General features: G+C 36.2%; 13 protein-coding genes and 1 long non-coding RNA gene across 19 annotated transcripts; 8 read left to right on the top strand and 6 right to left on the bottom strand.

Moving 5' to 3' along the window:
- Positions 1-11,801: 11,801 nt before the first annotated feature.
- Positions 11,802-27,359, top strand: LOC129257290 (cytochrome P450 3A24-like). The gene is made up of 11 exons (XM_064096997.1): positions 11,802-11,849; positions 12,202-12,298; positions 12,620-12,736; positions 13,694-13,782; positions 15,097-15,248; positions 16,053-16,189; positions 16,784-16,969; positions 17,275-17,495; positions 23,297-23,434; positions 24,406-24,568; positions 25,011-27,359. The coding sequence occupies exons 3-11, from the start codon at positions 12,644-12,646 to the stop codon at positions 25,086-25,088; spliced, it is 1,257 nt and encodes a 418-aa protein (XP_063953067.1). The 5' UTR covers positions 11,802-11,849; positions 12,202-12,298; positions 12,620-12,643; the 3' UTR covers positions 25,089-27,359.
- Positions 27,360-44,596: 17,237 nt separating this feature from the next.
- Positions 44,597-46,656, top strand: LOC129255638 (galanin receptor type 1-like). Its single transcript, XM_054893981.2, has one exon. The coding sequence runs from the start codon at positions 44,623-44,625 to the stop codon at positions 45,664-45,666; it is 1,044 nt and encodes a 347-aa protein (XP_054749956.1). The 5' UTR covers positions 44,597-44,622; the 3' UTR covers positions 45,667-46,656.
- LOC129255637 (alpha-N-acetylglucosaminidase-like) lies at positions 45,664-73,186 on the bottom strand. Of its 3 annotated transcripts, none has more exons than XM_064096998.1 (20): positions 72,883-73,186; positions 69,744-69,835; positions 63,415-63,575; positions 62,662-62,849; positions 61,802-62,020; positions 61,405-61,566; positions 60,989-61,054; positions 60,455-60,518; positions 60,100-60,173; positions 59,178-59,334; positions 58,476-58,625; positions 57,568-57,710; positions 56,507-56,678; positions 55,722-55,807; positions 55,157-55,261; positions 53,810-53,930; positions 52,475-52,537; positions 49,815-49,858; positions 48,676-48,830; positions 45,664-47,671 (listed from the first exon to the last, which is right to left on the bottom strand). In XM_064096998.1, exons 2-20 carry the CDS (start codon positions 69,808-69,810, stop codon positions 47,511-47,513), a joined length of 2,358 nt encoding a protein of 785 aa, XP_063953068.1. In that variant the 5' UTR covers positions 69,811-69,835; positions 72,883-73,186; the 3' UTR covers positions 45,664-47,510. The 3 variants fall into 3 exon arrangements, with proteins under 3 accessions (XP_063953068.1, XP_063953069.1, XP_063953070.1); XM_064096999.1 differs by lacking the exon at positions 72,883-73,186 and adding an exon at positions 72,643-72,769; XM_064097000.1 differs by lacking the exon at positions 72,883-73,186 and having other exon boundaries at positions 69,744-69,902.
- Positions 73,187-75,745: 2,559 nt separating this feature from the next.
- Positions 75,746-89,044, bottom strand: LOC135153593 (succinate-semialdehyde dehydrogenase, mitochondrial-like). Its single transcript, XM_064097001.1, has 10 exons — positions 88,534-89,044; positions 86,496-86,716; positions 84,158-84,241; positions 83,275-83,445; positions 81,167-81,283; positions 80,726-80,869; positions 79,992-80,135; positions 79,435-79,590; positions 78,559-78,728; positions 75,746-77,519 (listed from the first exon to the last, which is right to left on the bottom strand). Exons 2-10 carry the CDS (start codon positions 86,700-86,702, stop codon positions 77,255-77,257), a joined length of 1,458 nt encoding a protein of 485 aa, XP_063953071.1. The 5' UTR covers positions 86,703-86,716; positions 88,534-89,044; the 3' UTR covers positions 75,746-77,254.
- Positions 89,045-95,575: 6,531 nt separating this feature from the next.
- On the bottom strand, positions 95,576-114,474 carry LOC135153594 (glutarate-semialdehyde dehydrogenase-like). Its single transcript, XM_064097002.1, has 9 exons — positions 113,915-114,474; positions 111,311-111,394; positions 110,714-110,884; positions 105,001-105,117; positions 104,471-104,614; positions 102,455-102,598; positions 99,365-99,520; positions 98,191-98,360; positions 95,576-97,643 (listed from the first exon to the last, which is right to left on the bottom strand). The coding sequence occupies exons 1-9, from the start codon at positions 114,308-114,310 to the stop codon at positions 97,379-97,381; spliced, it is 1,647 nt and encodes a 548-aa protein (XP_063953072.1). The 5' UTR covers positions 114,311-114,474; the 3' UTR covers positions 95,576-97,378.
- Positions 114,475-120,215: 5,741 nt separating this feature from the next.
- Positions 120,216-125,336, bottom strand: LOC129268508 (uncharacterized). The gene has a single exon (XM_054906060.2). The coding sequence runs from the start codon at positions 125,334-125,336 to the stop codon at positions 120,216-120,218; it is 5,121 nt and encodes a 1,706-aa protein (XP_054762035.2).
- Positions 125,337-127,329: 1,993 nt separating this feature from the next.
- Positions 127,330-134,805, top strand: LOC135153596 (general transcription factor 3C polypeptide 6-like). The gene is made up of 5 exons (XM_064097009.1): positions 127,330-127,696; positions 130,968-131,048; positions 131,632-131,728; positions 132,169-132,264; positions 133,550-134,805. The coding sequence occupies exons 1-5, from the start codon at positions 127,655-127,657 to the stop codon at positions 133,615-133,617; spliced, it is 384 nt and encodes a 127-aa protein (XP_063953079.1). The 5' UTR covers positions 127,330-127,654; the 3' UTR covers positions 133,618-134,805.
- Positions 134,806-136,482: 1,677 nt separating this feature from the next.
- Positions 136,483-160,428, bottom strand: LOC135153595 (splicing factor 45-like). 4 transcript variants are annotated; one of them, XM_064097004.1, is made up of 13 exons: positions 160,083-160,116; positions 159,797-159,911; positions 153,269-153,385; positions 152,642-152,976; positions 152,180-152,334; positions 150,886-151,067; positions 150,075-150,146; positions 149,629-149,821; positions 148,270-148,424; positions 145,244-145,353; positions 141,023-141,121; positions 139,357-139,429; positions 136,483-138,238 (listed from the first exon to the last, which is right to left on the bottom strand). In XM_064097004.1, exons 3-13 carry the CDS (start codon positions 153,348-153,350, stop codon positions 138,141-138,143), a joined length of 1,554 nt encoding a protein of 517 aa, XP_063953074.1. In that variant the 5' UTR covers positions 153,351-153,385; positions 159,797-159,911; positions 160,083-160,116; the 3' UTR covers positions 136,483-138,140. The 4 variants fall into 4 exon arrangements, with proteins under 4 accessions (XP_063953074.1, XP_063953073.1, XP_063953075.1 ...); XM_064097003.1 differs by having other exon boundaries at positions 159,797-160,428; XM_064097005.1 differs by lacking the exon at positions 160,083-160,116 and having other exon boundaries at positions 153,269-153,387; positions 159,793-159,858.
- On the top strand, positions 159,841-170,077 carry LOC135153597 (ribonuclease P protein subunit p14-like). Its single transcript, XM_064097010.1, has 4 exons — positions 159,841-160,331; positions 161,474-161,635; positions 164,250-164,328; positions 166,850-170,077. The coding sequence occupies exons 1-4, from the start codon at positions 160,279-160,281 to the stop codon at positions 166,919-166,921; spliced, it is 366 nt and encodes a 121-aa protein (XP_063953080.1). The 5' UTR covers positions 159,841-160,278; the 3' UTR covers positions 166,922-170,077.
- A 1,814-nt stretch (positions 170,078-171,891) lies between these two features.
- On the bottom strand, positions 171,892-182,472 carry LOC129257288 (cyclin-Q-like). The gene is made up of 6 exons (XM_064097008.1): positions 182,252-182,472; positions 178,999-179,215; positions 177,967-178,175; positions 176,344-176,458; positions 175,606-175,854; positions 171,892-174,412 (listed from the first exon to the last, which is right to left on the bottom strand). The coding sequence occupies exons 2-6, from the start codon at positions 179,110-179,112 to the stop codon at positions 174,326-174,328; spliced, it is 774 nt and encodes a 257-aa protein (XP_063953078.1). The 5' UTR covers positions 179,113-179,215; positions 182,252-182,472; the 3' UTR covers positions 171,892-174,325.
- Positions 182,390-209,961, top strand: LOC129257285 (POC1 centriolar protein homolog A-like). The gene is made up of 9 exons (XM_064097007.1): positions 182,390-182,551; positions 190,994-191,078; positions 191,796-191,967; positions 192,433-192,541; positions 193,020-193,198; positions 195,716-195,831; positions 204,878-205,011; positions 205,818-205,886; positions 209,641-209,961. Exons 1-9 carry the CDS (start codon positions 182,537-182,539, stop codon positions 209,944-209,946), a joined length of 1,185 nt encoding a protein of 394 aa, XP_063953077.1. The 5' UTR covers positions 182,390-182,536; the 3' UTR covers positions 209,947-209,961.
- Positions 209,962-222,065: 12,104 nt separating this feature from the next.
- On the top strand, positions 222,066-225,386 carry LOC129257284 (uncharacterized). Its single transcript, XR_010293074.1, has 2 exons — positions 222,066-222,288; positions 223,341-225,386. It is a non-coding gene; the product is annotated as an uncharacterized LOC129257284 (long non-coding RNA).
- Positions 225,387-245,819: 20,433 nt separating this feature from the next.
- LOC129257283 (dual specificity protein phosphatase 6-like) lies at positions 245,820-260,617 on the top strand. Its single transcript, XM_054895571.2, has 3 exons — positions 245,820-246,916; positions 254,172-257,850; positions 259,334-260,617. The coding sequence occupies exons 1-2, from the start codon at positions 246,514-246,516 to the stop codon at positions 254,576-254,578; spliced, it is 810 nt and encodes a 269-aa protein (XP_054751546.2). The 5' UTR covers positions 245,820-246,513; the 3' UTR covers positions 254,579-257,850; positions 259,334-260,617.
- A 16,966-nt stretch (positions 260,618-277,583) lies between these two features.
- Positions 277,584-278,039, top strand: LOC129255633 (dual specificity protein phosphatase Mpk3-like). The gene has a single exon (XM_054893977.2). The coding sequence runs from the start codon at positions 277,584-277,586 to the stop codon at positions 278,037-278,039; it is 456 nt and encodes a 151-aa protein (XP_054749952.2).
- Positions 278,040-288,358: the final 10,319 nt, after the last annotated feature.

Consider the following 288,358-nt stretch of genomic DNA (forward strand, 5'->3'; position numbering starts at 1 on the left):
ATTGAAAAACTAAGTTTATCACTTGAAAAACCTAGTTTTTCGCCGATAAACTAAGTTTATCACTTGAAAAACCTAGTTTTTCGCCGAAAAACTAGGTTTTTCAATTGAAAAACTCAGTTTATCTAGAAAAACTCAGTTTATCAGTCGAAAAACTTAGTTATTCAAGAAACTCTGCTTTTCACTTGAAAAACATAGTTTTTCATTGATAAACTTAGTTTTTCATTGAAAAACTAAGTTTATCGGTGAAAAACTAAGTTTTTCATTGATAAACTTAGTTTTTCAATTGATAAACTAAGTTTTTCAAGAAAAACCTAGTTTTTCAATCGAAAAACTAAGTTTTTCGGCGATAAACTTAGTTTTTCTTGATAAACTGAGTTTTTCAAATGATAAACTTAGTTTATCGGCGAAAAACTAAGTTTATCGGCGAAAAACTAAGTTTTTCAATTGAAAAACTAGGTTTTTCGATTGATAAACTAGGTTTTTCGGCGATAAACTGAGTTTATCGCCTTTATGAAACAGATGGCGCGCCATAGGCGTGTGTGTATTGGTTGTGTGTGCGGGCGGGGGTACGGTCCGATAGGGTTTGCCCCTTTGGTTTGTCCAATCAATAAAAATCGTCCTGCAGCACATACACACTGTATGTATACCAAAGACATACGAGCATGCCCTACATGAAACTTCAGACATGTTGATGAGCGGACGTGAATGACTACGCAATACGGCTAACAGTAGGGATTGTATGTCATGAATCTGAATGTACTCCAAAGACTAAAAGAGATACGAGGAATCCCGGAGAAGGCAAGGGCCGAGTTTGATTTTTTTAATGTCGGATCGTAGCTCTTTATGCACCCTTTCACTTCCCTCCACATAGCTTGGCGTACTAGGTACGGGAAATCGGTCTCAGAGCGAGGCGATAGCTTACTATACTGACTCCATGGCCCTCCCCAAAGGGAAGAGGGAGGGAGGAGAGAGAAGAAAGAAAGAAGTGGATCGGTGAAGGAGAATTGGGAGAATCAAAAAGAGAATGTGAACACAACATACCCTAATTTTTTATATATTTTTAAATCGTTGATCTTTCCTAAAATCATGATATCATATATTCTATAGCGTTTCAGTCAGTTTCAGATTATTTGGCTCCACACACCAATTACAGAGGAAAAGTTTGATAAAAAGCTAAAACAAAAGTGGTTTAAAACTCTAAATAGACGACCACCCCCATTCTGTCTAGGGCCGAGTATGAAGAAAGGGAAGGGCGAAGAGAAAAACAATTTTCAGGGCGGGAAACAGAATAATAATACATAAAAGGAAGATAAATCAAGTTGATAGGACAATGAGGACACACATTATTGACATGAAAGTAGGTGCAATGCAACACAACTTGATTATTATTCGTTTGTTTAGACTCAACTTGCGAGGTCAAAAGGTGAGTGGAGAAACCCGTTGATGCAAAGTATGTACGTAGCGTAGTCTACATCATGTAGACCTTTGTAGTGTGTGTATGCGACCAATGCATCAGGTGCAAATTTCGAATAAAGTGTTATTTGGTCAATCTTTACAGGCGTCATGAGAAAAAAAAATTAAAAAAATAAAATAAAAAAAACCGGGGGGCAGACGTAATGGGCAAGATTTCTCGGAAAACTCTTATTCTTGCAGCCACCCAAGATACCTAGATATGGAATAAGGAGAAGTTGAGTATATTCAATATTGCACGGCGCTATGATCTACGGTAGAACCACTCTACGTATGCAGAGGGGTGAATTTCAGTGCAGAGCCGATCAAGGGGGCGACCAGCATGTTTTACAACAGAACTTTACAAGTCACGCAGTGGGAAACAGGGCAACGAAGTACGTGAAAGAAGACTAAGCAAACTTGGAGAAGCAACGTCCGAGGGGATTGCACATGTACTAGTAATTTACGTCGGCTTTGAAACGTGTATCAATAGGATTTCCAGAGAATTGGTCGCAGAGCATTTCTCCAGTGTGGGGAGGGTGAGGTAGCCTATAATCAATCCATCGGTGGATGGATGGATGACTGAAAGAATGAAAAGATGGATGAATAGGCATATATGAATGGATCATCCGATGGCCCAAGAATGGATAGACATGGATACCAATGACAAAGTAATAGATAGGGGCGCCCCATGGGAGCTTTTGTTGAATTAGCTAACCCTTATTAAATAAACAATAAACAAAAAAATACAGATGGAAAGATGAACTTTTATTGCAACAAATGAGAGGCAGATAGGCCTACGCATACAGTGTGTGCACGAGCAGTTCAACTGTTGAAAAAATCTGAATGACTGTGGAGCGTGGCGACACGATCAGGACAAAAACATCACTCGCATCTTGATTGACTTATTTAGCAATGAAAGTGGAACCGGGAAGTGGAACTCCCATTTCCCTGTTATATATAAAGGAAAAAGGGAATGATAACTGTTGTTTTATAGCAGAGGAAGTGTATTTTTTTCATATTGGGATTGCCCGTGGGATTGGGACCAAGGAGATTCCGGCGTTTCGACATTTTACAACTCATTGGGAAAATAATATGATAATCATTTTTGATGGTTGAGAAAAGAAATGTGCTCAGTTCACACTCAGGATTTATTTTTGCTGGGGTTACGTGCTGAAGAAAATTTAACAAAGCAAAATAAAAACATAAGAAAGGTTCTGACACGAAATGTTGGTCATATTCCATACATTTCTCCAATTTGACACCTACCATAATTCCAGGGGGTGCTGCATGCCTGTAGAAAATAATACACGCCGCATCCCCAGCACCCCCGCTTCCAAGGGGCATACAATCGCGGAATAATTAGTCGTATCAGAAAGTATCAAATCAGTCAAGGCGATCGTATTGATCGTATATAGAAAGTGTTGGAATATGGTTCAACTATTTGGGCTATCAGTTGGTATGAAAGGCCAATCGTGCAAAGTGGTGGTGATGACTTTCGAAAAAAAATGAAATTTTTTGCAAGCCCCTTCTGGCGAGGTTCAATGGGTATACGCTTATTATGATGTATTTACTTTATGGTGATGTGATGCAAATATGTTGACGATAAAAAATATAATATTTTGCCTTTATGGGTGTTTTACAACTCCAGGGGGGGGGGGTCAAGGAGATATTTCAGAGTACTCACTGAGAGACACACCGATCTGCAAAAGGTAAAGCGGTCATGGGGCAAGCAAACAACTAATACTTTCCTGAAAAGGCATACCATAATAAAGTTAATTGGAGAGAATAATATTGAACTAAAGAGAAAAATAACATTGAGAATGCGAACATAAGGAATACACAAAACCTGAGTTTAGGAATTGTATAAACAGCGAAAAATACAGAAAGATGTTATGAACATGCTTTCACCATATAGCTCCATGCTTTCACTATTCATGATGTATAATGCAATGATAAAAAGGGAAAATGTTTTCAGTTGTATTTAATTTCAACCAGTGGCGTAAATAATGAACATAAATAAATATGAAGGGCATATGGGGCACAAATCTTGATTTTTTTTTGTAATCTACGATAGATTTTGACATGATATTCAGACCCGGTATTCAGATAATAGTTTTCCTTCTCTCTTTCCTTTTTTTTTTTGGGGGGGGGCGTGACAAATTTGGGAATCCATACAGCCCTAAGCCTTATTTTGAACGCCACCGATTTCAACTGAATACAAGGTAGTCAAGTGGGCAGCCGACGCAGCGTGTAAAACAGTATAAATTTCATTGCATGATAATAATAAAATTATAAATAATGTCTTGTGCAGTTAGCAGAAACGAGGATAGGACGTTTTGTAATTCGCTATGCAGTAAAATGAGAAAGGCTGAAACGATATATATTCAACTGGATCAACTGGTTATTAGACGGAATGGCATGTATGTACATAGGCCATGTGGATAGTGAACGAACTGATGGTAGACCAAATGATATTAGACGAGTTGGCAATTGGACGATTTGGCATCGGACGAAATAAAAGTAAACCGATCCGATCCATGGACTTAGCGCCTATTATCACGCCGGTATAGATAAGGAGGTACAATGTTGGAAACGATGCCCAATGGACATGTGCGTATCCAGGATTGAGCCTGACTATTTTGGCGCCCCTCTGAACTTTTCGTAAAGTGGCACCCCGACCCGCCCAGCCAGGGAATCATAGGTGCCGTAAATGCAGTTTGAATTATCGTATTTCATAATCACGTGAAAAAGGCATCGAAGACCACTTTTTTATGTGTTTATGAAAAAAAAGATCCATGAATGTGTTGTAACCACCTTTTGAAAAAAAAACGCTACCAGAAAGCATAGAATTTTCAGTATTTTGGGGTTTCAATTTAGTTCAACTTCTCATCAGAGTGGCAGACCATACTAAAATTATGTGCGGGAGCTGTAATTTCTTAACCGGGGGCGGATCCAGCTTTTGCTAATAGGGGAGGGGATATTTCATCTCTTTTCCGATCAAATATTCTGAGCCTTTTTTGCAACCGTTAACATGATGGGTATGATATATTATCTTAACAATTATTATTGATGCGAGCGCGAAACGTGAGCTGAAAACATTTGATATTCTGACCTAAAATTTGGAAAAATCTATGAGCACTATTGGGTAATCATGAACAGGATGGGTATCATTTAATGCGAGGCGCGAGCATAAATTTTATTTGATATTCCGACCCAAAACTGGAAATTCTATGCATATTTTGTAACCATGGAAAGGATGGGTATATCTATTTAAACAATTGCGCGAGCTTAAAAAGTTATTGATATTCTGACCTAAAATTTTGACATTCTAAGCACTTTTGGTAATCATGAACAGGATTGTTTTCTAACTAAACAATATTGATGCGAGCGCAAAGAGCGAGATGAAAAATTGTCATATTCTTACCTAAAATTTGGACATTCGAGTAAGCATTTTCGGTTATCATGAACAAGATTAGTACTAAACAGTTTATGCGAGCGCGAAGCGCGAGCTGTTTTTTTATATTTCGATCCAAAGTTGGACATTCTAAGCACTTATCTAACCATGAACATGATCGTCACCTTACTAAACTATAATGCGAGCATTCTGATCTAAAATTAGGACTTTCTATGCACTTTTGGTAATCATGAACAGGATGTGTATTTGATGCGAGCAATGTCGAACATCTATACGGCGCCCCGATGTAAAACATCAATTCGCCCCTCCCCACCTAGGTTGTACATCAATTTGGCACCCCCTAGGTCGAACATCAATTCTACGCCCCTAAGCAAAACATCAATTCGGCCCCTCCCTAGGTCGGACATAAAGTCGATGCCCCTATAGGTCGATTATCAATCCGGAACCCCCTTCCCTAGGGCGAACATCAATTCGGCGCTCCCCTTTCCTTCTTTTGCTTTCCTCCTCTTTTTCTTTCCCCCTTTTCTCTTTCTCTTCTTCTTTCCCCTTTTTTCTCCCCTTTTCTTCCTATTTTAGCGCCCCTTATTCGCCTACCGGGGGGGGGGGGGCGTGCCTGAGGACCCCCGAATACGCGCATGGTAAAGCTACAGATATAGAGAAATAAAGACAAAGATGTAATGAAAATATAAAAACTCTTGAAATATTTTACATTTTCTAGGCAAACAAGAATCCAAAGCGTATAAATAGTGACCTCCATTTTCCCTTTTCTTCCTATTTTAGCGCCCCTTATTCGCCCATCGGGGGGGGGGGGGGCGTGCCTGAGGACCCCCGAATCCGCGTATGGTAAAGCTACAGATATAGAGAAATAAAGACAAAGATGTAATGAAAATATAAGAACTCTTGAAATATTTTACATTTTATAGGCAAACAAGAATCCAAAGCGTATGAATAGTGACCTCCATTTGCATCCTGTTTAATATGCTCGCGTTTTGAATAAAATTTCCTGCAATTTCCATTGCAGGCTAAATAAAGGGCAAAAGTAAGTTTGTGTCTTTGAGAGGGGGAATGACGATAAATAAAAATACCAGCGAGTGTGATGGGTGCTAATCAGGGGCAGTGGAACGTATTTTCTTTGGGGGGCAAAAAAGGGCACTTATATGCATTTTTTATGCAAAGTGAAATTTTCACCATGTGATTATCATTTGCGTTAAGTAGTTGCACATTTTATAGTAATAAGTTCAGCAAAGCCTTTTTGAAGTCTTTTCTGACTTATAAAATATGTAATCAGGCTTTATTTTTCTGGGAGCGAGCGTAGCAAGCGAGCGGTTTGGAAACATTTTCCGCGCAAATTATTGTCAAAAGAGCATTCTTGCGAGATGTGAGCGCGAATCGCGAGCTCAAAACTCTGGACAATGCATGCACTAATCATGAAAGAATGTTTGTTTAACTGCATTTGATAACAATGTTTTTTCTTTTTAATATATATTTTTTACCATTTCGATCCATGACACGTTTGCATTTATTTTGTTTTTGTCAGTTGACATGCCAAGCGCAGAGAAGTCGTGCCAAAATGTGATTTTGCATAGAGCACATTCGCTGCACCATCATCGGAACTTCCGAATAACTAAGAAATGGAAGACCCCTCCCCCCAAAAAAAATAATAATTCCGCATGGCTGTATGTCCTCGAATATATATATATATCTCTCCATGATACGTACGTAATTTTATTCTCCAAGCCCAGAGGACCAAGGAGGAGTGGGGTGAAGGGGGGGGGGGCACCCAGGAGACCATAACAAGTTGAAAAGAAAAATACAAAGAGAAACTTTCGGGGGGGGGATTGATGTTACATAAACAGCAACTGCTTAAAACATACAGGCCTGACGTACCGGTATCATAGGCGGACCCAGGAGGCCAACGGGACGCCCATCTCCCCCCTATTGGTGGCGCATAATAGGGGAAAAGAAAGGGAAACAAGTAATAGAATGGAAAGCAGAGGGCAGGGGAGAAGACACAAATATAAGAAGAGGAACAATGAATAAAATAAGGTGAGGGGAAATCAGAGTTGGGAGGGGAACCATATGTCACTATATAAAACAATTTATCCCGCGCTTCATGTTCGTATTGCCTGTTCGAAGGAATATCTAGTTATTTATACCTCTATTCATTTCTTTATTCATTCAATCATATTTAAACAGGTTCACAAGATCAGAGTTGTAATTACTGTTTTTTCATCTTATAGTCCTTGTACAATAAAACATAGTTAAATAGCAATTACAATAACAAGGTATAATTCATATCAAATTAAAGAAATATCAGCTGATCAATGTAAAAAAAAACAGGTTTTAGTAACACGAACAAGGGAACTGAATATAGGCCTGTACTATTTCAAATGCTTGAGCAATATAGGATTTCCCGTCCAATTTGATAAAAGTTGCATTTGAATTAATGAAAGGACGTTCAAATTCGAAATATTTTGTCAACCCTCTGCGCACATGGTTCATTTTCATCATTCAATTCCGTTCTATATCATTCCTTTCAATTTTTGTATAAATTCGATTTAGAGGAAAATTCGTTCAAATTAATGGCCCAAATTTGTCATTTGATTTCACAACGACGAACTGATCGTTTAATTTCGCCTAAAATACCATTTTCAATTTCATTTATCGGCACACATATTTGCACTGTAAACGTCCAAATTCAGAAAACATGTTCCTGTGTTCATTTTTGTAAGTTATACATTTTATTTCAAACCTTACCCTATCTTTTTTCTGACCTTTTCAGTTAGAATTAATTTATTCCATTATGTTTGATAAGGACGCAATTCATGTAACAATTATAGGATATGATTGTAAACGGTTATTCTTTTAGTGATTAATGAGTGGGTGCAGGGGCGGACCCAGGATTTGCCGAAAGGGAAAGGCACATTTCCCTAGGAATTTGACGAGAAAAAAAAATTGTGGCTCTCAAAGGGGGGGGGGGGCACGAGCCGGCTGCCCCCCCCCCCCCTCCCCCTGGATCCGCCAGTGAGTGTGTGGATGACCTATATGCCAATGGTAGGTATTTTTTTATTCATCATCTTGTTCTTTTTTTTTTTTTTGGAACCGGTTTGGAAGGGATGGGAGAAACATGGTATTTACCACAGTCTATAGTCACGATAGTTACGAAAGTGGACCAAAACCGAATTGTTCCGATGATGGTTTGTCCGAGGGATGAAACATTTTAGTAAAATTGTAAACTTCCAATTTAGAAGTAAAACCCATTTCCATAATCATTCAAAAGAAGTAAACAAGAAAGCAACGAAAACACTGTCCATATCCTATAAATGATTGCAAATTAATGATTTTGAATTCCTAAACGTTTGCAAGGAGGGTGTCGGTGCGAATTTGAAAACACTTCTTCAGCTATTTTAATTTGATCGTTCTTTATACTTGTTTAAACGAGATAACCGTGAAAAGTATTTGCCTATTTAAATGATGATCTAATAGGTCATTTAAATTAGTTGCAAATTGAACTATTACATCATTAAATCGGTTGAAATTTTGATGAAATTGGACGGGAAAACCTATTAGCATGGCCCGTTGGGCCCGGGGGGGCCACTTACATTGACGAGTGGATACCATGCGCGACCAAAAAAACACGTAAAAAGGATGTCCTTTTCACGATAGGGCACGTTACGTACGTAACGTGATAAGGGTGTCAAAAACACAAAAATAATGAAAAAAGGGTGTCTATTTCGCTAGGAAAATTACGTGGTTAGGGTCGAATTTGCGGGAATGATAAAACAAAATTAAAATGTTTTATAAAGGATGTCCATTTTGCCCCAACACTTCGTGTTTAGAGTCCGATTTGCGCGAGGTGTAGAAGGTGGGGTCGTACTAAACCAAATAAGGTAAAGCCGACGACCGAAGGACCCGTAACAATAAAACATTCCTGTACTTGTTTAGGGGTTCATTTCAGGGAATATTTGCCAAGAGTATCGTTTTGTTTCCAATACTTGTTAAGGGTATGGTTTCACACGCCAATACTTGTTAAGGGGTGCATTTTCAGAATATGGAAATTACGTGTTTAGGGTGCTTTTCGAGACCCCATGGTCGCGCATGGTATCCACTCGTGAATGGAAGTGGCCCCCCCGGCCGTTGGGTAAACAGTTTACTGAACTGAAGTGGCTACCCGATGCACCATAGGCCCTACGTATCGTTATGATTATTTTGTTTTATTATAATTCTCTTCAGAGGCAGATCTAGGATTTTCCAAAGGGGGAGCTAGGGGACAAGGAAAATTTGACAAACAAACAAAAATGATTATAACGGTGGACTGATTGTATCTCTGGAGGGGGGGGGGCACAGCCGGCCCGTGCTGGTTCCGTCAGTGCGCATCTTGTTAATGATAATTATTGGTCAGGTCAATTTTCAGGACACAATACACAATTTCCGAAAATTTTACCTCGCACTCGCATTTTTTAGAGGGCCTATGAGCAACTGTTACGACTATATAGATACAAAAAAAATTAGCTTTGAGCTGTCGATTGACCGGGGAAATTTTTTTTCAGTGATAACAATTCAGTGAATCGGAAACAAATAAAAAAATACATATGTAGTTATAATAGAATATAGAAATAACTAGAAGAAAATATAATGAATAAGAATCTAGCCCTTTCTCTCCCTTTCACAAGCACCCTAATTCTCCCCCTCCCTCCCTCCATACCCTGGAGAAATAGAGAAACAATACAGATCAACAAAGCACAGATGAAAGCAAGGTAAAAGCCGTCAGACCTTGTTTTCATTTTCTCTTTTCATCGGAGATCACCCCCCTTCTTTCTCTCTCCATCTCGGCACCTGATACTCTGCCCAGATATCCAGATGTAGGTCTATTAACATCCTCTGCGATTTAAAATGACGTGCATTACATCATCTCAAATGGCTCCTTGGTTGTTTCCAACGTATTTGTATTTGCATCTATATGTCCACGAGGGACTGCACGAATGTACACACTTTCTACTGTGGAAACGCAAGAAAAAGTCGCAGTAGAAACCCGGAAAGAAACCCATTCGACTCCGCGATATGCGCCCGTACCGTCATCGGCACTTCAGACTCGCACCGAGGCGAGAGATATGAATATTCATGAGCAGATATTGATGTCATTTGGTCTCAAGGTGGCGCTCTTCATTTTCATGTCAGTTCAAAAAAATACATCCAAAGAAAGCACAGTCTGCAAAACTTCTCATCTTAATATATTTTTTAAGAATAAAAACAGTTCTTTCTGACCAATACAATACATTGTATGGACTCAGAACTTGTTTATACACATTGGGGAAAGCAAAGAGTTAAATTAAAAAGAAAGTTTTGAAATAAACCAATGACACAATATACCTTTAAGCAAGTATTTGCTGCGTGCGCCATGGTGTGCCCCATCTTTTTTGTTCTAATCTCGCATTGAGCTTCGCCCTAATGTTCAGGGCATAATCATAAAATATCCTGGTCATACAATATTATGACCCCTCCATTCTCTTTCCCTCCCTTTCCCCCTCCTTTTCTTTCCTATCTCTCCCTTTCGCTTCTCTCTCTTTTATTTTTGTCTTCTCTCTTTCTTTGTTGTTTTTTACTCTACCCATTGGCGGCAACCCTAACGGATGGGGGGACCGTGGTTCCCCATGCTTGAAATAGCCCGTATTCCTTGTTAATTTACCCCCCCCCCAAATGTGCATGCGCTGGGTCAAGCTAGTGTGTATCTGGTTGCCCGAGTCCAGTTCTAAATGTTAGGATACGTGGTAACCCTGGCTAGGCCGTCGGGATATCCCTCGGGGCTTCTTGAAAAAATAGTTTATTTTAATTGAAAAAATGCGATAAATAGCCCTTTATTCCCTTTAATTTTGTTAATTTGAGCCCCCTAAATGTGCATGCACCGGGTCAAGTTAGTGCTTATATTGTTGCCCAAGTCCTGTTCTAGAAGATAGGATACGTGGTTACCCTTGCTAGGCCGTCGGGATATCCCTGGAGGCCCCTTGAAAAAAAAAATTGAAAAAATGCGATAAATAGCCCTTTATTCCCCTTAATTTTGTTAATTTGAGCCCCCTAAATGTGCATGCGCCGGGTCAAGCTAGTGCTTATCTTATTGCCCGAGTCAATTTCTACAAGATAGGATACATGGTTGCCCTGGGTAGGCCGTCGGGATGTGGGGGCCCCTCGAAAAGAAAAATAAAAAAATAACAATTTTCTGCCCTTTTATTCACTGACGTTTGTCCCCTGAATGTCCTCTTACTAGGGCAGGCCAGTGACAGTGTTGTTATGGTTGCCCGAGACGTGCTGCACCTGTTTAACCCCCTAGTTAGCTTTCAAGATCCCTAATTTTTGAATATCGAATATCGAATATTGGTCCAACTTCACACGCGTTTGAATATCGAACCTGAATATCAAACCAACTTCACAGTTTGAATATCGAATATCGAATATCCAACCAACCAACTTCCTGCCGGTCTTCTTCTTGTTGTTGTTATAATGTTGGGTACCCGGGTCTGTTGACGTTGGCGCTATATCCATCGATTTCGATGATTTTCGCCAGGCTTGGTTTGAGAACTTCGGCGTCGGCGTCGGAGCTTCCTGGAGTTAGCGGGCGCGGCGTACTGCTCCCTTCTTCATAATTATATGCCATCACGTGGTAGTTATAAATAAGTGGTGGGAACGACTTATAAGTGGTGGGAACGACTTATAAGTGGTGGGAACGACTTATAAGTGGTGGTAACGACTTATAAGTGGTGGGAACGACTTATAAGTGGTGGGAACGACTTATAAGTGGTGGGAACGACTTATAAGTGGTGGGAACGACTTATTAAAAAAAAATGTTCATGCATGTCCCCTCTCGGGCTCCGTACAGTTGACCTCAAATCAGATTTTCTTAAATGTTGGTATCGAACAAATTTTCCTGTTTCAAGTCACGACATGAGAAGTACGAGGAGTATTCGAAGACTTATGGACATTTCTTTGGGTGAGCATTTTGTTGTTTTTACTCAACATGCTTTTATACCTTGGTTGCCACACATAGTATTGATTTCATTTTCATTGTTTACAAACCTACTTTGTGCCTGCAAAGAAATTTATGTATGCCCTTATCTTCTGTGGAATTTATTTTCATAAATTCAGCCGACTTTTCAGTCTACGAGTAGAAGATATCCAAAACTATTTTTTTCGATCTATCAGATGGCGAAGCTAGCCAACAAATATAAAAAATACTGTCAAAGAATACAATTTCAATTAAATGACAAATGACAAAAATTCAGTTAAACTAGTATCAATATGTCGTCTCTTTATGATTGGTAATTGGTACGGTTACCTTGCAGGGTATACAACTTCAATGTACCCATCTTGGTCATAAGTGATTTGGATGCTGTCAAGAACATTCTCGTGAAGGACTTCCAATACTTCTATAACAGACCAGTGAGTACTGCATCGTGCAATATTGATCATTTTCCTTTCCATAGCGAAGCTGATGGAAGAGTCTACATTCATGTGCGGGGCGTGAGTGAGGGTGGGGATGGGTGTGTATGGGAGAGGGTGTGTGTATGAAAGTGCATTTATCTTTCGCTCATTCTTTTTCTTTGATTAAGTACCTCTCTCCATTTCTTTGCCCTCTTCTGTATTTTATCCATTTCCTTCTCCTGACCACTATACACCTGTCTATCCATCACCACTTGTTTTTCATTAAAGATGTAAACAAATACAAAATTTAACAAACGTTTTAAAACATTCTATCCACAGAGTTTTCCTCTCGTCAATCGTCCAATGGATAAATCACTCTTCTTCCTCAGAGATTCAAGATGGAAAAAAGTCAGAAATGTTACCTCTCAGAGTTTTAGTGCTAACAAAATGAAAAAGGTAACTATGTACACACACCTGTTCTTTTCTTTTCCTCTTCTATGTATTCATTTTGTTAATATGACATATTCATTTTCATGTTATTTTTTCATTTTCATTTTATTTGCTTTCATTCTATTTTATCATTCTTTATTCATTTTGTCATTTTATCTAATATTATTTGGAAGGCATTCAAAATCAACGATTTCAAACTCGTATTTGGAAGAAGAAGAAAGTTAGTGAGAAGAGTCAGACATAATTGTAAATGATGTTTTCATTGTTAATGTGCAAACAATGAAATATTTAGTTAGACCGATCTTGGGAGGAAATGGAACCAGGAAAGTGACCAATTTACATTTACAACTCTTCGTGGTTTATATATCAACAAAGATAAGCAATGATAAGTGTAAAGTTATGTGGTTGGGCTCAAATAGAGTCGCAAGACAAATAATTTGACATTTAATGTTCCAATAACCCTCACTGTACGTTGGATTGTTTTTCTCGTACTATACAAATTGATCCCTGGGTAACAAATCTAGGTAAATACGTTCATAAAATAAAGGTAATTATTTCGGCATTATTTTTATAGACGAATTTCGGAAATGATTCTTGGATTTTAACTAGCCAAAGATCTTAAATTACGTAACTTATTTGGGGCGAGGGGGTAAAGACTAAAAGAGACTAGTCCTAAAATATTTGCATAAGCACAATGACATTAAGTGATTTCATGCACTCTTTGAGCGAAATTATCAATATCTTATAAAGAGATTAATGTATTTGAGGGGCGATGGAACAATTCGTAGGGCCTTTATAAATGTAAGCCTATACAGGTAAAGCTTCTCAAAATATTCTATTTGTCTAATTTGTCTTTATATTACACGATGGGTTGAATTGTTATGATTGGATATATTTATGTGGGCCTTTTTGTTTGAATATGCTGAACATTTTCTTAATGAAAAACGATTTCTCTGTTTCTAGATGTCCCTTCTGGTGAATGAAAAAGCTGATAGACTTGTAGAGAACATTGGGAAAGAACAAGCCAAAAGTGGTTTTGTAGAATGCAAACAGTAAGATGATTTTTTTTCATTTATACCGAATTTGCACTTACAAAACCCAATCACATTATCCAAAGATATCATTCGAAAGAAATCCATTTTATTAAACATTGCCTAAACAAAATATCTTTGAGTGTGATTTCATGTCCATGTCTAATATTGATGTTTATCGTTGTAATTGCGACTTTTTCAAACCATTTTTTAAATCCCTTTCCTTTGATGATCTGTAGGTAATAAGTAAATTAAATAAAACGATATATAATTAAACAAATAAATAAATGAATGTATGAATAACTTGATTAGTAAATGAATGGATGAATAGATAAATGAATTAATAAATAAACAAATAACTAAATGAATAAACAACTAAAAAAGAAAATTATTTCTACCGCGTGAGTAAAAAACAATTGACACCTCACAAGTCTCCAATTTACGGGAAAAATATTGCATGAATACTTAATCATCATATATGGCTGGGACGAAAGATATCTTCTTCCAAATAATTTAATACCATATTTATGTGGTATGTCTTCGCGCTTGGACAATTATAAGGTATCTTTTGCAGAGATGTAATTTTTTACTTGCGCCAAAGTAAGGCATGACTCCAATTAATCAATCTAGATGTCAAGGATATATCTACTAACTCAGGTAGGATTATGACATTATTGGTATTTGGATTCATTCATTGCAACCATGCCTTACTTTGGCGCAAATCGAACTTTACATCACAGTAAAAAGTACCTCCTGATTATCCAAGGGTTAACACATACCACATAAATGTGGTATCAAATTATTTGGGAGAAGATACTCTTTCATACCATATATAACAATTATGTGTTCATGATTTTTTTTCCTTAATTGGGGATGAGTGAGATGTCAAGTTTTTTTTAACTCACACGGTATATTATGTTTGCTGATGTGATGGCAACCTTTGCTACGATATACTCGATAAAGTGTTCATGTGTAATCAAGGACTTGTTCAGGACATTTTTTTTTGCCAAGGAATTACGTAACTTAGAGTTTTCCTCTGTTCTGTTTATCATTTTCACTAAACCTCCTTAAAAAATGAATGATTTGTAGGTGACAATAAAGAAACATATAAATATAGACCTATGAATGCCAAAAAAATGAGAGAAAATGGGAGATTAGAATAATAGAAAAAAGAGCTCGACTGCTGCTACAGCATTTCCACAGTAATTGCGATAAAGGTAAAAAGTAAGGAGAAAAGAGAGAGGGAAAGAACGAGAAAGGAAGAGATAAAGGGAGAGAGGGAAGCGTCCTTTCGCATTCATTCGTTCTAAATCAATCCTCTTATAATTTGTACAGACTTTATGGATACTTCGTCATGGATTCGATATCGGCATGTGCCTTTGGTCTTGACGTCGATTCACAGGACAACCCAGGGCACCCTTTTGTTGATCATGCAAAGAAGGTCATTCAGAGTGGGTTTGTCTTCAGTCCTCTGATTGCCATTACAGGTAAGTCGATGGCGGTAAAGAGGTAAAAGCTAACAACAGGTATTAGTAAAGACATGCCTTCATATCGAATGAGCGAGTTATTTCTCAAATCTCTTTCGAGGGAAAGTATACAATGAAATTGCGGAGTCCTTGATGGAGTTTGCTGCAGTGCAAACAAGGCATGGAATGTGGGTTCTCTTTGATACAATGCACACAGTTGGGTTTTATGTTCACATAATTAAAGCGCGGCTTTTAAATGAAGCACTATAACCCGTGGCTGTTTTAAACCATCTCATATGCATTCTACAAAATCATCACTACTACATCTCTTGCTACTTCTATTTCTACTCTTCCATTACATTCTTCTACTTCTCCTATTAAAACTATTTTCAAATGGGCGAAACTACCCCATACGCTATTACGATATCTTCAATGGCATGACCTATACCCTCAATCGGATTGGACTTGTTGTTGTTAAGGTGTGACTATATTATCTTGAAAAAAAATATATATTTGTTCTTAGAGGGTTCTTCTAAAAACATATTCTTTCGTAACCTTTTTTTAAACAAAGATTCTTGGTAAATTAACACAAATCGTAAAGCATCGGAATTATTTTCTAAATGCCTGTCAATTTGTTCTCTATTCCAATCATTGGTATATGTACTGACTCACTGACTGTATTATTGCAGGTGGTGTTATTGCTCATTAAACGTTCAGTATGTTCCCAAATGGACAGATTCTTGATAACACATCTTTTAATTCAAGCAATTTCATTGTTTTATTATAAATCCAAATAAAAACGTCTCACTCTTTTATTAAATGCAGCTATTTTCCCTTGGCTGGCTGGCATATTCAGATATTTCAACATCGGACTTTTGAAAAGTGATTCATTGAGATTCTTTAGAGATATTGCTACCCAGGCGATAACGATTAGAAGAAGTACAGCGAACAAAGAAAATAAAGTAAGGAATTTATCAAAGGTTGTATCAAATTTTGATTTTATACATGTTTGCCACTCCCCCTACTTTCAGTTCAGGCTCATCCACTTTTAAACCCGTTTTGCAACTCCTGCATCGAGTGTGATGTGTGGTTGCATTGTTACAATCATATTGGATGCAGACACAAAGAAATTACGAACCGCTTCAGAGTTCCGCGGGCTGTGCCCTGAGATATATATATATATCCTGTAAAAAATATTGGGTAAAATTTTAACCAGCACGAGAGTAATTATGTGTCCAACCAATTTGGGGTAGTATTTTACCCAATGCGGGAAGCATATTGTCCATTTAGGATAAGAAAAAATAAGGAGCAATTACTTTAGAATGGGCAAAATTTTCATCATACTGGATAAATACAAATGCCCGAAAGAAATGCCCAATGTTGGTTGAACACATTTCTTTAAATCCTGTCAGATATTTCCAAAGAAATCCTGAATCCTACTCAATATGACATAAATCTCAATATTCTTTGACGTTGAAAAAGTAAAAAAATTATCATACATCCAATATTCGCCCCTAGCATTTAAAATGTTCAAAAGGATTTTTTTTTGTCACAAGAGGATGGATTTTCTCCAGCTGATGGTCGATGCTACTCGACAAAAACATGAAGATGGAACCAATCAGAAAGAACCTCAAGAAGATATCGATGATGACCTCAAGATTCAGCACGAGAATGACAAAGACTCCGTACATCGTGATGCTAAGATGTCGAAACCCATTGATGATGACGAATTCACAGCACAGGTACATTGTAGAATTATAAACAGGGTGCGCTATATCACTCTGGTAAAACAAGCTATGTATTTTCACAGTCTGACTTTGTTTCAATGTAATATAATTTATGAATATGATGATGAGTTTCAATTTAGGAATGAACATCACCATTTAAGAAGCATTTGTTAGTACAGCTTTAGTTAACAGTACAATCTACGATGAATAAACCATTTCATGTCGCTGATGTACAATTTATAAGTATTTACCGACAAATCCCTTCGAAACCTTCCTCTGAATGATAAACATCACGTCTTCCGCATTGCTATCATTTTCAGGCAATGTTCTTTTTATTCGGTGGCTACGAAAACACAAGCTCCCTCTGTGGCTTCTCTTCCTACTTTTTAGCTAGGAATCCAGAGATCCAGGACAAACTGATCAAAGAAATAGACGAGGTGACACCGGCATCAGAAAGTGTCAATTATACCACCATCGCCAAGATGACGTATCTTGATCACGTGATTCGTGAGACTCTTCGCCTCTACCCGATTGCTCCACTGTAAATTATTCCTTCATTTCCATTTAGGACTTATTCTATGTATATCTCTATCAGGGTTCCCACAGTCATGGAAATCCTTGAAAATCCTGGAAAAATTTGTGATCATGGAAAGTCAGGGAATTGGAATTTTTTTGAAAAGTCATGGGTTGCATTCACCTCTTGGCTATGGCAGCTTTCCTGTTTGTCATGTCTCGCAACTCTCATACTTTGTGATCATACTCTGCTATAATAATTGGTGTTCATGATTTCCATTTTCCCCAGTTTTGTGACAACCAAAATTCAACGTAACTCCCGGGACGTCACGGGAAGTCATGGAAAGCAGCACTTTAGTCATGGAAAAGTCATGGAATTCTGTTATCAAACTTCTGTGGGAACCCTGTCTATGTGTTGTTTGTAATTTTAACAAAGGAATGTACATATTTCATACAAGATAATAAGGTTGTTACTGAAATATTCATGGAATAAAGCCTGGCTCAAACCTTTGCGCATTGCTGCATAAGCCGAGAGACCGGAAACAGCAATACGCAGCCTTACAACATAAAACATTTTTTTATCACATACACCGTGTTATGCAATCAATAAAACAGTTTCGTTGCTACGACAGTTCATATATTTTTTTCTCTTTTGTTAGGCGTATAGACCCCACTTACAAATTACAACCCAGGTAACAATACAGCGTTGGACTAACATTGGATCAACGTTGGGAAATGTTTTCCCAACGTTGCCTCAAAGTTGGCAGGCAAACGTTGCATCATTGATAGAAGTGCACGCGCATACATCGTCAGACCAACGACATTTCCAACGTCAGTTCAACGTTGTCCAGCAACAATGTTCCAACGTTGTCTGGCAACGTTGATCCAATGTTGGCTAAATAGTCAAATACAACGTTGCTACAACGTTGGCGAGCAACGTTGCATCATCGATAGAAGTGCACGTCCATACATCGTCAGACCAACAACATTTCCAACGTCAGTTCAACGTTGTCCACCATCAATTCTCCAACGTTGGTCTCATGTCGGCTGAGTCATCAATAACAGCGTTGCTGCAACGTTGATGGGCAACGTTGTAGCAGCGATGGAAGTGCACGCGCATACATCGTCAGTCCAACAATGTTTACAACGTTGGTTCAACGCTGTCCAGCAACGATGCTCCAACGTTGTCTGGCAACATTGCTCCAACTTTGTTACAACGTTGTCACAACGTTGCTTCATCAATGCTCCAACGTTATTCCAACGTAAAGCAATAATTAACAAAATATTAATGGGTTTCAAGGTGAAGTCCACCGTTGCAACCCTACACTCTAATCCTTATCATCATATCTTATCCTATCCTAAAATCCTACATCCTAATCCTACATCCTATTCCTATCATCCTACACCTATCCACTGAATCCTGTCATTGACTCCTATATAAAGAGCAACTTTGCTACACTAGGCAGAATACAGTTAATATCATTTTCCACATTTAACCTCAAAAATTTCACTTAGAATAATATGTTTCGACTATAAATGATATGGTAATGGAGCCACATACTTTTTTGAAACTTTTCATGGTGGAAATTTAGAATAAACATAAATACTTTAATTATTATAGCAATATTACCTAAAATTTTGGTCATTTACTGATGTAATGAATATTCATGAGTGCATAATCATTATGTCCAGATGAGGCAGGTATGGCAGCGTTGTTCCAATGTTGGTCCAACGTTGGGTAACGTTGATCCAACGTTGGTCTAATGTTGGTCCAATGTTGATGGAAAGTTGATTCAACGTTAGTCCAATGTTAGTCCAACGTTGGCGTAAACGTTGATTCAATGTTTGTCTAATATCGGTTCAACGTTGGTGTAACGTTGCTTCTTTGTTGGTTTAATTTAAAACAAATCCAACGATGCGCCTTTTCCATCAAACAGTTTTCAACACTGTGCCATCATCATCTGTAACCTGTTCATGATTCTGTCAAAAAACATTACAACTATTATTACAACTATTCATTTCTTTTCATTCTTTCTGTTACAAGTCTCTTCACATAATTAAGAGGAATCAAGAGAATTACGTGTGATATTTATTGAGGCCTTTGTAGCATTTAAACATTATTGACATCCTCTTTTTCTCAAACAAGACTAATACCAAACATAGGCATATGTAATAAGAATTAAGATGTATTAACTATTACATTTTCTTGCGAGTTGCAATCTCTGTTTCTGTCTACAACTGTTTGATGACTCGGTATGCACTGCCAATTGCAACGTCAGTAATCATCACAAAAACTCACATGTGTAATTGCAGTCTCTCAGTATTTACAAAATCTAAAAAGGAGGTCGTGTAACTTGGCCTCACTCAGAGTAACGTAGCTACTGCCTACTGTAACTTAAGAGCGCCTCTTTTTGATTAATATAGAAGTCAACTCAGATCTCAATATGCATGGCCATGGCCTAGTCTCGCTCTAGACAGGAATAACCGTCGTTTCTGGGGATTTCCTTAACAATTCTGACATTTCACCGGTGAGTGGAGCCAACGTAGTTCAGCGGAACAACCAAAATACAGAGACTGAAGCTTTTGGTCTAGTCTCGCTCATGCCATAACTCTTAAATGATATTTCAGCACTAGTAAGTGTAAGCATGCCTCACGTAGCACCTACATGTTTGACTGCAGTTGGAAAACACTCCGTCCAGGCTAGGCCAGGCACGACCGACCAGTCCAGGTCAATTCAAGGCAGCGTATAATATAATGAATAGGGCAAGAATGCCAGGAAGCAAGTCATTGGGTGATTTCAAGTACGGCCGGTGTTTGGTGTTGAGAGCGTGAAAGGGCTGCTGAACTGAGCTCCAACACCGAGCGTAATATTTTTTTCATTAAAATGTATTAAAAGTCTAATGATTTGCTCTCATCTTAACTGTAAAAGATAATTTTACGGGGATGGTTCGTCGTGTTTGCCTCCTGTAGCTCACGGACAGGGGGCGAACACGACGAACCATCCCCGTAAAATGCAGTGACTGGTGTTAAGTACTTACACGAAAATACTAGCGTCGGACTGTATGCACACAGAAGCTGACTCCGGGATCTTTCGGATGGGATCAACAGTTGCAGTTACCGACTATCTGCAAGTGCAAAGAAAATTTCACTGTAGTTTGTAGGTCCTAAATATGCAGCTTATAAGTACTGTGCCAGATCACTAGATATTCGGGAATTTAATTGTCTATATCCAGTTCAAATTCTGCCAGATTCTTCAAGTTCAAAATTGAAGGAAGCAGACTACACAGAAGAAGGAGTCTGACGTCGACGCGTCGCGACTAATTCTGCGCATCAGAATAGTATGGTATTTTTAAATAGGCACATTTGATGCTTGTATTTCCTTCTTCAATTTCTTCTAGCTATGTGACGGTAGGCCTATATCTCGTACTTACTGTGAGAGGCCTAGCCAGCTGCAAAGGACGAGGGCGTTTCTGGAAATTCTGGTCTTGAACTGCATTTGTTTTCTTGTCTTTTTTCCTTTATTTTCTATATATTAATCGACACATTTGCAGCCCCCGGTAGCCTGATCTATTCTATCCCGTCTTTATTTTTGTTTTCCCCTTTAAATTCCTCTTTCCCTTCCCATTATTTTCCTTCTCTCTCGATTTTCCCCCCTTATTGCTGGGAGGATACAAGGGTGACATGGATAGACAAGCAAACTTACTAATTGATCACCCCCTCCCCGGCCCCATTGGATTTTATGCGAGTAGTTGTCGTCTGTATATCAATTCTCCAATGAACCAGTTCTGTTCTCAACACTGTGTATACTATGCCGGGATATTATGTTGACTGTCAAACAAATATCCACCAAACTATAGTTTCCAACATTGTGTCGATGTTAACTGTCAACAACTCTCCAATAAACTATAGTTTTCAATGTTGTCAACGTTGTGCCATTGTCGGTTGTAAGTTGTAACAACTCTCCATCCCTCTCCATCGAACTAGTTTCCAACATTGTCAACATTGTGCCATTATCGGCTGTTCAGTAACTATCTAATCAAACATGTTTCCAACGTTGTGCCATTATCGACTGTCCAACAAATGTCCAATAAACTAGTTTCCAACGTTGTCCACGTTGTGCCATTGTCCGTTGTTCAACAACTCTCCATCTAACTAGTTTCCAGCTTTGTCAACGTTGCATTGTCGACTATCCAACTAATCTCCAACATACCATTTTCCAACATTGTGCCATTGTCGACCGTCCAACAAATCTCCAACGCACTAGTTTCCAACATTGTGCCATTGTCGACTATCCAACAAATCTCCATCAAACCAGTTTCCAACTTTGTCAACGTTGTGTGCCATTGTCGGTTGATCAACAACTTTCCATCTAACTAGTTTCCAACCTTGCCAACGTTGTGTCATCGTCGACTATCCAACTGATCTCCAGCTACCAGTTTCCAACGTTGTGCCAGTGTCAATTGTCCAACAAATCTCCAACACCCTAGTTTCCAACGGTGTATCATCGTCGACTATCCAACTGATCTCCAACCTGCCAGTTTCCAACGTTGTGCCAGTGTCAGTTGTTCAACAACTTTCCATCTAACTAGTTTCCAGCTTTGTCAATGTTGTGTCATTGTCGACTATCCAACTAATCTCCAACCTACCATTTTCCAACATTGTGCCATTGTCGACTATCCAACAAATCTCCATCAAACCAGTTTCCAACTTTGTCAACGTTGTGCAATTGTCGGTTGATCAACAACTTTCCATCGAACTACTTTCCAACCTTGTTAACGTTGTGTCATCATCGACTATCCAACTGATCTCCAACCTACCAGTTTCCAACGTTGTGCCAGTGTCAATTGTCCAACAAATCTCCAACACACTAGTTTCCAACGTTGTGTCATTGTCGACGATCCAACTAATCTCCAACTTACTAGTTTCCAACGTTGTGCCATTGTCGACCGTCCAACAAATCTCCAACAAACAAGTTTTCAACTTTGTCAACGTTGTGCCATTGTCGGTTGTTCAACAACTTTCCATCGGACTAGTTTCCAACGTTGCCAACGTTGTGCCTTTGCTGGCTGTTCAACAACTATCCAATCAAACGTGTTTCCAACGTTGTGACATTGTCGACTGTCCAACAACTCTCCAACTAACGAGTTTTCAACTTTGCCAACGTCGTGTCATTGTTGATTGTCAATCATCTTTCCATCAAACTAGTTTCCAACGTCGATTCAACGTAAATCCATCAAGTTTTTCCAACGTCCAACGACTTTCAAGTTTCCAACCTAGAGCCAACGTTGGCTTGTTACCTGGGAATGTACACCGCACCCATACTGAATTTTTCATACCTTGCCCCAAGGGCGTACAAATGGTTGAGGGAAAAAAAGAGAATAGGAAAGGGAAAAGGGTGGAATACAGTATGATATCAATTTCTATGACAAAGGGAGGAAATACAATTAATGATTTTAAGAAAATGAAAAGAAAATGTGAAAAATATGTTACTCTTTCCTGTACAAAATCAATTTATGATTATTAATCGATTTTAGTGATGAAAATTGTCATTTTTTCACTCGCTTTTCTCACTCGCAGCTTTTTATAAATTTTGCCACATACGCCATGTCTGCCCCCCTAAAAATTTCTGCTTCATTACGATATTGATGATAACTGACACGATTATACTGAAAATGATAAATCATCACATATTTACTGATCTGAGTAACTAAACATAACTAAACTTTCTCGATTTATCAATTTTTCATTTTCATTTTTTTTAATTTGGTCATTTCTGAGTTAGTCGAAATTGAGCTTTTTTCCCAATGTGTTTCTTTTCCCACTGTTTAGTATCAGCCGGGTCTGCACCAAAGAGTATGAGGTGAATGGCTTTACTATACCAAAAGGAATGCAAGTCGACATCCCCATCTATACCATACAACGTGACCCGGAGATTTGGCCTGAGCCAGATAAATTTATTCCTGAAAGGTAAAATGGGTAAAGTAACTATATATATTTTTCTTGTGATGCATCACATGGCAAAAGCATGCAATTGTACTTTTTTCTTTATAGATTACCATCGAAATTCTTTGAAAATCAAAATTTGACTTCTTTTTGGAATTCTCATTTTACATAAAACCATATTAGTTATATGCATACATACAATCATGTCTGTAGTCAGTGTTTATCTAGCCTATCATATTCATGTGTAATATTTGTTCTTATTGTGTATATATTTCATTCATATTCAACATACCATGTGTAAAAGTCGTTCCATTGACTATATTTGGGCGACATTGTACATACAACCCTGTGTTCAGCTTATTTAATCTATCTACTTTCGAATAAACGGCATGTATACTTAATACCGGCGTTTATTTTGTCATATAAGTGGACGAGAATATACACAAGCACACAATATATTATGCTTTTCACACTGCACTTATTTTCCTTAAACCCGGGAAATTGGTGGGGCTAAGGGGGGGGGGGTCTTAGCCGGGATTACGGCGTTTATCCCGGCAGAAGCAAATAGTATGGGATTAAGAAAGACAATGTGCCAAAAAAAAGATAGTATGGGGTTAAGGATAGTCCGGGGTTAAGGATAGTATGGGGCTAAGGAAATGCAGTGTGAAAAGCATGCCTCACAGAAAAACAGCTATGATGATGAAGGAGTTTTCTCTAAAATGTGCTTCACCCATCGTTATTTCTTTAGAGAAAATTATAATTGTTCATGCGGAGTAGTCTTTGTGTTTTGTCTTGAAATCGGTATTCAAGTTACAGCACGATTTTCTTCCCATTATTTCTTATTCCATACATTTGGAGGGCTTATTTTTCCTATTGCCTATACACGTACACTAAACTTCAAGTATAATTGGAAGATAGCAGCATCATTTAAATGCTTTCAATGTGACTTATTTAAGACTAAGAATAGTGATTTCTTGTTGTGAAAACTTCTGCAGGTTTACCAAGGAGAATCTCGAAACTACGCACCCCTATTCTTGGATTCCCTTTGGGACTGGACCCAGAATGTGTATTGGTATGAGATTCGCTGTCATGGAAACCAAGATTGCCCTTGTTAGAGTTTTGAGGGAATTCCGCTTAGAGACCTGCCCTCAAACTGAGGTACGTGGCATCTTATTTCAACTTTTGAATACATTAAAATGAGTTTTCCATACGAGCCGACAGCAATTTTATTTCTTTGCAATATCTGGAACCGATCTGTTTTTTCTGAAATCTAAATGTCACATATCCCAACCATTGACCTATGGATCCATGCCCAACAGACCGCCAGTCAACAGCAAAGTAGGCCGACAAGTTACTTTTCCAGTGAATAAAAATTAGGCCTATATACTTTTTTTTGTGGGCGGTATCTCCTATACACACACTGCATCCTGGTATTATACTATTACACATACACCGCCAATCCGTTATTCTTTATGTTAAACACCGCCCCTGAAAGGAAAGTATAATCTAAGCATTCAAATGTTACATTACTTTATTAGAAGCGTTGAAGCTTGAGAAACGTTACTAAACTGAAGTAACTATTATTCTTATTCTTTTTCAGATACCACCAAAGACTGGAAGTATTGGGCTTGTGACTCCAAAGAATGGTATCGCACTTCGGGTCGTGCGAAGAAACTAATCAAATAAAATACTTGATCTTTAATACATGAATAACTAAAAAAAAAATCTTTGTACTTATTCAAGGATTCGCGTTTGCTGATAATTATGACCAAAGTTTGTTAACTGTGAAGATATTCATATAATTATAAAGTTAGGGGCGTGTTGTTGGAAAAACACTTGAACTATGAAAACAGAAGGTTTGTCTACGCGGCGCCGCACCGGAGCGTTCAGGCAAGCTGATTGTGCGTTCACCCCTATACTTCACATTTGATACGTACTTGTTGGTTTATTATATTTTCTTCAATTTTCTATCAAAGTGACATGAATGTAAAAGAAATATTGTTAATTGACTATAAGCAGTACAATAACTATGGTTTTATATCGTTTTTGCGTTGAAGCTCTGGAATTTTAAAATTTCTCTGAAACCTTAACCTGCATGCTCTAAATCATTTTTGATTTTTCTTAGATTATAAAACTCGATTGCGAAGAAAAAAAAAGAGCTCAAATTTGAACGGATGATGCAAGTAGAGGAAGTTTTCTTTTCCCATGCGCGCAAAGCACGGAAAACGCGCCTATAATATTAAACATTTTGTCCCAAATTAACACTCTTTGTCGTATCATTTTCATTCGTTGGTAGATATATATATATATATATAAATATATTACTTAATCGTGTTCGATCCTTTTCAGATCAGGTATTATTATTTTCGTACATGCTAGTAATATTTTCGTCGAATAGTCTATCATAGAAATATATACTTTCAGATCATTCATCATTTTATGGTCATATAGATTAACACTAAATAGGAATCAATAACGCACGAGACAAAGAAACTATGTATAATGGAACAAACATTATATTAAAAAAACTGTGTATTGTGTATTATGTACTCTTTATCCATGAATGTGATTTTCACTAGACCCTAGATTAGTGTGCTTGTATATGGCAAATATAACCTACTATAATAGGTTTGACTAGATTTTATTTTATTTTCCACTCTTGTTTTCATTTACAATTCTTTTTTTTTTCATTCATTTCGGTTTATTGTACAAAAACTTCCTTGTTAAAAACAGTCGGGAGACTGATACAATCAAAGATTACAATGTAAACATAAATTTCATAGTTACATAAGTGAAATGAAATAGTCAAATAATGTAAAGTAACAATTAATTAAATGATGTTGGTATATTGCACTTACAAGGAAATTATAGATGAGAGCACGTTACAAAATATATTCCAAAGATATTTATAAATAAAAGCTATAATATGGTAGTGATAACTGAAATACATGCACTAAATTCAATAAACAAATCTATAAGTTGTGAAGAAGGTTGAGATTGGGATATAAAATTAAATCGCAAAGTGGAAGGTTCACATTGAGAAATAAATATGGAATTATGTTTTTAAAATATAATTTTAAGGCTAATGTAGGACATCTGACATACGGAAAATAAGGCATAGAGCACTGTAAATTGTATTATTATAGATTATATCATTATTATCACTGTATATAAAAATATCGTCACTTCATGTATTATTATGCTATATTATTATAATCCTTACCATTTAACAGTTACCATTTACATAGAGGTCAATATCATTATCATAATCATCAAACACATAAGTCATGATTAGCTAGATAAACTACATAATGTAGTATTATATTGCATGTATATCCAATTGGCCGAGTTAGATGTTATTCAAATTGATGAAAAATGAAACAAAAAGAAACATCTATATTCAATTAAATTCTCAGGAATTTAAGAATTTTATCTTCCTATTTAATTGTGATTCATAGTAGTACGTACGTGTTAAACGTGTTAAAACAAAGAATAATTATAATTCATAATAATACATACATGATAAACAAAGAATAAATGGATTACAATATAAAGTTGAAAAATGAACGTGTCTAGAAAATAAAGGATTTAATAACTAAGTGTAACGACTTTTGGAGAAGAGGTTTTTGCGAGCAAAAAATAGTGGAACCTATATTTAAGGCAGGGCTTGTATATCTTGGGTCCCTAAAATTCGAATGGTATGTTTTTCATAAATAAAATACAGAATTAGGTTATGTAAATTCCTAAATTTTCTGTATCGTTGCAAATTGCTGGCAAACAGTTGATTGTGTTTTTAAAAATAAATTTAAGTAGTATTTTCATACATCTTTTTTTTTTTCGAGAAGTCAGGTGTTTGGATCAAGAGAAAGGTTGAATTTATTATGTATTATCTGTTTGTCATGATCCACGTCGGCTCAATTCAAGTAATAAAATCGAAACACATACGTCATGATACAATGTCAGGCTTTCATTATTAGGGTCGATAATAATGTCGACGACGACAGCGACAATGATGATGATGATGTTGAGGATGATGATGATATGGATGATGATGAAATCTGTTGAAAACAGCTTTTATGAAAACAGCGATCGAAACTGCAAAGTCGCGATGGTATTGATGGTCACAAGAAGTGGTTGACCGATGATTGACCAGTAAAGTGCCCCCACAAGGATACCCACTTCATGCAGAATTCAGTGACGAAAAAACCCAAAACATACAAACAAAAAAGATGATTACCACCCTCAGGGAGCATTTTATTTTTACTAACAATTTGTTGAAAAAAATATGTACAGAAGGTGAGGCTATCACTCTTTATTTGGAGTTTGCGCAACATTGGCGTGTTTTTCACATAAATAAAAAAGGGGGGTGTTAAAAAGCGGAGGGAAGAAGGAAAAAGGATTGAAAATATTTAAGGGTAGTCGAGCTACCATTACAATTGGAAGAAACTTCGTGGTCTAGCGGTTCTGACACTCGCCTATAAAATCAAAGAGCCGTGGGTTAAATTGGGATCGAATTCCTGCCATGATATTGTTTCTTTCATCACTAAAATGTATATATTGTGCTGCACTGGACTCAGGCGTAAATGGGTAATTGGCAGGAATATTTCTTCCTTGAAATACTTGTGCGAATGGATGGTGAGAGGCAAAGACGTTTAAAACATGTAAAATAATTCGAAGCTATACAATCAGTGTAGAATGATCCTGCCCCTCCCCCGCACAATGAAAATATCCTGGCGCCATCCCAGAATTCACTACACTACCAGCGGGCAGGGAGAGTTTCATGGAAGAATTGCCTGACGGTTCATCCGACAAGTCATGTTTTGTCAGACCTTCTCAGCCAATCGAAATCATAGAAAGTTGTCGTGTCAGACAAGTCTTGATGAAACTCACCCCCGATCATTCGGAGAGAATGGATATATATATATATATATATATATATATATATATATATATAAATGTGTAAAGTTATACATGTACAACAGCTTTGGCTTGTCATTGTTCGAAACCCACCTTCACCCGACAAAGGAAATTATAATTGGTATAGTGTCGAAAATTTGTCTATCTGACGGTCAATCGGATCGGGGTCGCCCTAGCCACTAACCCGTCTCTGTGGTCTAGTGGTTAAGGCACCGGCGTTCAAAGCTGGGGGCCCGGGTTCGATTCCCGGCAGAGACATTTTTTCGGCATTACCAATTTTTCCAAAGGGTAGATAGCTCTGGGGAACCTTGATTTAAGCTACGCCTACCATTGTTCTCTTCATCCATTTCTTTACAATATATATATATATATATATATATATATATATATATATATATATATATATATATATATATATATATATACATATATAATTGCAACTTATTTGGACGATATAATTTTTTTTAGGTGTCTATGCACTATGGCCAACGAAATGATATTGCCACCCGATCTTGATTGTGACCTACCGCTTTCACAATAAAAATCGCGTGCAAGCAGTATGTCGATAATAAATATTTTGGAAATTACTGTGCTCTATCACGTTGCCAAAGCAAAGTATTCATATTGAGATAGCGTGGCCAGCAACGTTTGTTCAGGATCTTCTGCTGATATAAAACATCAATCATTTTATTATTGAAAAATACAATACAATGCGATATTGGCTATAAAAAATGTTTCATGTCATTTTAATACATTAAGTTGATTTGTACATAATGTTCAAAGAAACGTGCTTGACATGACATCTCTGGATGTTATTGTTTTGAGTTTGTATTTCTTTCTTTCCTTCTCCCGCTCCCCATGCTACCTGCAAGGGTAATCATTGAGTTTATCCATTCATCTCGCAGTGGTGGGGGTCCTCTAAGTTTGAATAGAAATAAAACGATATATTAACACCGCTCCTGAAGAATCGTTTCTAGCTTTGTGTCGAACTGCTCACGAACCTACATCTTTTGATTCACGACAGCCGTACATTCTTCAAATTGGGGTGTAAAATTTTATAGGTGCTTATAAGAAAATAATGGAAGCCATCCAAATCACAGTCTCCGTTTTTTCGGTTTCAGAGCAAGATGTCGACCCCATTAATGTTGATGTTATTATGAAGTCAATCTACATCGCCTTTGCTCTCTTTGAATCATAGGTAATGGCCTTGTCTTGATGGTAATAACTGGCATCAAAGATCTCCAAGATGTCACCAACCTTCTCACTGCTAACTAATCCCTGATCGATTTCATGACATCCTTGTTCTTGTTGTTTGGTTGTGTCGTCCCCCTTCCAGCCTTACCCAATGATAACCTAACATTTGCGCGGTTCCTCTGTGCATTCTGGTACACGAAATACTCGTTTTGGTCTATATACCTCTATAGCAAGTTGCTTGAATCTCGTCATGATAACACTGGAACGTTTCATGGCGGTTGTGTTTCCAATCCACTATCGTGTATACACAAAGTCCAAGAGAATGGTAGCAGTTTTCCCTATTCCATGGCTGACGGGTTTCCTATTCCAGATAAATTTGATCATTTTCTCTCGATTTGAGCACAACACCTGTCTACAATTCCCATGGCCAAACGACTTCATCAAAATACTCCTTTGCACCCTAACATACTTCCTCGTGTTCTTGCTACCGGTAACCACAATGGCATTTGTCTACACTATGATTATGCTAAAACTGTATCGAAGTCCTATGGATCGATCTTCTACGCGAACCTCTACAGCTCCATCCAACAGACGACGACAGACAAGGGGACCGCGTACAGTTAATTTTCGAAATAAAGCACGGAAAAATGCAATCAGAACATTTAGAAGTGTCTCCATATGCTTCGTCACATGCATGTCTTTGAATGTGCATCTCTATCTCTTGTATGGCTTTGGATGGATATTGGATTTCAAGGGATCGTTGTACCTGACATCAGTAATCATTGCTTTTGGTAACATTTGGATAAATCCCTTCATCTATACCTTTCTGTATAAAAGATTTGAAATAGGGTTGCGTAAGTTTTTCTTTGAAAATAAGGGGGGGGGAAAGAGATCACCGACTCGTGACGTAAATACATGTAACACAAAATGATTTAAAATGTGCCAAAATAATAGGTTAATTTGTGGAAAGTATTAAAACAATATTGAGTGTATTGATTTAGAGTAGGAGGAGAGTGACACAGTATCCTGCAGAAGAAATAAATGTTCAACACTACAACTTTTTTTAAATTCCAACCAGATGCCACACTGCAAGCATGTGAACAAGGTGGCACCTTTCTTGTAGCAGTTTTATACGCAAAAGTTTGCAAGTTCAAGAATGTTAAACCAGAAAAAAAAAAATCAAACTTGCACTTTTGAAAGATTCTTCCAGTGTGGCATTGCTGAAGGTACTACTTTTTGTGTTTTTTTTTTTTTTTATCTACTAGAGTGTACCTGTTGTTGGAATTCACCTCTATTTTATATGTAATCCCTTCACATAATTCATTCTTGTAATTTATCTTCAAGGTACAGCAATAGAAATACAATGAAATGATATGAAGCAAATCAGCACATTGGAAACACTTGTGCACTCATTTACTTACACAAGCAAAGGCCAACAAATGAAAAGATTAGCAAGATCTCTGCCAACAGTTTTTTTTAAATTGATTTTTATTTCGTTCTGGAAAATATATAACGGACTCAATCCAAAAATGCAGTTATTATTAAGAACAAAATCATTGGATGTTGGCCTCGACGAATGGCGTGAATTAAAGTGAAACATCCATTACCCTGATGACATCGACCTAGTTCTTACTTTACTCTGAAAAAAACATGTTATCAAACTAGATCAGTCTATGTACGTCCACAACGTGGCTACGAACTAAGTAGATACTAGGATCTGTTTAAAGAATTTCTTAGGGACAAACTCTGAATGAGCAGAAAAGAAAACACACTCTATAGAGTCAAGGACGAAGTTTGAATTTGAAATTCAAATCTCTACAGAACTAAAAAAGAGTGACAACTGAAAAATGAACTACGGATTCAAACTCACTGTACTAAACAGATGCCCATATATGCTCTGAATGTTAACTTTACGCTATCTAAAGCTGATATGAACTGACTGTAGAAGGATAGGCCCCCGGTTGGGAAAAACGTACTGGTGATAGTTTATGAACAAACGAGGATCACCGAGGGCAAAAGTGTAACTCCTCACAAAGGCGCAGTGGTTACGTAATTGAGCGTGAAGGATCACACAGTTATAACCATAAAAAGATTCATAGGACAGTAATTTCTTGAGTTTGAAATTTAGACGGTTTATCCTTCTTGTAACACCCAACGCTCTCCTCTCCAAATTTCTCTCTCGTTTACTCTTTCTCTTTATGTTATGACCAAATGAAGGGGAAAAAATACATCGACCCAAACACACTTTCTACGATATTTCTAAGCACCAGAGATGATTCATAAAGTTGTTCGTAAGTAACGCACAGGTATTATCTAATCCCACCCATTCTTTAACTATTCCAATTATAGGTTATTCTTAAAAGTTGACATAATCATGATAATATACCATCCAATGCGGCCTATCTGTATACATGTGTGTAATTCATTTGTATTTTAGTTGATGTGATAAATAAGGCGCAAGTGAAAATTGGCGCATGCAATTATAACTGGATTTTCTTTCTTTTGGGGGGGAAGGGTGCTCAATCAGTCTCAATAATTTTTTTTTTCGTATCAGCTAGTTAGAATATGCAAATTAAAAGTCTTGTTATTCAAATATATTAGTATATAAAATTTTAATGTCTGACAAATCCTTGTTGAACCACTAGGGGAAAATTATAGAATGATTTCACGTCACAGATTAGCTGAAACAGTTGCAGACATCATATCACTGTTTAAAAAATGACAAAACTTAATTAGTTGCGCAAAAAAAAATCAGGAACATTTTTCAATTTGATTTAGAAGGAATTCACATTTTTCCTTGTTAGATTTTTTTTACTATGATCATTAAGGTTTTTTTTTAATCTAAAGGTAGAAAACCAAAATGGCCTACAGTATGAGGGACTCTCGTCGGTAAAGTCTCTTTCCAAGAAATTTCCTTTGGAAAATATTATTAAAAGGTTCACTATAAGCTGTTCTCCACTAAGTTAATAAATAAGGAAGATTTGGATTTGATAGTCGTAATTGATTTTGGACGATATTTAAGTAAATTAAGAAAACGCAGTTCACGGAGCCGCAATTCGACCCAGCAAATTTGTTTTTGTTACCGTAATAAGATTGACGATATTAAATTATGGGTGGACTTTCCAAGTTGTTAATCTCCTTTTAAGTTTATTATGCCATTCATTTTAAAAGAAAAATTACATCATAGGAAATAAATCTCTTGAACATAATGAGAAGTTGATTAGGTGTAAGTAATTATGATCGACATATCAATACTCCATTATTACAAAGTTGCATTTATTAAAAAGATGAAAAATGTTGATCTTAACGAAATTGTTACATCATGAATGGTTTTGGTTACAATGGTAATATTTCCTCTGAAATAATGAAACTGATGTGTTACTCTTCAAGATCAAAGTTATTAATTAAAAAAAATTTTGGAGAAAATTATTATGGGAAAAGAGCTAAATAACATGAGCAAAATCATGAGTGAATATACTCTGTTAAAATCTTGAAAATTATTAAGTGATAAAGAGAAAGTAAGAGACAATTAATTACGATAGGCAATCGCTGTCGACTATCCTCGGTTTTCTGTTTTCCTGTTTAAACTTTAGTGTTTTCAGTACCAGTATGTCAAATGACATAATAAAGACAGGGTTGAGGGAGCTGAATTGTCGCAGAGCAATTTTTAGAAAATTTTCGAGGGAGAGAAGCAAGCCAATGGATAAACAGGGATTTGAATAGATTTTCAAAAAATATTCGGCATGAAAATATACAAACCTTCGTGACATTTATAGAAATTGATTTAAAAAAATAAAAACAAGGACTTAATATATTTTGGGGGCATAAAATGATTGATTTCACCCATCCCGTGAGTATGCCAGTGAGAAGATATCGTATTATTTTTTTATCAATTAATGAGAGAATATTGACGATTCTCACATGGGATGTGATTGAGAATAAAAAGAAAACTCACCGCAGATTCCTGGGACCAACAGCCATGTATTGTCATGGACCTATGGTATGGTAGACCTCTATACAAAATTCATTCTGAAAACCATTTTAAACCCTGGAAGTATATTTGCATAAAAATCGAAAAGCATTATCCGTTTTCGTCTGCTCGCGAGGACAAATGTCAACATTGCTTCCAACAAGGGAATACGATCGCCAAAAATAATAAGTAATGATTAACAATGATAGGTAAATATCCCAAGTGTTAATTGATTCCTTGGATTGGATTACCGTTGCATCGAAAACTTAAATGGGAATATTACAATCAGAGGCGTCGCTAGGCCTTTTCCAGTAGGGAGGTGTGGAGGCCCTGATTACCGACAAATATCAGTACCGATTACCGACGTCCCGCGACCATGAATCTTGTTCTAGTTCTCTTTAGTCACATTTTCTTTCGTCAAGGAGAAGTTCCAACTTTTATAAAGGGGGGGGGGGGGAATATCTTCATTCGCATTTTCACGTCGCAGCCGCCAAATCAGTTTTTTATTTTAAGGGTTAGTCCTAACTAAACTTTCATTCTTAGAAGCAAGATAAGGTATTTTATGTGACCTGGATATAAGTTACCATGCGAGCGCAAAGCGCGAGCAATTTTTTTTAATATTTTATATATTTAGACCTTAAAATTGAACATTGTGACCACTTTTGTAATCATAAACTAGAGGGGCATCTAACTAAACGATCCATGTGAGCGCAAATTGCGAGCTGAAATGTTTAATATACTGGCCAGCAAAAGATTATGTGAAGACTGTTCGCAGTGAACCGTGAAATAATAAAATTTTCATCTATCCAAAAATGCGAGCGCAAAGCGCTAGGTGAAAAATGTCATATCTTAACCTGAAAATTCGATTGTAAACATGAAGAAGATAGAAACATTAAAGGGATGGTCCAGGCAGGAAATATTAATATCTCAATATTAAATAGAGTAAAATTCACAAAGCAAAATGCTGAAAATTTGATCAAAATCTGATAACAAATAACAAAGTTATTGAATTGTAAAAATATGCATTGTTCCGGTAAAACAGTTCTAGGCATGTCTTTATGAATATTCATTAGTTGGGTTGATGATGTCATATCCCCACTTGTTCTTTTGTATTTTATTATATGAAATTAGGTTTATTCAAAAATTTTCTACCAAGAACTAAAATAATTGGATTCACAACTGATTGAAGTGCATTAATTATATATTGCCGCAATTTATTTCATCATAATGGAGACAAATCATTTACACATGTCTGAAAAAATGAAAGATTTATGATTTCATGTAATAACATAAGAAAAAGGAAAGTGGGGATGTGACATGATCAGCTCACCTAATGAATATTCATGACGATGTGCATGTAACTGTTTTCACAAAATATTGATAATCTTTAAAATTCAATAACTTTGTTATTTGTTATCCGATTTTGATGAAATTTTCAGCATTTTGCTTTATGAATTTTATTCTACTTAGTTAGATATAAATATTTCCAGCTCGGATTATCCCTTTAACCAAACAATCGTTGCGAGCGCGAAGCGCGAGTTGAAAATTGTGATTCTGACCAGAAAACCGTACATTCTAAGCACTTTTTGTAACTAATGTGTATATAATTAGAAAATTCATGCTGGCGCGAGCGAAAACTTTAGATTAAGTGTTCTCAAAAAGGACATGTTGATTAACTCTTTGCAGTGACTCATTAATAGAATACATTTCTTACTAATCAAATAGTGCGATCGCAAAGCGCGAGCTGAAAAATATATATATTTCGACCAGAAAATTTGACTGTAACCATGAAAAGGATGGATATTATAACCAAACAATTGATGCGAGCGCGAAGCGCTAGCTGAAAATTTTGATTTCCGACCAGTAAACTTGACATTCTAAGCACTTTTTGCATGAATGGTATGCGTATATCACAATTCACGTTATCGTTATCCGATACCCTTAAATAACTGTTCTGGAAAGGACATATTAATTAACCGTTTGCAGTGACTCATTAATGGAATGCATATCTCACTAATCAAATAGAGCGAGGGCGAACTAAAAATTATGGATATTATAAATTGAAAACTAAACATTTGACACGTTTTTACATTAAAACAAACTTAGTTTCTGCATCTGTAATTGAACAAGCTGTGAATCTAAAAAAAACATATAATGCGAGCGCGAAGCGCAAGCTGAAAATTTTGATTTCGGACCAGAAAAGTGGACATTCTAAGCACTTTTGCACGAATAATATCATGGGTATAACAATTCATGCAAGTGCGAGCTGATATTTTCAATTAACTGTTCTGAAAAAGGACATGTTTATTAACTGTTTGCAGTCATGATACATTTTTCACTAATCAAGTAGAGCGAGCGCGAAGCGAGAGCTGAAAATTTTGGATATTTTAACTTGAAAACTAAAAAATTTTACACGTTTTTACTTTTCAACAAACTTAGTTCCTTCATCTGTGATTGAACAAGCTGTGTACCTTAAAAAACATAATGCAAGCGTGAAGCGCGAGTTCAAATTATCGGTATAGTACTGACCCGAAAGTGAAATTTTAAGCACTGTCCAACATGAGCAAAATTTGTGGAGAGAATATTGATCTCACTGAATATACTATACGAGCGTGAAGCGCAAGCTGACAATTTTGAGACTTAGCCTTTAAACCGGGCCATTTTTATCACTGTCGGTTAAGCGCGAGCTGACATCTTTTTATATTTTTACTTTAAAAATTAAAATTTTGACTTAAAACCTGTTGGAACGAGTTGGTTGTTTGAAAAGAGAGGGTTTTTTCTTTGAGAACTGTTCAAAAACGTGACGGTCTGAAGACCCCGAAACTTGCAAAAGATTTGTCAGACCGTGGTGGTCATAATCAATGAATAGATATTACTCGAATCCGAGAAATTAAAATGCAATTCATTCAATATATTGTTTTACAAAACATACTTTCATTTTTGTTTTACCCCAACACGAATAAATACTCAATTAAGTTGTGAGAACCTAGCAAATTGGTTTAATGCAATGTATCATCTGTTCCAAATTACGTTTAGGGGTATAGTTTTTGCGTTTTGGCCCCGGTCGCTGAAAATAGGAAGTTGCTTCCGATATGTTGATGGTTATTCGCCTTTCTCTCTTATGCCTGTTGCGATATGAACACGGCGTCTCATTCTCAAATATAGATGGTTACACAAATCAATTTGTTCTGAGTTTCAATCACTTTTTCTGTCGAACTGATCGAGGAAGGTTCTGTCTCAAGTGACCAGTGATAGTGACGCTGTGTGCAAATGAAGAGTGATCGTGGTGGTGATTGTGATGGGAATAATGATGAAGGGGGCAACTGGGCTCCTATATATAAGACCAGGGGCTCCTATAAATTCAACCCCTGTAAACAATTAGATGTCTCGCTTTACATTTATTACAAAATAAATGGAATATAGACAATGTAAGATGAGTATGGGTGTATCATGTTAGTTTTTTTTCTTTTATGTATATCAGCATGTTATCATTATAATTTTGTTTTTCATTGACTTTAAAAGAAGGCTTATACCCGTGACCTCAACATTTCATTACAGATCACAATCTTGACAAATATCAATCAGACATGTCAAATGAGTCCTAGTTGTTAATGCAGGTCTATTCATTTATTACAAAATAAAGTTGAGCTGTAAAGTGTTTTCTAATTAGAGAAAGCAACTTTGGCAATTAGCCTATTTCCACTGACCCCAATGTTACATTGAAAATCGGACAAGAATTAATTATCTATATGTTTGAAGAGTCTGGCTGCATCATGAAAGTCTATAAATCACCACAATACAGGTGTAAAGCGTTTGTTTTCAATGGAAAAAAAAGATGACGAGTTTGAGTAATTTCTTATTGACCCACCTTTAATTATTACTGGAATAATAAACACAATCAACTAGACACCGTTAATGAGACATGGTGCATTGATGATGTAGGTATATTCATCTATAGGATTTAGAAGAATAATGTGCTTGCTTTTTAATTAATAAAAACAATTAGGCTACTTGGCCCATTTTCTCCGACCTCAACATTTAATTAAACATGACAGTCTAAACAAGCATCAATTAGGAATGCTCTATTAGTCTGGTTGCATTATATGTTTACACCTTTTTTTTAAAAAGAACAAACTCAAGTGCGGCATTTGCAATTTAACAATCTGTGTATCTCAATGCGAGCACGAAGCGCGAGCGGAAATTTTCGATATTCTGAGGTTGAATTTAAGCACTGTCCAACATGAAGGAAAAATGTGGAGAGGATATATGGATATCACCATGCGAGCGCGAAGCGCCAGCTTAGCTTTTAATGTAGATTTAGACCTAAAAAACAAGACATTTGAAGCAATATAACCTTGAACAGGATTGATATCTTAACAAAAAAATATATATTACTTTAATTATGATGCTAGCGCGAACCGTGAGCTGATTTTTTTTCGATATGAAAAATGAATTACTAAACCAAATAAAAGACATTGGATATCCAATGAAACAATGCGAGCTGAAATTTTTTATATTAAGACCTGACAATTGGACATTCTGAGGATGTTTTTTCATGAAGATCAAGATATAACTATTTCAATAAACAATTCTTACGAGCGCAAAGCGCAAGCAGATTTTTTTTTATCTAGACTTTAAAAAAGGCAACACTCATTTTGCACTTCTTGTAATAATGAAAACGAAGGGTGTATTCAACAAGTTTTATATGACACCTAGATAGATCCTTGTGATATGATTGGTTGTTTGATATCGTTCATTCAGTCCATTTTGCAATGTCGTCATCAACCGTGCAATTTTGGATCCATTCTACGCCTCATTGAATGGATTATTTCATCTTTCACCTCATGAAGTATTCTGTCCATTGCACTCATAAACATGATAAACATTCATTATTTGTATACTAATATTCAGACTTGATCAAAACTGGACGTTGTTTCAATAGGTCTAAAGAAATTTGTATCTCAATAGATACTGAGAGCGCAAAGCGAACTGATGTTCATACTGACCCTCAAGGAAACATTTTAAGCGCTGCCAAGACGTAAGAATATTGTGAAGATGATATGGATCTCACTAAATGAATGATGCGAAGTGCGAGCCGAATTGTTTTGCGATTTAAAACTACAACCGGGCCATTTTAATCACTGTCGGTAAAAGCGCGCGTGACTTTTTTAGGCGATGTATACTATAAAATCGGGACATCTAATCACTGTCGGTAGATGAAGCCCTTGGGAACTATCATGGATGACCCGACATTTACATTCACACCACTGTCGGTACATTAGGCAGTCGGAAAATTCCAGCGTGACCCGACAGTTAAAAATTTTTCTGACAGGTGTCGACCTCACTATATGAATAATGCGAGCGTGATTTTTTGGCGATTTAGACCTACGACCGGGCCATTTTAATCACTGTCGGTACAAAGCGCGTGTTCACTTTTTAGGCGATTAAGACCGAAAATCGGTAAATTATAATCACCGTTGGTAGATAAAGCCGTTGGAACAGCTATAGGTGACCAGACAGTTTATCATTTTCCGACAGGCGTCGGTCCAACAGTCCATGCTTTTCTTTTTCTCTTTCCTTCTTTCTCTTTCCTTTTTTTTTCTCTCCTTTATTTTTTCTTCCTTCTTTTTCCCTTCCTTCTTTTTCCTTCCTTCTTTTTTCCCTCTCCTCCTTTCTTTCATTTTTATCCCGACGGGCGCGCAGATTAACCGACGATATCCAGGGTAGTGGGGGAGGGGGGTGTCGCACCCCCACACAGCCCCCCCCCCCTTTAGCGACGGCCCTGATTACAATCTTCATTAATTAAATATTACAAACTTTCCCTAATTGCTATGTTTATAAGACCCGACAGGTCTTTTATATTACTTTGTTTTCAATAATTGAAAGCAAAGAAAGATATTACAGTAACAAACATCCCCAGACTCATCTACTGACATAATTCACAATACTGACGTTGTCAATGAATGATGGGGTCAGTGGAAATAGGCCAAATTATAAAGGTGTTTTTATTATTAAAAAAAAAAACACTTTACACGTGTACCATAAATGCATGATGATCTTTGAATAAACCTATAATGCAACCAGACTAATAGAGCATTCCTAATTGATGCTTGTTTAGACTGTCATGTTTAATTAAATGTTGAGGTCGGAGAAAATGGGCCAAGTAGCCTAATTGTTTTTATTAATTAAAAAGCAAGCACATTATTCTTCTAAATCCTATAGATGAATAGACCTACATCATCAATGCACCATGTCTCATTAACGGTGTCTAGTTGATTGTGTTTATTATTCCAGTAGTAATTAAAGGTGGGTCAATAAGAAATTACTCAAACTCGTCATCTTTTTTTTCCATTGAAAACAAACGCTTTACACCTGTATTGTGGTGATTTATAAATAGACTTTCATGATGCAGCCAGACTCTTCAAACATCTAGATAATTAATTCTTGTCCGATTTTCAATGTAACATTGGGGTCAGTGGAAATAGGCTAATTGCCAAAGTTGCTTTCTCTAATTAGAAAACACTTTACAGCTCAACTTTATTTTGTAATAAATGAATAGACCTGCATTAACAACTAGGACTCATTTGACATGTCTGATTGATATTTGTCAAGATTGCGATCTGTAATGAAATGTTGAGGTCACGGGTATAAGCCTTTTTTTAAAGTCAATGAAAAACAAAATTATAATGATAACATGCTGATATACATAAAGGAAAAAAACTAACATGATACACCCATACTCATCTTACATTGTCTATATTCCATTTATTTTGTAATAAATGTAAAGCGAGACATCTAATTGTTTACAGGGGTTGAATTTATAGGAGCCCCTGGTCTTATATATAGGAGCCCAGTTGCCCCCTTCATCATTATTCCCATCACAATCACCACCACGATCACTCTTCATTTGCACACAGCGTCACTATCACTGGTCACTTGAGACAGAACCTTCCTCGATCAGTTCGACAGAAAAAGTGATTGAAACTCAGAACAAATTGATTTGTGTAACCATCTATATTTGAGAATGAGACGCCGTGTTCATATCGCAACAGGCATAAGAGAGAAAGGCGAATAACCATCAACATATCGGAAGCAACTTCCTATTTTCAGCGACCGGGGCCAAAACGCAAAAACTATACCCCTAAACGTAATTTGGAACAGATAATACATTGCATTAAACCAATTTGCTAGGTTCTCACAACTTAATTGAGTATTTATTCGTGTTGGGGTAAAACAAAAATGAAAGTATGTTTTGTAAAACAATATATTGAATGAATTGCATTTTAATTTCTCGGATTCGAGTAATATCTATTCATTGATTATGACCACCACGGTCTGACAAATCTCTTGCAAGTTTCGGGGTCTTCAGACCGTCACGTTTTTGAACAGTTCTCAAAGAAAAAACCCTCTCTTTTCAAATAACCAACTCGTTCCAACATCGACTGCTTCAAAAATTGTCAAAGATGTCGAATTTCTCTTGGAATTCATCATTTCCTTCCGAAACGATGGAATATCGTATTCCATTTAGTATGACCGTTCTGACAATGATAAACAAGATACTTGTGTATCTCGCTGGGGCCCTGACGTCACTCACTCTTCTTTGTATCATCAGCTTCAAGAAACTGAGAACACAAAAGAACATTATCCCTTTCAACATTGTTCTGTGTGATTTTCTCGTCACTTCTTCCAGAATATTTTACGAGGTAAGTTCATTTACTCTTATTTCACAATAGATATTTGAATAATGTATATGTACACTCTTAAATAAGAATGGCCAAAGTAACCGTTCTGTTGGCGAATACGTGTCTTACCGATATAAATGGTTAATATAAGCCAACATTTTGGTAGATCCTAATCAATACATTATGATTGATATTACTAGTTTTATCGGGGGGACAAAATAATGTGCTCTAAGACAGTGGTCTGATGGTAATTTTGACAAATTCTTTCGAAGAGTATATATATGTACAGTTAAGATGGTGTTAGTTTGGTTTGCTTTCAATTCAATTCATTTTTTTATCAGAGATTTGTACACAGGAGTACTGTGATTTACACTTATGTTTGGGACAAATTTTTAATTTATTTAGGAATGACATCCAGGAGTTTCTATATCTATCATTCAGGGCTGTTCAGGTACAGGTGTCTTCTAAATGTTCTGCTTACAATATTGACGATGTTCTATCGCATCATTTGGCAATTTTTACTATCTTTATTTGTAAAAAAAAAATAAGTGTAGAAAATGCTAAGAAAATTTGGGTCGGTCGGCATTTTTTTTTTTTTGGGGGGGTGGGTTCTCCCAAAATTAAATAAAAATTGAAAGGCGACAGGTTTACTAAAGATCGACCGATTATATTTAACAAACAAGTTTTCATTCTTCACTTTGACCTAGGAATTGTAGAGTATTGACCACTTTGTCATGTAGTATGAACTATTCGTTTCAGAACTCGACTCGTTTAAACATAATGTTAGCATTATTCGACGCTTTCTGATCAAATGCAAAAAAAATAATTCCTCCAAAACGCAATTCTTTAGCTTGTAAGTGTTATGTTTCAAATGGGAAAGTAGTCTTGTAAAATGTACATAAGCTGAACTTGGGGTATACTGGCCCATCATCCAGTGTACAAGCGTCTGTTAATCACTTGTAGCATTCCTTCAAGAGGGTTGGGTCGAGATGAACCCATTCATAAACAAACATGGCTAAAATTTACGGATGGACATCATAATAATATTGATAGCGAAATGCTCTGCGAATAGCAGCAGGGAGTGGAAAACTCTTTAATGTGCAAAATCCTAGCCAGATATTTGACTATGGTTATGAAAGAAATCAGTTGCAACGTATCAAATTGTTATGAAGTATATCGTATATTACAGTATGCTACTCATAACTCTGGGTGATGACCCCCTAATCACCTCTTTTATTACCGGCACCTCTTATTTTACCAGCACACCTAATACGAATAATAATAAAATTGTTTTAAGTTTGAAACTCATCTTTCTCAGTAAACTGCCAATTCGTCCATTGACAACTCGTCCACTCATCACATGGTCTACCTTCATTTAGTCTAATGCCATTGCGTCCATCAACATTTCGTCTAACAGCCATTTGGTCCAATAATCACTTCCTCTAATCACCAGTTCGTCTATGACCATTTCGTCTCATAACCAATTGGTCTAATTCTCATTTCCTTTTCACTCATTTTGCCCAATTGATACTTACTCAAATTAGACCAAAATGGTATATGGACTAAATGGCTATTGGTCCAAGTGGTTATCAGACGAATTGGTAAGTGGACGAAATTGCATTTAGACCATGTGGATAGTGAACGAACTGATGGTAGACCGATAGTAGACGAGTTAGTAATTGGACGGAATTGCATTAGACCAATTGGAAATAAACCTCTCCTTCTACCCCACCCTTTTCAGTTCACAAGGACCAACCCCTATGTCATCTTGGCAATAATATTCTCGACTGATTTTACATCGGTGATAAACATCTTCCTCGCTGCCGTTCTGCAGTTTATCACTATCAGGGTGGATCCATTCGGAGCACGCGGTATCGTCACCACACCCCGCATCATCGGTACCTGCATCATCAGTTGGCTCCTCCCTATCCCAGCAGCTTCATCTTTCCTCATGGTGAGAGGAGACTTAGGGGGAGTTGATAACATCATAATATTCGTCGAATGCGGCCTCCTCATCCTCACCGGGTTCTTTTACACATTCGTCTACAAAACTGCAGCTGGGGGTCCTCACAACTTCACTGAGCAGCGAAAACAAGAAAATCGCAAAGTGTTCGTCACCATCGCAATGATTTACCTTACAACTTTGGTATTCAGAGCCATATTCACTGTTGGACATGCAGTCCATTCGTTTTTGGGATCTCCATTGGTTTATATGATTGGCCTTATCGCTTATTATCTTAGTACTTTGTCTAACGCACTTGTATACTGGTGGCGCCTGAAGGAGTTTAGGTCCATACTATCACCGATAATGTCAAAATTTAGAAAGACGAAAATAGGCGTCATAAGCTAAATTCTCTTTCATGTTTTCCTTTTTTAGATAATCGAGGGTCCCTTTATATGACAAATTTACAAATGTGATAACTTCTTTAGGCAACCTAGACACATTTTTAAAAATCGAAAACATATAATTCATTTTGGATGCTACGCATCAGAACAGTATTGTGAAAGGAACTCCTATAACTACAGATCGGTAAGTGGCCGTCGATTCTGCTATACAGGCGAGACGAAGCCATCAAAATCAAAATCTTTAGCTTGCATTATCAATCGATAAAGGTTTACCCAATTACAATTCATTTCACCTTTTAGGATTGATAGAGGTAATTCATCGAGATGAATCGAATATATTCGTGCACTTGATAAAAATTAAAGCTTAACATTGCAAAAAAATTACAAAGCACGACTTCAGAAAATTAACATTGTGCACTACGATATTTTTAGTTACATCTCTCATCAAAACATAATAGATCGGCTGGAAGAGGGGGGGGGGGGGGTCGCAGTTATATGAACACAGTCGATTTTGTGTGAATGGTTGATTTATGTTTATAGAAGATATAAAAACCCAGTTTGCTATTTACTTTTGACAGCCGACGATGAGTGTTCAATACTCTGAATATATTCTTGTACATGTTCTATACTATATTTCGCATTGAATGTACGCATGTCTTTTGTTCATGATTTCAAATAATTGCGGGGACTTCATAAGCAGCTTATTATTCTCAAATATGTTTAAGTTGGAATCAGTACATTTTTTGTAGAGGTAACCTTGACTACTAAACAGAATTAGAGAGCAGATTTTATTCCAAAGAACGATCACCATGAATCTGATTTTGAAAGCTATTTAAGAGTAAACGTCTCGATCATTCGTGCGCGCAGGAGTGATCGAGCTGCGTTCCAAACTTGACATGCTTGTGTAATGACTTATAATCTTCACTTACCATTCGACACTTATCATAGCTAGAGACCGGGAAACAATCTGGAAGCTGATATAATCAGCTGTTACAAAATATACATCTCTTTCAGTTATCATTAAGATTTTGGATTTTGGAAATTTAATAAAAATTGGTCAGAACACAAATCATCAATACAAAATTGGCCCACAGTTCGTTATCATGATTAATTCAAGTTTCGATCAGTCTTCATTTGAAGAAGAATACGATGAGCAGGAAACTACCGCTCTCGTTGACACCATCTTGACAACTACCTATATCGTATTTGCGATTCTGGGCATGGTTGGTAATGGCCTTGTCTTGATAGTTATAGCCCGCATCAAAGATCTCCAAGATGTCACCAACCTATTCATCGCTAATCAATCCCTTATTGATTTCACAGCTTCTTTCTTTCTGCTGTTTGGTTTCGTTATCCCTGTTCCTGCCTTGCCCAAGGACCGTCCGACACTTTCTAGTTTCATCTGTTCTTTTTGGTACACCAAATATCCGTTTTGGTCTATGATCGTTGCAAGTTGTTTGAATGTAGCAGTGATAACTCTTGAACGCTATATTGCAGTGTTCTTTCCCATTTACTACCGCGTTAGCAAAATATCAGGTAAGACGATATCTATCACCTTTATTCCATGGATCTGCGGGTTTCTCTTTCAAATTATTCTCCTTTCGTTCAGCAAGGTAGAAAATGGACAGTGCTTTGAATTTTTGTGGCCTGACGAAGCAACAAAGATCGGAATCTGCCTAACAACTTACTTGTTGGAATTCTTGATACCCGTTGGTACCATGATATTTGTCTACGCCAGAATATTTTACCAGCTTCGTCGCAAAAGTGATCCGTTTTCCCAACCAGCAAATTCGTCGTCCCTGGGAGAAAATGAAGGGAAAGCTATTGGGCGCATCAATGTAGACTATCGCATTAAAGCTCGGAAGAATACCATCAAGACACTCGTAACAGTTTCTACCTGCTTTGTAATCTGCTTGTCTCTCAATCAACACATCTATCTCGCCTATGGCTTTGGCATGGATCTGAACTTCGCAGGGTCAATGTATATCACCTCTGTAGTTATGGCGTTCGGAAACATTTGGATAAATCCTCTTGTCTACACTTTTCAATATCAACGATTTCAGAGAGGTATCCAAAAACTTTTCTGGCCTACCAAGTCACAGCAACTCCAAGTGAAGGCTGTCTCTAGTAATTCCAGGCAGATTTAGCTAAATTGTTTTATTGATAAATGTTAAATAATCATAACTTCATTGAGATTATTATTCATGCGTTCTTAGCTCAAACAGCTGAAGCAATAATGAATGGAATGAACGCAGTCTCACTAGACATAATCTGGATGATCTGATTATGATGGGTTTGTCACTTTGAAACGTTGCCGAATATTTTCCCTCAAAGTAATAGCACTTTGATTCATGATTAGATTTAGGTGCTTGTTTAAATTTTCGTATATCAAATATGTATTTGCATAGGCCTATACCTCTACAGTACATAAAATTGTATACATGTGTCAGGATTCCTCTTTAGGAATCATATACTGCTTTCATACAAGTTTTGTTTGGAAGGATCCGATTCTTACGTTAAATATACAATTATACAATACCAACAAAAATTGAATACTGTCGTCGAAAGTTATCTTATCCTGTTAATATTTTGATTTTCATAAATGCAATCATTCATTATTTTCAGATCCTTTGCATATGTTGTACATATGTCAAGTTCATTTTTTGTGATTTTCATAGTGATATCCAATCAATGTTTGGAATAATTAAAAATAGGTTCAAACTTCAGGAAATAATTTCAGTTTACTGCAAAATGAAACTAGTGATAAAACTTGTGATAAAATCAATAACAAAAAAATCAAAAATGTTTATGGAATCATTTTGAACATAGTCTGGAATAGGATTCTTTACAATATTTTTCAGTTGTGTACACAATTTTTATATCATTTTCGTGAGGCATTAAGATGGTAATCGTTTATAGATCTATGTATTTTACATTGTTGCTGAGAGAATGAATGTCGGGAAACTGTGTTGACCAAAGTTTGCAGTGTCTCGGTTTCCAAGAAGGGGTGAAGTTAGGAATGCATAATAATGAGAGAAAAAAAGTAAATAATTATTTTGAGTTCATGAATTCATACATGTCTATATAAAATCACTAATTTGGAATAACCTAATGTCTCTTCATTTTTTAAAATAAAACTATCTGAAACCTTTCCTATTATCTAACGAAGTTAATGCGTCGCTATCAGTAAAATTACATAACACTAGTTATATAAAAATCATATTTTTTTTCAACTGCATGATAATATGATATATGTATTGGATATCTTATAGACCCCTTGAATATCAACGAACTGTGTTCTTTACATTCATAAGCGATACGAGTAAACAGGTATGTACACATTTATTTAATTCACGAACGAATCTAATGATATTTACTTTTCAGTTCTTTCCCAAATTCTACGCATTATTTTGCTTTTTATTCATATCTTTATTCTATCTCTTATATGCGGAAAGTGACTCTTTGAAGGTCCAAAAGCTAGTGATGTCTAAAGATACTCTCATAAAACCCCCTATGTTAATGAAGCTACTTGATACAAATCATAATGAGTATAGTAGATCAAAATAATGACCCATGTTCTGTTTTCCTAGTTCTTTAGTGATTCGTTTCTAATGTTTGTTGTAAGCAAACACAGATGGTCAGTATAATACCTCCTGAAGCTGTAGAATTATCTGAGATTTCTCCCTTTCTCCATAATGTACAATCCCTTCACATTCACTCTAAGTGCAATCTAAAAATGAAATTATATCGAAGTTAAATATGTGTCTTTCAGAAAGACAAATATATCAAAATGGGAAATGTTTTCCGACATCTCATCGTAATTATGACAGTCTATATTCAACATAATAACATCTATTTTTAAGCTAAATTATTTAATAGAATACAGCTTTTTATTATTTGCCTTCTTTTCTTCAAACTTTATCCAGTTTCGTTCCAAGTCCAATTTTCTTGTTTTGAGTCTCGATTTAAGGCCTACATTACGAAACAGTCTTTAGTCTCTCCAGTACATGTAAGAATAAGGTAACCCTTCTTTGGTGACGCGTTGGTTCAATTCATCTTTCATTCTCTTTTTATATATGCCTGACATCATTGACTCCTTGATAAACGGCTCATATTTTTTGTAAAGCCCTTTGGATATCGCCACCGTATCTCCTGCAAGAAAATGAAAATGTGATCAAGATTGTATAGACAAATTTTTATCCTCTTATTCACATATTCAGATGTTATGTTTATTCTATTATCATGACTGTAAATAATTGTGTTTCTATTCACCTTTAATGTCAACTTAAAAAAGTGCTATATATATTTGAATTTGCGCTTTAGAGATAATAATGGTATTATCATGTTTACTACTACTACTACTACTACTACTACTACTTCTACCACTACTACTTCTACTACTACTACTACTACTACTGCTACTACTACTACTACTACAACTAATACTGATACTACTAATAGTTATACTTCTACTACCACCACTACTACTACTATACTTCTATACTACTAATAATATACTACTACTACTACTTTATACGAGTGGTTAAATTATTATTTCAATATGAAGTACGATCTAGAAGATTTTAAGTATGCGTTTGCACTTTCGAAAATACACACACACTTTTATAGGTGCAACGGTTGCTCGATATTCTCCAACGCGAACCCGTAGACTACGCCGGCGTATAAAGTTTTACCGAGTATATTCTGTAATATATTTTTCCATGTCCAAAGCAGTCTATACAATATCATTTGTTTGCATAATGTGTAAAATAAATCAAACAACATGTTGTACAGTGTTAATAACGTCCGTGTAAATTAATAGTAATATCTCCTTTTATAGAGTGTTCAGGGCCGGACGCAGGTTTTTTTTCGGGGGGGGGGGGGGTGCGCCAAATGTTCTAGACCTTGTGTGTGATTTGAAGAGGGTGTTATTCCCTGCATTATTGATTGAAAATAGACCATATGGTGTATGTACAGCTGGGTTTTTGAGAGAATTTAAATCAGAAACCTATATTTTAATTTCTTAGGGAAAGAAGCATTATGCCCCCCCCCCCCTCTGCGGGTCCCTATGTGCACAATATATCACCCTTTTCTGCTCCTGAATTTGGATTCGATTCAGCAAAAAATTCTTACAAGTGCAAAAAAAGACCACTTACCAAGCGGTTTTGTTGGAAATTTATCTCTGCTGTGAGTCCACCTGCTCTCCGAAGTAAAAGATATCATGTTAAATTTATTCTGGTCATAAGGCTGGTGGTTAAGTATGCACCCCTCTAGGTATTGTATATAGAGTTGCCACCGACGATAATAATACCTGAAATAAAATAGTTTTAGACGGTATAAGCTGAACTGGACATTAATTCATTGTTGTATTAAAATGCCCCTCACCGCGTTGTGATTGAACAGACTATTACCGTTCTCTTGTGTATGAGTGATTGTTATGAAAAAATAAAACGTGGACAATGTAGATGACAGTGGATTTTTTAATCGTGTCTGGTTAATCATTGTACATAAACGTCTTGAAATATTTTGCATTTTATTGGTAACATGACTATCAATGTAAATACAATGTCCTGGTTTAAATGCGTATTCACTCTGTAATCGGAAAAAAATGCATCTTTTGTTTCCAATGTCAGGTTGTTATAAATAAATGTAAAAAAATATATTCTGAGCTGCATTTGTCATATGTTATTTATTGCCTGTGAAAGCGTTATTGTACTTTAGAAGGATTAGACCGTAATGAAACCACCACGTAGACCCGTCACGGATTGCTTCGGTAATAGCTTCCAATATTTGATAGAAGTCCAGTTAATATGGGTTTCTTATTATGTATCAAAAACCTTCCATTATCTAACTAAGCGCATATTTGGAATGGACTTTTTTCCTTCTTTTTTTCATGAACAGTGCACAATGAAACCATACAAGACACTAAAATAACATGGATAAATCATATAAACATAAAAAATGAGCATTTTGAATACAGAATAACAAATAATTCAATGAATTAAAAAAAATGCGTTATCAAGGGCAATAGAGCATTATTTATGAACAAGAAAAAAACTTTGTAAGCACTATTGACTATGAGGTCACAAAATGTAGGAATAAGAGTGATACTAATTTTATTTCAAATGAAATGTCATATTCATCACAAATTGTTTAAAATTTAACGTGAACATATTTTCGTTTGCGGTTCATGATTTTGGAAACTGGTAAGTGCATGGAGCTATTGACTGAGGTCATCTGTTATCGATGACTGTTATTGTTTCTTAAAGTTCAATCATATTTATATCACACTTACGTTCGAAGTAATCCTCCCCACTGCTTATTTGCATAATCAAGAATCTGCCGATGGTAAAATTTTAAAGTGCAGTTAAATGACTTCATATTTGATTTTATTTTATTTTATTTTATTTCAGCATTTTTCCAACAGAAATAATTAACAAACATAATGTACAACATAAAGAAAAAAATAGCGATACATTTCTTTTTACAAAAATAAATACAAATAATCATTCATTTGCAAAAATGTATATAGATAGTATTAGTTTGCAATATTATAAGTTGTACTTTGTTGAGTAGACAAAAAAAAATGCTGGAGACCGCTACCATAAGCAGTGCTTGACTAGGGTAGCGTCCTCAAAACGTATTAGCGAAATAGACAAAAAAGAACGAAGTACAAATCAAGCATTGACTTAAATTAATTATAAACAGATATTATTAATACGATATTTACATGCAAGAACCTTGTATGCCTGATATTATGTGCACATTTGACGTATTTGCATGTGTTTGTGCATGTGCAAACGTGTGCGCGTGTGCAAATGTATATTTAAAATTGTATGTGTATGTATAAGTGTGTGTGTGTGTTGAGAGTGGGTGTGCGTGTATGTGTGTCGCTATATGAGGGTGTGGGGGTAGTATTAATTAGGAATTATTGAATGGTTCCAGGATACAGCTTGAAATGATAGAAAAGTTTGATACTATGACTTAACTTTTTTCATTTTTTGATGTAACAGTATATGAGATCAGATTGAAATTAAAAATTTACCAAGAAAATTGAAAAGACCCGTAGAACTCTTTTATATATATGCATAAATTATTCAGAATTGTATTTGCGTGTCATAATTTTTTTAAAGGATGATTTGAATGAGTTAAGAGAGGGACATTGTTTTAAGTATTGTGGTAAGGAATTCCAGGTATCTGGTCCATGATGGCGAACTGATTTTTGAGCAAGAATAAGTTTGGGGTTGTGTAGATGATAATCAGAAGAGTGGCGGGTTGGATATGCATGTATATTTGAATTTAAATTGAATAGATTTTGGAATAATGATGGAAGATTATTGTAAGTGTATCTAAACATAAATATACCTGTTTGTAGAGTGTGAATATCCTGTATTTTAAGTGCATTATAATATAATAATATTATGATGAAAAAAATGAAGGGAAAAATATGATAAGTTGTCCTATACAGTGCGTATCAAAAAAAAGTTTACACTTAGTAAAAATCCTGTAAAATTATACATTTGCAATATCCTGAAGATTTTTCCACATGTTAACATTGGTACAGATCCATTTAAGCAAATGACGATATAACTGTGGAAAAATATTTCCGCTTGAGTGAGCACCATCACTTACTTTTGAAAAGTTAGTGAAAAATGATTTGCGCAGAACTTTGAAATAGTTATGCGAATAAAAGTAGACCTTACTCACGAAGAACACGTGGAATTTAGCTAGTAAAATTGATTTGAAGATATCTTTTACCTTTTTAGACTTGTTTCCTTGCCCAAAACACTCCGAAGAGTGCATTGCGCCCCATCCCACTCCCCCACACACCGAGGCCATCGTGACGATATTTGCTTTACACTGAGCTGTGCTTTACATGAAATGGCTTAGGCTTGATTTTCATTTTGTTAATCAGTATCAAGCTTGGAAAATGTGAGGAGAAACAAGTATTAAATGAAAAATTAAATGTAAACCCGCTTTAAATGATGGAAACTTGCTGGAAAAATGCTGGAGATGTCTGAAATAAACTTTTGTTTAGATTCAGTTATGTCCTCAGATCCAGCTGGCACAAAAAGGGTAAAGGTTGTGCTTACTAAGTGTTGAAATTCTAATTTTGGTGGCAATGATTGTTACAAAATGCTGGAATGTATCCGTTTTATTTCAATTGACTAAAAGTGCAAGGAAAATGTATGAGAAATGTTTCGCAGGGTAAGTTTGATTTCGCCCTTTCCCCTTGACACAGCGTGACAACGAGCATTTCCGCTCAAACAGATTTCTGCGAGCTTTCCAAAAATGGACAGTGCTCACTCAAGTGTAACATTCTGTCAAAACTTTTACTTTCATTGGATAGATGAGACCCAAACCCAAGATTATTATGTGAAAAAAATACCAACATGTTGTATATTTTTTAATTCGCAGAGCTTTTTCAAAGTGTAAACTTTTTTTGATACGCACTGTATAGGTTTCAGTTACTCTTGATGTTTTGCATTAATTGGTAAAACTGGTTCTAGTATATAGACGAATTATCGACTGCTTTTTTTGGTAGGTGCCCTTAGTGATTTATCTCAAATTCTAAGCCAATTGACTACACTGGGCTGATGGTGAAAGTCACCTCTTGGCAATCAACAAAGTGGTCTTTGTATACTATCCTGTATTCAAAATCGCTATCTGTGACTGCGTACTATTTTTTGTAATCAATCAGATGCCTAGAATCTTACTGCAAGGTGGATATTTCCACATATAAAAAAAAGTATAACAACACGTATACATGATTAATGTGTTTGCATTATACAGAAAGGCAAATAACAACAAACATAAAAAAAGGTAGTTATGAAGACAATGTTAACCCCCATAACATTCACTTCCGTGTCAAAAGTAACCTTGGTGAATCGGCCTACACACATTATTTTGTAATACAGTAGTAACATTGAAAATGAAGAGTTTGAGATTACTTACTTCTCCTGTAGGCCCCCACAGAGTTATCTGATTTCTTGCATTGTATTCATACAGTGTTTCTTCCTGAGTAGAAAAAAGAGACAGTATCAAACAAATACGTTGAGCACAGTCATTGTATGGCATCGACTAATTATACTAATTATATATATATAACAATTATGATATATACATTATGATAGTAGTTAGACTGATAATATGAAGCTAAAGTCAAGTCTCAAATATATATATATTGAGTGGAATCAATTTGATGGCAATAATGAGCACTTTTAGAAATGTACGTCCACATAGTGGACTGGTACGAGATGACGTCATTTTTTGGCCTGCCATATGCCTCACACACGTCCACTATCAGAATCGAGAACCTCGCCACATCCATTTTGCGGTTCTCCTAAATCATAGTGGACGTGTACGCGAGTGACGTCATTTTGACCGTTCAAGCCCAGCATGAATTAGATCAACCTTTCCCTTTTAAAACACAGTTTTCAGTTACTTTTCACAAAATTAATGTAAGTTGTACCATGGAGCTCTATGGTTATACGATGCACTATGTTTATCATATTTGGAATTGCTTTCTGACCTCCAAAATTTATAACGATATGTATCCTAACTCGAGTAAAAAGGAATCAAAGCAAGTGAAAGGGCACGTGTTATGACGTCACCCGACCGGGTCGCCAGGCGATGGTAAGCCAGATCTTCCGGGTCGGGCAGCGTGTCATGACCCGCTGGTTATCGCGCTGTTTCACGTGGACGTACGTACACGTACAAGTCGAGTGAAATCTAAAGTATTCGCAATTGTAGTAAACAAGGGCAGACGACGACGTTGATTCAAACGATCAGACGAATGCTACGTCGTTCTCGTTCACTGCTCCTAAAACTCGACAATGGTAAGGTAGTCAAGTGGAACACTTCTATAAACGTATAATGCAAATACAAAAGAAATAGCGTGTGGCATCAATGGTTTCCTCATTTACAAATCATATTTTTGGAGAACTGTTTTTTTAAGCAACAAATGAAACTTTGAAATACCGTTTTTTTTCTTATTCAACATCCTAATTTGGTGAAATATCCATGCAGCATATAATATTGTTTTCTGTTTTGATTCAAATCGACTTGTTAGGCTGTTCAAGAAATGTGTTCTCATATTACATTAATTTAAACACTTTATGTAATTACACTCATTTTCGTGTATATCTGGATATAGGGCCTAATCCGAACATTCAGACATTACTAAAGACATCTAATAATATATGCACACACTATCTGGTATTGTGTATTATGATAACGTGTGATTCGACTTCCAGTTCTTAAAAACCGGTCACCGTTAGAACTACGTACATCATCATTGGTTGCTAATGACTTGGCGTCCTCTATCCATGTTCCTAGTAACCAGTCTTGATGAGAGGAAGTTATGTTGTCCATATCAAGAATCACATCACACAATAGGTTGCCATTAATCCTAGAACAAATAATATTTAAACGAAAAGTGGTATACAAATACTAGAAACATTGAACTTTTATTGCGTACACAATCCCAACTCTGATCATGGTAATTCTATTTCAGTCACTCTTTAAAGGACAAGTCTACCCCCAACAAAAATATAATTCAAATGAAAAGAGAAAAATCAAACAAGCTTAACACTGAAAATTTCATGAAAATCGGATTTAAAACAGGAAAGTTATGGCATTTTTAAGTTTCACTTAATTGCACAAAACAGTTATATGCACATCCTGGTCGGTATGCAAATGAGGGAGCTGATGATGTCATCCACTCACTATATCTTTGTATATCATTATACGAAATATTATAAATTTCTCCTCATCCTCATTGTCCTGTAAAAAATAATTTGATTTCTTCCTTAGATGTGGAATTACCATCGTTTTAACATTTAATGGTTCAGTCAAGTGGGTCCTTACTGTGGAATCTGTAAAATTGAAATATTGTACAATAAAAAAAAATAGTGAGCGAGGGACATCATCGACTCTTTCATTTGCATTTTGCTAAGTTGTGCATAGAACTGTTTTGTGAAAAATAAGCGAAACTTTAAAAATGTCATAACTTTCTTATTTTACGTCCGATTTTGATGAAATTTTCAGCATTATGCTAATTAGATTTTTCTCCATTGATTCAAACATTTTTTTGGGGTGGACTTGATCTTTAAAATTATGATCTTCGTGTTGTATTGTAATCCCGGGTTTTGGTATGTGTGTTGGGTGGAGGTGGAGTAATATAAAAACTACATTTTCTCTTTTAGAAATGTGTCTGATTAAGAAAAATTATATTCTAAGGTTGTCAACTCGGGGGGGGGGGGCATATTTTCCAGATTAAGTATTTGACAACCAAAAAAAAAGAAAGAAAAAAGGGTCCTCATTTGCAAAGAGGGAGGGCACACATGTTTCAATTCCAATATAATATGAGAAAGTAAATTAATATATAATCATACTTTTTCTTTTAATATCATCAAAAGAAGGCAGATGTCTGTTTGAAAAAATATTGATAAATATAATAAAAATGAAAAACCCAAGGCTTTAAGACGGTGCGATCAATAAAATTCGTCCATCTCTCTCTACCTTTGCTTCGTTGTCTTTTTGCGGGCATACATCTATACTCACGCATACATCATGAAATACATAAACATATCAATAAAATATCTTACTTGCAAATTGTCTAGATCTACTACATACCTGACAGCTAAGGAGTTGTTTGCGCGTAAGGATTCCATAAGTTTCTTGTAGAAGTCAAATGCTAAATCCTGTAGAACATTTCGTGTCACATCCACTAAATCGTATCTAAAAAGTGTGAATGTATTGTTTTTTATGTAAAAAAATACATTGATAGATTTTCTTATTTGAAACTCTGTATACGGGGGTGTGATTGACGTTTAGGCCTGCCCCCCTTTCTCAGAAGGTCTACCCCGACACACACACGCTTACCCACAATCCCGAGAAGTTGTAACATAAGAAATCGTGATATGAAGAAGAAAACATCAATGGAAACAGAAAGGGGTTAAAAGCAACGTTTTGAACGATATCGAAAAAGGCTGTAATGAAGATCATAATTATTTTGAGTGGTGCTGCAATATCAATTTTACAGCTTTTTATTATTAAATACATACCATAGATAATAACGGTTGTTAATATTCATTTCATCATTTCATTAATACAAGTGCAACAGACACAAGACCATCGTCTATTTTGTAACTTGTAATGACAGAAGTGGATGTGAAGTGTATGAAAGTTAATTTCTTACCTGAACAGTGAACTTGAACCTAATTCATTCGATGCCTGAAGAAGATAGTTCCATGCCTTTGCAACCTTGGTGTAATCGTACCAAATCTATAACGTAAAATTGTACGGTAAAACAGCATAATCAGAGGTAAAGTGTTTTTTTTTCCTTCTTCTTCGCACAACGAGTTGAAAAACAAATATTGTGTGTGATCATCTTTCTCGTCCCACTGAGTTTGTTACTAAGTATTTCCCCCCAGGCTATCACTATTTCGTCACGCCCAAAATGTAAAGGTGGTTGCATAAGATTTATCAATATAGCAGCATGTAGACCTATTTTGCACGGATTTTACACAATAAGTTGGACTTCATATGCGAACCTTCAATGTAGCATCGTGCCCTTGTAAATGCAAATTATGATCTGAAATTGATACAAATCCCAAATCCCAAGCACTCTATTCATATTGGGCATTTAATTTACACAATGACGATTGTGCGAATGTCACCCTACGAGGAATATCTATTAATCAATTAAAACTTTGCAAATGGTGGTCTATGGTGGTTTAAATGTATTTAGTGATGATTATAACATTCTTTCCGTTTCTCTTTGAATTTTCTTAACTACGTTTCAGCAGATTATAGATAAAACTTAGCAAACAATTGAAATGGGTAGTAAATATATATCGAATGTCAGCAGTCAAGGTGTTGCACTCATTCTATAGGATCGTAAATTCTTAATTTCTTTCATCAGTCATATTTCTTTGGCGGTAGTACATTGTATGATAAGAAATACTAATCAAATTATCTTACTGTTTGTGTCATAATATTGGACGGTCTCCTGACAGCAACAGCGCTCTGATGGTCATTAAAAGTATCCCTGTTGTTGTAAACAGTTTCTTGCAGGATGGCCCAAGCTTCAGTGGCTTCCTCGCTCTTGTTAGTGGAGGTGTATCCATATCGTCTTTGTGCATAATGCTCAATCCTACAGAACAGATGAAAGGGACACGGGAAAATGTCGGTCAAAATGTAGTTTTTGTCTCGCCTGCATAGCAGAGCGAGGCTATATAGTCGCCGTTTTTCCGACGGCGACGGCGTCAACATTTAAATCGTAACCTATGTTTAAGTTTTGAAGTGGCATCATAACTTCAAAAGTATGTAGACCTAGTCCATGAAACTTAAACATAATTGGGTAATCAAGTATTACTGAACATCATATTCGAGTTTCAGGTCATATGGCGAAGGTTAAAATAATTTAGGGTCAATGAACGTAGTATTTTTATCATTATATGAATAGTGTTATTATTTTCTAGTCGTTTTGAAAGTCAGCACTGTTGGAATATTGAATCGCGTAATGCAGGCGAGACTGCCAGAGGCGCTCCTTTCGGCGGGATAGCTCAGTCGGTAGGGTATGAGAGCGGGGGTTTCGGATTCCGGTGACCCGTGTTTGATTCCCACTTGTACAGGAGCGCTAGTACCCTTCGGTAAGTCATTTATCCTTATTTTCAGGTCCCTCGGAGAGGACCTTAAACCTTCGGTCCTTTGGGTGCTTATACTTACAAGCATTCACGCTTTCTTAGCGATCAGGTAAATAAGTCAACACCATCACCATATGAAATATGATAGTCGTTGGGTTTTGCAACTTTGAGATTGTAAACATTCAACAAATGATGAGAAGCAAAGCAAAGCAAATCTATAGAGAGAGTGAAGAGTGCAGAACTGGCGCAAATTCTTAAATCGCAAAATCGTATACGAAAAATAATGACTTCACCCGTCATCAAATGTTCTTGAGCCTTTATGACCACCATATAATTATTTCAATGAATATTTTATTTTGGGTAGTCGTCTTTGTCTTGAAAACAAAATCAATTTACCATTGTGTAACATTGGTGCTCTCTGCTCTCCAAGTCAGGTCAGTTAGAAAGTTGTACATGACGTAGTTTTGAAAGATTCCCTCTGGCGTCAAACCCATGCCAATCATTGTGCTGTTCTCAAAATTTCTGGCTGCGAAAGGGCCCTGTAAAAGTAAATCAAGAAAAGAGTACTTGGTAATTTGCACCTATAGGCCCATCAAATATTATCAATTACCATAAACATTTCTATAGCTCCAACATCATGTTGATGATTTAGCCAGTATAATTATGTTATCTACATACAAAAGACTGGACAATAAAAAAGCCAAATATCAAACACAACAGAAAAACACATTGTCATGCAACCGGACAGAATTTTCAAAGAAGCATGCTCAATAAGCAGATGCTCAGTAAATGGCCTCAACTTCTTTCTTTTTTTGTGTGGAAAGATTGAAAAAAACATCGTGACTTTTTTCATATCTTATACATGACCCTGGGAAGGTTTTCCGAGGGGAAGGGGGCTGCTTGTCTTATTACCCATAGGCAGCACCCCCTGGAATTCTGGTATAGGTGTGGCAAAATGGTGAAATATAGCAAAAATGACCTACATTTTGTTATGAAAACCTTTTTGTCAAATTTCTCGGGACCAAAATGACCATGGCCTTCATTTTAAAGTGAAACCTTTCTGTGTGTGTGTGTGTGTGTATGTGTGTGCTTGTCAAATTTACACCAGGACCCTGTAAACATAGTCCTGCCTGTGTGTTTCACAAAGAATTAATTACAATTGCACTTAAAAAAACGGGCGTTATCAATATATGTAAAGCACCACCGCATTCATTTTTCAGAGTTTCAGAAACATTATGCCCAGATAACGAGCTCTTGCGTATATGAATCCGTAAAACAGTCCCTTGATCATCATGTTCTCATACCTGATTAACGGCATCAAGCTTGCCATAGAGACCAGTATTTCCGCCAAAATTATGGAGCATGCACCAAATAAAAGGCTGACCATAGAAGGATTTGGTTGTGTTGTAGAACGGACGGACATCTCCAAAGAGATCCAGGATTATCATGCGCCCCTATGAAATTAACCCCCCAAAATGGGGAAAGAAAATATATAAATTCGAATGATAAAAAAGAACATCCACACAAAACGTATATGAATCACAAAAAAGCTCGTATGTATAATAAAAATGTGACATGGGAAGTCGCCTCCGAAATTACCAAAGTTCCCAAATATACACCTAAATCGTTCCCCGTCTGATCTTTCGCCGAAATCAACTCACTTGCTTCATTCCTTTATATACTTATCCCTTATTTCCCCTGAACATCCCGGATACGATAAAGTAAATTCAATTTCAATTCAATTCTTTATTCCATTTCCATTCAAAACATAATACAAAGTAATATAAAGTAATACAAATCAAATACAATTTTACAGACGAGTATTCTTACTCTTATTCTAATAATCAAGTCAATCAATCAAATAATCCTTTGAAACCTTTCATAAAAGTTTATTTATATAGCGCTTATTCAAATTTCGTTCAATATGTATTCTCAAATTTGGACAAACCCTTAACATTCATGAAGAATTAACCGAACAAAATATCATTCTTGAATTAAATACTTACAATGGGCACACCGTGAAGCAGAGCCTTGATTTGGGTGGGACCCCAAAATGATGTATCTTGAAATAGCCATCCCAGCATGAGCCACACCCCTTTAGGATCCCCACCAATGATACCTTGATAAACCCCCTTGCTAGCCGCTGAGAGGTAACCAGAATCTCTGTTGTAAACAAAATATGGAGCATAAAATAAAGTAGAAACTTAACGTGATAACACTGAAAGATCATCTATTATTTATTCCATTTTGTATCACAATTATGTTTTGCTTTTGTTTATCTATGACATACTTGTTTGTGATCATGATACTCGTCACCTCTCAAAAGAGACTACACTGACTAACAACGACAGCATTCTATTCCCGTATAGAAACACCATTATAACTATAACTGTGGGGCCAGGGAACACATTTTATTACAGGCATGACAGGGGGGGGGGGGGGTGATGGTGTAATTTTAGAAAGCAAAACAACAAAAGGTTTCCCCACTAAATGAAGGTCATTTCGGTCCCGACAAATTTGACAAGCAAAAAAAAAGTTCCCCTACAAAATGGAGATCATCAATATAGTCCCGAGAAATTTGACAAGCAAAAAAAAATCTCTACTAAAAAAAGTAGGATATTTTGGTAAGCAACATCTATCAGAATTACAGAGGGTGTTGTCTATGGAGAACACGGAGTACCCTCCAGGAAAATATTGGGGGGTACTGAAGCACCCCCACTTTAGCACCTGCCTCATACTGTATACACCTTTTCTTTTCTCTCATTTTCTCTGTACCCGTATCCAATCATGTATAAGAAATATTCCTCGCTTTTTTACAACTCCCTTGTTTCATTTGAATGTTCATTTGTGACAAAAATTCTGAAAGATCCTGATATTTCATACATGAAAGTATTCCAAGGCTCAGCATGTCGAGTCGTATCCACTCACCTTGATTTTGGTCTGTTCTCATTAAAAGTGTCCGCACTGTAGATATGATCAGTACCATTAAATTCCTCGGTCATCTAAAAGAAGCGAAAATTAAAACGAAAGGAACAATTAATTTCTCGTTCGCCTGTACTTCTTTAAACGGATTTTACCTCATTATGAACAAGATTATAATCGTACATATGAATTATTCAGAGCTTACAGATCTGCAGATTATTGGATACATTTTTCGATTTGTATTCGATTCATACCTCCCAATAATGTAAAGTTTCCATTTCCCTTTTCCATCGTTAACCTGCCCTTTATCTTGCCATGATATCCTCCAATAATCGCCAGTGTCTAGCATCCATTTACTTACAGCTTCAATGAATGCCTTCCCAACTTCCTTGAACATAGGGTCCTGGGGATCCAATAGAGATGTGCTACCAAGAGAAAAAGCATGACACGAGGTAAAAGTAGTATTTAAAAAAATCCATGTCGAATGAAGGCCCTCTTCTTATGAAAGAAAACAAAATGTATTGGTATTGGATAATAATGATTATAGATAATCCGATCAAAAACGCAATTGATTGAAGATCGAACTGGTTAGGAACTTGTGCTATCTAAAAACCTACAACAAACAAGGGGGATATTGGCATGTTGGTAGCAGGTGATATCTTTAACATGGACAATTTATGTGAAATGATTTAAGAATCGAATGCTTTGTTTCTCAGATTAAATATGACAATCGTCATATGTTAAAGACTATTATGTCATCTCTCTTGTCAAAACAAAGTCATTGCATATATCTTTTAAAAAATCTCAGAAATGCATATTAATCATCAAAATTTTAGGAAAAAATTACAAAAAAATACCAAGTGTGAATATCAGTGGGCTATATCTTTATACACACCAGCAGTATTCCGAATCAAAATGTCCCCAATCTCCTAGGTCTGAAGTAGATGAATTCGGGAACACTCTAGAGAGGATAAAACACACAGTAAAATAACTAGCAAATCATCTTTCTGGTAAATTCACGACCCTATTACCAGGGGATTTTCATACTCTTAGACTTAATCGAAGTCAGAAATTCAATCAAGGGCCTTAACTATTGGAATATAATGATCAACTAATCAATACAATTATCGCTAGGTTGAATGGACATGCTCGTGTTTCCGAGCAATCAGTAATATCATAGGCCTATACACCGCACTGAAATATACTTGTCAGAAAACAATCCAAAACAGAACTAACAAACATGCAAACAACAGTGAATAAAGAAATCCTTCAATTTTCTAGAAAGAATTGATTACCCTTGATTACACCTACTTTGAAAATGATTTTGGGACATGTCCAGCAAAAGCTGGTAGTACAGGAATCATTCCCAAGTCCCTCATCCTCTTCAATATACGATGTTGGAGAGCAAGCTGTTTTGTATGCCAGGATTGGGGTAGTGGTCCACCCCATCCATCGATATTACCCATTCGTGCCCTGAGTAAAAAAAGAGAGTCAAAACATGATATTATATCATACTACTGGTATCCATCGGTACACAATGTTCGATTTCAAGAGCCACTAGTGCTAATAAAGTTTCTGAGAAACACTCCATGAAAGACTGCAATATCATTCTAACATCTAAACAACTGAGTCCTTTATAAAAACATATATAAGTATAATTTATATAAAAAAACTTGTTAAGAAATGATAATGCATCAGAGACACACACCATGCCAGAAATGCTGGTCCACCAAAATGTTTACCAAGGTCCTCCTGTTGGAGTCCCATCTTCAGGTAGACCTTCTGCCAGATAGCTTCCTGTCCATTGAAAGCCAGTGGAAGGTTGATACCGTTCAGTGCCATCCAGTCGATGTGCTTCTCCCAACGCTCCCAATCCCACCAGACAAAGCTGTAGCTGACAGTGCAAACATTCTGGTAGAACCGAAATCTGAAAGCAAGAAGAAAATAGGGTAATAAATTCATTGGCTATCACTTCCATGCCCTATGGCCATCCAAGATTGATGTTCTGGTGCCAACATTCGAGGATCTTATTCTATTTAGGGATGGAATAGTTATATAATTATGTCAGTGAATCATATTGGTTGCTGACTTCGTCTATCAGCCAGTCATGGCAGTTCGGTGATGATTGTAGACTTCACAATTATGAACATTCGCAAGAGAAAATAACATGGATTAAAAAAAATATTCAAATCAAGTGAAACCCAATCAAATCAGGGAGGGTCTGATATTTTACACCTATTCACGTTGGAATGAAAGAGATTTTGGTTAAATCGTTAGCATACAAACCTTATTTCCCGGAGTTGCTGCGTATGGTGTTACACCAGAAAAGCTGGGTAGTGTTTTGGCACACCCGCTTCCCAGGGCCATGGAAACCTCAATCCTAAACCTCACAGCATTCTGAACCACTAACTCGAACATCCCAAACAATTATCCTCTAATCTTCAGAGACATACAGGAGCAATAATTGTCACAGGTGCCTGTTAACATTATTAATTCATTTCCCCTATATACACTGACCAAAAACCAGGAAGAACACACACCCTGGTTATGAGAATCAAGTTGATTTACCTGTTTGGACTGGTAACCTTCAACGGAGAATGTATCAAGGGCCACTGCCCATCCGGTGGTAGATGTAATTGATCACCGCTCCAAGAGATGTGACAGTTACAGTAGTGAACAAGGTAATGTTGGACACCCCACACCACAGCCACTCCGGTCGTACCAGTCACATTTACATGGGTTCCGTTAGAAGATATCTGTTTAGATCATCATCCACAAAACTGATACAATTGTTCCAAGTCCATAATTTTAGATAGACAAGCTCTAAAATGAATCTAGATTGGACAAAAATATTAATAAATTCTACTTTCCAATTAGTAATGAATTAACAATTAAGTGCAAACCATGCATGGTGTAACAAAGATCTGGATGGTACTTTATTTTATGGATGCGTAGAATCCGAATCTCAATCATTTTGATTCCCATCAGGCAAGGTTGAAATGTGGCACTTGTGGACTAACATGATTAACAAGCATCTCAATGCAAAGTCAACATTTGTTGTAAGGTTTCCATACTCGTACTGATCAAGAACAAGAAGTTGCCGACATTCGCGCAGATAGACGGATAGATATATGAAACAACCCCAAAATAAGACTCAGCTTTAAAAGTTATTTTATCCTCCAAGAGTACATTTTTATGCATTTATAATTGTTTTCGTTATTACGAATGAATTCCCCCACTGTTTATCATAATGTGATCATGCTAAACAACTCAACTATCTTAGTTGTAATTTGGGTGATAAAGCAATAATGGTTAACGTACCTCAAAAGTATCGAGATTATTCCCGCTAAGCGATGAGTTAACGACAACTGTGAAATCACGGTATCGCATTGGAATAAGTCTCTGTAAAACTTCTTGTGCTGCAGATGTTTGTATTGAAGCACTAGCTTTTGGTTTCAAGTGTTCAAGCTCCTTCTCGAACCCTATAAGAAAAGAAGCATTAATGTACGATTAGTTTGACATTTGTCGATGGTAAAGGGATTCAGATTGATATATATTTTTTTAGATTTGTTCATTTCCGTTAATAAAAAATACAATCTATGTCATATAACATAAAATAAAATAACAGATTCAACGGTTCCATGACAATTGCTCCGCCGACATTTGCTCCGCCGACAATTGCTACGCAAAATACGACAACTGCTCCGCCGACAATTGCTCCGGACAGTTGCTCCGCCGACAGTTGCTCCGTCGACACTTGCTCCGCCGATATGTGCTCCGTCGACACTTGCTCCGCCGATATTTGCTCCGCCGATATTTGCTCCGCCGACATCTGCTCCGCCGACATCTTCTCCGCCGTAAATTGCTCCGCCGACAATTGCTCCGCCGATAATTGCTCCGCCGACATCTGCTCCGATTATACGACAATTGCTCCGCCGATATTTGCTCCGCCGAAAATTGCTCCGATTATACGACAAATGCTCCGCCGACATCTGCTCCGATTATACGACAATTACTCTGCCGATAATTGCTCCGCCGACATCTGCTCCGCCGTAAATTGCTCCGATAATGCGACAATAATTTATTATTTTTTTTTTTTATTGGTACTTTCATACGCATAACAATTTTAGCACAGGCTGAAGGCGTCAATTTACCATGGAGCATAGCTCCATGAATCTACAAAGTAAACTTAAACTATGCTTGCATGATATATTAAATGTCATACACAGCGGAACGGTTTTCAAAGTGAGGGCTGAGTCAAAAGTGGGGGCTGTCCATGCTAAAAATCACAATCATATGGTCATTCTTACGTTTTTTGTACACGGCTTTGGAAAATTGGGGGGGTAAAGCCCCCGGCTCCGCGGCCCCTGATACATGCATATAGAAAGAAATATTAAAAAAGGGGTAAGCACAAAGGAGGGATAGATATTCTTAATGCTTATTCATGGTGGGGGGGCAGGCGCGTAGCCAGGGAGGGCGGTCGCCCCCCCCCCAAAAAAAAAAAAAAAAAAAAAAAAAAAAACGTCCCCAAAAAGAAAAAAAAGAAGGGAAAAAAGAGAGGAGAAAAGGAAAAGCGAAGGGAGGAAAGGGAAGAAAGGTAGCTTTGTGGGTTTTTCTTTTTATTCTTTATTTTTTCTCAAAAGAGAAACTCTTTCACTCTTGCTCTAAATTTATATGAATTTTGCTTCCGCGCTGCGCGCGGTTAGATGACAATATTGCAGTTCTCCTTTGTATCCCCTCACCCTTTCTCTAACCCTGTTTTTACACCTCAGCTATGTGTGTTTTTGCCAGTTAAAGTTCAAATGTATACATTAGGGCGTGGAATTAGACATGTTTTATAGCTCCATGGAATTAGAGTAAGGTTAGTCTGAAGTATATGAAGTAATCTTTTTTTTTATTGATCGGGCAACTTCTGGTGGGGTCGACTCCGGGCGGGTAAAATCTTTATATCAATTTCTGCCGTCACCTCCATATAGGCAACTTCTCCCGCTTTTCAGCTCATTACTAAACAACCATAATTTGGGGGCAAACAGGTACCTATTTAAAAAGAGGAAAGTATACAATTCGTGTCGTATTAAATAAAAAAAAGTACAATATTTTTTTATCAAATTCTATTAAACTTCATTTCCCTGCACATTCATCTCCTGTCCTGTTTTGCGCCCTCAGTTTGAAATTTTTAATGACACCTAAGTTTCTTTATCATTCAAAATGAAGCGCTTCAGGACAATAGTCAAAGAAATCATCTTTTTTTATATAATTTAAATAAATCACAGAAGTTTCAACTTTTTGCGCACTATTTTCCTCGTAATGAAGTTCAATAATCTTAGAAAATCAATTGAATTAGAGCCGATGAAGTATTAGAGATATCTGCATTTGATGAAACGTCCGCCCTTTGAAATTTCAGTTTCATTGCTCAGGACGGGGAGGATTATTTTCCTCCCGGCATATACCCTTCTCCTCCTCTGTTTTGCGAGTTAAAGATATAATTGTTTGTAATCAAATCTGATCTTTCTAAGGGACGCATTCATTTTAACTTAGAGAACCCTTATCTTGGGACCCTTTTTTATTTGAAAAAAAACTTGATAAAATGCTTTAGCTTCCGCGCCTCGCGCGGGGTAATTATTATTTTAATTTCTTCCATTTTATCCCTTTTTTGTGCGTTCACAATCACTTTTGAAAAAAAGGTTCAAAATCAAAATATAGTCAACTGAATTGGAGCTAGCTGATATAGGTACTAGAGACAAGAGAGACGGCTCCTTTTCATTTTAATTCATGAAACACCGAAAGCGTTGGCACGCTTCGCGTGCATGTACCGTCCCCTCCAAAATAAAATCCTGGCTACGCGGTTGGGGGGGGGATTATTTGTGTAAGTTTTATTACGTGCCTGGCGATTAAAATAAAAAAAAAACGCGTTTTCATGTAATTATTATGACCATATAGCTCCATGTTATAACAGTAGAAACAAATTAGACATACCCGATTCTTAGCGTCAAAATCGCTCAGACTGGCGAAATATGCTTCGAAGTGGAGACATTTGCTCCAGGTGAAATCCAACGGTATACCCCACCTTATTTTGTCAAAAACCTGTACTGTAGTCACGCAAAATGTTTACTGTCGGCAAATTTTGTGCCATACAAACATGACCAAGACATTCAGTAAGTAAAAATTAATATTCAAGAAAATACCAACTTGTGAAAGGCTACATGTCGTGTCACCTTCTCGGCACAGCCCTCCACTCTGGTTTCCATATCCTCTCGTACACAGTGCTCTCAGTCTGGTCTCCACATCCACATCATGTCATACACACCGTAGGTTTTTAGATTATGATAATACTGTATATAATAGTGAGTTGCTTTTTTGTTTTATGTTGATCATGATTGTTTTCTTCACTGATAGAAAAAGGATAATCAAATTTTTTTAATAATCCAAAAATAAAATCCATATGTTCTGTTTTATATAGTTATTAGTCAAGGTTATTTTAGTTCGCATTAGTTCTCATTGTTTATACGTTCTAATTCTTATGCATTATACCGATTGATATTGTACTTTAAATTTGACTATGTATTGTTACTTTGATTTTGTTGTGCTTTGTGAACGGAAAATGAATAAATCTTAATCTAAATCTAAATATGGTCCGCCAATAGTCGAATTATATTCATTATGTTATAATATAAGTAACAATTTGTTGTTGATGGGGGATATAATTTTACACGTAGTTTCAAAAAATAAAAAAAATCAATGAAGATTTTCTTCTATAAATGATATACCTTTATGTGTATATGGCCGCCTATGTATTTTCCAAGAATGAACTATATATGAGAAGAAAACGTGTGTTCGACATGTACTTATTATCATTATCATTGTAACACCATTATCATCATCAGCATCATTATCAGCATCTTCATCATCACCATCATTATCATTGTCGTCATCGTTTTGCTTATGCGGAAATCAAACAAAAATGATTGTGAAAAGGGTTATGGAGGGAAAGAGATAGAGAGAGAGAGAAAGAGGGGGAGTGAGTGAGAGCTTGAGGAAAAAAGGAGGTGTATGACTTATTATTTCTGAATATCGCGATTTCTGTTTATCATGGGATTGAAATAGAAGGATAAACTTAACAAGTTCTTGTCATTATAATTTTTTATTTGATTAACTGATCAGAACATGAGATAACTGAAATCATGAAGACTGTACGTTCTCGACAGTTTTATTAACGTTTTCCAACCAAAACTACACTTTAATGACTGCAAACACCTTCATTTTCACACACTCGCAACTGTGGACACAGTATACATGTAATTGAGAGTAGTGTCATTTTCAAAACCTTTCTTAGCTGCAAGGAATACTGAATCTCATTTCCACAATGTGCATCTGAATGCACAATGCCTGTGTTTCTAACATGTACCCAAATTACCCAATTTAAAGAACACAAGTTAAGATCTAATGAATCAGCAAAATAATCCACATTCTATCATGATCAGCAGGCATAACAGCCTATATACTCTTCAATACTTCAATTACAGTTTGTCGAAATAAATAAAACAAAGAAAAAGAAATATATAGAATTGTAACTCTGGTAAATATATCCAAAATATTAAATTAACGCATCGTGCTCTCATTTCTTTTACGAGATATCCCCCCCACCCGAGATATGCTTCATGTTTACAATTTAAAAAAGGCGTATAAATGTCCCCTTTCCATGTCAATAACAGCTCGTGCTTTGTGCTCGCATTATAAATTCAGTGAGATGCGTATTGGGTTTCATGAATTTGTAACTATATTATTGCTGGTATATATATTATTGTCTTTTAAAAATAACATTATTTGTTTAGACGTAATGAGAGAGATACATACATATATTCATTTATTATAATATATTTATATTGTCGCTTTGCACAGAATAGAACAAAAATACAACCGAAGTCTAGTTTTATAGTAACTCACCAGTAGCGTAATGAGCCAACAACAAAAAATGGAGGGGGCGAGACAAGGATGACATTTATTTTCCTTTCCTTTATTCTTTTTTTTTTCATTGGTAGGGAGAATGGGGGGATCCGTGACCCCTAGCACGCCCCTCCCCCATCTGTATGCCAGTGATGATCATACTTTCGTTTGAAACAAATTGAAGGAAAAAAAAGTGCAAGGGTAGATAAGGCCGAAGACGTAAATAAAGATTATTGATACAAATATTAATAATTATAATACTGATAAATATACAATAAATCAAGCGGTCACCAATAAAAATAAACAACGTGAAAGAACAAAACGAGAAAGAGAGAGAGAGAGAGCCCGCGCGAATGTATGGTGTATAAGTTGCTGGAAAGCAGAAGAGATATTGTGTCCAGCACCCCCCTCCCCCAAATTTTCTCCCCGCTCAAGACCGGAGTGAAACCAATGATAATAATATATGAACAAAAATCCAGATTCACAATTTCAATGGGGAGTGTGTCATTCCCCTTCTCCGTTACAATTTGTCAAGTGGCAGCGGCAGGGAGAACAATTTGTTTTGTTTTTTAAGCAGAAAGCTGTGATGATAGGGGGAGAATAAAATAAATAAAACATTAACGAATAACAAGAACAAAACAATGACAAAACAATTTGTATCAGGATGAATTTCTTATCATTTAACATAGACCAACTTGGAGAAATAAGATGTTCATGTAATTGTCGTATAATCGGAGCAGATGTCGGCGGAGCAAATATCGGCGGAGCAATTGTCGCGGAGCAATTGTCGTATAATCGGAGCAATTTTCGGCGGAGCAAATATCGGCGGAGCAATTGTCGCGGAGCAATTGTCGTATAATCGGAGCAATTGTCGGCGGAGCAAATATCGGCGGAGCAATTGTCGCGGAGCAATTGTCGTATAATCGGAGCAGATGTCGGCGGAGCAATTGTCGCGGAGCAATTGTCGTATAATCGGAGCAGATGTCGGCGGAGCAATTATCAGCGGAGCAATTGTCGGCGGAGCAATTTTCGGCGGAGCACATGTCGGCGGAGCACATGTCGGCGGAGCAAATATCGGCGGAGCAAATATCGGCGGAGCAAGTGTCGACGGAGCACATATCGGCGGAGCAAGTGTCGACGGAGCAACTGTCGGCGGAGCAATTGTCCGGAGCAATTGTCGGCGGAGCAACTGTCTTATTTTGCGTAGCAATTGTCGGCGGAGCAGATGTCGGCGGAGCAATTGTCGGGTCACCGATTCAACTACATGTACATCAGCTGTTCGGTGCAGCCAGTGTCAATTAATAATCAAACAAGGAAATAATACCGAGAACAGAGCTTAACAAATCTGATTTTGGCTAAGTTTAGTAAAAGCAATAAACGGTAATACAAAATAACAGTTGGTAAAGGTTAGAATGAATACAGCAATTTTCAAATTAAACATGTTCATGGGAATGCGGGATCCACTGTAGAACATCCTTATTTTTTTCAATTTCTCTGAATACGTGTCAGATTTTTATTGTCATAACATATAAAATCTACTGAAACTATTTTTTGGGGGCTCACTCGCTTCGCTCTGTGTCCAAAAGCACTGTGCCAAAATTCTGTTCCGTCAATATATTTTGCCTTCATAAGTCTGTAGTTTGAGCAATAAGTAAGATAACATTTACTCTATTTTAATGTACTAGTATTGTGATGTTTGAGCTTACCATTTGCAGAAACATGTCCAAGTATGAATGCAGTGAAGAAGAGGCATATACACCGATACTGCACCATCTTGGAAGAATTTACCTGCTATATCCTGTAAGACCAGATGAAAATGTAAAAACTTGAAAGGCATCCGAGGGCAACCATGACCATGTCTGGTCTTACATTCTTTTAGTAATGTATTAATTGGTTTACTAGTATAATTGCGTAGATATCCGGTATTTACAGTACGTAGGTATTCATTCCATTGTACATTGTCCAAATTTATTTGCTGCTCTTGATTTCAATGTAGAACCACAGCGTAATGGTGGGTAGTGTGCAAGGTTGATTATTGTAAACAGGGCTTGGCAAGAAGGGGGCAGGGCCGGCCGGGGCCACTTCCATTGACGAGTGGATACCATGCGATACCATGGGGTCTCGAAAAGCACCCTAAACACGTATTTTCCATATTCTGAAAATGCACCCCTTAACAAGTATTGGCGTCTGAAACCCTACCCTTAACAAGTATTGGAAACAAAACGATACTCTTGGCAAGTATTCCCTTAAATTCCTAAACAAGTATAGCGATAATTTATTGTTATGTCACGGGTCCGTCGGTCGTCGGTTTTACTTTTACAGTTTACACATCATTTGGTTTAGTACGGCCCCAGCTTCCACACCTCGCGCAAATCGGACTCTGAACACGTAGTGTTGGGGCAAAAAGGACATCCTTTATAAAACATTTTAATTTTGTTTTATCATCCCCGCAAATTTGACCCTAAACACGTAGCTTTCCTAGCGAAATAGATACCCTTTTTTCATTATTTTTGTGTTTTTGACACCCTTATCACGTTACGTACGTAACGTGCCCTATCTTGAAAAAGACATACCTTTTACGTGTTTTTTTTGGTCGCGCATGGTATCCACTCGTCAATGTAAGTGCCCCCCCCCCCGGGGGCAGGGCCGGTGACCGCTCCGTATGATAGTAAAAAATATCAAGAGATTTAAAAATGAAACAAAGGGGGCAAATGGAAGCAGTTTGATAGGTGAGGTAGGGATCATGTAACTCTACAGTGTATTTACTAGCCCCTGCAATTCGACCGTTATGCGCCCCCATATCATCAAAATACAGTGGTGCCGCCCAGGGACCCGTTTAAAGGATTTTCAATAGGGACTTATCGATTTACACATTCATTAGTGTAGGTGCCGTGGCCGAGAGGTCTAAGGCGCCTGGCTATACATGGAAAGTCCGGGGTTCGATCCCCGGCCGCGGCACCTACGCCCGTGAGCAAGGCATTTAATCTACAATGCTCTTTTATCCTGCTTTCAAATAAATGGAAATGCTATATGCATTATTCGTAACTAGGTGTGCACTTGTTTAAAAAAAAAATTAGTCGACTGCTACATTGCACATAAAGTCGGTAGATAAGAGTGAGACACTGAAATAACACAGCGCCGCATGTGCAACTCCCGGGGGGGCACTCAGTATATAATGCATAGTGGGTATGTGCCGCGGAGGGGACCCCCATTTTTACACTCAAATTTCCGTTCCAAGGCATAGCATTTTTGTCTTATTGAGAAAAAGAACAAAGAAAGCCGCTCCAAAGCATAGCATTTTCTTCTTGTCGAGGAAAAAGAATAAAGAAATCTGCTCCAAAGCTTCGCATATTTTCCGTTACGCCGTTCCGGCCGTATTGATCTGCTACAATGAGCCGCAATTTTGGTGAAAAGCGGCCGCAAAGCGCTGTCCGACCATCACCTCTGCGCTAGCGCACCCGGCGCCCGTGCCGCCAGGCTAGCTGCATGCATGTTCCATAGGGATGTATACGCACTCACACGCTGGCGATCCGTTCCAAGGACCCCCGTTTTCACAAACATTTGTAGTTCCGAAGCCCGTTCCGAGGACCCTCCATTTTACAATAAGCCCGCTCTAAGGCCCCCGTTTTTTGTCTCGCCCGCGGCACAGACCTACTACTTTTTTGGTCGAGTGCCCCCCCCCGGGGTGCAACTTACACGCTGCTAGCTGGCGAAAATTCAGGTCGTTGATATTGTTGATATGCCAACATCGTTAGTGGACTTTGGGCACCTTGTTGGGCATGCTCATTAGTGTATCACTTTGCTATATTACTATGTTTACATCGACTTTGTATGCTGTACGTGAACCAAAAAAAAAGCACTAGTGAACGTGCAAATCGTAAGATACTCGGGGAAAAGAAATATTTAGGCAGCTAGCGGTAATTATAGGTTTGTTCAATGTGCTCAGATTCGCAGTGCAGCTTTTGTGATGAGGATTAAAAAAAAGTCCCATGCTTCTGGTCCTGCTCAAACTTAAAACAATATGTTGAACAAGATAAATGCGTTATAAATCCAAAGCTGCCTATAAAGAGTTACTGGACTAACATTAACACTAGCATTAACATTTTTCATAAGCCATCATTTGTGCTTTTTATGATCCCCACTATACTAGTATTGGGATGTATTGAACATTGTATTGATTGGTATATATTGTTGCTTTTTAAAGTAGAAATAAATTAAATTGAATTGAATTGACTTTCCTCACATAATAAGGGTGGATAGAGGAAGGGGTGGGGGCACACACTGTACCGTGATTCTAGTTGTGATGCTTGTTTATGAGAATGTGCACCCTTTTGTGGTAACCATTTGGGTTTTCCGAATTCGGTGGGAACATGCCTTCTTTTAGGGAGTGAGTCGAGTGACAATGTCTTTTTATTATTATTATTATTTGCATGATTATTGTACCACTGAGTAAATTATTGATAACAAATCATTTATGTTTGAGGGTTAGATGGAGAGAGAAAGGGTCAGATTGATAAAGAAAGAGAGCGAGAGAGGGATGATGATTGAGACGAATCTACCCCCTTTCCTAAAAATTGGTTATAAAACTGGCGGGCTGCTTTTTACCGTCAGCTTCGGTGAATTTGAATATCAAAATCAAGCAGTACGACCGTGTGACCAATATGTAGGAGCCTCGTTTGTATCCTATATCTGATACATCCAATGTTACAGGATAAATGGGAACTCTAAACGTAAAATAATCTGAAACCCATGCAGTCAAGATAAATAGCAGTGTCCGCCTTTATTTCAGTAATATATTTACTCTACAAAGATAAAAACAAAACATAAGAAATGTTAATTTCTTACTTATCCCGATGAGAATGGTGTTGGCCAATACACATATCCGGACGAAATAACGACAGTAATTCGTGATTAGACTTTGACTCGTTAACCGATGACAGTAGATAGGCCTAAAAGAACGATTGTTTGTTTATTTTTTATCGTAACACTGAACCTTGATTTTTTTGTTCAAAATAATCAAGTTGAATAGCTTAATACACATTATGTATCGTTTTATAACCACTTCAGTTTTAATATCGAACGTTTCCTTCCGTATCTCACGATAGCATCTTGTTTACAGTTGAATTTATTGGGTTTATATATTTAGAAATAGACTTTGAAGTCACATGACTAGTCACATGACTACCTTTGTGATTGGAAACAAAAAAGAATGTTTGCAGATAATTGTCGAGGATCGGGAATTGATAAGGGAGGGGTGGTTATCCTTTTTTGCCTACTTTGCTGTTGCTGATGTTGTTGCAGTAACCAGTCATGATTATCATAATCGTGTCATTGATTGAAGGCGAGATTAATCGTTTGTAACTGTCAAATTCCAGGTTGTCTGCGAGTCCAACATGAACGATATACAAATATTTGTTCTTTAGACGTGATGGTGAACATGTTTTTATGTGGGTGTCTGTTTTAACAATTGAGCATAAAACACTGGGGAATATTTTTTCATAGGTTTGGATACATCTAAAAGTATCTAATCAACTAATTATATTTCTAATGGTCAATTTCATTCTACCTCTGGAACACTCGAATTGCCTCTGAATATTTTATGTAGATGTGAAAATGGCGATATGGTTATTTTTTAAATTTTGTTATGTAGATATTGACATCATTGATATAGAAGGGGCACAAGTCACTAACAAGTGGAACGCAATTTAATATAGCAGCAGTGCTAACTTTGAAAACTACTATAAAATAATCATTCACAAAAACATCATTCATATAATGACATAATACCACGTTCATTGACCATAAATGACATTTGAACGGAGACTTAAGACTGTCAACTACACCCATGTCCACATTTCATTCACTCTATCCATAAACTTTCAAAGTTATGATGGCACTTCAACAATTACCCCAACATGGCCTAAGTTTATTGACCTTAACTGACCTTTGACTTGGTTTTGTGACCTGAAACTCACAGGGGATGTTCAGTGATGCTTGATTACTCTTATATACCAAGTTTTATGAACTAGATCCATAAACTTTCAGAGCTAGGATGGTACTTTAACATATACCCCCAACACGGCCAAAGTTCATTGACCTTAAATGACCTTTGACCTTGGTCATGTGACCTGAAACTCAGGCAGGATGTTCACTAATACTTGATTAACCTTATGTCCAAGTTTCATGGACTAGATCCATAAATTTTCAAAGTTATGATAGTAATTCAACAAATACCCCCAACTTGACCAAAGTTCATTGACCCTAAATGACCTTTGACCTTGGTCACGTGACCTGAAACTCGAGCAGGATGTTCACTAATACTTGATTAACCTTTTGCCCAAGTTTCACGAACTAGGTCCATATACTTTCTAAGTAATGATGTCATTTCAAAAACTTAACCTTCGGTTAAGATTTTGAAAATAATTTTCCCAACATGGTCTAAGTTCATTGACCCGAAATGACCTTTGACCTTGGTCATGTGACCTGAAACTCAGGCAGGATTATTTAGTAATACTTGATTAACCTTATTTCCAAGTTTCATGAACTAGGTCCATATACTTTCTAAGTTATGATGTAATTTCAAAAACTTAACCTTAGGTTAAGATTTGATGTTGACGCCGCCGCCGCCGTCGCCGCCGCCGCCGTCGGAAAAGCGGCGCCTATAGTCTCGCTCTGCTATGCAGGCGAGACAAAAATCAGGAGATTAAGTCAAGGTACATTTTTAAAAGACTATTTTGCTCTATAATTTGTCACTTATATTCTGTAGAAATGTTGATGTCCCCTTGGCGTTCTCTTTCTATCTCTCTTCCTCACCATCTCTCTTCTCCTAAAGCTACACTCTCCCATATTATCAATCCAGGCATGTTGTTAATCAAAATGCTATTTAAATCAAACACTGAAAATTTGATTTTTAATAAGAAAGTTATGACGTTTGTAAATATCGCACACACTCACTTTCTCTTTTGTACTTTATTTCATATGTAAAATATTTCTTCCTCCACTGTGTTTGATTCCTCGTTGAAAGTATAAAATTATCGTTCATATAATATGGTGGAGATCTGCTTCACTATGAAAAATAATATATTTGAAAATAAATATAGAAAATTAAAAATGCGTGGTTAAAAAACGACCATAACGTGGTTGTTTTTGACCACGCACGCGTCGTCAACTATGCACACGTCACGCACGTGGTTGAATTGACCACGCAGCAAGTGGTTGCCCAAAATGACCACGAAGCGTGGTTATAACTTCAACCCCAAATGTGGTATAATCGTAACCAACGTTGCGTGGTCAAATTTTTGTGACCACGCAGGCGTCGTCAACTATGCACACGTCACGCACGTGGTCAAATTGACCACGCCTCGAGTGGTTGCCCAAAATGACCACGAAGCGTGGTTATAACTTCAACCCCAAATGTGGTATAATCGTAACCAACGTTGCGTGGTCACATTTTTGTGACCACGCATGCGTCGTCAACTATGCACACGTCACGCACGTGGTCAAATTGACCACACCTCGAGTGGTTACCGAAAATGACGTAACGTGGTTATCATTTAACCCCAAACGTGGTTCTGTCCTAACCACGTTGCGTGGCTATTAGATAACCTTCGGACGTGGTTATTCTACAGCCCCGCTATAGCCACGAAAACATGGTTATTTATGACAATGTGGATAACAAATGAAATACAATCATGCACACGAAATCAGGTGAAATTCAACAATTTGCATATATTCTTTTAAATCATGGCAAAACAATTAACAAATAATTTCTTAAGCTTGTATTATTATGGGGCATATGTTTGAAGTTGGGATGACAATGAAATAATTGCATATACAAAGGAAATAGTGAGTGCGTGACATCATTGACACCCTAATGTTCACACTGACCAGAATGTACTTTATGTAATGACTGCATCATGAGAATAGAGGTAACTTTTGTAATACAAACACTTTATTATCATACAACCGATTTTGATGACATATTCGGTGCTTTGCTTATCTGATGTTTTTCTAATTGAAGAAATAACATGTTGTTGAGTGGGATTGGCCTTTGGGCATTTAAGATTTAAATTTGGGACTCGATTGAGCACAAAACATTATACCGTTTACAAGATCTCTCCCGCTGCATGAAATCACAAAGCTTTGATAGATTCTCTAAATGAATTCAGCACTGCACCCAACTTCCAACATCATCACTATATAACACCCTTGTATTTTGTAAATATTTTTGATAGCATTATGAGCGTTTCTGTACACAACTATAGATGTCTTACATTTGCAAACAAAACTATTTAACATTTTCTATTGAATTGCTTATGAATATTATATTGAAGTGCGTGCGTATACTTCCATCTTAGCTACTCTTCTATTTATTACTTACTTGCCATTTCCCGATCCCTTTTTAGTGCGATTGGAGACACAATAAACACACTACTTATTGTAGTCCACCATGACCATGCAACTCATAGTTCCATAATGATCACCATCGTACATATTGAATTGACTTCAACTCATTTATATTTTCACTTTCAATATGAACGATATTGACTTGGCGTCTGAAAAGATTACGTCTTGTTAGTAAAGAAGTATTCTTTCTCCAGGACATTTCATATTTCTAAAAGACCAGTTTAAAGTCAATATCCCGCAACCATCTTGAAGAACGCGAGCTCAAATCCTAGTCTACTGGAGTCTTTCCAAAAATACATCACTCTGATAATAAAGTCTTATAATATTTGCACAATAATATGACAAATCATTTCATGATATCCGCTACACATATCAAACATTTGCAAAAATAAAATATTTTCAAATAAAAAACGATAATTCTGATTGGTCCCGGCCTGCTTAGTTTTTGAGCAAAGCGCATGCAACAATTACCTTCATTGGGAATTACCATTTTGCGATTAATTACAAATCTTTGTGCTAGGGAAGCCAAGGTCCCACTCCCAATGTTATGGAACAGGTATGAAAGATAGAGGAAACGATCACAAAAAAGATATGGGCAGTGAATACGCTACGTGATCTAAAACTTTCATTGTTATCATGGTTATACTTGTTTATTGAATTGTCTCAATCATTTTTTTTATTTACTCAGCAAATAAATTCATCAGTTGATATCCCCTTCTCTTCCTCTTGAAGCAAAATGAGGATATTGAACCTTGATTATGTTGGTTGTATCTTATCATTAAAAAACATCCGACAGTGTCATTGCTAACGCTTAAAGGAGACCAAAGCCCAAGACCTTCATGTTCTGGAACTCGTATAAGCCAAATCTGGAACATTCCACACCCAAGCCAGATTCCTTGATGCCTCCGAATGGGGCCCATTCATTGAAGAAGAAGGTATCGTTGATACCGACCTGACCCACCTCCATCTCCTCAGCGACACGCCAGATTTGAGTTAGGTCATTGGAGTAAAAGTATCCCGCCAAACCCATTCGAGTGTTATTGGCGATGGTCACTGCTTCTTCTTCAGTCTTGAACCTGAGTACAAAGAGGGAACGAGAGAGAGGGTGAGATAAAGAGAGATGGGGGCAGGTGAGACAATAGAGAGGGGGAAATCGACAGAAAGATGGAAAGTGTGAGAGACATTTGAACATATACAAATCAATAATAAAAGTATCATTCCGACTCCTCTTTAACGCTGCTGGTAGAAAACGTTATCTTGCAAGTTGACTTACTCTTTTTTTGTGCAAAATACTGACAAGTTATATATGTATAACTATAGCCTAACACCTGCTTAGACTGTAAATGTCAACATCGAAATCATACATTACAGCTCGTGACGGACAAATTCAGGGCGAAATACTATAGAAAGATGAAAAGCAATCGTGTTTTGGAAGAGGGTGTTGTGCCAATCTTACATCCAATGTCCACCCCATCAAAAAGTTGATTTGAATAAAAAGAGAAAAATCCAACAAGCAATACACTGTAAACTTCATCAAAATCGGATGTAAAATAAAAAAGTTAGGACATTTTAAAGTTTCGCTTGATTTCACAAAACAGTTATATGCATATCCTGGTCCGTATGCAAATGAGGAGGCTGATGACGTTATCCCCTCACTATTTCTTTTGTATTCTATTACATGAAATATGAAATATTTTAATTTTCTCCTCATTGTCAAGTGAAACAACGATTGTTTCCTCCATGAACATGTGGAACTAGCATTGCTTAAAACTATATGATTCAGTCAAGTTGGTCCCTATTGTCAAATCTGTAAAAAATGAAATATTGTATAATTCAAACAATAAAAAACAAAAGAAATAGTGAGTGATGGACATCATTGACTGTCTCATTTGCATGCCACTGAGTTGTGCATATCACTGTTTTGTGAAAAATAAGTGAAACTTTAAAATGTCATAACTTTCTTATTTTACATCCTATTTTGATGAAATTTTCAGCGTTATGCGAGTTTGATTTTTCTCCATTTATTAATATCAACATTTTTCTGGGGTGGACTTGACCTTTAAACATCATCGTGAAGCATATTCATGATATTCGTCTCTTTTCCATGTTACGTACTTGATTACTGAAGCCAATGGACCAAATGTTTCTTCTGAAAATGGAAGGGCAGTCGGAGGCACATCGCATATGACAGTGGGTTCAAAGAAGTTCCCTCCGAGTTTTGACCGGCATCCTCCAGTGAGGAGACGTGCGCCCTTTTTCACCGCATCCTGCACGTGCCTTTCTACCTAAATGTAAATATGATCACAAAATCATTGTCGACAACATCGATTTTAAATTATGATATTCATGTACATGTAACTGATAGCCAAATTTCTTACAGCATAGAATAAAAGACATTTTCATATATTAAATTTTTAATCTGACCTATAAAAAGAAAATTAAACTACATTACAAAGTTATCGCTGCTGTGCTCATCTGGCTTAAAAGACCTATCCCCTCCTCTTCGCCGCCCCGTTTCTAAATACCCAACCCTGGAACCCTTTGTGCGTTACACCGACTTCAAGATTTATCTATAGGAAATTCAGCCACTGTCACAATTTTCAATTTTCTATTTGGAGAGCTAAAAGTACGGGATGTAATCTAATACCAAGATGATACATTCAATTGAACCTGTTATGGATTCAACAAATTTGTGACGTTATACAGACATTCACTAATTTACTTTAATTATATCGAGAAAAATAAATGTTCTTTTGAGCTATTAAAGAAATATCCTTAATATCATGACATCTAACGCATCGGCGACGTCAAAAATAATTATTCATTTCAGGAATTTGTTTGTGAACTGTTAAATGAGACAACGCTCTTGCACATAGGATAAACAACTTTTGAATAATTTCTCCTAGCTTGATCCTTCGATATTATGTTTAACTTGGTTTCGGGGAGTTCAGTTTTTATTTGTGAATAACATGTAATTTGATTTTTGTTCACCTTCTCTAGACCTCGCTGGTTGATGAGAGGTCCCATTGTAGTCTTTGGATCAGTTCCATCTCCTACCACCAGACTCGATACATACTCCTTCAACTTCTCACAGAATTTATCATAGATCCCTTCTTGCACCAAGATGCGATTTGCACTTACGCACACCTGTAATGATAACATTTTGATGTCACTTTCGTTGGAAGCAATTTCGCCGACAAGATTCTTATTGAATTTCATTTTAATGCTTACATTCATCATGGAATGTCTAGAACCTTTTTTTGCGACGGAAGTTACCAAATTAAAAATCTATCGTCAAATTGGCTTCCCAGATACAACATTCATTAATACGGTTTTTAATTTTAAAAAATGCATGATGCATGCTTGCCCAGCTCTTGTGAATATGCTTTTTAATGCAGATATTACCAATCCTGCCGGTTTATCATTTTTCATCATTGATATTATTTTATGTTCTAGTAATCTATAAGCACGTATGATTCATCATCGTACCCGCCTCTCAGGAAAGAATTTGTACCGCAGTCTACATAAAACCTTTTAAGCTTTGATACCTGACCCGAACCGTAGAATCTCAGCGCAAATGCTCCCATCACGGCAGCATCGAGATTTGCTGAATCAAAGACAATGAAGGGCGAATTGCCTCCGAGCTCCATGGACACCTTCTTCATTGTGTTCGCACTCTGACCCAACAGAATCTAAAGAAACATACGAGAACGGTTAGTATACAGAGTGGCACTAATGGCTTTCATAATTTCATAAATTCATTCAGAGTTACGAACAAGTCGAAAAGAAGTATAATTTTAGACGGATTTATTTAGGAGCTTTGGCCCCTAAATAACAAGGTCTGATATACTAGTACTACAATCGAGCCTCATCAAAAGAAATGTACCCTCTTTCACAAAAACCAAACGATTGTGGACAAAAAAAGAAGATATTTTCGCCAGTCAGGCTGCTCGTATGGTGACATGAGCTCGGTGATTTAGACAATAATATTTGTTAATACTTATCTGGTTATTTAGTGTTTGTTTTTGTTTTCAAAACGAAATTATGGAATATTGTATATCAAACTATGTTATTCTTCAATGACTAAATTGTCTAGTATGTTATTCAAGAGACTCGCGTTTCAAACTTCTTTTCTTTATATGTTCTCCTACTAAGTACTCTTACCTGCAAACGTAACACTCTTTTTGTCAATGTGACCATCATTTTACATGGTGAAAACATGAAAACAAATAAATGAATAAACGGATAAATATTACTATACGACGGGGCAAGATGAATTTACCTTTCCCGTGGCTGTAGAGCCTGTGAAAGATATCTTGGATACCAGCAGACTCTCGCACATGACTTTACCTATAGCTGGAGCATTAGATCTGGAACAGGGTAATATGTTGAAGACACCGTCTGGGATACCTGCTTCCTTCGCCATCTGTAGATGAAATGAAGAAGTATAAAAGACGGATAAAATCCTTCATCACTAAACTCCCATGTATTTCTTTTTTATTACGTCAAGCTGCAGGCATGTAATTCACCTCAAAGACATTGCAAGTTAGGTTCTGACACGCTTCTCCGTCAGATGCCAAATAACAAAAATATTACTAGTTATGCTCATTGTTGGTGCCTTTCGAGATGGTAGATTGATAAACATTGCATTTCCAATAAAATTGATTTGGTTTACCGTTGTAAAATCGTAAACCTCCTATAATTACATCTATTATACACTTACATCACAGAGAGCCAGTGCAGAAAATGGAGTGTCCTCTGATGGCTTGATAACGACGGTACACCCAACAGCTAAAGCGGCACCGGCCTTCCTAGTTATCATCTCCATCGGAAAGTTCCACTAAACAGTATGTGTAATTAATAATAATTGGTATACAAAATATGAATACGATTTTGTAAACTAGATTTCGGCGGTCATTTGGCATTTCTATGCCATTAAACCTTTAATTTCATTACACTATACACAATTTATAAATCACAACTGATTCACATTTTAATCAATGTATTTGTTTATTTTTATTCATTCATTCATCCATTCATTCATTCATTCATTCATCCATTCATTCATTCATCCATTCATTCATTCATTCATTCATTCATTCATTCATTCATTCACTCACTCATTCATTCATTCATTCATTTGTATTTATTTATTCTCCGAAATTCACAATAAAAAAAGAGCGTACATATGAACATAATTTATAAAAGCAAGATATAAAATAACAAGTAAGAAACAAATACAAAGAAACAACAATATATGTATATACCGAGACTTTTGAGGATAGTGAAATCGGAAGGACACCCAGTCCAGTTCTGCCACTAGACAGTACTGTTCTTCCACGGGGTCCAATGATTAAAACACAAGTATTATAAGAAAAGTCTCACACAAATTTCTTAGAACAAAAGGGGAAAATTGGGGATATGGGGGGGGGGGGGGTCCAGCATCAATTTTTTTTTAAAACTTCATAGATCAGGAAGGAAGGCATTGAACCTATGTAAGAATACCATGAGACTACAAGGGACCTTTAGGCAGGGAGGTCATTGAACTAAGAAGCATCTCTGTACGAGAATGAACGTTTACAATAATTTGTTTTAGGTTTTTCTATGATATTAAATTTCCATGGGACCTTAGAGAATAACTACACTGGCTACTGGTATGTTGGAAAAATACTTTTTTTATTTAAGGCCTTAAAGACCATTGTATTCAGATGATATCATCGCCTATTTGATAAGGTTTTCCAACCCAAACGAACATGTAACTCACATATAGACACGCGACTATATGGACTTATTCCTTATATACTTCTGCATGCTCTGTTTTAAAGTTTCTACAATGAATCGATGTATTTTGCACATGCTGATCATATACTATATCACCGTATTAAAGAATGGGAAGGATAATGGCATTGTACGCAATTTTCATATTTTTCTGATCAATAGAGTGACGCAATCGAGCTAATAAACTTATGAGTTTGCTTATTATAGAACATATATATTCGACACGCAAATTCCATTTTGAACTGGGATCTAACGACTTGCCAAGATATTTGGTTGATTGCACTTTTTTTATATTTCTTCAATTTACATTCAAGTTCAACCTATAGTACCAATCATTTTGCCAGAGTCAAAAAGCATACTGTCTTACTGTTTTATCACAGTTAAGACTCAATTTAGAATCGCACAACCACTTGTTTATACTTTTCAGCTCAGAATTCATTTGGGTTTCAATAGTTGTTTCATTTTTATGAGAGAAATAGACTACCGTGTCATCAGCATATAGGTTAATAGAACAATTTTTAATATGTTTTACGATATCATCAATATGAATTAAGAACATAAGCGGACCCAGTATAGACCCTTGAGGGACACCGTAGTTTATTCACTCCCGGATTCACTCACTCATTCATTCATTCAATCATTCATTCATCTAGGTATATAATTCATCTATTCATTTGTTTGTCCTCTATTTACAGTATGCATTTGTCGTTTGATACATTTTTTTCTAATTCAATCATTGAATTCAGTGATGGGCTAACCAGGCCCGTTCCCCCTCCCCTTTTTTGAGAGCCATAACAAATATTTTTAGTTGAAAATGTCGTGCATAGGGAAGTGAAGACCTTTTCTCTGAACAAAAATACCCCCTTTGGAAAAATCCTGCATCCGCCACTCATTAAATCCATTCAGTTTAATTTTTTTTTCATTTCTCCAGGAGTGGTATTTAAAATATTCTCCCACCGACCCTAACAATAAATAATTAAAACATTAAAAAGCTATTTAACTGCACATTCTATCACCCCTTTTTGATTGTTGATAACAAATTGTTTCACTTACAGGAGTAATAAGTCCAGCCACGCCCACTGGCTGTCGGATAACCATGACCCTCTTGTTTTTGTCATGTGGCATCAGAACCTCGCCGGTTGTCCTCGTCGCTTCTTCCGCAAAGTATCGAAGGAATTGTGCAGCACCTGTCGCTTCAGTTGAGGCCTCAAACAATTTCTTTCCCTACATGAGATAATTTAAGACGTATCATCATTATTATGTATTATGTATTATTGTCATTCTATTTCTATTTCATGTTGTAATATCAATCTTGTGTTTCTTTTATTGTGTTGCAGGGCCCCTTTGTAAATCAGTTTGCTAACTGAAAGGGATACCCTGTTGAAATAAAATATGAATAAATAGATATAACCGCTTAGAGACATGTTTTGTGACAAGCGCTATACAAATAATGTTAATTATTATTATTATAAATAAATGAATAAATAAATAAATAAATAAATAAAGGTAACCTTTTGTCTTAGCGTCGAGAGAAAAAAAAAATTTAAAATTATGTGAACCTCCAAGCCTCGGAAAAAAAATGTGTGTAACTAGTTATTCTTTAAACATAAAAATAGTCCCTCGAATTTATTTTTGTACTTAAAGATTTCAAACATTTCTAAAAACGTTGATTATTCCCTGCTTTAATTTCTTCCATTTTGTAAACCAAAAAACTTCTTTATTTGGAAGCACAAACTTCACTTATCGTGTTTAATATGACGCTTATGACGCTTCAATCGAACAAGCCTAGCTCTTTTGGTCGAGCAATGTAAATTTAATCTTTAGGATCATTTGTACACTTACATAAACACTGATTAATATCGTTGCGGAAACGAAAGAATTCATATTAAACAAACCATAAATGAACAGAAAATTACGCAAAAAGTATTATACACACGTTTTCTGCAATGATGATGTTGGTCAAATTCTCCTTGTTTTTATCCATCAGTCCTGCGAAACGGTTCAGGATAGCAGCTCTTTCCTTGAATAGAAACAACACAATTATTCGAATTTATCAGCAGGATAATCGAGTGAAAGGAATGGAAGATTATCACATATCAGATGTATTCCCTGGAAAAACTAATAACAAAAAGGAGTGGGGGATTGAATTAGACTCACAATTATCGATCGAACCTATACAGCTCTCACCATATTCAGGGAAAAATAATAATAGGGACAAAGTCTTAAATACACATCATGCAAATATTTTTAGTCAGCTGCTATTGCTTCAAGCACTTTTGTGCTTAAAATAGCTGACTCCTGTACTTCACTGAACTTACTACAAGTATATCACATGCTTTATGTATAATTAAATTATCAGTTTTTGTCCGTATTATTTATCTCTTCAATTGTCACATTTAAAATATATTCTTTTATATCTTTGTTATTACGTGATCACGTTAATTTATTACGATTTATGAAAAAATGCAGAAACTCCTCCCCCCCCCAAAAAAAAAATACGGGGAGAAGATGCGTGTGTATGGATACGTGTTTGAAAAGCGTGTACGTGTGTGAGGGTGTGTGTGTGTGGGTGTGTGGTGTAGGAGGGTGTGTGTGAGAGTGTAAAATCGCACTCACAAGTCTCTACTTCGGCGATTAATGATAAATAATTCCCCTATTGTCAAATTACATGAGTGAGTGGGTGTGCGTTGGTGTTATGTGGGTGAGGGTGTAAAGGGGAGCGTTTCATGACAGGACTTGTCGGTCGTTTTATCCGACAAGTCCCGTTATATCCGACAGTTACCATAGTAACAGTACCTCTCAGCCAATCAACATCAGAGAAAGATGTCAGATCTGACAACTTGTCGGATGAAAATGTTGATGAAACACTCCCCAGGTGTGTGGTGTGTATTTGCGTCATGTACAGCATGAGTATAAGAACATTATGGGTAAAGAAAAATAAGGGCCACGTATATTGTTTCTTTAGGTTACATTGATTCAATAAACATATATCACACAAGAATTTACGGACGTTCTTGTTTCAATGATAAGTTTTTCTTCAATTCTGGACTCTTTTCTGAAAATCAAGAATAAAATGCATTTGTTTAGGGGTTCAATTTAGAGAATACTTGCCAAGGGTATCGTTTTGTTTCCAATACTTGCTAAGGGTAGGGTTTCACACGCCGATACTTGTTAAGGGGTGCATTTTCAGAATATGGAAAATACTTGTTTAGGGTGCTTTTCGAGACCCCATGGTCGCGCATGGTATCCACTCGTCAATGGAAGGGCCCCCGGGCTACTACTACTACTACTACTATTACTACTACTACTGCTACTGCTACTGCTACTACTACTACTACTACTACTACTACTACTACTACTACTACTACTGCTACTGCTACTACTACTACTACTACTATAACTGCTACTACTACTACTACTACTACTACTACTACTACTACTACTACTACTACTACTACTATTACTACTACTACTACTACTGCTACTGCTACTACTACTACTACTACTACTACTACTACTACTACTACTACTACTACTACGACTACTACCTCTACTACTCCTAGGTTTAATCTATCAATATGACTACTATACTGCTACTTCGGTTACTTTATTACTGCTTGCAAGTCATTTCAAAATGTATTTGAATTTCTGTGTGTGTTTATACTAAAAATCAACACTCTACAAATGTTCAAATTTACTCTCTGCACTTGACGCTGCATTGCAATATTTGCTAAAGATATGCATACAATCGAATAGCTGAGTTATAGTCGTCATTCACATAATAATTCTGGCAATGACATTGCATTTAATATTTCACGAAAAGATGGTGGCTGGATGGTAGGTGTGTAACTTATTTATACCTAGTCGAATATTCAGACCTTGTTACATTTTTGCATGAAACCTACTAGAACTGGTAGGATCCATGATTTTTGTCAACATTTGCATTAATTTTTCTAAAACCTTTGACGCGGTCGTTGTAAAGCGTCGTTCCAGTGTCCATAATTCATAAGAAAACTTTAGGTCTACTAATTCACGATTCGAAATTGGTGTTCTAGAAGTCATTACTCATTGACAAAGCTTTAAACAGACCCCCCCCCCCCCCCTCGGGACAATCATTTTCGAAAATGCATTTAAGCCAAGGGAGCGAAAGAATCTAGTTTACATGAAGACAGGATTAATGGGTTTTAGCAATGAAAGCTGACAAACAAGGTTTTGGTTCACATTTTAACATGTATTAATTAATTATATGCCAGGGTTAATGACTTTTTTCTTACTTTTGCTGTTGTCTTCTTCCATGTCTTAAATGCGGCATGAGCGACCTCAATGGCACGGTCAGTGTCAGCGGCACCGCAGTCTGCAATGTTAGCTATCACTTCACCTGTTGCAGGGTTCGTCACTGCAAAGGTCTCTCCTGATTTAGCAGGTACCCATTCACCTCCAATGTAAGCCTTATCTCGGATGAGAGGATTAGCTGGCGCCATTTTGGGATGATGATCTAAGACCAGATATAAAGGGAGAAAGAAGAAGTTGAGGTAGAAAAAGAAGAAGAAGGAGAAAGAGGAGGAGGAGGAAGAGGAAGAGGAAGAGGAAGAAGAAGAAGAAGAAGGAAGAAGAGGAAAGAAAGGGTTCAAAATTAGAGATCGGGGAAGTAAAAAAAGGAAGAGAGATAGATTAAGAAACGGAAATGAGGAGAGAAATCGAAAGGAAATATCATCAAATGCGTACAGGTTATATTGACCTTCGTTTGATTAAACAAACGTTTAAACAACAATTATTTGGCAATAAAGACTAATGGCAATGACACAGCAATATTCAATCTAGACTAGTGAACTTATGGTCTTAACATAGAATCGGTTCACGTCAGACTTTGTTTGCATTCTCTGTTTAGGATTTAAAAAAAAACCGTAATCGGTATCTGGGTGAAATCACGATTCACATCAATAAACCAATGACAAACCACAAAAATATCTCGATTTGACCTTCTATAAGGACTCGGTCATTTCAATTTTACAATGGGTCAAGCAAAATAATATTTGATCAATTTGGATATTGGTCATCATGGTCATTGTTCACTAGTATTTTCTTATCTAAACATCAGTAGTTTTAATCCAATAATGTGTGCTTTGGGTAAAAACTACCCAGATTTGAATAATTTTTTTAACCTATTGTTGTGTGGACAGTATGTTGCCCAACATTAAGAGTGTATAATCTTTCCAGCGATCAAACTGACATTGTCTTTTAGAGTTGAACTGTTATTGCAATAATTATTTCAGACATTGATGAACTTTACCATGGGTGGCCCAAATGAGAAGATAGGATGGGGAATGTAATGTAAGCATTTCGCCACAAGTCTACATGATTGATATCTTTTGCATTTTCACTATTTTATTTTGGTCGGCAATTTAATGATGACATTGATACATGTATATTGCGAGCACCTAATGATTTTTAAATTTCGATCTGATATATTCCTAACCCAACGAAACATTGGATACATGAAAATATTGTTCTCAACGCCACTGACTTAACCTTTTAAGTGATCATGATCCTGGGGAAACGCAGCACCCCCAACAAATATTTTCTTGGGGGTGCTGCGTGTATCATTCTCCATAGGCAGCACCCCAATAGTATTTTGGAAGGTATGTAAAAAAATGCAACCATAATGACCTTCATTTTGTAGTGAAACCTTTTTTTTTGGTTGCTTTTCAAATTTCTCGGAACCAATTTGACCTCCATTTTGCAGTGAAAACCTTTTTTTTTTTTTTTGCTTTTCAATTTCTCGCGACCAATTTTATCTCCATTTTGAAGTGAAAACCTTTTTTTTAAATCTACATCAGCACCCCCAGTAAAAAAAAATCGTTGCCTGGGCCCTGTAAGTCATCATATCTAGATTATTTTTTAAAGTTTAAAATCTTTTGCAATAAATTATTTGTAGACCCTTACGAAACATAGGCTACCTTGTCCATCATATTGTAAACTTATTTTTACTATGACATTCCTAATCCAACGAAAATTTCTGAGTCATAAAAGTATTCCCCTTGACGGACTTCACCACCTTGGGGAATTCAGAGTTTCCTCCTCAAAATAAGGGATACACTACTGATAGATGACCATTATTCAGATAATCCATTATTTAAGAGAACATAGTTTTCGCTTTGAAGACATTTACAGCCGCGCCTAAAAAAGAGCCTAAGTTACTTTCATAGGTAAAATTAAACCAAGATTAAATCACCAATTGTATTTAAACAAATTCATACGATTGATGTACGATTTCAATCAGCAAGCGAAGGATAACTAAATGATAGAACTTACCTGGTTGGGAGACCGCTGAGATGATATCGCTTGGCTGTAAGCTGTCTAGGTGCACAGTGGGCCCCTGGGCTATCGTTCGTAGATATATTTGCGATATGGGTGTGTAATCGCATCTTATTTCGATTTGTGTGAGGTCACACAGTGAATTCCATTTTCAGGAGGTCACGTGCACTTGGCAGGGTACCATAGTTTAAGATGAATCTAGGCATGTGAGGGTGTGACAATATGATTTCCTATCACAGTCCAAAGTTTCCTTTTCGAGACCTAATACGTGTTAATTTTTATGGAAACGACAATGAGGAGCAATAGTAGATTCCCAGTTCTTCATTACACTCGATTGAGTTGGCTTCAACCTGTCCGATGTGAAAATGTCGGGCAATCACAGAACAATATAAAGTTAACAATAGCCTTAATTCACGGAGTTCGGAAAGTCTGGGTCGACTTTGATCTGCAGTGACAAACTGATTTATTGAAAGCAAGTTGCACCGTACTATTAAAGGCTCCTCCCACTGCCGACTTTACTAACATGAAAAAAACCTTCAAAGTAAACTACATTTTAGCATAATCATGGTCATTTATCAACTTTTTTTTTTCTTGGAGAGTCACTCTCAAGGTTAAACTACATTAATAATACATGCTGATCTACAAGTATATCCAAAACGAGTGTGCAATATATTGGGATACTTCATAAATTCATATATTCCCCAACGTCAATGCTTTTTACCTAAGATTTATCACTAATACTCAGCATGACTTCATGTTATTATTACCCTTCTCCATTCTTAAAGGACAAGTCCACCCCAATAAAAAGTTGATTTTAAAAAAAGGAGAAAAATCCAACAAGCAAAATGCTGAAAATTTCATCAAAATCGGGTGTAAAATAAGAAAGTTATGACATTTTAAAGTTTCGCTTAATTTCACAAAACAGTTATATGCACATCCTTGTCGGTGTGCAAATTGGCAGACTGATGACGTCACCCACTCACTATTTCTTTTGTATTTTATTATATGAAATATGAAATATTCTAATTTTCTCCTCCTTGTCAAGTGAAACAAAGTTTATTTTCTCCCTGAACATGTGCAATTACCATTATTTTAACAGTTTATGGTTAAGTTAAGTTGGTCCTTATTGTCAAATCTGTAAAATTTGAGATATTGTATTATTCAAACAATAAAAAACAAAAGAAATAGTGAGTGATGGACATCATCGACTCTCTCATTTGCATATCGCTGAGTTGCGCATTGAACTGTTTTGTGAAAAATAAGCGAAACTTAAAAATGTCATAACTTTCTTATTTTACATCCGATTTCGATGAAATTTGCAGCGTTATGTTTGTTTGATTTTTCTCTATCGATTCGAATCAACAATTTTATGGGGTGGACTTGACCTTTAAACTTGGAGCGCCCAAATTAGTCCTTGGTATGATTTGGATTGATTGTTTCTATACCGATCCATTATTGCCCAAGTCGAAAATTTTCAGGAAAATTCATGCATAAATTAAGGTGAACCGTCACGTATAGTCGTTAACAAAGTGCACAAAAAATAGCGTCATTCGTCATAACCAACCCAACAATTCAATTATTTTCAAACCCCTGGACAGGCATTCTTCTTGGGCATAAAACATTTCCCGTAAATGTTAATATCCCTTGAAACTCACTCAGTAATATGATGATTAAATCATTAAATATTTCAAAATTTCATATTTAATTTTGTATTAATTGAAAACTATATGAATTTTATTTTTTTCCTTCTCCATATTTCAATGTCCTCACATTACTTCCTCACTAGAATATATATTATTCTATATATATCCTACACACAAAAAACTGAGGTGCTAAATGTTCGGTGCTGAGTGAGATTCTACACTTGAAGTGCCAAAATCAGCACTTGAAGGGTTAACTTTTACAAGGAAACCGAAACGTGCTGAATATTTGAGTGCTGAAAACGAGTGCTAGACGAGAAAAAAAAAAGTAGCACTTCACATTGAGTGCTGACTGCAAAACGTGATCTGATTGGTTGCTTCGCAAAGCTGGGATCCGGATTTGCATACTCATGTCCTGACTTGTTCGCTCGCCGCTCGCTAGTGAGTTTGCTACACACGTTTCTTCGGGACCACCGTATACCCCTGGGGCAGTTCCGGCCTCGCGATCAGGCCGCGCCTGGCCTGGGCCTGATGAGGCATGGAATGCGCGCACCGTCTACGATCTATAGTGTGCACAAGACGTTGGTTCCGTCACGGTGTAGTCAGAGGCAAAGCAAGGTAAGCATGCACTAAATATTTAAGTTCAGGTTTAAGTTAGAAGTATAATACAGACTACTTTCATAGTTTAGACTCTAGTCTAGAGTCTTGTCAAACTTAGAAGATGGGGTATCTTTGCTATAAATGTCATTTGATTATTCCAGGGCCTGTTGCAAAGTTGATCAGCCATCTACACATGGCTCATGCGTTATTTGACATGCCCCATCTTCATTTGGTTTGTGGTCAAGGTGCATGTCCTTCATCATTTGCCACTTTCAACTCGTACAGGAAACATTTATTAAACCAACATCCACAAGATGAACCTGAACCTGAAGTTGTACAAGGTATGGATGGTCTAGTTGATGCTGATTTGGGTGTTGGTGTTGGTGAAATGCATAATCCTGCAGCAGATGCATTTGATGATGATGTTGATGATGATATTGTCTCACATTACTGCACCTAAAGGGGTGTAAATTTAGCACTTAAAGATCCAATTTTAGCACTTTTAGGAGCTTGGATAGTGACTGCACTCGATGTGCTGGTTTAGCACTTGCATAAGGGTTGATCTGATAGCACCCAAAAGGGAGCTGAAGTTAGCACTTTAAGTGCACAACAATCAGCACCTTTCGGTGCTAGCAAAGTAGCCCGGGTGCAAGTGCTAAATCAGCACTTCGAGTGCAGTCACTATACAAGCTCCTAAAAAGTGCTAAAATTGAATCTTTAAGTGCTAATTTTAGCACTTTATTTTTTTGAGTGTACAATTTTAAGATAAATAAGTTACGCCTCTGGCAGTCTCGCCTGCATTACTCGATTCAATATAGCAACAGTGCTGACTTTAAAAAAGACTATGGATAATTCTTTTTTAAAAAACACCATTCATGATAATAAAACACTATTCATTTACCCTAAATGACCTCAGACCTTGATCATGTGACGTAAGACTCGTGTAAAAAAACAATAAGTGATACTTGATTGCCCTTTCATCCTTGTTTCATGAACTAGATCCATAAACTTTCAAAGTTATGATGGCAATTCAACTATTCCCCCAACATGCCAAAGTTCATTGACCTTAAATGACCTTAGTCATTTGACCTGAAACTCACGCAGGATGTTCAATGATATTTGATTACTCTTAATATGTCGAAGCGTTATGAACTAGATTCATAAACTTTCAAAGTTATGATAGCAATTCAACAAATATTCCAAACACGGCCAAAGTTCACTGACCCTATATGACCTTTGACCTAGGTCATGTGACCCGAAACTCAGGCAGAATATCACTAATACACTACTACTCTTACGCAAGTGCGTCGAAAGGTCTTTTCCAGTCGGGGGTGTGGAGGCCCTGATTACCGGCGACAAACCCGACAAACATCGGTACCGATTACCGCCGTCCGACGACCATGAGTCATGGTAAAGTTCCTCATTGTCCTCAGTCACATTTTCTTTTGTCATACGCAGTGGCAAATCCAGCTTTCATGAATAGGAGGGAGGGGAGTGGGAGAAGGAAAAACATATATTTTCATTTACATTTTCCCCGTCGCTTCCGCCAAAATTTATTCTTTTTTTTAGAAGTTAATCCTAACTAACTAAATTTTAATCCTTTTAATCCCTGAATATAAATTACAAAACTAGCGCGAAGCGCGAGCTCAAATTTTTTTGTATTTTATATATTTGATATTAAGACCTGGAAAGTGAATATTTTGAGCAGCTTTTGTAATAATCAATGAGATGCGTATCTAACTAATCGATCCATGTGAGCGCGAAGCGCGAGCTGAAATTTTTAATACACTGGCCTGCGAAAAGACCTGTCAAGAGCAATCCATGAATAGAACACATATCTTACCATTTCTAAAATGTGAGCGCGAAGCGCTAGCTGAAAATGTTTATTATTCTACCTGAACAATCGATTGTTACCATAAAGAGGATGGATGCATTAACCAAATAATTAATGCGAGCGCAAAGCGCGAGCTGAAAATTTTGATTTACTGAAACAAAAGGGACCATTTTAAGCACTGTCCAACTTAAAGAAAAATTGTAGAGAGGATGTGGATTCCACTATAATGCTGCGAGCGCGAAGTGCGAACTTAATTTTTAGGGGACTTGGACCTTAAATCAGGACATATTAATCACTGTCGGTACAGAAGCGCGAGCTGAAAACCTTTGATCTTACAACCTGAAAAATTTGACATTCTAAACATTTTTTGCCATGGGTGTCGATTTGTGTTGTGAATCTATTGTTCAAGGGGGGTGATCTATTGTTTCACCTCTCCCCCAACTTGAATAGTATGACGTCACGGATCGACAGCAATGGTTTTGCAATCATGAACACGATGGGTATATAATCAAATGAGTAACAGCATGAGCTGGTCTTTTTTAAGATTTCGATTTAAAATCGGACATTTCATGCAATTATGGTAATCACAAAAAGGAAGGGTATCAATGAATAATGCGAGCGCGAACTAATTTTTAACAAATATATTGACTTGAAATCCATAATTTTTTAACACGTTTTTATGAAAAGAACAAACTCGGATTCCGCATCAGTAACTGGACAAGCTGTGACGTATCTCAGTAAACATAATGCGAGCTGATTTTTTTTTATTTTCTGACCCAAAAGGTATCATTTTGAGCACTGTCCAAGTGGATATGGATTTCACTAAATAATGATGTCAGCGCAAAGCGTGAGCTGAAAAAATTGGAGACTTAGACCTTAAACAAGGACATAATAATCACTTTCGGTACAGAAGCGCGAGCTGAAAACTTTGATATTTTTACTTAAAAACTCAAAGTTTTCACAAATTCTTTATATAAAGAACAAACTCATATACCTAATCTGTAATTGAACAAGCTGTGTATTTCAACAAACCTTATGTGAGCGCGAAGCGCGAGCTGAAAATTTTGATATACTGACCCGAAAGGAACTTTTGAAGCACTGTCCAACATGAAGGAAGCGCGAGCTGGAATTTTGTTAAGATTTAGACCTTAAAATGGGACATTCTAATCACTGTTGGTACAGAGAGCTCCCCACGTTCGCATTGCGAAAAAAAAATCACAATTTAATGACGATGCAATTTGAAATTTATTTGACATTTGACAAAGATTATGGAACTAAAAACAGACCAAGAACAAGATGCATGGAGCAGTTGGAACAGCCCTGTGTGACCCGACACGCAGGGCTGTCGGACTGACGTCTGTCGGGAAAATGACAAACTGTCGGCCCGACAGTTTGTCATTTTCTCGACAGTCCAACAGCCCTGCGCTTGCGTAACAATCTATCACTTTTCCAACATCTCAAAATCCACATCTTTAGTTACACCGACACACAGGTTTACCTGTTCAAAACATCGTCTACCCCGTCCCCTTCTCTCTCCGATTTTCTCCTTCCTTTTGTTTTCTTTATATTTTCATTTTGTTTTCCTCTTTCTCTCTTTTCCTCACTTTCTTCCTTTCTCTCTTTCTTTCCCTTTTCTTTCCTTTTTTCTCCCGTCTTTTGTTTTCTTTTTGCCCCTTTTCTTCATTTTTTCCCGACGGCAGCGCAGATTTACCGACGATATCCAGAGTATCTTTAGCGACGGCCCTGCCCTTATGTCCAAGTTTCATAAACTAGACCCATAAACTTTTAAAATTATGACGAAATTTCAAAAACTTAACCTTGGTTAAGATTTCGATGTTGGTTCCCCCACCATATGGTCCAAGTCCATTGACCCCAAACGACATTTGACCTTGGTCATGTGACCCGAAACTCGGGCAGGATGTACTTGATTATCTAATATGTCCAAGTTTCATGAACTAGGTCCACATACTTCAAAAACTTAACCTTGGTTAGGATTTCATGCTGACGCCACCGCCGTCGGAAAAGCGGCACCTTTAGTCTCGCTCTGCTATGCAGGCGAGACAAAAATGTGTATAATGGCATTCAATTTTCATCTCTACAACGTACTTCATCTATAATATTTATTTGAGTAATCCACATTCAACAACCTATGCTTTTAAGTGGATTCCTCAATGTCTACAGCCCTTTCATAAACCCAATAAAACACAATTATGCGGCTAATAGCAGCATAATTTGGTCGTAAAATCAGAGGAGGACAAGAGTTATCCGCATTATTCTGATGCTGCTATTATCCGCATAATAGCGGCATCGGGACAAGATTTTGAGTTTATGAACGCATTTCCAAATAATGCGGATAATTGCCATGGTGAGGTCACAAGGTCACCCTTTTCCAACACAACCGCATTGGAGGGGGCGTGTCCAGTTGTCATGACGATTATCCGCCTTTTTCAGGATCAGGACGGACGCTCGTAAAAATATTTTATGGAGTTTGTGAACGCAATTTTTATTGAATTATCCGCATTACTCTTAGGCGGCTAATTGGAGGATATGTTTTATTGGGTTTATGAAAAGGGTCTTCGCCGAACAGAAAAGTTCCCTGATTTGAACCAGATTTGGCCTTGAGTAATGGGTAATCGACAGGGCACCGCTCGGCCACCAATAAGTCTTTACAGCCCCCTCGACTTCAACAACTATCGTTGGGCGATAATTCCAGCGATAATTCCAGCGGCGCCGCGCCGAGCAGGCTACTAATCGCCGCTCTGAGTTGTGAGTGAAGCCTTATCCCGTTTCTTGTCTGGTTTAGAACCAACAACGACAATATGAGATGAAATGTTCCGGATTTCGTAAACCATTGTGTCGACTCATAATGGGTAAGATATATACAGTAATAGTCATCGAAATTGAAATATGAAATATTGGAATGTACATGCATCACCATACTGTATCCAAAACAACCAAATGCACATTTTGAGTGATAAAATCATTTCAGTTTTAATTGTAATAATTACAAATATCAGTTTTCAAAATGCAGTCACAAATACAAAAATACAACAAAATCCATGATTTATACTAATGTCAAATTTACATCAATTCATTCAATAATACGATAATACTATATGCGTTTTTGTCATACGGTTTGGGGTCATAATTGATGGACGCAGTCTATGGCGTATACGTGTCATATCATCTAGGTGCATCGTATGGTCTAGACCAAACGTCTACTTTACATTTGCTATGATCAATGGATTTAATCTACGATTTTACTTGCCATAGGAGAGACATCGAAGATGCCTATGATTTTTATGTTGACGTAATTTACAGTCATCTAGCAATGCGATTTCTGCGCGGTGATATATAAAAAAATAATAATTTAATTGACTACAGATCGTGTGATTCATGTATCGTAAGATTAAAAAAAAACTACTGTGATTTTATGATTTTTGAAATATGTAAAACTTCACGGTAAAGAAAATCGTTGAAGCATCTAAAACCATTAATCCGCCAAAATCTTGCAATCATCGTGTAGGTCACTATGGTCACATCAGAGAGATCTCACGTTTAGAGGGATACAATCAGGTTATGGTGACCCCCGGGGTGACCCAAAGATGATATGATCATACACCACTTGTAAACGGGTTATGATGTTTTGGTCACATTTGTCCTACCATGACCGTCGTAGTCCGCAGTTATACGAGTCCCCGAATCGCACGATAAAGTTATCGTAATAAAAGCATAATATATCAATGACAATAAATTTACGATACAAACGGCATATATAATACTGACATATAACATTATATAACGTCTCTGTATTCAATATTTTACACTCCTTTCCTTTTCCCCCCTTCTGCTTCATCTTCTCCATCTTGTATGTCTTTATCAACTTTATGTTTTCCCCCTCCCTATGACTTCCATTCTCTATCCTTTTTTTAAGTGAGATGTATAACATTTCTTCTCATTCTTCTATATCCTTTATTACCTTAAAACCTCGAAAACGGCATACCGACGGTGACCGGACATTGGGATGACTATGCAATGTGTAAAACTACTTAGTGCTATTTATACCGGTAATTCAGCAAATAAAAACATGACAAAAATATACATCACACGCATTAGCAGGTTTTCAATTAAGAAACAGTGGCAAATTTTGTGTCCGTCGATACTAAAAAACGCCGCATTTCAACATAAAATTAATGCCCCCCCCCCCATTGACAAATAATGACCCCTAAAATAAGAAAATAATGAGAATATTGAAAAATGCTTTAAAAATTGGGACTAAAAGGTTCCACCATTTTTTGAATTGAGACGCAATTATATCACGATCAATAAGAAACTGCTTCTCCTGCATGTACGATTCTAAAATTATAAAGGATATCTTTCACGACGTGTGTGTATTATTCACGAATCTTCCCCGAAGAAGGTAGATGACTACCAAAAATTTGTAAAGTCAATAAAGAACTTGTTGGCATTGAAAACTTGCATTACTCGTGAATATTATTTTGTTTCGCATTTCTGATATATGATATATATTGATCTCGTCAAGCCGCTTACGAAAGCATTTCTTTGGCCATTGCGTACCTCACTGCTGCTACAACCGCTTTAAAAAATGAGATGTAAAGTCACATGTGCTTTTAATCGGACTTCACATTCGAAGAGAAATTTATATTCATTATGCCAGTTTATCCTGAGAAGATAGATAAAAATAATGACATTCATTCTAAATCACAGGAAGAATGATTCCAAGTAATGACATGCGATGTTGTTATGATTAGATTCCACCGAAGCACACATATTTGATTTCTTGGTATTCATCCATACCATACTTTGACCCCTCCCTACCCATTCCAGATTCCTTGATACCACCAAACGCTGATATATCAGTAGAGATGAGGCCTTCGTTGACGCCGACCATACCGACTTCGAGCTTCTCAGCGACACGCCAGATTTGACCAATGTTGTTGGAGTAGAAGTAGCCGGCGAGTCCGACGCGAGTGCTGTTGGCGATTGCAAGGACTTCAGCTTCTGTTTTGAACCTGTACAAAAGGAATAAAATTAATTGTCACGTTACCGTAACTCAATTATTGAGTCATTGCAGTCTGCATGAAGTACTCTATAAAAAAATAAATGCATTTCAGCTGTACAAATATTGAATATTTGTAATCTTGTAATGATGTCATCTGGATCGCCCATATGCCCCATAAGTTTTCTCCCACATCTGATTTAAATTACCTTCAATGTTCACATTGTAACGACCAGTTCAAAATCGACTTCCCTCGGATTCAGCGTGAAAAAAAAAAACATTTGATATCCACTTAAATAAAACTTTGCCAAGTAATTTCCCGAGACTCTCATAAATCTAATGTGATATAATATATACAAAATATCATAGCACATATATAAAATGTTGGTGCCTAAAATAAAATCATGTTGAATATACGTAAAACGGGTATCTCATTGGAGAAACCAAATGAATAGCCAGACTTGAAATAAAAGTGCTGAAACAATGATCACACGAAATATCTATAAGCCATACGTGATTAACTTAAGAAAAGTTTTATAACAACAAATGATGAAACTCACTTAATAATTGGAGCTAGAGGTCCAAATGTTTCTTCTCTGCAAACTAGGGCATCGGTAGGTACATCACGGATCAATGTAGGTTCATAGAAACTACCACCTAGAGCATGCCGTTTGCCTCCTACTAGAACCTTCCCTCCATGGGAGATTGCGTCTTGTACATGTTCCTCCACCTTTGGAAGACAAAGTTTATGTATTAGAGTACCAAATGTGAAGATGAATACATGTCCAACTCGTTAGCATCATAATGGAAAATTAGGATGTAAATTCTAGAACAAATCATATTAAACACTTAGGAAATCCACTCCAGTATCATATTATTATGTTTTTGTTTTATTTCATGACAAAGAACAAGAAAAGATTATACTTTTCAATATATCTCCCTCTCGCTTCTAAAAAGTTCCAGTTTTACATCCTGACAAAGCTTTCAGTGTGCACTTTTAAGCGAGTATACCCAGGCGCGGATCCAGGGGCATGTGCCACCCCCCCCCCCCCCCGCCTTTTGAGAAGCAAAATTAAAAATTTGTAATGTAAAAATGCCATGGAAAGTGAAGATCTTTTTTTTTTGCTTGTCAAATTTTTTCGGGTACGAAATACCCTTAATTAGTGGTTGAAAACTTTTTTTTTTTTTTTTGCTTGTCAAATATACCGTATACCGTCAAATATACCGCCCCTGAGTATACCGGTGCTCCTTTTACTTTGGAAAAGATGCAATTTCTTTGAACAAAAATATTAAGAAAAAACATAAAAACAGATGACAAGAAAAAGAGGGTTTTCGCTGTAAAAAGAGGGAAATTGACCCCAAAATACTATAGCAAGCTATAAAAACGACTTTCATAAATTTGGCACAAGTCTTCGTGGGCTAAAAGGGAGCATATGCCCCGTGTGCCCCCTCTGGATCTGCTTCCGCATGCATCCCATCCTACGTTAGTTTCAATAATTAAATGTAAAATGAATTACTTCTACAGTGTTCTGGGAGAGATGGCCAATGTTTTAACACTCAAATGAGTAGGTCTACTGCATTCTAATTTGTCAAAATATGATTTCTGCATCCTTTCTTGGTAGATATAAATGATAATCCGAAATATGTACCCCAACATCTCAAAACTGTGTTTCTAAAAACATCACATATCATAGATTGCATGCTGTCTGTACTCTTACTATCAAAGTCACTCACCTTTTCCATTCCTTTCACATTGATAAGAGGACCCTGTGTTGTCTTGGAATCCATGCCATCGCCGACTACTAATTTCTCAACTTCAGCCGTCATTTTCTGACAAAACTCTTCATACACCTCCTCTTGTACAAAAATTATGTTGGCACACACACAGGTCTAAAAGTGGTGGAAAATAAAAATTACTTTAGAACTATAAAAGCCCTGCAAATTTAGGTTAATAAGATGTATGGGGGGAAAGACATGTAAAAAATGTATTATGTTTTGTTCTTCTACTTCTGATTACATAAATCTTAAATATCTAATAAATATCAGCTAAAAAACGAACCGGGCCCTGGTTATGCTTATGAAATAAGGCCTATTTCAGTGGGGACTTTGAACGGATGTGAAGCACATTACAAGTGATTCATACATACCATTTGACATAGCGTCATGTCATGTATCTAATATTGTTAAAGATTTTCCCCGCGCCAACAAATAGGCATATAGTCTTATACTGTTGACACTTAAATTAACAACAGTTTGTATGACTCTTAATAAATATCACTCAAATATACGAAAATTCGTCTCTACCTATCATGAATATTTAGCTAGAAACATGAGAAAATTGACAAGATACGAATGAAGGATTGACGATACTTTCAGTTATATTCACTTTTAAAGATAAGTTTATGTGAATTTCACGAATTGCATTAGATTAATCAGATAATGTGAAATATGACTTATAAGGCTCTAAAAAGCTCTGTCACATACTGCCATCTATAACGTAGAATTCTTTTCAGGGGGGGGGGGGGTAACGGAGATTGCTGCGAGTGTGAGGTGAATCCGGCCATCCCCGTTCACGGGGACAAAATCGGATTTGAAAATTTGGATTGATGACCGTTATCGAGCTTTCGGTTTTGGTAGGCTACCGTGACCTTTACTCCGACGAAAATTGCTTCAATGGCAAATAGGCACGTTAAGCCAAACATAACACCTTACTTCCAAAATTAAATAAACCCTAATCCTTGTCTTTACATTATTCTGAATAATAAACTCTATTAGAATCCTAACTCTAACCCTATGTCCTCTGATATATTAAAGGTCAAGTCCACCCCAGCAAAATGTTGATTTAAATAAATAGAGAAAATGAAACTAGCATAACACCGAAAATTTCAAAATCGGATGTAAAATAAGAAAGTTATGGCATTTTAAAGTATCGCTTATTTTTCACAAAACAGTGATATGCACAACTCACTGACATGCAAATGAGTCAGTCGATGATGTCCATCACTCACTATTTCTTTTGTTTTTTATTATTTGAATTATACAATATTTCATTTTTTACAGATTTGACAATAGGGACCGACTTGGCTGAACCATATAGTATTAAACAATGCTGATTCCATATATATAGGGAGGAATTAATTACTGTTTCACTTGACAATGAGGAGAAAATTAGAATATTTCATATAATAAAATACAAAAGAAATAGTGAGTGGATGACGTCATCAGTCTCCTCATTTGCATACCGACCAGGATGTGCATATCACTGTTTTGTAAAAATTCAGTGAAACTTTAAAATGTCATAACTTTCTTATTTTACATCCGATTTTGATGAAATTTTAAGTGATATGCTTGTTGGATTTTTCTCTTTTTATTTAAATAATTTTTTTGTTGGGGTGGACTTGTCCTTTAAGACCGGAGCATATGTCTTGTGATCTTTGCAAGAGGCTCATTAAATTTATTAGTTCTGAGCTCTATATGTGGGGAAGCAGATAACTTTTTGAGATCTCGGCCGTCCACCGCGTGATCGTGATGAATAACGATTCCTGCGTTACCCGCAAAGTCATCTATCACTTTCTCTAATAATTGATTGAATAATTACTAAATAAAGCTCCAGATATACTTGTTTTAAGTACTCTTGTTTACAAATATACATGAAAAAATGGAATCAAATCAAATTCAATTTATCATATTTTATATTTATTCAGTTCTTTGTCTTTCAACTTTTCGTTTGTTAATGCCTTTTCGGTGAAATTCTTCGGCAACACTATATAACCAGGATAAAACTCTTTGAGATTGATCGTTTTCTTTTAAATCCCGTGTATATATGCGATTACAGAATATCATATAATTTAGGAACAGCGCGTAATGGCGTACTGTCTTTTTTTTTCTACAGACGTGTAATACAATAAGCCAGTTCACGGTTAGCTCATGATCAACTTTTCTCTAATGACCTTTGTGATATTTCATTAGGATAAGCACTATCATTATCAAATGTAGATGTTGCGTAAGCTTTACCGGTAGAGTATTCAAATTCTAAGAACAAATAATAATAATAATATAGGTTTATTTACCCAGGGAAGCCACTTCAGTTTCGAAAACTGTTCTACCAGCGGGCCCTGCTATTATTATTACCCCGGCTTTAGCTGAGCTGCCTCGGCGCTCAAGCATTCAAGGAATTTCTTCCTACCGGGTACCCATTCACCTCACCTGGGTTGAGTGCAGCACAATGTGGATGAGTTTCTTGCTGAAAGAAACAAAAGGCATTGTATAGACCAGGTGACTAGAATAGTACATCAGGGATAAAGTTTGGAAATCTGTTTTATTGTCTGCCTCTGGAACATTTGACTATTGTTAAGGCTAATGTCAAATACCAGTGATTATGAAGGCTCTGTTTATTTCTCTTCAGCTTGGATGTGATAAAATGAATATTTTGAAAGGAATTTATGAATAATCATCAAATCACAAATTTTATGTCAGTGAATTTGAAAGCCACCTTCATGGTTTATCTCAAATGACCTTTTTCTGCTCGTGCAGTTTACAACCGTGAACAGGCTTATTGGATATGATTAGGCACGAGATGCACGAGGTGGTACAGAAGAAGGTGACTGGTGACAGCGTAACGGTGCGAAACAGAATGATGTGAAACGTCTGGGGTGGATTTCACTATATCCAGCCTTTTAAGGATTGAAATATGGCCCCTTCAAATTGAACATGTGGCCGTCTTGAAGTGGCCAAAAACATTATTGGACGAAACAGACGGTACCGTTAGATACGGTAAGTCAGCACAACAGTGAACTTGAACAATTAAATTGGGTTTATTCAGACCTGTCCGGATCCGCGGTATTTAGAGACCATGGCGCCAGCAACAGCGGCGTCTACATCAGCTGAATTGAATACAATAAATGGTGCATTACCACCGAGTTCCATGGAAACACGTTTGACTGTATCAGCTGATTGTTTGAGAAGGATCTGAAAAACAAAAACACGCAAATATACAATCACAAACCATGAAAGAGGATGGTTACTGTAAATACAAATTTTCTTACTGGCAAGCAAGGTATCCCATAGTAAATGAAAAGTCCCATTTCACAAGAAATTAGCTCATGGTAGGCAATAAATTGTGACCTAAAGGTGAATTCATTTACTTTTTCTAGATAATACGAATACTGTGTAATTACAAAACCAATCAAGCTTTTGTCAATACTCTTTCTTCTGTTCATTTCCTCCTGTTTTTTTTGGTCATTTCAAGATTTTTACTTAACATCACTTCAAAAACAATAGCGGCGGTGACCATTAAGTCCCCCTGTAGTACCGTCTGTCTCGGCCCCACGTTTCATTGGTTCTAAAAGGAAAAGGCAAAAAGTGCCATGAACAGACCAGTAACAAGCCGACCATGACTAAAATAAAAGTTGTGTTTTTCTAAATCGGATAAATCAGACATAAAATGGTAACTCTTCGAGTCAACTTTAAATCTTAAATTTTCTTAGAAAATGTTATATGCTGTACCAAGTAAGAAAAAAAAAGAATTGCCAGTTCTTGTTAGAATGATTTCACTTCAGTTGGCGTTATATTGGTTAAGCCCCAGTCACATATAGATCCCGGACCACCCCGGACCATCCCGGATCTGATCCGGGGTGGTCCGGGGAGAGATCCGTGTTGGCGCCTTGGGCATCCTTGGAGGTCCGGGGTGGTCCGTGTTGGTCCTTGAACGTCCGGGAGGCCAACACGGCAGTTTTTGACTGTCAAAAACATCCGGCGTCATCCGTGGACTGCCGGGTTGGCAAAGCCATCCGGGATGGTCCGTGTAGGTCCGTGTGGCTGCCGTGTAGGTCCGTGTAGCTGCCGTGTAGGTCCGTGTGGCTGCCTGGAGTATCCTTGGCAGTCCGTGTTCTTTTTTCCCATCAAATCTTTACAACGCTATTTACTTTATGAACTTTTCAGGAGTTGTTAAACAGTTGAAACAAACTTGCTTAATTTATTTATTATTAAATGGATGATTTAACGATTCAGGATATTTTCTTACGCTTCTTACGCCCAACCTAATATCTGTCAACTTAGTGCATGTATCAATATTTTATTTTTTTATTTTTAATATTTACCCCAACTTTGTCTGTTATTACTATTTCACATTTCATTTTCTTAAAATAAATGTTATGTACCTGTTACATCAAAATTGTACATTAAGTTTGATACCACTGCCCTGTATCGACAGTTATGCGTCATGACCTGGGCCTATCTTAATTTTTATTATGTTTTCTATTGACTTTTTTAAAAACAACATAATATAATGTTGCGACAAGGATGAGAAAAAATAAATAAATATCAGCTCATTATATTATGAGCAGATTCTCATTTGCCGTGCTGGTCAATATAGCTGCCGTGTTGGTCCTTGAGCTGACGTGTTGGTCCGTGTAGCTGACGTGTTGGTCCGTGTAGCTGACGTGTTGATCCGTGTAGCTGACGTGTTGGTCCGTGTTGGTGACGTGTAGGTCCGTGTTGCTGACGTGTTGGTCCGTATTGGTCCTTGTAGCTGACGGGTTGGTCCGTGTTGCTGACGTGTTGATCCGTGTAGCTGACGTGTTGATCCGTGTTGCTGACGTGTAGGTCTGTATTGCTGACGTGTAGGTCCGTGTTGACGACATGCTCTGCCGGCATGGTCCGTGTAGATCCGTGTGAAGACCTCCCCGGACCTCCCCGGATCATGCCGGCGTTGCCGTGTTGATCCGTGAGGATCCGTGTCTATATGTGACTGGGGCTTTAGCTGCGTTGTATAGACTTCCGTTTGTTCTTGAGCAAGCGTTATACAAAAGAGAGAGAGAGAGAGAAAAAAAATATACAAACCTTTCCTGTTTGTGTTGAACCAGTGAAAGATATCTTAGCCACTAAAGGACTTTCACACATGATTTTCCCTACATCTGCAGCATGAGAGCGAGAACACGGTACAACGTTGAACACACCAGCCGGTACTCCCGCTTGGTTGGCCAACTATAGATCATTAAAAAAATACACTGTTGACATGTATGTAATTTTACATAGGACGTGAGTAATTTCAAGAAATATATCTAATCAAAATCTATATAAGGTTATAACCTTGATATATTGTCCGTTTTGTTCACTTAGAGCATGATTCATAAAAAGTATATCTAAGTAAGATCATTGGTATACCTTATCTGCAAACTCTGTGTAGGTAGTTTGATATATTTATTAGGCTTTTTTAACATATAGAAACACATCCAATAATGAACAGCCAGATCAGTAAGTTAAAAAATTAATCAGTATTTACAGGATGATTGCAATTTTCAATGAATAAAACACAATTGTATTTTACATTTAGGACATGTACCAAGACATGTTGTATAAATCAGGTATACCTCACACAATGCAAGGGCCGACAGAGGAGTATCTTCTGCTGGTTTGACTACCACTGTGCATCCAGCTGCAATCGCTGCAGCAGCTTTTCGTGTGATCATTGCAGAGGGAAAATTCCACTGAAATGAGAAATGATTTCAATAAAATACAATCATAAGCTAACATACTTCAAGACTATGACTACAAGAACGAGGTTATTGGTCAAGATTAACATGCATCGCATAACTTATATGGACAAAAGAAATTTAATGGGGTGCTGAGGTCACACCATTAAAGGGTTTTACGGATTTTAATGAGAGTGACTTCTATCGGTAAATCATGGAATAAAATCAGTTCGATTATTAATCAGCTTTGTGCATTATGGTCCGTGACAAATATATCTTTTAAGTTAAGAGGCTTGACCAAATTATTCGTATCTCAAGTTGTTGGTTTAAATGGTTCATAGCAAAATTATGAAATGGAAAGCTATTGGAATCATAGTATTTTCAAACATGTTGAATTACACTTTGGGGGAATGTACGTCCATGACACATTCATAGTGGCGATTGAGAAGCATATTGATTATTATTCGATCGCGAAAATACTCGACGAGGTCAATTCATTTGGATAAAAATAGCAACAACAAAAAACTAAATCACATCTCAATTTATATCGTGTTCAGCCGTGATACTAAAGATTAATTGATGTGCATATGAATAGGAAACCATGACAATCGTACGCATTTATTAAACTTATAAATATAAAGCATGTCATATCGTTTGGTCACTTAACATTTACAGGCCTCACAATTTTGTCTTCTTTTCTTAAATAATCCATCCGTGACAAGCTGACCGCATTCAGTAGTCAAAATTTTGTTACAAATGATATGTGTCTGTATCAAAATTAATGTTTCGTATTTAAAATTATTGCTTGAGTCGGCTTTAATTGCAAAATAAATGAATAAACTCAACGATGTAAACAAAAATTAAGGAATCAATGAACATTTGAAAGAAAATGATCCTATATAAAATCACAGATAAAAAAACTATGTCTAGAGTTATTTTCGATTTCATGCAAGTCATTTTAACCCTGTCTAGGCCGGGGTATTTTGGGAGTTCATATGGCCGGGGGGGGGGGGGGGGCTCCCAGCCCCCGCCCCCTTGAGATCTCGGCCGTTTGCCGCGCGATCGCGCCGAAAATTGGCACGCAGGTTGTCTGGGACATAATCAAGAAAATGGTATAGTAATTTATTTCATGCAAATTGCTATTAAGTGATTATGCCAATTTATGCATATTTAGTATGCGAAATCATACTTATCCCTCTAACTCCCTAAATAAAGCTCAAAATGTTCGAATTTTTGGCATAAAAACTCTTTGTGGTGTTCTTAGCAAGTGTACATGAAAAAAATTGCGATATCAGATCAATTTCTTATGTATTATATAATTTTTTGCAATTTCTTATATATTTCTATGTTTTTTTGACCTTTTTTTCTTTGTTTTTTAATGAAATTTGTTGGGGACTCTTCTGAGAACATAAACAGCATAAAATGAATACATGTAAACCAGTAAAACTAAAAATAATCATAAATTTATGATTTTTGGTTGAAAACACAATTTGAATTGACTTTGTACACGAAATCACGTTTTTGAACAATTTTTTGTCTAACATGCACGTACATAATGTTGCGTAATTTCGGAACCGCGTACCCGGGTGACGCAAAACAGGGCCCCGTTGTACAAAGAGTTACGATTGATCCGATCAATCGTAACTATGGCAAGCCAGCAAAGTCAACATACGAAATGCATGTTTGTTCAAAAAAAATTCTAGATATGAATGCATATCCATAAATTCATTGATTTCTTGACAATTTGGGGTGTTCTCCTTTGATTACAAAGGACATTTTGCAAATTTCCTGTAGAAAAAATTATGACACTGATGGATTTCCATAGAGTTACGATTGATCGGATCAATCGTAACTCTTTGTACAACGGGGCCCTGGTCTCAAAAGTTGCGTAAGACTTGAAAGTAAAAAGTCAGCGAGCGGCGCGGTCAAAAAATTTCGCGCGGGGAAAATATTGCGCGAATCGGCGGGGGGGGGGGGGGGCCTCCGAGGCCCTCCCCCGGCCTGGATAGGGTTAAAGAACATTATGTTTCAATTAAAGGTCGATGAAAAACACACAATCAAGAAACTGACAATGCCAAGTAATAAGTCATAATAATTACGAATGATTAAATGTTTACTCCAATCAAATATTGATAAGCAAACAAATCACATAAGTATGCAGGCTGCAAAATATTTTGAATTCTCGTCTGATGTAGCATACACTATTTTAATATTTGCAGATTTGGCAATGGAGGAAACTCTTTATTAAATCACAAAAGATCCATCTAGATGACAATTCCACACGACCCGGGAGAAATCAAACTTAATCTGTCATGTAAGGAAAAAATAAAACATTTCAAAGGTCATAAACTAAAGGAATAGTGAGTGAAAGATGCCATCGGTATTCTTATTTGCATACTGGCCAGGATAAGAATGTCATAATTTTTATATCTTACATCCGATTTTGATGAAAGTTTTCAGGGTTATGCTTATTTTACTTTTTACTTGATTACTTTGTTGTATTCTGATCAACTTTTGGCTTCGTATGGACTAAAGTTGATCCATAAAACAGTTCTTCAGTTGATCTGTCAAACAATCATGAGAAGTAAATCAGGGCGGACGGGCGACTTGAAAATCATCATCTGTCATTCACTGCCAACCTTAATTAACCACCATGGGTATATAGGCGGAGATGTATAAATACCGCTGGAACCTGGCACGTGCATACATGCGCCAACTTTAAAATCATAATGTATCAAATTAAATTTGAAATTCAGTGATACAATATCGACTGCTAGAGTGTGAATATCTTGCGTTAAATTACCGCAGAAATCAGAGAGACGCCTCGTGTGCATTGGGGTCTTCATGTAAACTTCACAAGGTCAATCAGTTCCAATAACATAAGCATGATAAGAATGATAATATCAAGGAAAAAACCTTAAACAGTATACGAGTATGCATTGTGCAATTACCTATCAAAGTTCATTTCTTTGTTCACGTTGTTAAGGTGTGTAGTTGGATACAATATTCAGTTATTCAGTTATTCAATGATGAAATAGGAATAAAATTTCGGAAATAATAACGCTATCTTTGCTAAAGTTTATTTGTTTTGAAAACGGTAACCTTTCACACACATTGGCTTAATAGACCGAAAGTGACTGCATCAAATACGGGAAATAAATGTGCTGTGTCATTGCCAAATTCTGAATAGGACCTATAATTTATACGTGCAGTACTTCTTTACAGGATCGATTTTGAAACGTAGAAGCCTAACGAATTTTCGATGGAAACTAAAACTGGTAACAAACTGATGGGATCAGGGACTTTCAAGGCTTACTGAGAATGAAACAGACCACTGCGATCAGTCGGACAAAAGAGCCAAAATATTTTGAGGGGGCACAATATGGTGAAGTTGGAAAAACTTTATAATATAATTTTTTTCTTTTGAATAAAAAGTAGGGAAGGAACAAAAATTATGAAGTTTTCACATGAAATTTTATTTTAGGTTTTGAAATGTTTATTTTTCATCCTTGTCTAATATTTCCATTTTTCTTAGTTTTTCTGGGTCGTGGAACCTTTGGGCCAATCCCATATATACGCTAGTGCCTGAGATACATAATAATATTGCATGTAAATGGTATTTAGCCTCACTTGAAAGCATTTCAAGGTTGGTTTTCTGATCTTGTTGCCTTGTCATGCAAACTAGTAGGCCTCTGCGTAGGCGGAGTGAGACGGCAAATGCTATCTGTGAATTGTGATAGCCTTGTGGGGGATGTCTTCACTGTCTTGCCATTTTTTTTAATGGGCTCTCCCTCTGGCCAAATATGGATCGATCAGCCCCTGATATTACGTCACATGTGGCATTATTAATTTTCATCAAGAATACTGTTTTTGAACTATATGAATTCTTATTTGCACAAAGTAATTTATTTTTCACAGACCTTGCACAAATCAATAATTGTGCATTGTGAAAATACGGCATTTTGCAATCACTGATCGTAAAGATTCTATTTCATCTCGTATTAAGTAAATGTAGCATGAGTTTGATTTATATTTGAAGTTGTTGGCAAATATCATAATTTTATTTTCAGCGTAATGTTCGATCGTCTTCTACTAAGGCATTAATGGGGAAGGGGTTGTTCCTATTGTAACATCTTTGTTACTGATTATTCAATATCTTACTTATCCTCCTATTTATACCCTTTTATTTTGATAGGGTTTCTCATAAATGAAAATGGCATCATATCAATCCATTTTCTAGTTTGAAAGGGACACAAATTTCGTCCGAAGCTTAACTGATTTGGATAATTATTATGAGCGAACGGAGCGACCGATTAAAAAGGGAAATATATAATCATCAGATAAACCATATATGTACATTATTAGACCGCTTAGTTTACATACTTGTCTGCTTTTTGAAAATCATCTCGCATCCACAAATTTCCTAATTGCACACTTTACAAAGACGAGCGTGTAGAATCAGCGAGGAAAAATATGCTCGCTCTTTTATGGGATTATTATGTTTAGAATCCAAATTTCAGAATCTGCTTGCTAGCAGCTTGTTATAAAAATATTACTATATCCAGTTCATTCATGACATCCAACAGTTATCTATTTAGGGATACAATCCCCCCCCCCCCCCCCGTCTGAAATGATGATGTACTTTCTAAGAAAAAGAAAAAAATGAAACAAGAATGAATTATTTGCAAAACAGGGGAACGTTTCATCAACATTTTCGTCCGACAAGTTGTCAAGTCTGACAACTTTCCTTGATTATGACTGGCTGACAGGCAATGTTACCATAGTAATTGTCGGATAAAACAGTACTTGTCGGATAAAACGTCCGACAGGTCCTTTCATGAAATAATCCCTGGCCAGGAAGTCACAAAGCATATCTATAGGCCGACATTATTATCAAGCGAGCTGCTCCTGATTGGTGTCTCTTGTATCTATCAGGTTTTTATTACTATTTTATTAATTACTCTGTAGATTTTGCAATCATCAATTTCATATCATTTGAACCATGAATAACATATTCAAATTCAAACGCAAAGCTTGTAGATAGTTTTGTAGGCCTACTATCATGACTGTAGGCACTTATCCCCACCCCCCATCTCTCTCCCTTTATCACACAAAGATTTATAATTATGAGGGTATATATATGGACCCAATTGAAAATATTTTACATGCATAGATTATGGTTTAATTTGAAAATACCGAAACATGTGAAAACAATGAAACGATGAGATTCAAACCATATCATCGGTCATAATTATGAAATTTTGAATTTCATAATATCTTTAAAAAACACTGACTAAACAATATATAAATACCAGTTAGGAAAAGATAATTCTACTAATAGATCGGTATGAAGAATATAATGCAGAAAATTTGGTAACTATTACAGAAATATTATGGCTTCCGTACAGGGGTTCATAAAAAGCAGATTAGGCCTATGGGTTATGAGCAAATTTTACACAGGAAGGAAAAATAATCCAGTATGATATGTTCGGCTAGAAATAAAGGGTACCAGTACATGAATTCCAGTTACTCGTACATTGCATTATATGGGATAATCTGAACCGTGACAAGACTATGATAGTAACGGAGGGTATTTTCTTCATATACTCACAGGTGTAATCATTGCTGCTACTCCAACTGGTTGTCTGATAAATATCATCCTTTTAGTCTTGACAGGTGACGAGACCACATCACCATACGCTCGGCGAGCTTCCTCAGAGAACCATTCGTTAAAGGATGCTGCGTAGCCAACCTCACCCATCGCTTCCGATAAAGGCTTGCCCTAAAATCCATTGAAGTTTGTAGATAATAAAATGAAACTTACGTTTTTTTTTTAATCTTCCCACAAACATAATTATATACAATATACTCCACTGATATACACAGTAAAAAATAGCACACTGTTTAAGCCTGTCAATCTAATAAAAAGTTGTTTAAACCTTTTTGTAAGTTAAAAAAAAACTTGTTTAAAAGTTTAAACTGTTGTTTAAAAAGTTTAAACAATAGTCGTTAGAGTGACGGGCTTATACAACGTGCTTAAAATTTTAAACAGCGTTTTTACAGTGTGAGATGTCCATGGACTATCCAAACTTTCGTCCAAGTTTACGTGCTTCTTCAAATCACATTTAAAGAAATAATCTGGGATATTTCAAGTAATTAAATGAGAAAAAAAATAAATACATAATGCGATTGGTATAGAATGACTTACGTTTTCTGATGTCAAAATTTTGGCTAATTCTTCTTGATTCTGCATCATCAGTTCTGCCCATCGTCGCAGAATTAGCGCCCTTTCCTGAAAATCATACCGAACAAAACATTTTCATATAACATCGGAATAATTCCGATGGACAAAAGTGAAAATATATACATTTCCTTATTTTTATACATTGCACCTTGTACTGTTCCAAATAGCAATTTACAGGGCTCCTTTAAAAGGACAAGTCCATCCCAACAAAAAATTGATTTGAATAAAAAGAGAAAAATCCAACAAGCATAGCACTGAAAATTTCATCAAAATCGGATGTAAACTAAGAAAGTTATGACACTTTAAACTTTCGCTTAATTTCACAAAACAGTTATGCATATCCCGGTCGGTATGCAAATGAGGGAACTGATGACATCACTCACTCACTATTTCTTTTGTATTTTATTACATGAAATATTGTAATTTTCTTCTCATTGTCCTTTGAAACAAAGTCTCATTTCTCCCTGAACATGTGGAATTACTAACATTTTATGGTTCAGTCAAGTTGGTCCTTATTGTCAAATCTCAAAAATTGAAATATTGTATAGATCAAACAATAAAAAAAAGAAATAGTGAGGGACAACATCGATTCTCTCATTTGCATGGGAATAAATTGTGCATAATAACTATTTTGTGAAAAATAAGCGAAACTTTAAAATTTCATAACTTTCTTATTTAACATCCGATTTTAATATAATTTTCAGCATTATGCTTGTCTGATTTTTTAATCTGTTGATTCAAATCAACATTTTTCTGAGGTGGACTTGTCCTTTAATTTTGCTTCGGGGTGTAATTTGGAGTGAAATCGCTTTGAGTCCCCGTTTATTTCCTTTTTTCCCTACAGACCTCTTCTGTTTTTAACTCACAATAATTGTAACACTAAAAAATGTCGAGCGCCATGAATATTTTGTACTAAAGATAATGATATCAACTTTGGTATTACATCAAAATCCGTATCACAAGACATTATTTTTTCCATTTTAAAAAGGTCAAAATTTTAGCTCGTTCTCTTCGCTTGCTCTCAACTTGTGAGGAATTTTGCCACATACGTCATGCTCTTTCCCTCAGATGTTTTGGCCCATTGCCGATTCCACTGACCACTCGTGTAATCAAAACCTGATAATTTTTACTGTAAAAGACTCTTTGCATTGTGTAATTGGCAAACAAGAGCCTAATGGATGGTGGGGGGGGGGGGGGGGGTAATGGCCGATGAAGTGGCTGTAGCCCCCCCCCCCCCCGGTTATCTACGCCCCTGGTTGTCGTTTAACAACTATCGTCACCTAACTACGTTTCTTAATATTGACTGGATGAAAAGTTGTTTGTATATAATTATTAGTAATTATATTCACATTCACAATGCCTAGAACATTTCGGTTGATTCATCAATAAGCATGATAAGTTTATGCATGGTCATCGGTAAGGCTGCAAAAAACTTGGCATTTTGCCCAAACTTACTCGTGTTGAAGAAAAATGAAACGAGGTATGAATAAATTCTCTACGTGGAACTTTCCCATATACATAAAATTATGAGTCCAAAGTCCACTTATTTTGTGAGCTATAGATAGGAAACAAAAAGCGTAATGAAACAAACAATTAAATCTGGCCTCTCTCCCCCCCCCCCGCCATTAAAATATGATTAAAATAAATACAACAGTACACAGTTATATTCGGGCGTCTCCACACCTACTAAAAGAAGGATTTACATTCAAATTTATGCCTACAATTCCTGAATTTTGGAAAAAGTGAACTAGAAAATTCAGCAGATGTCGTTTCAAAAAGAAAACCATAAATAGATATTATTTTCATGAGCCTTGACTACTGGATGTGTAAGAAAAAGGGAAATTTTTATTGCTTTTCCTTGCAAAATTGTGAAATCAGTGACAGTAACGATCTAATCTTATTATTATTATTATTATCTTATTAGCATTCGACATTTTGAATGGAACCTTGATGTTTAAATAACACGTTTGCATCAATGAACACCATTGTTATGAATAAAATTATATAGAAAATAATTATTGATTCATTTGAATTTAAAGCACCCTAGTGGACACAATGAAAATAAAAGGAATGAAGACAAAGTGAAATGAAATAAACTTTAATTTAAAAATCTCACCACGACTGGTTGTATCATAATTTGTGTTTATTTTAATCAACAACATTTTTTATTATGACAAATAAAAATCTGTTCAAACACAATATCTTTTTGAAGCAGTGTTAATGAAAGAAATGCATTCCGGGAGCGTTCATATAGCATCGACTTATAGGCCTAATCCTTGTCAATAATTAATTTTTGAGTGGTGGTGAAAAAAAACAGTACCAGGTAATCGAGTTCGTTTCTGTTTACGTACTAGAATCAATTTGCCATATCATCCTATATCCGGAGGGTAAACAGAAAGTTAATTATAGTAACAATAATGGTCCACTTATATCTTATCCTCTACTGCACTGAAGTATTATAATTAATTAATTCAAGAATTAATCCTACCGGGAAACCATGCACACTTCACCTGGGTCGAGGGCAGCACAACATGGGTAAATATATTAAAATAAAAACGGTTAGCAAACCTTGGAAGTGGAGTCTCTCCAGGGACCATAGAATGCATCATTAGCGACTCTGATGGCCTCCTCCATATCAGAGGCATCACCGTCGGCAACGGTTGCTATGGTGGATCCATTGGCCGGATTCGTAACTTGGTATGTTGCACCAGACTTGGCAGCCACCCACGTACCGTTGATGAAGGCCTGTTCGCGGAAAAGCGAGCTGTGGGTGGAAGACGTCGACATCTTACACCACTGCATGTAAACCAATGAAGATCCCCGGGCGTATAACTTGGATGTGGGTGTATCGGCAATGGATATGAAACGCGCTGAATTTGATACACCGTCGTCATTTCCGCGACCAAGAAGTCTGATACGGAGAGCGCCCGCTCCTGGTAATCTACGTCCAAGTCGATGAGCCATGATGATGGTCTGAGAAACAGTCTTCACTATGTTTGTGTGAACATGTATATCGATGTGGTGTGCTTTTTTCAAAGCAGGATTTTATCTCCCCTCTGAAAACCTTTATCGGACCTCACATTAGATGAAATTGAGGATCAAATCGTTTACCTTAAAGGACAGTCCCTAAAGAGAGAACAAACATAATAATAATATTTATCAGTATAGAGGGGGATGCCCCACGTTCTCACTGTTGCCAAACTTGATGTTTTAAAAAGAAAGCAAAGGGGAAATAAGTAGAAACTGACGAAGAGAGATCTAGCATACTCGAAGCCCGATAGAATTTTGAAAATCTTTTTTTTTCGAAAATGCTTTCGAAATTGGTTAGACCTTTGACCCTTAAAATCAAAATACGCCTCTCCTGCATGGTTAAACAGATCCGCACCTGGATACTGAGCGAGAAAGAAAGAGAGGGAGGGGTGGTAGGAACGGATTCCCGCAACTGCGCTAGTAATTATGATAATCTAAACCGATCTACACCCTAGGTTTTGAAAATGCGGCCCGCGGGACATTGAGTGCGGCCCGGCGCCAAAAAATTCAAGTGAAAAAATTTTAATATATAAAAGGAAATAATAATGGTAATCATTGAGTATCATCATGATCTTGGTCGCAATGACCGACATCACTCCAGATTTCCAGTGTATATCGCTAAGTCATAAGACAGGGCATGGCAAGAAATGCTCCCATTATTCTCGCCCAGATCAAGTTCAATAGTTCGGTAGTGCTATATCCAAACATAATTATATATCAAACTAATAAAGCATATTTTGCATATTTAATATGAGGGGAAGGACAAATTACATATCCAAACTTTTCTTTTAAAAACCTGCCTTAAGTATGATTTCACTGCACTTTAGTTCTTCATCATTCTTAATTCAGTAAGTTTGAACTAATTATCTGTTATGACTATCGGAAAACTAGAATTCGTTTCATCAACATTGTCAAGTGAAAAACAATTAATTTCTCCCTGTACATGTGGAATTACCATTGTTTAATACTATATGGTTCAGTCAAGTTGGTCCTTATTGTCAAATCTGTAATAAAATGAAATATTGTATAATAAAAAAAAAAAAAAAAATAGTGAGTGAGGGACATCATCGACTGTCTCATAAGGCACTCAGTTCAGTTGTGCATAAATTATCACTGTTTTGTGAAATATAAGCGAAACTTTAAGATGTCATAACTTTCTTTTTATCCGATTTTGATGAAATTTTCAGCATTATGCTAGTTTGATTTTTCTCTATTTATTCCAATCAACATTTTTCTGGGGTGGACTTGACCTTTAAACAAATGAAGAACAGACAAGTATAAATTTAAATTATTTGGTTTGCAAGGTTAACAAGCGTGCGACGTTTTGATAGAGGGAGGGGTGTCAGTATGATACAGGGGTCGCGGAACGGTTTTCAAGGGGGGGCTGACCATGCAAAAATTCACGATCATATGGTATTTCACGTTTTTGTACACTATTTTGGAAAAAAGTGGGGGCTCAAGCCCCCCCCCCCAATTCCGCGGCCCCTGTGATAAGTCCTACAACTATAATATAAAGGTGAGTGAGCAAGAAATTTCTGATATACTGATCCGCCTGACGGGAAATATTTTTAAGCACTGTTCAACATAAAATTATAGGAAATCATGAAGAATATTAGATCTAACAAAATAAAATGATGCATGCAAGAAGCACGAATATAATGTTTTGGGCGATTTGGAGTTTAGACCTAAAAGGATCATTCTGCACTTCTTGTAATCATGAACAGAATGTGTATATAATTGGAGAGTTAATTCGAAATTTGCTAAGCGCGTACTGAAAGTATTTGATATTTTGACCTGAAAAGGGGGGTATTTCAAGGACTGTTATTGCATGGAAAGTCATGAGGAGAATATACGTATTTCATGAATTAATAAAATGCGCGTTGCTCGCACTCAAGTTCTTTGATATTTTTTCCAATTATCTCCCTCCCCTTATTTCATTCACTTTTCTTCCTCCACATTCATATTTTCTCCTTCTCATTTCATTGTACCCAGTATTTTCAATCTCTTAGCTTGAGATGGAGCTATAACCCAAATTTCTTGTGAACAATAGTGTATTCAAAACAAACAAAAATAATGTCTAATCTGTGTCGTTCCTTGGTATATATCACGACTAATGTATACATTATGTAGGCATGCTATTTATGAAATACGGAAATAAAATATAATTAATCAATAATATGGATACTTAATTCCTATTCGAAATACATTATAATATTAAGATCATTTTTAAGATGAATTTTCATCAGACCTACATATATAACCATTAATATTTTATTGAATTACATGCACCATTTCTTTAATGATCTGTGTGCTCGTAACCCGATCGTTATTTCTAGTTTCCCACGCCTCTATCTTTCCCAATGTTATAAGCCCATCAATTGGCGAACGAGCTAAGAGTACAGAGAGAATTGGTGTTGATTCATCTGCTTTTGTGCAAACAATCCGCCCGAAAACTTGGGTTACCGGCATGATGTGGGGGGGGGGGGTTACCAAAAGATGTTTGTTCATCCCAGGGGTGCCTATACTGGTTGGCGTGGGTCCACAGTCCATACTTTATTACATTATAGTAATTCCATGCATGCACCATTATCCGTCCAATAAAAGTAATAATAATTTGCCTCCATCAGAATGATCGATCTTCATCATTCTCTTTTTGCAAATTTTGTTTGAGGATGAGAAGGAGAAAAAGAAGGAGATAAAGGAGTAAAAGGAGGAGAGGAAGAATAAGAAGCTAAAGAAGAATGATGAAGCAAGAAAATAATAAGAAGGGAAAATGAGACGAAGAAGAAGACCGAGGAGGAGATAAAGGAGAAAAGGGAGAAGGAGAAGAAGAAGAATATGGAGAAATAGAAGAAAAAGAATTTGAAGAAGAAGAAGAATTAAGAAGAGGAAGAACTTGAATGAGACGTTCAATTCGCTGATTCTATTGAATCTGATCGATAAAACCAGGGGCTAACCCCGGGGCCGCGGGCATTTCCATTGACGAGAGGATACCATGCGTGATCACTTTTTCAAGATATAGGGTACGTTATACGTACGTATATTACGTAATAATTAAGGGTGTCAAAAACACTAAAATAATGAAAAAAGGGTACATATATTTCGCTAGGAAAACTACGTGTTTACCGCGGTCCAATTTGCGAGGGTATAAAAAGGCTAAAATACTTTATTTTAAACTGTTTGCCTCAATCGTGTTTAGGGTCCGATTTGAACGAGGTGTGAGCTAATGGGTAAAATAAAGCCGACGTCCGTGATCACGTCCGTATAAATGAAGATATCGTTGTACATGTAAAGGGGGTCCGGGAGGATCGATCGAGGTCAATTACCGGGGTCCATTAAGGGAATACTACCTGTCAAGGGTACCGTTTTGTTTCCAATACTTGCTAAGGGTAAGGTTTCACAGGCCTTAAGGGGTGCATTTTATGAACATGGAAAATACTTGTTTAGGGTGCTTTTCAAATTAACCCCCGCGGCCCCACCATGGTCACGCATGGTATCCACTCCAATCAGTGATGGCTAAACCACTGCAACCCGGGGGGGGGGGGGGGGCCACTAACATTGGCGAGTGGATACCATGCGCGACCAAAAAAACACGTAAAAAGGATGTCTTTTTCATGATAGGGCACGTTACGTACGTAACGTAATAAGGGTGTCAAAAACACTAAAATAATGAAAAAAGGGTATCCATTTTTGCTAGGAAAGCTACGTGTTTAGGGTCAAATTTGCGAGGGTATAAAATTAAGACTAAAATGTTTTATAAAGGATATACTTTTTGCCCCAAGAGTCAACATTACGTGTTTAGAGTACGATTCGTGCGACTGGTGGGAGGTAGTATGATGTAGGCAAAGGTAAAACCGACGACCGACGTCCGTGACCTAACAACTGAAATATTAGTCGCTATACTTGTTTAGGGGGTCAATTCAGGGAATAGGCCTACTTGCCAATAGTATCGCTTTGTTTCCAATACTTGTTAAGGGTATGGTTTCACACGCCAATACTTGTTAAGGGGTGCATTTTCAGAATATGGAAAATACGTGTTTAGGGTGCTTTTCGAGACCCGGCCATGGTCGCGCATGGTATCCACTCGTCAATGGAAGTGCCCCCCCCCCCCCCCCGGCACTGCAAGCAAGCGGCAAGCAAGTAGGCCCGTTGGATCGTTGACATGGATCGTTGACAAAAAGGGACTATTTCAGATGGCAAATTCCGCTTGGGATTGTATAAGTATACAACGGTCAACTGAGCTGGCCTCCGAAGAACCGATGTAACTGTGTTTTTTCAATCTATGGAGTTAAAAGAAAAAGAGGGAAAAACATCCTCAGTTTCAAGACCATAAATGTATCACTGAATGTTACGTGGTTTACATAACTTCCTAAATTGTCATGAACCAAATGCATATTTGACTTTACAGTCTGAATCAAATTGTTTATAAAAGATCTGAAGTCTTTGCTTTTACTTTCATGATGTCATGTTTGCATTAATTACTTGACAAATAAATTGAATATTGCTGGTAAAAATAATCCTCTATGTCTGAACAGGTGTCTTCCTTGTTTAACTTGTTTCAGTTAGAGTTTTAGTTAAATTTCTCAATCTGAGAACTCCAAATATCCTACTTGTGACATCATGAGTAAACAAACACCTCAAATATAGCAATGGTTAACATTGAATCTCAAATGCCTACCGTAAACATGAGCCAACTGGCATCAATTATTCATAGTCAAAAATGACTGAAGCAGTTAAAAAATGATGCATCTTTGTTGCATTTAAAATCTGCCAAAGACAAATCTAAACGTCTGAAAGAAGACTAATATTTGCATTTTCCTATCTGTGCAATTTGCACTTATAAAACAAAACATGCCAATGTTTGGTGCATAATTTATCCTTTTTTCAGAAATAATTATGTTTTTCCTAAATTTGCAAATCCTTTACTTTCACAAAACCTTACTTTTGGTTTGAGCAATATCTATTATTAAAAATCAACTAATTCAAAGAGTGTATTTCTCACAAATTCTGAACCTAGATATTGAGCAAGAACACACATGTGTTATCTTCAATATTAATATCGACTCTTGCTTTTAAACTGTAATCTCACTATTTTTACGAAGCATGGGAATTTTGTTTGTTATTCTCATGCATACTCTTCATCTAACACAATGCCTGAAAATGTTCATCTCATTTTCTGTTTAAAAACAAATTACTTCTTGGGCTTATGTCTGTTTATAATTTACAGACTAGTTTAAAACAAATACATTATCTTGCTTCTGTTTATCATTTTACATGTATCATAACCCTTAGTTTATAAACTAAATGTGCAGATTCAGAATAGAAAGTGTATCTTATAACTTTTTGACTTTCAATCTTTTAATCTGTTTTGTCTTTTGCCATTACCGCACTAAAAGAAAATACAAGCATTGAACCTAGCCGCTTGCAATGGGCGCTTTAAACATGCGTTAAAACTTTCACTTGACTCGAACACTTTCCGTTCCAAATTTTCACATTTGTACATTACATAAATGGATCTTGTTTAACTCATACTTTACTCACTTTCTTGGCGGAAAGTACCAATAACTCGAAAAGTCAGAAATGAAACCTCACGGTCTCATTTTCCTAAAAAACTACAGCGAAACAGCTCCAAACATGCTCGCTGCACATGTCGATAACTGCCTAATTTTAACAGGCCAATTTTGCAGTCAACGTAAACTTCTAAGGTGTCTTCAAATTATGCCTTCTGAACTAAACCAAAAGAAATACATATGAAAAAATACTTGTTCAACGAAACATCCACCGCCCCAATGGGCACTTTGTTCCCATTTACATAAACATATAAACATTGAAATCAAATTTAATCCTTGTAACCTTCTACAGGATACAATACCACTATTTTTGTGACTGGTCTCCGATATTCATTATTCTTTGTCTTAACTTTAACGTTTCTTATCTTGTTGTCTGACCCTGGGTAGACGTTAACTATCTTACCTAGTGTCCATTTTCCGCGAACGGAATTAGGATCAGACATCAAAACAATATCACCAACGCGAACATTGCGTTTCTCGACATTCCACTTTCTTCTTGGAACAAGTAGAGGAAATACGTCTCGGTTCCAAACCTTCCAGAAAGAGTTTATGATTCTCTGTACGAATTCAACTCGATGCCTCGGATTAGGCGTTTCCCGGAATGGTCCTTGTGGAACTGATGTAGATGCGCGTCCTAACAACAAGTCATTGGGCGAAAGATAGGAACCGTCATCTGGATCATTGGGCACTCTGCCAATAGGGCGCTGATTCACTAAATTTGCGACTTCAGTCAAACAGGTAAGTAGCTCAAAGGGACGTAGGATCTGATCTCCTATTGCTTTGCGTAGCGCTATCTTGCAACTCTTCACTAGGGATTCGACGCACCCATTCTGATGTGGCGCAGATGGTGTCACAAACTTCCACTGGATTCCTCGTTCGGCACAAAACTCTCTCAGCTGAGATTCACTCCAGCCTTGTACCATAGCTCGAAGCTCCTTCTCGGCTCCCACAAACTGAGTACCATTGTCACTGTAGATGACTGCTGGGTAACCTCTGACTGCTACAAATCTGCGAAATACTTGAAGGAACTCCATTGTTGAGCAGTCGACAGCGACATCTAGATACACTGCCCTCGTATTCAAGCACGTGAAGATCACACCGTAATGCTTCATTGTTTTGTTTCTACCAACTCGAACCTGGTATGGACCAAAATAGTCGCACGATGTATAGTAGAACGGCGGTGTGTATGGTGCTAGACGATGACTAGGAAGATCTGCCATAAACTGGGATTCTACTCTATGTTCTGATTTCCTGCACACCACACATTTGTACTTCACAGTCTTGGCGATCCTCTGAACTCCCACAATCCAGTACTTCTGTCTCACTTTTGCGGCCGTGGTTGCTACCCCTTCATGACCTTGCTCGTGAAAGTAGCTAACTATGAGTGTCGAAATGTGGTGCTGATGTGGTAGCAGTACTGGGTGCCTTTCATCATATGAAACAACTCTCTCTCCTACCCTGCCGCCGACTCTGATGATTCCCTCCTTGATGTAGGGACTGAGAGTTTTGAACTCTCCTTTCTTGTATCTATCATGTAGTTCTCTCTGTGCTCTCTTTATCCAAAGAGTCTCTGCATTCTCTAGCTCTGATGGTGAGATTTGCTTACTATCAGAGGGCTGAATGTCAGTATCTGGTGCCTTGTTACATCTCGCCTTCAAGTTTCTGACGAATCTCTGAACATAAGCTGTAACTCTAACAAGTTTCCTCCATCTAGAAAACTTCTTGCAGTCGATGGGTTCTGACTGAACCTCTGCTAAGGCCACCTGATGAACTTTACGCTTCTCTTTTTCTACCTCTCTGCTATCAGGAGTCTCCTCAGTACTTGGCCATCTATTCTCATGCCAGTAGAGAAATTCTGGTCCATTCTCCCATCTCTCTGTTAGCTTCTCAGGAGGGATGCCTCGGGATATATCATCAGCAGGATTCTGCTCTCCGGGTACATGTCTCCACCAAGAAGGGTTGGAATTTGTCTGAATTTCACCCACTCTGGCAGACACGAACGGCTTGTAGGCTCTAGCTTTACTTCGGATCCACCCAAGAACGATCATGCTGTCTGTCATGAATACAGCACTATCAAGCTCAAGAGTAAGTTCTTCTTTGATAGCTGTGTACAATCTAGTCGCCATCACTGCTGCTTGTAGTTCTAGACGTGGCAACGTTAGCTTCTTGAGAGGTGCCACTCTGGATTTGGCAGCAATGAATCTAACATCATATTCATCATCAGTCAGTTTCCACCTGATGTAGACACATGTTCCGAAGGCTTCTTCTGATGCATCACAGAATACAACTAGCATTGGTACACCTACAGACTGTGATGGTGTTAAACTTCTCGGGAACCTCACGTCATTCAGAGCCTTCATTTCATTGAAGAGTTTATCCCATTCTGCACTTATCTCCTCTGGTAACTCGTCATCCCATCCGACTCCAATCTCCCACAGCCGTTGCATTCCTATCTTAGCTTTCACTAAGAAAGAAGCAGCAAAACCAATCGGGTCGAATACCTTAGCAATGCGACTCAAGATTCGTCTCTTCGTCCACATCACAGAGTTCTGCTTCTCACTGGGCTGAGTTAAGTTCTCTCCTTTGACTTTATAAGAGAACTCATCTTGCTGCTGGATCCACACAACTCCAAGCACCTTTTCTTCCGTCAAATTCTCTAGCAAACTTGTCTCTGTCTGGCATTCAGGAACCGTCTCCTCCTTCAGTGGGACATTTGATATCCAGCCTTTGACCTTGAAACCGCCAGTATCCAACACTTCATCCAGGTCGTGTGTGAGATTACGACCTTCCTCAACGGTAGACACTGATGTGCATATATCATCCATGTAAGTGTCCCTTTCTATTACACTTGCAGCTTCCGGATATGCACCTCTTCCTTCCTCTGCAGTGCGTCTGAGAGCTATTTGGGCCATTGCGGGGGCAGGCTTATCCCCGAATGTAACCACTTTCTTCACATATACATCTGGCTCTTGTTTCACGTTCAAGTCTCTCCAGAGATATCTATGCACGTGTTGGTCTGCTTCTGGAATGAGGACACGGTGGTACATCTTGGATATGTCACCTAATATGGCTACAGGTCTCTCTCTGAATCTTAACAGAACTCCAAACAGATCCTTCAGCAAATCCGGTCCCTTCATCCAGTAGTCGTTAAGACAATGACCGTGGAAACTTGAGGAAGAATTGAAAACAATTCGTAAGGGGGTAGACTTCTTCTCTGGCCTGACTACGGCATGATGACTGATGTAATGCACCGGGCCTTGATAGTTCTTCATCTCTTCTTGAGTCAACTTTCTTGAAAACCCCATATCTTTCATCTCTTTCATTTGCTTGCTGTAGGCCTCTGCATACTCGGGATTTTTGACCAGTTTCTTCTCAGTTCCAGCAAGCATCCTCTCTGCCTGCATCTTATTATCAGGTAGATGACTTGGATCCCTCTTCCAAGGATAAGGGATCATCCACTGACGTCCTACTTTCTGGCAGGAAGCATTGATGACATCGTATTCATCTTTTTCTACTTTACTCAGTTTGGGTGGGTAACACTGGCAGGATGAAGACTCAACACCCATACTCTCTGTACTCCAAAATTCTGTCAGATCAGTCACTTGGGTTACCTGCATATGGAGTACTCTACTTGGTAACTGCTGTCTGGTGCTGAGAGGTCCAAACACCACCCATCCAATTGGAGACTTGCGGGCGATACATTTAATTCCCTGTCTGGTTTGACCTGCATGCATCTGTACATGGTCCAATCCTATTAGCAAATCAATTGCACCACTCTTCCTATGCACTTCTTGGGGACTTAAGTGCATCTTCTTACATTCTTCCTTCAATGGTACCTCAGAAATATCATTGCTGATGTGTGGCAGTCCTATTGCGGTCACATAATGCCTTTGGTTACTACCAATAGCTTGAACTGGGAATCGATATATCTCTGTCTGGACTTGCTCCTCATCACAGCCAATCTTGGTGATAGTGACCGAGACTTTCTTTCCCTTCAGTCTCAGTCTGTCAGCTACTTCCTGTCGCACGATACTTAACTGTGATCCGGAGTCGAGTAGTACATTTCCTTCAATCCGTTCCTGCTTACTGGGAGAAACTATCTCAGCAGTAACAACTGGCAACAGTGTATCTGTATTGGTGGTGATAGCTACACCCACAGTGTTACTCTGTTCTTCTGACCTATGAAGCAGAGGATGATGGAAGTATCTGCATTGCTGACCTCCAGTCACTTCACTGCATTGCTTTCTTCTCTTGCAGGTATTCATTCTATGATCCTTGCCCGCCTTTTTAAGACAGCTAAAGCAGGCTTGATTCTTCTTAGCCACATTCAAACGGTCAGACTGGGTCATACTAAGAAGCTTTTTACACTGGTCAGTCCAATGATCTGATGTCATACAAAGCCAACACTTGAAGAACATAACATCTGGTTTAGCAGAATTACTCTGGACACTGCTGACTTGAAACACTTTTCCGGCTTTCTTCTCTTCAGCACGCACTGGGGCTGCGGCTCTCATCCGAGACTTCATCTCAGATGTCATCCACTCTATGAGGTAACTTAAACATGCTGGCTTTCCATCTTGCTCCAAGTGCCGGAACCATACTCTCCTATCATCGACATGCATCTTCCGTTCAATGAGAGCAAGAACTTGACTATTGTCCATGTCTTGTGGACGATTCACTGCTTGTAGACAATGATAACTTCTGCGAACTAGATGGACAAGATCGCAGAACCTGGCATCTTCTCCACATTTTAAACCCTTGAACTGGTTTAAATCATAGACTACTGCGTCTGCGACAAATCTAGGATCCCCATATATTGAGTCGAGATATGCAATAGCTGAGTCAAAATCTTCACCGATACCTCTTATCATCTCCTGGGCCTTTCCTTGAAGACAGGATCGGAGTAAACTAATCATATCTCTCTTGGTATATCTGCCTTCTGTCATATGGATGAAGTCTTTCCTGAAAATATGATAATCACGAACATCTCCAGTAAACCTTGGTAACTTAGTTTTCTCTAACTTGACAATGGATGACAATGGAGACACACTAGAAGCTTGCATCATCTGAATTTCATCCAATGGACTACTTGACTCTACATCATCTTTGCTATAGTCAGTCACCTCCATTTGCCTATTCAAGAAGGATTCCTGAATTACGTCTAACCATTTCTCCTCTGCTTCATACTGGGTGTCATCCAAAATGGTTGCTGTGTACTTCTCGTGCACATCATTTACTTGATCATACGCTGCTTTGTATGATTCAAAGGCCTCGTTTACCTCTGATGATGGACGGTGCTGCTCCATCTGGAAGTTAAGGGCTTTCTCCATTCTTGTCAGCTTGCCCTTAGCCGTCCTTCTCTTAATCTTCAAACTCTCAGTAGTATCCATGCTTCCTTCTCTGTCACGTTCCCGTAGCACCTCAGGATGGTTTCGTGAAAATTGAATTGATGGATCGTTGACAAAAAGGGACTATTTCAGATGGCAAATTCCGCTTGGGATTGTATAAGTATACAACGGTCAACTGAGCTGGCCTCCGAAGAACCGATGTAACTGTGTTTTTTCAATCTATGGAGTTAAAAGAAAAAGAGGGAAAAACATCCTCAGTTTCAAGACCATAAATGTATCACTGAATGTTACGTGGTTTACATAACTTCCTAAATTGTCATGAACCAAATGCATATTTGACTTTACAGTCTGAATCAAATTGTTTATAAAAGATCTGAAGTCTTTGCTTTTACTTTCATGATGTCATGTTTGCATTAATTACTTGACAAATAAATTGAATATTGCTGGTAAAAATAATCCTCTATGTCTGAACAGGTGTCTTCCTTGTTTAACTTGTTTCAGTTAGAGTTTTAGTTAAATTTCTCAATCTGAGAACTCCAAATATCCTACTTGTGACATCATGAGTAAACAAACACCTCAAATATAGCAATGGTTAACATTGAATCTCAAATGCCTACCGTAAACATGAGCCAACTGGCATCAATTATTCATAGTCAAAAATGACTGAAGCAGTTAAAAAATGATGCATCTTTGTTGCATTTAAAATCTGCCAAAGACAAATCTAAACGTCTGAAAGAAGACTAATATTTGCATTTTCCTATCTGTGCAATTTGCACTTATAAAACAAAACATGCCAATGTTTGGTGCATAATTTATCCTTTTTTCAGAAATAATTATGTTTTTCCTAAATTTGCAAATCCTTTACTTTCACAAAACCTTACTTTTGGTTTGAGCAATATCTATTATTAAAAATCAACTAATTCAAAGAGTGTATTTCTCACAAATTCTGAACCTAGATATTGAGCAAGAACACACATGTGTTATCTTCAATATTAATATCGACTCTTGCTTTTAAACTGTAATCTCACTATTTTTACGAAGCATGGGAATTTTGTTTGTTATTCTCATGCATACTCTTCATCTAACACAATGCCTGAAAATGTTCATCTCATTTTCTGTTTAAAAACAAATTACTTCTTGGGCTTATGTCTGTTTATAATTTACAGACTAGTTTAAAACAAATACATTATCTTGCTTCTGTTTATCATTTTACATGTATCATAACCCTTAGTTTATAAACTAAATGTGCAGATTCAGAATAGAAAGTGTATCTTATAACTTTTTGACTTTCAATCTTTTAATCTGTTTTGTCTTTTGCCATTACCGCACTAAAAGAAAATACAAGCATTGAACCTAGCCGCTTGCAATGGGCGCTTTAAACATGCGTTAAAACTTTCACTTGACTCGAACACTTTCCGTTCCAAATTTTCACATTTGTACATTACATAAATGGATCTTGTTTAACTCATACTTTACTCACTTTCTTGGCGGAAAGTACCAATAACTCGAAAAGTCAGAAATGAAACCTCACGGTCTCATTTTCCTAAAAAACTACAGCGAAACAGCTCCAAACATGCTCGCTGCACATGTCGATAACTGCCTAATTTTAACAGGCCAATTTTGCAGTCAACGTAAACTTCTAAGGTGTCTTCAAATTATGCCTTCTGAACTAAACCAAAAGAAATACATATGAAAAAATACTTGTTCAACGAAACAGTTTCCAATACTTGTTAAGGGTATGGTTTCACACGCCAATACTTGTTAAGGGGTGCATTTTCAGAATATGGAAAATACGTGTTTAGGGTGCTTTTCGAGACCCGGCCATGGTCGCGCATGGTATCCACTCGTCAATGGAAGTGCCCCCCCCCCCCCGGCACTGCAAGCAAGCGGCAAGCAAGTAGGCCCATCTGGTGCTGGTCACCTTGGTCGTTTCTTTATCTTTTTCAAAATAGTATTCTACTGTTATCTTTTGTACATATGTATTCCCACAAATCATAATCATTTTTTTTCCATGTATACTCTGATGATTTATTTTGATATGATCCTAGATTGCATTCCCTCGCATTCCACTAAACACCCGGGCACCAACACCAACACTACTAATGGCATGCATTCTTCTCCTCCACATCATCATCTCCACCGAAATCTCTTAAGTCTATTTATGAACACACAGTCATCATTCCCCTCATCATTGCTATCCATCTATCAGGCCTTCGCTTCAGCATCATTACCACCAATCAAATCACGTCACCGCCTGTAACGATCTCTCTCTCGATCTCCGATCCATATCCCGATAAGACAATTTACCCACAACTTACTGCCTACTTGAATACTGTTATCTGCAAGTTAGCTCCGTGGTAATGGCGAATTCCAATGCTCGTGATGGTGAATTGGTTGAAGAGGTGGGTATGCTTGTCAAAATTTAATCTTGGAAGCTGGTTGGCAAGCTAATTCAAAGAGCTAACCACAGTCCACACGTATGAGGTGAATGCAGAACACCGACCATAATGCGATTGCTCAATTGGCAACTGGATGATATGCGCGGGGGGACTAATGCCTAATGGGGATAAGGGGACGGGATATTATTACGTATGGGACTGTAGATAGTGATTAGGTCTGGTGCTACTTGCCAGTGCTGTGTGATTTCTGCAAAAATCATCAAATTGGGTAAAAAAAATTATATAGATCTACAGGGATTACGGGAGACTATTTTGCATTCACAATCACAATTTATGGCTAGGCTTACCGGCTTTAGATTCCCGGCATGTTGGTAATCCTGGGTTTTATGGGGACCCGATCTGCCCGATGAGGACTAAATTATTGCACCCATAAGTCAGGTCCTCTGGCCACTAAATTCACCAAACTCACACACCATCATTTATTATTGATGGCCCCTTCCCGACCCCACCTCCCGGCTCCCTATACTCGTGCCAGAGGGGGTGGCAGTGGCAGTATGGTAGGAACTACCCCTTATCGACCACCTCTTCTAAGCATCGTATTTGCGAAAATATCAGTTTTATCTAGTTTTTGTCTCATTTGTGCAGAAAATTGAGCAGATTAGATTCCCATGTTTCGATCACAGACTCCGATTCAATTCACGTATATATTGGCGAACAACGAATACGACGATTTTACATTTGCTCATTTGAACCCTTCTTTTTAAATTGACCACCCGCAATACACTAAGTTTACGGCCGATTCTTGTCGCGGTGGCGAAATATTTTGACTCTTCCAAATCAGTTCTATGATGTCAACATGCTAATTCGTCTCACTACTTCCACTGCGAGCTCCGGCACATGATTCAACGATTGACGACGGATATTTGTTCTAAAGCTCAGTGGCAGACCGTGACCAGGAGGAGACAAAGCATTGGAGGGGCACAGCATTGTTCATAAAGAATACAGTGCCCCTCCAATCATTTGTCTCCTTCGGGTCACGGTCCGCTACTGCTAAAGCTGTTTTCTATCGGATTTCTTGGTATGATCAACTGTTTTTCGGCGAAGTTCGGGTCTAGTCAAAACAATTTTGATAAATTCTACTATTTTTTTTTACCTTTTTCCCCTTCTTTTTCTCTCGTAAAATCGATTCTTACCATTCCTATGGAGACTGCGCGCAAGGTGGTCAGTTTCAAAAGAGGTGGTCTCACTATACCCGGGGGGGGGGGGGGGGCAAGCAAATATATTGCTGTACACAACGAGTGCAGACGGGCCGCGCCTGCACTCGTTAAGGATATAAAAAACACTGACTTAAGAAAAAGGGTGATTTTGAAAGACTAGGGCCCGTTTCTCAACACATGGACAAGTTAGTCATATCTTTATCCACCAACCACGGAGTTAGTTCCAATCTTACTGAACCTGTTTCTCGAAAGGCTTCCTAACTAGAATACCTTGATATCGATATTATCGGTAAAAAGAGCAGACGAGACGTAGCCTTAGTCACAAAATAGCATAATTTTCAAAAAGCAAAAATTATGACAAAATTGCAAATATTGTGATGAATTGGGAAATAAATCTTTTCGAAATAATAGCACAGGTGAATTATGCATCATACATACTTAGACCATGAAGACTGAAGCATTCAATTGCAGAAAAATTAAATTCTGAATAATTCATTTCATGACTAAAAAATCACTTGTGGAAGTTGAGATGGGTACCCCCGGGATATCAAATTTTAATAGTTTACGAAAGTAAACCTTAACGGTTTTCTTTGTAAAATGATGATAATTATACGTTCTTTTATGACTCCGAAAGTCATCAAAATGATAGTTTAACAAAACATTTTTAATAATTGATACCGAAACATACAAAATTTGACAAATTATATGCATAAATTAGAGATAGAATTTATCCAACTGTTAACATGATTAATAGGGGTCTGAAAACAACAAATACGAGTTCAGTTATGGATGGCCTGACGTGGTAGAATCTTTATAGATTAAATCATTTTACTATTTCAAACTGAATGGTTTTGTGGCGTTTTACCAACAGTTTTTATAGTTTCTTTGTATTACAATTATCATTGAATGCATTATCCGCCACTTGTTTTGTGATGTAATTTCAACCTCTATGATTGATTACGTAAGATTGTAATTTTAAAATTTCTAGGCACTTTTGCATGTCATAGTCTACCCACGTGATGCCACTACGTCATTAAGAAAGAAGTTATGACAGGTTCGGAGGTGTCATAAATATGTAGTGACGTTGTTGTACCCGATCTTGGTAAAGAGGGCTTTGTGAAACGGGTCAAATGTATCAAGGGTATTTTTTTCCAAAGCTTTTTTTTCTTAAAGACTAGCCAAATGTGTTTAGGGTATGTTTTTTCCCCGGGGTCATATTCTGGCGACAGCTTGTTTAGGGGCCAAAATGTGTAAATAAAGCCCGCAAAAAACTTGTTTAGGGGGTTATTTTGCACACACAGAAAAAACTAGTTTGGGGGGTATTTGGAAATAATTTTGTCACGCATGTGTACAGCAATACATTTGACTGCCTCCCCCCGGGCAGTACCGGTGGGAATGGGGAGGGCTAATTATCAATTATTTTACAATGTGATAAGCTGGGATGAGTTGGGTGAAGTTATTAGCGACCACTTTAGTGTGATAAAACCCAGGTTTACCCCCATCTCAATTCTATGGATGAATGTCTAACGGACAGCATGAAGCCTGACATTGAGGCAGTAGCCAGACCCTTAAAAAAGGGAGGGGGAAGGCCGCGTTCGTTCACTCACTTTCAGAATTGCAAACAAAACTGGCCAATCGATATACCGAGGGCGCATGCCCAAATAGACTCGGCCAAATTTGTGCATGTGCCCTTGGTATATCGATCAGCCAGTTTTCTTGTTCCATCGTGATTTTAAATTTATTCATGTTCTGTGTAGACTATATTCTAAAAGTTGATGCATGATTTTGCACTTTCCAGTATCACAGAGCTAGAGACTAGAGTGAACATTAAATTGTGTAATAATGCAGGCGAGACTGCTGGAGGTGTTCCACTTGTTTATAATCAATGATGCTCTGTGTTTGAATCTACTTTATGTAATTAAGTGTTGCTATGTCAGGTAATTCTTATTTATAAAGGCATGCTTATTTTGAAGTCAAATTTTAGGAGTGCAGACCATTAGTCATTTATATGGATGGATATTGGATAAATACTTCTCTTTTTTGTTAATTATTTTCAGGAGCATCTTGTTTTGATTGAGTTGACTGGAGTGCTTGATTACCAGTATTTCGCAAAGTCAGACAAAGTTTGCAAGTTTTTGGTAAGATTTTTACATTATTATTAGTATAAAGCTTGTAAAATGATATCATGATCGATATGATTTTCTCTGAATGATAGTTTTAATTTATTACATTTTAATGAATTTGAGTGGGGGCTTATAATATACCTTCTATATCCTTGATTGCTTTAATAAAATGAGTGCATAGTGCAAATGCATAGTCTTATCTCACTTTTTCAACAGCCATTACTATTGCCAGTCAAATGATTTCAAACTTTCACCATTCTGTTTTTTCTTTCTCCTTTCACACAAATAATTTTATTACAAAAGCTGAATCCCTTTTGATATATTTTAGTTCATTTTATAAACAAGCAAATATAACTTAAAATCTCTTAAAAGACTGAGGGAAAGAATGATTTTTATAAAATTTATTTTTATTCTCTTTATGCTTGATTAAAGTTGTAATTAAGAATTCACCCTGTAGACATCTAAGACACATGTAACTCTTAAACCTTTTTTAAGATGCATTAGTATATATACACTAGCTGCAGGAGTGTATTTCTCAGTCTCATAAAATGGTATTAAGTATCATTCATTGATTTTTCCTCATTTTACTGCATTCTAGGGCCTTGGAACAGAAAATCCTATATTACAAATTGGAAATTACATCTTCAAAGGAGAATACAAGAAGAATATGGGTACAGCAGTCTTCTTTGAACAAGGTAGGCAAACAAGCTATACAAGGTGGATCAAGAAAAAGGAAACCCAACTTTGAGATCTGTTGTGTGAGGAAAATATAAAATGTGTGTGAAGTGAAATATTTACAAAAATTTCAGATAGGCTTTGATAAGCTCAGTTGTCAAAATTACAAATCCCAACTTTTCATCCAATGCCAAGCATACTGATCATCTGGGTCTCAACTGAAAAGGTATTTGATGAATTAAAGAATAGAGCATCTTTACCAGAGTCTAGGTGTCACATTCCAATTTCATTTAAATATGAAATTTCATTTCTTCATTATAAATCAATTCTTAGTTTTAAAATATATATTATTAAAGATATTGGAAATGATTTCAATATTGAAATGCAAAAGTTGAACAAACAGGTAAGAAAGTATTGCTAAGCATGCTCTGAGATTGGATGATGTATTTTTTATTTTTAGAAAATGACACAAGTAATGACTGGAAGTACAAATGCTCTACGGATAAGATGCTTGAGATGCAAAGAGTTTTTCTTCAACCTAAAGAAAATGTGATCGGTAAGAACCTATTGTACTACTTGATCTTTTAGATGGAGGTAGGGGGTCACAAATTTAAATTGGAGGAGTCTAACTCATGACATCCCAAACAAGGCACTATTCTGATCTCAAGTAAGGTTTATACAAATTTTGTTTTTTTTGCGGATATATGACTGTTGTGACTGTATTACAGATCTGAAGTACTAATGGAGTTAATGTAAAAAAAATTGGCATACTGACACTTCTTGTTTTATTCTTAATTCTTCTTCATACCACTGTAATATTTTAGCTGCTGTATGTCGTGAATAAAAGTAATGTAAGGATATTGTGGTTTCAGACAGAAAATGCATCTAAAGTCCAGTTTGTGATATATAATTCTGTTTCAAATTCAGCAACAGTTTTCTAAAATATAATCAACTGAAAGCACAGAATTGAGGCCGGACAACTTTACAGGTGACCGTTTTATAAAGCTGTTCGTAAGTAACGTGTGACTTTAAGAACGACTGGCGATCCATTCTTGTGGTAAATGAAATTCATCATGAAATGTTCATTGATGATTATTTTGCACATAAGGTTCATTAGTCATTGTTAAAGTCGCTCTTAACTTACAAACAGCTTTATGAAACACCCACCCACCCGGATCAAACAAAGAAGTTAAAGTACATTCTCAATTTTTTTAAAAAAGGTCAAAATATTGTCTTTCTTGCATAACAAACCCCCCCCCCCAAAAAAAAAAAAAGGAAGCTGGTGACCACATTCAGACTACAAATTATTGGGTGTGTGCCCCCTACTGTGACATTTTTTGCAAATCCAATCAGAAACATGTACTTTGTGGGGGCACTTTGATGGTTATGGCACCTTGATAGAGTATAATTTGCCTGCTTTACAAAATTTGCTCATTCTTCGGAAGACAACAAGAGTATACTCGTCGAAACGTATGCCCGCAAAAGAATACATGGTGTAGCGTGAAGCCTCTAGACTGACTACTCTAAAGGTTGTGCCTTGGAATAAAGGAAATGATTGTTTCTATTCAAAAGCTGACTGCCCAAGTCTAGAATTTTTATTTCCATGCAACATCTAACAAATGTCCAAGTAATAGCAACCCAAATGGCAAAACCAACCCAAGTCTTTGCAACATTCCTCTAAAGTCGATCAGGAAAGTGTTATAATCCCTATTTAGGTCATTATTCTTTTTTTTTTGGATAGATCATTGTTATTCAAAATATATAGATCTATCATATTACATTGATATGGCTAGGGTTTTGATTAAATTTTGCCTTTGGGCTTTTATTTTTTATGTATACAGGTAAGGAGGTGACTGGCAACCAATCTGCAACATCAGAGGATTCAACAGAGATGGAAGATGCTACCTGATACTAGGAAAACTCTACCCATTAATGCATCAACAGGATGAATAGATGGCTGTTAGGTCACTCACTCTGTCTCGGCTTTACAGACTGTCAGCATAGTCTGTTGTGAATGGCTGCACATCAGGCCTTGGTCTTGCTCCGTTATTTTTCTTAAAGCTCAAAGGCATCCATGTTCCCTATTCCTAGGATGCGTTTCAACAACATTTTCATCTCATTCTGACTGGTTGTCAGACTTGTATAACTTGGTTTTGATTGGCCGAGTAGCACAGAGTATGGTAACTGTTGGAGCCTTTTCAAGTTTTCAGTGCTGATAACTTTCACGAAACAGTCTCCTATATGAATTCCAACGATCTCCTGTATCAATTCCCCAAAGCAATTACTGTACTCTCTCTATACAAAATATTGAAGTATATGTTGTGACAGATCTTTCATTACTACTGCTTATGAATGGTGGAATAACCTGCCTAAAGTTGAATCACAGGCAGTGCTTCAAAATAGTTAAGTTTATTTTACATCTTTTACAAAATCTCTTAAAACCACTAGAAAATGAACTGGTAGCAAACACATTTTCTTATCCATCAGAATTCTTAGACTTTGCTCTCCTGCCATTCATTTATCTTTCATCATTAGTTTTCCTTCCCATTCTTCCTCATCCCTTTTCCATTCTTTTTATTTTCCTTGCTCCTCATCAATCATATTTCCTATGCTGTGTCTACTTTGAGGTCACAGTTATAAAAGCTAATTTCTTGATGTCAGGTAAATTTGTGGATTGTTGTATAGTGCTGGACAATACAATAAAAATCATTACTCAAAACATTGATTAAAAGCTTAATTTGCATCCAATATTGGGAATACAGCAGAAAATCAGTCAGTAAATGTTGCCTGAAATTATTTAAACATATTCTAGCATGTGCTGATATATGTTGGTTAGTTTCAGTGTACTTGGTTTAGTTGGTTTTATGCTTTGATTTAATAATTTCATGTTTGGTCAACAAAAATGAATTCAGAACTGACTTTTTGATGAACAATTCACTTTGATTTTAGTCAAAGACTTTGTCTCATTATTATAGGTTAGCTTTAAATGCCTCAAAATGTTCATAGAGTTGGCTTCCACTTTATCCAAACACGTGACACCTGTATACTAAATTTTGAATATGATTTAGAATAAATTAAAATTACACTTAAATACCAAGTCATCCATTGTCTGTCTGCCATCTGATTTGCTTGTTACATATTCAACCTAATCTACTTGATATGAGACTCGAGAAATTTTTCAAGTGAGTTGCCAGAAAAAGACAGAACTATGATATGGTCAATAAACTGTATCTGCCTTCAAATATACAAAATGTATGTTGGTTGAAATTTGGAAATGCATATTTATCATTTCCAGGATGCATGTGTAGTTTTCAAAAGTATGACACTATGTTAACATTTAAAAAAAAAAGCTATTTTTTTGTTGACCCAAATAATTTGTGGTGTCGTGTGGTATATATTGACACTCCAAAATGTTGTGCCACTTTGTAGCAAAGTTACTACATAATTGAATTATCGTACAATGAAAAACTGCTGCAGTAAGGTCACAATGGATCATTTCTCCTATAATACTTGGGTCTGTTTGCATTATACGATGAACACCCAATTTTAGATAAACACAATGTTTAGATTTTCTTCATAATCTTGTCCAAAGTAGCCATATTTTTCTCCCTTGGAGGTTGATATAACATACACCACATCATTATGCAAATAACATCAGGGCAATTCCATAGGTTGGTGGACATGAGCTCAATGTGTCTTTGTACATATAGCCCATCTGAACCCTAAGTAACCACTTTATCTGCACCCCTAGTAAAAACCAGGTGTTCTTTATTTCTTTAATTATATACAAATTTGTCTCCTTAATATACTTCTTTGAAATGGATATAATCAACTTTCATAAAAGCCTTGTACGAGGACACTTTTCACTTATGTCCACTTTTCATTTTATGCATGCCCAAATCATGTAACATGAGTAACCGACACATTTCAAAGATTTGCCAGGAGCATAATGAAATTTCCCAAGTTTTGTTTTTATACAAAGGATAGTCAGACTGCATACTATGTTGTGATAAAGAGATGTTTAGTTCCTATCAATAATAATGGAGTTATAGCTCCAAGTATGAGTCAAGGTGTCTCCAAATGTAACGTGGGTAACCGTGGAATAGCCCATCACAATTGACAGCACAGCCATTGCTGGTGCCTGCTGCAGCAAAAATTTGCATTAATTTTCAACCTCCGTTTACAGTTACCGGTATCCAAGACATAACTTTAGACAAGAAAGTTAAGAAATAAGACATTCTAATTACACTTACATAGATTGATTTCATTGATCTAAGGTGTAAATTTCGATCTAAATATTGTGAAAAATTAAAATAAAAAGAAAACTGAACATTTTATTCTTGTAGAAGCGTTAATGGAGATGCTCTTACTGGTTTCATTCAAACTCAATGATGGGGGAAAAAACGTAACTTACAGGAATGGGCATAATCAAGAATATGCAACAAGTGAGCTGATGTCACATCTCCTTTTGTATTTTGCACAGGAAATATGAATTTATTATTTTTTTTTCATACTGTACAAAAAATATTTCCCTTGCTGCAGAAAAATGTTTCAGCATTGATGGCTCATGCCAAACAATTAAGGATATAATCTTGTTTTAATATTCTTGGAGCAGAAAACGTAAAATAGAATAAAAATTTAGGATGAGATTTCATAAGCCCACTTGTGGAAATTCATACCATGCATACAACTATTTAACCAAATAATGCAAAACTTAGAAATGGCATAACAGACTTATTTTTCAAGACATGACAATAAATGAAATGCAAAAATATTTGAAGGTATCTTTCTTTAGATTTATTTACATAACACATTATTTACATCAAAATGACCAGTCCTGACTTATGATTTATTAGACATACAACAGTTTGCACCAATCAAATCATCCCCTGGACATGAAAGTAGCTTACATCAATCATGTGGTGTAGATAAAAATAAAAGCATGATTATTTTGTCACTAATATCAGCAAAGAGAAAATGCACATTTAGTAAACAGCAAGAGTATTAAGAAATTTAAAATACTGTATCATTACAAAAATTACAAAAACTTCAGATCTGATTTTAGACAGAAAAGTAACATTCCTCTTCAAGGCTTAAATTCCCTATATTCAAGACTTATTAATTTGGACACCTTGGTGAAAAGTTTGGGTTCTAAAGCAGTACCATCACTTTTGCAGTCACTACATAAACATTGTCAAATGCATGTACTCTGGAAAAATACATAATTGTGTTTATATTAGAGGTCAAGAAGACCAGTACAACAGTGAGGGTGGTATGCAAATGAAGCAATCACTGACATCACACTATCAATATTTCTTATGCATTTCATTAAACAGTATATGAAATATAAAATATTCCTTAGTTTCTGCTTCAATCTTTTGAAAACTTGGTTCAATTCTCCAAGGAAAATGTAATATCAATACTCTTAATTCATTGTGATTAACTTGAGATTATCTTAATCATAAGCACAATATATCATAATGATATACAGAAGTAATAAGCAGGATGAGCACATTGCTTGTAAAAAAAAAAAAAAAACAACAACGTAAAAACGCTAGAACTTATTTTATATATGATTTTCATGAATTTTTTGTTCCATGTTTGTCTGATGTGTCTATATGTGTTCCATAATTTCGCTTTTGGGGTGGCCTTCAATGAGTAGAGCAAATCCCAAATGGGTCATGAAGATTGCTATCTAGAGCTGTATTTCATTGGCATCTTCAGCAATTCTGAGCAGCCTTATTTTATTTTGTAGTCAAAAGGATCTTGCTATGAAGAGTTAAAACTTGAAGAAAAGATGATCTGGGCATATTTTTAATTGGTAGGGGTTGGGAAACACTTCAAGGGGAATCTTATTTTATGATTAAGCAAGCAAGACTTAAAAGGGTAGTATAAGATAAATTTGTGTAAATTAGGATGGAGATAATAATGAAGAATACTAATATTTGACCGGTTCATTTTAAAATGACAATTTACTGAATGGACTGTGACATAGCTACAGGGCAACTTCCTGATTTCATGTACAAAAATAGAACTAATTTTATTTCTCCATATTTGCTTTAAACATGTTGAATTTCTCATATACATTATTGATAATAAAATGTAAATTGTCTAAAAAGGGAAATGAAAACACTGGAATATGCTGGATTCTTCCACTTTGAGGTGTCTTATACATGCACATTCATGACCCTTTGCTGGCAGCAAAGTTTTGGGAAAATAACAAATGGGAGAATTCACTCAATTACTTGAAGTTCACCTACAGAATTTTGTCATTTATAAACTTTATCATTTACATTTAGACTTTGGTTGGGTTTGGATTCCCTTTTTATCAGTTTCAAGCTCGAACATAGAGGTCAGTCCCAGCAGTTAAATATTATGTGGGGTTTGTTGACTCACTGGTCCAGTTGTTTTTCTTTCCTCATTTAACCATGATCACGCTGTGAGTTCGAATTTTTGAAACTTTGTCGGATCGTAGAAAGAGCCCTTCACAATCCTACCTCCAAAGAAACGGCCATTCAAGTCCACAACAGCTAAAATGTAAAGTAGAATAAAATCAGATTAGAATTATTGCTTAGAATTAGAATAAATGACAAAGTACGAGAAAAGGTTGTTTGTTTTGGCACAATAATAGTATAATAAGCAGACATTTCAGTCTCTGTAGGGTGACTTGAACGAAAACATCTACACTGAATCTAAATTTAAACTTGCTGCATAAATATACCTCCACTTGCAGAGGAAATCCCCAATAAAACAAGATGAGGTGAAGGTATCTATCAATATGAACAGAAATATATGCTTTGGCACTGTAATCTGTTATCATCCTCCCTCCAGCAAATGGTTAGGACTTTATGACCTTGTGAAAATCAGAGGAACCTATTGACTTTACTTACAGTAACTGTAAGGGTAAATTAGACTTTGTCTCATAAATAAAACATCCAATAAGTTCTTTAAAAAAACATTGCGCAGGTTCCTCCCATAACAGCATGGGTCAAGTCTCAAGCAAATAAAATATTTTGAGCCAAGAACATATAAGCAATAAATTCTGAGTTTGCCTTTGGTTTATAGATCCTTTATCGTGAGGTTTCATAAACTTGATAATTTGATTCTACATCACTGCATTTTCTGTAGAAGATGGAAGTTAAAACTTGTCAAATTGCGAATTGTTTTGCAGATCTTCACATTAGCTGACCTGCTCATTGTGCAAGATAGGTCTCCTAAGACTATTGAAAGGAGAATGGGCATACACTATACTATGTAGTGTTTAACAGATAAAAAATACATGTGAGCGACGAGCGATTCGCTCCCATATGCTGAGCCCTGACATAGCACTTGCCAACTAAATAATGAAAGTGATCAAAGGAAATAAAATCACTCTCATTGAACACTGCTATATCCCCCTGTTCGCCTTGGCAGAGACTCTTCTTGAGATGTAATTTCTCAGCTCTCCGATATTCATCTGAATAAACACTGTCCCAACATTTACTGGAAATCTTGATTTCTATTACCAGGTTGCTCCACATATTTTTGAGAAGGTGCAATGAATATGAGAAAATATAGCCCTAGTAGCCTTCAAAATAGCACTCATGAAACTTTTCATGGGAGCACATTTTTATGACAAAAAAATGAAAATTAGCCTGGTGTTTATTACCTTTTACTGCTGCTTCTACCCTTGTGAATTCTACAAATATCCTCACAGCTTCAGTGTCAGGCTTGAGGGGATCCTATAGAGGAGAAAAACCACACCCACAAATTAAGGCTCAATAACCAGTACATTTCAGATATGATGCAAGAATGATCAATAACATTTTCTTAGTGAACAATATCAGTTAACTGCACCTACTTATTGAAACACTTAATCCTAATAGGCTATCCCCTTTTCATTCAAGATTGTTGTATTAATTATATATTATCTTGACCAATTTTTCTGCACAAGTCTAGAAAAAAAAACTCTTCTGGCTCACTGAACAATAAACTTAGTGTGTCATGCATGTATAAGGTATTGACAAAATAAAGAAGAAAACCTGAAATTTAGAATGATGTAAATGAAAAATCATAAATTATTTGCCTATGTAGACAAAAATAAACTGAGAACCTTGTTTTATCCTTTTTGTGTGAAGCAAAGTACAAGCCTTGATATTTAATGTCACGAGTAGAGGGTGATTTCACTACGTGGTTTGAATCATATTCATTGAACTAAAAAACTGGATCACACAAAAAGCTTCAGTAAAATGACAAGATGGAGATATCTATCTTCCTAGTGCAAGGTTGGCACCAGGAACTTTAGAGTGGTAGAAGTTTTATCACCCAAAACCTTGCCACAGGGGTTCAGGGAAACTGAAACTAGTCAATTTTCAGTGCTCAAACATTAAAAGCATCATTTCCTTGTTAGTCTGGGGTGGTATTCTGAAAATTGTCTTAACTTTTCTTGTAAGTCAGCAAGATAACAGCTCACTAAAATTCTCTTAAATTGGTATTCTGAAAATTGTCTTATCTCTGTAAGGACGTCCCCTATTTTAATTCTGACACGCCCAATATTGCATCATCAACCCATCATTAAGCTTGTTATACGCTTAGGTCAACCAATAGAAGCGTCTCTTCTGAAAAATAATGAAGCGCATTGTTGACATTAGGCGTAATTTCCTTGCACCCCCGACGCTATGCTTGTGCGCTTCTGTGCTAAAAATACATTTGGCTCGTCTCAAAGACATATTTTCTCTGAAAAGATTGATCGTCTCGAACACCAATTTTTAATTGCTGAAAAGTCTACCAATCCGTTGTTATAATGTCTTTGGAATGTCTCCTTTTGTAAAACATGATGTTCTTGCGGGATGCAGCAAGAAATAATTATTGCACATGGACAAATATCGCATGTAACCATAAGTTACAATACCCCCCTACCTCTTGTAAATTTTCTTGTATTTTGCAAGGAAGTTAACAGAACACAAAGATGAGAGAATTTTCAGAATACCTTTTATCTCGATATGTTATCTTGCGCAACGGAATGTTTATGCGCCGTTTTTAACTTTACGCATAATTCTAGCTCTGACATATGCGCTCAGCGAAAGTAACAAGAAAAGATACAAGAATTTTCGGAATACAGATTTTATTGTAACTCTAAAGATACAAGAATATTTCTCTTAAGACAATTTTCATAATATGGCCCCTGGAAATTAGAACTGTTTGGGCAGGTATGATATTGCACTTAAAGCCGGCCAGAAATTTTGAGCGATGGATGGTTCTAATCAGCACCGACCACTGCAGTGTAGGTGAGTCTAATGGTAGGAATCAATGTCAATGATTCTGATCACCCATACCTCATAGATGAGAACCTTGACAACCTCTCCATACTTGGTACATTCTTCAGCTGTCTCTGGTTCAAGTTCATCGTCTACCTCACCGGGACCTACCATATTCTGGAGGAAGAAAATGTGAGAGTGATATTGAAGTGAAATCGTATGCTGCTATCTTATAGTTATTAAAGGAGGACAAATATCCAAAATTATATGGCTTTACAGATGTCAATGTAAATTACTGTAATATGATAATTCAATGACCAATGAGATGATAGAAGTTATCTTGATTTATGATAATGAAAGATAAAATCAAACAGACAGACAACCCCAAAATGATGCTTCGGGCAACCACCTACGATGGACAGAGGTTTAAATATATTTGAATAAAGGCAAATCCTCATGGAGATTTATATATGATTAATGTTGAAAGATCATGAAGACCACTCTTAATATGCAATATTTAAAGAAGGATTACATTTTTAAAGCATTTACCAAAGAGCTAAGGATCTTTAAATCTACAGAATAGTATGGTGTACCTTGAACAAGGGCTACAAATGACTGATTACCACAGATCACTACAAAAGGTTATGGAAAATAAATTCTCACAATCTATGCCCCTCATTTAGTCAGGCAGCATATGACATGATTTACCGGCTACTTCGACAAATTGGTTAAGTCTGATTTTTCACTTTCATGTGATTGGTGACATCACAAGGAACAACTTTCAACTTGGTGACAAATTTCTAATGGTCATCTTGACCATGTTAGGGGTCAAAATTGGGTCAATATTTAAAATTGCCCAAATTCTGTCGTGTGACACATCAAATTGTTTGTCTTGTTATACTGAACAAGAAATTGTACACAACCATATACTCTTGACCTCCCGTTAAAAGTTATGACTGGAAATGTCAAAAGGTCAACAAACTTTCTGTAATGGCAAATTACACTGAAGGTGTTAAGAAAGCTATTTTTTCCGTGTTTTTATGCATGTGTGTACTTTTTTATCTTCGATTTGATAAGTCCATCGTCAGAAGTCCTTATCCAGAAAATATAATGGGTCAAGACAAGGTCAGTGAAAGGTCAACAAACTTTCATTAGAAGCCAAAATACACTAAAAGCGGTTAGAATTTTAGAAGTCTTTTATTTTTTTTTAGTTCTTTATTTTGAAAAGTGTCTATCTAAGAAGACATTATATATAAAGGGGTCAAATGTGCTTATTTAGGAGCAAAATGATAAACAGAGATAGACGTTGAATAAATTCAGTGTGGTATCATGGTATTGCAGGAATACCTTGAAACGAATTGACAAGCCCTTACGCCCTTAAAACATCTTCATGATGTGATAAGTGCAACCAGCTCTTTCTGAGTTTTTTTTAATTAAGGAATTCAATTCAAGTTCAATTTATCTTCAATTTACTAGAAGTATTTCCTTCAATTGCTTTGTACAGAATATTTTAATTAACAACAAGTGGAATGCCTCTGGCGGTCTCACCTGCATCACGCGATTCAATATAGCAGCAGTGCTGATTTTGAAAACTACTATAACTCGCACAAGATGTTCAGTGATACTTGGTTACTCTTATTTCCACGTTTTATGAACTAGACCAATACACTTATAGAGATATGATGGCAATTCAACAAATACCCCCAACGTGGCCAAAGTTCTTTGACCTTACATGACCTTTGACCTTGATCATGTGACCTGAAACTCGCACAGGATGTTCAGTGATACTTGATTACTATTATGTCCAAGTTTTATGAACTAGACCAACACACTTTCAAATTTATGGCTGTAATTCAACAAATACCCCAATTTGGCCAAAGTTCATTGACCCTAAATGACCTTTGACCTTGATCATGTGACCTGAAACTTGCACAGGATGTTCAGTAATACTTGATTACTATTATGTCCAAGTTTCATGAATCAGATCCATAAACTTTCAAAGTTATGATGGTAATTCAACAGATACCCCCAATTCGGCCAAAGTTCATTGACCCTAAATGACCTTTGACCTTGGTCATGTGACGTGAAACTCATGCAGGATATTCAGTGATACTTGATTAACCTTATGTATAAGTTTCATGAACTAGGTCCATATATTTTCTAAGTTATGATGACATTTCAAAAACTTAACCTTAGGTTAAGATTTTGATGTTGATTCCCCCAACATGGTCTAAGTTCATTGACCCTAAATGACCTTTGACCTTGATCATGTGACATGAAACTCAGGCAGGATGTTTAGTAATACTTGATTAACCTTATGGCCAAGTTTCATGAACTAGGTCCATATACTTTCTAAGTTATGCTGTCATTTCAAAAACTTAACCTCAGGTTAAGATTTGGTGTTGACGCCGCCGCCGCCGTCGGAAAAGCGGCGCCTATAGTCTCACTCTGCTATGCAGGTGAGACAAAAATTATTGTAATGTATTGGGGTATAAGTATATATAATACTATGTAAACAGAATAAACACATCGATTGATCAGTGCTCCCAGCTCCTAAGAAAGTTGCCCAAGAAAGAGGTTAGGATCGAGGATGATATGATAAGTTGGGCTCCAATCGCTCCTAAATGAATTCTAATGTGTGACGGTGATATCATTTCTAACAAAGAGGCAACATCGTGCAGGCATGCTCATTGTAGTCAGTCATGGATGAGTGTCCATCATGCTGATGTGATATTCTGACCATTGCTCGATCTCTGGAGCCAAGAAGGACTACACATTTCTGGTGCATGTGCTGTTCTGAGCTTATTATTGGGGCCCTTTTGCATTTTGTAAAGTAAAATTTAAGTATTTTTGGTCAATTATATTTATTTTTCAGTAACATGCAAGTCTTCACAATTTCTGGGGGCAGCTGCCCCCCCCCCCCCCCCCCCCCCCCCCCGCTGCGGTATGGCCGTGGTTTACTTCAATGACATATGTGATTATTCTTTGTAGCAACATCCAGGTAGTTCAGCAAGAAGGAAAAAAACAAGAACAACAAAAGAACAAAAAGAAAATCTGCATCTACGCACATCACTATCGTGAGAACTGGTATTAAGTTTAGTTTCACGTTGTATGCTCTGGAAAAAAACACACTTGATAAAATAGTACAAGCCATGTTAATGACAACACAATCATAAATGTGTAGTCCTTCTTGGCTCCAGAGATCATGTAATGGTCAGAATATATCACATCAGTATGATGGACACCCATGACTGACTACAATGAGCATGTCTGCACGATGTTGCCTCCGTCTTTGTCAGAAATAACATAACCGTCACACATTAGAATTAATTAAGGAGCAATTGGAGCCCAACTTATCATATCATCCTCATTCCTAATCTCATCTTATTCTTAAGTTAATCCAAATAAGATGTTAGGCATAATTTCTTAGGAGCTGGGATCGAGCACTGATCATTCGATGTGATTAAATGTTTCTTTACATATCAAAGACTAGTAAATTGAAAATGAATTGAACTTGAACTAAATTCCTATATCAAGAAACTCGGAAAGAGCTGGTTGCACTTATTATGATGATACAATTTTAAGGGCATTAGGGTTTGTCAAGTCGTTTTAAGGTATTCCTGCAATACCATGATACCACACTGAATGTATTCGATGTCTATCTCTGTTTATCTATTTTGTTCCTAAGTGAGCACATTTGACCCCTTTTTTATCTAATCGATAATGTCTTCTTAAATAGAGACTTCTCAAAATTAAGAACCAACTTCTAAGATTCTAACTGCTTTTAGTCTATTTTGGCTACTTATGAAAGTTTGTTGACCTTTCGCTGACCTTGTCTTGACCCTTTATATCTTCTAGATATACTTCTGAAGATGAACTCATCAAAATCGAAAATTTAAAAAGTACACACATGCAAAAAAAAAAAGAATAAAAAAAAGGAAAAAAAAATCAGCTTTCTTAACACCTTCAGTGTAATTTGCCATTCAACGAAAGTTCGTTGACCTTTTGACATTTCCGGTCATAACTTCTTAACGGGAAGTCATGGGTATATAATTGTGTACACTTTTTTGTTCAGTATAACAAGAAAAACAATTTGATGTATGACTCGACACAATCGGGGCCATTTCAAAAATTGACCCCTATTGACCCCTCACATGGTCAAGATGACCTTTAGAAATTTGTCACCAAGTCGAAACTTGTTCCTTGTGATGTCACCAATCACATAAAAGTGAAAAATCAGACTTAGCCAATTTGTTGAAGTAGATGACATATGCTGCCTGACTAATTTATGAAACCTACCGTTAAGAGAAGGATCTTAGTTGGATTCCTAAGAACATCTGTGATGGGTGCTGGACCAGACTTGGGAGCAGCTGGGGGAGGCATCGACGGAGGTGGCATTACAACTTGCTCTAAAATAAAATAGGAGAAACATGGAAGATATCATTATTCTTTATAGAATTTATTAGGTTAAGTATATTTTTAAAAATATGTATACCATGTTGGAAGAAGAATGAGAAATTAATGTTCATAAATGATTTACTTAACCTTATCCAGCCCGGAGGCTGGCAAAAACACTACCCCCTCGACATTTTTCACGATAATCTGCAACGCGAAAAGATCGCATTGCAATGTTTCATGACTATTTTCATGTTATTTATGACTGAAATAGTGTTGCCGATGATTTCCATTTAATTCAATTCATTTATTTTCCATTAAAAACTCAATCAAAATAAATACATACAAAATTCATAAATAAAAATCGGAAGGACCCCAAGAAAAGCATAGCTTGCGAGGATGGGGCCCTGTACAATAATTCACAAAACAAAACAGATCTCACGTTGTTAAAGTGTAAATATAAAAAGAAAACAAGCCTCATACACACACACAATCACACCAGCATACCAACACACACCCATATGCAGAACATTGAGAAGTTAACAAAGTCAAAGAGTAAGAAAGAAAGGAAGCGATAGCGGGAGAGAAAAAGTAAAGGAGAGATAGGGAAGAAAGAAAGAGGGAAGATAGAGATCGAGAGGGAGAAAGAATGCCCTCTACTCAGTGCACATCAAACGTTTAAACAATAATTGTTTACATAAGCATTTGAATCTCGTTAAAGTTGAAGAATTTTTCACAACATAAGGTAACAAATTCCAATCATGAACACCCTGAAATCGTATTGTATGTTGGTTTAATGAGGTACGTGCAAAAGGAATAAGAAATTTTGATTTGTTTCTGGTCTCATAAGAATGATAAAAGGAATTTGTTTTAAACATATCATTGAATATTGATGGGAGCTCTTTTTTTTGAAAATTGAACATAAATATTAAATTGTTTACTGTAACAAGATCAAAAACTGGCAAACATTTCAGGTCACAAAATAGAGGAGTACTTGGTGTCATGTGGTTAGAATGAGTAATTATTGAAAAAACAATGAAAAGTTTAAAGTAAAAAAACCCAAAGAAATACATAAGAATTCAAAAACAATAAAATACATAAGAAAAAATTAGATATTGCCATCTTTTTATATATATTTGATAATAATTCTTAGAGTGTCCAGACCAGTTTTGGGGCTATATTTACAGATTTACAGCCAGACTATGATTTTATGCATTAATTAGCATAATTAATTAAAAATAGAATTGAATAATTTTGGTACGATTGAGAATTGAATAGTGGAGATTACTTCCTGGGTGAAGTGGGTGCCGTTTTTTTTCGCAATCGCATGATCAATGGCCAAGATCTGGGGGGGGGGGGTGGTGCTGTTTTTGCCCCCCCCCCTGTCTATGCAATTCCAAAATAGCCAGGGCTATATAGGATTGAGTTTCATACATCAGAAATATTGACCGTAGAAGCTTGGTATAAAGATATCTTATCAACTTCCTTAATATAAAGGAATATAACAAAATTATATTCTGGTCCTAGTTTTTAAAGGGGAATCCAACCCAAACAAAAACTTGTTTTTAGAGGAAAAAGGAAAATCAGACAAGTTGATAGGTGAAAGTTTGAACAATATCGGACAAACAATAAGAAAGTTATGAATTTTCAAAAGCTGTGAATATTGGTAATCACTATAACCATGGAGACTTCAAATTGGCCGCATATGTGATGTCATAGTGATGTAAGGCAAGGACTACTCTTCAATGTACTCCAATACATAAAATGGCTAAAATTACATTTTTTTCAAAAGTTTTACTTAAAATTATATTTTTCTTTCATGAGGTCATAAAACAATATACTACCTGGGCTATATTTAGATTACTGCCCCAGGGGAATGAGTAATTAGGAGAAAACCACAAATCACTGATAATAAAGTACATGGCCTATGGGAAAGTTGTCCTTACCCCTTGTCATAATTTACTTACCCAGTTGCCAATTTGAAATCTACATAGTCTTAGGGATCTCAATTTTAAAACAGCCATAACTTTCTTATTGCTTGTCCGATTGCTTTCAAACTTTCACAATGCTGTTTTATTTATTTTTCTCCTTTCAAACACAACATTTATGACCAAGGCTGGATTCCCCTTTAAGTACTATTTAATCCTAAAATAAGATTACAAAGTCTTATGGTCCCCAGAACTTATAAAACATGGTATCTACTGTTTCTTTTTCCTTGCTCATTAAAATTAATTTACATACCCTATTTCGTCAAGTGTTCTGCTGCCCAAAGGCAATCAATGCACTAACAATACCAAACATGAAATAAGCATTACGTCACTTGCTTTTGGGAAAACAAAATGTAAAGCCTGCCTCACACTGTGTGATCCGAGTTTGATAACAGCAATAACATCAAGGGAAAAATTACACGGGGGCTCGGTGCGATTTCGCCCCCAAAATGCTTAAAAGAGCCCTAGAAAATAAAAAAGGAACCCTGGAAAATGTCTATTCATTACAATGTTAAAGCTTATCCCATGTTGCAAATTGAGGCAGCAAGATGTAAAAGAGGCCCCCGAATATTTGTTTTGCCTGGATAACATTATCTAAGCTTTTCAGCTAATCAAATTAAGGACCTACACAATGTAAATAAATTTGGTGCTAGGTTAACCTTGAGAATAAAGACTAAATCCCTTTGGAATCACAAACAATAGTACAATTACTTTGGCACTGCCAGTTTTGAAACCAATAACGCCTTTCCTCAAATGATACAGCATTAAGATTCTGCAATATGATTTTACAATATTAATCAGAACATACACATTCAAAATGTCCATGTGTAGTAATAATAAATATTTTGTAATTTCTAAACCCCTTCCTCTCCCCTCCCCCCCCCCCCCCTCTCAAAAGAATAATTTGCTGTACAGAGTATCTCATAGTGTGAGTATAGGTACCTTGTATTTCTTTATCTTTATTGATGATTTTTCCTCCTCTTCTGCTTGTCTTCTCAACCTGTAGTGCTGTACTTATTCCTTGCTCTGACTTGCCTAACCCGGCTCCTTCCTTGAAACCATACTTAGTCATGATTTTCATTGCCACTGAGTCAGTACTAAAACACAATCAAGGAGAAAAATAATTCAATTCAAAAGTAAAATTGCTAGAAAATAATATGAATTTTGAAGAGTGAAAAATCAGATTACATCATACAACAAACTGATATACGATATTGATACTCTCTTGTAATAAAATCGTTTATAGCAATGGTGATCTTACACATCAAATGAGGAGTAAATCTGTTTTTATATTATTAAAACAGATCATTGAAATGATCATGATCATGACTTCATATTATAATGATCATGACTTCATATTATAGAGTACTTAAGAAACAAAGAAGGAAAATCCGATCATCAGCTCACTCATTGTGTTATTCATGATGATATGCCAACAACTATTTGATCTACATAATGTACAATGCACAACATTACTAGAAGTCATCTGATTTGAATAAAACTTTAGAGTTTGAATTCTTGTAAATTGTAAGCTAGTTCCCCTTTCAGAAAATTCAAAACATGAAGTCATGTACATGATTATGTCTTTATCTTGAAGAATGAGAGGTCTGCAGGAAATATGCCGTTTATCTCATAGTCAAGTGATCATTTCAGGGCTTTACCCGTTTTCAAAAATACTCTAGTCTCTGTGAATACTGTCATCCTTTTATCTCCACCTCTCCTCTAACTAAATAGTCTTTTAAGGATTGACCACAGAGTGAGTGTTGAACACATTATTAGCACCATGATAGCCTAAATCTTCAGAAGGCATCACAGCAAATCATCGAATTAACTCATTTCCTACTGGAACAGGGTGCATATCGTGTACTTAGCCTATGAGAGTTATAGTATTTGGTATTCAACAGGTGGAACTCTCAGAAGTCAGTTTGCACAATTCTTCTGAACACAAACATCAGTGCATCTTGTTTCAAACTCTGATGCCATTTTGTTATCAGATCCAGGTGAATGATAAAAGTGGATAAATAGTTCATGTATAGATAAGGAATGGTGCATGACAGATAAAAAAGCGATGATCCTCCATGAAGAAGGCATCTTCATTCCTTCTAGCCAAAACAAAAGTAGACTTGATGATGTGGAATAGGTTCATCATGGTGATGGATTGAGTAGAATAACAATCGGTTGTCTTATCATGAGGGATGGATAGATCCATCGTGAGACAACCGATTACTTTTCTTCTACTCAAAAGTACATTTCTTTCTATTCCCTGAAAATTGCATGAAAAAGAATGAACAGAACACTTACCCTAACCCCACTGGGACCTGAAAGTTTGGTTTTGGTGCAGGTGGTTTGACAAATGTATTTTGCTCTGGAGGTGGAGCAAATTCACTGATCCTTGGAGGTGTCTTGGCACCTTCTGGGTCATCTGGATCTTGGTTCTTTCTCTTCATCATATCTGCATAAGGTCTATCTCTTGAAGGGGGAAGAGGAGCTGCAACTGTGATAACAATCATATATCAATTAATACATTGGGATGATGATAAGTTCAAACCTGAATGCAAAATTGAATTAGAATGATAGGAAATCCACTCTACATTACAACCAGCATAATTACTAGTATCCCACTGATCACTAAGAGAAACAAAACCAATCATGAATAAAGCTTTGCCTGTGTTTAAATAATAAAAATGATAATACTTTTTCAAAGTACCCCCTGGTTTTTAACTGCAGTACAATCTAAACATACTCACATCCATCATCTTTAGGTTTGGAATCCTCATTGATAAGTGAGGATGGTGGGGCAATAGCAGCTCTGTTTGCAGCTGTAGAAAGATAGATATAACATGAAAGATTTTATAACAAGAAGTGTTAATGTCCACATAGAAATGTAAATCAATTTTATTATCAGAGTCTAGAGAATTATAAGCTGCTCTTCATTTTCAAATATATGTTTGAAATTATGATGAATTATTATCATAACATAATCAAATATCATTTCAATTCATAACTACAAAGCAAGTTATTACTTAACTATACTTGTAAGTTGTATCTAAGTACTGAAGACATTTATATCTACTGAACTCACAAGTAAAAGCAATATAAGTGTGAAGACATAAAAAGCATAAAACACAAATTTTGCAAACTTACAGCCTAATTATAACACCTCTAATCAACCTACTAATAAGATCTCTTCATGATAAACAAATTTAAGCCCTTTATTTACTCTGGTTTACATGAAATTATATTTATGATGAGGCCAACAAACAGGCTTAAAAGTTTTTCAAGAAATGCCTTTTCAGTCTTTTCTGCATTCCAGAACATTTGGATTTGACATAGCAAGTTGACGAGTACATATACAATGACATCCCACAAAAAGATGTGTTTCAACAAAATAGGAAGAGCAAAGCATTAAACATAAACAAAAGTAAATTCAACCTCCATTGCCTTTGTCAAGGGCAAGGCATTATTAGTTGATCATGCACTGTGAAAGACCCAGATGATTGACCTCTAAGCTACCTGTTTGGACATATGGAAAATAAAAAAATATGTGCAGATACATACTGTTCCTTCTCCTTTCCCTGTCTCTCTCATCATCTTCATCATCACTGGCTGGACGTCTGGAAAATCCCTGTGGTTCTCTGTCTCGATCTCTATCCCGATCCCGGTCACGCTCACGGCGTTCCCTATCACGGTCACGATCCCTTTCCCTGTCTCGTTCTCGTTCTCTCTCACGACGTCTCCTCCTGGAAGTATTTTGGGGGTCAATTACATATGTTACATATATGCTATTGTTATGTGATGATAAGACATATCTCACATATTCAATAATATATCAATACATAATCAATACTTAATCAATGCTTCTGCAGGAAGTATAACAGGAAACTATATGTCTACCAATTCCAACTTTCTTAAGAAAGTATTACTCATCCATCTGTCAGCTAAACTTCTGACCACACACATTTTATGGGTTTGTTATTCACTACATTTCATGTTCTCCCTATAAGGTCAACTCCCCCCAATTCAGAGTTAAGTTATGACGCACAGATTGTTTTGGTCAAGCGTCCAAGGTTGACCAACACCTGTTTGGTTGTAAAGAGTCTAGACCAGACCAATATAAAAGGGGTTCACTTCTGAACCCAAATCAGAATGCAGATTGGTTTACAGATTACTTAAGAGATTGTTCCAGCATACAGACAGCTACAGAAGAGTTTATATTTTATACTGCAGAATTTGTATTATCTTCATCTTCAGAGTATAGTCACCATCAGACTTACTCATGTATTTGTCATTATCATCAAGTAATCATCTTTAATTAATAAATGTATATATGAACTGTACATCCTGCATCGACTCGTCTCATTTCAAGTCTGGTTGAAAATAAAAGCGCAATCGATCCAACGACAACACAACACTATCAATCATATTCATCAATGGTAGAAAAAAATTTCATTTTAAACATTCAAGTTTGAGAGAGGGCAAGACGATGTTTGAGTCTTTAGATTGATTTGAAGTCATAGCAATATCTTCTTACATGGTATATTATTTATATAACACATCATCACAATGGCCAGATCACATACTTATCTTTTAAATGAGACAATGCTTTTTGTATAATTTTCTGTATGAGCAATGGCACTTGATAAGACATATCTTACATCAGACTTAGTACACCCTGGTTATGCATTGTGGGAAATACTTTTACAATTTTTGATATTCATAATCTACAGCATATCTCCTATTAGAAAGCTAAAAAGCATAACTGCTCATAACCAACAAATGTAAACATCATCTTCATAGGCAATTTATGTAACCATATCATATTGAAAATCAATTTACTATAATTGTGACTTACCTCTCTTCCCTTTCTCTTCTATCCTGCTCGTCCCGCTCCCTTTCCCTCTTCTCTCTTAACTTCTTTGCAACCTTTTCATATTCATTTGGATAAGCTGGGTCATATTCATTTTCACCATCTGAACCAAGATTACTTGATGGCAAATAAGAAGGAGCCTGAAACAAACAAGAAAGAATATTCGTAATTAGTTTTACAGTATTTTCTTGAAAAACAAAGATTCTAACAACCTCTTTTACTTTTCTTTGTTGGGCACCATATTCTACAATAATTTTTCTATAAAATTATTTTCATGGCTCAAAATGTAAAGTCATGATACAGATAAGTGTTGGATACTGGATAAAATGCATTTGGTAATTATCAACATCACATATATATAAAACTAGGGCATAATTTACTGAAATTTCAACTTAAAAAAAAATTTGAATGAAAATTGCTCATGCATCCTACAGTTAAAATGCTTACCAATCTTGGTACAGATGGAGATGATGTTTTTGATGGTGGCAGATTAGATGGTTTGAATCGAGAATGATCATCTAATATTCCTGCACTTCCACCTAAATCTATTCCACCAGCGTCCCTTCCACTCGTATCCCTTCCACTCGTATCCCTTCCACCTCCATCTCCAATTGATCTGGCACTACTTGCAGGTCCAGGACCAACACCAGGTGGTGGTACTTTCTTGGGGTCAAGGACTGAACGGCTAGATGGCTGTTTCATCTTGCGCTGGGCTTCGGTTAAAGCAGCCTTCTTCATGCGAAGATGAGACTGCATCATCTTGATGCCAGCTGACCATCCAGCTGAAAAGAAAACAAAGGATAATACAATGTTGACAGAGATATTTCGATAACATCTTTGAAAACGGTGTTAAATTAGTGAGATCTCATGACAAAAATACCACAAACTCACAAAGATATCTCAAAAACTAGGCAGTCTCATTCTACCACCTTATGATGATGGGGGTACCCCATTTAATCACTGCAGAATCAAAATTGCCATGGTAATTTAGGTAGTTTATTGATAACTTAATTGCATTGCAAATAGCCAGTGCTTATGATTAATTAACATTAGAATAAAATTCATTAAACTTACAAACATCTCCTTTCTTATCACCAGCAGAGCTGTCCTTCTTAGACGGTCCTGTATCCACTCCCAGTCCATCATAGAGAGACATAGTTCAATAACAGTTCTGTTAACCTCCTCATAAATCTATAAATAAAAAAATAAAAATAAAAATTAAGTAAAGTATTAAAGATCGAATCACATTTTCTCAGCCTGACTGCAATTAAACCGGCTGGTCCCCGGGTGCCTGTCTGATGATGATTGTGCAATTTCCTGTGGACAGGACGAATTAAATAAATATGAGATCATGAGACAGGTAGGACTGTGGAAATAAGATTACCATGCAGGACCTTTCAATTTTCGTGCTTCAATTATTTGAACCGTAATGCTACAGTATTGCTGCATTCGCAGTTGCTTAAAACTACTAAGATTCTTCACATTTTGCCCCGAGATGTCACTTTAACACCAGGAGTCCTGTGAAGGAATTGCAAGTTGCAAAGTAGCATACATGTAATGCAGCTCCTGAGCTGAGTGACTTCTCAGTGAAACTTACAAAAGAAATACAAAACTACTGAAAACTACAATAAGCTTATTCTGGTGTGCTGCTCTATGTCCAAATTTTCTTGCTCAGTCACATAAACTCCCTTGCATTTGGCAAATATGGGAGACAATCTCAGACCCTCGCGCATGCAATGTTTTGAAATCGGCAGCGAATTATTAATACGTGTGAGGAACTCCATGTTGGCTCTAAATCACCAATTTTGAGACTGATAGACGCATGGAAAAGAAGTGAAACCTTGTGTAAGGTAAGAATATTAGTTTTAATTGTTTTTAAAGATCGTGCTGTTGCATGAATTTTATATTTCCCCCCCCATAAAATTCCACCTTTGTCACTCGGAATATCAGAGCGAGTTCACGGGCTCGATGTTCGGGTAGGTGGAGCGTAGTGTAGCGGTAGTTAAGTGGAGTGGAGCCTGCACGAACATCGCTTGAGGTACGTCCAGCCAGAGATGGAATAAAAATAAAAATGCCAGTAATACTATTAATACTTCGATATGAACATAAAATTAACATACCTTGCTGACATCGTCAATATTTTTAGTATGGCCATAAAATCTTATTAAATCGTAATTATTTAATAATTTAACATCCAATAATAATTTATATTAATTTTCAGCTCGATCCGAGACATTCATATTTATTTCGATCGCATGCTCTTGATCTTGTCCTGTGTCGAAAATAAAAAATGGATTATCATATCAGGATTAATTCTCGAACATCGTATTTCACAATCGTTATATCAGCATTGAATAGCAATTCAAATGACCATCCAGAGAAAATTATGTATTCCCATCAATTTGGAGCTCATTTTGGATCCAACTACACAATCTCAGGCAAGTTACGCCCAAGTTTTGTGGAATTCACATAGGGGGATCATTGAGATCATGGTTACGGTGCTCCCCGCTGGTTGCACTTGTTTGCTGGCGCTGGCCACTCATTCAATGAACAAGGTTATGATATAACCTTGTTCTCAGTTATATCTCCATGTGTGGCAAAATAAGGATGGCAATGTTTGGCTTATTTTCTCTTTTTCTTTGGGACAAATGCTTGATTTTTTTACACTGACAGTTTCCATTACACCTATTCGTCGTACAACTTGGCCCTTAAGTAAATTTGATTCTTTAAATTATTTTTTTCTTAATTAAAAATAGAGATTAAAAAATGCAAATTTTCTTACCATATTACTTTCCACCAATAGAGGGCGTACACAAAAATATATGCCCAAAATTAAGTTTTTGAGCGCTCTGGTGAATACAAATATTATTCCCTGGGGCCCGTTTCTCAACACCGTCATAAGTCTAACTTCTTGACTAAATCGGAGATAGTGAGCTACTTGTCCGCTAACCGTTTCACGAAGCCCTCTTTACCAAGATCGGGTACAACAACCTCACTAAATATTTATGACACCTCCGAACCTGTCATAACTTCTTTCTTAGTGACGTAGTGGCATCACGTGGGTAGACTATGACATGCGAAAGTGCCTAGAAATTTTAAAATTATAATCTTACGTAATCAATCAGAGGTTGAAATTACATCACAAAACAAGTGGGTTAATGCATTCAATGATAATTGTAATACAAAGAAACTATAAAAACTGTTGGTAAACGCCACAAAACCATTCATTTTGAAATAGTAAAATGATTTAATCGATCAAGATTCTACCACGTCAGGCCATCCATAACTGAACTCGTATTTGTTGTTTTCAGACCCCTATTAACAGTTGGATAAATTCTATCTCTAATTTATGCATATAATTTGTCCAATATCGTATCTTTCGGTATCAATGATTAAAAATGTTTCGTTAAACTATATTTTGATGACGTTTGGAATCGTAAAAGTCCGTATAATTATCATCATTTTACAAAGAAAACTTTAATGGTTTACTTTTGTAAACTATTAAAATTGGGTCTCCCGGGGGTACCCATCTCAACGTCCGCAAGTGATTCTTTAGTCATGAAATGAATTATTCATAATTTAATTTTCTCTGCAATTGAATGCTCCAGTCTTCATGGTCTAAGTATGTATGATGCATAATTCACCTGTGCTATTATTTTGAAAAGATTTATTTCCCAATTCATCATAATATTTGCAATTTTGTCATAATTTTTCTAATTGAAAATTATGCTATTTTGTGACTAAGGCTACGTCTCGTCTGCTCTTTTTACCGATAGTATCGATATCAAGGTATTATTTCTAGTTAGGAAGCCTTTCGAGAAACAGGTTTAGTAAGATTGGAACTAACTCCGTGGTTGGTGGATAAAGATATGACTAACTTGTCCATGTGTTGAGAAACGGGCCCCTGGTTACTAATGACAAATAAATTGCAACTGTATGGAAATTATTAATTTTGGTCACAAAAGTGACATTTTAATGAATTTTTAAAGTGTGTGCTGTGTACAGCATTGGCATACCATAGTCCTACCTGTAGATTCCGGTCCCCACAGGCAGGATGGTTGCAGTGAACAAGTGGCGCTGGCAAGCACGCCTGTCGTTTCGGGAGAGTGAGTGTACGGAGCTGATGTGTGCGAGTCTGGACTGCGAATGCTAGTTGACTGAAAATCATTCCGATCGACTGCGTGATTCATGTCTTTCTTTGTTTCATTTTAAACTAAGTTATATGTTGTCATCTGCAAATATCATTGTTGAACTTATTGGGAAGAATTCTACATTGGCCTTCGGCCTTTTTGTGATCATGGAAAATACAAACTTTGCTCTGTGACATCTGCTTGTGCAACACGCTCACCTGGCCAGCACATACCGTCATAGACAGCTGGCAGCCGTCTGTTTCGAGGAGTTTTTTAACATATTATTATTTTTTGAATTTCTCCTCGTACACAGACGGCTCACTATCGTGCAGCCACCATTAGGGGACTTACAATGCAAAATCCCCCCGTCGGGGCACTTCAATTTTTGTCTTTAATGAATCAAACTTTTGAAAATTAACCCGACCGAAATGCAAATTAATATTCCATCTTGGCATTAATTGCAAAAAAAACGGGGAAAATCAAGTTAAAAGGAACAAAAACAGTGACTTACCTCGGCTAGCTGTCGCGCAACTTCACTGCCCTGTTTTATCCTAACTTAATACACATAAAGTTAACAGATATATGGCCATTGAGTCCCCTGTACAGATCGCGCTAGTAGAACTTCGGTCTCTGTATTTGGTGAGTGAAGCCAACGGAGTTCAGCTGAACAACCAACATAACAGAGACCGAAGCTTTTGGTCTAATACCGTCAGTGCATACAGTGCGCATCGATGCGACAGCCGGCCAGACATGCCAGAGGCAGAGCAAAAAAATAGACTTGATTTTCCCCGCCATGCCTTCAAAATTCGATGCATCGATGTTTAGGAAATTGGCAAAGCCGATCTCCTAATATTTATATAAAAGTTAGGTCCTACCTTAATTCTTGCTCGCCAGAAGATAGAATGGGATCCAGCCGCTCAGAATCTCAGATAAATTGCACAAATCCGTGAATAGAAATATATACACTTCACAATTTCAAATAGAGTAGAAAAAGGGACAGATGTCACAAAATGTCTCGCGAAGTAATGAGCTCATTAAATATGCAGAGAATATAGACTTCGAAGGAGTGGAAGTGACGGTAAGAAATAAGATTGGAAAATGCAGAGAAATAATTAAGTATAAGTTGATCCTCCACAAGATTTGATTCAATCCTCACTAGCAGCTGGATGAGATGGTCAGCATGAGTGGACAGGACGAAGGCAGAGAGTAGAGTGATGATGTGGTAGAGAAAACAAGTTGTTTTTACCAACATCAGAAAAGATGAGACAAAGAAATAAGCGTCAAAAAGGGAGGCAAAACAAAGTTGAAAAGAACAAAGAAGAGAGAAGCAGACTGTGAGAAAAGCAAACATGCAAGCATCTTGTAGTGATGTTGTATACCTGCAAGTTCATTGTAATAAACAAGGAACAATGAAAGGATGTTTGCTACAAGTCTAGGAACAAAAGAAAGGTTGTTTCTCAATATAAGAATGTGTTTGCCAAGTAGATTTGGGCAGGAAATGGTCTTGCTCTGTGAATGTACAGTATTGTAGTACATACACATGGCGTGAACAAGTGAGAATATATGAAATTTGAAATAAAAGAAAGAATTTATATACATATACAGAATGTTGAAATATAAATGAAAATATATACAAGGAAAGAATACATAGATGTAGATATATAAAAAGATATAGTCAAGTCACTACAGTAGCTCCCCCCTAGATTTGTACCGAATAGAAATGTAGTAACAAATCGACAAGGGAAAGTAAAAGGGAACTTGGCTATATAAAACAAGAAAATAAAGGAGTGGAAACATCCGTGAATTTTGAGAAATGTTTCAACCGTCTCCGAAAAATTGAACGTACTTGGCAGGAAACCTGACATGGCGACCAGAACGGGTCTTACGAATTTCGGGAGGCATATGCTTGTCATCAGGATCCCCTGCCAAGTCCGTGGAGTTGGATTGTTGATGAACTTGGTCAGGTGGATCTTGATGATGAAATGAAGGAGCGGTAGCCTCCTGCTCGATGAAAGCCGGTTTCAGTCTGTCGACACTGACATTTTCATGTTTACCATTATAATCGATGGTAAAATACTTGTCAGTGCGACGGATGACTCGGAAGGGTCCTCTGTATGGAGGTTGCAATGGCTTTGTAACAGCATCATCTCGTAGAAAGATGTGAGATGAAGAATGCAGTTCAGGAAGTAGATTTGGGCAGGAAATGGTCTTGCTCTGTGAATGTACAGTATTGTAGTACATACACATGGCGTGAACAAGTGAGAATATATGAAATTTGAAATAAAAGAAAGAATTTATATACATATACAGAATGTTGAAATATAAATGAAAATATATATGATGGGGTGTCCAAACTTCGCGCACTTTTCAAAAATATTTATCAGGCTTAAATTTGTTCACAAAATATTCATAATTTATACAAAACCAATTCAAGAAATAGTTACCACATTTACGGCAAGATCGTAAACTGCAAAATCATGGACGAAAATGTAAAGTAGGTCAAGGGGATTCGCCGGTATCGCGATCTCAAAATTCTATTCTGATCGGCGAATGCGCGCTGTGCTGGAAAACCGTTCAGAAAAGTGTGACCTAACTTCGCGGAGCAAAGTTTTTGTGGACATTTAAACAAAAACTCAAGCTCAAAAAATGAAATATTTATATCAGATTGATGGCAAAATGCTATAGAATCGGTTAGTACCACATTTAACTCACATTTTTGATAATTTCTGCTTGCAAAATGGTGATATCGTGATGCTTGTTGAAAATATCAGATTTCTTCAAAACGGGCGCCAACAGTGACAAATTTGCCGATCTTTTGCCAATATTTTCATGAATACTGAACTCATCCTAAAGAAACTTACACCAAAGGGTAATTTTAGGTCGCTTTTCACGTTGATGATGTCAGATTTTAAGAATATTGGCTAGTTTTTTAGATAATGACCGTCCGCGAAGTATGGACACACGCGAAGTTTGGACTCACTGCCATACAAGGAAAGAATACATAGATGTAGATATATAAAAAGATATAGTCAAGTCACTACAGATGTTTGATCGAATTAAAGCTGTCGAACACCGGTTTTCAAAATAATCGATATGAGTGACTCAGGCTTAACGCTTAGTAAAAATAAATTTTGTGACCTCTAACGTTATACTAACCTCGTACTAGTGTGAGTGGGCCGCCTCTGGCTCTCCAGTTCATTTCCCATCACCGCGCCGTCTACTCTTTATGACTTGCCATTTACTCTTACTGCAATCTTGTTATGAAACGCTATATGTTTACACTGACGAGCGCACTCAATTGGAGTCGGCATATGAAAGTTTAGTTCTATTAAACTTGGCCCTTGGGCGTAGCGTACCGGTATCTTTAGGCAAAGTAAATGTCTTTCTTTAACGTTCTATACATATTCACACACCTAGATAACTGAGGTTTGACATAAATATTAAAATATAATTGGATGTAAAGCATACATACCGGTAATTTGGTTGATCTTGAAGACGCTTTCGAGCAACTCGTTCGTGCTCGCCGCTAGCGCCGCCTGGACTGAGATCCAATTTTTTGTGATGTGTCCTTAATTATTCAAACAAAACTTCAAAAAAAACAGAATTTTGGGTTCCAGAATTTTACATTTATTTTTGCATCTTATTACATTTTGAAATATAAAACAAAATATTTTGATATTATTCAGGTAAAATTCATTTTTAAATTATGAAGAACAATATCATTATATAGCCTTTATAGGGGAAGCAGCAGATCAGACACGACGGAATGTAGAGCTAGCTCTCGATCTCGCTAGCTCTCTCCAGCTCCCAGGCCCAGCAGCCAATATATATCGGCTCGACCGTCTAGCTGTGACGACTGTGACATGCAGGCGCTAGGCACTGGCACTGCAATGCCAAAGGCTAAGCTATTTAAAGTCACGAGCTAGCTGACTTTCGTTAGAAAGATCTGAGTTAATGGTGATTCAAATCATGGATTGTAATGCATACATTTATTTGAGTGTCAAATTGTGAGTAGACGAGATATTATTTCATTTCAAGTGGAGGGGACATATTGAGAGATTCTGAGTAGGCCAAGTAACGAGTAACGGCACGTTATTTAATTTAAGTCTACACTATGTACTAACGTAGAACTGAACTTTAGCGTCTTCATTTCTCTGCTTCTATCTTTTGATGACCAATATTTTCTCATTTTTTCTTCAAGTTAGTATCAATACCCTTTCATTTTGACAAACTTTCAGTCTTTCAGTGAAAGACGTCGACACGCATGTCAAAATCATGTGTTCAGATCAGCTGCCTGAAAATGAAGCTGACGTCAATTTTAAAGTCTTTGTTACTTAAAAATTAAAATCCAATCATTACTCAAAAGTCAATACTTTGATTTGATGTGGAAGAGAATTATTTCCATTAGGCCTGTGCTTCATGCTCAACAAATTTTAGCATTATCACATCCTTTTTATGAGCCTTTATCCCATGAGTAATCCTATTGTGTGTTGACGTGTCTCATGAGGCTGGGCCGTTTTTCTCCCATGTACTGTATCCCACTGCTGCCACCAAATGTGGAATGTGAAAATGAGCTGTCTGCAGTTGTAGTGCAAAAATAGATAAAAATTTCTAAATAAAGCTAGGGGATTTTATCCAATGCTTTCTCTATTGGCCTACAATACATCAGGGCCCTGATTTTTAAATAGCGGGTGCTGACATAGACAGGAATAACCGTCGTTTCTGGGGATTTATTCAACAATTTCTGACATTTTACTGTAATCCCCATGGAGCCAACGTAGTTCAGCGGAACAACCAAAATACAGAGACTGAAGCTTTTGGTCTAGTGCTGACACTGCTGTACTGGGCCGGGGGGGGGGGGGGTTCAGGGGGTGTCTTTAGAAAAAAAAAGTTGAAAACCAAACTAAAGGGGTTATTTAAAAAAAAATTTTTGCTTGCTTGTCAGCCTGAATTCCATGGGGTTCTGCATATGGTAAATAGCTGCAGCCCCCCCCCCCTGGAAAAATGTGGGTGCTTCAGCACCCAACTTCCCAGGGCTATGCTGTATATTTTACATTTCTATTCATTGTTATTGAATTGCATATGAACAAATATTATGATAGCAGAATATGTTGGGGTTTTAATTTGTTTCTTACTTTTTCATCGACAGAGAGTTTGAAAGCTCACCACCAGTTATCGAGGAGAGGATGTTTGAGGTAATTGTGAGTTTGGCATTAAAGCAACTTCATGGTGACGTTGGAGTGGCAATTCTGGTAGATCTTTTGATGTACGATCCTGAAAATATTCAGGGAATCCTTAAAGTTCGTCAGAGGTGTGTATCTAATTATTTACCATTTTCTTAGAGAAACCAAGAAATGTCCAAGAATATCCCTATCCCCCTCCCCAACTACCCCCCCCCCCCAAAACAATTCAACCTGGCCAAGTTGCACTGGTAGAATTCAACACATTCAGTCGTCCACTAATCCCAAACTATGTGCATGCATATCTGGAATGTGTCATGTAGAGGTCAATTTGGATAGTGACAGTGGACGTCAGTGGTCTGGCTCAACCAGCCCAGAAAAAATCTGACCACCACTCACAAAAAACACTGCTCCCATCCACCACTGATTTCAAATGAAATAATTGCACACCTGTTCATATCCATCTTTAATCTTGTTATTTTTGCATAATTTACATTATTTATTCTTACATGTGATATTAGTAGGCCTATATTTTCAAAGAGTTGTTAATTTAAGATTGTTATTACATTGATGTTCCTTCACTTTTGGCTTTAAATAAGACTGCTAACTCAGCCTGAAAAAAACTTTGTAATGCTGTGAAATAGCGACCACCACTAAGATGGGTCTAGCTAGAACACTGATTCACATTCACAAACAGAAATTTGTATGAGGAAAATTATATATTTGAATGTCTGCTGGGGAGTTCATATTCCAAAATGCCATTTTGTATTAAATCTAATCAAAGTATCTACATTAACTTTGTGTGGATTCTGGGTTTTTTAGTTATAAATATCTCGTCATGAATTTGAGTTTATTTTAATAATAAAAATTCATCATGCTCAGAAAGTTTTGTCTTTAAAGCTAAATGATAGTAGTTGCAGTAAAACACTAATTTCGTGAGAAAGTCTGTAAAACCAAGGTTAAGTATGACTATATCACCGTGGATCTAGATCTGGTACAGTTACATAAACTGAACTTTGTGAAATCATAAAATCTAAGCTGAAATACGATCACACTGAAGATCGCCAACACAGATAGGCACACGTGGGACAGTGTATTATTATTGCTGGAATAAAGACCCGACGGAAGTGACAGAATCCGCGCTTATTTTGCTAATTTCATAGCAATTACACAATTTCTTCCAGAATCCTTTGGCACATATTTTTTATTCATACAAACAGACACTTAGGTGGTCATTATATTAGATTCTGTAAAAAGTCATTTTGAGATCGTCACCAGAACTGGAATTTATCTTTAAGCTTTGACATCATAATATTAATAAGATGATAAATCATCCTCATGCACCTTACACCAATATACAAACATGTACCAAGTGCATTGGAGGTGTAGTGCTGGCACATACTTTATTTAATTCTATTAACTTTACCTGGGATTTCCAAGAAGTTCCCATTCACTTATAAAACTAATTGGTATGTTATTATAAAATACTGTATATGTATCAATAGTTTTCATTTATTTTAAGTACCCCATTCCTGCCCCTAAAAGGAAGTACATGTATATACTGCAACTCAAACTGAAGTTTGTTTATTAACCATTCCTATAATCATATATTCCATCTTCACTACGTTTTTGTCTGTTTATTTAATGGTTTATTACATTGTCAATGGTTCACAGTCCCGGGGGGGGGGGGGGCCACTTCCATTCACGAGTGGATACCATGCGCGACCATGGGGTCTCGAAAAGCACCCTAAACACGTAATTTCCATATTCTGAAAATGCACCCCTTGACAAGTATTGGCGTGTGAAACCCTACCCTAACAAGTATTGGAAACAAAAACGATACTCTTGGCAAATATTCCCTGAAATGAACCCCTAAATAAATACAGGAATGTTTTATTGTTACGAGTCCTTCGGTCGTCGGCTTTACCTTATTTTGGTTTAGTACGACCCCACCTTCTACACCTCGCGCAAATCGGACTCTAAACACGAAGTGTTGGGTCAAAATGGACATCCTTTATAAAACATTTTAATTTTGTTTTATCATTCCCGCAAATTCGACCCTAAACACGTAATTTTCCTAGCGAAATAGACACCCTTTTTTCATTATTTTTGTGTTTTTGACAACCTTATCACGTTACGTACGTAACGTGCCCTATCGTGAAAAGGACATCCTTTTTACGTGTTTTTTTGGTCGCGCATGGTATCCACTCGTCAATGTAAGTGGCCCCCCGGGTTCACAGTACTACTATGAAAATGAAATCATCTTCAAATTCCCAAAACACACATGACATCTTTTAAAAAACAATAAACATACAGCATGTTAAACAAATTGTATACAAAATGCAATAACCATAAATGAATCAATTTTTTTCTGAATTAATTTGTATCACTGTCATTCAATGTCTTTTATTGTAAATGTCATAATTATCTTAATGTTTGAAAGTTTTTAAAGTGAACTGATTGTATTCACATGTTTCTTATTTTCCTATACGGTGGCACAGAAAGGCTGCATTTAACACCCATCATGAATTATTCTGGAAAGGAGTATGGGTCTGGTCTTCTATAAAGGACCTACATACTAGTATATTTTCATTTTCAAGGTTTTGGTACCAATAATTCTAGGAATAATTTTGTTCTGTGAAGCTTTCCTCTGCTTTCTATTTTCGTTAAAATCAAATCAAACATTCAAAGGATACGCATGTAGCTATGCAGTACATTAACTTAACATGATTTATTTTTATTCAGTGATTTGGTCAAGCTCTGGAGTGCCTTGACACTTTATGGATGTTTTGAAGACCAGAGATGTGCTTTCATTGCACGAAAGGTGAGTCATCTGCACAGTTGCCTTTGTACTCTTAGGTTACATATATACATGTTTTTATTGTCTCGCCTGCATAGCAGAGCGAGACTATAGGCGCCGCTTTTCCGACGGCGGCGGCGTCGTCAACATTGAAATCTTAACCAAGTTTTTGAAATGTCATCATAACTTAGTAAGTATATGGATCTAGTTCATGAAACTTGGACATAAGGGTAATCAAATATGACTGAATATCCTGCCTGAGTTTCAGGTCACATGACCAAGGTCAAAGGTCATTTAGGGTCAATGAACTTAGACCATGTCGGAGGAATCAATTTCAAAATATTAAGGTCCAAGGTTAAATTTTGAAATGTCATAACTTTGAAGGTATATGGACCTAGTTCAGAAAACTTAGACATAAGAGTAATAGTGTATCACTGAAGATCCTGTCTGAGTTTCAGGTCACATGATTAAGGTCAAAGGTCACTTAGGGTCCACAAACTTTGGTAATGGGGGGTATTTGTGGAATTGCCATCATAACTTTAAGTCTATGGATCTAGTTCATGAAACATGGACATAAGAGCAGCAATGTATCCCTGAATACCCTGTGTGCATTTCAGGAACATGGCCAAGATCAAAGGTCAAACTTTGGCCACGTTGGGGTTGTTTGAGGAGGAATTGTCATCATAACTTTAAAATTGTATGGATCTAGTTCATGAAACATGGACATAAGAGCAACCATGTATCCCTGAATATCATGAGTTTCAGGTCACATGAGGAAGGTCAAAGGTCACTTACGGTCAAAGAACTTTGGCCATATTGTGGGTATTTGAGGAATTGTCATAACTTTGAAATTTTATGGATCTAGTTCATGAAACTTGGACATAAGGGTAATCGAGTATTACTGAACATCCTGTCTGAGTTTCAGGTCACATGACCAAGGTCAAAGGTCATTTAGGGTCCATGAACTTAGACCATGTTGGAGGAATCAATATCAAAATATTAACCAAGGTTTAGTTTTTAGATGTCCTAACTTTGAAAGTATATGGACCTAGTTCATAAAACTTAGACATAAGAGCAATCAAGTATCCTTGAACATCCTGTGCTAGTTTCAGGTCACAAGACTAAGGTCATAGGTCATTCAGGGTCCACAAACTTTGGTAATGGGGGGTTTTTGTGGAATTGCCATCATAACTTTAAGTCTATGGATCTAGTTCATGAAACATGGACATAAGAGCAGCAATGTATCCCTGAATACCCTGTGTGCATTTCAGGAACATGGCCAAGATCAAAGGTCATTTAAAGGACAAGTCCACCCCAACAAAAAATTGATTTGAAAAAAAGGAGAAAAATCAAACAAGCAAAAAACTGAAAATGTCATCAAAATCGGATGTAAAATAAGAAAGTTATGACATTTTAAAGTTTCGCTTAATTTCACAAAACAGTTGTATGCACATCCTGGTCGGTGTGCAAATTGGCAGACTGATGACGTCACCCACTCACTATTTCTTTTGTATTTTATTATATGAAATATGAAATATTCTAATTTTCTCCTCTTTGTCAAGTGAAACAAAGTTTTATTTCTCCCTGAACATGTGCAATTACCATTATTTTAACAGTCTATGGTTAAGTTAAGTTGGTCCTTATTGTCAAATCTGTAAAAATTGAAATATTGTATTATTCAAACAATAAAAAAACAAAAGAAATAGAGAGTGATGGACATCATCGTCTCTCTCATTTGCATATCGCTGAGTTGCGCATTGAACTATTTTGTGAAAAATAAGCGAAACTTAAATATGTCATAACTTTCTTATCTTACATCCGATTTCGATGAAACTTGCAGCGTTATGTTTGTTTGATTTTTCTCTATCGATTCAAATCAACAATTTTCTGGGGTGGACTTGACCTTTAAAGGTCAATGAACTCTGGCTGTGTTGGGAGTATGTGTTGAATTGGCATCATAACTTTAAAAAAATATGAATCTAGCTCATGAAACATTAACATAAGGGTAGTTTAGTTAAATGATTGTTTTTGCATATATGTCTTAGGTCACATGATCATGGTCAAAGGTCATTTTGGGTCAATGGACATAAAATTTTATTATCATATTAGTGTTTTCTCCTGTTCTGTGAATTATTATTCATTAGCTGTTTTCAAAAGAAGCACTGCTGCTATATCAAATTGCGTAATGCAGGCGAGACTGCCAGAGGCGTTCCACTTGTTTCAAATTTGGAGACATTTTTGCAAGGATTACCATTCTTAAATCGTATATTAAAAGGGAAAATACTCAAGACTCGGGGACAACACACCTAATGAAAAGCTATCCCTTTGATATAGGTTTTAAAAAAATCCCCCATAAGCTACTGTGAGGTTCAATACAAAATATTACCGGTACTTTGAATGAGCAGAAGAAGCCAAATAGACTCTTTACAAAGAATTTCTCCTTGTCTCTAAAAGATCCATGTAAATGCATTTTCTAATGAATTGAAAGTGCCTTTATACCAAGTGTATGAATCAACCTTTTTTCCCCCATGCTCACATTTCATAGGAGTCCACTGATTTCATCCCTCTGTTGGACAGCAGCAAGCACAGCATATCAGAACTCAGTGGATGTGGATGAGAGGACTTGTGAGAAAAGATGTCTGAGAAATCAACTCACCAGAGACGAGTAGTGGAAATATAAGCTTGGTAACAAGTGGAAGCTACAGCACACCTTGCGAATGGACTGCAACTCGACTTTGGATAGTCATACTATTTGATATGTGAACATTAAAACATAACACAATCAAAACTTATGATTCGTCATGTCGAATTCCTGGCTACATTTTCTGAAAATACAAGCAAATAAAATAATCCAAGTTTTATAATAAGTAAAGACAGTAGCATACGCAGGGGATGGGTACAGGGGTTCAATCCCCCCCCCCCCCAAATAAAAAACAATTATGAAACAACCTACAATTGTTGGTGAAGACTTTTTTTCTTTTGTCAACATTTCATTTAGCTTGAAACCCCCCCCCCCCCTTTCAAAAATCCTGCGTATGCTACTGAGGAATTAAATTCATAATCACAGTGACATCATAACAATTGTATAATTGACTGATTTTAGGCTGATTTGACCTTTTATCCAATGTATATAATATTATATTTTTAACCTCAGATTATTCTGTTTGCTTATATTTTCTGGAAATTTGCAAACATCACTTGTTATTAAAGGGGAATCCAACCCAATTAGAAACTTGTTTTTATAAGGAAAAGAAAAATCAGACAAGTTGATAGGTGCAAGTTTGAACAATATTGGACAAACAACAAGAAAGTTATGAATTTTCAAAAGTTGTAAATATTGGTAATCACTATACCCATGGAGACTTCAAATTGGCCGCATATGGGATGTCATAGTGATGTAAGGCAAGGACTACTCTTCCATGTACTCCAATACATATTATGGGTAAAATGTCATTTTTCCCAAAAGTTTTATTTCAAATGATATTTTTCTTTCATGAGGACATAAAACAATATACTACCTGGGTTATATTTAGATTACTGCCCAAGGGGAATGGGTACTTAGGAGAAAACCACAAATCCCTGATAATAAAGTACATGGCCTATGGGAAAGTTGTCCTTGCCCCTTGTCATAATTTACTTACCCAGTTGCCAATTTGAAATCTACATAGTATTAGTGATCTCAATTTTAAAGCAGCTATAACTTTCTTATTACTTGTCCGATTTCTTTCAAACTTTCACCATTCTGTTTGATTTATTTTTCTCATTCCCAACACAATATTTTATGGCCAAGGCTGGATTCCCCTTTAATAAGGATTGCATCATGGCCAATCGTATGGTTGAGCAAGTGCATACGTGCACATTAATTACTTTGGATTGTACACCTACCTATGAAAAGGCAATCTGTCTCAAATATTCTAGACAAGGGACCAATGCATAAAGTGCATGGTGGTATGAGGAGAGAAGTGAAGTAAACTGCAAAGATATTTTCAACAACAAAAAGAGAATCATTGTCAATGCCCATGATGCAGCATTGTATTTTGAACTAAACGTAAAATCGAACCCATGGGCTTGTCCTGCATATTATATAACGATCTTTTAAGTGCTCAGTCAGCTTCTAACATGAATACGCATAACTTGTTAAGCTCAGAACTATCAGGAATACATGTACAGTAAAAGTCAATTAAATATTGAATACAATATTTGCGTCCCAAAGAGAAATCTCTAAATATTGGAATTGTGGAAGCAAGATTTTAAAAATCATTTTAGATTCTCAGAATGCATCAAATCAATATTCTTTAGTCTGTAACTAGTGTAAGAGTGAACTAAGTCTGTGTTATGTCAAGGTGTTTACCTCTCAGACTTGAAAATCAATTCTTTGTGCAGTATGATTAGAATATGTAAGATACGTGGTAATTATAAAGCTTACTATGATCAAGGGATTCTGCCCGATATTATTGCACCAGAGGAGCTGTTGCTTCCTAGACCTGGCCATACAATTTTCATTTGCATCAAGTACATTTTAAGACATAAATACAGAAATCAAGGGAAATTTAATTTATTTCACTATTCAGTAGAGAAAAAATTGTAAATATTTGCATACAGTGCATTTCACATACGGTAATTAATCATTCATCACAATGCTTGAATGAGAATATCAGGGTAAATTGTCATTAATTGGTTACTGTTCTTTCTCTTCCAATGTGCGAATAAAATGCAAAGCCAAAACCAACTGGCAAGAACACTTTTTTCTTCAGGGAGTACTATAAGGCAGAAAAATACCCCTTGGTCTAATTTTTCATTCTTGGGGTCATGCTTTGGTGTTGTTTGTGATTAAATTGAAATTCGACACTTTGTTTGCTTGTTATGACTGTACATGAGTATGCCAATATGCAGATGTGCCTGGTGTACATACCATTTAAGTGAACTTTTACATACAGTACATGGAATTTGACCTCATGTAAGTCAATACCATTGCAAGATTAACCTTTTCAATATATTTTTAGAGATGGAAAAATCAAATGATTTATTTATATTTTGTTAGTCATGTCAAAACATTGGGGCTTTTTCCCCTGAATTTTGAATAAAACTATGCACAAAAATGCCAGAGGAAAGTTTTCTCTAATAATAATTCTTTCAGATTAACAATGATTTTTATGATAACTACCTAACAGAAAATAGATACTATTTATATTCAAACTGATAAACTTCTGGGTTGAGTGGCATGTTTGCCCCATTTGAAGTGGGAAAAAAAACATTTCAACCATTGAATGTACAAATTAAAACAAGACTGTTTTGATAAGTAGACCCCTATTGGAAGAAATTATATTCTTATTTGGGAAAAGACATGCATAAGGAATAAACCACCTTTATGTGAAATAGGTGTTGTATTTCAAACTTCCCGATTGGTTGTGCAAATGTTGTTAAGTGCTATCTCGACTGTAGGATAGCAACTAAAGTGTACTGTAAAATCTTTGTTTCTTTGTCACTATTATTTTAAACTTACAACACACTTGCTCTGTCATGTGTCAAAGTCAATGCAGCGAAAGATTTTTTCTTCAGATGCTGTACAGTGGACACTCGCCGAAAGGCTCATGCACTGTGCAGCACCTACCAAAAAAAAACCCCTTGTATGTGATATATTTCCACTAACACATTGTGCTCTGTGCATTAGTTGTTGAAAACAGTCATTTATTTCTTAAACAGAATAGGAGGCACATCCTGTATCGGTCATTTCTAATCTGTGATGTGAATATTAAAGATCTCATTTACAGTACATGTAATTTCTTCTGTCTTTTTGTGCGCATCTCTGTTTTACAGAGAAATAACTACACTTCAAATCATGAAATAGAGTCAGTGGTGTAACTACCGGGGGGGGGGGGGGGGATGTGCCCGCCCTCCCAATTGGCTGGCTGGCCCCCCCCCCCCCTTCCAAAAAAAAAGGGGGGGAGTAGAAAAAGAGTGGAAAAGAGGAACGTAGTTGGAAATAAGAAATTATTGTACATTATAATATGTTATATTACATAAGAAATATCTTTTTCATAACTTTATGAAACATAATTTTTCAGGGCCTGTGTTCATCGTTCCTGGTGCTCGCATTGGCTGTTTAACGAGATATATAATCCTGTTGTACTAAAACACCCGTTTTCAAGTCAATAAACACCAACTATGATTCCTCGCACCGAGTTATTATTGTTATTATGTGACCTATACTTCTTTCTCATGACCACATTAAGTGATTGTCCCCTTTTAAGGTCTGAATGTAAAACATTTCCAGTCCGTGCTTACGTTCGCATTAGTGGATTGGTGAGATATGTCTGCTCTTCATAACTGAGTTATTATTGTTATGTGACATGCTTCTTTCTCATGACCACTTTAAGTGATTGTCCCCTTTTAAGGTCTGAATGTAAAACATTTCCAGTCCGTGCTTATGTTCGCATTAGTGGATTGGTGAGAGCCTTAGAATGCCCCTCTTCAGGTCTGATTTTCCTAAATTTTCTCGCAATATTTGATTAGTGAGATGCGTTTGATTCTAATGACTACAAAAAGTGCTTCATGTGTTTAGATGTAATTGTAACAAAATCAGCAAGCACTGGCATTAGATAACTGTGGTGAGATATGTATACTCTTAATGGATTCCTCAAAAATAGTCCTTAAAATGTCTGTTTGGGGTCAATATATCCAAAAATTTCACATTGTTTAGCGAGACAGGCATGGATCATCATTACAAAAATTTGCTTGTAATGTCCCTTTTTAGGTCTGAATATAAAAATTTTCAGCTCACTCTTCGTGCTTGCATTATTTGATCAGTGAGATATGCATACAATGTATCTGGTGAGATATGTCTGCTCTTCATGAATTGCTAAAATTGGTCCTTAAAATGTCCCTTTTATTTATCTGAATATCAACAATTTTGGTTTGTGAAATACGTATGGTCTCAGTGAATTCCAACAAACAAGCCTTAGAATGCCCCTCTTCAGGTCTGATTTTCCTAAATTTTCTCGCAATATTTGATTAGTGAGATGCGTTTGATTCTAATGACTACAAAAAGTGCACCATGTGTTTAGATGTAATTCTAACAAAATCAGCAGGCACTGGCATTAGATTACTGTGGTGAGATATGTATACTCTTAATGGATTCCTCAAAAATAGTCCTTAAAATGTCTGTTTGGGGTCAATATATCCAAAAATTTCACATTGTTTAGCGAGACAGGTATGATCATTACAAAAATTTGCTTGTAATGTCCCTTTTTAGGTCTGAATATAAAATTTTCAGCTCACTCATCGTGCTTGCATTATTTGATCAGTGAGATATACATACAATGTATCTGTTTAATGGCACAGACCTTAGAATGTCTCTTATTAGGTCAGTGTACCTGGCGATTGAGCACGCTTTGCTTGCCCACTAAGTGACTCAAAGTTTTTGCTGGTGCCCCCCCCATGTCATGACCCATGTTACGCCACTGAATAAAGTCTACTTGAACTTCTTGCAGAATTTACTTAGAAATTTGTATGTTCCACCTTCAATTTGATTTTTTTTGCCCCAATTTTCCCAATAACCAAATCAACTTACCACAATGTCACCAGTAGTCCATTCTATTTACAACTTCTGTGCAACACACCAAGTTGCAACACATACAGATTTATTCAAGTGGAGAATGGATTTACATCAAAGCTGTATTACAGCCAGAGTAATTTTTTTTAAATGAAATATGTTCAGGTGAACAGTGGAAACTTGACCAGTTGATGGCGCTCAACTGCTCACAGGATTAAGTATCCCTTGTTGTATGCCAAAATTAAACCAATATATGGAGTATGCAGGGATGCATCAATGTTTTTCATGGGTAATCTTTAGTAAACATATCTGATGTTACATTTTGGATGGATGAAAGTCGCTCCAGATTCTGTTCTTTATGTACTGGTGTAGAAAGATAACAGGTGTTGGTATGCACCAATCGAAAGCTTATAAACTACTTACACTGAAATGCAAGCTTTAAGCATTTCCACCGCTTGCCAAGCAAAGTATTTTCCTCAAAGGTAGCTCCAATTATTGGGCTTCGAAAATAGGGTTTCTTGTGCTTTTCACCGGCCTCCAGACCGTGACGTCATGTTGTGTTAGAAGCATTGAGATTCCATAGGTTAGTACACAGAACAAATAGAGCGCATCTGGCAGTCTCGCCTGCATTACGCCATTCAATAGAGCAGCAGTGTTGACTTTGAAAAACAACTATTAATAGTTAATAAAAAAAAATCATATGATAATCAAATACTACGTTCATTGACCCTAGATGACATTTGACCTTGGTCATGTGACCTGAATCTCGAGCAGGATGTTCGATGATACTAGATTATTCTAATGTCTAAGTTTCATGAACTAGATCTATAAACATTAAAAGTTACAATATATAATGGCAATTCAGTAAATACCTCCAACATGCCTGGCCAAAGTTTGTTGACCCTAAATGACCTTTTACCTTGGTCATGTGACCTGAAACTTGCACAGGATGTTTGCTGATACTTGATTGCTCTTAAATCCAAGTTTCATTAACTAGATCTATAAACTTTCAAAGTTATGATGGCAATTCAACAAATACCCCAACATGATCTAAGTTCATTGACCCTAGAGACCTTTGACCTTGGTCATGTGACCTGAAACTCCCAAAGGATGTTCAGTGATACTTAATTACTCTTAGTCCAAGTTTCATGAACCAGATCCATGAACTTTCAAGTTATGATGTAAATCAACAAATACCCCAAACATGGCCAAAGTTTGTTGACCCTAAATGGCCTTGGACCTTGGTCATGTGACTTAAAACTCAGGCAGGGTGTTTAGTAATACTTGATTACTTTATGTCCAAGTTTCATAAACTAGGCCCATATACTTCCTAAGTTATGATGACATTTCAAAAACTTAACCTTCGGTTAAGATTTTGATGTTGATTCCCCCAACATGATCTAAGTTCAATGACCTCTAAATGACCTTTGACCTTGGTCATGTGACATCAAACTCTGGCAGGATGCTCAGTAATACTTGATAACCATTATGTCAATTTCATGAACTAGGCCCATACACTTTTTAAGTAATGATGACATTTCAAAAACATTACCTTCGGTTAAGATCTGGTGTTGATGCCACCGCTGCAGTTGAAAAAGTGGCACCTATAGTCTCACTCTGCTATGCAGGCGAGACAAAAACTGGATGATTTTTCATCCAGATTGTTATGATACATAACCATCTTTTCCTGCAAGCTTGAATTGATGAAATCTACAGCTTTGGATTAGTTTTTGCCATATTTCATTTCTGGCTCATATGGTGCAGCTTTCCAATTATATCTCCATTCAGATTATGTGTAACAACATTTCCTGACAAAGCAATTCAGACCAAACAATGATATAAAAATTAAAAAAAAGTGAAGAGCTATTGGTTTCCATCTATTTCAGATATGAATAATTGCCAATGCCATTTTCCTCTGCAAGTTTAAAAAATAATATTGAATTCATAATCTGGATATAAAAAAAAAAATTATCTATGTAAAAACCTATGGAATCACAATCCTCCTAACACAGGGTGACATCATTTACTTCAGACAGTGATAAAGCTCAATAAAAACCTCTTGTCAAAACCCATTAATTGGAGTTTATCTCAAACACAATACTCAGCTTTCAAGTGCTGAAGATGCATAAAACTAATATTGTTGTACAAAGTAGCTTCTTCACTTTTGGCTCTGGTCTGAGTCGTTAATGAAAATGAGGATATCTTTGTCATCCAACTCATACTGGTCAGTTCATAAATGAGATAAGTGTTTGATGTCACTTTTTATGATCTAGTTTGTACAGTTCAAGGGGTTCAGTGATAGAGGTCACCTTTCATCATCCAGTTCAATGAGTTCAGTGATAGAGGTCACTTTTTACCATCCAGTTCAATGAGTTCAGTGATAGAGGTCACCTTTCATCATCCAGTTCAATGAGTTCAACAACAGAGGTCACCTTTTATCATCCAGTTCAATGAGTTCAATGATAGAGGTCACCTTTTATCATCCAGTTCATACAGTTCAATGAGTTCAGTGATGATCCTTTGGATACTTTCCTCATTAATGTCATCGGAGAAGGCCTACATAAAGGGTTGAAATAGAACTTTGATTAGCACAGGATGTACAAATTTGATTTAGGCCACTGTCATACCAAGATATTTCATTCAATGGATCTATAAAATCATAAACATTTCAAAATGAATTATATTTTCCCTCCACCAATTGAATAAGGCCATTAGTAAATAATGAGGACAACTTTCCTAGCATATTCTAAATCAAGGGTCCTAATGTATAGGACAAAATACAGAGAACAATATTTGTAAAAGTATAAGGCCCTAAAACTGTAATTGATGTGCATCTAACTTTTGTCCATATCTGTAAAATTACAAATAACTTTTTTTATTTTTGTTTTTGGTAAATCTCTCAAAAGTGCAGTCCACTATTCCATTTCATTTCTAGATATTAAATGCATGATGTACCCTAAGACGGTTGTGGTGAGAAAGATATCAACTAAAAATGTGTTTTGCTGGATAAATTTACTGATTTTATGTAAGAATTTAATTTCTAATATCCAATTAATAAATAGGTAAAGCAAGTACTTGAACTGCTATTTTCAACAAAAATAAAAACATTACCAAGAAAGGGCACTAAAAATTAATTAAAATCCTAACACCCAGGAAATGCCATATGTAAATTCTAATGGGTAAAAATGCATTCAATGACTAATACTTTTTTGAAATATTGTAATATTTGATGATATTGTAGCATAGTTCCCATTACTGACCGCTTACCAAAGCTAAAGAAAGGCTTTAACATAATTTTTTTTTATGTACAAGGATTTCTTTAACAATCGTTTTCTGTTTAAATACCATGTGATCACTGTAATGTGGTACAATGTGATCATCTTAACATAACATGATCAACAAATTGCTTTATGTCTGAAAGAGAGTAATTAGATAATTTACAATACAGACTGATCACTGTATGAAGTGTAGTATCCGTGGTGAACACGATTGCAACATTTTTGGTAATTCCACAAATGGTAGTGCTTTCCTTCAAGATATCTACTTTTGACCACCTAGCTCGAATCCCACAATAAGTTGATAGGCAGGCTTCTCTGCAAATTCAAACAAATTGTACTTCATTTTGAAGCAAAAGCTTTATGTTTTTTTTTAAATACTGTATAAAGTCTCAATATTCATTTTGACAAATGCACTGCAGGTTTTGAGCTAGGTTTGACTTTTACAGAATTCATCAAGAGAATAGTATTTACCTTCCACCATGGATTGACTGCCTCATCATTGAGTGGCACCTCCAGACCATAACATTGTAAAGAAAAGTAGATTACAGCTACAGCCATGTGTTGAGGTTTGGTATGAAGGCAGATGTCACTGTGATAGCTATCCCTCAGCATGGCCCAGGCTGTCCGACAGACTGGTGTATGATCCCAAACACTTCTGTCCATCCAGTTTGAAAGGGACTTCAGGTAATGTACAAGGTACTTGTGGGGTAGGTCACCGATCTAGAAAAAGATAGTTTGGTATTTTTCAACTCTTGTAACAAACTGTCACACAGATGGTGTATTATCAAATACGCCTCTCTCCATTCATTGAGATAGGAACTTCTGGTATTATTGGTAGTAAATAAGCCAATAAACAATGTCGAATGGAGGCTGTTATCCCCTGAGATACAGTGTTTCTGCTTGTAAATACAATGTCCTCATATCCAAGAACTCCAGTGAAAGAACTACATTTTTAATCCAGAATTCCAGTGCTTATTTAATTTATTATTTTTTATTTACATTCTTAGATGGGGGATCAGACTTGGTCAAATATTTTAATCATTTTATAAGCCCTTCAATGATAAAAATGTCTGAAGTCTACATAGGAGTATTTATTTACAACAAAAATCACTGGAAGTGAATGACACCGAAGATATATAAGATATAATTTCTGATATGTGAATATAGGTTGTCACTATGGCAACACATTTTCATTTCGATGCTAAATACCTTTGGGTTATACTTGAGCATACGGATTAAGAGTAGTTCACAGTTGACTACACTGTCTCTGAGTTCCCAGTATTGTTTGCCCACTTCCAAGGGTGTTTCTTCCTTATGTAGAATCCTGAAAGTATGTAGCAAAAAGATACAAAGAGATTCACCAATGAATGACCTTTTCTCATTATCTAATAAAACATCCAAAGTACAATTAATATCACATTATCATCTTTCATAGAATTATGAGTACTGAGTTGATATTTTTTTGACATTACATGCAAGCTGCTACTGGGTTGTATACTGTAAAATATAAAATTCATGAAGAGTCTTCCTGAGAATTGAAAATGCTTCCAAAAGGATGCATTCAATAATCAGTAACATACATTTTTCTATGATCATCTTGAACCATTAAAAATTGCCAATTATGGTATCCATAACTCTGATGACAGACTTTGATGAATGTCATCAGTATGTTTTTCTCATTTTTCTGCTTTTCTTAAAACCAACTTGACATCGAGGTGGAATTTATCCTAAGTTCCTGTCTCTCTTCTACTTTTAGTATTTCAATACGGTAATACTAATTCATCATCATCATCATCTGGTACGGGATGAAGGCGCAAGCCTGTAATTCCCGGTCGTTTCTTGTATGATTGGTCACTGAAAACTACTACTTCATGAGCTTGCGTGAGGAGTCATGGAAGCTCAAAGTGGTTTTTTTGCCAAAAAATATCAACATTTCTTTTCAATAATCAATAATTTAATCCTATCTAGGCCGGGGTATTTTGGGAGTTCATATGGCCGGCCGTCAATCGCGCCGAAAATTGGCACGCGGGTTGTCTGGGACATAATCTACAAAATTGTGTAGTAATTTATTTCATGCGAATTGCTATTAAGTGATTATGCTAATTTAATGCTAATTTATGCGTAATTAGTATGCAAAATCATACTTTTTCCTCTATCTCCCTAAATAAACTCCAAATGTTCTAATTTTCGGTATAGAAACTCTTTGTGGTGTTCTTAGCAAGTGTACATGAACAAAATTGTGATATAAAATCATTTTCTTATGTATTTATATTGTTTTTTTGCAATTTCTTACGTATTTCTTTGTTTTTATACCTTTGTTTTTCATTGTTTTTTCAATGAAATTTGTTGGTGACTCTTCTGAGATCATAAAAAGCATAAAATAAAATAAATTTAGACCAGCAAAACTAAAAATAATCATACTTCTATGATTTTTGTTTGAAAACACAATTTGCATTGACTTTGTACACAAAATCATGTTTTTGAGTAATTTTTGGTCTGACATGCACTTACATAATGTTGCGTAATTTCGGAACCACGTACCCCGGTGACGCAAAATTGGTCTCAAAAGTTGCGCAAGACTTGAAAGTAAAAAGTCAGCGAGCAGCACAGTAAAAAAAAAATCATGGGGCAAAAATATTGCGCAATTCGTTGAGGCCCCCCCCCCCCCCCCCCGCCTAGATAGGGTTAAATCAAAGAACAACCTCAAAGGAGCTTTACCAAAATACCGGTGTGACATATTCATTGCCTTCATACTCCAGATATTTTGTTTCATGCCTGTACATAATACTGGAGAGCTCTACTCTTCATTTGTCTTTTAAGTCTGTATTATACCTGTAGCACACATTAATGATGTCTCGAAGTTTCACATGCTGCTCTTCAACTTTGGTAGCCAGGTAGATAGCAGTTGCCCCTATCAAATACGGATCATAATTGCTAAGCTCACACTCTGCAAAGAATCGATGGTATATGCAGCATGCAGATGCCAATGTCACTGATTCTAAGTGTAATTTGATTCCTGCTTCCATCACATAATGGATGACCTAGAGAAGAGGTAATCATAAAAAAAGGATCTTAAATGTTTCATCATTTTGAAATAGTTTTGAATCATCTTAAGATACATTTAAAACATGTCTCAAAACTTTTTTGTGTGTGCCAACCCTGGAGTTTGGCCAGATACATATGTTTTCATATGAGATGTGTGAAACATGCGTATTAGTCATGCTTTTTTAAGCTACCCTAATTAAAGATGAACAAACAGAATGTAAACATAAATGAATTGGGAAGAGTAAAGCAAAATATCCCCTTCAAATGTCAGGATCTATGGAAAACTGCTTGCTTATAGGGATCACAGATTCATTTGTTTTCATATGTAGTTTTTACTTGTGTTATAAGTAATACATTGCATTAGCTGGACTAAATTAATAAAGTTTGGAAGAACTGTCCTGGCTGGAAGTGTAAACGTAAATTTTTTCCCCAATGTTTTCAAATAAATGAGGAAGGATGATACCAAAAAAAGAAAAAATCACTGCACATGAAATATCCTTACAATAAAATAATCATGGGAAATGGCTGAGATTGTAGCTCAAGTATCGGAACTATTTTACAAGATTTAATTGTGGTACCCATTTCCATCATCAATTCGGACATAAATTTCATGCTGCAGACATACAGTATTTACTATGAACAACTAAATCATTTTGGTACAATTCCGTTTACCAATAACATTTTGGTTTGGCTTAATGACATCTTAACATTGTATGCAGATCAAGGACCTCTCTGAGATCATATTTCAATAACCACCAGCTATCACAAAAGCAGTAAACTACAACACCTACTTCCCTGATAATCTAATCTTTAACAAACCTTAAAATGGGTCTTCTTGTCCGAATCTTCTCTGGAAATGTTTAAAACTTGAGCCCTACTAGTCTCCATATCTACGTCATCAGCTCTGGCCTTTTCAAATTTGATATGATTCATTTTGCTGACTGTAACTTGCACCAATCACAAGTAACAACATTCATAGATCTGTGAATTTGTCTTGGTTCCTCCGACTCTTCATTGGAGGACCAGTGTTGCTTCCCTAAGGTAAGAAAAGAAAATAAATGTAAGGACAAAATGAGATAGAGTTATTAATACAGAAGCTTTTAAAATGCCAGATACGGGAGATGGCAGGATATTTAATAAAAATAACTGGATATATACCTCTATAACGTTTGGGGTTTTTTGCCAAAGGATACAAAGCACAAAAATTATTATGTGGCTGTAACTCAAGTTAAAACTTTTTCAACAGCACTCAATGCATTCAAGGAATTAATCTTATTGGGTACCCATTTACCTTGCCTGAGTTGAGTGCAGCACAATGTGGATCAATTTATTGCTGAAAGAAATCATGCCATGGTTGGGATTGGAACCCATGAGTGACTTTCTGTGTTAAAATCCAGCTGGACTAATCCACCAGACCAAAATGCTCCAAATCTTGCAATATCGATCTAATGAACATGAAAATATCGTTTTGACTTCTAAAAAAAATGTTGTCATGGGGACAAAAACATCCGATCCATCATTATTATTGTCCAAAATCATATAGTTTGTCTCGTCTAAAGTAATATTCATACTAAAAAAACATTAATGATTAACATTACAGAATTTGGTTTTGAGTTTGTCTATAAAAGATAAGGTGTTTCACTAACCCAGAGTAGGCTATTGCATGATTTGGCAATCAATGAAATATGCAAGATAATTCGATCTCTAGAAGACCTTTGATCTTTAATATCATCCTCATGAGTACTCATGTGGTATCTACAGGGTGAAACAATCAAATACATCAGAAAATAGCACATTTGTATTTTTATTTGGTTATACAAAGTACAAAAGGAATGATAATTTTCATATGTAAAAAAAGACCCCGTACATACATGTATACAATACTAAAGTTGAAAAAGAGCTTGTAATTTATATCAGAAAAACAAAAGAAATACATTAAAAATTACAAAAACAATATTTAGGAAATTATCTACATGATGCTGTTTTGATGACAACTAAATTATATAAATTATCTATCATGATCACCTTCATTTGGCAAAAAAACAGGCGAGTAATTGTTATTTTGCGTAATTTGCATAATTAATCAAAATTAGAAGAAGTTATTTTACACATATTAAGAAGAAAAATTACAAAGGGATATGATTACACATCAATTGAGCTTTCTTTCACCTTTCCATTGATACCTAAATTACTTCAAAGGGCTCAAAAACAAAGAAGTTAGAGCATGTTGAAGACTTGGGCAGGCCTCTACAAAAAAAAATTTCGATAGAAAAAACTGCTTGCCCTATTTGTTTTATATTTTTTTCTTATCATGACGGCACTACTCTTATTTTTAAAGGTCATACAATGATACAAAATAACAATTGAGAATCATGTACAGTACAAAAGAACACACATTTGAAAGTATATATTCCGCAACGTAGGCTTGAGTCATTACGTTTATTTCGAATTTTTGCAAAATGTGAAATTTTAGCCACTTTTGATGGTTTTTGTATCGGCAAATTGCTCAAGTAGCGCATGCGCAGTCATTGCACACATAGAACGTAAGATGCCATGGCACGGTTTTTCGAACGAGGTACCTGGCGATAAATTATTGGTAATTGGCGCTGATTTTACATCAGTTTCCACCGTTTGTTTTACTAGTTTGACATAATCTGAGAGATAGTTGTGATTAACTAAAAGATATTAAAATTTAGAGGGTCTACTGATATTCTATTTCCAAAACCACAACTTGCCCGATCGGGCAATTGAGAAATGCTTGCCCACACGTCACTTTCACTTGCCCCGGGCAAGCGGGTTTATCGCGCCCTGACTTGGGTTCAAAATGGTAACAAAAATCGGTTTTGTATTCCATTGACTTTACATTAAGAATAAGAGTAAGAGTAATAACCACAAATTTGGATGAATATGAGACTTAAACTGGAATAACTTTAATTTCTTGATGAAAATTAGAGTTCCTGGTATCATTTGAAAGGTCTTTTCAAGAGCTTTCAAATGATACCAAATTTATTGATATTTGATGATTTTCATTTTTTTTGTCCCATACTTAAATGATATTGATAAAGCGAGTCTCTCAGTCTCAATCTCAGTCGCATTTCGACTCGAGGTCAATGAATGAGCATGATTGATAAGACAATAAACCATGCCCTGAAGGCCTGATAGCTGATGCCCACCGCTTTTCCAAATATCGCGATATTTGAAAAAGCATCGGGTATAACGGTATATTACATAGGTTATGTAGATTCGAATCAGTGATAGGTCAATACGCCATCACGTGACCATGGCTGCGAGGATCGCATTTGTTATATTCTAGGTTTTGACGTCACCTCAGTGAATATAACTGCGTTGTATTGTCAATTACGGCGTTATATTCACTAAGGTGACGTCACTTGCTGCTTACAAGTTGCGTAATCAGGAAGTTTATTTGATGTACGCGCTAGTGTTAACGCGTCGATTGCATGAAGAACGCGCTTGATGTACATTCCAATTTTTTTTCTATTATGACGTAGACGAAACAGAGCTGTATAGCAAGAATTTCGGGTTGGAGCCGGTTGATGAAGGCAATCTCTGATGGCGAATCCACATAGACTATATAATATAACAGATATTGCCTGGTCTATCGTTGTAATAAATAACATTTCAACTCCCCTCCGAAGCTATATTTTTCCCTCGGGAGAATATTTTCCCTCAGCGCTGCGCGCTTCGGGCACAAAATATAATCCCTTGGGAAAAATATAACTCCGTCGGGGAGAGGAAATGTTATATTCAAACTCTAGGTAGGCAATATCTGTATAATATTGACCTCGAAACATGCGGAATGTGACTGAGCTGAGTCTGAGAGACTTGTCATCGGACGGTGCGAAAAAACTGCTGCATTTAAAAATACCGCCGAGGCCAAGCGCGAGCTCCGCCGAATTGCTTCGGGCGGGGAAGGGCGGGGGCGCAGGTACCGGTACCGGCGGTAGCTCGCGCTCGCTCACAAATATTGCCCCAGCCCCCGGCGCGGCCTCAGTGCCCATCACGGGACCAGACCCCTGCGGAGCATCTGAATCCAGTGCTACTGCATACTTACGATAGGATATGTGGCGTACGATGGCTGTAATTACTAATTTCTTGTAAATTAGAGTCGTAAAAGTCAATAGACAATAATCACTGTCGGCCGTCCAAGGGCGCATCCATCTTGGACTTGGAGCTGGCTCACCTATTGCGCGCATGCGTGGAGGAGGGAATTTGAAAAACGGGAGATATCGAGACGCGCGCCGAGACTCAAGTCGTCAATTCGCGATTAGCAGTACAAGGCCAGCATCAGTTTTCTATCTATTGGACCCTTTGTGTGTTTGATATTTAGGGCAACATCATGGCTAGCGTTTTGGTAAGGAATTTTTGCATGTTTCTTAATGATTGTTACAATATATTATTATTATTAATGTAGATCTATAGACCTCTACTAGGCCACCTGCCATTTGTCATTGCATGGAAAGTAAGACCAGACCCATGCATAAACAATTGTGTTGCCTGTTGGCAGGCTTGTGTGTTGGATTGAATAAATCCAACCTAGCGCGCCTAGCTTCTAGAGTAGTAGAGGGTAAAAATCATTTACTAACGTAGGCTTACTCTCAATGAAGCCAGGTCTTCCTCACTCACACAAGCATGCGAGGTTAGTTGTACTAACCTCACACAACGCATGTCATTTCATAATGAATTTTGTTTTGACGTTTTCATTCATCACACGAATGTGAGACTGAGAGAATGAAACACGCCAAAATCTTCACAATATACTAAATTTATTCATCTACATCTTATCATTTAATTTAATTCTAAAAATGTGCTCGAACGTATTTATAAAAAGGGATTTTAAACGCTTACCTACCTCCAAATCTCAGCCAAGACACTCGCGCGCGCCCTCTCTGGGTGTATAGAGAAAACCAGCGAATTAGCTCCATGCCTGCTTCGACATCAAGAAAAATCATCGATATAAAGTACCAGAAAGACAGAGAGGAAATGAAATTGGCTTCATATCGTTTCCACTCACACTATTGCGAGGTTAGTATATGCTATACGAACCTCGCACAACCAACGTGTTTTTGTAGTGGATTTTAGAGTTGTCGTTAACATCGCTTCATAACGTGAATGATGTTAGCCGAAACCCATTCCGCTACTCACCATGGATTTTTCTGGTAGAAAGCGTTCCATTTTCAATTTTTAACATATTTTTTTAATTTAAAAAGGACACAAAAAAGAGCAAAATCGCTTACCTGCGCCTGGAAAGTGGCTTCGCACGTCTCTTTCACGGAAATAAAAGGAAGGTCGTTCGTGGCGCTAATACAGTTCACAACCTTAATTCAGCTTGGTGGTATTTTTAAAAATATATTCATGATTCATTTTATGCGCAATTCCAATAATTGTTTGATGAAATAGAGACCCCAATAAATGCAATAACTTAAAAAACATACTTTTTTATTATTTTTGCTGACGATAATACTTTTTGGAAAATATTCAAAACGATGACAAATTAAACAAAAAATATAGAAAATTCTATGTACCTTGAACGAAGCCACGCAAGTGCTACCGTTCGTTTGTCAATTAACGTTCCACCAAAGTCTTTACAGTAAAAAGATTGAAAACTTTGCCGACTTCGCGTAACGCTTTGCATCGATTTACGTGTAAGATAATTTTTGTGTCTAGTCTTTCAATTGTAGTGTCTTTGATATGAAGATAAATCGTGCGCCCTCTTTTGCTCATTAGACGAAAAATTTGAGAGCTAGAAAGGTGGCTTTCGTATTTTGTCAACGAGAAGAAAAATCAACGCTTAAATGACGCATTTTAAGGGATATTCATCAAATTATGAGGAATTGACTTCACATCGTTTGGTAAGTTTCGTAGGAGGACTTCATTCTGTAAGTCCTCGTATAAATTTTTCATAAAGTAACGTTATTTGTTAAATGCGCCGTGCCTTCAATTATTCTGTAGTCGGCGGCTGAGATGTAGCCGTGGGTGTATCGTTTGGTAAGTTTCATATCCAAAGCTTATCTCATTTTAAATAGGTATCTATTTCTAATTTTTACAAAAGAGGAATAAACTTATTGCAAGTGCCGTGCCAGTGGTTATCCTGTGCACGGTGGCGGTAATGTACCCGTGGGTGGGTCTTCTCATTCACCTACACGAAGGACCCCAAAACCTGAAACTTTCACCCCCGAGATTTCTACTTTCCTTCTAAAAGATCTAGCCCTAAATCATGTACATGGGATAAAACTTCATTTCCGACATATCTACGCTCTCATTGTTATTTTAAACAAGAATTCATCAAAAAAATGAGAAAAATATTGTGAAAAGACGGAAGAGACTTGCCCGATGTTTACGCCGCCATCTTGTTTCCTATCGTTCTTCGCCAACGTTACAGACGCGTGCGTTGCATAACGTATAGACTGTAAAAGGGCATTTCATTGGTGTAAAATGTGACTTTGACTTAGATTTTCAAAGTTCTGTGGAAGATTTTTTGCAACATTTTGTATCGCAGCTCCCTGAGTCTGTAAGCTGCTAGCTGCAATGGCTTTAACCCTATCTAGGCCGGGGTATTTTCTATTTTGGGAGTTCATATGGCCAGGGGGGGGGCCTCTAAGGCCCCCCCCCCCCCCTTGAGATCTCAGCCGTTGACCGCGCGATCGCGCCGAAAATTGGCATGCGTGTTGCCTGGGAGATAATCAACAAAATTGTATAGTAGTTTATTTCATACGAATTGCTATTAAGTGTTATGCTAATGTATGCGTAATTAGTATGCGAAATCATACTTTTTCCTCTAACTCCCTAAATAAAGCTCCAAATGTTCTAATTTTTGGTATAGAAACTCTTTGTGGTGTCCTTAGCAAGTTTACACATGTACAAAATTGCGATATCAAATCATTTTCTTAAATATTAAAGGAGAATGAAACCCATGAAACTAGCTGAATTCATATCAAAGAGAAAAATCAAAGAAACATATTGTTGAAAGTTTGATGAAGATTGAATGAATGATAAGAAAGTTATGAGCATTTGAATATTGAGATCACTAATGCCATGTAGATCCTCCCATTGGCAATGCGACCAAGATCTGTGATGTCACACACGTACAACTCCCTCATTACTTTAGTACTTATTTCACTTATATTCTCACTTTTATAGAGTCTATCACAAGGTGAGGTGTTCTCTTTATGAGAGGACAAGTACAGAGGTTTCACAACATTATATCATTGATGAATCGTTTGTCATATGATTAGAATGAGCAAAAAGAGATATTTTGGGGTATATTTTCAGTGTCCAAAAGGGGAGAGTTGTTCATCTGTGACATCATAGATCTTGGTCGCATTGCCAATGGGAGGATCTCCATAGCATTAGTGATCTCGACATTCAAATGCTCATATCTCTTCTATTGCTAGTCCTATTTTACTCAAACTTTTGTTGATCTTATTCTTTGATTTTTCTGCTTTCACAAAAGCTAACTTGCTCCAAGAGTTTCATTCTCCTTTAAATTGTTTTTTGCAATTTCTTATGTATTTCCTTGTTTTTTCGACCTTTTGTTTTTCATTGATTTTTCAGTTAAATTTGTTGGGGACTCTTCTGAGATCATAAAAAGCTTAAAATAAATACATTTAGACCAGCATAACTAAAAATAATCATACATTTATGATTTTTCTTTGAAAACACAATTTGCATTGACTTTGTACACCAAATCACGTTTTTGAGCAATTTTTGGTCTGACATGCACTTACATAATGTTGCATAATTTCGGAACCACGTACCCGGGTGACGCAAAATTGGTCTCAAAAGTTGCGCAAGACTTGAAAGTATAAAGTCAGCGAGCGGCGCGGTCAAAAAATTTCGCGCTGCAAAAATATTGCGCGAATCATTGAGGGGGGGCCTCTGAGGCCCTCCGGCCTGGATGCGCGTTTCCGTTTTACACCCTGGCGAAGGCATTTTCCGCAAAAATAGCCACAAAGCGACTAGTGAAGAGTCTACACACGTCGCTGGTTGCAGCGTGCGAGAGAGGCGAGTCTCACACCACCGCATGCAATCTGCACAGTTACTGATCAGAGCATAAAGTTCCTCGGCACTTCATGTACAGAGAGCAGTCATATGAGTGAAATCCGAACATGCTTTTGCAGTTACGTTTTTTTTATGAATAGTTATGAAAATTTTTTTTTTTCTAAATATAAATTATTAACTAAATGAATAGAATGACAGACAAAATAAAAATAAACAGATACATATAATAGAAAGAAAATTGAAGTTTGATGGATTGATACACTTAGATGCCGAAAGATAGATATAGAAGACTGATAAATAGATAGATAGATAGATAGATAAATAGATAGATAGAAGTAGAGAGAGAGAGAGAAAGACAGAGAGATGGATAGATAGATAGATAGATAGATAGATGGGGGAGAGAACTTGAGAGATGGAGAGATGTTATAGATAGATAGATAGATAGATAGATAGATAGATAGATAGATAGATAGATAGATAGATAGATAGATAGATATATGGACGGATAAAGAAAAATAGAGAGAGAGAAAAAAAGACAGACAGATGGATAGATAGAGAGAGAAAGAGAGAGAGATAGAGAATCTGAGAGATAGATAGATGTTAGATAGTAGATAAAGAATGAGAGAGACAGAGAAGATAGACAAATTAACAGATAAATAGATACTGTAGTTACATAGATAGATAGAGATAGAATTTGAGAGATAGATAAATAAATAGATAGAAGATAGATAGAGAGAGAAAGACAGAAAGATGGATAGATAGATAGAGAGAGGGGAGAGAGAGATATAGAATTTGAAAGATAGATAGATGTTAAATAGATATATAGATAGATAGATAAATAGATAGATAGATAGATAGATAGATAGATAGATAGATAGATAGATAGATAAAGAATGAGAGAGACAGAGAAGATAGATAGAGAGAAATAAAAAAAGACAGACAGATGGATAGATAGATAGAGAGAGGGAGAGAGAGAGAGATAGAGAATTTGAGAGATAGGTAGATGTTAGATGGATAGATAGATAAAGAATGAGAGAGACAGAGAAGATTTAACATTCACCATTTTATGTCTTTTACAAATTAACAGATAGATAGATACTGTAATTACATAGATAGATAAATATAGATAGAAGATAGATAGAAAGATAGATGGGGGAGAGAACTTGAGAGAGGGAGAGATGTTATAGATAGATAGATTATATGGACGGAAAAAGAGAAAGAGAGAAAGAGAGAAAACAAGACAGATGGATAGATAGATAGATAGATAGATAGATAGATAGATAGATAGATAGATAGATAGATAGATAGATAGATAGATAGATAGATAGATAGATAGATAGATAGATAGATAGATAGATAGATAGATAGATAGATAGATAGATAGATAGATAGATAGATAGATAGATAGATAGATAGATAGATAGAGGGAGGGAGAGAGATAGAGAGAGATAGATAGATGTTAGATAGATAAAGAATGAGAGAGACAGAGAAGATTAACAGATAGATAGATACTGTAGTTACATAGATAGATAGAGATAGAATTTGAGAGATAGATAAATAAATAGATAGAAGATAGATAGAGAAAGACAGAAAGATGGATAGATAGATAGAGAGAGGGGAAGAGAGAGACAGAGAAGAGCGACAAATTAACAGATCGATGGATACTGCAGTTACATATAGATAGATAGATAGATAGAAGATAGATAGATAGATTGATAGAGAGAGAGAGAGAACTAGAGAAAGACAGATGGATAGATAGAGAGAGAGAGAAAGAGAAGATTAATAGATAGATACTGTAGTTACATAGATAGATATATAATTTGAGAGATAGATACATAGACGGATAGAGAAAAAAAGACAGACAGATGGATAGATAGATAGAGAGACAGAATTTGAGAGACAGACAGACAGATGGATAGAGAGAATTCGAGAGATAGATAGACGGATAGAGAGAAACAGAGAGAGAGAGAAAAAGACAGACAGATGGATAGATAGAGAGAATTTGAGATGTATATATATATATGTATTGGATTTTATTGCAATAAAAACTATCAAAATACAATCACAAGCAGTCAAAGACTGAAATAAGTGAATGTTTACATACAAATAGAATCATAACAAAATATAAAGTAAACATTATAAATAAATATCAAATACAATACAAATTCATACAGATAAAAAAGAAATGTATCATAAATAAATACAAAAGGTCAAAAGTAAAGTGTCACCAAAGAAGAAAAAAGCGGAATGAAAGATTAAGAAGAAAGAGGTGAGAAAAGGGAAAGAAATTGGGATAAGACAAAGAGAAGGGAAAGCAAGAGGTGGAATTTGAAAGAGAATAGGAGGCAACCTTCAGAAGAAAAAAATTCATTATGCAATACAAGATATTTAACAATGGTAACAAGTAAATAAAGTAGTAATTGAATCAAATCGAGCACAAAAAAGGGAAAAGTAGAGCTGAGGAAATAGACTCCCGAAGGAAGTCGAAGCAGTGTTGATATTGCACATGAGTAGATTAACAGATGGATAGAGAGAAATAAAAGAGAGACAGATTGATAGATAGAGAATTTGAGAGATAGATGTTAGATGGATAGATAGATAGACAGATAGATAGGTAGATAGAGAATGAGAGAGACAGAGTAGATAGACAAATTAACAGATAGATATATCATGTAGTACCATAGATTGATTTATAACATAGATAGTGGATAGACAGATATGATAGATATAAGGATAGATATAATATGAAAAAAAGTAATTATGTGTTTTATTTTTCAATATTTTAGCTATTATTCGTTTTCATTCATATAAACGATCATGTGCGATAAAGTAAAAAAAATCATGAAGCCATCGTATATAGTTCAGCGGAACAACCAAAATACAGAGACTGAAGCTTTTGGTCTGCTCAGCTGCATTTGCACGTATGTTCTGCGGATATCTTCGGTGCGGACTTTTGGATCGCGCGCCCAGCTGATTATGTAAACAAACGTAGACGTAGACTCTTCACTAGTCGCTTTGTGGCTATTTTTCCGGAAAATGCCTTCGCCAGGGTGTAAAACGGAAACGCGCGGCCTGGATAGGGTTAAGCTCATGCCGACCGGCTGATAGCAGTGCTATAGCGGTACGTACTGTCATGACTATGCAAACTTTGTGTGTGTTTGTATTTGTGTGTACTTTGAAGATCAAAGAATAAGTCGCATGACGAACTGGCTTGCAATTTGAATTGTAGAAAGTTGATAAATGCATGCAAAATCAGGGGGAAAATTGCGCTACTTTAAAAAATTATTGGTTGCCCGATTTGGGCCACCAAAACTTAGCATTTTTCAATAATGGTTGCCTGAGGACTGAGGGAAAATTTCTGCTGGCTCGGGCTACCGCTAATGTCGAGCCTTGCCTCTTGATTTTGCCGCCCGAGAAGGGGTCCTAATTCTACGCACTCGATTTATCATGCAAAGAAAAAAATTGATAGAATTTCCTGTGCCCCAGTTTCTAAAATAAGTTCATATTATTAAAGGAAAATGAAATTAAAGTGAACATAACTCCAAACTTCCAAACAGTTGCAGATTTTCTCTGCATTTAGTGATTTATTGCAGCCTCTTTAGAAAAATTGAATGAGTGGTGCGTAGCTTTAGGACCCCCTACCATTCAAGCACAGCTGCGCCACACAAACACGAAGTAATTTTATGAAGGGGGCCAAATCTGCGCACCTCAAATTTAATTTGAGATTAAGCATTAATTTATTTTTATTCCAGGTAAAGTTCCATTTGATAATGTTCCTTATATTCTTATGAGTAAGTGCGCCAAAAATCTCATAAAATTTTTTTCCCTTGGTAAGGGTACATCTTATCAAGTATCACTGAGCGTCTTGCATGATTTCAGTTCACATTATCTAGGTCAAAAATCATTAAGGGTAAATGAACTTTGACCACGTTGTAGTATCGTTGAAATTTAAACCAAGATTATGATTTTGAATTTTCAACTTTCAAGATAATATTCTTTTAAATTGTGAGTCCCTATCGCAGTGCAGGGAATTTACTAATCATTATCAAGTATTGGCTAATAGATGAGTGATATTTTAGGTCACAATAGGTGGTTTCAAACCGCCTCGATCATAAGAATTCCCGTTAAATTACGAGAACTTTTTTAGGCTAAAAAATACCCATTAATTATTCTTGCATTCACACCGCCCCAAAACATACCCTTCGGGATAAATTCCTGAAGTTAGGAGCATGCGCAGTATGATCTGATAAGCAGGCAAGGCGCGAGATTCAAAACCACTAGCTCAGCAGCCACCCACGGCGCACGCGCCCAACTACACGCTTGGCTAAAAGTTCCCGTAAATTGCTTTCACATTTCCAAAATACCTGCGACCTTGGAAATATCCCCGCGAAAGTTCTCGTTATTTTGCCATGTACCTACTATTTAGTGGGTATTTTCTTTCGGGGATATTACGCGTAATTTGCTTTCACATTGCCAATATTACCTGGTATTTTCTGATCAGAAAATACCTGGAACTGAAGAACTTTGAGGCGGTCTGACACCACCTTATTCGAACGTCAGAGACTCAAAGGTCATTTGAGGAAATTGGGGTCAACAAACTTTGTATTTTATTATCAGATGAATGGTTTACTTTTTTGTGAGAAATTAGTCACCTTAGTTGTTTTCAAAGTCAGGACTGCTGTCATATTGAATTGCATAATGCAGGCAAGATTGCCAGAGGCATTTCACGTTTTGCAATTCAGAATGCATGTTACATGTATGTGACAATAATGTGCTAAGTGTATATATTTTTCAGGAGGATCCCACCTTGGAGAGAAACTACAAAGGCCACAGAGATACCATAACAAGTGTGGATTTCAATCCAAACATGAAGCAGCTTGGTATGAATTTATTTTATTGTCAATTTTAGATATTGTCAGAATCTCACATTCTTATGCACATCAGTCATGATCATGATCTTTGATGGATTTTCGTGAAACCTTTTTCAATGTTTTTGTATTATTTTTTTCTGGTATTTTTACAAGAAAATTTTCTTCATGGTAAACTTCCCCTTTAAAATTTTGGCTAGCCTTGCTATGCTAGTATTTGCATTTGGTTTTGATTATAGCACTCACACTGATGCGAACACAATCAAAGCCATACATGTTATTCAACCTTGGCTAGAAGTAGCCATGGTTAAACGTGCTACCAAAAGTTTTATTTATTTTGATGCATATTCATTGAAATAAAATGGTCAGTAAAGGGCTAGAAAATTGTTAAAAGCTTGTTTCTAGAACTCATTGACAAGCCAGTCATAGTTCCCGCCAACTACATGTACGGAGTTTTCTCCTAAATCTTACCAAACCTGTTTCTTGCAGGAAGTGCTTCCTAGTAGAATAGTTATTCTTGTGACGAAATTTTGATAGCCTTCTAAAAAGTCCTAAATTATCAAATTCATGTATTATTTAACTGTTTGGTCAGGTTGTTATCCTCAATAGAGGCCTTTGTAAAACAAACAGACACTGATTATGCTATCTCAAGTTTAGTCAAGGAATTAGATTCATGATGAAGTCAAAATAGGACCAGACTAATACCATCCATTTCCCCCATAATTATAGCCTCTGGCGGAATGGACTCTTGTCTTATGGTATGGAACTTCAAGGCACAGATGAGGGCTTTCAGGTTTGTTGGCCACAAGGATGCTGTTCTCTCGGTCAATTTCTCCCCATCTGGACATCTTGTAGCATCCTCATCAAGGGACAAAACAGTAAGACTTTGGATCCCTAGTGTGTAAGTTACACTGTTTCCTTTTCCTTTACTCACATAGATGCATCTTGTTTTACAATCATATGAAAGCTTTACACTAACAAACCAAACTTTTTCAAGAGATGTGATTGATTCAAATCATCGTGACTTACTATGCAGTGGCAAACCCTTCCATTATAGAAAAAAAAAATTGTATGAATATGCAGCCTACAGACTGAATGTTGCTTGTGTTCTAAAGGTCCCATCTTTATTATTGCCAGCAAGTTAGAACTCGTGCTTGGCTTGTACCTAGACTGATTCTTTTCTTCATCCAGGTGTCTATTTTGAATCTACGTCTGCACACTGGTTGATTCACAAGTTCCGCGTACATTAGGGATTTCAGGTGGTTAAACTTAAAAGGTCTGCTAAATCACACCTCTGCCTTCCATCATATTAAATTGATTATTTGTCCTTACCCAGTATTTGATAAATTACTTCTTGTTAATTCAGGAAAGGAGAATCTACTGTGTATAAAGCTCATACAGCTACAATTCGTAGCGTCCAGTTCTCTAGTGATGGTCAGCATCTTCTTACTGCATCAGATGACAAGACAGTTAAGGTACAGTCTTACTTGACAGCAATTGCAAAGCAAATATTTAGGCTTGTAGCTAGGAGGATGACTTCAAAGCCATCTAAAATGGAAATACACAAATATTTGAAACCACCAAACTGAAGATCAAAAATAAAAAGAAATTACAGAATTGTGGAATTTAACATGTGGGAAAGTGATGCTTGAATGCAATGATTAATCTGTAAATTCACAATGTAAATTACAAAAGTCATAGATGCTTGATTTTACAAACTTTTTTATTCAAAGTCAATTTTTTTATTTTTTTAATACAATTTATACACTATTTGTGCATACTGTAGACAGAAGTTGTTACAACAATGGGCCTACAGTCAGGGATAGAGTTGAGGCAGGGAGTTTCTAGTCAAAAGTATGCTGGACGAAATTGTCACCCATGTGTCCTCTTGATTCAGACCAAATAAGGTGTTAGCACTATCCCTACTTACAACTAACATTGTGTGCATTGCAGGTGTGGACAGTTCACAGGCAGAGGTTCCAGTTTTCCCTGACCCAGCACAGTAACTGGGTGAGATGTGCCAAGTGGTCACCCGATGGACGGCTGATAGTATCCTGTAGTGACGATAAGACAGTCAAGGTCTGGGATAGGTCCAGCAAGGAATGCATACATTCATTCTTTGAACATGGAGGGTCAGTTGATTTACTACTTTCATTCCATACGTTATTGCATTACATGTAGTAGCTGACAAACTTGTAAACTGCAAAGTTCTTTCATCACCATAATTTTATTGAAATTTTATATATTCACATTTAGTAAAATATTTTGAAATTCCACATAGCTCTTTGTGTTCATGTTAATGAAAGGGAGGTTTACCTTGATAACAAATCGGTTTTGATAAGAGCCAAAAATGACGAGAGACAATGAGGATGCAAAAATAACAATCCAATAATGAAGTTTATAAGATGAAACCTTGTGAAACCATGGAAGAGCAGCTGCTACTCTTTCATAGTCTGTGAATCATAAATTACATGAATTACAATTGTCATGGTTCATGGGTAGATGATTTTATGTTTGTGTGACATGAAAAAAAAAATTAAGGTATACACTGGCACGAGTTCATTAAGAATTTTCAGGGGAAACATGATAATGGATAAAATATATTCTATAAAGGACAAAAAAAAGCCGCGTGGAAGTGACATCACAGATTTTTTTTTCTGTTTTTTTTTTCCGTTAAACTTTAAAATTCATATAAGCTATTTTATTTTTTTCGTCAAACATTTTCATTGAGGTGATTCATTTATTTTCATGCAAAATCCAACTTATAAAAATTAAAGGAAATGGAGCCCAAAATGTAATACCACACTTTCCTAGTATGGAGTACCACCTCTTCAAAGTTGGGCTTCCTCAGGTTCAAAGTCTCTGGATGGAGATTGCCATAACTTTTCGTGGGGTTAGTTTAAAATGGTGACGTCAGCGACAAACTACATCTATAATACATTAGCCAATTTTAGAATTTAATTTGCCAATAATAACTCAAATTGAAAATCCATATTTTTATTGTTCGAAACAGTAATCAGAACAGAAATCCTCAAAAAATTTGTTTTGCCAAATTAATCATGGGCCAGGCAGCCACTGTGCAGTGCCAGATTGACGAAGCTCTAAAATTCATGAATACATTATTCAAAATTTGTTTAATAATATACTATAGTTTTCTCTATCCCTTGAATTGTTGAATGCCAAGTAGGGTAACAGCTCCCATCTTTTGACGTCTTTTGGTCTGACGCAGCCAGGATTTGAATCCCCAACCTCCCGGTTGTGAGACAGACACTCTACCAACTGAGCCAACACACCGGTTATATACACAGAAAACTCATAAAAATATCGTTTCAAATGCTTGATATTATATTATAGCTCAAGAATATGATCTGATGAATTTTACACCCTTATCTACATTTTCCAATTTTTCTAATGAGCTACATGAATTGCCGCATTGGAAATCGTAGTATGGGTGTTAAATTTATCATTAAAACTTTTCCAATCAGATTTTCAAACTATGATATATTGTCTGTAAAAAATTGAATAATATGTTTATGAGTTTTATGTGCATATTTGATTTATTGATAAATTAGAATCTTTAATAGGCAAACATAGATATCTACTTAGAGATATAGTTCGTCGCTGACGTCAAAATTTTGAACAAACCCTGCGAAAATGGGGACCTTTATCCAGAGACTTTAAATTGAAGAATCCCAGCTTTAAAGAGGTAGCACTCCATACTGGGAAATCCGATTGGGGTATAAGTGAATTCATTTTGATTTTCCTGTATTTATTAATGATATTATGGGGTATTAGATTTTGGGTTTCATTTTCCTTTTAAATGATTTAAAACCTCCTTTGGTGACTCCATAGATTTGTAGGAATTCAATACAATTAAATGCAATAACCAATCCAAAGATTTTATTCAGATTTTGTATGCATGTGTGTGGGTAAAGTAATTTGTATTTTCCTTTTTTAAATGAAAACCTGTGTGCACTACTTTGTAAGCTCATCATCAAAACATTTTTATTCTAGTTTATAGCCATTCAGATGCTGTGTGTGTGTTTTGGGGTTTTTTTTCTTCACAGTCCTTGTTGAACCAGTGTAAATAAGGGTAGGATGCCCTCTACAGTTGAGAAAAAATCAAGCAAAAATTTTTAACCATGTAAACTTGTATGGAGATGTGTCAAAATTCTACACAATCCTGAATTTTGTTATGACATTGTTGGATGTATTCAAGATTTTTTTTTTTTTAATTGTATAAAGTTGGCTGTCATGATCAAAATGCTCTTCTTGGCATTGAGAAGTTACTGACATTGGATGCCTGCTTTTAATTTGGGGTATTAAATATTTTATACCAAACTTCCCCTGATGATTTATATTTAGAAGTCAACACTAATGGAAAATCTTTTGTAAAGGTTTGTGTGCCTAATACCCAGCTTGTTTCAACTTTCAAACAATTTTTTGTACCCCAAAATTATTTTACCTTGCTATTCATCCTTAGTTTCTTTAATTGAATCTTTGAAATTGTATGATAAATCTATAGTTCAATCTTTTTGTATATTGACGAGACTAATGACTAGTAAACCTAACAATATAGGATTTATAAATACGAGGAATCGTGTGGGATCGTCTGAGGTTGTAAACTTTATTTCTTATTTGTTTTCTAGGTTTGCACATTCTGTAGCATTTCATCCGAGTGGGACATGTATTGCTGCAGCTGGTACAGACAATACAGTCAAGGTCTGGGACATCAGAATGAACAAATTATTACAGCATTACCAAGGTAAATGGACTTAGATTTAAGAAACATTGAGATGATATTTTCAAAAGAAACATATTTTTCTAACCATGAGTGCTAGTATTACACACACAGGTAAATCTGCTTGGTTGAAATCTCTTTGGACCACAGATATCTGTTTGATCTATATTAAATTCTACTCATATGCAAATAAAACTTGCTTGGCATAATCTGGTCTGGCTAAATGGCTTTGATTTTGGTAATTGTTCAACTTATTCAAAGTTGACTTATGCAGAATAAGATGCGCAGTTTGTATAATAATCATTATACTCCACAAGAAGATTGTGACTTTGATTTATTGATCTTATAGGAATTGGTATGGTATGGTTTGGTATTCATTAAATCATGCATCCCAGTTATAAATGCCAAATTGCACATGGATATATTTAAAACAAGTGTAGAGTTTAAATCTTTGGTAGTATTAACATGGTTAAGAATTTGTATTCTGTGTAAAATTCCATTTACACAGAGTTACTTTGATACACTCATGTTAGGCTTGTGTTAGCATGTACATGCTAATTACGTTTTGCATGTAGTTGTGTTTTTTGTCTGGATACAAAAGGATGCTCAAAGACAATTTTGAAATATGCCCACTGTGCATGATTTATGATTTTTTTTATTAGTATTATTATATACATGGGACCATTAATGGCAAGTTATTGGAACATTAGGCAAAACTTTGGCAAAATTACTTTTTTATCCTTTCCATAATTTGAAAAGAATATATGCCCAAATTTTATCTCCATAATCTCCTTTTATTTTGTATTTTTACCATTTATTTCCCCCTAAAGTTTTAAATATCAGAGTAAGAAAAAAATAAACGAATGTTGTATGAGGATGAATGATAGATCTTTTTTTCTTTTTTTTTAATCTGAAAGTAGGGTGGATTGAAAAAAGATATGATTTTTTTTTATGGAATATACTAAAGAAATGTTGGAAATACATTTGCTCTTTCAAAGATTGGCAGCCCTGCACAAGATCATTAATTTACCAAGGATGATTTTGTGGGCAGATCAATATATTCATACCATCCTTTATGTTTCATTCTAAACCATCCCTTATTCTTGTGATGAAAGAAAGAAAGATGAAAATCCATATTTTATTGTTCGAAATAGACATGAAATGAAATACTCCGAAAATTTGCTTTGCCCAATTGATCGTGGGCCAGGCAGCCGCTGTGCAGATCGATGAGGCTCTATCCCTTTAATCGTTGAACGCCAAACAGGTTAGCAGCAACTCCCATCTTTTAACGTCTTTTGGTCTTACGCAGCTGGGGTTTGAACCCCTGACCTCCCGGTTGTGAGACGGACGCTCTACCAACTGAGCCAACACAATGGTGTGATGGCAAAATCAAGATCTAAATATTTTTGTTTTGTAAGAGGACTACAGTGGACACATAAAAAAAATTTGCCATTCAAAAAAGAACTAAATTTATTTTGGCGCTCAGGACAATATTATTATTTTATGGGCTACAAATATGATGCTTCCCTTAAGGTCAGTAAATATTATGACTATTCTGATATGATATCACTATAACTGTCCATGGAATGCTTTTACAAATTGTGTGTATATTTAGTTTCATACCTGGAATATTGCATGCCCTAGTTTTTATGCCCCCGCAGATGTAGTCCGGAGGGGGCATTAAGCGTTGCCCCTGTCCGTCCTTTCGTCTGTCCTCCCACTTGTTTTCTGCGCAATAACTAGAAAAATAGTTAATGGATTTTAAAAAATTTTGGTGTGAAGGTAGATGACACCAAAACAAAGGCTAAATTCGAAGTCCGCAAGTCAAAGGTCACAGCTCATTAAATATGTGAGTTGGTTTCCACATGATAACTTATGAAATATTCAAAGGATTACAGGCTAAGTTTGAATTCGAAGTAAGCTGGTCAAAGCTCATTAAATATGCAAGTTGGTTTCCGCATTATAACTTATGAAATATTTAACGGATTTGTAAAAATTGGGGTGTGTAGGTACATGTAGATGACTCCAAAATACAGGCTAAGTTTGAATTCCAAGTCCGCAGGTCAAAGGCCAGAGCTCATTATATATATGCGAGTTCGTTTCTGCATGATAACTTTGGAAATATTCACCAGATATTAAAAATGTTTGGTGTCTGGGTAGACACCAAAATACAGTCAGGTCACATTAAATGACCTGACTGTTTAAATCTTCTGTCAGAGTTTATTATGGAAAGGGTGAGTCTTAAGGTCAAAGGTCTAAATTTGTTTAATATTATATATATATGCATATTGGTTTTCTGCACGATATTAAGTTCAATCATATTGAATGAATTTCTGATTGCGTTAAGCGGGGGCATCTGTGTCCTTTGGACACGTCAAATTTCTATTCTTATCCCTAGACTCCTTGATATATGGTTACAATCCCTGAGTGATAGGATTTCCTAGGGAGCATTTCCATCAACATTTGTTGTTCCACATATTGTTAGATCTGACAACTTTACTGGGTTATGATTGGCTGAGAGGCACTGTTATTATGGTAACACTGATAAAGCATTTGATAAGTCCTTTCATGAAAAGCTGATCTTATCACTGTAACACTGATAATTTTTTTAACTGTCATGAATTTTCATGCTATGAGTTAGATAATAATCATCTCAAGAGGTAAGAGCCTACTTTATTTCCAGTTGTATATTTTCTCTATCAGTTTGATTTGAAATAACTTTTGGATTCGTAATTCTTCATCTTGATGAAATATACTCCTATCCTTTCTACATTTTTTTTTCAATGTTGGTTTTATAAGCAATTTTCTGAATTTCCATCCATGTATGATAGTTCTTGTATCTTTTTATCAGAGATTGATAGATCTATACTTAATAGAGAGTGAAACTGCTCTGATACAAACAGAGCCATTTAAAAGCTCTTAATGAGTATCATATTAGATTGAATGGATCCTCTATTCATTTCTTTCTTCCTGACATAGATTGATGGGTTTGTTTCTCATTGTAGCATGTAGAGCATGGTTTATTTAAAGGAGCTGTGAAAATCACCAATATAGAACAGACTTTAAATAGAGTTGTCAGAATACCAAGAATGGCATCCTGATAATTAGGATGTACCAATTTACTTCCATTCTTGCTAATTTGCTGAATGTCATTACCAAAAACTTGCATGCATGGAGAATACAAACAATCTGAAGATTATCCTACAGTTTCAGGCTCAATATAGAAATCCTTCCTCATGGAAGCTGACTGATTAGATCTTGGCGAGGAAATTGATGACCCTCACTGGCTTCTTTCCCATGAGAATGAGATGCTTACATTGCGTGTTCTTGAGAAATTGATGCTTTCCAGGAGCCTCTTCCTCTTGGATTTTCCTTGCAATTTACACCCCTACCTTGGATATGACTGGAAATTAGGACCAAATTGAATGTGTCCTGTATAGAGCTATATATTTGATGGGCAGGAAGCCATTGGATATACGCCAAAATTGAGCCAATTCGGTGGATATTTCAAGTGGGTGTGGTGAAATGTACTTTGCAAAATTTCTAAATGTAGTAGAACTGAAGGTTGATTCAATTTTTTACTAATGTCTTCTCTGCCTTTCCCCTTTATTCTTTTTTTCCCTCTGAATTTGGTTACTATTTATGTATGCTGAGTTGTACCTACCCTTATATTACCGTGTACATTTAATATCAACCCTCCTGTTATGACCTTCTAGGCTTGTAAAGCTGTACTATAGTCTCTGCCATTTTCTTGAGACTTTACTAGACTATGTCTTTGTGATCATATGTTAACCATTCCCTTTTTCTGATCTTTTTTTGGGAGTTTCTTTTTGGAAGACATTTTAAATGAATACCAGCTTTATTTGAGTCATTCATTTTAGGAAATGGCAAGCTCAAGTTTATGATTGGGAATCATTGAATTAGGTGTTAATACCCCAGGTGTGATGTGTGAAAGGTGCTAATATGGATCATCTAATCAAGAGATTATGGAGATTAGATATTCAGGGTTGACAAACAAAATGCCTTTAGTGATTTTGGATTAAATATTTTCATACTGCCATGCTAATCTTATGAGATTTGGTGAAATTTTATTTTGCTTTGCGCATGTAGGTTATAAGAATTTCAATTTAGGTACAGTTTTTTTCAGAATCAAGCAGGTGTTACTGCTTATTTTGGTAGCAAACTCTTAAAATTTCCCAAAAGTAAGTTGTGTCCTTGTTTGTCAAAATTCAATATATTGGAAAGCTCAGTCATTTTGGGTGAGGATGATATTGCTTGTGTTCATGATTCAGTAAAATCCTATTCTCAGTCTTAGGATTCCCCATATTCATTGTTTTAATCAAAGTTTCTAAACATTTCCTCTTTATCTGGGTCAGTTTTTTTTTTAAATTAACCATTTTATGTAAATCCATTTTTATCTTGCATGATTGAAATTCGGCAGAGACCTAGTAATCACTTTTCCTGTTGGTCCGAATGGTCTGTTGGTCTGACTGTTAATCTGTTGGTCCGTTTGAAATGTTAAACACCCCCTAAATGAGTTTTTCTCTGTGCAAAATAACCCCCTAAACAAGTTTTTAGCGGGCTTTACACATTTTGGTCACGCGTGTGTACAGCAAAATATTTGACTGCCCCCCCCCCCGGGTAGTAGCATATTTTATTTTTGCAAAATATGTAAATGCAGAGCTGTAAAAATCATACAAATGCTTTGAATAAAGAGCAAATATATACGCCCATCTTTAAGTAGTATTGCAAGTGCAATCCTTTGTTGAAAATATGTAAAAGAAATGTTCTAATAATATTTCAAATTTTTGCCCTTGTGATGTAAAATATCATTCTTTAAAGATTTTTTAAAGAAAAACAAGAGCTTTCAAACTACAATGTATAGCTTAAAAGATGAAACGGAAAAGTAAAAGTGACATACCATTCATGTTTGCATCAAGATACCATCCAATTTTATTTGAATCAACCTTCATTTTAAATGGACGTAGCCTTCAATTTAGTACATAACTTTCATCATGCTGGACTGCAACTCGTTCGCTCTTCTCTCTCCTATCTTTCTCAAGATTTCTCACTCACTCTGTCACTCTAATACTTAGTTAATGAATAACTTCCCAGGGAGAGTGAAGTTTCACAGCAGGTGTAAAAAAAAGTGGAAATCATTCATTTTCAAAGTCATCAACAAGTCAATCATGACATGACAGTTGGTAGGTGGAAAATTATGTCCACACTCCAGTCTCATTCACTAGGCGGTGCTGCACCAGCCCGAGTTTGCTCAATCTCGAGATTTTAGCCCGATCTGCCCTCTGCGATTAATCTCGAAATTCAAGAAACCCGGTCTCAACCATCGCAAGAAGAGCGATTCCTGCTCGAGCGAGGCATCGATGCATTATGGTCTGACGCCGTGCATAAATAATCCCGAGTGCGTCTGCACCTGCGAATTAGCGGGATAATTCGTAAATTAGTGCACTATTTTGCAAATAATCCCAAGTTGACTTGGATTGCAATCTGGAGATTAATCCTACGAACAAGTGCGATAATTGTGTCTCCATTACAAATAATCTCGAGATTGTTCAGATCGAGATAATTTGCCAGATCAGAAATAGTGCGCTAATTTGAAAACTCAGGATGGTGCAGACGGCCCTACTATTGCTAAGAGGGGAAAATGCAAAGTATTGAGGGGGTGGAAGTTTATGTGGCTAAATCTCCTTCTGCTTATGTAACATCCCCAGTACTGTACAGTTCATAGTACAGGACTACTCTGTACTTGAAGCAAGGTTTTTCCTTTTTATTTCTCTGTTTGTTTTGTTCTTTCAGTTCTTGGTTTTGTTGTGTGTTTGTTTATGATTGTTTTTTTTTTTTTTTTTTGCCCATTCTACTAAACACTCTACAAATTCTTAGGTCCTGTAATAATGTTTTCTTGCAATGTACAGGAAGAAATATACTGTATAATCATTTTTTCAAGCTGCCCTCTCCCAAATAAAAAAAAAGGAATACTTCATAATGGTAATTCTGAATAATAAAATGTTTCTGTTTATTATATGAGCTAGAAAACTTCTGGAAAGTAGGTAGCATATTGAGGTTGAGGCCTATCCATCTTGATCAGGTATTATGTGTTCTGTAATTCATTAAATTCACCTCACTTCAGTAGGTTATTCAGACTGCCTTAATAACCAGAGTACCTGTTACATTACTTGTTCAGGCCCGAAAATATCAAATATAGCTACAAGCATGTGCAGTATGGTCTGATGAGCAGGCAAGGTGCGAGATTCAAAATCGCTTGCTCAGCAGCCGTATTGGAGCTGTGCTGCATCCAACAACACTCTAGGCTATGAAAGTTCCCATAATTTGCTTTCACTCTATCAAAATACCTGCCACCTTGGAAAAATCCCCACGAAAGTTCTGACAACTTTGACCACTACCTACTATTTAGCGGGTATTTCCTTTTAGGGATATTGTGTAATTTGCTTTCACATCGCCAAATTTCCAGGTATTTTCTGATCATTGTAGATCAGGGCTAATTACCCGATCAGAACATCCCTGGTCATGTCGGAGTCGAGAGATCATATTGCGTATTTTATTGATATTGAAATTAGGCGAGATTCGTGGTTCGTAAATCACCTTATATAAATCAAAAGATACAATGTACCATAGTATTTAACCTTTCTTGTCATGCGTCATATATATTCTATTGATATAGAAGATACAGTATTTCAATTATATTTATAGATTCCCTATTTTAAACTGAATAAAGCAAAATGTGTGGGAAGCCATTTTATATGGCATTGTAAGTAGACTGATCAGGTAAAATTGGCATTAGCAAATAATATATTAATTAGGCTTATTGACCTCCGCTGCTAGTGCTAGAGTTATTACTTCAATGGGGATGTACAGATTGTAATCATGAATTTAGAGACTTAGGGATGCAGGTTTTATTTATTCTGATTAAAGCTTTGAGACTTGAGATATCATTTATTCTACTATAGCTTAATCAATCCAGCATGAAAAAATATATGCTACTTACTGATAAATAGAACACTGTCTTACCATAGAGCTATTAACGGTCTTACTTACTTGGTTGTATGGGCCTACTGTTTTTGCATTCTTTTTTTTTTTTTAGCTCATCCGGCCGGCCCTTCGGGCCGGATGAGCTTATGCCGTGGCGTGGCGTCCGTCCACAATTTCAAAATGCTTCTTCTTCACCATTTCATGTCTGATTCCAATTCTGTTTGCTTTATATGATAGCATTAGGTGGGGGATTCAAAACTTCTACACAAAATTTTGAAACTCATTAAATATGCTAATTTATGCATATTTTTAAAAATTCACATAAAATGCTTCTTCTTCTTTAATTGTTGACCGATTTTGATTTTTTTTTTCTTCCATCTGGTAGAACTTCTTGAGGTTCACCAAACTTCTACACAGAATTTAGAAATTTTCAGTAGAAAATCATTTATGCTAATTTATGCAAAATTTATTCATAAATCACAGAAAATGCCTCTTCTTTACTTAGTGACCGATTTTGATTTTTTTTCTTCCATCTGGTAGAGCTGCATGAGGTTCACCAATCTTGTACACAAAATTTTGAAATTTTGTCTAGAAAATTATTTTATGCTAATTTATACAAAATTTAATCATAAATCACAAAAAATGTTTTTTCTTCTTCATTTGTAAATCAATTTCAATTTTGTTTGCTTTATATGACAGCTCGAGGTGATGATACAAAATTTCAACACAGAATTTTGAAACTCATTTAATATGCTAATTTTTTCATATATTTTCAAAACTCACAAAAAATACTTATTTATTTGTTGATTGATTTTGATTATTTTTGTTCCATCTGAGAGCTACATGAGGTTCACCAAGGTTCTACACAGAGCTTAGAAATTTTGACTAGAAAATTATTTATGCTTTAAAGGTCAAGTCCACCCCAGGAAAATGCTGACTTTAATAAATAAAGAAAAATCAAACTAGCATAGTGTTGGAAATTTCATCAAAATCGGATGTAAAATAAGAAAGTTATGACATTTTAAAGTTTCTCTTATTTTTCACAAAACGGTGATATGCACAACTAGGTGGAGTCAATCGATGATGTCTATCACTCACTATTTCTTTTGTTTTTTATTGTTTGAATTATACGATATTTCATTTTTTATAGCTTTGACCATAAGGACCAACTTGACAGAACCATATATATTAAAAAATGCTAATTCCACATGTTTAGGGAGGAATTAATGGTTGTATCACTTGACAATGAGGAGAAAATTAGAATATTTCATATAATGAAATACAAAAGAAATAGTGAGTGGATGACGTCATAGTCTCCTCATTTGCATACCAGCCAGGATGTGCATAAAACTGTTTTTGGGAAATTAAGCGAAACTTTAAAATGTCATGACTTTCTTATTTGACATCCGATTTCAATGAAATTTTCAGTGTTATGCTTGTTTGATTTTTCTCTTTGTATTCAAATCAACTTTTTGTTGGGGTGGACTTGTCCTTTAATTTATTTGAAATTTATTCATAGATCACAAAAAATGCTTCTATGTCATTTCTTCATCAATTTCAATTCTATATCCTCAATTTATGTCACCAATATAATTCACTACAGTGTCAGCTGGGCTGAAATTAAAATTATGAACATTACATTTTGTTGCATGATGCCGGATGAGCTTCACATCATTGATGTGCTAGTTGTCATTTCTATTCCATTTTGTGATATCAATTTTCTTTACTTATGATTCATTTTCTTAGCATTAATTCATCAAATATAGTGAACTACTACTTCAGTTTACCATCTTTGAAAGTGTAGACCTTTTGTTAAGCTACAAAATGATGGCCTGATATACATTAATCTGTTAGACCCTGGTTAAATACTGTATTCAATGGATTAGTGTAGATTACTTGAATCCTACTTGTATTCAGAAAAAGAAAGTAAACTAACAAAATATGAGGAAAATTTCTATTATAGAAATCTTCTAGGGTTAAAAAAGGCAGAATCCATAATGGTAATTATAAAATTTGAGCTGTCAAAATGCAATGAGGCCTGAATTTTTCTTTTCTGTTAATGTAGCACACAGTGGAGCAGTGAATAGCCTCTCTTTCCATCCGAGTGGGAACTATCTGATCACAGCTTCCAATGATTCAACCCTTAAAATTCTTGATCTCCTAGAAGGGCGCCTCTTTTACACCCTTCATGGCCACCAGGTGAGTTAAAAGAGGTATTTAAGTTATTCAAGGCTGGAAAAACTGTTCAGTTCTTTGTTAATTTCAGATTGTCCAAAACACAGGAAAAAATCTGTGCTGCTCTCAAGGTTCATCCTCCTGAAATTTGCTTTTAACAAGGAGTATAGGGTTCGAGGAGTAAATATCCTATCTTATTTAGCAGGACAGCCATTTTCATGTCATGATTAAAACTGATGAACAGTAAAATGATCCATGGGCGCTGAGGGTGCTATGTCCCTGAACTGTCAATAATAGCCCCAAATAAACTCTCATCGTAAGGAATAAACAGAAGCTGGAAAATTGCCACTTTACAGAAATGCTAAATGACAGATTTTGATATGCGAATGTTCAAATGTTGCTGAGAGGACTATGTGGGGGTGGTCAGGCTTTAGACAGAGTCCATGAAACATGGTGGGGGGGAGGGCTTCAGCATTATGTTTTCAGCATTGTGTTTTCAGTTATCCATCTGTCCATTTGGTTCTCACAATAACTAAAGAACTGTTTGAGCATCAGCTTCAAGCAAAGTATACATATAGAAGTGACAATGATCTCATTAGATTTTTTAGGTAATTACATGTCGGTCAAAGGTCACAGAGGTCATTACATACATTGATATATTTTGTTGGTTTTTTAGGGTACAACTTCAAACAAGGTTCATGTATGCTTGCAAGTGGGTGATAATGATGTATATACATGAACATGGAGGTGAAGTAGCTCACCGTTATGTTGCTTTGTTAAAAATATATTTTGTTAATAAATGTATGCTATTGTTTTGTTTCTTATTTTAGGGACCAGTGACAGCTGTAGCCTTTTCAAGAAACGGAGAGCACTTTGCATCGGGAGGTGGAGACGAACAGGTAGGACCAGGCCTGAGATTTCCCCGATATTTATCGGGTTCCCGATATTTTTTCACCAACATAGGTGGTCTCTGAGATCGATGTAAATCCGGTATAAAATTAAGGGGGGGGTTAGGGTGTCTATTTTCAATGCCTTATTCGCAAAAATTGCTTGAAAATGAAGGGCACATTGCGCCCAAATTCACACAAAGTTACAAGTTCTGGCAACTTGCTATCTCTACTTTTTATGAAAATTGCCGTCATGCATTTGAAAACTTGATTCTTTGACGGCTTTTTGAAGTTTATCGCACACGGTCGGTATTGATCATGGGCGCTGCCATTTTGTATTACCCACCAGACCGTTCGCACGTTGCAGTGAAGGAAACAGCGTGCACTCGGTGCGCGCGTGATGGCTGCATTCAGTTCATGCATGCAGGCGCAACTCCGGCCCATGAATCGGGCGAGAGCTCCCTGGGTACCGCGCGCTGGGCATGATTACGGCGATTTGTCAATACGGAAGTTCATCCGTGCGAGCGAAAAAACAAGAAAAGTTTGTGAAAATTATGGCTTTTCAACGGAAATTTCTTGATCGAGGTGAAGAGGCGAGGGTGAAAGGGATCGACGTTTCGGTTCGTGAGAAATGGACTTGGAAGTGGGTTGAAAAATCAGTGGATGGAAGGGTGGCAAGTGAAAATTGAGGAACGCGGTCAAGCTTACTGTACGTGGTGTAATAAGGTTCAAGTCAAGTACGCGAATGGCGGCTGGAGCATGATCAAGCAGCACATGGCCAAATCTAAATCAAAATCAAAATCTAGATCTATATAATAAAAACATGTATCAACTATCAATTAGATTTAGTTTAGACTAGATCTATGTAGGTAGATCTTGCCTCACTTATCCAATGTACAACTACAAGGTTATGATATAACCTTGTCCTCAATTAGAAACCACTGTGTGGACTGTGGTGAAATTACATGAATAAGATTGTCAATGTTTGCCTGTTTTTTTCTCTTGATAGAATGGATAAATGTTTGATTTTTTTGGTTCAGTCAGATTTTACTACACAGTTATTTCATTACAAAATATGCCATGGCCCAAAACTAAATTCTTGAAATTAATTTTTTCTAATTAAAAAGGGAGTCTGTGGAGACCCCCTCCGGTGCGTTGCCCCTGGACCCTCGGCCGTTAGGTGCGAAACTCTGGTCACTTCGCTCCCTACGTTCACAAAAAAGGGCCACTCTCAGGCCTGGGTAGGACTAAGTGTTGTTTGATGTAACCTAAGATATTGGTGTGAATCACATCTATAAGAATCTAAATTAACAACAAATGAAAAATGGAAATTAAAAGAAGTAGAACCATAACAAACAAAACGTCTGATCAATATTAGGGGGGAAGGGAGTAAAAATGTAGTAAGTGTTCTTCATTTTTAGTGACTAATTGATTGTTTTGGTTATTCTATACCTACAAAAAAATTTAAAAAAATACCTTGTAAGTTGTAAACACTTGAGTTTTGTTAGGGATTAGTGAGCATGTGAATCATGTACAGAACGCTTGAAGTGTGCTCGCTTGCTAGGGTGTGTTGATCGAGAAGGGGGACTCCCCATGCCATAAAATTAAAGACAGCCCTCTCTTTTTTACCTGCATTCACTCCTATTCAATTGGCTTTTGCGTGAGATTGTGAGAAATTCAATAATGGTTATCTACCCTATGGTTCCTACCCTTCTCCTTCCTTCCTTTCCATCCTCCTTTGTTGAAATATCTTTCCCTCTCTCTTTTCTTCTGTTTTAGATTTCTGTGGATGATTGTTTTTAGGAGGTAGGGTGGCAATATACATGTGACTTTATTTCTAAACATTAGTTGGTCAGGGCAGTGTTAGCGAGAATTCCTTGGGTTAATTGTATAATTTGGAAAATGAAACTGCAATATGAGCCTGAATTCATTTGAAGGGAGTTGTGTATAGCCCTCAACATCTTTTCTTTTCAGCCCCAACTCCTCAACCTCCTCCCAAGCAAATCAGCTAACATACCTTCACATTTTGTAAAGTTTCCATAAATAAAGGGACCTGTCCAGGCCAGAAAAAAAGAGTCAAATTAGCAGTGTCTGTTGTCCTTCGGTCTAATGTGGAAGTTGCTTTTCAGGGTTTGATAGCTGTCTACCTTGTTGAAAGTCCAATTCATAAATGTGCAACACTGTATACATGAATATGCTTTGTCTCTACCAAGTAGGGCATCATGCTATATATCCGAAACACATTAGAAGTAGATGAGATATATATCAGGCTCATTGTTCTATGTGACCTATTCTGTCTTGCCTGCAGTCCATGGACAAGTAGAGTGGATTAGTAATGTCTCTTGGCTATTGTTCTATGAGAAGGATTCATGGCCCCCAGCTAGTTCTGGCTCATTCATTGAATAGGTTTTTTACTCTGCGTCTCATCAATGTTTCATTTCTTTGGGACATTGTTCAAGGAACAAAAGAGATGATTGGATGTGTCTCTTGGCCTTTGTTCTATGTTGATCCCCTCCCCCCTCAGGAATGTTGGCTGCCTCTGTCCATTGAGTGTGTTCACCCATTCATGTTCCATTGAAAGTATTTGCCAAATAGGACATAATGGATTTAAAGTGATTATGGTCCTACAAGGGCCCTTTCCCCTTTGATGTGTGTGTAATCTTCATGCATCTCAAGCTAATCTGTAACTTTGTGGAGGTGTGGTGAAATGCTTTTAAAAAAATCTCAGATGCCTGATCTTATAGGGGAATGTTATATGATGTAAAATAAATCCATGAGAAGTGAGAAATGCACTTTAAACCTAAACCTATCTTCATGTAGGCCTTCTTGTTTGTTTTAGAAAGAGGAAATATGGAAGCTATTTGGAAAGTCCAAATATTCTGTCATATAGTGTTATACCACAATGCAGTTTTTAAAAGAACAACACTATATTCACTTGAATACAGAATAATGAAGAGAACATAACATTCGAATGAACGGTACACGTTTCAAGGTAATTGAGCCTCATCCTCAGCCTGAAAATTATAAACATTTATGCATGTTGAATATCAGGAAGAATTTAAAGTTTACAATGGTGTGTGATACAAGGTGAATTCAATTTAAAAGAGGGAATTGAAAGTAAAAACTGTGAAGTTGGTGATCAGATCAGTTAGGGGTGGGGTGGATCAAATAGAAAGTGTTAATTGGTAATTAGAGTTGCGGCTTTCTCCATTTGATGAAAAACCCTTCTTTGATTTTTTAGTTGAAAATCAGTTTGGGTAGTATCAGGATTTTCAAAACAATGGGTGTCTTATTCTGATAAGCATTGGGGTGGTGATTGTAGGTGTTTTCAGATATGGGAGGTTTTATCCTTCCCCATGTGCTCCTGTGCAGTTTCATATACAGGTAGAGGTCATAATATTTCTATGAGACTGGTAATGACATGTATTTCAAATTCCTCAATTCCTTGCTGATTGTTATACTAATGAAAATTGACATCATTTGCACTGTTGATGGTTTGATAATATTCATCATTAATTTCTATTATGTTTTAAACTTTTCAAACAAGAGGTGCTACAAAATAAAATATATGTTATATCATTCTGGTCTTTCATCGTAGAACATTTTCACTTGTCATGTAATTTAGCTACCTGTCACACATACTGTTATTGAACTCGTAAATGCATTATGAGGATTCTACACAGAATAAGTAGAACTATTGAGAAAGTATATTTGCCTCTGAAAATATTGATATCTTAAAATAACAGAATATATTGTCTCTTTTCAGGTGTTAGTATGGAAGACCAACTTTGACAAGATTGACTACAATGAGGTCCTCCAGAGTCATAAAGCAAGGTCCCAGACCCACCCACCCCCACATATACATGACATACACCCCAGGTCTCCTCAGCACCTGCATCAGGGTGGGACGACACGTCAGACCAGCACTGACATCAATGCACAATCTGAACTGAGAAACACAGTGACAGCCCCACCAGATGTCATGAACCTAGGCCCAGCTCTCTTTTCACAAAATGGGGTGAGTGTTATAAGAGAAGAGGATAAACTGATTCTTTTCCATCCAGTGGAGTAAAATATGAAAGAATTAGATAACAAAACTGGAAATAATAACTCACTGTTGTTGTGACGTTTCGCCGATTACCGATTGGCTTCTTCAGATGAATGACGATCCCGATGAAGGGTAGGCCCTTATAATGTTTGAGATGGTGAAGATTCTGTGCGCACTAAACTGGACACACTGGACATAGTTCAGCACGCACAGAATCTGCTTAACTTAATATGGACATATATCGTGCAAACCTGATGCTTTACATGGATGTATTACTTTAACACTGCTCTCCTATCAGTTTGAGCATCATTTTCACAAGATCAAATCTATTTTTCTGGGTAAATTGAAGAGCAAATCTTCTAAGTTGTGTCTTCTTCTTGTCTCTTCATATCTAGTTCCTGACAATCCCTATAATGTGTTCAAAGTAACACCCTCTCCTAGTATATGTTCCTCATCATCAGACATGTCTCCTTTCATTCCCTTTGCTATTAGCAAAGAATTACCGCCCCTTTCACATCTAATTTTTTTTTTGTATATATAATATTAAAGTTTGATGATGAATGGCCTTGTGTAGCATTTGAGCTGATTACTGCCAAATTTCCTGGCCTAAATTTCAGAATTCATCATCAACAAATGAGTCCCCCTCCCTCTTGTTTTCTGTCACTATATTTCTGAAGTCATTGCCCTAAACAGGCAGCATGCAGCTTACAGTGATTCCCATAGTGATGAGATTATATCTTTACCTCTTTATTCTCCTGCCAAACTTGGATTATTGTATCCTGAAACGCTCTCCTAATTCCCTTCCTGTTTATAATACATTGCTTCTGTACATGCTTAATTATTTTCTACCCTGTTTCTGTTTACATCTCCCCTGTCAAACTTGTGAGTCAGTGAAAACTTTCTTACAGTCATGGTCTTGGTCATGGAGCTCAAATTTTAGTGATTGATTAAAATAATTGATTGGTATATGTATTTTATAGAGTGGGTCCCAGAAAAGAAAAAAAAAGGGAATTATTGATCTTTTAATTATTAAAATCTCCTCGTTCATCCGGTATAACCTTGTTTATTCCTCATTCATGCATGAGTGAGTAAACTCAATATGAAAGAAACAATACCCCAAAATAATTTGATGGACAGTATCTGAAGTTCAAAGATAACATCCTATGGCTCAAACATTCTATATGTGCTCTTTAATGTGATTCCTCAATCATTAGAAATTATCAGGAATAATAAAGTTCTTTCTTAACATTCTTCTTTTTTTTAATGATCAGCCATGCATAAAGTCTTCTGTTAACTATGCCATCGCTATGGTAGGCAATCCTTGAAAATGCTTTTTTTATGAAAGTAATGATATGCAATCATTATTTTAAAGAAACAGAATGACAAGTGATTTTTTTGTATCCTTCAAATTTATTTTCTTACTCATGCGTGAATGAGGAATCATCTAAGTTATACCAGATGAAAGAGGAGAATCTAAGTTTCACAATGATAGGTCATTTATGCCCTTTGTAGTAGATTAGACATAATGATCAGTGCAATCAATTGTCTTTCATGGCCCAATTCATGAAACTTGTTTATAATATTACAAATTTGCGATAACAGTTTGAAGCTACTGAAATCATTCAATTTGATTGGCTGATAGCAAACTTGTTATACAGTGCGTCCCAAAAAAAACTATACACTTTTGAAATGGCTGCCAAATAAAAAAATGTAGTACTTTGGGGGAAAAGACTTACATATATGGAAAGCCAATAAAGTCAACTTTCAAATGACACCAAAAAGTTGGAAAACTATTCATGCTTGAGCGAGCACTGCCCACTGAAACAAAGGGTATGAAAATTAGGGTGGGATGGAATTAGCCTTCCAATTTATGTCAGTTTTTGAGAGGCAAATCCTTTTGAATTTGCAAAGTTAAGGGCTTTGTGATAAATTAATGATCAACCGTGACCAGTTTTGGTTGCTTAAGCAAATTTTATAAATTATTAAATTGAACTTTAATGCATGAGTGAACACAAATTACGCTTTTTGGGCAGCATTTCAACTTTATCATTTGGATCTCTTTTTGGGCAGCATTTCAACTTTATCATGTGGATCTCAGCAATGTGTTCATGGGAGTCGGGAGAATAGGGGGTGAGATAGGACTTAAGTGGGAGAAGTAGGTTGATGGAATAGGGGCAACAGAACATTCAGTCCCCGCCCCCTCCCTCTTTCCCGCCCTCCCCTCCTGTTGAGAGACTGATGGCTATTATCATGTACGCGTGAAGTCCAGAGCAAAATGTTGATTTAATGATTAATTCTGAATTTGGGCATCAACTTTTTCCTATCAATCATTTAATCAACAATTTATCAGTAAATCAACTCATTCAATGTGCAATGTGATCAATCAAACATTCAGTTTTTTTTCCAATAAATTTCATTAATCATCATAATCATTAAATTTCTTGGTAATCATTCAATAAAAAAAACTGACCATCAGCCATCGGTCACTTGGCAGTTAAGTTTTGAATAGGCTACAATCCAGGAAGTGAGAGAGAGGGGGAGGGGGGGCTGGGAAATGGAGGTGGAGAGGGGAGGGTACATATGAATTCTAATTTGTAAAAGGACAAAAAGAAGAGGAATGCCCTTTTAACCAAGTCTTAGCATATCTCGCCCTTTTGCATGTAACAGGTACCATCACATTACTCTGACTCTCACGAACACACTTCTGAGGTCCACAAGATGAATATGCTACACTAAAATTACAATTCCTGTTCACTCATGCATTACATTTCAGTTTAGTAACTCATGAAATTTGCATAACACTCTTAGCTTTGTAAGTTCCAAAGGACTAACCTCTCAAAAAAACTGTAAGGCTAATTCCTGCCCAGCCTAGCCAAGCTTAGTCTCTCAGGAGGAGAGAAGTGGGGGGAGGGGGTAGAGATGGAGGGAGGGGTTGCTAAATGTTCTGTTGACCTTTATCCCATCAATGTACTTCACCTACCTAAGTCATATTACCCCCCTTTTCTCCTGACTGTCATGAACACATTTTTGAGATCCACATGATAAAGACAAAATGCTGCACTAAAAATTGCAATTCATGATCACTCATGCATTACATTTCAATTTAATAACGCATTAAATTTTCACAAACAACAAACTGATCACATCTGATCTTTAATTCACCAAAACTTTGCAAGTACCAAACACAAAAACCTGAAAGAAATTGGAAGGCTAATTCCGGCCCACCCTCATTTTCATACCCTTTGTTTCAGTGGGCAGTGCTCGCTCAAGCATGAATAGTTTTCCAACTTTTTAGTGTCATTTGAAAGTTGACTTTATTGGCTTTCCATATCTTTTAAGTCTTTTCCCCCAAAGTGCTACATTTTTTATTTGACAGCCTTTTCAAAAGTGTATAGTTTTTTTGGGGACGCACTGTAGATATCATGTATTGTTCATTATGACAAGTCATTATGAAATGGAACCCAGCCCTGTAAACAGGTGCTCATATATTTGTCAAGGGGCTCATATATTTGTCAAGGGGCTCTATGCTATGTTATACAAAGCTTAGGAACTAATCTAATACATGTTGTACCTAATTTGTGCGATGTATAAGCACTAATGATCAAATGCAATCAATCGTAACTGTCTTATTTTTATTGCTTTATGAGTTTGTGTTACAGGTACCTGATATGAAAGCAGGGCAGTTTTTCCTAAAATTTTTCATTAATTGCAAATTCCAAGATATTAAAATTATGCTGTTTCATTGGCTAAGAGCAATTTTGTCTTCAAACTCTTGCATATGACAGCAAGTTAAAACTCAGATCATTGATTGCATGATCGCGATAAAAATTTGATTGATGGTAGAAATTATGTAATCTACAAGATTGAAGGTTGTATCAGTTAATTTTGCTTGATCTATTCACGAGGCTAATTTATAAATGAAATTAGATTTTACTGTAATCTAATTAAAATATTGAACTGCTATGTTTTTTTAACAGTCTCTTTGTAGGACTGATCAAATGCACATCAACAATACTTTCCATTAAAACTTAAATTTCATAAGTATTTCTTACTTTTTTTGCTGATACTTTTCTTATCGTAAACAACATGAATATTAATTTTTGATCCGTAGAATTAAAGATAATGACTTTGTAATGAATTTTGGCTGGAAACAGAATGAATATGAACTGGTACTTACACAATGTTGCCTAATTTCAGAACTGCATATGGGCAATTCCACAGGTTGGTGGACATGAGCTTAAAAATTCAAATTCAATATTTTCTTGAATTTTTTAATACTTTAAGTCCTTCATGCATGATAGTTTCAGGAACAAGAAATAAAAAGTTTATTGTCATATGTATACTTTGGAAAAAAATTGTCAAAAGTTGTGTCTTCCATTCTGTACCAAAATACAAGAAAAATAGTGAAAAATGAAATATGCCTTATTACCATTTTGTTATTGGAACAACATACCACTTTATATATTTCTGAAGTTTAGAAGAGTCAAATTACCTAAAATACACAACAGCTTTTCAAGTAAATTTGTAGTACTCATTAAAAAATGAATATTGCAACCTGCTCAGGTGATGTAACGTGAGTAACCGAAAAAAATGACTTTGTTTCCTGAGAGAAAAATTCTTCACAGTTAATTGGATGGATTTTAAATTCTCTTCTTTCAAACAATCTTTGACACAGTGATGACTATAAAAATCATTAAAAGGTACAATTTTTGGTAAAAAGGATGAAGAAAAACTGTAACGTGAGTAACTTTGTAACGTGAGTAACCATCATGTAATGTGAGTAACCAGTAAAAATTATGCAGTTAGGTAACATTTTCTGTGGGATGTCAAGTTTTAAGTCTCATGGTGAGTTGTGAAGTTATTTTTGATTAATTAAAAGCAAAATGAGGATACACCTCTTTGATGTGACTCTTTGTTTATCAAAATATCAGTGGTCATACAATCACACAAAAAATTGAATATTAGTAGAAGTATTCACAATGCGAGAGTGCATTAGTAAGACTTGGTTTCGATTAACCAAACTTTAAAGAGTGTTCGAACAACACATTGAATGCCCTTACCTGTAACCCCATCTAGGCAGGGGTATTTTGGGAGTTAATATGGCCCGGGAGGGGGGGTGGGTGGGGCCTTCCAGGCCCCCCTTGAGATCTCGGCCATTGGCCGCACGATCACGCCGAAAATTTGCACGCAGGTTGTCTTGGACATAATCTACAATTCTAAACAGTAATTTATTTCATGCAAATTGGTATTAAGCAATTATGCTAATTTATGCATAATTAGTAAGCAAAATCATACTTTTCCCTCTTACTCCCTAATAACGCTCCAAATTGTTCCAATTTTTTGTATAAAATCTCTTTTTGATGTTCCTAGCAATGAATTTTACACACATTATTGAATTTTAATGACATTTGTGTTGTTAACCATACATGGTCAAAATGTAACGTGAGTAACCATAACGTGAGTAACCATATTATCTGCACCCCAAGTAAAAACCATGTGTTCTTTATTTTTTTAATTATGTACAAAGTTTGTCTCCCTAATATACTTCTTTGAAATGGATATAATCAGCTTTCATAAAAGCCTTGTATGAGGAGACTTTTCACTTATGTCAACTTTTCATTTTATGCATGTCCAAATCATGTAACGTGAGTAACCAACACATTCCACAAATTTGCCAGGAGCATAATAAAATTTCCCAAGTTTTGTTTTTATACAAAGGATAGCCAGACTGTGTACTTTGTTGTGATAAGGAGATGTTTAGTTCCTATCAATAATAATGGAGTTACAGCTCCAAGTATGAGTCAAGGTGTCTCCAAATGTAACGTGAGTAACCGTGGAATAGCCCATATTGGCCTTTTACTGGGGCAAAGCAAAATTACCTGAACAGTTGCATGAGACTTGAAAAAGAGAAATCATGTAATGGTATTAAAGGTGTGAACTGGAAACCTTTTGCTTTGTGTATTTATCATGAATACATGGTTAAACATATATGCAAAAACACCCTTATACTTTGAGTGAATCAAGGTTTTGTTTATAAATCTGTTCATTAGCATTTCTATGCATCGTTGACACTTATTTGAAAATATGCCACACTGGGTAATGTTCAGTTGCTTTTTCCAGGAAGTTAATGATACAACTATTTCAAAATTATGAATTTTGAGCTCCTGGATTACTGATTGGTACTTCCAAGGCTCCACACTAACTTTCTTTCTTGATGGCTCGATCGGTCCACCAAAATCATCAATTTCATATTTTTGATGGCCCATAAAGCAAATTTAGCAGCCCTAAAACAATAGAAAACAACAGAATTTATTTTTTTAAATTGGTAGCCCAACTGGGCCAGCAAGTGTTGGCTTTTACAGAATTTTGGTGGCTCGACTTTCATTTTTGGTTGCCCTGGGCCACCGCTAATGTCGAGCCCTGGGTACTTCTCATGGTTGATAGCTCTGCATAGGGAAGATGAGGCAAAAATAAAATGTATTCTTGCTTTCTGCTATATGGGAACAACTTAAAATAAATTTGGCTTTTTAATTAGTTCATTCTTTCTCGTGGTCTTTCTAGATCTGATAAGATATGTGGGGCCTATTAAGTTCACATTAATTATTCATTGTTAGATATTTCTCAAAGAAGTTCATTTTTTTGTGTGTTGATATTATTTCATATAGGCCTAGGGGCTGGGACCTTCATATACATGTAAATGGCATGATTCATACACTTGAACATCTATATCTGAAAATAAAGAGTTAGAACTTTGTTGGTTTGGGTAGGCGTGATGTAATGTACTTTGAGTTTTTACCAAGTTTGCATAATATACAGATTTGGACTGAATATGCCTATTGGGTTCCCAGAAGCAAAAAGAAAGTTAACATTCTATCCCATGTCTCTAAGGCATAGTACATTTCAATGGTCAGATGACAACATCAGCTGTTCGGGATTGAGTGATCGATTTTAAGAATGCCAACATGAGGGGGTGTGTGGTGTCCATGTGGAAAATAGAAATTTAACCTTGACCCCATTTACGTAGATTGATGCAGATAGATTTTGGTGAATAGTTGGGTAGTAGTGGGTTGGAATTAATTCTTGGACTTGGTGATGGGACAACCTTGACTTTATGTGTATCAGATGCCACACATTTATGTGATACTTTATCTGTGTCATTAAACTCATTAGGCATCTATCTAGTGTTGAGTGCCACTCATATCTGTCACTTATTGAACAGTTGATGGTCCACCATTTTCAAAATTATTCATTCTCTGGCAGATCATAGAAATATATTATTTTGACATAATAATTGCATATGAATCCCAGTGCGTATGAGTCCTGGTGCATATGAGTCCTGGTGCGTAAGAATCCCGGTGCACATGAATCCCGGTGCACATGAATCCCGGTGCACATGAATCCCGGTGCACATGAATCCCGGTGCACATGAATCCCGGTGCACATGATTCCCGGTGCACATGAATCCCGGTGCACATGAATCCCGGTGCACATGAATCCCGATGCACATGAATCCCGGTGCACATGAATCCTGGTGCACCGTGCACATGAATCTTGGTGCACATGAATCCCGGTGCACATGAACCCCAGTGAGTACAAATCCTGTTGCACATGAAACCAAGTGTGTATGAATCCCAGTGCATATGAATCCCCGGTGCATATGAATCCCAGTGCATATGAATCCCCGGTGCATATGAATCCCAGTACATATGAATCCCCTGTGCATATGAATCCCAGTGCATATGAATCCTGGTGCATATATATTCAGGAGTAGATCTAGAGTTGGGCTTTAACAGGGTGCGAGTGTGCCTGAATGAAATGTGTCACAAAATTTTTTCATGGAAGCCAAACATTATGAGACCATTTTAAAACAGTTTTACGTCAGTAATCCTTGAACAGCTATTACTCAAAAGCTTTACATTCATTTAATGAGAATCCGAACTAAGCTTAACCTGGCTAGTGAGAATGAGATACTATGTGGAATTAAACAGCCCACCTCATTTCTTGAAATGTCAGAGAGCTTAATAGAAATTATTGAATAACCTCCATACATTAATGTATAATAATAGTAAGAAGTGTTGAGATCTTATTCATATTTGTCAGGTGAAGGACTAACCCTCCAAAGTACTCCACAAATATTACACTGACTTTATCTTAATCTACAAGAAAATAAATTTGAAAGTTATTTACTATTTTACTTCCTTAAAGGAGAATGAAAGTCTTGGAGCAAGTTAGCTTTTGTGAAAGCAGAAAAATCAAAGAATAAGATCAACAAAAGTTTGAGTAAAATAGGACTAGCAATATAAGAGTTATGAGCATTTGAATGTCGAGATCACTAATGCTATGGAGATCCTCCCATTGGCAATGCGACCAAGATCTATGATGTCACAGATGAACAACTCTCCCTTTTGGACACTGAAAATATACCCCAAAACATCTCTTTTTGCTCATTCTAATCATATGACAAACGATTCATCAATGATATAATGTTGTGAAACCTCTGTACTTGTCCTCTCATAAAGAAAACACTTCACCTTGTGACAGACTCTATAAAAGTGAGAATATAAGTGAAATAAGTGCTGAAGTAATGAGGGAGTTGTACGTGTGTGACATCACAGATCTTGGTCGCATTGCCAATGGGAGGATCTACATGGCATTAGTGATCTCAATATTCAAATGCTCATAACTTTCTTATTATTCATTCAATCTTCCTTAAACTTTCAACAATATGTTTCTTTGATTTTTCTCTTTGATATGGATTCAGCTGGTTTCAAGGGTTTCATTCTCCTTTAATGAAAAAGTTCCAATGTTTTTTCAATCCATATTTGAAGCAGAAAGTTCTCTCAAGACACTAACCAGAAATTGGTTAATGACCACAAATTAGAGCATTCAAGAACTTTGGAACCTTCAAGAAGTTATGAAATCACTTGTGCTTCCCCTTTCCTCTCCTCACATTAGAAACACTTGCCTCCTCATGCCCATGAGATTGTGAGTTGTTGATGTTGTTGACAAGGATCTTAGTTGTTAAAGTTTGTACGTCAGAAGGATGTATGACGCCATTCACCTTGACCCTCATCCTTTTTGCTTGAAATGATAGCTAACCAAATGAACTCCGTTCACTCGAGGAGGTTTGGAAACTTAATTCAGTTAATTGCCATTCTCTCTCAAATAATAGTGATGTGAACAGGTATTCCCTGATTTGAAGAAGCATTGAGTATTTGTGTCAAAGTAGAATAATATCTGCAATATGTTAGCAGGAATTTTCTCTTTCAGAAACACCTTATATAAAGTTCCATACTTGTTTGGATGTCTTATGGACTAGTAATTCATTTTGGCTGATCAACGTAGATTTCACTGTTCATTTTAGTATGTCTCTCCAACAAAGAAATGTATCATCCTTAAGCACATATGCATATTCATATTAATGTAGATGAGGTAGGGTTGGCATTATTGGCTGAAAATCAAGCTTTAATTTTTTTTTATGATGTGCAATCATGTACCTGGTTCTAATAGTTTTCCAGCTATAGAAGAAAAAAGGAAAATTTCATGTTTTAATGCTCTAGAGGTATTCAATTAAAATTTTGCTGGTCTAAATGAGTCTGAACGAGGGGAAAGGGGTATTATAGTTTACCCAAACTCTTGAGTACTTTTGACAAACTTTGATCTCTTCTCAGATCTTCTCAGAGAATCCAATTATTATGAAAGTCTACTTCCTGATGGTCATTACCCCCAACTCTGTAAAAGGCTGCCATTCATTAAAAAACTTCCTCTCAAAACACCAAGCAAAGAAAATTTGAAGAACCAATGTCAAATTGCTATATTTGAATCATCTTTTCCTCATCATTTGAGATTAGTGCAATACTTGCTGTCAGTTGGAGCTACAAGTTTTAGAGCTCATTAGGGAATACAAACTGGTTTTCTATTCCAGGACAAACTCTTATGAGAAGCCAGTCTTTCTTGGCTGGTTTCCAAAATGCTTTCACTGTCATGTCATAAAGGCTTTATGGATTTGACTTTCATCTGGGTTAAATGGTCTAAAGTCATGTAATAAATCATATTTTTAAGGCATGAGTGCAGCGGCGTAACAAGGGTCGGTGGCCAGGGGGGGCAAAAGCCAAAAATTTCCCGGTCATATCATGGTATGAACAGGCGTAATGAGGCGACTATTTTGAGAAGGCCATATATTGCGTATCGGGCAGAATTTATCTTTTTAAAAAAGTTGCGAGCGAGCGAAGCGAGCGAGCAAAAATTTTGACCTTTTTATACAAAAATCAAATTTTGTGATTGATTTTGACATGATATCCAGAGAATAATGTATTTCACTCTTCTCTCTTTAGATTCCTTTTTTGTGGTCTAACAGGATTCTTTGCGGCAGTGGCGTGAAGAGTAAAAAAAAAAACGAGGGGCGCAGTATAGCACATGTGCTAAAAAGCTGCTTTATATAAGTCTCGAGCGAGCGAAGCGAGCGAGAAAAAAAATCACCTTTTCATGAGAATCTAACATTGAGCTATTTTTTTGACATTATATTCAGTAAATAAAATCCTACACTTTTCCTATGCTTTTCTTTCCTCCTTTTTTTGTTCTTGTTTGTAGAACCTTTTGGGGCCATAGCCCAACCCTTCTACACGCAGTGCTGTGCGGTTGGGGTCCGGGGAAGAGCCCCCGGAACTTCTTGATATCACAGCCGTTTAAACCTCGCAGCATTGCCGCTATTTAATCAAATCGCAGGCATATACAGAATATAGCTTTTACACCACACATTTATTCAACCCAGTTGCGTAATGAACCAAATATTTTGAGGGGGCAAAACATAGCAATGTGGGAAAAAAAATTAAAAGTCGCCAGCGTGCAAAGCGAGGTGGAAAAAAAATTGCCTATTAAAATTAAATTCTAATTATGTGACAGATTTTTCCATTATATTCAGCAAATAACACATTTCATATATTCCATTCATTTCATTATATGTTGTCTCCTATAATTTCTTTTATTTCCTCCCGCGCCTGAATGCCAGTGATTGAACGTGATTGAACGGGGGGCGTTATAGAGCCATTTGAAGGTTAATGAAGAGCCCCTACTGCGTGGGGTCTGGGGCAAAGGCCCGGTAGCTTATTTGCATAAAATTTAGCAAGCTTATAGCACAATGTTGTATGCAGTCCATCTTTTTTCCCGCTTTTTATTTTCATTCATTGGCAGCCCGGTCGTGTTATTATTATTTTTCTTGTCCCTTTTCTTTGTTTTTCAATTTAGCTTTTGACTAATTACATTCTACCTTCGTTTCCCGCTATTTTTTGCCATTTTGTCAACTTTTAATTTATTTCCCACCGTGCTATTCATTACATTTGGCCTATTTCGGAATAATTTGTTCTTTCTCAAATGTTCTTCTTTCGTACATCTTCCCGCTTTCCTTCTTTTTCCATTAAAAATTGTTTTTTCTTCGTTTTCTTTTCACTTTTCCCTTTCCTTTTCCTCCTTTCCTTTTCCTTTTTCCTTCCCCTTTCCCTTTCTTTCTCCCTCCTTTTTTTCTTTTTCCCGTTTTTCTTTTATTTTCCCGGTGAAATCCGCCAGGGGGGGCAACTTGCTCCCCCTGCCCCCCCGCCTGTTACGCCACTGCATGGGTGTATTGTATTTTGTAGGAGAAGCACCCTTTCAGTGCAGGATATCACTAGACATTAGAAAGGGAAATCAGTTTGTTTACTTGAAATTGCTCATAACAAAAGTATGTTGTACAACAGGGTACTATAAATATTCATTTAAAAAATGATTGTCCATGACATGTATATTTCAATTGTGAGAGTAATTGACAATTGGCATTACATGCTTCAACTATCAGTCGTGTGCAAGTTTTATGGTCAGTATTAAAATTGTGGATAAAATAGGTACCTACATATTACTAGTTAGCCTTCCATAGTGATTTTCTCCCATACCAAGGGCCTGTAACACAAAGCTTAGCCATCATTGTAGAACATTTTTTTATGATTCATTACATCAACTATTATGTATAAGTAATTGTGAAAACCAAGCATACAATGTTACAGGACCCAGGTTATGCAGTCAAATTTCTCCCTAGACAACAAAAATCTGTGATCCCAAGAGATTTTTACCTGGGCAGGATTACTTATTCTTAATTTCTATGTGTCAATCTCACAGGCAATGGGGCATGCTGCTGCTGGTGGTGCTGCTCCATCTGGACTCCATGGTCTTGATATCACCTCAACGGACCAAGAAAGAAGAGGTATGGTGAATGGGATTGGGCCATCATTACACACTCCTCCTCTTCCTTCCACTGTACCTTTAGAGGTCAAAGAGATCCCACCAGGCCTAGCACAAACTCTTGAGAACATGGTGGGTCAACTGGATGTTCTTACACAGGTAAGCAATCTCCACCCTTATACCCACATTCTCTCTATAACCGCTCGGGCCCCATAACACAGAGATTAGTGATTAAACGCTAATTTGAAAGATCAATTCTGATTGGTTCCTTGTCAGTCTACTGAGCAAAATGCGCATGCAACGACCATCTTGATGGGCCATTTCATTTAGCGATTAACAGCTAATCTTTGCGTTACAGGGCTCGGGTCTCATCAATAGTTGTACTTCACATGATCTATATTTATTTTGTCTACACTCAACCAGATCATCTACTTAACCCACCGTCTAGATTTCTCTAGCCCTGAGAACCAGTTCATCTAATTTCAAATTTGGCTAAACCCATTTAATGGAATGAACTTGGGCTATTTTTCATTTTGGATAAAGACGAAGTGGTGAATTAGACCAAATGGTCATTAAATGATGTGATAATGGGTCAAAGTTTACATAAGAGCTTCTGGTAATTGGACTTAGTGCTATGCTATGCTAGACAAAATTTATCATGAAACAAGCACATGTGAAAATTAGACCAAGTGGCTCTGGACCGAGCATCTATAATCTTCTCCGCCCACAGGGAAGGAGCAATGATTATGTGTATTTCAAGACATATCATGTTTATCCTCTCATCATTTTACTTTTGTCTGATGAAAGTCATATTATCCTGCCTTGATTTCAAAAGCAACACCAAGATCCAGCTTACATAATGTTGATGATTAGTGTCAAAGACTTCATATCATCAAAATACTATACTGTGTCATAAGTCATATCCACACCCGCCTTTCTCCAGAAACATTCTTTCTCCAAGGCCCAGCTCAAAAATGATGTCTCAGTCATGCCTTAGGAAACCTAAATTAGTGTTCAATACTAACAAAGTGCTTGATGCACTTGCTATAATGTATCTACCCACTAAGAGGACTCGGTAGCCTATCAAAATCTAGGTTTTCATTGTGATGACCTTAATGACAAAGTTCCCATACTCCTGTCTTTATGAGATAGTTTCAAAACTTGTGTTCATGATTTTAAAATGCAATAACATTCTTGTCTTTCATGTTCAGACTGTAAACATACTTGAGCAGAGGTTGACAATGACTGAGAACAAGTTACGTGAAGTCCTTGATAACCAACAGAAGATCACGCTGCAAGTCAGACCAACAGAATGAACTCTTCTCTCAAAAACAATGATTGGCAAAATAAGATTTAAGAGAAGGGAATGTAACATCAAAGCAAGCCTCTTTAGGCAGAATTTTTAGAGTTCTCAGGTGCCCTAGAAAAATGAAGATCTACAAAATGAAATTATCTTGTTTTGGAGAAATTAGAGTTGAACAGAAGACAAGACTTTCTAGGTATGGAGAAGGTGACTGCATGTGGTGTTGGTCATGTTATTGAGCTTGTGCACAAACAGCATATTCATTGTGATATGTGTTAAGATGGTGCTTTATGGGGGGAAAAATCATGGTATGCTTGGACACTTTGACCTTTGATGGATTTACCAAGTACAGAATTCAAAACTCTTGACTATGTGTTTTTGATGCTGTTAGAAAATGCATATCATCGTTGATGCCTTGTTTTTAAGAAAAAAAAACACACTACCATTTGAATTGCTAGGAGAATAATTGTTCTTACAGGGGGTTACTATGTCTGACATTGGGCAACACCTTAGTCAATCTGGTGGGCAACCTTTTACAAGTGATATCACAGAAACATTCAACAATGCTAAGTACCTAAGACAACATTCCCTTTTCTTATTAATTGTGCTCATCGCATTGGCTAACAGGCACAGTTTGTTGTATTGGTAGTATATTTAAATTCATTATTTCAAATGTGACCAATCACATGACTGGATTATTTCACATCCTCAAAGAGTGGCTGCATGTTATAAATCATCATTATTTGACAAACTAGATTCAAGATGAATAATAGTGGTAAACGTGTTGAAGTCCTAAGTATCATAGAATAAAGTGAGTGTTTGGAGATTGCTCATACTACATGATACCGGACCATTAAGATTAAATGGATTCTATTATTTCATTCTTGACCATCAAGTCCAAATTAAATAGATTATTCAGAAATACATGCATGATCAATCACAATATGCACTTTCCAAGACCCAACCAATTTTATGTGCCTGTATGGAGCCTAACACTTACTTCATCAGAAATCTCTAAGCGCTGGATAGTAATTATATAATATTGAACATCTAATATGTTGCCTGCAAAAATCTACAATAGAATCTTATTGTCCCAAGAGTCATAAGACGAGGGCAATCATTTCTGTTATTGGCAGCATTTCTTATGTTCCAAAAAGCCAGAGTCAGTCAACATTATTAAATGTATACCAATAGTTGTATAATATGTTTGATTTAAACAACTCACATTCTCCAACAGACTAAGGGGAAGAACTTTCTTGTTTGCTCATATGTTAATCTGCCCTATGTGTACCAGCATGTAAAATGAAGATTTATTGGGTAGTAAAGGAGTTTGAATTGTCCTTTTGTAATCAGTTTTGTTTTATAATTGGAAGTACAATATACCAATCAAAATGGATCCTGAATTTTCATGTATGTATTAAACTTCTAAACAGTTGCAACATTGAAAATTAAAACCAGTAGTAACGATTATATAAGGAATTTTTTTTCTTTGTGGAGCTATTTAGTGATTGTGCATCTTTTACAATTTTACCTTGCCCCACATTTCAAAGTTATCATTGAAAGTTGGATTTAATTTACAGAGAATCCAACAATCATACTTTCAAGGTAAGAGAGCAAGAAATAAAATTTGTGCAGAATGCAGATGTTTCAAAAAGGAGGTAATGAATTGGTCCAATTTAATATGTTTTCCCCTTAAATATATGTATTTTTTTCTACTTGTAGATTTATATAAAATTGTAAATTTTGTACACTTTGTACATAAACGTGTGTGTATATATCCATATATATATAGTGTACAGACAGATTTAATTTTCCGTATTCATTTGTAAATAAGATTGTAAAGCTTTGCCCTTTTTGAGTGCGATTGATGATACATTTCAATAAATCAGTTTGTAATTATTGATACATATTGTTGAAATTATTATTTTTTATTAATAATGAGATAAACCAGAGATTGAAAAAATTATGTTTATTTGCTTCTCTCTCTCTCTCTCTCTCTCTCTCTCTCTCTTTCTCTCTCTCATCCACTTCTTAATAATTTATTTTATTCATTTATTGTGATTTAGTAATTTTATTTAGGTATATATGTTAATTCATATATACATGTGCTCTAGTACATTCTTTAAAAAATTCATGAAATCGGTCAAAGTAACAGATACTTAATTTGAAGCGAATATGCCAAATCCTCTCCTGACAATCTTCTTTGGTCATTAATCATGATGCCAATATCAGAATACTAAATAATTTTCATGTGGGTGCTTCATAAAACTGTTTGTAGTTTTTCAAACGACTTTACAAACAACTGGTGATCCTTTATTAGAAACTTCATCAACACCAATGAAAAAGGGTGTATCATTTACCATGAGAAATAATCATCAGTTGTTTGTAAAGTCGCTCATATCTTACGAACAGCTTTATGAAACGTACCAGCTTCTCTTTACATCATTCATATCACAGTGATGCTTACAATAATTCCCTTTCTTCAATAAAGACAAAGTTGCTGTCATTTTTCAAACCGAATCTCACTATTTATTTGAAATTGAATTGAATAATCAAGACTATCATAAAACACATTATGCTACCGGTATTAAATTAGATGTTCCTTGGAACTCAGTTTCCCTTGACACTGTATCTGGCTAAAATATCAATGAAGATTGGCCCATCCTTTAATGGACTACCTAGAAAGTTTAGGATTAACCGTTTTAGGGTTAGTGTAAGCAAGGGTAAGCAGATATCCTTATACAAGTTATTTTGTTGTCTATTTCGTAAGTGCTAAATGATAAACACGTCCCCTCCAATTCGCTCTTTTAAAAAAATGCATTTGCACAATGACGTTTGTTGGAAAGAAATTGATTCATACAGGAGTTTTTTGTGTGTGTGTGTGTTTACTTGTTCCTTCATATGAATGAACATTGTTTCTGCAAGCTTAGGCAGATAAATCTTTGTCTATTTAAATGAAAATGAGACGAAAGAGAAACATGTGGGGAACTGTTACATCTCACCCAAAACTTGGTAAAATAGAAATGTATCTGCATTGTATTATTTGAAAGGAGATAAGGAAATCCATAAAATATAATGAGATAAGTTTAAATCAACCCAAGCAGACTCTTCTTTGACAACATTAATTTCATTCCTTTAAAAACACAATTTATATTTTGCAGTTCAATTTCAAACGTCCACACATTGTGTTCCATAAAAATGCAATATTGCACTTTGATCCCTTCGAACTAAAAAAAAGACAAGTCCACCCCAACAAACAGTTGATTTGAATAAAAAGAGAAATAACCAAAAAGCATAACACTGAAAATTTCATCAAAATCGGATGTAAAATAAGAAAGTTATGACATTTTAAGGTTTCATTTAATTTCATAAAACAGTTATATGCACATCATGTTCGCTATGCAAATGAGGAGACTGATGACGTCATCCACTCACTATTTCTTTTGTATTTTATTATATGAAATAGGGAATATTCTATTTTTCTCCTCATCAACTGAACAACGATTAATTCCTCCCTGAATATGTGGAATGAGCATGTTTAATACTACAGTATATGGTTCAGTCAAGTTGGTCCTTATTGCATGTCAAATCTATTTAAAAAAATGAAATATTGTATAATTCAAACAATAAAAAACAAAAGAAATAGTGAGTGAGGGACATCATAGTCTGTCTCATTTGAGTTGTGCATATCACTGTTTTGTGAAAAATAAGCAAAACTTTAAAATGTCATAACTTTCTTATTTTTCATCCGATTTTGATGAAATTTTCAGCATTTTGACAATTTGATTTTTCTCTATTTATTCAAATCAGAATTTTCTGGAGTGGACTTGACCTTTAAAGGGGAATCCAACCCAAATAAAAAATTGTTTTTATAAGGAAAAGAAAAATCAGACAAGTTGATAGGTGAAAGTTTGAACAATATTGGACAAACAAGAAAGTTATGAATTTTTAAAAGTTGTAAATATTGGTAATCACTGTACCCATGGAGACTTCAAGTTGGCTGCATATGGGATGTCATAGTGATGTAAGGCAAGGACTACTCTTCCATGTACTCCAATTCATATTATGGCGAAAATGTGATTTTTTTTTCCCAAAAGTTTTATTTCAAATTAACATTTTTCTTTCATGAGGACATAAAACAATATACTACCTGGGTTATATTTAGATTACTGCCCCAGGGGAATGGGTACTTAGGAGAAAACCACTAATCCCTGATAATAAAGTACATGGCCTATGGGAAAGTTGTCCTTGCCCCTTGTCATAATTTACTTATCCAGTTGCCAATTTGAAATCTACATAGTATTAGTGATCTCAATTTTAAAGCAGCTATAACTTTCTTATTGCTTGTCCGATTTCTTTCAAACTTTCACCATTCTGTTTAATTTATTTTTCTCCTTCCCAACACAACATTTAATGGACAAGGCTGGATTCCCCTTTAAGAGCTGAATCATGGAGCTACTAGGACACTTCTAGTAGTTAAACTTTTGATTTCAGTCTTTCTCTTCAGTTTTTTTTAATAATATATTCGCGGTATTTAAATATCTTAGTAGCAATAGTGTATATTACGAGAATTTAATCTCCCAATACTCCCTTTTCTAGAAGTCCATGTCCTGCCTGACTTCCGGGTTGTCTCACTTTTTTAGTTTATCGTTTACATCACAAATATCTTTCTCGGCATGGCAACAAAAAAAAGTAGCTGAAAATGAATGAATGGACGTATAGAATGTTTGGCAACATTGAAACAGGATTTCCTACGCGACAACATGAAACGAATGAATTTTAAATGTCAACTCTCATCCGTCTTTTAAATGCTTCCTCCTCCCTTAAAGACCTAGTTTCTATATAAATGAACCAGTCAAATATCCGTTTCTGAAATAATGAGGTGAAAACTCGGTTACGAAGAAAAGAGCTATTCCTCGCACCGCTTCTTCATCGGTTTATGCTTTCAATTTCTGGCCGACATGGTTTCAGTTTGACGAAGATGGGAGACATTCATAATGAATAGATGGATCGCTGCATTGACGGTGACACGCAACCTACTTTTCTTCATTTTCCACCTTTCTTGTAATATGGATTAAATTTTGAGAATGCATTTGTTAATTTTCCCTCGACTCGTTTCGACTGGAAGTGAATAAAAGGAGATCATGCCGGATGTATGTCACATGTCAAATACTGTAATATTTCCACACACAATCTTTATTTTGCCAAAAGTTTTCTGTCATCGGCCATCCGTAGTATTTAGGGTTTTTTAATGCAAACTGTGTCAACGAATGCAGGCAAAAAATATGATTGTATCGGGAAAAAATTAATTTCTTTGTTGGTGGATAGGGGGGGTCAAACTTGTCAGTCGAAATAGAATTACTAGGAAATTGACACAAGAGGAACTCTTAATATAATACATAGTGTTATCCATATATTGAAATCGTCAAAAGAATCATGATCATGATAATATTTCCTCTGAGTTCATCAATGAAAATGTATTGGTCTTAATAACTTCTGCAATTGAATTGAAAGCATTAATCAAAATTAATACTTTACATTTTAATTGAGATTAAGTTGTTTTATTTCTTTCGTTTTTGCTCTATGCTAAATTTGATCATAGTTGGTGTTTTCTGCATTGGGCCTTCCCTTTTTTTTCAATTCATTTCTTCCCTCTTATATATCCCAAATACTTATTCCTCCCGCTATACTTTTCATTTACTTCATATTTTTCTTCTCCTTTTCCTTTTCCTCTTTCTCCTCCTCTTCCTCCTTCTTCTCATTCTTCTTCTACTCTTTCGCCTTCCTCCTCATTCTCATTCTTTTTATCCTCCTCATTGTCTCCTCCGTTATCGTATAAAAATATCAATTTTCTATTTTATTAATCTGCCCCCTTGAAATACCCTGGCACCGCCCCGTCATGCCCGTGTTCCGGAAGGTCTCGCCGCGAAATAATCATGAAATAGAGTAAGAAAGGTAAAAGAAAATATATCTGATACTGTATTATGAAATCGATTATCGTGGTAGAAATGTGTTGATTCTCATTGTCTTCCATAAAAATACAATAAAGACACGACATAAAAAATAGGCTACCCAAAATGTGCACGAAAATTTTTAACACTGACAACTATTTGTGATGATATCTTGTCTTACCTTTGTTATCTTCCAGACAAATCAGTGCTATTTTTAAAACATTGATTATCTATTCTGCACTTGTTATCTATCAGGAAGTAGTAAAAATAATACAAATGATTGATATCTAGTTTCATGCTTCAACACGTTTTGAGAGTCGACTTAAACCCGTGGGTGTGTATGGATTCTTTTTTCTTTTATAATACTCAACAATTAGAGGTTTGTCTAGCTGCAGATTATAATAATATGCTTCTGTTTTGAGGTGGCAAGAAATGATTGCGACTTCATTCTCAAATATGCGAATTACAGAAAGAGGAAATCCATTCTACTGACATTGCCGTTTCGACCATTATTATTATTAGTATATTATTATTATTATTATTATTGTTATTATTATTATTATTATTATTATCATCATTATTATTATCATCATCGTCATCATCATCATCAACAAAATCATCATCGTCATCGTCTTCTTTGTTGTTGTCATTTTCATCATCAGCGTTATTATTTTAATTTTGCATCGGTATATTATATATCTTCTTTCTTATATAATTATCTGCTATTTGTCAGTCCCTTTTGCTATTCCCAGTATGCCCATGCTATTCCTCAGTGCTAACCAGCTCCCAACCACTATATCTGTATGTATAAAAATAAGGATAGTTTAACTTTTCAGATGTATATAGGCACAAAAAATAGCCCAGTTTTAATTTGAGGCAGCATCGGGCATCAGCATGACACTGCACGATGACAGTGTATGTTTGGAGGAGTTAAGATGATAAGAAGGTGGCATTTTTTTTTCTTTCTCATTCTTTTTTATGCCCACCCCTCCTTTTTTCCATGTTGTCACTGTTTTCAAATTTAATACGAGAAAAAATATCAGGGGTTGTAGCACCCCTATCCCCTTTACGACTCCCCTGTTTATTTCACCGTTTTGATTGATTTAATTGCTCGTGAACACAAAGAGGAAATTGGCGGATATGCATCCTTCGCCAAAGATGCATGTGAGCTGTAAAACCATTGTTATTATTAATTATTATTATTCCCAACCATATACCACAAAAGCGTCCATTCGGTCATTACATCATCAACAGCTATTAATGGTTGGCTAATCCGATGATGATTACCGTTTTAATCCGATCCCGATAAAAAAACGGTGCTCAGTTGTGCTGTAAACTTCCTGTTTCCGAGATAACTCTTAAAAAAAGTAAAAGGACATGGGCGAGTTGTTGTCTTGTAGGCCTGCATAAGTCTGCTGTAGCAAACCCTTCACTCGAGTTAAGGGTCTGAATGTACAGCCTGCTCATGCCTTGTGTAAGGAAGGCCCTCTCGATTGAAACAGCAAGTTTTGTATGTGCTAGTCTTTGCGTAGAGACCCACTTGTTAATCAAAGTCTCAATCAGGGTCTGTGCCTGCAGACTAGGCCTACATATGGGAGCGGGGGGGGGGGGGGGCAAGTTTCGATTCCAACATAAGAACATAACTCGGCATGGAAATAAACCAAAATGCGACAAACTTTGTACTGTCGTTCAAAGTTCAACACCAAGATGGTTAACAATAGACCGACAATAAATTTTAGGTTTTGTGCAACAGGGAATGTGATAGATTTGGTATAAAGAATTATAAACTGCAACAATCCCACATTCGGGGAATTTCACCAATTTTATTTTGCAAAAGCAAAATATTTTTTTGCATGACATCTCACTGGGTAATAGAAATTTTGTGACAACCTTCCGTTTACAACTTTAAATTATTTTGTTCACAACAATGCCACATTCGGGGGTTTTCTTTGTTTATTTACCAATTTATTTGTTTAGCGAAGCAAGGCATTTTTGTGTCAGTAGTCTGTCTAATGATCCCCGTCTCTCCCTCTCTTCCTCCACCAACCCCTCCCCCCTCTCTCCCCCTCTCTCATCTCTCTCTCTCTCTCTCTCTCCTTATCAAAACTGTTTCAATTGACTGAGTTTAGATTAGAAAGGATCGTGTCTATGCTGAGCAATATCAGATTTGTTTTCATACCCATTCATTAGATCGAAAAGAGACCGATAGTCGGTAAACAATATTTACAGGTAAATACAAGTTTCCCCGCTGCCTGTTCAACAGACAAACTATCTTTTCAATAAAACATTGAGGCATGAGGTGAAGTCCCAGGATTCCCCGAAATGCAGCTTCATGTCATATTTGGATTTTTATCTCTAAAAATAGTAATGTAATACAGGTACAAATTAATTATGAATGCAACGCAAATTTATATTATGACAATAAAAGCAATGATCAACAAGTTTGGGCATTGCTTAACACCCATACAAAAACAATGCTAAACACTTGTTTATTTTGTAATACTCTATTTGATAATCCCCTTGATGTTTTTACAATTGTTTCGTTTATTCAAAGCCACTCTAATGTTTACGAAAAGGGGTGTTTGCTTGAGCCCTTTCTGACATAGGGTACAGTGTCAATAATATTTTTATCTAATCGATTATGACAATCGGATTAAATTTGATAAAATGTTTCCGGATAATATAACTAGAAGGTCGGAAAGGAAGATCATGAAGCTATAGGCATCTTAACCTATATAACAATTTCTTTTAATAGACCTGACAGTTATAAACCTAGAGAAAATTAGACAGATAAGACCATAAAGAAAATTAGTTATTATATCTCTATCATTAAGACTGTTAAACGGATCATTTATTATAGATTGAAATTCATGGTAACTTGAAGATAATAAATTATGAGAAAAAAAAATCAAATTTCACGTATTGTATTTTTACTATAGTCATCGGAGTTTGCCCCTGCATTATAGAATCTAGAAACAAGTAAAATAGTAACAATAATAATAATGACAATATTAATAATAATGAAAATTAAAAAAATAATGATAATATTTTTTAAAGGAATTTGTTATGCTCCCTCCACATAAAATTGTAACGGCTTCTTGGATTTATAGATGGCTAATTTCAGAAAACAAAGTATGAAATTCAATCATAATTCCGATATACATACATTGTATCTATTCTGAATATATCGATATCTTTCTTTGTCATGCCGATCAAATTACTCACTGTATCGTGTAATCAGTCGTCAGAAGTCGTTAAAGCTTATATACAGTGGCAGTATCAGGTGTAGTAAAATTGAAGGAGTTGTATACAAACATATTTTAGAACAATGGTCGAGAACAAGAAATTAGATATGCCGATTTAGTGAAGATTTTAGAAAATCTATGGAAATACAATAAGTATATGCAAGTGATATGACTGACTACATCCGAAAAAATAAGCAACACGAATTATGGGGGGAAATATTGAGGATAAAGCCTTGTATTTCATCCATTTTGTATGGGGTGCCTTCAAATTATCCTCCCAGTTTATAGGAGTGATGTACTAATGATCAGACAACCAAAAAAATGATATCATCAAATCGGTTTGTCGAATAAAAAAGACAATGCCAACAAGTTTATTTCATGAATTGACTTGTGCGTAATGAAGGAGGCTTGTGTTCCCTCTCTAACCATGCTAACCCTTTCAAAGCCGAACTTTTATGCCATCAACATCCCCGAAATGTATATTTTAATCCAATCAAACGACGGCTCACCTTTTCAAAAGGAAATTTAATTTTCTGCCATTTCTGTAATCCCTGAACATTAAAGGTTTAATATTAATTTGCGGTAATGACAAAAATAACTAATCTCCGTGGGAATGTGACATAAGGCCTAACTGAAATGATATAGGCATATAGATGGCATGTCAACCCAATTTTTTATCAATTCTCTCCTTAACCATGATGTGGTAACAATATTTTCAAAGGCCATCGCAGCTGTTATTCAATTAAGAAGGAAACCTGAAAAAAGAGAACTTGTAACATGTTAAATATTAAATGTCAATTGGTCTGTAAACATTCCAACAATTGTATTTTCAGAGATGATGAATGAAATAATATAATTTTAAACATAACCAAATTGAATAACCAACTATGCCATATGTTTGTGTAGTTTCAATTCTGCATAATTGTGTTTACCATGTTGTGTTTATTTTATTATGTTTGAATGTTTATTCTTGCATGGTTGGCCCAAATATTTTTGTTAGCTTTATAGCAATATAGGCTTAATGTGTGTGATAAAATTAATTTGCATTAATTAAATTATTTTTGAATATTTGTGCTGGTATGAGATAAACAAGACAGCAATATAGTACCCAATGAAGTCTAATAATAATAATAATAATGATAATAATTAATGATAATAATGGTGGATTCTTTTAATAATTATAGGAAACCAAAATCCAAGAAGAGAAGCAATCTTATTGGAAAGAGTAAAATGAGAGGAACAATTTAAAAATGTTCTATTAAAATCGGTTATGAAAGAAGCAAGTTATGGACGTGTAAAAAGTCTTGTTGTACTTTCTATGGGGATCCTCATATTGGCAAACTTGCTTCACAATGGCTGATTTTGTGGACATTGATGCAAAAAGGTATTTCTGCTATGAAGTAAAACCACTTTTATTTTTTAACTCCCCTGGGCTTGGGGGTGAAAGAGTAGGCTTTGTATATAAAGAAGTGCTGGCACATCGACGCCTACCCTCTTCAGGGGCTGCCGAATACTAAGTCACCCCATCCCGTTTGTCCATTTTGTCTAATCATTAAAAAATTCGTCATTTTGGAGTCACCATTGAGGCAAAGGGCGTTTCTGATAAAATAGTAAAGTCACTTTAATTTTTTTAAACCACCTGGAAATTAAAAAGAAGGTTTTTTAATATAAAAAAAATGCTGGCACATCAACGCCTACCCTCTTCAGTTTCTCCAAATTGGCAGAATTTTCCCATAAATTGGCAGAATACGGGAAGGGGCGGGTGACTTCAGGGGCCCCCTGAGGGGGTAGGCTTCCATGTGCCAGCACTTCGTTATATGTAGCAGATAGAAGAATACTAATTTTTCCTATCCAAGTGTTTTTAAGACAATGAAAGTTGTTTGCAATATAGCAAACATCTTTTTGCCTCAATGTGGGCTCCCAATTCGCAGATTTTCTAATAAAAGGGTAAAATACGGAAAAGGGGTGGGTGATTTCTGGAGCCCCTGACGGGGGTAGGCTTTGCTATACCAGCACTTCTTTATATGCAACTGATAGAATAAATGCTATTATTTTGGCTCCAAGTGGTTTAAGACAATGAAAGAGGTTTTCTATATAGAAGAAACATCTTTTTGCCTCAATATGGGCTCCAAATTCGCAGATTTTCTAATAAAAAGGTAAAATACAGAAAAGGGGTAGATAATTTCAGGAGCTCCTGACGGGGGAAGGCTTTGCTGTACCAGCACCTCTTTATATGTAACTGATAGAGGAAAGGAAACTATTTCGTCTCCATGTGGTTTTAAGACAATGAAAATTGATTGCTTTTTAGCAGAAACACCCTATAGCCTCAGTGGGGGCTCCAAATTTGCAGATTTTTCCATAAATTTGCAAAATACTGAAAAAGGGGATGGTGTTTTCGGCATCCCACTGACGGGGGTGGCTTCCATTTTCCAGTAATTCTTTGTATGTAGCAGATAGAAGAAAGTCTAATCTGTTGTCTCCAATAAAAGTAGTTTCACTACATATTTTTCAAGAAATGGGCAAAATACGAAAAAGGGGGTGGGTGACTTGGGGCAGCCCCCTGAGAGGGTAGGCTTTGTTGTGCCCTCACTTCTTTAAATGTAGCCAATAGAGAAAAGCCTACTCTTTCGTCTCCAAGTAATTTCAAGAAAATAAAAGTTGTTTTTTACCTAACCGTAGCATCATTTTGCCACACTGAGGGCTCCAAAAGGCAAGATATTTTAATAGTCAAGCTTCGGATAAGGGTGGGGTATATACCTTCGACATGCTCTTGCGGGACTATGTTTTAAGGTGTCCGAATGTAATTGCTTGCGACATGCAGAGCACTCCCTCCTCTAACTTTTCCAAGAGGTTTCATTAACATAAAAGTCGCTTAAATATGTATAAAAAAACGCCTTTTGCCCTCATACCCATAATGTAATATAGACTTTTCTATCGCGACGCTCATTACGTGCATTTATGCGTGCTAGTCACACCAACAAAGGCGAGGCAAGACCGATTGAGTCTATTGTACTCTTTTGAAAGGCAAGCTAGCGAGCGCATTGAAGTAGGTATCACTTCAGTGTGACTAGTGACGGACGTTGCTTTTTGGTGTCATTTTATCGCAATATCGGGGAATACATTTGGAAGTATTTTCCCTATATCTCAGCAAATTAAGACAATAATAATGTCATGAAGCATATCAATGTTCTCGTTATTATATTATTTCGTGTTGCATGCTGATATTTTGCATTAATTGTTGATATTAATGACAAAACAGAAAGATATCAATGCACATGCAAATTTTTGCCTAAAAACATGGAAATTTTGGCAAAAATATTAACCGGACAGTCCAGAAAACGATTGCAATCGATTTCTACTGTCTAAATCAATGTGAAATGCGTATTTATTTAATCTTTGTCCATTGTTTGTGCAAAAATATGAAAATAATTGATTTTCATGAAAAATCCAAGATGGCCGACAAAAATGGGCCTTCCGTACAGGATATGACCCGGCAGCAACACATTTTCTTGACCACTGATATAATAATAATAATAATAGTGGTTATTTGTATAGCGCACAGGTCCACATTAAGGTGCTCATGGCGCTTAGGAAAAAAAAAAAAAAAAAAAAAAAAAAAAAAAAAAAAAAAAAAAAAAAAAAAAAAAAAAAAAAAAAAAAAAAAAAAAAAAAAAAAAAAAAAAAAAAAAAAAAAAAAAAAAAAGAATAATTAAATAAAATATCTCCTGGACAAGGCAAATTAAATTATTAAATTAATCATTTCAGGGGAATAGATAGGTTTTTAGTTGGGATTTGAATGATTCTGTAGAAGACAACTGTCGAATTCGTAGCGGGAGTTCGTTCCAGAGTTTTGGACCCATGACAGAGAAAGCCCTATCCCCCCATGTGTGTCTGGTTCTTGGTATCTGAAGCAACAATGTATCTGATGAAGAACGAAGACTTCGTGTCGGGCAATATCGAGAAATTGAGTTGCACAGGTATAAGGGGGAAACAGAGTAGACAGAGTGATGAACTAGTAACAAAATTTTGAATATAATTCTTTTATCAACTGGTAGCCAATGAAGAGATCGGAGAATGGGAGTTATTGAATCAGACTTCTTTGTCAGTGTCAGTAGGCGTGCTGCAGAATTTTGTAGTCTTTGAAGTTTTATTATGTCCTTCTTAGGTAAATTGCAGAACAATGAGTTGGCAAAATCTAAACGGGAGGAAATTAAAGAGTGAATGAGGATTTCAGCCGCAGGTTTGGAAAGACACTTTCTTATGAAACTTAGATTTCGAAGTTGATACCTGACACTTTGTTGAACATATGTTAGATGATGGCGAAAAGACATGTCCTGATCGAAAATAACTCCCAAATTACGAGCTCGATCTGATGGTGTAATGGAGGTGCTACCAATATTGAGACGACAAGATCGATAGTTGATCTTACTTAACATCTTTCTTGAACCTAAAAGTAAAAACTCTGACTTGTCATCATTCAGTTTAAGACCATTCAAGGTGAGCCATGATTTTACATCTTTTAGACATGCTTCAAGTTTTCCAATAGCCAATGATAGAGAAGATAAAGAGGGTTTAAATGATAGATAGATTTGTATGTCATCTGCATAACAGTGATAGTTGATATTGTGTTCTTTAAGTATTTGACTGATAGGTTGAATATACAAAGAGAAAAGCAGGGGGCCTCCAACTGAACCCTGTGGTACACCATATTGTAAAGAACTTTTGCAGGATGCAAAATTACCAATTCTGACATACTGGGACCGATCAGTGAGATATGACGTGAACCAGTCCAGAACAGTACCAGAGATACCTAAAGATGTAAGTCTGTGTATTAATATAGCGTGATCTATTGTATCAAAAGCAGAGCTCATATCGAGCATGACAAGAGCAGTTATATTGTCACAATCTAATTCCCTGAATATGTTATCAGTTAAATTGACAAGTAAAGTTTCTACACTATGACCAGGCCTATAGGCAGATTGGCGTGGGTCAACCAATTCATGTTCCTGTAGATATGAAGTCAGTTGCGAAAAAACAACCCTTTCAAGCAACTTACTCAAGAAAGATAAATTCGAAATTGGGCGATAATTTTTAAGGCATTCCTGATCTAAACTCAACTTTTTCAATGTTGGATGGATGACAGCTGTTTTGAAAGTTTGTGGGACAACTCCTGAAATCAGGCTATCGTTTATAATGCTAGTAATAATGGGTACTAGGAATGAGCTACACTTCTTAAGCAGATCGGTAGGCACAGGATCAAGTTCACATGATTTGTTTCGTGAATTTTTGACAAGAGTTTCAATCTCGTGGAGAGTGACTGGCTGAAATTCACACCACATTGAATTAGGTTCACAAACATTATTCGACGGTTGCACAGTATCAATTTGAAAGTGTTGTCGAATTGTGATAATTTTGTCTACAAAATATTGGTTGAAACGATTAGCAAGTTGTAATTGATTACCATGGGTGAAATGTTGAGGCAAAGGAGATGGTTGTTTTCTATTAAGTAAATTATTAGCAACTTTATATAATTTCTTTGCATCTTTTTTGCAGTCCTCAACTTTCTTTGAATGATAGTTTGATTGAGCTTTCTTAATTAACGCATTTACGTGTTGCTTCTGAGTACGATACATTTGTTTGTGAATCTCCAGTTTAGTGGACCTTGCTCTCCTTTCTAATTGTCTACGAAGGAGTTTTGCTTTTGCTATTTCTTGATTGTACCATTCAGTATTAGGGTGAATTGTTACAATGAGCTGCTTCTTAGGTGCCAGCTTATCAAGTGCAGAAGTAAGTAAAGAATTATACAAATTCACCTTTTCATCAACACTTTTGGCACAAGAATGTGTTAATATGAGCGAATTAAAATGAGTGTCATTTGCAAACTCTTTTGGATCTAGAGATTTAAGGTTACGTGTAGTAACAAGCTTTTTATTGGAAGATCGTTTGGGAATGTTGAATTCACACATTAATACTGAATGGTCAGATATACCTTCCTTTACATGAATCTTAAGTAGTTGAGCAGTATTACACTTTTGAGTAATGAGTAAATCTAATACATGACCACGATTATGGGTGGGCTCATTTATGTGTTGGGTCAAATTGTAGGCAGATAATAACTCAGAGAAGGAATTAGATGTGGGAGTTGAAGAATCCATGGGTATGTTGAAATCTCCTGTGATGATTAAGTCAGAAGTCTGGAGAAGGTGTCTATCAAGAAGATTGGAAAATTCATCGAAGAACGTCTGGAGCTGTCTCTGACCTGGTGGACGATACACAGCAATCAATCGCAGTGACTTCTGTTCATGGTTCAGTGTCATCTGAATCATCTCAAATGAGGTTATATCTGGGTTATCGACGATTCTGACATCAAGATGACTTCTGAAAAGCACAGCTACTCCTCCCCCTCTTCTACCTACTCGGGGGACATGCTTGAAAGTGAAACCATGAGGTGTCAGCTGGCCAATCGGAGAGGCGTCATCAGGTGATAGCCAGGTTTCACAGACAGCAATAATGTCTAAGTTGTGTTCAATGATGTAATCAGCGAGTTCAGCAGTTTTATTCTTTACTGACCTAGCATTCAACATAGCAAATTTTATGTTCTTACTCAAAAAGTCATTGTTCAGGTGCATGTTTTTCTCTGCTTTCTCTCTCGTCTGTTTACCTGCTCTCTTTCCTCTATGAGTCTTCTTCACTCTATTGATATGTAGTGTCGTGATTTGTTTCCATGTTGCTTCACTGACCCGAAGATTCTTGAACCTTGAGTGGACATTGTATGGGTTAAGCTCTAACAATTTTGGAGTACTATACAGATATTTTGTGTTAACACTTCTACATATAGGCCTATACAGCTTATTCTCTGCTTTGACATTGACCTGGCCATCATTATCTGGGCCCGGGTTACTCTCAACATCCCCACTAATTAGCAATGTAACATTAAAAGTAGGGATTGCATTGTTATAGTACAAAATACGTGCATTTGAGTAGCCTTTTACCTTTACAAGCATTTGTTTCCAAACATTAATACATGGTAAACTACAAGTACGAATACATGAAGTTGTACGATGGTAGTTTGAGAACATGAGAAGAGTCAGCATTAGACTCACAATAAAGAAAGGTCTCATTCCTTCCATTGTACTGAACCTGACAACTATAAGCAGCAGGCCTAGACAATAGTATTAAAAGCTTAAAGGTAGCTTATACAGACCATGTAAGCACATCACAGTAAGAAAGATCAACTCAAACCAGTAGACAGTTGAGTGCACAGATGCTGTACATGAAGGACTATCAGTATGGAGACTGTGCACTAAAATAGCATAGAGAAGATATAAAAATCTAAATCCAATATAGCTGAAATACATCAAAAATTCAGAATTATACAACACAAAATTGGTCCAGGAGATTCACAAAGTATATGAGATATAGCTGATGTAAAAATAGAAGACTGAAAAATTAAAACAGCACTAGAAATAGCAAAACTATAGAGAACTGAGTGGAAGGCAGCCACGCAGGGCGCTCACTCAGGGCTATACTCTATACTCTTGCCAACATGTTAGGACCATCAAACCTTATACCCGATCAGCTGAATAAACTCCCCCAGCCCCGGACTATATGGGTTCTCAGTTCTCACTGCCTATATAGCAATCGACACAATCTTTATATTTCAAAACATTTGAAAGATTCCCTTTGAAAATTATGATGATGTTCTCATTTAGACCATGGACCTACTAGGCTAGTAGGTCCATGTTTAGACCAATAGCGAAAGAGAACAAGTCTTGCATAGGGACTATGAAAGGTTGAATTACTCTTTATAATTTTTCCTTATTTTTTATAAGCTATGCCTTTAACATTTGTAAAACGCGAGTTTTCACTAATTTATAGAAATTTGTTAAAAGTCAAGTCCATTTCATAAAAATGTTGATTTATAAATCAATAGAGAAAAATCAGACAAGCATAATGCTGAAAATTTCATCAAAATCGGATGTAAAATAAGAAAGTAATGACATTTTGAAGTTTCGCTTATCTTTACAACATAGTTATATGCACAATTTAGTCACATGCAAATGAGAGAATCAATGACAATGATGTCCCTCACTCACTATTTCTTTTGTTTTTCATTGTTTGAATTTACACAATATTTCAATTTTTACGGATTTGAAAATAAGGACCAACTTGACTGAACCATAAAATGTTTATCAATGGTAGTTTTACATGTTCAGGGGGGAATAAAACTTTGTTCTAAAGGACAATGAGGAGAAAATTAGAATATTTCATATTTCATACAATAAAATACAAAAGAAATAGTGAGTGAGTGATGTCATCACTCATCAGTTCCCTCATTTGCATACCGACCGGGATGTGCATATAACTGCATGTTTTGTGAAATTAAGCGAAACTTAAAAATTCCATAACTTTCTTATTTTACATCCGATTTTAATGCAATTTTCAGTGTTGTTTTTGTTGGATTTTTCTCTTTTTATTCAAATCAACTTTTTGTTGGGGTGGACTTGTCCTTTAAAGGGATGCTCCGGGCTGAAAATATTCATATCAGAATAAATAGAGTAAAATTTACAGAGCAAATGCCGAAAATTTCATCAAAATCGGATACAAATGACAAAGTTATTGAATTTTAAAGTTTAGCAATATTTTGTGTAAACAATTTAAAAAAATTATGCACATCGTCATGAATATTCATAAGGTGGGCTGATGATATCACATCCTCACTTTTCTTTTTCTTTATAATTTCATAAAATCATAATTGTTTTATTTTCATACATGTGTGAATAATATGTCTCCCTTATAATGAAATAAATTGCAGCAATTAATATCTAATGCACTAAAACATTTGTCAATCCAATCTTTTTAGTTCTTGGAGGAAAATTTTGAATAAACCTAATTTCATACAATATATATATTATACAAAAGAACAAGTTGGGATGTGACATCATCAATTTACTCATTGAATATTCATGAAGACATGCCTAGAACTGTTTCACCTGAAAATGCAAAATTTTAAAATGTTATAACTTTGTTATTCCTTGTCTTCTTTTGATCAATTTTTCAGTGTTTTGTTTCTTTATCTGTTTAAATCATATTTACTTCAGCCTGCATGGAGTACCCCTTTAACAAAAAATCACTGCGTATGATATCCATGTGCTGTATGCCCCTGTATGACTACATCATTATAACCAACATTCGTGAATATTGTGTCTGACAAAGATATTGCTAGAAATCCTAAGGTTCATCAAAAGTTATTGGTTAAATAATATACCAATATTTTGATAGATTTGACCCAGTTCCACTGCTAGTCTGCAGGCACAGATCCTGATTGAAACTTTGATCAACAAGTGTGTCTCCACACAAAGACTAGCACATGTATACAAAACTTGCTGTTTTGCACAATTCAGTATATACACAAGGCAGGAGCGTATTTCACTTTCAGCATCGTGGTCATTCCTGTTCTGTATGAAATTTTAAGATGTTTGAAAACCAAAAAATCTTCGATAATGGTCATGTTGTAATTGACCCAATAACAAGTAAAACTTGAAGGGGTACTCAAAGCTGAATTTTTTTATATTTTGATAAATAGAGTAAAATTCATAAAGTAAAAATGCTGAAAATTTAATAAAAATCTGTTTCTGATAACATATAACAAAGTTATTGAATTTAAAAGTTAAGCTATATTTTGTAAAAACAGTTATAAGCACGTCGCCATGAATATTCATTAGGTTGACTGATGATGTCACATTCCCACTTTACCTTTTCTTATGTTATTACATGAAATCGTAATTGTTTCATTATTTCATACCTTGTGTGAGTGATATTATGTCTCCCTTGTAATGAAATAAGTTGCATCAATGAATATCCAATGTACTAAATCAGTTGTGAATCCAAGTTCTTCGAGGAAAATTTTTGAATAAACCCAATTTCAGATTAATACAAAAGAAAAAGTGGGGATATGACATCATCAAATTGCTCATTGAATATTCATGAAGGCATGCCTATATCATGTATATCTGCTTTACCGGAATAATGCAAAACTTTAAAATGTCGTAACTTTGTTATTCCCTGTCCGATTATGATCAATTTTTCATTGCTTTGTTTAATTTTTCTTTATCTGTTCAAATCATATCATTTTCAGCCTAGAGTATCCCTTTAAATTACAATTCCCCCCCCAAAAAAAAAAATTATTTGAATAAAAAAAGAGATATCCAACAATTAGCATAAGACTGAAATATTCATAAAAATCGGATGGATGTAAAATAAGAAAGTTATGACATTTTTGTTTCGTTTCACACAAATTATGCACATCCTGGGCCCCATCTTACAAAGAGTTACGATCCAATCAATCTCAACTTATGGAAATCCATCAATGTCATAATTTTTTCTTGAGGAAATGTGCTCAATGTCCTTTGAAAACAAGATAAGCATATTATTGTCAAGAAAACAGTGAACGTATGAATATACATCATTTCTAGAAAATTATTTTTAAAAAATTTTCATTTTAGATTTTGACGTTGCTGGCGGACCATAGTTGTGATTGATCAGATCGAACGCAACACTTCTTAAGATGGGGCCCTGGGGCCCGTCTTACAAAGAGTTACGATTGATCCAATCAATCGTAACTCTATGGAAATCCATCAGTGTCATAAATTTTTCCACAGGAAATGTGCACAATGTGCACAATGTCCTTTGTAAACAAACAGAAGCACGGTGATTTTTTAAAGAAAACAATTAATGCATGAATATACATCATAGTCAGAGAATATTTTGAACAAACATGCATAATACATGTTGACATTGCTGGCCGTCCATAGTTTCATTACAAAGAGTTGCGATTGATCCGATTAATCGCAAGTCAGCAAGGTCAATATAATTAGAAATTCAAGTTTGTTCAAAATGTGTTCTAGATATGAATGTATATCCACAAATTCATTGGTTTCTTGACAAATTGGTGTGTTCTACTTTGTTTACAAAGACACTGAAAGAACGTTTTACAAATTTCCTGTAGAAAAAATTATGACACTGATGGATTTCCATAGAGTTACAATTGATTGGATCGATCGTAACTCTTTGAATAAGACGGGGCCCATGCAGGTCTGTATGCAAAATGAGGGAACTGATGGCGTCACCCACTATTTTTTTTGTTTCCTATGAAATATCTTAATTTTCTCCGCATTGTCCTGTGAAACATAGTTTATTCCTCCCTGAACATGTGGAAATTGTCAAATCTGTAAGAACAATAAAATATTGTATAATTCAAACAATAAAAAACAAAAGAAATAGTGGATGAGGGACATCATCCTCTTTCTCATTTGCATGTCACCGATCACTAAGTCGTTCATTATAACTGTTTTTTTTTTTGCTTTTGGGTGAAAAAAATATAAAGAGAATCGTTTAAAAATGCCATAACTTTCTTATTTTGCATCCAATTTTGATGACTTTTTTCATCATTATGTTTATACGATTTTTTTCCGTTGATTTTTTTTCTGTGGTGAATCTCTTTTCAATCACTGCAGGCGCACAGATGTTGGGTGGGCAGGGAAAAAAGAAGGGGAAAGAAAAGAAAATTAAAAGGTAAAGAGTGATATTATATGCTTATCTGAATATTATGTCAAAATGTATCATTTTCTTTATTGAAAAGGTCAAAATATTTGCTCCCTCGAAACTTTTAAGAACTTTTGCATCATCCGCCATGTCTGGTCCCCTCATTTTTTTTTTGCTAATCACCCCATTGTTTTCAATAAAAAAATTAACAAGTTTTGCTTTGAAAGGGAACTTCAGAAGCCATGCAAGAATGCATGGATACCGTGAAGCCTCCACATTTTTGACAAGGCAGTTAAAGTTCTTTCAACGATATTTCGCCCGGAAATGTCCAGAGGTTGGACATGAGCGACAGGGTGAGAGACAACACAGGCTTCTCCGACTATAAATACCCCCTTGCTGTACATGAATGTTCACATTCACAAGCCTTTCAATAGATAAGACGTTAAGGCCATCCCCCTTTTCGCAGGTATATATAAATGGACAATTCCATTACAGCTAAACAGGGGGATGAAACACTGCAGGGACATCTTCGTTTTGTTAATTTATTTTGTAGTCACTTTTGTACTTGTGAATATGTGAGTGTGTGCATGTGTCCGTGTGAGAGAGAAAGGGGGAGGGGAAGCGATTTGTGATTTGGCAAAGAGACCGAGACAACATATCGAATTTCATAATCACCTAAAACACTTAAAAAATCATAAAAATAGGATGAAATTCCATTTGCATGTAGCTTTACCATGGTTCGTGATGAATATACAATGACCCAGCTGAAGTCAGCCTACAAAAATTCAATTTATTCCTGGAATTAAAAAAAAAAGAAAAATTCTGATTTGATGTGTAAGGTGTTAATAATCATTGCTGATATTTTTTTGGCAAGAAAGATAATTTCATTTACATGATTTAGGGGTAAATCATAATACCGAACATCATTCGATTTTTTTGTTAGTAAGTCCACACTGAAACTACAAAGATACAAGGCATGTGTAATGCTTTTGCCATTTTTTCCTTTTGTTTGTTTTCCTTTCTTTTTCTTTTTGTAAATTCAAATACTATAGTTAAACAGTTATAAAGGAAACAAAAATTACATCGTCCATGATTACACCACACTTCACGGACAATCCCAAGCGATCTTCAATTTGCATGTCTTGCCCGCAGTGCCCACCAATGAGGTTAAAAAAACACACCAAAAAAAACCCGAAGTAGGGACATGTAATTATTAAGAGTCTTTAATTGTTTTTCTTGTATTTTCAATTCGATTTTGATGAAATGTTTTTTGTCTTGCTTTTATCCTTGTACAACCGTTAAAATAAAATGAAAATAACTGCCACTCCGATTATCAAGGATTCAATGTATATTTATCATATGAAATTACTTCACGGGTATACTCATTCATCAATAACTCATATAAATGTGCCCCCCCCCCCATTCTCTTTCCACCATAAGAGAATGACCCTTTCAAATTGATAGGATCTGCCTCCCCCAAAATATTTTGGACGACTCCGGAAGGCCGATATTGGATTACTCGAATGGTTGCCATGGTTGCAGATTCCGAACCTGCCTGACGTTGCCGTGTCGCCGTTGCTGATTGGTCCTTACCTAATCCTATTTTCAGTGACTTCCGATCATGATCAAATTACTTGTCAATCATACGAGATCAAAAAAGTGCGCCGTTCTGAAAAGGAGCAGAGGCCGAGGCGAGCGAAGACCCACCGGTAATATGTTGTTCATGAACGCTCGCATTTAGGGTTGCTTGCATGCTGTGCTAGTGGTAGTAGGGCGAGCATGCGCTGGCGCTGGCTGAAAGGGTAATAGCGCTGTTTTCATCAAACTAGAGCTTAATTAATGAGTGGAGTGCTGATGGTGCTGTCATTTACCGAAGAGCGTCCCGAGGTGGTTTCCCAATGCATGTTGCACAACGAAATCTAAGCAACGTGGGATATATTTACACAGAGAGGGTCGGTCATCCAGCACAATAATCCGAAACCCACTTCTAATTTATTTGGGATGTTTACTCAAGGCGCAGTGTTCAGAACTTCTTCACACCAAACCAGTACCCATGTATGACGACCCATACATCATACGCATAGCATCGTCAGTGTAGTGCACCCCTCATTGGACCGATACCAGTCGCCCGTACCAAACTGTGCACCTCTTGTGTCCATCACATCTAGGAATACGCGCCCAATGACAAGTGCACAAGTTTCACGTCTGTACTCTGGTCATTTCCACTTCTCGATATCAACTTCTTTTCATCTCCTCAAATAAGATTGAGGTAACAGCAAAATTATCGTGTGATTGGAATCAAATTCCACCCGATTTCTTCGGGGGATAACCACAGAACATAATGCCAGCTCAGACTCCTGAAAGGTCGTCCTTCGTAATGGAAGACTCAGAACTTTTGGGGACCAGTTCCAAGTCGGTGCAGGAGCAAGTGTTGTCAGGCCAAGTTCTCCTCATGGACTACAGACCAAACTCGGCCTTCTGTCGATCACATATAGAAGGGGCCGTGAACATTTGCTTGCCAGGAATTCTCCTTCGGAGGTTAAAGAAAGGAAAGAATCTCTCATTGAAATGTCTGATTCAAGGAGATGAAGGAAATAAGGACCTGTTCATGAAAATGGCCAGCAAAGTTCCTCTCATTCTTTATGATGAGAACTCTAGCAACATTAATGCAAACTCAGACACCCCATTTGTTCTGTTACTGAGGAGACTCAAAGAGGTTGGTTATCGGGTTACCTATTTGCGAGGTAGGTCTATTTGATCATACATCTGTACATGTATATAGTATTAAGCCTATATTAATTCACAAATGATTGGTCCACACAATGTCATTTCTTTATCACTATCAGTTGGGTGAACTGAGTGGAAAAAAAAATATATATATATAAAATATGTATATATAATGCTTTCAGGTGAAAGGTCACTTGATCATACTATTCTCATTGACATGATGGATACTATCCAAAATGTAAGATTTATGACGTGGCTCTTTACATACCGTATTTACATTTATGGCTTCTTGCCTTTGTAAGTTTGTAACCAAATTGTATAGGCCTAGTAGTAGTAGAATACACCGACACTGTTGCTGTCTTATGATTATGATAGCAAGGTGAAAGTAATGTATGGTAACTATACCAACAAGTATGGATTAAGTTTATTTAACTGTTACAGGAAACTGTTTGTGCTTTAATATGTACTATTTTTTACTATTTATATTTGTGTGACAGATATTTAATGTCATAACTCCTTTAGAGTGTTGATTAGGTGCATTAAAGATAAATACCAGTTGTGGTAACGATCTCAAAACGAGTTTGAACAGAATTCAATAAAATTACCACCCAAGTTTTTGTATGTACATGTATTTAAGTAAAAAATATGTGCCAAGTATGGCTCAGGAGAAAAATGCGTAATTGCTGAGAAATGAGCTAAAAAAGCATGGAAATTCATAAAATGTCTGGTATTTTTCTGAACAATATGAACACACTGTCCCGCATATTCCTTTTTGTATTAGTGATCATCAGAATTATTGGTTTTAAACCAAGATTCTAAAGACTTTCTCATGAAATAATTGTTTGCTACAGCACAGGTACCTACTTTCTTTTACATTTTAACAAGCATACCCTACATCTCAACATCCAAGTGAATTCCAGGGGCCGCGGAACGGTTTTCAAAGTGGGGGGGGGGGGAGGGGGGCTGACCATGCAAAATATGACAATCATATGGTAATTTTTATGTTTTTGTACACGGTTTTGGAAAATAGTGGGGGGCTGAAACCCCCCCCAGCCCTCCCGCTTCCGCGGCCCCTAAATTCTACATGTAGTACAGGTCTATGTAATCCATTGAAACCCCTGATAGGCTTTTGTCCCTACATGTACTACCCTGTAATTGATCATTATTTGGTTTGAATTATTTTGGTGTGTATGGACATGGACCCATGGTATTTTGCAATGTAGAGAGGGAAATAAAACTTAAATAAATTTAATCAAACTTGGATGATTTTTAAGGAAGTTAAATGGCAAGTATGTCAATTGAAAACAGAATGTAATTCATAACATTGCCATTGGTACATGTATAGTTGGCAGTGCATCACTGCCACTTTCCAATTTTCTTTTAATTTCACAAATACATTTAAGGAGCTCTGAGTCTGCTATACATTGAATCACAATCATGTGCTGACACGTATGGAACATGAAATATGATAATAATTTTAATTCACATTAATTATGATTCTATGATTATGTTCCCCAAGGGTCAACCAGGGAAGTGACTCGCGCTTCTTTGTGATCTAAGACCTTCACTTCTGTATAGGGGAGAAATGAAAAAAATATATATTGAAATTCCATGTGTGACAACTTTACTTTCATTAAGGAATGGAAAATGATTTACATTGTACATGTAAATGTCCACTTTCATTTAGTAATTGCAATCAACAAACAATTTTCTACAAATTGCCTTATGCCATTTACTTATTAGTTGGAGAGGATGGTCTTATATTTCTTAGCCTCTTGTGCTTGACATTTGGTCTTAATCTCGGAGGAATTCCATCAACACCAATAGCTGAAGTTCACCCCCGTTGAGTTGATGTTTCCTGTTGTGCTCTGGAAGAGAAATGAGAACACATTTCCTATATGATGTCTGCTCCCCTTCCCATATGTCATCTGCTGGTTGGAGAAATTCCTGCTCAGTCAGCTTCTGTGTAACTTATCGATGTCATAATCTGTTGATTTGAGTACTTTATTCTACATATATGTACATGTAGATCTTTTTAATATATATATTTTTTTCATTTTCAAGTTTAATGATTTCAAAATGAGTATGTACAGAATCCAATAAAATGACCATTCAATTGTCTGTGTGTATACATGTAAATAATAAAAATATGTATCAAAGAATTTTGGAAGAAATTATGTAATTGCTGATTAATTAACATGATAAGCATGGAATTCCAGTCGTTTGTCTGGTCTGTTTCCAAGTAATAATTAGTACCACATACATGTACTCGTATCTGTGTTAATATCTTCAATAGGTGGTTTCAAACCGCCTCGATCACAAGAATCCCCGTTAAATTACGAGAACTTTTTTAGGCTGAAAAATACCCATTAATTATTCCTGCATTCACACCGCCCTGAAACATACCCTTCGGGATAAGTTCCTGAAGTTACGAGCATGCGCAGTATGGTCTGATAAGCAGCAAGGCGCGAAATTCAAAATCACTAGCCCAGCAAGCAACCCATGCACGGCGCCGCACCCAACGACACGCTGGGCTAAAAGTTCCCGTAATTTGCTTTCAGACCGCCAAAATACCCACGACCTTGGAAAAATCCCCGCGAAAGTTCTCGTAATTTCGCCAAGTACCTACTATTTATTGGGTATTTTCTTTCGGGGATATTACGCGTAGTTTGCTTTCACACCGCCAAAATACCTGGTATTTTCTGATCGGGGTAAATTTCCCGATCAGAGAATACCTGGAACTGGCGAACTTCGAGGCGGTCTGAAACCACCTAGTGTGTGATCACTTTCAGATTACATTTCATGATTTCACAAAGTTCAGTTTACATCTATGTTACCAGATCTTGATTTAAGAATATAGCGAATTACTCTTGGTTTTACAGACTATCTCATAAAATCAAGGTTTCTGCAAAGTTACATGTATACTTTCTTTCATTTATATTCAAAGCTTGAGAAAATATTGCACTTAAATTTGAAAGGCAAATAGTACAGTATGGTTTCATTGATTTATTCACAGAGTCACAATGAAAAAAAATGTTTGTCAAAAAATCCAATTTGATTTAGGCCTGCTTTGATCTGACAAGACATCTGTTCTGTTTACCAGACAAAAGCCCCAAACTGAGAAAAGGTACATGTAAAGGCCTATATTTATTCATCCATTTGCTTGTAAATATTTAACCCATTAAGGACTAGTCTAACCGAATTATATAGAAAAATTTAACAAGCAATTATAACACTGAAAATTTTTTATGTAAAATTAAAGGTCAAGTCCACCCAAGAAAAATGTTAATAAGAAGCAATAGTGAAAAATGAAATAAGCATAATGCTGAAAATTTTCATCAAAATTTGATGTAAAATTGATATAACAAAGTTATGACATTTTAAAGTTAAGCTTATTTGTCACAAAACAATTATGCACAATTTGGTGATATGCAAATAAGAGAGTCAATGTCCCTCGTAATTTCTATTGTTGTTTTAATAACACAAAATGTTAAAACAATGGTAATTCCACATGTTCAGGGAACATACAGTACGTGTAAAACACTTTTTCACATGACAATGAGGAGAAATTTTGAATACATGTATTTCATATATTATAACAAAAGAAATAGTGATTGGGACATTGGGTGATGTCATTAGTTCCCTATTAAGTTCCCTGATTTGCATAGTGACAAGGATGTGCATGTTATCTTTTATGAAATAAAGCCAAATTTTAAAATGTAATAACTTTCTTATCTCAACAGCCTATTTTGATGAAATTTTCAGCGTTTTGCTTTATGGATTTTTATTCAAGTCAACTTTTTGTTGGGGTGTAATTCTCTTTAAAAATTTTTCATCATTTTTCAATTCTTTCTTGGTTTCACAATCACAGGCTGTGTTATTTTACATTTAAACCAATGTACATGTCACTATTTTTTTTAGCATTCTTCTTTCATATGAAATGTAATTTTTGTATTAAAAATAACTTTTTGTTGAGGGTAGACTTGCCCTTTAAAGGACAAGTCCTCCCCCAACAAAAAATAGATTTGAATAAAAAGAAAAAAATCCAACAAGAATAACATTGAAAATTTCATCAAAATCGGATGTAAAGTAAGGAAGGTATGACATTCCAAATTTTTCGCTTAATTTCACAAAACAGTTATATGCACATCCTGGTCGGTAAATGAGGGGACTGGTGACATCACCCACTCACTTTTTCTTTTGTATTTTATTATATATGAAATATGAAATGTTCTAATTTTTTCCTAATTTTCAGTCATGTGTGACAAAGTTTTATACCTCCCTTAACAAGTGGTATTACCATTATGTTAATATTTATACATGTAGTTCAGTCAAGTTGGTCCTTACTGTCAAATCTGTAAAAATTGAAATATTGTATAATAAAAATAATAAAAAACAAGAAATAATGAGTTAGGGACATCACTGACCTTCTCATTTGCATGTCACTGAGTCGTGCATACAACTGTTTTGTGAAATATAAGTGAAACATTTCAAAACCTTCTTAGTTTATATCCGATTTTGATGAAATTTTCAGTGCTTGTTGGATTTTTCTCTTTTTTTATTCAAGTCAACAGTATTCTGGGGTGGACTTGACCTGTAAGCATTTACTTTATTTCACATAAAAATTTAATGCGATTTCCATTGTTGTTTGAATTTTGGCTGTTCCTCAGCGTTGAGGTAATCTTGACAGAATTGGCTTTTCTAAAGACAGTCAAAGTGTGAAGTTTAGTGGGAGGAAATTGTCAAACAAGGGATCCTTTTTACGTTTACTTTATGGATCATCTTCTGTTTCCATTTTACATGTAGGTACATGTACATGTATATGTGTCGGTGAAAGATGAGGAGGAATTAAGAATGTCCCCTTCCAGAGAAAATACATTGGTAGAATACCTGTACAAATTGAGACTACAACTCTACAAATACATTTGGGCCTTTATTGTAATAGTTATTAGTGACTAATAACTATTACGATGAAGGCCCAGTCAAAATGAATAAGACATTGATATAAATTTATTAAACATAAAACATGTTCATCGAACTTGGAGATGGGGTTGTGTGTTTTAATATTCTTCAGCTTGTCCATGTTGCATCTTTGGGTACTGTGGTGGTGTTTCATTTAGCCTGAACCTGTGTTCATTTGTGTGACGTTGCATCTCCATATTAAAGCCATCATGTCATTGCCATGAGCATCAATCAGGATACCATCATCCCAATTATTCATTTTATCTATAGGCCTACCCACTCACTTTGTACTCTCCTCCATTCCATTCCAAACCTTCCAAACTAGACCTCTGGTATTAAACCTACTACCTAGACTGGATGATATAAAAAAAATACTTTTGTTATGTTTAAATATTAAAACCTGATTATTTTTTATTACTTAATCAGGAATAAATATCACTCATCCTAAGACTGAAAACGTCATTGTATACTAACCATTAATGCATGTTTACGAGCAAGGCTGTGTATGACATGCTCTCTTTTAATACTTTTTGTTTTGAAGAACATATTAAAGTCCATAAACTCTCCATATTTACCTCCCTTTTTATCTCAAGATTTCCTTCCCGTTTTGTATTTTGGCAAATGACACAATACATTTACATTTTGAATGTTGCACTATATACAGGTCCCATGTAATTTACACATTAAATGAAACATGCTGTATTCTGTGCTGGATGTACATGTATTTCCCTACTGTTTACTAAAGTGATAAACTTACTCCAGTTTTAAAAACTTTTTTAGGGGAGGGGGTAGATATAAGAAAAGAACTATCTTTGCTATAAAAGTGACAAGTCTGATCCGTTTACAACAGCCTGCATTTATATACATGTACTTCTCAATCCTCCCTTCCCTTCACTCTTTATTTTTTTTCTTTTATATTTTCTTTCCCTTTCATTCATGGAAGGAAGGGAAGATCTCCTTTGTAAACCCTGTTTTCCAGAGTCCTATTGAAGAGGTTTCAAGCTGAGCATTATGTGTAAATACCCCTATTCAACAGAAATCATTGATTAGTTGAATGAGTCTCAGCCTTTTCCATTGCTCTATACCTTTTCATTGAATTCTACATCCACCCACACACATTGTATACTGTAGAGTCCAAATAATTGAAAAGGCTCAACAGAAAAACATTGTCCTACTTCTTCTTGTGGTTTAAATTTTATCATCGTCTAATCAGTGGGAGAGATCTCAAAAAGAATACTCTTTAGTCATCCTACTATATTGTGTAACTGTGCTTGCTTAAAGGTCATGTTGTTGTTTGTCAGATGTATTCCACAAGTATGATGAATGCAATATTTGTATTAGGTTTTCTGTTATATCGCCCACATGTTATAAAGTTTTCAAGTCCATAAAAGAGGGAATCAAAATGTATGTCTGTTTCTCTTGCTTTTTTTTAACCATCTCTCTAGACTTCGCAAATTTGAATTGTTTTGTAGCCATACTGATTTTGTTTTATCGTTTCTAAAAACCTTGTTTTTGAGGCATTTGGACTTTCACATGATATTACATATAGGGGGATTTAGAATTGAATTTTGACAAAGTGAACTGCTACGAAGTAGGCAATGCACACATGTTGTGTCCTCTCCCAGAACTGTAGTTGTGACTCATAAACAATGTGCACATAGGCTTTTCACATGTGTTGTCATTTTACAGCTCAGGTCATGAAGTTGGTTTGTGATTAGATGGTTTTACTTTTCAGTGACTTTTCACAAAATTAATGTACATGTTGTAAGTTCCAAGGTGCATTCTTTTTGTCATGAATTGAAGTTATCTGAACTCTGAATTTGTATTGTATAAAATATTCGAACATGTACAAAGGAAATAAAGCAAACAGAAGTACAAGTTTGCACAACAAGTTCCACCCTCGCATTGCCAACAAGCTTGTGACATGATGGTATGCCTGATCCTCCCAGGCTGGCATCAGGTCATGGCCCACTTGCTATCGGTATCAATAATTTGTGTTAACGCTGATTTAGTGATTACTTTCTGTGGACATATGTGTACATGTAGGCCTACATTTCAAGTGAAATCTGAGATAGATCTGTAAAATGAACAGGAGCCGTTGAAAACATGGATGTGCCATGATCAGTGGAAGTTGACGCTGTTCTTGTCCATCCTAAAAAACTACCCATTCTATGAAAGATAATCTAGAGTTAGCACTATGAGGGGATGTTACAAGTTTTACATTGTCATAATTCATAATATAATTTCCTGATTCTAGTCGAATATTTTGAATGCTCTTGACAATTATTTCTGTTTTTATTTGAATTTTAGGTGGATTTAGTGAATTCTATAGACTGTTCCCTCACTTATGCCAAACAACGGAAGACAGCGACTCTGATGAGTGTTCTTTAACGGACTTGGGCTTTGACAGACTTAAGATAGAGACCACAGGGTTGGTTGAAGCAGAAACCCCATTGGACAACCGATATCCCGCCCAGATCCTTCCCTACTTGTACCTCGGAACCAAGCAGGATTGTGAAAACTTTGAACTGCTCTCAAAACTGAGGATACGTTATGTTTTGAATGTAACACCCAATATCCCAAACTGTTTTGAAGATAATGGGATCAAATACATGCAGATACCTATCATGGACCATTGGAGTCAGAACCTGGCAGCATTCTTTCCTAAAGCCATTGAGTTTATTGGTAAGTATATGAGAATGAACGAAGTCTTGTAGGGTCATCAAGATGACTTCTAACGACACTGGGAGATGTGTCATCATGGACCTGTAGGTCCATGGTTTTATAAAGCTCTTCATATGTAAGAAGCTATGCAGTAGCGTACGCAGGGGGGGGGGGGGTTACAGCCTTACAGGGGTTCAACCCCCCTTAAATTTATGATACCTACCCCCCCCCAAAAAAAAGATGAGGATGTCATCAGGTATCTCATAATTGCTTATGAAGACTTAGATATGCATAGAAGTTAGAACTGTTTTACCAAAACTGCAAAACTTTGACATGTCATCATGTCAACTCTGTTATTCCTCATCCAATTTTTATGTGATTTTTTTGTGCCCCCTTCCATGTGAATTATTGTACTTGACCCCACTCATTGATCTTGGCTGTTATATTTGTCAGCTATCTCTACTTTTCAAGATTGCTCTATCGAAACAGGAAATGATCCAAGTTACTGTCATAAACACAGTGTGGAATGTGGTATAGAAAATTAATGACCAAGGGAAAGGACATATATCAATACTGTTGTCATGGTTACCCATGTTCAGGTTATCCAGTTGTTAGGTTGTTTTGGCACATATCAAAACTAACTAGTTTAGGAGTCTCAAGGCTTATTTTAGGAAATAGGAATTACTAAAGGTCAGATGAAGACTGCTAGACTGAGATGTTATTTGAAACCTTTTTATTCTCTTTTGAGTCAGTTTCCTCATGTTTATGTTCACTGTTACCAGGGCTAGTCCTTTTGCATTCAAGTTCCTGTTGTAACTCTGTTATACTGTATATTGTATCAATTGGTAAATTACATGGTTCAGCACCCAATCATAGTATGGGTTAAGCTTAGCCCACTTTCTTTTCACACAGCGTTTTTGCAATGTGGGCTAACCCCATCTGTAGTATATGGGATTATTTGGCACTGCAAAATAGCAGTGTTAGTTCATTTAGCTGAGCAATTGCGGTGCTATAGGAGTGATAGTTCGGGCTAGTGTAAAAAGAAACCTGGCCAAGCCAAGAACAGCGCTCGATTTATGCCCTAAGTGCAATAAAGCCCTTTTGCATGTATGAAAAGCTAATAAATTAGAACGTGATAAAGGATAGTACAGGGTTTTAGCGAATAGCGATAATACGAGTTTAAGAAAATCCAATGTAGAAATTGTTTAGCATATAACTGCAGGCCTATATGTGGTTTGCAGTTAAGTGACCTACAATGTGGTAGTGACAGTCATGAGTTTCTTTGGTAATAAATTAGGACAAATAATGACTTTCTTCCTTTATAGTCTAGTCTGAACAAATATTTGAAATAACAATATGCTGACTCAAAAATGAATTCTTTGTCATTGGCAAAATGCAACAACATTGCTTTCATTCTTCTGCCCATACATTGTAGTCCATACATGTAGCATAAGGCATTGTTGTGTGTAGAGTCATTGACCAAAGAGTGTCACAGAGTCAGACTGCACTCCATTCCATTACCCCAAAATGGTGACAGAGCAGTGATTCAAATACAAGGAAACCCCACTGGTCAAGGCCATAGGTGGGACTGTGGCAGCTGTTCTTGACATTTCATTTTACACATTTGTAGTCTAAGGCATTTAGGCTGCAACAATAACACCCAGAGTAAAACTTTTGAAGACTTTTTATTGGTTCATAGTATTTCCAGAGATTTGTACCCCTCACAACTCCCTGGTATTTCCCTGCTTTTCAAACTATTTCCCAGATTCCTGAAAAATTATTGAGGCCGTAATATTTACAGGTACTATTGTTCTGATATTTTCCAATAATTACCACTGGTAATTCCCACTCCCGTCAACCCTTTTCAAGTTTTCAGGATGAATTTTTGAAATGGGTTATCACCTTACAGATAACAAAATCATTTTATGTAGTACATTTCATGAACTTTCTTGAAGTATTCGTAAATACATTTTGGGGTTTCACACCTTGCCGGAAAAGCAAATGAGGAGAGAGAATGATGAGGCCATGCACCCTTAGAATTGCCTTTTGATGTTGAGTGAAACCAATAGAAGTTTTCCCAGAGGGGTAGACGTACTGTCTTCCTTATGCACATATCGTCGGCGTTCATCCGAACCGTCGTATCAATCAATTTTGGTCAAAAAATCAATTTTGAGATTTTTGCAGAAAATTAAAGTACAAGTCCTATTCTATTCATAACTAAATTTCTAGGCAGCAATTTATTTTAGTTTCTTAGATATGAGGGGATTTTCACGGCGATGCCATACAAATTTTTAATAAAATGTGCAAATCCCATTGGAAACATGTACAGTGTACGAGTACAGAGCAATACAACGTTTTGACTGACCAGGATTTGAATGCACGCGGTCAGCCAAACTGTCGTATCGGCCATCTGCACTGCATTGACTTTGCTCGTGAAAAGCGACAACATTTAGACTGACCGCACACATTGAAATCGCGGTCAGGGTTGTTGTATTCCCTATGGCGTTTTTGTAAGGGGGAAATCTAAACCGCTCAAACCGAAATTACAAGCATGTACACTAGCTCTTTTGCGATATTTTCTCTGATCCTTGGTTTTGTGTAAAAATAAGGATACCTATAGGCGGTGCTGCACCATCCCGAGTTTGCTCAATCTCGAGATTTTAGCCCGATCGGCCCTCTTCGCGATTAATCTCGAGATTCAAGAAACCCCGTCTCCACCATCGCAAGAAGAGCGATTCCTGCTCGAGCGAGGCAACAGGCCCGATATTCCGAGCATGCGCACTTTCGGATCTTGAAGTTTCAATGGCCCGCGCTTTTGATTGAACTTCCCGCGGTATGTAATCAATGTATTCCTTTCAATAGCACTTACGCCGAATTCGATCGGTGTTATGCAACAATCCTCACAGCTCAGCCGCGCTCAGCGAGTGAAGAAGTGATGTATATATGATGGCGGAGAAGCCGCGGAGAAGGGGGCAACGACAGAGAGAGAGAGAGAGAGAGAAGGAGGAAAGAAATGTTATTTGCTCACATTTTGCGAAGGAATAAGACGACACTGCTGTCAGTGTTGTTATTGACTATGACCATCGTCGATAATGAGCGCCTCCCCCATCGGTCTGGTCTATCCCAAAATCCATTCACTGGTGGGATACCATCGTTGCTGATTGGGGAATTGATGAACGCTATTCACGATAATGTCTATTCGCATGTATAAAGTTGACTTTCGCATGCATTCGCGATGCGTTTATGTTTTGACCAAGGCGGAAGTGGAATGCGAATTGCATTATGGACTGACGTCATGAATCAATTACCCCGAGTCCAATCTCGAGTGCGTCTGCACAGGGGTCATTCCATGCCAATTCACCCAATGAATGTGCAATTTTGCACCCGACCGTCTCGGAATTCGTTGTAAATTGGTACACATAAAATTCACCATGGCCCACGCACGAAACAAAAAAAATTAGTCCAATTGGTCCGTCGGTTCTCGCGCTACGGCCCGCCCTTTTCTCCTTGTTTTGACAAAAATGGGCGTGACCCTCAACTTTCAATGGCCACTGCGTCGTAACGTGTTGACCAATTTTCATGAAACAGGTACATTTATTAGGAAATTCAGAGAGGAATCCAAAACATGCATCAAATAATGTATTGGAGCAATTTATAAGGTCGTGACCTTTGACCTTTACTTTGACCTTGAGTTTGACCCCCGGACAAATAATTTTTTAACTTGATTTTCATGTATGTTAATTATTAGTATGATATTGACAAAATATGTTAAAATCAATGATGATATTTTATTTCTTCACCTTTTAAAACTCTTCCAAAGATACCATGAAATTTCACTCTAGTCCTACATACTGATATTCATGTTAGTAAAGTGTTAACCATTTACATGATTTCTTCCAATCTTAAGTTACAGTATGCATGCACATGAAAAGAAATTAAGCTCATCAGTTCACAAATGAAACATTAAACATTTATGCTCATGAATAGGAATCTGTTTAGGCAATTTGATGTTCAGCAATATATGTCATATATATACATATATATATATATATTCTTGTTAGTAAATAGGCATATACTCAACAATTTGATGATAAAAGTAAACACTTTACTAACAAGAATATATATATATATATGTATATATATGACATATATTGCTGAACATCAAATTGCCTAAACAGATACCTATTCATGAGCATAAATGTTTAATGTTTCATTTGTGAACTGATGAGCTTAATTTCTTTTCATGTGCATGCATACTGTAACTTAAGATTGGAAGAAATCATGTAAATGGTTAACACTTTACTAACATGAATATCAGTATGTAGGACTAGAGTGAAATTTCATGGTATCTTTGGAAGAGTTTTAAAAGGTGAAGACATAAAATATCATCATTGGTTTTAACATATTTTGTCAATATCATACAAATGATTAACATACACGAAAATCAAGTTCAAAAATTATTTGTCCGGGGGTCAAACTCAAGGTCAAAGTAAAGGTCAAAGGTCATGACCTTATAAATCGCTCCAATACATTATTTGATGCATGTTCTGGATTCCTCTCTGAATTTTCTAATAAATGGTACCTGTTTCATGAGAATTAGTCAACACGTTACGACGCAGTGGCCATTGAAAGTTGAGGGTCACGCCCATTTTTGTCAAAACAAGGAGAAAAGGGCGGGCCGTAGCGCGAGAACCGACGGACCAATTGGACTAATTTTTTTGTTTTGTGCGTGGGCCATGGTGAATTTTATGTGTACCAATTTACAACGAATTCTGAGACGGTCGGGTGCAACCACTGGGTGAATCCAGATGGAATGACCCACCTACGAATTAGCGGGATAATTCGTAAAATAGTGCGCTATTTTGCAAATAAACCAGAGTTGACTTGGGATTGCAATCTCGAGATTAATCCTGCGAACTAGCGCGATAATTGCGTCTCCATTACAAACAATCTCGAGATTTTTAAGATCGGGATAATTTGCCGGATCAGAAATAGCACGCTAATTTGAAAACTCGGGATGGTGCAGACGGCCCTATTGTCAAGCAATTGTCTTGGTCTTTCCAACCATATTCTAGCAATGAATATGTTGTAAGGCTGGAGAGCTAAGTGTGAAAATTTTAGCAAACTTTGAAGTCGATTTTCTCTGAAATGGGTTTGCACCGTCGTATGTGTGATACGACGATTCGGATGACCGCCGACGATATGCTTCGAAGTTCTGCCAGAATGACATCACCAATATTTGACATTTCTTAGAATGGCCATTAACGATAAACTGCCAGTACAAGTAGGGCCTCCATATTGTATAAAGGCTATACATGTATGCTAGAAAATGTCATTGCATGGAAGTGTAGCTTGTGAGTTACTATCAGATTTACTTGATTTCCATAGGAAGACCCAGTCTCTCCATGTCTAGACGAACAAATTCAAACTAAAATGGTAGTCTTGCTATACCAAATCTTAATAGCCAAAATTTATTATGTGTCTAAAAACTGATTACCAAAACATTATACAATGACTTTGCCACTCTCAAGCTATTGGGTCAGAGATAAGAGATTTAAAACATTGCGTTTAAAATGCAGTACAACATACATGTATAAACTCCACTTTGAATCAGCCAGTACTCCTCTGCATTTATAAGCCTGTGACTTCCTTTACTACCTTACCATAACACTAATCTTATTTTTGTTCAATGGAAGCTTGTTTTGGTTCACTGGCTCTCAATGGGACACAGCAGTACCCTCAGGATAAAAGAAACAAAGGATCTCCATTAATAATTTCTCGTTTGGGATGAGGTCACCTGACTTTGTACATTCTACAACGTATGCGTTTTTGCACCCTGCGGCATCTCTTGTTAGTCACCCCCATTTTCTTTTTCACCGACATTTTTATTGTAATGACAACTAGTGGCAAGGAATAAACTAGCATATCATTTCCTTTCGTGCTGCAGATTTTGAATGCATCAAATTTTGAACATTTGTCTGGTTTCTGAAGGGAAACATCTTACATTTACTGAAGAACATGTCCATGCCAACAAAAAAGTTGACCTGGCCTAGATAAAAAGAGAAAAACAAAACAAGCTTAACAAAAACTTTTAACAAAATTTCATCCAAATTAAGTCCTCAAATTGTCTATTAAATTCAAGAGTTGCCATGGAAACAGTGACATACAGTGTACTGTAGGGACTTAGAGGCTAGACAGTAGCAGGTGGGTAGAAGGCCTTTTTGTATGTCACATTACAATGGAGACCAGCTTCCTCTATAGATGCGGTGGATTTCTTGAAATTAATTAGGTGGTCTGTCTCTGACAGATCACCTCTTAATTTCGTCAGAATTTTCTGTATTTATTTATTTATTTTTCGCACCTATGTTTGTCAGCAACTTTTCTCCAAATCGGCTGTATCAATTTCGCTGAATTTTTCGTCATATATATAAAGTCTATCATAGAGACGCTCTATTAAGCTTTTCAAGGTCATCTGGTCTTCATGACGTCATCTACATGTACGCGCCATATTTTGTAAAATTCTTTATTTGATCATATCAACATAACGGATCATCAATAATCAATCATATTTCATCAAATAAACTTTAGGTCAAAGGTCAACTGTCAATGTTATCAAAGGTCATACAGAGGTCATGACTCGCGTGTACGTGTGCGTCAAAATTAAAGTGCTCAAAATCGTCTATAATTAATTTTGGGTGCTATTCAGGTCATTTTAAGCATTTCAACATTATGCGCGCACGCACATGTGCTCGCGTTTTTGTGCGTAACGGCGTTATGCAGCATAATTTCGCTGTTTTTTCTATGTGTACCCATTAATGATATAATTCTGATCAAATTGATACCTCGATCAGCTCTCTACGATCATTAATGAGGGAATGAGCACCCATTAAAGTTTGCAGCATGCGTGCGTGCGAGCTCTTTCCATAGGCTCTTTATGGGCAAAAACATGCCTATTAAAAATTCACTGTAGCTCTTCAGAACGAACGGGGACCCCCATTTTTTTTCCCCATATTTCGATAAGAGTATGAATCATACATATGATTTCATGTCTCATTGGACCCTAATGTATATTATGACGTTGACCATCAAAATGGCGTCGGAAGTCAAAATATCCATTTTGCGTGTTATGACGTCGGAAGTCAAAATATCCATTTTGCGTGTTATGACGTCATTATACATGTATTGATCAATTTTCACCCGATTTCAGATATGTTGTAGCTTAGGTCTTACTCTTTCTGAGTTATTGCCTTTATTTTTCATTTTAATAAACGGATCATCCTGAAAATTTGCAAATAATAAAGGCATGTCAGTTTTACTCATTTTGCGTGTAATCTCTATGGGACATGACTTTTTCTCAAAACTGGATTCTACATTCCTCTATTTTGTGAGCAATTTCTACACAATGTATTGTTGGTTTTGGCTGAGCTTTGAGTATGATGTAGCTGAGCTCTTAGTCTATCACAAGTATTCCTCACACATGTCCAAAGTGACAGACTATCAAGAGACTGAGGGAATCCCCGGGGGGGGGGGGGCCACTTACATTGACAAGTGGATACCATGCGCGACCAAAAAAACACGTAAACAGGATATCTTTTTCAAGATAGGGCACGTTACGTACGTAACGTAATAAGGGTGTCAAAAACACTATTAAAAATAATGAAAAAAGGGTATCTATTTCGCTAGGAAAGCTACGAGTTTAGGGTCAAATTTGCGAAGGTATGAAAAAAAACCAAAATGCCTTTTCATAAAGGATGTACTTTTTGTCCCAACAGTCAAAACTACGTACATGTTTAGAAGCTAAAGCTACGGTTTGCTTGAGGTGTGGGAGATGGGGCCTTACTGAACCCATTGATGTACGTAGGTAAAGGTAAAACCGACGTCCGTGACATAACAATTATAATATCGCTGTACTTGTTTAGTTGTTCAATTCAATACTTGCCAAAAGTATTGTTTTGTTTCCAATACTTGTTAAGGGTAGGGTTTCACACGCCAATTCTTGTTAAGGGGTGCATTTTCAGAACATGGAAAATACGTGTTTAGGGTGCTTTTAGAAACCCCATGTTCACTCATGGTAACCACTCGTCAATGGAAGTGGCCCCTCCGGGGGGAATCCTTGACTTTTACATGAAAGTATGAAAATAAGTAGGCCTATACAGACTTTATAAAGGATTGGTTGGCATTTGCCTTCTATTTGCAGCACCCTACTGCTACGACTGATATTGTTCATCAATGTAATAGCTAGTTTCACTATCGATATGCAGAGATTTTTGCATTGTTTGGACTTTTGAAGGAGGTCCATTTGTAGGTACATGTACGTAGACTGACATATAGTGTGATGATAATGTGACTGATGATGATGTTTTTTGCAAACATGGAAATTGGAATAGAGGTCCGGGCAAATCCATCTGGTACAATACCGTACATGTATGTGAGTGTAGTATAAATCTTGTATGGAGCATTGGTTTATGCAGGGAATTGTCTAGGGGTAGAACTATATGCAGGCCCAACATCAATGGCTCATGGATGGATCCGTGGACATCTTTAAGAATTGTTGCGATACAAAAGACAACTTTGTGTTGAAAACCTGCATTTGGCAAAGGGTTGGATTCAGAGGACTGTACATGTAGATAGTTGTGTGGTTCATTTACTCAGACATTTGCTCAGCATCCAATGAGGAAGCTGGATTTCCTGTGTTGTATTGACCTTTGTCCTCTCGATTTGATATACACAGAGGGGGGGGGGGATTGGTCCTCCTGAGGTCAACCAAGTGACCTTTATGAATAAGCTACCATGCCAAATAAGGGCATTTTGATAAAAAGCTAAACATAAATATTAGGCCTATTTATTTATTTAAAGGATGTGACCAGATGTCATTTGAAAGAGTTCTATTGCACTGACCAGTGATTGAATTAGGATTGATTCACCAATTCTCCAGTAATAAATGCCTTAAAAAGATGAAACTAAGATATCATCCACGATAGATTTTGATCCTTTGTATATTTGATAATTTTTTTGTTTAAAGGAGAATGAAACTCTTGGAGCAAGTTAGCTTTTGTGAAAGCAGAAAAATCAAAGAATAAGATCAACAAAAGTTTGAGTAAAATAGGACTAGCAATAGAAGAGTTATGAGCATTTGAATGTCCAGATCACTAATGCTATGGGGATCCTCTCATTGGCAATGCGACCAGGATCTATGATGTCACAGATGAACAACTCTCCCCTTTTGGACGCTGAAAATATACCCCAAAACATCTTTTTGCTCATTCTAATCATATGACAAACGATTCATCAATGATATAATGTTGTGAAACCTCTGTACTTGTCCTCTCATAAAGAAAACACCTCACCTTGTGATAGACTCTATAAAAGTGAGAATATAAGTGAAATAAGTACTAAAGTAATGAGGGAGTTGTACGTGTGTGACATCACAGATCTTGGTCGCATTGCCAATGGGAGGGTCTACATGGCATTAGTGATCTCAATTAAGCCTGAGTCATATCGATTATTTTGAAAACCGGTGTTCGACAGCTTTAATTCGATCGAACATCGATGCATCGAAATTTGAAGGCGGGGAAAATCAAGTCTTTTTTTGGCTCCGGCCGGCCGTCGATGCATGCGCTATGCATGCACTACATGCACTGACGGTCTGCGCTGGCCGGGTGAGCGTTGCAAAAGCAAATGACAGAGCAAAGTTCGTTTGTATTTTCCATGATCACAAAACACAAAAAAGGCCGGGGAGCAATGCAGAATTCTTCCCAAAATATCTTCAACAATGATATTTGCAGATGATAAGATATAAGTTTAAAATGAAACAATATTAAAGACATGAATCACGCAGAGTCGATCCGAATGATTTTCGGTCAACTAGCATTCGCAGTCCAGACTCGCACACACCAGCCCCGTACACTCACTCTCCCGAAACGACAGGCGTGCTTGCCAGCGCCATCTAACAAGTGCAAACAGCGGGGAGAGCGTTGTAGCTTGCCTGAGATTGTGTAGTTGGCGGGGTAGTTAGATCCAAAATTAGCTCCAAATAAATTGATGGGAATAAATACGTAATTTTCTCTGGATGGTCATTTGAATTGGTATTCAATGCTGATATAACGATTGTGAGGAAAGATTGTGGAATATGAGTTCTGGCGATGTTCGAGATTTAATCCTGATAATGATAATCCATTTTTTTTAGACACAAGAGCTTTGTGATCGAAATAAATACGAATTCTTGGATCGAGCTCTAAATTCATATAAATTATTATTGGATGTTAAATAACTACGATTTAATAAGATTTTATGGCCATACTAAAAGAATTGACGATGTCAGCAAAGTATGTTATGTTCATATGGAAGAATTAATAGTATTATACTGGCATTATTTTTATTTTTTATTCCATCTCTGGACGTCTCCGAGCTCCGAGCTAGCTCCGGCTCCGAGAAAAGAAGCACAATGCGCATGCGCGTTCGATGACGTCTGACATATTTTCCATTCATGAAATCAGAGCCCAAAGTTGGGCACAAACAAGCTTCATATTGATGGGAAAAAAATCAAACGTAATTTTTCTCTGTTTTGTCATGTAAAATATTATTATATGGTGATATTACGATCTTCAAAAGAGTTTCTACATGTTGACAATGTTCGATAATCAATCCTAACGTGATAATTATTTTTTTAGACAAGTGCACTCACTCAAGTCGATCGTCATGTGATGTCCGCCATTGAAAATTTAAACGAAATACAAACGTTTCACATCAAGCTCTAAGTTCATATTAATGATTATCATATGCAAATTATTGTTAAATATTACGATTAAATCATGTTCTATGGTCATGATATGTTCATGAAAAGCAAGATATACTTTACGTTGATCGCATCAATTTTCCGGCCTTTTTCTGATATGATTGACAGTACGGTACTGCGCATGCACGATGAATGGCGACTTCCATTCATAAATTCATCGTGCATAAATTATCTCGGCACGAGCAGACGAGCCGGGCAGACGAGTAAGACTCGAACTATGATCGAAATAAACTTCAAATTAATGGTGAATAGGCATCATAATTACACAATCGGTTTCATTTTGGGGGCAATATAAATGAAGTAAGTAGTAGTCAAGTTGGATATTACTGTTTATTTTGATGTCTGATTGTGTGAACCAAATGAATCGGCCGGCCGACGTATTTTTTTCTTTTTTTTTCGATGCACCGATTTTGCAAAATCTGCACCGGCGTTCGATGACATCGATCGAACATCGATTTTAAAATCGATTCGACTCAGGCTTGATCTCAATATTCAAATGCTCATAACTTTCTTATTATTAATTCAATCTTCCTCAAACTTTCAACAATATGTTTCTTTGGTTTTTCTCTTTGATATGGATTCAGCTGGTTTCAAGGGTTTCATTCTCCTTTAACACTGGAGTAGCTGTACAGCTACTCAGGATTTGATATATATTATCAGTGAAAATTACATAATTCAAATAGCATGGCCAATCCTTTGAAAATTACTTTAATTCAATTTAATTTGTCAATCAGGATTCAGGAATGCTTTGTTTAGCAATGACTTGAATTTACTTCAGTAAATTTCTATATCATATTTTCCGTATCAGCCTACATGTATGTTCTAAAACAGCCATATTTTGTTTTTTAGTTTTTGTATTAATGCACTTGGATGAATGGTTTATTTCTTCTTAAAAATAAGTATAATACCTTACTTAAAAATGTCTGTAGTCCAATTAAAAATGAATGTAGGAACTACAGTTACTGGGTATTCTTATTTTGGATCCGAATGTGATTGGCCTAATTTTGACCGGTTTACACCTGACTGATGAGGGTTGTGTTAACCACTAATGATCCCTGTAATTATATCAACCTACCCTCCCCCAACCAACCATTCGCACAAAATTATAGGAGATTTTTAAACATGAAGAGCATAACACACTCACAAGGGAGTGACAACTAGCGGTCGAGGTTACACATTTTGGGGAAGCTCAAAAACCTGCCAAATTACCGGCCTTCTATTATTCATGGCTTGTACTCATTCAATATTGACGTGCCTGTGCTGCAGTCTGAGTGGAGAGGCCGAATCCAAGGTACAGATGTTGGGGGGTGGATGGTGTCTGTGCACATGTGTTTATACAATCCAGAGAGCAAAAAAGGTTATGGAAAGAGAAAAGTGAGAATATTTGTTCCTGTAGGGCCTATGTAACAAAGAAACCAAGTCCATCTTAATTCAGGTACATTCATTCTGCCGACTACACATAGTGTACATACTGTGTATTGTATATGTGTCAAACGGGGAACACTTTAGATTGCATCTACATGTACATGTATAGGCGAAAGTGAGAACAGAAGGCATCGAGATTCGCTAGATAGGGGAGAGAGAGAGAGATAAGTCTGAGCACATAATTCACATCCGGTCTCTCCTGCAAGGGGATGATGCTACCTAATGGTTGTATGTGCACATCTCTGTGGACAACCTTACCTGTTATGTGTGCAGTCGGGGAATAGAAATGTGAGGCAGGGTATAGATTGCACAAACAAACAGACCAGTGCGGAAATCGCATGGTGCCTGAGTAAACATTGGCTAGCATCCCATGAAAATGAACCTTTGAGCTTTAAGGGAGAGAGGTATGGATGGAGGATGGTTATTCATTCACCTTTATTACTGTAGATATGTAGAAAACTGGAACAATATTAAATGAGATGAGACAAAGGAAGTGAGAGCAAGAGAGATGAGAAGATATAGTGGAGGAGAGCATCATCTTCAGAGATAAATCCCCAAGGCTCCTGATGCGTGGATTCAAGTAGGGGTTTGGATGATTTTTAAAGCTATCGTTAAAATAGGTCATTTCCAATATTTCACAATATTACACTATAGTTGTATTGGAAATCAGTTTAAGAATCCACCACGTGTTATGGCTTTCTAGACCAGCACTGTACTAGAATTGCCTCATAAAAAATATGCAGAAAAGGTAGACAACCAGACATCAGTTATAATCCCACTGGTTTCCAATATATACAGGTGAATCCAGTTAACAATAAAGGATGTAAAATTAGAGATGGCAGTTGATGTGTTTCTGAGTGTGGTATATGTATGTTATTTATTCCAAATGACCCAATCCCATTGATTTTTTGCAACATTGTGTCTATGACACCACAGAGGCTCTGGATATTTTTAATGTAGTGTTAGATCATAGGCCTATGTACAATTAATATTTCCATTTAAAAGCAATCGAACATCGCAGGTTTAGATGCCGGTTCATGGTGATTCTGCATTTTGCTGTGCTTTGCCAAAGATAGGGTTGATAAACCCTGGTCAGCTTTCAACCATCTGACATAGACCCTTAGAACATAGTTACTTTTTCATGGTGTTTGAGATGTACCATGTTCAAACACTATTCATTCACCATGTAGAGAATAACATCCTCCTGCAGGATTCCTGAGAAGTTACTGAACACTGACTGCCATAATGTGCCAGTCAGGCCTTCATGCAGTTCCTTTTCTCAAGTCAGATGACTCTCTTTATTTGTTTTAGGTTAGGAGTTTGAGGGAGGAAGGGAATCAGGTACAAGTTACGACCCTATGCCTCCTTTTTCAAATTTTCCAAGTAACTTCATTTCTGCTCCATTTGTGCTATGGGTTTTTGTTTATTTGTTTGCAAATCGTCTGTTATTCAATAGTGACAGTGTGTAATTGAGGCATAACTTCCAGCTAACTCCTATTCTGATTTCTGAATTTGTATTTAAAGAAAAAACACAGGTCACCACAATGTACTGTAGCATCTATATGTACAATGCATTCTCTTCATATATACAGGTGAATTGCAAGGAAATATCTGTTTTCCTATTCCCCCCCAAAAAAAAATTTGTGCCCGCGCAGACGAAGTCCGGAGGGGGCATAAGCATTGCCCCTGTCCATCTGTCCCCCCTCTTGGTTTCCACGCAATAACTCGAAAAATATTTGATTGATTTTTAAAATTTTTGGTGTGTAGCTAGACGACACCAAAATACAGGCTAAGTTCGAATTCAGAGTCCGCAGGTTAAAGTTCAAAGGTCAAAGCTCATTAAATATACGAGTTGGTTTCCGCATGATAACTTCAACAGATTTTTAAAAATTTGGGTGTGTAGGTAGATGACACCAAAATACAGCTAAGTTCCAACTCGCAGTCCGCAGGTCAAAGGTCACAGCTCATTAAATACGCGAGTTGGTTTCCGCATGATAACTTATGAAATATTCAACAGATTTTTAAAAATTTGGGTGTGTAGGTAGATGACACCAAAATACAGGCTAAGTTCGAATTCAGAGTCCGCAGGTTAAAGTTCAAAGGTCAAAGCTCATTAAATATACGAGTTGGTTTCCGCATGATAACTAAAGAAATATTTTACAGCTTTAAAAAATGTTGGTGTGTAGGTAGATGACACCAAATTACAGGCTTAGTTCGAATTCGGAGTCTGCAGGTCAAAGGTCATTAAATATGCGAGTTGGTTTCCGCGCAATAACTCAAAAAATATTTAATGGATTTAAAAAATTTTGGTGTGTAGGTAGATGACACCAAAATACAGGCTAAGTTCGAATTCGGAGTCCGCAGGTCAAAGGTCACAGCTCATTAAATATGCGAGTTGGTTTCCGCATGATAACTAATGAAATATTTTACAGATTAAAAAAATTTTGGTGTATAGGTAGATGACAACAAAATACAGGCTAAGTTCGAATTTGGAGGCCGCAGGTCAAAAGTCAAAAGTCACAGCTCATATATGCAAGCTGGTTTAAAGGTCTAAATTTGTTCATTATATGCATATTGGTTTCTGCATGATAATAAGTTCAATCATATTGAATGAATTTTTGATCGCGTTAAGCGGGGTATCTGTTTCCTTTGGACACGTCCAATTTCTAGTTTTCTTCTATTCTGAATACATCTATGACTGGAATGAAAATTTGTTAGAATTGAGAAGTATCCATCCATCTGTGTGAGCTCCATGATCCATCCATGGTCTGTTCATGAACCCAACAAGTAGTATAAGTAGGGTCCCTGCTCCATCCCATCTTTCTAGATGTTGAATATGTTCTTCAAAGATGTCTCCTCCCCCCTCTCCTTAAAATAACCATTTATTGGTGGGATTTGTATTTCGGCTTGTAGTGATGTAAAGATAGATTTATCTCTCCCCTCTGTCCAAATATAGAATTCCCAAAGCAGTAGATATACATCTGTTCAGCTACTTAGCGTGCAACCTTCGCTTGGGGCACAAGCAGAATGTTACATGTAACCGAAACCTATATTTAAGTGGCCACTTGATGGCGGAAGCATTCACATCCTGTCTAAAACTGTACTCTACATTAGTCATAGACTTGGCATACACGAAACTAAGCATCGTCGACTATAAACGATTCGATCATGTAGGCACACACATACATCACACACACAAACATGCGCTTTGATGTACTCAGCGCAAGGAGAGGCAAGCAACCTTTTCAATATTTTTTCCTCCATTAGAGCAACACTCATTTCCCATTCGTCTGCTCGGAGATGTCTGTATGAGACTGTACGTTTCCTCTCCTTTATTTCCTTTACTTTCGAATGGAAACTGCACTTGCTCACCTTATGTCCGGGTGTCTTTGTTTTTCTCATCATCTCTGGCAGAAAAAGCTTTTTTTGCAGAATTTTTTTTTACAGCGAAAAATCTGCTATTCATAAAATATTTTGTTTTTACTTCTAATCAACAAAGAAATTAGCTTTCATTTTGTGGGTTTTTATTACTGCTTTATTTGAGGAGGAAAAAAATGAATATTAATCAGTGCTATTTGTGTAATATGTTGATTCACATCTCATTGCTACATTGGACTTTTTGATGCCATCTCTTACTAATCGACATTCTCAAAAGAACTGGTAGTATTCTACTAGTAGTCAGATTTTTTAATGTGTTAACTGAATATTAATGCTCTCCAAATGATTACATGATCTTTTAAAAATTAGTGTTGTAAGTCCAGGCTGAAAAAAAGTGTTTTGATAAATGGAATAAAAGGAAATGAGCATAATGCTAAAAATTTCATCAAATCTGATTAAAAAAAACAACACACAAAGCAATTGAATATTACAGTTTCGCACAGCATTTGTTTGCTTTCTGTCATAAAAATGTGATAGATGGGCTGATGATGATACATGTATGTTCCAACTTTCCTTTTTAGCTCATCAGGCCAGATGAGCTTGTGGCGTTGCATCCGTCCACAATTCAAAATGCTTCTTCTTCGTCATTTCAAGTCCAATTTCAATTCTTTTTGCTTCATATGATAGCACCAGGTGGGGGATTAAAAATTTCTACACAGAATTTTCAAACTCATTACATATGCTAATTTATGCACATTTTTCAAAATTCACAAATAATGCTTCGTCTTCTTTATTTGTTGACCAATTTTGATTTTTGTTTGCTTCCATCTGGTAGAGCTTCATGAGGTTCACCAAACTTCTACACAGAATTTTGAAATTTTGACTAGAAAAAATGTTATGCTAATTTATGCAAAATTGATAAATCCCAGAAAATGCCTCTCCTTTTTGTCTCACCTGCATAGCAGAGTGAGACTATAGGCGCCGCTTTTCCGACGGCGGCGGCGGCGTCAACACCAAATCTTAACCTGAGGTTAAGTTTTTGAAATGACAGCATAACTTAAAAAGTATATGGACCTAGTTCATGAAACTTGGCCATAAGGTTAATCAAGTATTACTTAAGATCCTGCCTGAGTTTCATGTCACATGACCAAGGTCAAAGGTCATTTAGGGTCAATGAACTTAGACCATGTTGGGGGAATCAACATCAAAATCTTAACCTAAGGTTAAGTTTTTGAAATGTCATCATAACTTAGAAAATATATGGACCTAGTTCATGAAACTTATACATAAGGTTAATCAAGTATCACTGAATATCCTGCATGAATTTCACGTCACATGACCAAGGTCAAAGGTCATTTAGGGTCAATGAACTTTGGCCGAATTGGGGGTATCTGTTGAATTACCATCATAACTTTGAAAGTTTATGGATCTGATTCATGAAACCTGGACATAATAGTAATCAAGTATTACTGAACATCCTGTGCAAGTTTCAGGTCACATGATCAAGGTCAAAGGTCATTTAGGGTCAATGAACTTTGGCCAAATTGGGGTATTTGTTGAATTACAGCCATAAATTTGAAAGTGTGTTGGTCTAGTTCATAAAACTTGGACATAAGAGTAATCAAGTATCACTGAACATCCTGTGCACATTTTAGGTCACATGACCAAGGTCAAAGGTCAATGAACTTTGGCCACAATGGGGGTATCTGTTGAATTACCATCATAACTTTGAAAGTTGATGGATCTGACTCTTGAAACTTGGACATAAGACTAATCAAGTATCACCGAACATCCTGTGCGAGTTTCAGGTCACATGATCAAGGTCAAAGGTCATGTAAGGTCAAAGAACTTTGGCCACGTTGGGGGTATTTGTTGAATTGCCATCATATCTCTATAAGTGTATTGGTCTAATTCATAACACGTGGAAATAAGAGTAACCAAGTATCACTGAACATCTTGTGCGAGTTATTGTAGTTTTCAAAATCAGCACTGCTGCTATATTGAATCGCGTGATGCAGGTGAGACGGCCAGAGGCATTCCACTTGTTTATTTGTTGACCGATTTTGATGTTTTTTCTTCCATCTGGTAGAGCTGCATGAGGTTCATCAAACTTAAACACAGAATTTTGAAATTTTGACTAGAAAATTAATATGCGAAATTCATTCAAAATCACAAAAAATACTTCATTTGTAGTCAAGTTTTGATTTTTTTTTCATCCATCTGGTAGAGATACATGAGGGTCACCATATTTCCACACAGAATTTTGAAATTTTGACTAGAAAATTATTTATGCTAAAAAATATGCAAAATTTATTCATAAATCACAAAAAAATGCATTGTCTCCTTCATTTGTTGATCAATTTCAATTTCGTTTGCTTTATATGATAGCTCTAGGTGGGGATACAAAATTTCAACACAGAATTTGGAAACTCATTGAATATGCTAATTTATGTATATTTTTCAAAACTCCCAAAAAATACTTATATATTTGTTGACTGATTTTGATTTTTTTGTTCCATCTGAGAGCTACATGTACATGAGGTTCATGAAGGTGAACAGAATTTAGGAAGTTTGACTAGAAAATTATTCATGCTAATTTATATGAAATTTATTCATAAATCACAAAAAAATGCTTCTGTAATAATTTCTTCAATTTCAATTTTGTTTTCTCAATTTATGTCACCAATATAATTCACTACAGTGTCAACTTGGCTGAAATTAAAAATTGTGTTAAATTTTGTTGCACGGTGCCGGATGAGCTCCACATCATTGATGTGCTAGTTTTCTTGTCTTGCTTCAGAAATCATGATTATTTCACATTTTCATGCATGTGTGTAGAACATTTCTCCCTTGTATACAGGGGTGTGATTCAGCTTTTTATCAATTTTTTGTGTGTGTTTTTTGTTTTGATAATCAGCCTAAATTGAGCTTTTCTCTGTACAAATGTATGGTAACTCTTCCAATTTCAGCCTGTGACAGCTCTTTTTATTTTTTAATCACATCCCTGCTCGTAAAGTTTCATCAATGATGATCTTTCATCAAAGAAGTAGTCAGTCCTATTTTTACATTCTTGGAGGACACAATTTGAATTTGTACATTTCTGCATGATTAAAGGCTTGGTCCCAACCATTCCCAGCTTGCAAATTGCATGCTGTCTACTTGCAAAAACATGGGCAGACTTTAGGGGATCCGTACGTGTACTGTACATGGCGAGTACCTCCTCCGTACAGATTTGGGAGCATGCAGACATGATGTAGCACTTTAAATTTATGAAGAACTTTCGCTGTGTGCGGGCTACATGTATGTCTTCATCTTCAGTACGGGTGATGCACGTGCCCTCTACTGCCAACGTTAATCACATTTGCACACACTTACAACTTGCGAGTGAGCAAGGACACCGTACGTGAGTAGCATGTGTTAGTACATCCTCTGAACGATAACGTGGCAATCACCCAGAGATTGTGCGTTGTTCGCGCGCAACCGCTCATAGCCGTGCGAGTGACATGCATTGACGTACTCCCTTCCTACTCTTGCCACTCTCGAGCTCTCTCCTCACCTTTTTCAGAATAATGTGTCAATTGTAGCCTTAAAAAAAAACATACAGACAAAAAATTTGTACAGTGGGTTGTGACCCAGGCTTAAACGATATGAAGGGGGGGGGGGGGGGTTATCCGGCAAGTCCTAAACCTCAGCCAATGATATTAATTTTCACCTTAGGATTTTCCCTTACACAATTTCAGATTATTCAATTTTACATAATATCACCTGGGTGCACTGTAAGACACAAGCGAGTGTATAGGCATATACGTGTATTACCCCTTGCATAAATTCACCCTGAAATAGTCACAACTGAATACGGATGAGAACAATGTGAATCCGAACTATAAACAAGTCGCATCCGATGCTCGTCCACAAATTAATGAAAGGGGTAGGCCCTATATGACATTAACACTAAAAAGTCAAGTCCGTTTTATCAGCCTTGCCTTTCGTATATAGGCCAATTTGCTCATGAATGTACATGTATATCCAGGGTTAAATGTATTCCCACACTCATATCCTTCTGCGAAGTCATTTCCTACTCCTACTCTAATTTTTACACCACATATTAGACTGATCTTCCCTTTACCACATCCACATCTATCTCTGCTCAGAAGGTCATGGTTTGTACTGTTATTTGATATTAAGTGCTTTTTTCCAAATTGAACCGGGGTGGGGGGTATTAAGCCAAATATACAAATATCATGAAGCCGATTTATCCCTAAAATGTAAAATGAAAAAAGCCCTAAGAAAGTGTGAAGTAATTCAGTAAAATAACTAATTAAAAAAAAGTAATTCACTATTTGGGTTAGTGTGAAATATTATTGGACGTTAAATCAAGGGAAACTAGCCCTTTGCAGTACCATGGTAAATTGTGCATTTGCACACCCACATGTACATTACCACTCATGTCTCATTCAATTCACCATCTTATATTGAATAAACATGTAATCAATACTATCTTCTTAGAGTTGCCAATATTGTGATTATTTATTGCTCAAGATTCTGACAGTTGACCCTCCGCTGGTATCTTTTTTCCATTACTGTAACTTAGGTATTAATTTAACTTTGATGAACCTTGTTTCTATCATGTTAGCATGTCATTAAGGTGGTTTGGTTGGTCCTTTTGACGCCCACTGTTGTCCTTGGTGTGCCATTGTCCATTAATGATGAGCTATTATCCTCTCCACTTGTTATGTGTCCTTGCTATCCCATTACTACTTTAATAATAAGCTGATCAGAATCTTCCCTTCTAATGGTTGTGTTCAAGTATGTCACACTATTATACATTTCTGTCCAATAGGTGACAATTTTCACCTGTGATGATGAAACTAATTACAGATATTTAATAGAATTTTCTCATGTGTTTTTATGCTGTTGTGAAGCTCCAGCAACTATTGATTTATCCCAATTCTTGTACCTTGATGAGTTTTGAAATTCCAGAGATTAGCATTCCTCAATTCAATGAAGTTTTGTTTATTTCTCCTGTCTGCATAAAAGATTCAATAAAAAGTGAATAGAATTTACATGTACCTCAATGAGCATACACTATGCCACTGTGACTTCTTATTAGGAAAAAAGTGCATCAAAATGGAAAGTAGTTTGTTGGCAAATTAGAACAAAATGGATAGCTTAATGTAATTTGAGTAGTACATTGTTATATTTGTTAAAAACAGACATAGGAATGGTGAATCATCGATCAGAGAAATCCTTTCTCTAATTCAGCATCCCAGCAATCCTGTGGACACTGAGCTACCGCCTCATATAATAACTGGAGTACCATAAATGTGTTTTAGGGGCGGTTTTATGTTTGTTTGTTGTATTTGCGCGCCAATTACCGGGTATTGTGTCTAATCAAGTCTCAATCCAAGAGTCGAAATTGAATTTGTTTTCCCCTTCCTTAGCTTCTTTCCATCTTTTGCTGAGTAATACATGCCCATTACATTAAGGTTAAATTTATTTTTATCAGTATTACTGGATATCTCGTCCAAACTCTGGCTCATAAGACAAATTAGAAAGTGTAGTTTATCATATAAAATATTGTCCAGAGCAGAGAGGAAGAGAATCTGCATTGTAAATTCTGATGACGTATGAATCATAGGGGAAATGTTTGTAACAAAAAAACATGCTTTTTTAATATAAATGAGGCCAGTGTGAGAGGGGTTGAGGCCGAGGGTAAAATTACTTTTCCTTTTCTGTGTTATTATGCAAAAGTGATACTTACTGTTAATTATCTCTTGTTGCAAAATGTGTTTACTTCACTATTTTTGTTTGCTTGATGGGTGTTTATTTGTTTTGATTGAAATGTTTGAATTCTGTCATTTCCTGTTTGATGAAGTGACCACTATGAAATTTATTTGCTAGTAACAACAATATCTGGTGACTTCTGTGTAAAATTATACAAAGTCTGGTCTGTTTTCTTTTATCCTTTTGTTTATGTCCTATGTCATATCTAGCTTAACATAATACGGTAGCTTGCTTTCCCATTTCTTGATTCTATATAATTGAATGAACATATAACTAAAAACACTTAGCATATTCTTTATTCTTATGTAGGCATCAAAAGCTAAAACGATTTGGACCCCCCTGCATATCTCCACAGTAAATATACTTTATACAGCCTGATTTACTATATGAACAGTTCATGAACTGATAAGGTATTGCTTAAATTTAAAACAATAGATTTGAAATTTTGAATGGCAATGTTCATAATATCATTTGTTGAAAAAAAAGTTGAATTTTTCAAAACTTGTGTTTAACCTCTAAAAGAACAACCAATTGATTACGTATAGATTAATTTGACTTTCTAACTATGTAACTGTTGGCAGCCATAACTGGGGCACTTCCAAATAATAAATCCATTTTAAATGGTTATGCAATAAAGCTGTGTGTGATGCTATTGCAGTGCATGATTACATGTGTATCTTTAGTTAGGCACATACTTGAAGCTAACAGAAATTACCATACATGTAAAAACAGTACCCAAACCAAATTGTGGTATTAATTAAGTAGGCCTACAGTAGTTCGAATTTGAGTTTTTAGCTTCATGCTATTTCTTTACTTTATTTATCAGCAATCACTGTATTTCCTTGACGAGTGTTTGTTTTGGTTGAAATGTTTGATAACTTATTCCGTTTCCTATTTGATTAAGTGACCACTGTTAATATGTTTGCTAGAAACAATTACTGTAGTTAAACAATAATATGTCCATATATATATATATATATAATGCAGATACCATGTGCATATACATTACGCTGACCTGAGCTGCCATATCGGCACTAAAGCATCAAAGGAATAATTCCTACCGGGTACCCATTCACCTCACCTGGGTCAAGTGCAGCATAATGTGTTAAATATTTACTGAAGGAAAACAAGCCATGGCTGGGATTTGAACCCATGTCCCTCTGATTGAAAGGCAATAGTTGTAACCACTAGCTAGACCATGACATCCCCACAATTTGTGGTGACTCATGTGTAAAATATATAAGCTTTTTTCTTTTTTTCCTTCTGTTACCTTTTTCTAACTGGTCTTTTTCTTCTTACAATGTACATATTGGTCAATAAAATAATCCAATCATTGATTTTAGGAAGTTAAAAGTGGCCAATGTGAGAGAGCTAAAAAAATCATCCTCCCTTGTAATTATACAAATTTGTTTTTGCTAATGATCTGTTACCAACTTGTGTAAACTTCCTCAATTGTTTTCTTGATGAGGGTTTTTATTTGTCTATGGTTGAAATTTTTGATGAACCCTGTCATTTCCTGTTTGTAGGAGTGACCACTGTCAAAAATCTATTCATTAAAGTGGCCTTGCCTAAAAATATCAGACATTTAAATCCCATTTTATCTTTATCAATTTTGCTTTTTATTTAATGAGTGAAAGTCTTGTCCATCTACATTATTGGAATGAAATTTCTAAATTATGGGTTTTTTCTTTGTTCTTACAGATGAAGCTCGCCGTGCCAAATCTGGCATCCTTGTTCACTGTCTGGCTGGTGTAAGCCGCTCTGTGACTGTAACTGTAGCATACCTCATGCAAAAGCTCTGCCTCTCTCTCAACGATGCATACGATTTTGTCAAGAAACGCAAGTCCAACATCTCCCCCAACTTCAACTTTATGGGTCAGCTAAAAGAGTTTGAACAGAAGCTCACAACGAGTCCATGTCGGACTGGTTCATGTCGGTGTGCAGTTGATGGCTGCCACTGCCTCAGCCCAGACCCCACCTCATGGATGTCAACATCCTCATCGGCATCCTCGTCCACCTCATCAACCTCATCGTTGTCCAGTGAACTTACAACTCCGGCCAGTAGTGTCAGCACCAGCACATGTTCAGCAGACAGTAGGAGAGGGGAATTTGATTTTCATTTAGATACCTGAACTGAAACAAGGTACAGGCCTGTTTTTAAAAGGCTGTTATTATTGCTGTTATTTGTGAAGTTCTGGAAGTTTATCAGTCTGAAAGAACACCAGGAAGTGTGATTTTTGTAGAAGATCACAGAAAGAAGAAGCAATAAATGATGTTCTGTAGCAGATAGGAACAGCCTTCTCTCCATTGATTATTGTGGTTTACTGCATTTAGGGTTCTACATGCTACAAGATTAAGTATGAACAAAGGATAGTTCTCATCTACAAATTACTCTCCAAGATGTCCTAAGAATGATTACCTCCTCTACCACCACCAATTTTCAGAGCACAATGCATAATTATGTCATCATGCCATAAAGTGTTTGTAAATTCCTGTAAGATTTCTTTGTGAATGTGTGTGAGTGTCTAATCACAAATATTGGTAAAAATTGTAATTGATCAACTGTCAATATTACCATTGTTGATTTAAACATACTGGAACTTTGGTTGATCTTGAGATTTTTACCACCTTTTTTGGTTGGACACATATTCACCAAGAAATATTACCTGGTCGAAACATTGCACAAGCCAATAATTATCTCAAAAGCCCTCATTAAAATGCAACTGTTTACGAATGTGTAAGTCAAGTTTTATTAGAAGCGTAGTCATTTTGCCAGTCTTGTAGTTGGCATATACATGATTGACATTCTAAAATGGAAACCTGTTGAGCTCTGATCATAGAAATAGTAAAAGAACTTCAAGCAAGCTGAAGATTTATCAATTTTTGTTTGTACTTACAAATCATCTGAACAATGCTGAAATGAAAGGAAAGTACATACAAATAATTCAAGATGTCTTCTGTTTATTATCACATGATTTAGCATGTATGCCTTTAAGTTCATTTAAGTAATTGCAAGCATTTAGTCCTGGGGCCTGCTGCATAAAAGAAAAACTCTTGCAATTTTTTGGGGGTTTGCCAGAGTTTTTTTTATGGGAAAAGTTTTATGCAACAGGCCCTTGATGGAGCTATTGTTTTGGCCTTTGGGATAGCATCTGCTTCTTATTTTCATCTTTTCCTCCCTTTTTTTACCATCCCACCTGAATAAAGGTGCTAATTGATTTTATTTTTCATGCAAAGCAAATTTCTGGACTAGTATCATATTCTGTAATCTGTACTTAGTTAAAATTAAACAGACACATGTTTCATTATAAAGTACCTTTCAGTTGGATGTGCATGTCAAAAGTGTCGAGACTAGACCTGAAAATGTTTGGGTCTTTTCCCCCTTTTCTCTATTTTTTTCAATCCTCATTTATTTCACTATTTACCCTGTCATGACACAAATCTTTTCCAAACTAAACCCCTCCTCTTCAAAAAAAAATCTGAAATGGCTGACATCTCTAATATTACACACTCAACAGGTACATTTTATATTTTGTTTTGTTTTTGTACTCTGAATTATTACTCCACAAAAAATGTTACTTAAGAATTTATGTTTGTATGATAAACAAGTTTGAAATACCTCTTGCCATTTAATGTTTTCTCCTCCAATCAGGTACTATGAATATGCTTTGGTTTTGGATTATTATATTGTGAATGTGTTATAAATTATGACGTTCTTATGTACGAATGACGATTTGACGGATTCATTTCTTGTGTATATAATTCAAACGACAGATAATGCTGTTGTACAGAATGATGTAGGTGTTCTTGTATTTCAACAAAGTCTGTTGTAGGAAGGTTGCAAACAACAACTGCATTCTTGATTAATTCTGAAATAAGAATGTACAAGTAGTCAGTAGTCATATCATTGCTGATGAAATCAACAAAGGAACCAAATTTCTCCATTATTTTCCTAAAGAATTTCAAATAATTGAGGGTATGAATTCTTATTTGGCTACTTTGGTACCCTAATTAGATTTTCTAAAAAGGTAAGTTTCAAAGTTTATAAATGTCTTACTTGAGTGAAGGCAACATGTGGAATATGTAGAAGAAATCTTTTAGAATTTTTCAAAGTCTCTGTTAAAATCATTTGGACCTTCATTAATATCTAAAAATGATACAAGAGAACAGGGCTGAGTTTATAACTATAGGTTCCATGTAAGAATCATGTGGTGTTTTCAAAGAGGCAAACATCCATCCTAAATAAAGAATGTATTCACATGTCCTACAACTTTTTATTATTTCCTTATTATGTATCATATGCAAGGGGATGGTCAAAAAGTTCATTGATTATAACCCCCCAATATATATATATATATATATATATTCATTGTTAACATACACACAAATTTTAGGGCTGAGTCATTACATTCATTAAAAAAAACATTGAAACATAAAGAAACAGGTGGTTACATTTTTTGTCCAAAAGGGGAAAATATATTTTAAAAGAAATCACTGAAAAACACCCTAAAATTGCCCAAATTCATATCATATTGTTATTTAATGAATTTACATTTGTAGAATGTTTAGGGAAATATTTACAGGTTATCAAATTCATTGACATTTTCATGACAAGATGTAAGTAGAAGTCAGAACAATCCAAGACCAAACCATGATACTTTTATTTGTCCCAAAATGATAACATTTGTGTATTGTAGAGATGTCATGTAGACTTCAAAATGCAAATCTATCTTTTTGAACGGAAATATTAGGGCCTGCATGATTTAACATCATTTTCCTTTTAAATGAGACATATGTATTAGTGAAATTTGCATTCTTATTTCATTTCAAAGCTGTATGATATGAATTAAGGGAATATTTCGTCAGTTTTAAGGTATTTTGGTCACTTTTTCCAAACAGTTTAAATGTTTACCAAAAAGTAAGCTTCTCTATGACAACAGTTGATTAAACATGGGGTAAATGTTTTGACTCAAGCCTTATGATATATATTGCTGAAAAATAAAAGCCTGTTGAGAAAATTGACAAGTCCAGTCATTCCATGTGGGGTCTGGTAGTCACTTCCATAAAAAAAGAGTGGATTTTCTACATAATGTGTGTTTGCCAAAATCAGGGTGTGAAAAAAAGATACAAACTACTTTGTATTTTTAGATTTACATGTACATGTAGGATGGAAAAAATGAAACGACTTGATAGATTGTATATGTATAGAATATATTTATTGGATAGGATTTTTGTATTGATGATATTTAGTATCCCTATGTGCCTCAACAATCAACATCTTAATCTTGAGATTTGAAATTACCAGTAAGTAAAGCATAAATTCATCAGAAAAAAATAGAAATGAAGTCAATTGTGAGCAACTAAATATAGTTAAACCTGTGGATAGGTGTAATTCTGTACGTGTAGATGCAGAATCACTTTTTAATGTGTACTGTGTGTATTTACTATTTAGCATTTCCACCATTGTGTCGCCTACTTAATTCAAAATTGATCCTTGTTACAGACATGTTATTGCACATGCCTGGTAACTCCCAACACCATCATTGGTATAATTCATTTTTGGATGTCTGCCTGTAGTGGATGTGTTCATAAGAGAACCTCTGCAAATCTACTAATACATATAACTCTACACCATTGATCTTAATGATGTTTTTATTTGATTACAAAAGTCAGATACACTAATAAATGATTAACTGGGCATTCAGACAGATGAACTAAAGATTTTTTTTAATTCATATTTTTGTAAATTTGTAATATCTCACTACATTTCATGTGAAAGTTACATTATGTAAGCCTTTTATGCAACAGGTGGAAACATAAAATCATATGGATTCATACTTGGATGGTCTGATTTGTAATTCAATTATCTTGATCAAAATCTACTTAGTGCTTACTGAATTATGTTGTTTCTATGCATTACAAATATAAGTGAAAAATGTGTACTATAAAGTATTCAGGGTTTATATTGGTTTATGTGGTGATTAGTTATGGAAGGTGGGCCGATAACACTGTTGATGCGCATTTGATGTCCGTATTTTCATCTTTATTGTTGACTATACAATTCAACTTGGCAGGTAGTTTACAGATTGGGTTGAGATCTCCTTCATTTGATCTTATCCAGAAGTGCAATCGCAATGTTCAACAAATGAGCATTCATTGAGATTGATGCTTGTGAAAGTTTCCCCCAAGTAGGCATGGAAGTATATGGAAACATAAGTCAGGATATGGATTTATAGCAGGCAGCACTGGACAGTAGTAAGTCTCTTACAATATCAGCGTATGGTGTTTGAGAAAGTTTCCCCCAAGTAGGCATAGAAGTGTGGAAACATATGCCAGGGTATAGCTTCATAGCAGACATCACTGGACAGTAGTCATTCTCTTAAAATTTCAATAACGTCATTGGTTTTTATTTTTATTTTTTTATATAGAAGCGTTGGTTACTTAAAAGTTCCAATGGTTGCTTACAAATTTTTAATATTGGGGCGTGGAGGAGGTTTTATATGCTGTTATAAAGTTTAACACATGATTTTAAGAATTACTGGAATATGAAATGCAACATGTGAGCCAAAAGTTTCTTCACGATGACTCATTAACAAACTATAACAATTTCAAAATCTCTCAGTTACATTAAGAGGTATATAAAAATGTTTCCAAGATGATTTTCAATGACGAAAATTTGGACAGATCAATTACATGTGCTAATCAAATTTTTTCTTGAGCAAAGTGTTATGATCAATAAAAAGATTTTTTTTTTTCATTTCTTTCTCGAGCTATTGACTAAAAGTTAGATCTTTTAAAAAGTGTGATTGGTTGTGACGGTGTACTTAGTTGGGTTATGAAATATTTCTTATCATTTATGCTAAATGCCATATCAAAATGATAAGCAATATTCCAGATTTTTTTTTAAATAATAAAAGGATATTATTTCATAGCATTCCACTGTTGGTAATATATGTTAATATTGTTTCTTTTAGTATTATTGATTTTATTTTCTGATATGAACTAATACAATAGAAGCCTTCATACACTGTTAGAGAAAATTTTTCCTTAAAATAAAAGAAGTTCCTGCAGCAGAGTCTCGAGAACATCTGTAATCTTACCAGATTGCATAATCTTACTTTATATCATGTAAAATTACAGAAAATTAGAACACCCTTTTCCCCTTTTTAAACAGACCTGTTCTGTTAAATTGCAGGTTTTTTTTAACAGTGTATGAAAAGGCAATTTGCATACAGTAACTATTCCAGTAGTATGATTCTATGTGGAAAAGAACTAGCCGTGGAAATGAAGAAAAAATCAAGGAAACAAAACGATTCAATTCAAGCAAGAAACTTAATGGTCAAGAAAAGAAATCTCAGCACTGGTGTTGAGTATCAAGAGAATAATTAAAAACATTATTTTGTAACAATGCATTTCTCTTTCGATAAACGATTGTAGATTTATATACAATAGTAGTCAATGTGTATATTCCTAGAGTATATATTTTTGAAGAGCAAAGTTAAAACTGTAATGTGTAAGGTATATTTTGTGTGGTAATTTTTTAAAAGGTTTAAGCAGTGTAAATGTTTGTTTTGTTAACTGGTATGTTGAAATTTACCAGAGATTTGTGTATGTCGTGGGACAAAACGATGGGACTTTCACACTCATAGAAAGAGCGTGTCTTCTTGAAAAGAAAATGTAATGACGTGACAATTATTTTCTTTATACCTCAGTTTGTAGCTCCCATATTGGAGAATAAAGAGAGGGATTATGTAGAGAGATACTAACTTTGGCTCTAAGCAGTAAAGTAACTAATACTTTCTCTTTGTTAGTTGGAATGCTTCATATGAACAAATTTGATTTACAAGACAAAGTACTAGTGATTTGTACTTGTTGCTCTGAGGGATGCAATCTTGATCTGGTCAAAAAACGTATGTGTAAAAATAAGATTATTTTGTATAAAACGAGATTCATATAGTGTGAACAGACAGTGGATGAATGATGGAGAGTGTAGTGACTTGTTCATGAAAAAAATGTGTATGCGTAAAAATTATTTTGTATAAACAAGACTCGGAATGTGACATCATGGATGAATGCTAGGATATGTGAATACTTAAAAAGCAATGTTGATTCTTGTCTATTCTATTTTGTACAGTTTGATTATCATAAGACATTGAAATGCAGGAAGAAACAGCGGACGTCGTGAGATCGTAATTAAAATACGAGAAAATCACAATCTGTTCTGTGGCATTGATGTATTTTCTTTGTTGTGCATCAAAACTAAGATGGAACATGATCGTTCTGGTGAGAGGGACATATAGATGTAGATTTGGTGGAAGTTTGTATGATGTTGTTTATAATAATGTTTGATTTAATTTTAACAAAATTGTTTTAGAAGGGTATACCTCACTCCCTTCCTCCCCCCCCCAAAAAAAAATGTATTGCAATTCAAAAGCTGAATAGAGTAGAAATTACTCCACATAAAATCAAATTTACAGTAAGTCAATGATACAATTCTGTTTTGATATTCCGAAATAATCAAAGAGTGACATCGAAAAAATGTGGACGGATGGTAAATGAAAACATACAAGAAAAAAAGTGTTGGGGGTCTATGGTTGTTAATGTGTTCAATCACATATTGGTTTAGATATGTTACATCTTGATCCATAGTGTTCTTGAATGTTTGCGGGGGAAATAGGTACTATTGAAGTAGTGAATAGTAAAGTTAATAAAATAGAGACGACCTTTGTGCCCATTAGCCTTAAAGGGATGGTCCGGGCTGAAAATATTTATATCTTAATACATAGAGTAGAATTCACTGAGCAAAATGCCGAAAATTTCATCAAAATCGGATAACAAATAATAAAGTTATTGAAGTTTAAAGTTTAGCAATATTTTGTGAAAACAGACGTCATGAATATTCATTAGGTGGGCTGATGATGTCACATCTCCACTTTCCGTTTTCTTATGTTATTACATAAAATCGTATTTTTTTCATTATTTCATACTTATGTGAATAATTATGTCTCCTTTATAATGAAATAAGTTGCAGCAATAAATATCTAATGCACTAAATCAGTTGTCAATCCAATTTTTCTAGTTCTTGGAGGAAAAAAATTGAATAAACCTAATTGCATATAATAGAATACAAAAGAACAAGTGGGGATGTGACATCATCAGCCCACCTAATGAATATTCATGACGACTGTTTTCACAAAATATTACTAAACTTTAAAATTCAATAACTTTGTTATTTGTTATCCGATTTTGATGAAATTTTCGGCATTTTGCTGAGTGAATTCTACTCTATGTATTAAGATATAAATACTTTCAGCCCGGACCATCCCTTTAACTTCGGTTTTCCACTTGTAACCTGCAATCTTGTAATGGTTGCTGAGACAATGGAATCTCGGCTAATCACCAACGATTCCCTGCTTGCATAAAATATACATTTATATATAGTGCTCATTTTTAAAGACTGGCTATGATTAATCTATAAATAATTGATGTCTTTTTGTGTTTATAGACATATTATGCCAGGTGAGTGGCATCGGCAAGGAAATAGAAGGGGAAGAAGGTGAGGAGGGAAGTATGAGATGGAGGGAGAGAGAGGGGGTGGGGTCAACTAGACATGATGGATATAAAATGTGTACAACCCCCCTTGTATTTGATTTAATATTCGTACAAGATAATTAAGGCCTATATCGCCATTTCAACCACCAAGGATGTAACACTTGAATATTATTGTGTACGGGATCACGGGTTTTTAACTCATTTTAAAAATAGATGAAATTTCGGATGTACATGATGTAGTCTAATAGGAGGAAAATATATAATAGACAGTACTAATATATCGTAAAGCGTTTGCCCTTTCTATAACCCTGACTCGATTTCAGCTGTAGATCCACGATTTACCCGGAGGGGGACACTGACTTAGAAAAAAGAAAGAGTTTTGGGGGTCTTATTTACCCCCCCAAAAAATATAAATAAATAAATAAATCCAAGCCGAGGCCCCCCCCCCTCCCCTTCTAGACTGCTCAGTGTTACATTGTACAATATTTGAAAAAATTATGGTCAGCCAAAGTTCTGTCATTCATATCCATTATTATCTTAAAGTCATTCATGATTGAAAAGGGCTCAAAATATCAAATTTATATCTGGCAAAAATGGTGAAGGGTGACTAATTCCCATTCAATCTCTTTCGGTTTTTCTCCCAGTGGCGTAATAAGGAAAATATTTTGAGGGGACTGAGTTCTTGATACAGATGACTGGGAATTAGAGAGCGAGGCAAAGATATCAACCTTTCTCAGCAAATAATGAATTCTTTCATAGATTAGTTATGTAAAATGTCAGATGTTCAAGGAAATGCGATTAGGTAAACAGAACGAAAAACAAAATTGTTTATTTTTTGTTTGGATGATTTTATGGGGGGATGTGTTTGGGGATCCACCAGCCACCATTATCATTATAGCCCTACGCCAATATTAGTGCATGTCATTGGAAAACAAAATACAATACTGGACCATCCTTGACCACAACGTGCCCCTTCCCAGTTAAACTCTTAATAAAATTAAGTATAGAGTTCAATACCCCCCCCCCCCATGTAACCTGTCAGGCTACTCCAATTTAAATCTGGAAACATTGCACCACGAACCAATTTAATATAAGCTGTCTTGGATACGACCAAAATCACGAGACTGTGTAACAACGATGGTCCCACGATAATATCATCGCTCGCACATACTTATTCAAAATAACAAGTTCCTGTAATTTTCTCCATTTTCATCGGTGTCGGAAATCAGGAGAAGTAATAAACTCTTGGAGATGCGTAAGGCGTGCGTTGCCTTCGGAGGCCTAGATTTTTGTTCAACCCTTGGAAAGTTTGCTCCACATCTATCTTGACTTCTTGAGCAGGGTTATATAGCGTTGAAAAGGTCTCTTGACTTGAATATAGGAGGATCATCATTTTATATTGTCATTAATACTTGCGTGTTACCATGTAAATTTCTGCATCTCAATTTATATCTACATTTTCACTTCTTTCTGTAAAAGTGATTGAACTTGTGAAACTACTTTAAAGGACAAGTCCACCCCAACAAAACATTGATTTGAATAAAAAGAAAAAAATCCAACAAGCATAACACTGAAAATAAGAAAGTTATGACATTTAAAAGTTTCGCTTAATTTCACTAAACAGTTATATGCACATCCTGGTCAGTATGCAAATGAGCAGACTATGGTGACGTCCTCACTCACTATTTCTTTTGTATTTTATCATATGAAATATTATAATTTTCTCCTCATTGTCAAGTGAAAAGGTGATTAATTCCTCCCTATACATGTGGAATTAGCATTGTTTAATACTATATCGTCCAGTCAAGTCGGTCCCTATGGTCAAATCTGTAAAACAAATGAAATATTGTATAATTCAAACAATGAAACACAAAATAAATAGTGAGTGATGGACATCACCGACTAACTCATTAATTGCATGTCACTGAGTTGTTCATATCACTGTTTTGTGAAAAATAAGCGAAACTTTAAAATGCCATAACTTTCTTATTTTACATCCGATTTTGATAAAATTTTCAGTGTTATGCTAGTTTGATATTTCTCTATTTATTCAAATCAACATTTTGTTGTGGTGGACTTGACCTTTAAGATTACGGCATCCAATGTGTTAATCACGGTGGCCGGTGCGACTAATGGGGTGAGAGAAAGAGGAAAAAAATTGTTATATTTCTAAATTTTGGCGCACCATACAGAATTCTAGATGACGCTGCCTAAGAAAAGAAGAAGAGAGAGGAGGAAAAAAGGAAGAGGAAAAAAAGAGGAGGGAGATGAAAGAACAACATAAGGTGAGGGGAAAACTTGGAGAAAAAAAAATCATGTCACTATATAAAATTTTCGTTTGCACTTCTGTTATTTTGCTCTATAGGATGATATGAAGCTTAAAATATCAGGGTTTTTTTTTCAGCTCGGACATCGAGCTCTCGTCATTTTGTTTGATTTACAAATTTAGATTTAAAAAGTGCTCTTTAAAATGTCCGTTTAATGGCCTCAGCTCGCGCTGCGCGCTCGCATTATTTAATTTGCTGAGCATTTATACTCTTCGTGTATGCCATAAAGTTCTCAAAATATCCCTTTTCACGTCTGATTTTCAAAACTTATCAGCTAGCGCTGCACACTCGCATTCTGATTTATGAGTTACTAGTCCTCTATATTAATTCTATAACAGACTACTTTAGGTCTTAAATCTAAAAAAAAAAGAAGGTGTTTAGAATGTCAATTTTTCAGGTCGGAATGCTAAAAATGTTCAACTTGCGCGAATTTGATTGTTTGAAATATTAAAAATGTATGTAAATTTATATATATATATATATATAATGAAATAACGAAGTATGTCCCCCGTAACGGAAAGAAAATAATAATCAAACTAAATGAAGAATAGTCAAAGAATGCTCAAATATTC

The sequence above is a fragment of the Lytechinus pictus genome, chromosome 3, assembly GCF_037042905.1.
Source record: "Lytechinus pictus isolate F3 Inbred chromosome 3, Lp3.0, whole genome shotgun sequence".
NCBI classification, from domain to species: Eukaryota; Metazoa; Echinodermata; class Echinoidea; order Temnopleuroida; family Toxopneustidae; genus Lytechinus; species Lytechinus pictus.

Excerpts from the sequence above, each read along its gene's own strand:
- LOC129255633 (XM_054893977.2), top strand. The coding sequence starts at position 277,584 with ATGGGTTTTTTCTTTGTTCTTACAGATGAAGCTCGCCGTGCCAAATCT.
- LOC135153597 (XM_064097010.1), top strand. The coding sequence starts at position 160,279 with ATGGTGATTCAAATCATGGATTGTAATGCATACATTTATTTGAGTGTC. Across the intron at positions 160,332-161,473 it reads ATTTATTTGAGTGTCAAATT|AGAGTTTGAAAGCTCACCAC; the intron begins GTGAGTAGACGA and ends TTTCATCGACAG. Across the intron at positions 161,636-164,249 it reads ATCCTTAAAGTTCGTCAGAG|TGATTTGGTCAAGCTCTGGA; the intron begins GTGTGTATCTAA and ends ATTTTTATTCAG.
- LOC129255638 (XM_054893981.2), top strand. The coding sequence starts at position 44,623 with ATGATTAATTCAAGTTTCGATCAGTCTTCATTTGAAGAAGAATACGAT.
- LOC129257290 (XM_064096997.1), top strand. The coding sequence starts at position 12,644 with ATGGATAAATCACTCTTCTTCCTCAGAGATTCAAGATGGAAAAAAGTC. Across the intron at positions 12,737-13,693 it reads GTGCTAACAAAATGAAAAAG|ATGTCCCTTCTGGTGAATGA; the intron begins GTAACTATGTAC and ends CTCTGTTTCTAG. Across the intron at positions 16,970-17,274 it reads ATGACGAATTCACAGCACAG|GCAATGTTCTTTTTATTCGG; the intron begins GTACATTGTAGA and ends TATCATTTTCAG.
- LOC135153594 (XM_064097002.1), bottom strand. The coding sequence starts at position 114,310 with ATGGCTCATCGACTTGGACGTAGATTACCAGGAGCGGGCGCTCTCCGT. Across the intron at positions 99,521-102,454 it reads AATACCGCGGATCCGGACAG|ACCTGTGTGTGTGCCAACAT; the intron begins GTCTGAATAAAC and ends CACCACTTTTAG. Across the intron at positions 97,644-98,190 it reads CCTCTAGCTCCAATTATTAA|GTTCAAAACAGAAGCTGAAG; the intron begins GTGAGTTTCATC and ends CCTTTTGTACAG.
- LOC129257285 (XM_064097007.1), top strand. Across the intron at positions 191,079-191,795 it reads TCCAAACATGAAGCAGCTTG|CCTCTGGCGGAATGGACTCT; the intron begins GTATGAATTTAT and ends CCATAATTATAG. Across the intron at positions 195,832-204,877 it reads ATTATTACAGCATTACCAAG|CACACAGTGGAGCAGTGAAT; the intron begins GTAAATGGACTT and ends CTGTTAATGTAG.
- LOC129257288 (XM_064097008.1), bottom strand. The coding sequence starts at position 179,112 with ATGAATCATATCAAATTTGAAAAGGCCAGAGCTGATGACGTAGATATG. Across the intron at positions 178,176-178,998 it reads ACAAGAAGACCCATTTTAAG|GTCATCCATTATGTGATGGA; the intron begins GTTTGTTAAAGA and ends CCTCTTCTCTAG. Across the intron at positions 174,413-175,605 it reads CAGTCAATCCATGGTGGAAG|GCCTTCTCCGATGACATTAA; the intron begins GTAAATACTATT and ends CCCTTTATGTAG.
- LOC129268508 (XM_054906060.2), bottom strand. The coding sequence starts at position 125,336 with ATGGATACTACTGAGAGTTTGAAGATTAAGAGAAGGACGGCTAAGGGC.
- LOC129257283 (XM_054895571.2), top strand. The coding sequence starts at position 246,514 with ATGCCAGCTCAGACTCCTGAAAGGTCGTCCTTCGTAATGGAAGACTCA. Across the intron at positions 246,917-254,171 it reads TCGGGTTACCTATTTGCGAG|GTGGATTTAGTGAATTCTAT; the intron begins GTAGGTCTATTT and ends TTTGAATTTTAG.
- LOC135153593 (XM_064097001.1), bottom strand. The coding sequence starts at position 86,702 with ATGGCGCCAGCTAATCCTCTCATCCGAGATAAGGCTTACATTGGAGGT. Across the intron at positions 83,446-84,157 it reads ACATCATCATTGCAGAAAAC|GGAAAGAAATTGTTTGAGGC; the intron begins GTGTGTATAATA and ends TATCTCATGTAG. Across the intron at positions 80,870-81,166 it reads CTGCACTGGCTCTCTGTGAT|ATGGCGAAGGAAGCAGGTAT; the intron begins GTAAGTGTATAA and ends TTTCATCTACAG.
- LOC129255637 (XM_064096998.1), bottom strand. The coding sequence starts at position 69,810 with ATGGTGCAGTATCGGTGTATATGCCTCTTCTTCACTGCATTCATACTT. Across the intron at positions 63,576-69,743 it reads TGGACATGTTTCTGCAAATG|GGTTCGAGAAGGAGCTTGAA; the intron begins GTAAGCTCAAAC and ends CTTTTCTTATAG. Across the intron at positions 48,831-49,814 it reads TGGGGAGGATTACTTCGAAC|GTATTATTATCGTCGGTGGC; the intron begins GTAAGTGTGATA and ends ATTTTATTTCAG.
- LOC135153595 (XM_064097003.1), bottom strand. The coding sequence starts at position 153,350 with ATGTCTCTCTATGATGGACTGGGAGTGGATACAGGACCGTCTAAGAAG. Across the intron at positions 151,068-152,179 it reads AGAAGAGAAAGGGAAGAGAG|GAGGAGACGTCGTGAGAGAG; the intron begins GTAAGTCACAAT and ends AAATACTTCCAG. Across the intron at positions 150,147-150,885 it reads CAGGGAAAGGAGAAGGAACA|CTGCAAACAGAGCTGCTATT; the intron begins GTATGTATCTGC and ends ATCTTTCTACAG.
- LOC135153596 (XM_064097009.1), top strand. The coding sequence starts at position 127,655 with ATGGCGAATTCCAATGCTCGTGATGGTGAATTGGTTGAAGAG. Across the intron at positions 127,697-130,967 it reads ATGGTGAATTGGTTGAAGAG|GAGCATCTTGTTTTGATTGA; the intron begins GTGGGTATGCTT and ends AATTATTTTCAG. Across the intron at positions 131,049-131,631 it reads ACAAAGTTTGCAAGTTTTTG|GGCCTTGGAACAGAAAATCC; the intron begins GTAAGATTTTTA and ends ACTGCATTCTAG.